Raw genomic sequence first — 271,233 nt, forward strand, 5'->3', positions numbered from 1 at the left:
AAAAAACACTCAACTGGAAAAGCAAAAAGAAAAAAGAATCCAAAAATATGAAGATACTGTAAGGAGCCTCTGGGACAACTTCAAACGTACCAACATCAGAATTATGGGGGTGCCAGAAGAAGAGAGAGAGCAAGATACTGAAAACATATTTGAAGAAATAATGACAGAAAACTTCCCCCACCCGGTGAAAGAAATAGACTTACAAGTCCAGGAAGTGCAGAGAACCCCAAACAAAAGGAATCCAAAGAGGACCACACCAAGACACATCATAATTAAAATGCCAAGAGCAAAAGACAAAGAGAGAATATTAAAAGCAGCAAGAGAAAAACAGTTAGTTACCTACAAGGGAGCACCCATATGACTGTCAGCTGATTTCTCAACAGAAACTATGCAGGCCAGACAGGAGTGGCAAGAAATATTCAAAGTGATGAATAGCAAGAACCTACAACCAAGACTACTCTACCCAGCAAAGCTATCATTCAGAATTGAAGGTCAGATAAAGAGCTTCACAGATAAGAAAAAGATAAAGGAGTTCATCACCACCAAACCATTATTATATGAAATGCTGAAAGGTATTCTTTAAGAAGAGGAAGAAGAAGAAAAAGGTAAAGATAAAAATTATGAACAGCAAATACATATCTATCAATAAGTGAATCTAAAAATCAAGTGAATAAACAATCTGATGAACAGAATAACCTGGTGAATATAATAGAATCAGGGGCATAGAAAGGGAGTGGACTGACAATTCTCAGGGGGAAAGGGGTGTGGGGGTTGCAGAAAGAGAATGGTCAAAATCGTACACCTGTGGATGAGGACAGTGCAGGGGTGGGGGGTAAGGGCAGAGGGTAGGGTGGGAACCGGGTGGAGGGGCGCTATGAGGGAAAAAAGAGGAACAATTGTAATAATCTGAACAATAAAGATTTATTAAATTAAAAAAAAAAAAAAAGAAACCCCAGCGGGGAAATTGATGAAGACTTCTAACGGGAAAAAGCATAGAGCCTAGGGAGGTTTTACTCAGCCAAGATGTCAGAATATCAAATAGACCTCCAAAATCTGAGAGAACTACCGGATTCAGGACTTGCGGGCTCCGGCTGGGAGAAACAACAACACAAAAACAAAAGGCTGAGATGGAAAACCCACGTACGAGAACTCGGGCAGGATGAAAGCCACTGAGACGTGGAATATGTAAGCCAGGGTGGTCCAAACAAGGGCACGTGAGGCAGGGTGTGGTGCACAATTTCACAGGCCACAGATGCCCATCCCTGTGGGCACACAGCAGCCAGTGTGAAGGGAAGCAGCGGGCAGAGGGCCGGGCTCTGGACACAGCTCTGCACTCACAGCAGGCTGGCTGTTACCGACACCCTCATTCCCCATAGATACTGTTTACCCTGGAAATAACTAATTTTTAAGAATGACTCCAACATCTTCACCTTCGTGCATTTTATTCTCTTTTCTTAAGCTTGAAGAAATCATTTATAATAGAATATCCCATCAATTTTATTTATCTTAATTCAGATTTAGATTTAGCGTTTTTTATTTAGACTATGATCTAATTAAAAACACTACTTCTACCAGTTTGTACACTCTTGCTCCCACCTGTGAAAAGGTATCTGACTAAAGTTATTTATATATAGTGGGATTAGTAGCAATTTTTTAAACTTTTTTACTTTTTTGTATTTTATTTAACTTCTTTAGATTGATTCTATGTTATTAAAATACAAATAATGATGTTAGAACAAAAAAATTTCCTTGCACTCCTTAGACTGTATTTTTGGGTGTTGGGGTTAGGTATATTCACTGTTGAAATATCAGAGTATTTTATACAATCAAACAGCATGCCCTCAGCAAAGCTGGTTGGTTTATAGTCATGGATGTTTTAGATCAGCTCTCTACCCCAGTAGAGCCTGCAGCAGGTTTTTTTTTTTTTTATCATATTTGGTTTGGGACTTTGCACTGGCTCTTCCTTCTGCCTGGATTTCCTTTTCTAATAGCCTAAATAACTTATTTATTTGCTATATTCACTATGCATTATCTCTTTCCCTCTGCTAAAATGTAAGTTCTGCCCTGACTGGTTTGGCTCAGTGGATAGAGCGTCAGCCTGCAGACTCAAGGGTCCCGGGTTCTATTCTGGTCAAGGGCATGTACCTTGGTTGCGGGCACATACCCAGTGGGGAGTGTGCAGGAGGCTGCTGATCGATGATGTTTCTCTCTCATCGATGTTTCTGGCTTCCTATCCCTCTCCCTTCCTCTCTGTAAAAAATCAATAAAATATATATTTTTTTAAAAAGTAAGTTCTATTAAAACAAAGATTTTAACCTTTTTTTCACTTAGAGATCTCCGGTGTCTAGGAAAGTGTCTACACACAGCAGGCACTCACTGAAGGTTATGAATTGCCCTGGCCGGGTAGCTCAGTAGGCTGGGGTGTCATCCCATCCCATACCCCAAAAGGTGAAGGGGTCAGTCCCTGGTCAGGGCACGTGCGGGAGGCAGCCCATTGATGTTTCTCTCGCTTCAATGTTGCTCTCTCCCTCTCCCTCCCTTCCTCTCTCTAAGGTCAATTTTTAAAAAAAGATTACGAATTAACGCACATTTAGAAGTAGAATCAAAAGCTATAGCTTAAAGTTTAAAAATTAGAATATGGCCAAAATTAGTCTGAGAGCAGGCATTTGAAAGAAGAGTCAAGCGGGTCATAGTTTACCTCGTAGACTTTACAGCTCCTGCATCTCGGGGAAACCCGTGGGCTACACAAAACGACCGCGCTCACAGCGATCACACGCACACTTCCGGAAAGTTCATGTATCACTATTTACACGTGCATGCTTTCAAAGCTCACTTCATAAAATCAGCTTGGGTTTGTCTAGTTACCACGTCCCTAGGACGGCTAGGTCACTGAAGCCCGTCATCTTCTACTGTTGGCATAATTTAAGAGCAAAGATAACACCAAAAACCGTTATTAAAGTCTCACCTAACCGTTCGCAAGCCTCGAGCATTCACTGAAGACGGAGCAGTCGTGTGCTCAGAAGGCATTTGCTTTCAGTGCTCACAGCAGATACGTAAGTATGGCTTAGTGTTGTGGTTAGGAAATCACTATTTTCCTAAAAATTACTAATTTCCTACGTCCCTAGTTCTCTCTCTTTTCCAACTTTTCTCAAACTCCTTGCATATGCTGCTCCTGTTTAAGACATGCTCTTCCCTTTGAAATTTTGTGCCGCATACTCTTCCCCTCTTCCCATTCCCTGTACTTCAACAGGGATTCTAAAATCCTGCTCTACCCAATGTCTGCTTTCAAACTGACTTTACAATAAATAAACACAAGAATAATATGAGTTCTTGGGGGTTTAACGTTTCTTTTCATTATCAGTACATGCTCTTTTAAGAGCAAACAGTGTTTTATGAGGAGGATTAGTATTTTTTAAAATACAGCAAATACTAAGTGTTCATGAAGATATGGAGAAAGTGGAACCTGAGTGAGCATGAACGGTGTAAAACATAAACCTGTGGAGAATGGTATGGAGAGTCCTCAAAAATTCAACAAAAAGTGATTGTACGATGCAGCAGTTTTATTTGTGGGCAGCAAGGATGCGAACTCGCCCAGGTTCCCGCAGCTCGGCCCGCTAGCTCAAAGGCGGAGGTGACCCCGTGCCACTGACACAACGAATGGATAAACAAATGGGGTGTAGAGACAATGGAGGGGTTTCCAGCTTTCAAAAGGAAGAAAATTCTACCAGCTGCTACACAGGGATGCGCCCGGACGCCATCACGCTAAAGGACACACATTGTGCGATTCCACTTACACGCGGGGCCTGGAGCGGTCAAGCTCATGGACACGGGGTGGGATGGGCGCGGGGTCGGGGCGCCGGGGAGGTCACCTTAAGGAGCAGAGGTCAGTTGGAGGAGATGGGAAGGTCTGCAGAGGGCGGTGTGACGGCTGCACAGCCAGGTCCACGTGCGGAGCGGTGCGCTGGGACAGGGCCAGGATGGAAAGCTCTGAGTTCCACACACTTCGCCACAACTTACAAAACAGCAGCAAGAGCAGCTGATGAGGAAGAGCCAGCGCTCTTCCCTCCGGGTAAGAACCGGGAAACACCCGTCCTCCCCGGCACGGACAGCAGGGAGCACTGTTCCCACGCGTGGGAAGATGGGTTATGAAAAAGCCCGAAACGTCAGTCAAATCTTTTCTGTGCAATTTCAACGACAGTATCTGAAATGAATTTCCTTATCATCAAAAAGTACATAATCATATTTAAGACTAAAAGGCTTTCTTCCTTCCTAACAGCTAAATCCGTATCTATATGGAACTATAATGGTATAAATGGTATAATTCAACCATCGTCTACAACAGACAACATTCCTCAACAATTTGGAGGCACTTCAGCGCTCAGTGAAGGAGAGAGAAGTCCATTTTTCTCTCAGTTATTTGCTATCAACTATAAAGGGAGGACTTGCTGGAGGGTGGGGAACAAGCCAGAGAAGGAAGCATAGTCCCGGAGGACCTGCATTAATTACATATTTTGGAATTATCTGGGATTCCTTAGTTTCCCTAATCATGAAAAAAATAAGCATTGTTTATTATTTACGATTTCTGAAAAAATATACTTTGCAGTGTAAAGGAAATAGTAATGTTACAGACATAGCACAGATTTTTTATAATACTGCAAATTTTATGAAAACTGAAACCCAGTTGTTGGTTTTAAAAACAGGGTCAATAGAGCCTGGCCGGGTGGCTCAGTGGGTTGGAGCATTGTCCCGTACACAGAAAGACAGGGTTCAGTTCCCACTCAGTTCCCAGCCAGGGCACATACCTAGACTGTGAGTTCGATCTCCAGTCGGGGCTCATGAGGGAGGCAACTATTCGATGTTTCTCTCTCACAATGATGTTTCTCTCTCTGTCAAAAAAAAAATTCTGGTCTCTATTTTACTAGCAAAGTGAACTCAGCGATGTAATCTAACTCTCTAGGCCTCCTTAACATGAAATGGGAGTGACACCTTACAGTGGCTCTGAGGGTTCCATAGAGGATAACCGATGTCCCCGGAGAAGAGCAGGTATTGATAAATCAGTATTACTATTAATAATAGTACGAGGACTTGGTAGCCAGAAGGACACCTGTTTGGATGATCTGTCCCCTTCTGATAACGTTGTTATACTCACACACAATTAAACTTGCAAGAAAAAATAAGGCTTAGCACGGGTGTCAGTAAGATTATGAAATAACCTTATCATCGATCCTTGGACATAGGGACAATAGAATGAATGTTTTTATGGATCTCCATTCAAACTGCCTGGAAAGTGATCCTTGTACCGGGAACATTTTAGTTCAAGCTGAAAATGCCACTCAGATCGCAGTGAACACAGCATTTTCCAACTGCTGTGCTAGGTCAAAGTCACTCCTTCTGAAGTCCTAGCAGTGGGGGGAAGTCGGGAGGTTACCCCACCCCCAGCCCCAGAGGAACAGGGCACGCTGGCTCTGGTTATGGCCAGGGAGATGCACTGTCATTGCCAAGTTCTCTTCATTCTGCTCTCTCTCAAATTACCGTCTGGCCATGTCTCTCTTTCATCACAAAGTCCACAAAAATAACTCCCTCCTCCCATCACCTCATCCACGCAATGTGGCTTCCTTCTCAGACCTCACCAGTAATCTCAAAACAGCCCACAAATGTCCTCCGCCCATGTGAACCTGTAATTTCTGCGTGGCACGTGAGTCGCTGGCCGGCCCTTCCTCTGTGGAACTAAATGGGTGCTCTCTAAATATGACCTCCTGGTGTCTTGAGCGGGTCCTCCTCTGTCACTTGTCCCCTCGCCCCGTCATCTTTCCTTTTATCTTCATCACACACTTCTTTCAGTGATTCCAGCCATTTTCATGGCATTATGGACACCATGGGGCAAGTGCCCATTCAGACCCTGGTCCTTTGTTCTCTCTGGAGCCCTACTTCTGTTGTTGCTGCGGCTAAAATGAGCTCTTTAAAGACCATTTTTCAAGATTCAGCTCAAATTGCTACCGTCTCCATGAAGCCTTCTCCAAATGGGAGTGGACATTCTTTTCTATGCAAGCCCATGGTAATCTTTTCCACATTTCCTTTGGTAGAGAACACAAGTGCCACTATTTTAGTACATTCCAACTACATACACAGTCTTATCAGCTATGCTCACCACATCATGCATCAGATCCTCAGACCTTCTTCCACTTACAACTAAACGTGTGTACCCTTTACCAACCCCTCACTTCTTCTCCCGCCTCCAGCCCCTGCAACCCCCATTCTACTCTTTGTTCCTATGAGGGTGGTGGTTTCTTTCTTTGTTTGTTTTGTTTAAGATTCCACATATGAGTGATACCACGTGGTATTTGTCTTTCTCTGACTGGCTTATTTCATACTAGAGGCCCAGTGCACAAAATTCGTGCACAGGGGTGGGGGGGTCCCTCAGCCCAGCCTGCCCCCTCTCACAGTCCAAGAGCCCTCAGGGGATGTCCCCTAGCAGAGTGGGATGTGTCCCGTCTTTAAACAAATTAAACCAAAAAAGACACAAAACAGCAATCAACAGAGACACTCTATGTACAATATTTACAGGCAGGCACAACTCACAGACAGGAGCTTCACACCATGCTCCTTGTCTGTGCAGCCAGACACTTCAGAATGCCCTGCCTTTAAAACTGACTGAAGCAGAGCAATGTCGCCCGTCCCGGAATGGATCAGACTAAGGGATCGGAGACCAGGCAAGGAGCACTGGAGGTCCCTTGCCACCTGGAGCTGATCAGGCTCAACCAGACGAGAGGCAGTAAAATGCCTGCCGTGCCATCACAGTACATGCTTCCTTACAAGGAAGCCCAGACAACAGCAGCAAGTGCTTCTTGTGCCACACAAAACGCTTGGTTCCTCCACCAAACACGCTTGGTTCCTCCCACAGACACGCTTGGTTCCTCCCCCAAACACGCTTGGTTCCTCCCACAGACACGCTTGGTTCCTCCCCCAAACACGCTTGGTTCCTCCCACAGACACGCTTGGTTCCTCCCACAGACACGCTTGGTTCCTCCCACAGACATGCTTGGTTCCTCCACCAAACACGCTTGGTTCCTCCCACAGACACGCTTGGTTCCTCCCACAGACACGCTTGGTTCCTCCCACAGACACGCTTGGTTCCTCCCCCAAACACGCTTGGTTCCTCCCCCAGACACGCTTGGTTCCTCCCACAGACACGCTTGGTTCCTCCCATGAACACGCTTGGTTCCTCCCACGAACACGCTTGGTTCCTCCCCCAAACACGCTTGGTTCCTCCCACAGACACGCTTGGTTCCTCCCCCAGACACGCTTGGTTCCTCCCACAGACACGCTTGGTTCCTCCCACAGACACGCTTGGTTCCTCCACCAAACACGCTTGGTTCCTCCCACAGACACGCTTGGTTCCTCCCACAGACACGCTTGGTTCCTCCCACAGACACGCTTGGTTCCTCCCCCAAACACGCTTGGTTCCTCCCCCAGACACGCTTGGTTCCTCCCACAGACACGCTTGGTTCCTCCCACAAACACGCTTGGTTCCTCCCACGAACACGCTTGGTTCCTCCCCCGAACACGCTTGGTTCCTCCCACAGACACGCTTGGTTCCTCCCACAGACACGCTTGGTTCCTCCCACGAACACGCTTGGTTCCTCCCACGAACACGCTTGGTTCCTCCCCCAAACACGCTTGGTTCCTCCCATAGACACGCTTGGTTCCTCCCACAGACACGCTTGGTTCCTCCCACGAACACGCTTGGTTCCTCCCACGAACACGCTTGGTTCCTCCTACAAACACGCTTGGTTCCTCCCACGAACACGCTTGGTTCCTCCCACGAACACGCTTGGTTCCTCCTACAAACACGCTAGTTCAACTTCGGTCTCAGGTGAGACGACGAGGCTGCAGCTGGGACTTAGAACAGGAAAGTTCCTGGCAGCGCTGCAAATAGGAGTCCAGGCCTCAGCCCTGGGAACCCCCAGTCCAGGCAGCAAGCGGGATCCCCGGTACTCACCCCAGCGGAGTCTCTTGCTTATGTCCCTTCGTGGTCACCAGAATATGTAACTGGACAACCAATGGGTCCCTGCTGCCTGTCACTACTTGCGCCAGTTAAGCAGAGACAGGGTCGAATCACATGTGTGTGTTTATTCCAATGCTGCCGGCATCAGGGAGAGCCACACGTCACCCACAGAAACCTGCTCCTCTACCATCAATGGACACAGGCTGCTTCCATATCTCGGCTGCTGTGAAGATGCTCCCTGCACGTGGGTGCAGATATCTCTCCCGATAACGCTTCATTTCCTTCAGATACGGGCTCGGCAGAGGGCTCGCTGGGTCACGTGCTGGTTCTAGTTTTGATTTTTTGAGGAAATTCAATACTGCCTTCCATAGTGGCTGCACCAATTTACATTCCCACCAGCAGTGCACGAAGTCTCTTTTCATTTACTTGTGTCTTCTTTAATTGCTTTCATCACTATTTTAGTTTTCAATGTGTAGGCTGTTTCCCCCGAAATTCATATGTTGAGGCCTAAGCCTCAATGTGATGGAGTTTTGGGGAGGTGATGCGGTCATGAAGGTGAACCCCTTGTAAATGGGGTCAGTTCCCTTATAAAGAGACCCCAGAGAGATCCATCATGTGAGGTTAAAGCAAAAACAACAATCATCTATGAACCAGGAGCTGGGCTCTCTCCAGACACAGAATCTGCAAGCACCTTGGTCTTGGACTTCCTCGTGTCTCTCACGGTGAAAAGTAAATGTCTGTGGTTTAAAAGTTACCCAGTGTGAGGTCTGTTGCTATGGCAGACTGAGCTAAGACCCCTCTTCAGGAATTTTTAAACATTGTAACCTATCGAATAGTAAAACCCAGACCTTCTCTTTCCTTCGTCTGAGGGTCCCTGAAATAGTGGTAAGTGCATGCTCTGGGCTGAATGGCTCCCTAAACATGTGCATGCTGAGTCCTGACCCCGGAGCTGCAGCATGTCCCGATGTGGAAGACAGGGTCTTTAAAGGGTAATTAAGCTAAAAGGAGGTGTTCAGGGGGCCTGGTCCAGTCTGAGTGACGTCCTTATGAGAAGGGAGATTTGGACACAAATCAATTGCACAGAGGGGAGCCCAGTGAGCACTTTGGGGGAGACCACCGCCTGCAACTCAAGGAGAGGGGCCTCAGGAGGAGCCAGCCTGCCAGCACCCTCCAGCTGAGAGAAAATAAATTTCTGTTGCTTAAGCACTTTGTTTTGGCAGCCCTGGCAAACCGGTACAGTACCATAGCATTCAAATACAAGGTACCGATGTTATTCAATTACGGGAAAAATTTCCACATGATCAAAGTTAGCTATCTTATTTTTTCTTTCTCCTTCCTTTTGATTTAGACTAAAAATTTACAAATGCAGCAGCCAGCATGTGCTCCAAAAAGAATTCCTCTTCTCCAGGAGAGAGTCAGAGAAAGCAGGGGAAGTGGGCGATGGGTAGGCCGCACTATTAAGTGCTCCTGAGAGTGTTGACTGGAATCTTCGGTTCAGGAGAGAAATCCCATCTGGTGCAAGGACAGAAGGTGTCAGGGAACCCCCCAAACCCATAGATATGGAAAACAGCCCCATGGAAACATACAATGCACCAAACCAAAGGGAGACTGAAAGTTAGACATAGAGACAGAAGAGGGAAGGGAAGGGAAGGGAAGGGAAGGGAAGGGAAGGGAAGGGAAGGGAAGGGAAGGGAAGGGAAGGGAAGGGAAGGGGAGGGGAGGGGAGGGGAGGGGAGGGGAGGGAGGGGAGGGGAGGGGAGGGGAGGGGAGGGGGAGGGGAGGGGAGGGGAGGGGGAGGGGAGGGGAGGGAAGGGGAGGGGAAGGAAAGGGGAGGGGAAGGGGGGAAGTGAAGGGAAGGGGAGTGGAGAGGAGGGAAGGGAAGGGGAGGGGAGGGGAGGGAAGGAGAGGGGAAGGAAAGGGAAGGGGAGGGGAAGGAGGGGAAGTGAAGGGAAGGGGAGGGGAGAGGAGGGAAGGGAAGGGGAGGGGAGGGGAGGGAAGGGGAAGGGAGGGAAGGGGAAGGAAGGGAGGGAGGGAGGGAAAGGGAAGGGGAGGAAAGGGGAGGGGAGGGAAGGGGAAGGGAAGGGGAGGGGAAGGAGGGGAAGGGAAGGGGAGGGGAGAGGAGGGAAGGGAAGGGGAGGGGAGGGGAGAGAAGGGAAGGGGAGGGGAGGGGAGGGGAGGGAAAGAGGGAGGAAGGGGAGGGGAAGGGAGGGAAAGAGGGAGGAAGGGGAAGGGAGGGGAGGGGAGGGGAGGGGAAGGGAAAGGGAGGGGAGAGGAGGGAAGGGAAGGGGAGGGGAGGGGAGGGAAGGGAAGGGAAGGGGAGGGGAGGGGAGGGGAGGGAAAGAGGGAGGAAGGGGAGGGGAAGGGAGGGGAAGGGAGGGGAGGGGAGGGGAGGGAAGGGGAGGGAAGGGAAGGGAAGGGAAGGGAAGGGAAGGGGAGGGAAGGGGAGGGGAGGGAGGGGAGGAAAGGGGAGGGAAGGGAAGGGGAGAGAGGGGAAGGGAAGGGGAGGGAAGGGAAGGGAAGGGAAGGGAAAGGAAGGGAAGGGAAGGGGAGGGGAGGGAAGGGAAGGGAAGGGAAGGGGAGGGAGGGGAGGGGAGGGGAGGGAAAGGGGGAGGAAGGGGAGGGGAGGGGAGGGAAGGGAAGGGAAAGAGGGAGGAAGGGGAGGAAGAGAAGGAAGAAGAGAGAGCAGGGAAGGAAACGAAGGAGGGAGGAGGAGGAGGAAGGCAGCAGGTTGGGGAGGGGGAGCCAGCAAGGCTGCTCAGTCAGGCTGCTTCCCCGTGTGAGGTCCTAATAAAGCCCACGGAGGCTTCCAGCGTGGAAGGCTTGGCAAGGCTTGGCAGCAACGTTTCGCAGAAAACGGCCAGTGTGTTTTTAAAGTGCTGTGAGTGTTGGTCAAGTGGCACTCAGTGTGATCAGGATTTTTGTGTGTTTCTTTAAATATATTTTTATTGACTTCAGAGAGGAAGGGAGAAACATCAATGATGAGAATCATTGATTGACTGCCTCCTGGTCACCCCCTACTGGGGATGGAGCCCACAACCCAGGCATGTGCCCTAACCCAGAATCCAAACTGACCTCCTGGCTTCTAGGTCCACGCTCAACCCCAGAGCCTCCCTGCGGGCATGTGATCCATTGTGCAGGGGTCTCAACAGCAAAGCCAAGCGGGGGGCAGGAGGGGACAGGAGGGTGTTCGCAGCATCATGGCCTTTTCCAAACCACAGTCCACAGGGAGAGGCGGCTCCCCTCCGCAGCTGGGCCAGCGCCTGGTGCCTTCAAGCACTCTGCATGCTGGTACCAGTAGCTGTTCCCTTCTGCTTCCCGCTGATGGAGCTCATGGACGCCCCCCGCCACCACCACCCAGAGCAGGCCCCTGCAGACACCAGCCTGGCCCAAACAGGTGCTCCTCCGGCCGTGGGGGGTGGCAGGTTCTGCCCCCAGCTCCCGGGAGCCAGGCCGCCTGCAGGCCCCACGGCCGCCTTGCTGAGCTCTCCCCTGTGCTCTGCTTCCTCCCGGCCTTACCTGAGCATGTCCTGCGTGATCACCCGGTTCCCGGGCTCTGCTGTAGGGTGCGGCCCCAAGGCCTCTGCGCCTGGGAGCCACTCGGACCTCTGGCTGGCTGAGCGGGACATGTCCTGGGACACGCGGGGCCCGTCGCTGTGGCTGTGGCTGAGGCTGAGGCTGTGGCTGTGGCTGTGGCTGAGGCTGAGGCTGAGGCTGAGGCTGTGGCTGTGGCTGTGGCTTTGGTTGAGGCTGTGGCTGTGGCTGAGGCTAAGGCTGAGGCTGTGGCTGTGGCTGAGGCTGAGGCTGTGGCTATGGCTGTGGCTGTGGCTGAGGCTGTGGCTGTGGCTGAGGCTGTGGTTGAGGCTGTGGCTGTGGCTGAGGCTGTGGCTATGGCTATGGCTGTGGCTGTGGCTGAGGCTGAGGCTATGGCTGTGGCTGAGGCTGATGCTGTGGCTGTGGCTGTGGCTGTGGCTGTGGCTGTGGCTGAGGCTGTGGCTATGGCTGTGGCTGTGGCTGAGGCTGTGGCTGTGGCTGAGGCTGAGGCTGTGGCTGTGGCTGTGGCTGAGGCTGTGGCTGAGGCTGAGGCTATGGCTATGGCTGTGGCTGTGGCTGTGGCTGAGGCTGAGGCTATGGCTGTGGCTGAGGCTGAGGCTGTGGCTGTGGCTGTGGCTGAGGCTGTGGCTGTGGCTGAGGCTGTGGTGGAGGCTGTGGCTGTGGCTGTGGCTGTGGCTGTGGCTGTGGCTGTGGCTGTGGCTGAGGCTGTGGCTGAGTCTGTGCGGATGCCCCGGGCCACTGTGAAGACCGTAAGGTCCCATGGAAGCTGCCCAGTGTTGGGCGTTTGAGAAATGCAGACAGAGCGGAAGGGGCTGCTGAGCGCGCCATTGGTTGCGGAGAAAACGCTGTTTCAGGGTTACCCCAAACAGCATAAAGCAAAGTGTGGCCGTGAGGACCCCCGCTGCCTGTAGACACTCCCGTGGGCTCTGGGAAGCACTGAGGATGACAGATTTGGTTGTAGAGAGGCAGACCTGCAGAGAAGGCTAAGTCCTGGCTGACAAGCCCTGAGGGAAGTCGGTTCTGATGGGGAAGGAGCAGGACTCGGATTGGGGTGGGCGGTAGGGTGGATGCTGGAACCCTAGGCCCCCTAACTCTCTGGGCTGGAATTCGCCCATCTCCTCCTACGGGAAGCCCATGGGGAGGTCCTGAGGACCCCTCTCCCCCTCAGGGCCTGCCCCCCTTTCTGGCTGCAGGCACAGAGTTAGGGTCAGATTAGCACATAACCAGACCAGAGAGGCGCTGGCCCTGCTCAGGGAGGACCCGAACCTGACTGTGTACCATCCAGATGCTTCTGCCTATAAAGAAAGTAAATCCAGAATTTCACCTCAGCCAGTGCGAGACTCTCGGTTCCCTGGCTGCCCGCGTCCCCAGTAATGGGTGAGGAAGATGCCATCGGAGAAGGGCTTCCCACAGCTTCCTGGGTGAGGAGCAAGGTCCCTCCCATCACCGCCCTGGCCCCAGAGGACTCCACTGGGTGCCCGCCACTAGCCCAGTCTTCACACTTTCAGATTGTTGCCTCTATGACACAGCCTAACACAACTATGACAAAGGCTTCTCAGTTACTCCTCTATTTTCTATCGACGTCTGAAACCAAATTTTCTTCTAATACTTCACCTGAAACAGTATTCTGCAAAGGACCAAACTCAGACGCACGTGTGAGAATTCATCTTTCTACTGTCAAGCCAACATGGATGTGCAACAACGTCTCTTGTACTCTTTGCACTGGTTTTTTGTTTTTGAAAAATATAGTTACTTTTCATAACAGTATGCCATCATGTTAACATATGATAAGTGTATATTGATATTTTAAAATAAATGAGTGTTTTTAACGTCTCACTTTTAGCACATAATGCATAAGGGTAAAGGGACATTAGTGGAAGCTCTTGGGAGGCCTCAGTAATCATTCAGAGTATCAAGAGTCCTTGAGATCAAAGACTTGAGAACCAGTGATGCAGAGGACAGTAACCAGGGCCCTACCTTCCCATGAACAAGCTGAACCAAACAAACTTGACCAGAGGGTCAGAGACCCCGAAAATGAATAGCCTGCATCCCGCTGTAGTGTGTCCCAGCTCCTTCAGTTCTCGCCCATTCTCCAACCCAGGCCTTTAGAACAATGTCCCACCCCTTCCCAGGAGGCTGACTGCTGTGTTAGCTGGGGTTAAGCCTGCTGAAGGCAAGCAGAGCATGCTAACTAACAAGTTCAGTGTCTAATTACACTCCTCTACTGGTCTGAGTCTTTGTCTGTGAGTTCCTGCCTGTGGGTGCCAGCATCAGCCACACCAGGGATCCCTCACCAACATTTTAAAAATATATATTTTTTTATTGATTTCAGATTGGAAAGGAGAGGGAGAGATAGAAACATCAATGATGAGAATCATTGATTGGCCACCTCCTGCACACCCCCTACTGGGGATCGAGCCCAGAACCTGGGCATGTGCCCTTGACTGGAATCGAACCTGGGACCCTTCAGTCCACAGGTCGATGCTCTATCCACTGAGCAAAACCAGCTAGGGCCACAAATTTAATTGAAAAACGTAGAAATGAAAATTCGTTGTCCTCACTGAATCAGAAATATGGGGGGCCGGTGGGGGGGGGGAGCCTAGCAATCTGTTTAAATAAGCCTTCCCATGGCCTGGTGCCTGCCGGGCTTTGAGAGCCATTGCTCTAGGCCTGGGTATCCGGGAACAGACTAACACGGCTGTAATAAACACTCAGATACGCGCACCCACACTGCAGGCGAGTCAGTAAAGACCTGACTGCTGGCTGACAAGTGGCGCCACCACCAAGGAGATAAAAACGTGGCTGCTCCGAAGACCTATCAGCTCTCGTGGCCTCACCACGGGCTTCTTACAGCAGTTCCATTTGGAGAGTCCAGATAAGATTGTATTAAAGAAAAAAAGTTGAGTTTTTTTAAGTTTGAATACAGCTGCTTTCTTGCCTTTGTTTTATTTCATAGACACCAATGGAAATGTGTGTAAATAAAAATGCTAATATTAGTCATATGGCACAGGTATCAATTTGATACAGATGACACAAAGACTGAAATTATTCAGTTTATGAAACAAGAGGTCTATTGTCCTTCCATGTACAGTCTTTGGATTTAAGCTATGTGTTCCAATATGATGTGGAAAAAAATGTTTAAGTACAATATATACTGGAAATAAATTACTAAAGACTACCTTAAATTAAAAAAAAAAGAAAGGAAGGAAGGAAGGAAAGAAGGAAGGAAGGAAGGAAGGAAGGAAGGAAGGAAGGAAGGAAGGAAGGAAGGAAGGAAGGAAGGAAGAAAAACGTGGAAAACGCAGATCTGCTCCTGGGGCTGTTTGGAACCGGTCCTGGGCGGTAAGCTCGGGAGGCACAACTATGCTGTTGATTACATGTTGACAAGCCTGTCATTAAAGTGCCGCTCAGGTCTTCACCCCAGAGTCAGGGTGTCGGCTACATTTTATCTTCTAAGTGGGGTACACACGTCAGCGCAATAATGTACACAACAAATATGGGCCTTGCTGGAAATGTTATTAGCCCCATTTTGGAAAGTACAGCAATTAAATCTCTTCCCGTAGGTCCTCAAGGGGACACACATTTTAAAACCCTGGCTCCAAACCTCACACCACTCACCATCACCATGGCTCCCAGGATGAACATGAGCGCTCGGGGTCTGCACACAAGGAAACAGAAGACTTCACAGTCACTGAACACATTTCCTATAAGGCCATATTTTAAAACACAATACACAGTTCATGTTTCAAAGATATTTTACTTCCCTCCAAGACAGATTTTCTATTTCTGCTTTCTGACACCATTTCTTTTTTTTAAATGTTTTTATTGATTTTGAGAGAGGTGAGGGGGAAGGGAGAGGGATAGAGAGATAGAAACATCAATGAGAGAGAAACATCACCAATTGGCTGCCTCCTGCATGCCCCCTACTGGGGATTAAGCTTGCAACCCTGGCATGTGCCATGACTGGGAATTGAACCAATGACCTCATGGTTCATGGGTCGATGCTCAACCACTGAGCCATACCAACTGGGCTCTGATTTTTTTTTTAACCTTTCTGGAAGAATATATTCCCTGGGAGTCCTTATTTACTATCTTTGTAATGATCATGCTCTAGTTTTTATAAAAGATTTATGAAATCCATGGACAAATGCATGAGTTGAGTCAAAACAATTAATATCTAGACTTGGAAAGATCCAGTTCTGCACACTCTGGCCTTGGTCAGACGGCATTCATTCGTGGGCATGACAGCCTTAGATAGTGTACAGAGTAAAGAAAATTGGCCACACTGGTAAATCAGAGTAAAACCATGCCTTTCGCAGAGAAATTTGCAATGATGAGCCTAGAGAATGTGGACTAAGGGGCGGGCAATGGTGGTCCTCAGTGTTCACCAGTAAATGACAGGGTTACTAGAGCTCACCGCTTTGTGAGAGCTACAGGCTTTCACACCTTTCTGAAGGTAGAGAGCTCCCTGTTCTGGGCGACACAAGCTGGACATGGTATAGACATGTGAGACCCTAATTCTGCAGCTCTTCCTATTTGTTATTTAAACAGCTTCCTTGGCCCTAGCCGGTGTTGCTCAGTGGATAGAGCATCGGCCTGTGGACTGAAGGGTCCTGGGTTTGATTCCAGTCAAGGGCACATGCTCAGGTTGTGGGCTCAATCCCCCACAGTGGGGGCATGCAGGAGGCAGCTGATCCATGGTTCTCTCTCCTCATTGATGTTTCTATCTTTCTCTCCCTTCCTCTCTGAAATCAATAAAAATATATTTTAAAACATTTTTTTAAATAGCTTCCTCAGCATTCCTGAACCGGAAGTGAATGCTGAGTTAATGAAAGTATGTATGCAACCTACACCACACAAGAGAATTTGGGGCTTCCAGTCAATAATCTGAAGGATAAAATAGCTCTAAGTATGTATCTTATTGGTAATGTATAAAAACATAGGTAGGTTTTCCTCTGGCATCAAGAATACCAGGAAATGTACACAAAACAAAATCAGCAAAGTTTCAGATGGTGGTACAAGAAATTTAAAGAGCCAACATAGCAAACAAAGTTCTCTTAACTTGAAATCAGGACCCACTATAGATTCCAGGAAAGAGAAGATTTATTTTCATGACCTTTGGTTGAGTGTGGTGTAGATTCAATGGAGAAGAATGGGTGAGTAGGAGGCGCAGATACTCATTTACCAGGATAGGAAAAGGGAGGGTCTCCCCGTAAAGGAAGCAGCATTGGCTGGGAGCACAGCACTCGTGGGATCAGCTGGCACAGCAGCCCCACCACCTGCACACCCTGAAGAAGCAGCCCTATGAATGAAGGCATTTGATTTTCATCTTAACAAAAGAAAGTGCTTTTAACTATAAATTCTGTGCAGTTTTTGAAATGTACCTGTTACCTATCATATGCTAGACACTGTATATGTAGATATATGATCTCACTCTTAAAAAAAAAGTGTATACAACTTTTACACCAATGGTTTACCAAGGTTTATTTTATGTAGAATTTGGAGAATCTATATATAGACACTTCAGAGAGGAAAGTGTACAATGGTAATTTTAAATATTTAGTGATTATTTCAAACTAAATGGAATAAAATTTAAAGCCATTCAAGTTCATTATTATAAAAATTCCTCTAGAGAAAGGAGAAAAATATTTACTAAATGTATTGGTGGAGGCTTGATCATTGGGATCAAAGTTTAGCAGAAATTACGTCTTTCTGGCGAATACAATAAAAACATATTTAAGCCAAAACCGGTTTGGCTCAGTGGATAGAGCGTCGGCCTGTAGACTGAAAGGTCCCAGGTTCGATTCCGGTCAAGGGCACGTAACTTGGTTGCGGGCACATCCCCAGTAGGGGGTGTGCAAGAGGCAACTGATCCATGTTTCTCTCTCATCGATGTTTCTAACTTTCTATCCCTCTTCCTTCCTCTCTGTAAAAAATCAATAAAATATATTTATAAAAAAATAAAAACATATTTAAATGCTATCCCTAAATATTCAGCTATGTGTTTATATATCTTCCTGTAAAAATATAGGAACCAACAGTTAATGGGGAACACTGAGCTAATATTAAGTTCTTAGCTAAGACTGATTTTCAGAGATCTTACAGGTTATATTTTTAGAGATATGGTCTAAAAATTGACATTTAACTAGATGGATTAAATAGCGTGCCTCTAGGGACGGTGGCGTAGGCTAAGCATTCTGCTGACCAGCATAGTAGAATGAATCGTGTATAGGGTTCCCTGTGCAGCCAACATAAGCATCGGCGTGTGTCTTATCAAATGAATCTCAGGACAGAAACACACCAATCATAAAACATACAAGTGAGATCTTTGTGTCTATTGTTAGTCACATTGGGAAAAGATCAACACCAAAAAAGAGAGAATTTGAAAACTTGGCCAAAATAATCCTCCTTAAAGTCTGCCAGGAGATGCATACATATCCGCTATTACACTCTCTTTTGATTTCGCGCTAAGAATCTGGTACTAAACTGTGCAGCTTGGAAACAAATGAAGTCAGTAGATGCTTCAGACTTGTAATTTGAGAGAGGCAAGCCCTCACCTCTGCCCCAAATATCTTCCCAGCTGGTCCCAGATTTTGCACCCCATAATCAGATGTGTATTTAATCTGGCTCTTGAAGGGCTTTTGTGCTTGGTTGTCTTATGCAACTGAAAATATTCCTGGAAACAGCAAATCTATCAATTAACACTTTAGAAAGAATTAGTCACTAAATAAGGGAGTGAGAGATCTGAAACAACAGAAAGGAGAAAAGGACTAAGCAGGTACACCGAGACGGCTTTCAAACCTTCCCAGGTGCCTTGGTGGAGGTATGCACATGGTACCGTTAGCAACCCGATAATGCCAGTTGGAAGCATTCGGGGCAGTGCGCCAGACTCGCAGAAGGCTCTGCGCCGGCTCCAAAGCCGCCTTCGTTTCTCTAGAGCTGAACACAAATAAGTTCATGATACTTATGTCCACTAATTGAGGGGACATATAAACTTACCCAAAGAGGTTTCAGGCACTTTAAGAGAAGCAAATTTAGAATTTAATCTCAGTTGGTGAGAGGAGGTGTGGGGGGATGTGGAGTAGAGGTGAGAGAAGGATGGGCCCCCAACACCTGCCCCACTGCTCAAGCACGGTTCTGGCTGGTCGTCAGGCATTCGGTCAGCGACTCCCTTAGAGACGTTAACTTCCCTTTGGAAACTTAAAGATAAGCAATATCTTTCCTTCTAGGCCGAGTCTTCTACCTCCACATGGATTCTGAGGGTGGAAGCCCAGGGCAAGTACCGAAATCACAGGAATGAAGAATGTCTCTGTGACCAGCCACCAGGACGCTTTCCCTGCACATGAGTCATCTTCCATGACTTGTCCAAGGCCAAGGGTGGGGGTAAAGGCCTGGGACGGTCCTCGGGGAGGACGGACTGCAGACCCTCAGCTCCCACTCCGTTTACACCGTCACTCAGGGGAGCACCACTATTCACTCCCCCGTTTTATTTCATCATGTTCCACAGTGGGTTAAGTCCAAAGGTCCAGGACACAGAAACCTAAGGAAAGAGGGGGAGAAAAAGCCCTCTACCGGTGTTCAGGAGAGACTCTCGGTAGATGGTGAAGTGGGGAGCCAGGGAGCTTTCCTGTCAGGGTTGGGGCTGCTCCAGGGCTACCTCCATTTGGGGAGATAACCCTATAGGGGCCGCTCGAATTTCTTCACTGTGAGCAGAGCACTGATGTCTGCACTGCTCTTCAAGGGTGTTTGTATGGAGACAGCTTTGGAAGGCAGAGGTGGGGCCTCTGAGAAGGCCGGTTTGCTCTCTGTCACGTATAATGAAGATAGTGACGTTCTCCAGGGCAGACGTGGAATTCTGCTCGCGGTGCGTTAGGAAAGACTCGGGCCCTGAGCTTGAAGTTCCCAGCAGCGGCACAAATTCATGGACGTGCAGCCTTCACCTGGGCCACTCCGCACCTTCTGTGGCCTTGGGGATGAGGGGAGTAGACACGAGCATGAGGCCTGTGCTGCCTTCTGTGCTGTGTGTAACAAAGTCCGTTGTCTCTGCTCCAGGGAGCTCCTGTCTCCTGCCAGCATCCTTGAAACTGGCAGGCTAATTTGTGAGGTTGCAAGTAGGGTAAAAATCTCAAACCCTTCACAGATCCTAACACCCATAAAGTGCTGTTCGTGCCTCCGTGGAGCACTTACTGTAATGTCGTTCTGTTTGGGCCCATTGATATCTACCACAGGTTGTAAACACTCGCGCCTCGGCCAGTTTTAGGCTGCTAAGGTGGTGTCACCTCATGCGGAATTGGGAGACGAGCACAATCATTTCACACCAGCCAGCGCTGGCTTTACTCAACAGGCTCATTTCTTGCTCACGATACACGCTCTCTGCAGTTCAGCTTTGACTCTGCACCAGGTCCTCTTCATTCCGGGATACACGCTCAAAATGCCCTTGTGTGGGACAGGGCAGCCGGCGGCAGAGGGAAAAGAGTAAGAGTGGACTCAGAGTGGCTCTTCGTGTTCAGAACTGACGTCAGTCACTGCTGCTCACATTTATTGAATTCTAGGTCCCATTGCGTTTAGTTCCATAAATACATCTCTTTAAATACATAGAATATCATGTGCCTAACTCTCTTAACACACTAATAGTGTTGTGTAAAAGTTGTTTTCATCTACTTTTTCTACTAGACTTTGAACCAGGCATTGAAACAAGGAACACTAAGAAGACCCTAATAAGGACGTGAGCAGTTCAGTTCTGCGCTTGTGTTTGGGATGAACATGAGGTACTCAAGTAAAGATGTTAAAAAGGAGCTAGGATGTATAAAGCTGGATATTAGAGGGAAATACAGAGAAATGAATCATGGTCAGTGTAAGCAGCTGAGGTCACCTAGGGGAGAGTGTGTAGGTAGCTAAGAGGTTACATTTCCAGATTGGATTGTAGAGAATTCCAGCCTTTAGAGATAAGACAGAGAAAAAGGAGCCAGCAAAGGTCCTGGTGCACTCATACAGACCTGTGATGTCATCCACAGCATTATAACCTATGGGCCTCCGTTGTCCATGCGGTCTGTCCTTGACTGAGATGTTGCTATGCGAGGCATGCCTGTATTAGTACCCTCCTGGGGCCAGCAGAGTGGACAGAGAAGATGATAAAGCATGAGAGAGAGGTCACACTGAAGGGCAACGTCTTTGAGTCAGAAAGGACACATGAGGCTCTGTTCACCGGTGGCCTTCGGGAGGAAAGCGACGTTTCTCCGTCGTGACCCAGGAAAGAAGGAAATGCAAAAGGGACTTAGAATCCATAGAGCAGAAATGAGGATGTGTTAGCACAGGACCCTCTGCTTTCTCAGTGACGCGTGAGGAAGGTCACTAGTTGAAGGCAGCGGAGTAGGTCTATGGTAGTCACCCCGAGAGGAGAGTGGGCAGCCCCCCACAGCAGTGCAGTGGGGTGCTGATGCCGGGTCACCCGAGCCACGTGCATCCTGAACTGCGGTGAGGTCAGACAGTTGTGGACTTTCCTCTACCATATCCTGCCATTCAGTTATAGGCAAAGAGAACATGAACAGCCGGGTTCGGCTTGGGCTGAAGTTTTGCCAGGCAGTTACCATAGGGAGAGAAGGGAATGGAGAAGTTTTGGCTCAGGAGATGTTTTAATGTTGGGTCATAAAATCTAAGCATGTCCCTGAGAGGATATGGGAGGGGACAGATGGATAAGAATGAAGGAGTGTAACTATGGTTTAGAGGTCTTGGATACCCGTAATAGCGGGGATTTATTAACGCAAGGAAAGTGGAGGTTGAAAAGTCACGTGTTTGAGATCAAATGTTGGAAAAGGTCAAGTGTATGGTGCTGCCAAGCATTGCAGGGACAAAAAGTTGCTATTACCACATAATTGTGCATAACAAACCAGCCCACACCTTAGTGGCTAAAACAACGACAGTGTTTATTTTTCAGAACCAAGGGTGAACCCACGGCTCTGCTGCCCTGGGCGGGCCTGGCTGATCAGGGCTGGGCTTGCTCACACTGTCTGTGGTCACCTACAGCCAGGCGTGGGGCTGGCAGGATCAGGATGACCCCAGCTGAAAAGACATCTTTGGTCCCCCAGCGAGACAGCCTACATTTGTTCTTAGGAGGCCACGAAGGTCCAAGAGAAAGAGTCTCACAGACACCTGTATGTCCTCTTAGGACCCAGACTCAGAATTTACATATGGTCACTTCTGTCATCCTATTGGCTAAAGCACACCACAAGGCCAGCCCCGACGCAAGAAGTAGAGATATCGACTCTCCTGCCTCAAACTGTAAAGGGTGTGGATACGGGGAAGAGTGGGGAAACTGAGTCCATTGTGCAATCAGTCTATAGCAAGCTCAGGATGTAATTGCCTTATTGCATAGCTTACCCAGTCCTCTTCCGACCTCGATGAACTCACTCATAAACACATTACACCCAAGAGCACTCCTGAGCTTGGAAACCCTTGCTAGCTAGACTTGACTACGACAGCATTGATTCCCACTCCACAAAGAGGAGGCATTTCAGTGTTTGACCCTGCAGAGGGCGAGGGCTGTGGTCAGAGTTGTATACAGAAAGCTTACTCTGCAGTCAGGATAGCTGGAGAAGTTAAAGTGAGAGAGCAGTTAGAAAGCTGCTGATACATACCAGAAGTCTGGCCTTCGGCAGTAGGCATAGAAAGAAACCAGCAGACTCCAGAGCTCCGCAGGAGAAGAGGAAACACGGGGTTGTGGCTCCACGGGTGCATGCAGACAGGAGAGAGCTGACAGCGAACTCTGGGCTTCACAGGGCATCGGGATGGGTCCCTGCGACGGGGATTGGAGACAAGGCACAGGTTCGGGGCGCAGGCAGAGGCTGGTGAGCTCCGGTTTTGACACATGGAGTTAGAAGTGCCTGCAGGACTAGGAGAACGTTAACTTGGCAGTTGGGAATACGAACCTGGGCTTCACATACAGTTTTAAGTTAAGACTAATCTGTAATGGTGGTAAATACAGGAAACCAACATGTCAGGAAAGGGGTTCTAGGAAGAAGAGAGTTGACGTTTTAAAAGGTTTATAGGGAAAAAAGAATGAAAGCCCTGAGGTCATCAACACCAAAGTGGCTAAAAGAGAGGGGCTCAAGGTAAAGGAGATGGAAGGAGAAAACAGTGAGTGCCGTGAAGAAGACAAGGGATGAGGAAGAGGCCAGGAGGGCTGGCCAAATGCACAGGACAGGCTCACGGAGTTTACACCCTAATTAGCATGGAAAGATTTCGTCACAGTGCGGGTCAGAGTTCATGGGCATTAGGGCGATGTCAGGGTGTTGTGAGAAGAGCCTGGAAGCCGGGAAGAGAACAGGCCGGAAAAGGCAGAGTACCGCTGCCACCCTGGTGGCCTGGACATTCATCTCTGAGGCCCTGAGCCACCGTGAAACAAGCGAGGCTGCTGTGATGTGAGGAAACCCAGGCCATAGGGCAAGCATGTCAAACTCACAGGCTAACCCGGGTCAAATAAACAAGGTGTAAGTTTACATGGGCCACAAAAAAACAAAAGCTTCCATTTTCATAGAAATATAGGTTTATTTCGATAGAGACATGCTGAATACAAAGGGCTAAAATAAATGAGTCATTGTTAACATAAAATTATAGAATATTTTAATAAAAATTAGTAGTTTTTCTTGAACATTAACTTACCAGACACTGAATAACTGCACAAATTAATAAGCATAACGCAAATAAACCTATTTTTCTTGTTCTCCAAAAGCGAAATATTTCCTGTTAGGCACACCGAACAAGTCAGTCCAAGACTAATGACGTGGCCATTGGCTGCTAAAATATTCACTGCTGGTATTAGTGGAGAGAAATGGTGCACCTGCATATAAGGCACATAAGGGAAATGAATGCAACACAATTCTAGTAATCATTAATTAATAATCCTATATAATAAAAGCCTACGTGGCGTTGTGCGACATCATCACAAGACGGCCGCCATGATGTTGTCACAAGATGGCTGCTACAAGATGGCCATGTGCACAGTGGAGGTGGGGCCTGGCTCCTGCTCCGCACAATGAAGCCTGGGGGTCCTATGGCTCCGCGCAGCACAGAGGAGGCTGGTCCCAGCATCTCCACTGCTCCTCATGGAGGAAGCAGGTCCCGGCAGGGGAGGGCAGTTGTGGGCGATTGGGCTGGCAGGGAAGGGCAGTTGGGGGCAATCAGGCCAGCAGGGGAGGGCAGTTGGGAGAGATCAGGCTGGCAGGGGAGCATTTAGAGGCAATCAGGCAGGCAAACAGGCAAGCAGTTAGAAGCCAGCAGTTGGACATCCCCTGAGGGGTCCCAGATTGGAGAGGGTGCAGGTTGGGTTGAGGGACACCCCTTTCCCGTGCACGAATTTCATGCACTGGGCCTCTAGTTATGTATAACAGGACATTGTAAAAATTAAGTTATGAAATTTTTATTAAAATGTTTCTTACATACCGTTATGTTGGCTGGGCTGCAAAAATATTTGTTGTGGGTCCCATGAGGGCTGCGAATTTGACATGCTTGCCATAGGGAGAAGCCTTGACAAGTGTCCTGACCAACAATTCCAGCTCAAGTTCCAGCCAAGCCAGCCTCAGCCATCAGCCAGCCGGCCGCACTGTGAGCGAACCTCTGCTGATTCTGCTCCCAGCCTCCAGGGCAGCCTGGGCCTGGGTGTCCCTGCATCTGAAGCTCCAGGTGTGGCCAACCCACCGTCTGAGTGCTGCTCCGGTGTCTGGCCCACAGCGTCAGAGGCTGAGTGAAGCGGTAGTTCCAAGCTACTGGATGCTGGCGCGACGTGGTAACCAGCACTGAAACGTCACGACAAGGAATTTCATCTCCAGAGAGAAAGATGAGAAGCGTTCATGATGTGACAATTTTTAAAGGATCTTCAATCACAAAATAACCTTCCCAACTCAGACTACAATCTTTTGCGTTTCAGTCATTGATAACACTCGCATCAGCCGCGTCTTTCCAAGTTTCCCAGAATCGCCTAAAAGCCCTGCTACAAATTCCTGTTACCTCACCTCCAAAGCCTATCCCTAAACCCTGTCTGCCCTCCCAACCCAAGCGAGCACTTCTGAAAAGTCATCCTTCCTTCCCATGAGACCTTTTTAGTAGTTTGCCTGCTTTTTAAAAAACGAACATACAGCTGATCTTATCAAACAGATCTTCCAAACCTAGCACTATGCTGCCTTGTAGCACATGGATTCCCTCTCAGATCATTTTATGTCACAGGTGCTCAAGAAGTGCCTGGAGATGGACTTAACCTTAACCAAAGGTCACTGCTGGATTGGAAAGCTGATGGTGTCACCTGCATCTGAGAAAAATTCACTCCGACTTCTTGCTTCCGAAGGACACTGTGCAAAGTCAGCACAAAAGTAGACGCATCCCCTTGGTGTCTCCCAGCTCACTGCTGTTCAAAGGATGCTGTTTCCACTTGGATGACACCGGCTAAGAAACACGTGTGGCAAGCATGATGGCGCTCATGCTAAGAAATGGCACCACACGGCATGCCCAGGAGTGTTGAGCCAAGTCTGCACTCATTCAAACTGGTTTCTAAGGATGGAAGAGGAAGGGGGCCAGGAGGTGGACTCGTGGCGGGGCTGTGTTAATTAGTAAACTTGCGCTCTCCACGTACTGAGCCACATGGCTGCTTTTCAAAACAGCAAAGCACGTGGGGAAATGTCAGCCATTTCCTGAACTGTGCTCACCTCCCTTCCCTGAGAGATGTTAGCACCTGTGAGCGCCGGGCAGCGGGCAGGCACTGGGCGGCACCGCAGAGGCAGGCTGGCAAAGAGGAAACAGTCATGGCTGAGGGCTTGTTCCACGAAGCAAGTCGATGCACCGTCCTCTGTCCGGGGGCACAGTCCCACTTTATCTCCTTAGAGCATTTGCAGAATTTGGGTGTGGATCGGGGAAGGCCAGTGACGGCTGATGACACCCAGATAACTTTTTAGGTATGTTTAAACAAACATTTTATTTTATTATTTTGTTTTATGTTCTTTTTAATAAATACATTTCTTTGTCACAGCAAAACTAAATGTGTTTGTGAGACTCCAGAAGGAACAGGCTCTTTCCAACACGATACAGTGCACAGAGCCTCGTATCACTCAAGAGAAGGAAGGCCCTGAAGGTCCCCCAGAAACACGCTCCACCCACAGAGCTGGTCCTGGCAGGCGTCCCAGCGCCGCTGCTGGCGGTCCAGGTGGGACTGCGGCCTCGCACTGCCACTCTCAGCGTGTGCGCTTGGAGACAGCTCACCCCTCCGCGGGGCAGCAGGTGCCTTCCGAGGTGCCAAGAACTCGGCAGTCCTCGGCCACTTTCCGGAACCCTTCAGTGAGGGTCTTAGGACACCTGACTCACTGTGGGCCACCACCACGCCTACTCCATGTTGGTAGTGGACTGCGCAATGCCTAGGGAGACCACTGTGGCCAAGACGGTGCCTCCTGGCTACATTTGAACTTGTCTTTTTCAGTAGTTGGCACATCTCCCTTCTGGATAGCTCCTGGGTGAGTTCTTAAGTGGAACAGACCCCACACGCAGGATGCGTTCCGTGGCAGAGCGTGGACTGATGCTGAGACCTCACAGTGGTGCCATGGCTGCCACTGTCTCCAGCAGAGCTTGGACCTGTGAATAAAGGACTGCTGGGGTCTCCAGGACTTGGACTTGTCCCCGCCTTGGCCCAGGACCATGTCCCCAAGTTCATGGACTCTGCTTATATATTCAACAAATATTTACTGAAAACATACTAAGAACCAAGCATTGTTCAAGGTGTTAATAAAACACAGCAATGGGGGGAAGTCAGATCAAAGTCTCTGCTCTGAGGGAATTTACATTTCACTGGGGAGACAGACAATACGCAAATAAATAAGATCTTCAGACGGTGAAACTAAACTTGGGCGATAGAGCATGAGAATGAAATTCCCTCCAAGTTCCCAGACTGGCTCCAGTGGGGTCGGACCCGTCAGAACCCCAGTGGATCATGGGCCATTCAAATCCCAGTCTGAGGAGATGGAGGCACCTGGCAGCAGCCCCGGAGGCACCCTGCTGGCCCAGACCGTGCTGGCTCCAGGAGGCTCTTCCGGACCTGGAGCAGGGCTGGCGCCCAGGCGCTCTGGCTTGCTCCAGCCTCACTCACCTCCTTTCCCTGCCATCCCACCTGCGTGATGCCGCTCACTTCTGCACCAAGGTGAACTGCCGGGTCCCACCTCGCCTGCCTCCGGCCCATTGTAATGAGGCTGCCACATGCTGTGGCCATGCCCCGCAGTGACCATGTCCTGGCAGAGTCCCTCTTCCCTCGCCTGGACCAGCACGTGCCTGCTCTTGCAGACGCTCCAGAAACTGTACTGTCTGGAACATTTTACCAACTGAGGTTAAGATGTCATGCTTTGAACTCTTGTTGGACCCTAAATTAGATATCTCAGCTCCTGGCCTGCTAGGGGGCAGGGAGGAACTCTGTCCCTAGGAACCCAGAATGTGGCCTTTTAATAGGCACCCCTGTGGGCACAAGACTGGAATTCAGGACAGAAGAGCTGACTTCGTGAGTAGGAGGGTCACTGAGCTAGAACTAATCTGAGCCTGCGGAGGCTCTTGTGAAAGAAGACTGGTTGCAGGGGGAAGGGATTGGAGGTGAGATGGAGAGGCACAGGGAAGGGAGATGCTGCGGGAGGAGGAGGAGGAAGAGGAGGAGGAGGAGGAGGAGGAGGAGGAGGACAAGGGATGGAGGTGAGATGGAGAGGCGCAGGGAAGGGAGATGCTGCGGGAGGAGGGGATGGAGGTGAGATGGAGAGGTGCAGGGAAGGGAGGTGCTGCTCTCGGAGAAAAAGAAGGGCAAGCTTCTTGTCTGCAGATGTGTCAGTGTTTCCAGGGCCCCTGGTTCTGTCTGCAGCGGGATCCTGTGAAACTCTCTTTACCCCGATACACATGTCTATTGGAAAGTCCTTCTCAGCTCCACAGGTAAGTGACTTTGGTGCAAAAGCTACATATTTTGGGGTTCCCCAAACTCCGATGGAGAGACCAGGCCCCTGGCCTATTAGGTCTCTGGCAGGTGATCCCATGGTGCCAGTACGTCCTCCACCTGAGCCCATAGGTATGCCTCTCAGACAACTGCCACTTTGGGCACTGATGGGTGGACTTCCTCTCTGCCAACTTGCAGGCGCTTTACCACCAAGGTTTCAGAGCATTTTAACCTCAGATTCTCAGAAAGAATCTGATGGGCCCACCTGGGCTTTGGGTTATTCTCTGGGTTATCTCTGCGGTCAGCGGTGGCGAGCACCTGGGGGTGAGGATCTCGGGATTCTGTGCTGTAGAAATAGTGGCCATGGGTGTGGTCAGGGGGGAGATTTCTTAGGTGTGGACAGCGGGGGTGGGGACATGATGATTGGCATCTGGCCCAGGGAAGCCACGAAGTCCAGTCACCACCCACGACCACCCATCTACCAATGACTCAGTCCGGACAAACCGCCAGGAAGGGTCTGAAGCCTGGGACCTGTGTGAGAGCTGGGCCTGACCACGGGGGTCAAGTTCTAAATCTGTCCTCTCTTCAAAGGCAAGTCAGATGGTGCACATGCTTCAAACAGACGCTTGGTAAATCTTGAGTTAACAGAATTAGTAAAAACGTGTGGAGTGATGATAAAACAAGAATGTGAATAAAAATGGTTTACAAGAGGCTAAAGATGGTGCACAGGCTTCCCATACTTGCATTTGCTGTTCCTTCTCCCCAGAACACTTTCTTGGCAGTCTTTTTTTATTATTTTACTAGAGGCCCAGCACACGAAATTCATGCGTGGGTATGGTCCCTAGGCCTGGCCTGCAATCAGGGCCATCTTCCCCGGCTTCCAGCAGCCAGCCCCACACCTCCTGCCACCACCCACCCCCGGTTCCCCATTTGTCACTGGGTGATCAGTGCCTGACTGCCAGGGGAAGGGACTGAGAGGTTGGCTGTTCCTGCCCACTTGCTAGCCCTGCCCCTGCCGTGGGTCGCCCTCTGTGTGTGGTGTGACTGGCGGGACGGGGGCCTTGGCCTGGCGCTACCCGCGTTCCCCACCACCCACCCCCGGTTCCTCGTTTGCCATCGGCGATGAGAGCCTGCCGGCCATGGAAAGAGACCAAGAGATGGTCAGTGCGCCTCATAGTGACTGGTCCAGCGGTCATTCTGGTCATTCCGTTGTTGGGGTCAATTTGCATATTACCCTTTTATTATAGGATAGGATAGAGGCCAGGTGCACGGGTGGGGACTGGCTGGCCTGCCCTGATGGGGGCCCCAGATCAGGGTGGGGGTCCCTATTGGGGGGGGCCGGCCTGTGCAAGGGGCCATGGTCATTCTGGTCTCTGGTCATTCTGGTTGTTTCACCATTTCAGTCACTGGGCTTTTATTATATAGGACTAGGGGCCTGGTGCACGAAATTCATGCACTGGGCGGGGCGTGGTCCCTCAGCCCAGTCTGCCCCGTCTCACAGACTGGGAGCCCTCAGGGGATGTCCTACTGACAGGAGGCGACCTGGCTGATCAGGGGAAGGCGCCAGCCCCATCACCCCGCTGGTGCTCCCACTGCCAGCCACCGCAGCCACCAAGATGTTTTCATCAACATGGACTCCAGTCCCTTCACCATGAAAAATTGACAACTTTCTTTAGGCATTTTCAAGATGTGTCTTTCATAGGATATGACCTTTCTTTCTTTCTTTCTTTCTTTCTTTCTTTCTTTCTTTCTTTCTTTCTTTCTTTCTTTCTTTCTTTCTTATACTCACCTGAGGATATGTTTCCATTATTTTTTAGAGAGTGTGGAAGAGAGAGGGAGAGACAGAGAGAAACATGAATGTGAGAGGGACACTTTGATTGGTTGCTTCCTGCATGAGTCCTGACCTGGGCCCTGGCCAGGGAGGAGCCTGCAACCTAGGTACATGCCCTTGATCAGAATTGAACCTGGACCCTGCCGTCAGCAGGCCAAGGCTCTATCCACTGAGCCAAACCGGCTAGGGCAGGATATGACATTACTTAGCCCTCCAGCAGCGGACCTTCATTTTTTCCTCCAGGAGTGTGGTGGAAAAACCCTAGATCACCTTCTTGGATTCTTATTACCCAAGTTACCAAGAACACAGCAAGTGGCAGCGTACAGGGAGCTTAGCCAATGAGCGGTCAGAAAAGGTGTTTACCCTTGAACTGGTTTGGCTCAGTGGGTAGACCGTGGGCCTGCAGACTGAAGGGTCCCAGGTTCGATTCCGGTCAAGGGCATGTACCTTGGTTGGGGGCACATCCCCAGTGGGGAGTGTGTAGGAGGCAGCTGATCGATGTTTCTCTCTCATTGATGTTTCCAACTGTCTATCCCTCTCCCCTCTTCTCTCTAAAAAATCAATAAAATATATTTAAGAAAAGAAAAGGTGTTTTCTCTGCAGCTCATGCACAGAGGACCCCCTGCATTGTGTCCACTGGGCTAGGGGCATGTCCCGCAGCCAGGGGGGGCACGCCCCCAAGGCCAGCAGCCCCACGTCATGTGTGCTGGGCTGGGGGGCGGACCCGGGCCACGTGGTGGCTGGCGGGCGGAACGCCCCCAAGGCCGGCAGCCCTGAATCATGTGCGCCGGGCTGGGGGCATGGACCCGGGCCACTGCTTGGTGCCGGCGCACACGCAAGCGGCCGTGGGGCGGGAACATCCATGGCAATGCAGCAGATGTTCCCACCCCACCCCCAGCTGCTCAGCACCAGCGCCCATAGGCCCAGAGTGGCTGGGGGTGTTCTGGAACCCTGGCCACTCAGGGCCTATGCATGGGCCTACAGGCTAGGAGCGGCCTGGGTCCCGAGGATGTTCCCAGGACCCAGGCTACTCAGTGCCTGTGTATGCAAATTAACCTACTATCTTTGTCAGGTTAATTTGCATATTCACTCCTGATTGGCTGGTGGGCGTCACAGAGGTATGGTCAATTTGCATATTTCTCTTTTATTAGTGTAGATTTCTTTACTAGTGGCCTGATGCATAAAACTCATGCAAGAGTAGGCCTTCCTTCCCCCAGCAGCCAGCAATGGCTTCCCTCTGGCACCCAGGACCCGGGCTTCCCTCACAGCCCTGGCTTTGTCCAGAAGGTCGTCCGGAAGGATGTCTGATCTAATTATCATATTATACTTTTATTATTATAGATTGTGGAAAGTATTACAGATGTCCTGTTGGTTGGTTGTTTGTTTCCCATTGACCCCCTTCTTGGCAAAGTCTTATTTGTTCTTCAAGACCTGTATGAACTTCTACAAAGTCCCTCTGATGAGCTGGAGCTCAAGAAGTGCTGACAGAATGAGGGAGAGGAAAGAAAGTATATTATTGCTTTGGCACTAGTGTAGTCTGAGGAATGTTCCAGGCAATTAAAGTTTACCCCTTCAGCAATCAAAACTTTTTAAGGGGCTTTATGAAGATTATGAAGACAGAAACCTTTACAAATCATCTTATAGATTTTTCTGCCTCATTGAACAAAATGAAACGACTGTAACGAGTACTTCCTAATGTATTCAAATTCTGCATTTTGTATCAAGAAAGCTTAATTTGGGGACCACCTCCACCAGGAAGCCTTCCCTACCTAACTCTATCCCATCAGACACCCTCTTATATTATTCACAGAACCTTCTTGTATAGAGCTTACAATATGTTATAGCAATTAACTGTTTATTCATCTGGTCACAATGCTGTTTACCCCAGTGGGGCCTCTGGACAGGAGGCCACGTCTTAATCAGCTTTTCACTGGCAGGGCCAAGCAGAGCACAGCAGGTGCCCAACAACTATTGAACTGAAATGAACACATAATGCTGTGAGAAGGTTTTGAAATATATGGAACTGTTGGTCCTACATGAAGTTATTTGCATTTTTTTCTGTTTTATAGTATTACATTGTTTATATTGCTTCTTTTTATTCTCCTCCAATTGTATCATGTTACTCTATCAAATCAACTATCTCTAGAAAGCCCTCTCCATCCGTTTTACACCCCAAATATTTCCATATCTTGATCAGTAGAAAATATTTGAACCCACACCTTCCCTGCATGAGGGAGAATAAATTTGTGTACACATTTATACACAGTTATTTATAAACTAGAGGCCCAGTGCATGAAATTCATGCACTGGGGCGGGGGGGGAGGTTGTCCCTCAGCCCAGCCTGCGCTCTCTCGTAGTCAAAGAGCTCCCCAGGAGTGGGCCTAAGCCAGCAGTCAGACATCCCTCTTGCAGTCCAGGAGCCCTCCCTCCTTACCACCCACTTGCTCACTGCTCCTTAGCGCTGCCGCGGAGGCAGGCAAGGCTCCTGCCACCACTACTGCACTCGCCAGCTGTGAGCCCGACTTCTGGCTGAACGGCACTCCGCCTGTGGGAGCGCACTGACCACTAGAGAGCAGCTCATGTGTTGAGCATCTGGCCCCTGGTGGTCAGTGCTCATCATAGCGACTGGTCTTTCTGGTCATTCCATCATAATGGTCACTTCGGCTTTTATTATACAGACTAGAGGTCCAGTGCATGAAAACTCATGCACTTGGGGGGGGGTTCCCTCAGTCTACCCTGCACCCTCTCACAATCCGGGACCCCGTGGGTAGGGTCCCTAGGCCTGGCCTGAGATAAGGGCCTATCGGGGCTTTCCTTCCCCGGGCTGCAGGCAGCTGGCCCCACCACTGCTGCTGCCACTGCTTGCCATCTGTGCAGTGCTGGCCTCCCTCCCCTGCCACCAGTGGCCTCCCTCTGCAGGCGACAGGCTAGGGTGCAACGGCTTGGCTGGCCTGGGCCTCCCTCTATCTTTGCTGGGGCGGGGCCAGCCCTGCGAGGGGCTGCCTGCCTACCTGATTGCCCCTAACCACTTGCCTACCTACCTGATCATCCCTAACCACTGGTCTGCCTATCTGATCACCCCTAACCACTCTGCCTGCCTGCCTGATTGCCCCTAACCACTTGCTTGGGGGCAGGCCAGCCCGGCAAGGGGCCATCTGCCTACCTTATCTCCCCTAACCACTTGCCTACCTGTCTGATCTCCTCTAACTGCTGGCCTGCCTACCTGATCGCCCCTAACCACTTACCTGCTTACTTGATCACCCCTAACCCCTCTGCCTGCCTGCCTGATTGCCCCTTACCACTTGCTTGGGGGCAGGGCCAGCACTGACTTCCCATTGGTCAGCCTCTGGTTGTTACTGGTCATTACAACCCAGGGTTTTTATATATTAGGGTTACATAAATGTATTACTGTACTGACATTTTATACACAAATAAGTAAATATTTTAAACTAAGGTGCTATTTTATTATGCTTATTAATAATATAAATTATTTTGCTCTTTGTGAAGTCATCTTATTTTAATCTTGATATAATAGTGACATAATATTTTGAGTGCTTGAGTTCTAACTTGAATTGATTCAGTACTTAATTTTAATGGCTACCATAGATGAAAAAGACATATCAAAAATATGTCTATACAAGTGGACAAGCTATATCTTTGTCTTTTGTTACCAAAATATAATCCTCATTTTCTTTCCCACATACCAATTATGCCAAACTTTTTGTTGGAAAAAAAAAAAAAAGATTAACAAAGGATTCAAAACTCTTTATTTGGAAGGTGTTTATATGGGATAGAAAATTCTATTTCAAAAGTTTTAAAGTTTGCAAGTATAAGCATTCTTATGTTGACACACTTGTATAATTTTTCAGCCACATTATCACATATTAATGGAAATATTTCCAAATATCTGTTTGCCAAATACGTTCTCCATAATACTAATTTCCTCCAAATCATTTACTTTCATATTCACTGTTTAAAATTCTCTTTAATTTAATAATAACTAAAGGATAAGTGTGCTTGTTTTAAAATATCTGCTAAGTACCACTCTTTTAAAAATATGCATTTTTCCTATTGATTTTAGAGAGGAAGGGAGAGGGAAAGAGGGAGAAATAGAAACATCAATGAAGAGAGGGAATCACTGATCAGCTGCCTCCTGCATTCCCCATACTGGGGATTGAGACCACGACCCGGGCATGTGCCTGATCAGGAATCAAACTGGTCGCCGCTCAACCACTGAGCCAGGCTGGTGGGGCTAAGTAACACTCTTGAGAGCCTTCTGTTATCGGTGATAAGGTCAGCAAATTTTAAGTGCTTAACTTTTTGTAAATGAAATGCTTACTTTGTCTTTAAACCCAACAACTCTTTTAAGTACTTTCCAATGAAGTAACCTGTGAACTCTGTGGTGGTTATCATCATTGTTATTTCCTGTCTCATTACAAAGTCAAGTAAATATTTGACAATATTTGAAAGGGTTGTTTTTAGGAAATAAAAAATATCAATGTTGATGCAAGTCTTGTCTTCAATTTCTCGGAAGTAAAACCTGCCCATCAATGATGCAGGTAAGAAAGTTCACATAAAAAAATATTACCTAGTATCTCTGATTTTTAATTCCAGGCAAATCGATAGCTCCATCACTATGTTTCCCATAAAACAGTTTTAAAAAAGAAATTCAGGTAGGATTTTCTTACTGCTAAGAATTTACGTTTTGAAACACAATCTAGCAAAAATAATCTGAGATGGTAGAAGTGTTGCAGGTAATTAGACAGACGTGAGCAGAGCAAGGATGATGGGCCAGGTAAGACAGTCACCAGGGTTATAAGCCCCTGGTTACTACCAATGGACAATCAATTTTAGGGGGGACCTCACCCCCAGGGTGACCTTTCCTCCCCTAGCATATGGCTGGTCATGTGGTTCAGTTCCCCTGACCTTCCCTCCCTAGAGATAACATCTAGGCCTCAGTTGTATGTCAGCTCCAGGCCCAGAGAAGCAGCAAAACCAGCCACAGATGACGTCAGGACCAGCCGCATTGGACAGTGACCCCCTGCCCAGGTGCCGGCCAATCAGTCAGTGGAGACCACAACCCTGAAAGGACACACGGGAAAAGCAGCTGACTGTTCTATTGAGGTCTTCCCTGGGACGTCCCTAATGTCTCCACCCTTAAAGCCTGTAGGAAGGAGGACCCAGTGTGCTCTCCCTCCAGGGAGCACGCCCAGGCCTTTACCTCCCCCTCCCCCTCCCCTGCCCCCAGGCACATTACCATCAGCTTCCTCTCTCCCAAGCTCCTAGGGCCCTCCCTTTACCTTCATAACTTGCTTCCTAAGCTCATTTATTCTGGAAATTACTTCTTCTAACCTCTGTGATTTACCTAATAAATGTTTTCTTACAGTTTGGGTCTTGCTCTGAATTCTTTCCAGGCCAGAACCCGGTACCAAGGTTGCTGAACCCAGTCTGGTTTGACCCCAAGGTCAGACACCTGGGGCCATTCCTGCTGCCTATGACAGAAGTGCTGGCTTACCCACCCACTTCTGACCCTACATAACTTTTAACATGACCTAATGCTCCAATCCTTGTTTCTCAGTCTTCAGCAATGTTTTCTATGCACCTCCCACACTGTTGACAAAGGGATACAAACGAGTTTTGGACTCATGGCTTTGTGGTGGGCCGTCAGACATGAGCAGAGCCAGGTCCAGGTATAGAAGGGCACTAGGGTGGAAGGCCCCAGGTGCCTAGCAAACGACAATTGTGGCTTACAGTTTGAGTCTTGGCTCTGAATTCTTTCCTAGCCAGAACCCAAGTACCGAGGCTGCTGAACCCAGTCCGGTCTGACCCCACAGGTCAGACACCTGCTGCTGTTCCCACCGCCCCCAACAGCTTCACGTATTAATTCCGTCTTCGTCATGCTGGGAGGAAAACAGCTTTCCTTTAAGGGGACCGTTATGAGTAAGTAAACTTCTAAACATGTTACTAACTTTAGCGAAATTTCATTAGATGCCAGATTGAGTAAATCTTGACTTCAAAAACGTCTGAAAAAACTGTAAAGGACTGTCCTTCTGTTTGGGTGGGTAGTTGTTATGTCTTCCTGGTCATGATTACTCAAGGCGTAGTAGGTGCAGCTGAGGTTCTCCATTACAATAACACAAAACTCACATTTCAAATAGTTTCATCATAACTTTTTTTATTCCTCACCAAGGACATGCTTATTGATTTTAGAGAGAGAGGAGGAGAAGCGAGAGAGAGACAAACATCAATTGGTTGCTTCCTGTACCTGGATCGAACCCGCAACCTTAAGGTGTACTAGGCAATGCTCCCACCAACTGAGCCACATGGCCAGCGCTCATCATAACTTTAAACCTGGGAGGATGGGACTTTTTATTAGCTCTGATTAGACCCTGTTTAACAATGTGGCTGCTGAAAAGCTTGCTCACAAAGACAAGTGTCACAGCTCAGACTATATTTTTTTACAATGCTTCTTTTATTTTTTTATCTATTTTTTATTGATTAAGGTATTACATGTGTACATATCTTCCCATTGCCCCCCCCACCCCACTCCCATACATGCCCTCACCCCCCAGTGTCTTGCGTCCATTGGTTATGCTTATATGCATGCATACAAGTCCTTTGGTTGATCTCTTATTTCCCTCACCCCTCCCCAACCTTCCCGCTGTAATTTGACAGTCTGTTTGATGCTTTTCTGCCTCTGTATCTATCTTTTTGTTCATCAGTTTATAATGTTCTCTATTATCCGTAAATGAGTGAGATCATGTGGTATTTTTCTTTCATTGACTGGCTTATTTCACTTAGCATAATGCTCTCCATTCCCATCCAGGCTGCTGCAAATGGTAAGAATTCCTTCTTTTTTATAGCAGCATAGTATTCCATTGTGTAGATGTACCATAGTTTTCTGATCCAGTCATCTGCTGACAGGCACCTAGGCTGTTTCCAAATCTTAGCTATTGTAAATTGTGCTGCTATGAACATAGGGGTGCATATATCCTTTCTGATTGGTGTTTCTAGTTTCTTAGGATATATTCCTAAAAGTGGAATTACTGGGTCAAATGGGAGTTCCATTTTTAGTTTTTTGAGGAAACTCCATACTGTTCTCCACAGTGGCTGCACCAGTCTGCATTCTCACCAGCAGTGCACGAGGGTTCCTTTTTCTCCGCATCCTCGCCAGCACTTGTTGCTTGTTGATTTGTTGATGATAGCCATTCTGACAGGTGTGAGATGGTACCGCATTGTCGTTTTGATTTGCATCTCTCGGATAATTAGTGACTTTGAGCATGTTTTCATATGTCTCTTGGCCTTCCTTCTGTCTTCTTTCAAAAAGTATCTATTTAGGTCCGTTGCCCATTTTTTAATTGGGTCATTTGTCTTCCTTTTATTGAGTTGTATGAGTTCCCTGTAAATATTGGAGATTAAACCTTTATCAGTGATAACATTTGCAAATATGCTCTCCCATACAGTGGGCTTTCTTGTTGTTTTGTTGATGGTTTCTTTTGCTGTGCAAAAACTTTTTATCTTGATGTAGTCCCATTTGTTTATTTTCTCTTTAGTTTCCATTGCCCTAGGAGCTGTATCAGTGAAGAAATTGCTTTGGCATATGTCTGAGATTTTTCTGCCTGTGGATTCTTCTAGTATTTTTATGGTTTCCCGTCTTATGTTTAAGTCCTTTATCCATTTTGAGTTTATTTTTGTGTATGGTGTAAGTTGGTGGTCTAGTTTCAATTTTGGCATGTATCTGTCCAATTTTCCCAACACCATTTATTGAAGAGACTGTCTTGACTCCATTGTATGTTCATGCCTCCTTTGTCGAATAGTAACTGAGCATAGTGGCTTGGGTTGATTTCTGGGTTCTCTATTCTATTCCATTGAGCTATATGTCTGTTCTTGTGCAAGTACCAGGCTGTTTGGAGAACAGTGGCTTTGAAATACAGCTTGAAATCTGGTATTGAGATCCCTCCTACTTTTTTCTTCTTTCTCAGGATTGCTGTGGCTATTTGGGGTCCTTTTTTATTCCAGATGAATTTTTGGAGAGTTCTTTCTAGGTCTGTGAAATATGCCGTTGGTATTTTAATGGGGAGTGCATTGAATCTATAGATTGCTTTGGGTAGTATGGACATTTTAATGATGTTGATTCTACCAATCCATGAACACAGTATGCTCTTCCATCTCTTTATGTCTTCCTCTATCTCTTTTTTCAATGTCCTGTAATTTTCTGAGTAGAGGTCTTTTACTTCCTTAGATGAGTTTATTCCTAGGTATCTTAATTTTTTTGGTGTGATGGTAAATGGGATTGTTTTCTTAGTCTCTCTTTTTGTAAGTTCACTATTGGTGTATAGAAATGCCATAGATTTCTTGGCATTAATTTTGTATCCTGCTACATTGCCGAATTCATTTATTAAGTCTAATAATTTTTTGATGGAGTCTTTAGGGTTTTCTATGGACAGTATCATGTCATCTGCGAATAAGGACAGTTTTACTTCTTCTTTTCCAATTTGGATGCCTTTTATTTCTTCTTGTCTAATCGCAATGGCTAGTACTTGCAGTACTATGTTGAACATGAGTGGTGAAAGCAGGCATCCCTGTCTTGTTCCTGTTCTTAGGGGAAATAGTTTTAGTTTTTGTCCATTATGATGTTGGCTGTGGGTTTGTCATATATGGCTTTTATTATGTTGAGGTATGATCCTTCTATTCCCACCTTGCTGAGAGGTTTTTTTTTTATCAAAAATGGGTGTTGGATTTTGTCAAATGCTTTTTCTGCATCAATTGATATGACTATGTGGTTTTTATCTCTCAATTTGTTTATGTGATGTATCACATTTATTGATTTGCGGATATTGTACCATCCTTGCATTCCTGGGATAAATCCTACTTAGTCATGGTGTATGATCTTTCTGATGTACTGCTGGATCTGATTTGCTAGAATTTTGTTGAGGAATTTGGCATCTATGTTCATGAGGGATATTGGCCTGTAATTCTCTTTCATTGTGTTGTCTTTATCTGGTTTTGGTATTAGGGTGATGCTGGCTTCATAGAATGAGCTTGGAAGTGTTCCTTCCTCTTGAATTTTTTGAAATAGTCTGAGGAGGATAGGTTTTAGTTCTTCCTTGAATGTTTGGTAAAACTACCCTGTGAAGCTGTCTGGCCCCGGGCTTTTGTTTGCTGGAAGCTTTTTAATGACTGCTTCAATTTCTTCCATAGTTATTGGCCTATTGAGATGTTTAGATTCTTCCTGATTGAGTTTTGGAAGGTTGTATTTTTCTAGGAATGTGTCCATTTCCTCCAGGTTGTCCAGTTTGTTGGAATAGAGTTGTTCATAATATTTTTTAACAATCCTTTGTATTTCTGTGGGGTCTGTTGTTATTTCTCCTCTTTCATTTCTGATTTTGTTTATCTGGGTCCTCTCTCTTTGCTTCTTGGTGAGCCTGTTGATAGGTTCATCAATCTTGTTCATCCTTTCAAAGAACCAACTCTTGGTTTTGTTGATCTTTTGTATTGTTTCTTTGGTCTCTATGTTGTTTATCTCCGCTCTGATCTCTATTATTTCCTTCCTTCTGCTTACACTGGGCTTTTCTTGTTGCTCTCATTCTAACTCTTTGAGTTGTAGGGTTAGATAATTTATTACCATTGTTTCTTGTTTTTTGCAGTAGGCTTGTAGAGCTATGAACTTCCCTCTCAAGACTGCTTTTGCTGTGTCCCATAGATTTTGGGTTGTTGTGTTTTCATTGTCATGATGTTTTTTATTTCTTCTTTGATCTCTCTGGTAACCCAGTCATTGTTTAATAGCATGCTATTTAGTCTCCAAGTGTTTGATTTTTTGGATTGTTTTTATTGTAGTTGATTTCCAGTTTTATGCCACTGTGATCTGAGAAGATGCTTGATATAATTTCTATCTTCTTGAATTTGAAGAGACTTTGCCTGTGTCCTAATATGTGGTCTATCCTTGAAAATGTTCCATGTGCACTGGAGAAGAATGTATATTCTGTAGCTTTGGGGTGAAATGTTCTAAAGTTGTCAATTAAGTCCATCTGATCTAGTGTGTCATTTAGGATTGCTGTTTCTTTGCTGATTTTTTGTTTAGTTTATTTGTCCAGTGGTGTCAGTGGGGTATTAAAGTCCCCTACTATGACTGTATTGCTATCAATCTCTCCTTTGATATCTTCCAGAAGTTGTTTTATGTATTTGGGTGCTCCTGTATTGGGTGCATATATGTTTACCAGAGTTATATCTTCTTGTTGAATTGCTCCCTTTAGTATTACGTAGTGGCCTTCCTTATCTCTTATTATGGCCTTTACTTTGAGGTCTATTTTATCAGATATAAGTATCGCAACTCCAGCTTTTTTCTCATTTCCATTTGCCTGAAAAATGTTTTTCCATCCCTTCACTCTCAGTCTGTGTGAATCCCTTGTTCTAAGATGGGTCTCTTGCAGACAGCAAATATATGGGTCATGTTTTCTTATCCATTCAGCTACCCTATGTCTTTTGATTGGTGCATTTAATCCATTTACGTTTAATGTTATTATTGACAAGTACATGTTTGTTGTCATATTTTTCCTTAATGTTTGTGTTTCTTCTTGCCTTTCTCTTTCTTCTTTTTACAGCAGTCCCTTTAGCATTTCTTGCATTGCTGGTTTGGTAGTGATAAACTCTCTTAGCCCTTTTTTGTCTGTGAAGCTCCTGATTCCACCTTCAATTTTGAACGATAGCCTTGCTGGGTACAGTATTCTTGGGTTCAGTCCCTTGCTTTGCATCACTTTGTAAATTTCATTCCATTCCCTTCTGGCCTGGAAAGTTTCTGTTGAGAAATCCGTTGATATTCTAATAGGAGAACCCTTGTAGGTCACTTTCTGTCTCTCTCTGGCAGCCTTTAAGATTCTTACTTTGTTGTTGGTGTTTGCCAATTTAATTATGATGTGTCTTGGTGTTGGTCTTTTACAGTTCATCTTTTTTGGGACTCTATGTGCTTCTTGAACTTGCATGGTTTTTTTCTTGCCAATATCAGGGAAGTTTTCTGTCATTATTTCTCCAAACAGGTTTTCTATACCTTGCTTCTCTTCCTCTCCTTCTGTTACCCGTATTATGTGAAAATTATTTCGTTTTGTGTTGTCCCAAAGCTCCCCTAGGCTCTCCTCTTGCTTTTTAAGTCTTCTTTCCAATTGCTGCTGTGTTTGTGTGTTTTTTCCTACCTTGTCTTTTAATTCACTAATGCGGTCCTCAGCCTCTTCTAGTCTACTGTTTAAGCCTTCCATTGTGTTCTTTATTGCAGCTATGTCGTTCTTCATCTCCTCTCGGTTCCTTTTCATGTTGGGGACATTCTCATTCAGCTCCTTATAATTCTCATTGAGTTGTGTGTATTTGTCATCCAGCCATTTAAACATCCTTATAAACATTACTCTGAATTCTTTCTCTGATAAGCTGCTAGTCTCAATTTCATTTAACTCCCTTTCTGGTGATTCCTCTTTTTCTTTCCTTTGGGGATTGCTTTTTTGTCTTCCCATGTTTCCTGTAATGTTTTAATTGTAGATCCAATTGCTTTGCTACCCAGGTTCTTTTGGGGATGGTGCTACTGATGTAATCTCTCAGTTCTCCTGGGCTTGGTAATCTAGTGTGGCTCCCTACTTGAGCTATTTAGGTTCTCTTGATATAGGTCTGTGAGCTTGAGAGGCACAACTGCGGTGTCTAGAAGTCAGCAGCCATGGAGGGGAGTGTCCCAATTTTTGCTGTCTTGCACCCTTAATTGAAATCACACATGCCCAGTGGGGACTCACAGTGGCACCCAGGAACCGTCTGTTGGTGTGATGGGGCTCAGGGGGCCTGCACTCTGGAAAAGCATGATTGTGGTGTCCAGAGTTCTGTAGTTGTGGGGTGGGCAGACTCAGCTTTTGCTGCTGCACGTGTGGTGGATAGGCGCTCACTCCCAGTGGCGGCTCACAGGGGCACCCACGGTACGTTTGCCTGTGAGGCACACTGAAGCACTCTGAAGGGCCCTGGCAGTGTAGCCGCATAACTGAGGTGCCTGTGGGTAGGTAGGTATCCAGGATGAGTGAATTCAGAATTTCTACTGCTGGGGGGAGTGCACCCTGTTTGTCCAAGATCACACCCAGGGAGAGCTCACAGTGGCTCCCACGAGCGCCCTGTGGGTAGATGGGTTCAGGGTGCCTGCCTGTTGGAAATTCGCATCTATGGAGGTGCGTTTGCTGGCGCAGAGCTCTGGCACACTGAGGGGCCCTGACACTGAGGTTGCACAGCTGGGGTGTACGTGAGCAGTTATTCAGGAAGAGTGAATTCAGGATTTCTACTGTGGGGCAGCGCACCCTTGTCTGTGCAGAATCACACCCAGCAGAGTTTCACAGCTGCTCCCTGGAGCACGCTGTGGATAGATGGGCTCAGTGGGCCTGCCTGTTGGAAATGCTTGAGTGTGGAGGTGCCTTTGCCTGTGCAGAGCTCTGGCGCACTCTGAGGGGCCCTGGCACTGAAGATGCACAGCTGGGGTGTCCCTGGGCAGTTATTCAGGAAGAGGGAGTTCAGAATTTCTACTGCAGGGCCGCATGCCCTTGTCTGTACAAAATCACACCTGCGGGGGCTCCCAGTGGCTCCCAGGCGCTGCCTACAGAGTGGTGTGCCCTGGATGTCTGCGCGTGCTGGAAACGCAGGAATGTTTTGTCAGGAGTTCTGCCACTGGGGAGGAGAAGGTTGCACTTACTGCTGCGAGCAGTGCACCTTTGGAGGTGGAGGTCCCAGGGTCCGCAGGTCTGCCTGTGGGGCAGCAGGATTTTGGCTGGAGTGGCTGCTAGGTTGCGGGGCAGTTCCAAGGCCTGTCTGGTTGGTGGTGCTGATGAGTTCTTAAAAAAGGCCATTCTCCCCTTCAAGATGGCATGGGCAGCAGTGGTAGTCTCTCCTTGTCTAAGAGAGCCTGGTCTTCACAGCTCAGACTTTATCTTTTTTGTCCAATCATACTTGTGTTATTAATTTCATCTGCTATTTCTTTGTGGGGATTTTTTAAGTCACTTGTCCATTTCATGAAGGTTAGCTTAGTTAAAACTTAAGGCAGCCCAGGTAACCTGCAAAGCCTCACAAGGAAGGAATGGGAGGGGGTGTCCTCTTGTAATCTCAACTCCCTGCTTCCTTCCTTGTGACACCATGTTAATTCCTAACACCACTGTCAACCCTTTCCATAAATGTTGGTCATGATACAATTAATTCTTATATTGGGACCCACAAAATGGAGACTGCCCTAAAAGGATTAAGTTATTTAATAAAAAAGTAAAATTGTCAAACAAGTAGAAAAAAATAAGGCAGATAAAGGATTTGATCTCAGATAGGAAAGGACTTGCAAAGTAAAAAATAATAGAAAAAAACAAAATGGAAAAGGCCAATAGTTATATCTAGGATCGATATCTACATTATATATATAAATTGCCTTATGTGAATATCCCAGTAAGAAAATGAACAATGAACCAACAATAAGATTCCATACTTGCCCATAAGAAATATACCACAATGACTTTGAGTTAAGAATGAAGACAGGGAGTATATACAATGGAGTCACTTTAACCACGCTGCTAAATTTAAGAGGAGGAAGGTTGAGGCATGAGGAGAGACCATTCTTGTTCTAACTCACTCAGAAACAAACTTTTTTGAACTTTCCAGTCCTATGTCAATGCCTGGACATACCTGGACCTCCAAGTAGCCCTCTAACTGCTCCCTGAAGGGCTCACCTTTCCAGGCCACCTGATCCCCGGAAGGACTCAGATAGACATCCACCCCACATCCATTATTCAGACCACAGGGACTAGCCAGAGCTCCTGGCACCCATCACCCGCCTCCTGCCATCTGACTGATCACCGTCCTGGACCAACCCTAGGGCTAAGCACGCAGGACTGATAGTTCTCAACAAAGTGCTTTTTGCTGTAAGAACTTTTCACTACTTTTTCATCTTTGGAACACTTCTGGGTTTTTGCCTCACTGTGTTTCCAGGTTGCAAACTCCAAGACCCTTGAATAAATCTCCATCATTTATTTCTAGTACAGCCTCCAGATTCCTTCTGAGTTTGTTCGACAACCTTGGCACAGTGAAGGACAATCATATACTCTTATAGAGTGCTATGGGAATTTGATAATAACAATAGAGTAACACTAATTTATTATGTGATTCTAAGTATTTACTTTTTACTGCCACATCATATGGTGTCATTATACTAGTTTTCTGGGTAGGCACAGTCAAGTTAAAGAATTTGGCCAAATCTCATAGCTTGTAGGAAGCAGCAAGGTTGACTTAATCCAATTGTCATAGTAGGCACAGTGCTTTGGGCTCACATACTGTTGTGTGTTATGTGCTGTTGAGTTGTCTCCGATTCCTGGCGACCCTATGAATGAGTAATGGCCACAATGTCCTGTTCTCAACAGCACTGGTCAGCTCCTGTGGACTCATGCCTAAGGTTTCTTTCATGGAAATCATCTCATATTTGGTCTTCCTCTCTCTTGCTGTCTTCTATTTTTTCCAGCATTGTTGTCTTTTCCAGACAACCCTATCTTCTCAAGATGTGCCCAAAGTAGGACAGCTTCAATTTTATCATTTTTGCCTCCAGTGATATTTCAGGCTTGATTTGTTCTAGGACCAGTTTGTTCATCTACCTGGTGGTCCAAGGTATTCATAAAGCTCTCTCCAACACCATATGAAAATGAATCCATTTTCCCTTTCAGTCTTCTTCACTTTTCAATTTTCATATCCAGACTTAGTAATTGAGAAGACGAGGATGTGGATGATCTTAGCTTGGTCTCTAATGACACATCTATGCTCTTGGTGATCTTCCCTGATTCTTCCATCACTGCACTCCTGAGTCTCAGCCTTCTCTGGATTTCTTGGCTGAGTCTCCATTGGAATTGATGAATGAGCCAAGGTCAGCAAAATCTTAACAATTTTGATGTCTTCACTGTTTATATAAAAGTTGTGTATTTTGTCTGTAGTCATTATGTTTTGTCTTTTTGATGTTCAAATGCAGTTCTTCTTTGGTACTTCCTTCTTTCACTTCCATCAGGAGTTATTTCATATCATTGCTACCGTACTTTTAGGAGCCCATAAAAACTGTTTTTATTTCTTTTAAAATGGGAAGTTAATGTTTAGGCTGAAGAAAACATTTTCATGTATAATACTAATATGTTCATCTTCATATCAATGCAGTTATAAATATAATTTTTAATATTGTTTTACGGAGGAAGAGGCCCACAAAGGTAAAAGCATCAAGGGCCCATGAAAACCTGAATGTGGCCCTGTGTGGCATAGTTGAGTTTTGCTCCCAGGCAATGGGATCCCTAAGCCTATGTTTTTTCTGGAAGGCACCTTGCCAGAAATTATTCACACCTTTGATTATTTTTTAAGGATTTAAACTATGGCAGTAACTACGGACAATGATTTATGAAAATACATTTATTTATAGTAATGTTCTTTTGAAATCAAATAAATATGTAATAACAAAAGCCTGGGTCAATTTTGATTGTCGACTTAGGGGCCTAGGAGAGTACTAGGAGCTTCTGAATGGAGCTGAATAGAGGGGGAAACTGTGGACTTGGGAGAGCTGAGTGAGGGCGCATAGAGCAGGGAGTGGAAGGAAACCTGTATGCACTCAGGAGACGGACTGCAGACCTCTATTGGGCATGTGCAAGCAATGTCTGGGAGGGCACCTGTAAGCATGTTCTTCAACTTATTTTTAAAGGGACTGGACAGGTGAGGGAAAGATTGAAGGAAATAGTACTGGAAAAGCAGAGATCAGTGAGCACAATCAAGGGGCTCCGAAGCATTTTTATAATGGAGTGACTGGACATTCAAGCATAGAGGCCTGACTATCATGTTAATCTTTGTCTTGAAAGCTCTGAAGAGCCAATGAAAGATTTTAAGCAGTGGAGTGACATGTTCAGATGCATATTTCAGAATAATTATCATGGGTATAGTGTGCCTCACATCCAGGAATGACAAGGCTGCAATGATTAGGAAGAAAATGTGTGTTCATTCAATCAAGAGATGTCTACTGAATCCTACAAAAACTCAGGAGTGTAAATGCCATTCTTGGTACATGATTCTTTCACAAGTTTAGTTATGATGGAAGAAGAGAGAGAACTAGAAAGAGATTTTAAAGTCAAGGGACTTTAAACAGCCATTGTGCCAAGGAATTGTAGCCAATAGAAAAGGTGGGGTTAAAGATATGCCAAGGAGGGGCCACAGGAGAGTGCAAACAGTGAAGAGTGTCACTTTGAGGAAGAGCAGGGCCACCCAGGCTGAAGAAAGAAGAAACTAGTGAGCTTGGGTGTGGATGTAGGTAATTTGTGGGGTTTGGGTGACACGGTTGGGCAAAAATTATAGAAATCCATGCTGATGGCCTTTATTAGGTCTCTAAAGTAGAAGACCAGGGTGTGGACCTTGAGAAGGACTCCTTGTAGATAATCCGGCTCAAATTCATAACCAGAGTCTTGCAACCATTGCTAACAGAGGCCTCTCACACATGCTCCATATCAGGGAACCCACCAAGCTGGGCCCACCAGCCTCCTGCACTGGACTCCTGCCATCTGAGCCCACCCTTACAAGAACTCCTAGTATTGTATTCCTGTACAATGGGAGCTGCACAGCTATATCCTCATTTGCATTTTTACCAACCAATCAGAGTGTATCCATAACAACCAATCAGAACACATGATTCTGACTAATCAGGCCAGTGCTATTTGAACCAATCAAATTGAGCAAATTTGGATTCTTCATTTGCATAAAGTTGACCAATCAGGGGCCGGGCAGGAACATAACATAAGGGGTGTCTCCCTAGTCTGGAGGAGCACGCCTTTGGTTTCCTTCAGTGGTTGTGTCTCCTCAGCTGGCAAACTGTTCATCTGAATAAAGTCTCTCCCTGTACTGCACCCCAGACTGGGGACTTTTGTTGGCACTTGCTGGGTGGCAGAGACCTTTTGTTGACAAGGTCATCTGGTGAGTAACATGGTCTCCACAGACTTCATTGCAGGGTGGCCTTATGTCTAAAAGCAACACGGAACCAACAGCACCTGTGTTTTGTACAAACGGGGATGCCAGGCCCTACCGCACATTACTGACCCGGGCACTTGCTCAGTGTTTTGTCTTCCTACTCATGGGGGGCGGGTGCAAGCCTTGGTGCATAGTGACAACTGGCTGGTAGTGCTCTGCTGATGCAGTTATTTACTCTTGCAATGTGTTCTCCAGCGCCCAGCCGGGTCAAGGGGTATTTACTTGGAGCCTACCTTTGCTGTGGAGCGTTCCAGAGGAACGCCATGCCAGGTCCTCCCTGGAGGTGACGCACTGTCCCGCCCCAGCCGGAAAGTCACGTCAGCGGCACGCACCTCCTGCCTGCTGAGCCTCTCCCAGTTTCCGCCCTCCGCGGCTCTGGCCCCGCCCACAACCAAGGCCACACCCACTACGCTTAGGCCCCGCCCCTCCACGGCCCGGGCCCCGCCCCCATGTCCCATTGGCTGGCGGTCCGCGTCCACCGAGCGCCCCCGAAGACCCGAGGAGCGGACTCCCCGGCGGCGTCGCGAGCGCCCTGGTGCGCATGCTCGGGGCAGCGGGTCCGCTACCAAGCGGCGGGTGGGCGGGCGGGGCGGCGCGCTCCCGGGAGGGGGTGCGGCCGGCAGGGCGGGACGGGGAGGAACCCGGCGGCCGCAGCGCTTCCGAGCGGCTGCGGGCGGCCTGGCTGCGGGACGGCGCCTGCGGCGAGATGGCGGTCCTGGGCGCCGAGGGCTGAGCGCCGCCGCGGGGACGCGCCGCAGCGAGGCCGGGAGCCGGTGAGGACGGCGGGGCGCGGGCAGGACTCCGAGGCCGCGCGCTCGGCCCAGGCGGACCTCTGCGGGCGGGGGCGCGGGGCTGCTGGGTGGCCTTGGCACGGGCCGAGCGGAGTGTCCCGGTGACTCCGCAGCGCGCCCATCCGGCTGCTCACCTTGCCCCCTGCCCCCGGGAGAAGCCGGGTGCACTTCCTGCCCGCGCCCGGCCCCCCCACAGCGCGTCCCGGGGAGGGGGGGGTGCCGGGCGCCCACGGTGTCACCCCGTCCCACTGACTGCAGCCCCAGCGCACCCCACCTCTGCCCGTGACCCGCCAGGTCCCAGTGACCTTGCAGTTTTCGCTGATCCTCCTCTCTGACTCGGACCTCCTGCCGTCCTTTCCTAGACGTTAATTTCGTTTTGCCACCGTTGAGGGATTGGTGTGTGCCCGGTCCTTTCGGTCCATTCTTTACCCCGTGGGCTGGGAGTGGACCTGCCTTCGTGCCCTGGTGACCAGACTAGACCGCTGTCTGTCCTGTTGACAGTTTTACTCTTCCAGGGGCTTGCCGGGCTTTCTTTTTCTGTTGGGTGAGTTTTGTGTCTTTTTGTGCAGCCTGATGTGCTAAGGATTGGAGTGTGTGCTTTCAAATGCTCTCGGTGGTAGTGGTGGGAGAAAATGATGTCTAAAGTTGTCTCTCCCCCTTCGGTGTTTTTACCTGAAACACCCAGGGAGCAGTTTGTATGCAGGTTTTCGCAAGAGTCCTCACTCATGTGTAAATCCACCTTATCGGTCGCACTGAGTCTCTGTGTGTGTTATAAAGCAAAATGCACTTTTTTAAAAAAGGCATTCTGTTATGTGTGTGACTGGTTTTTAGCCATCAAGTAGTAAATTAGCTATCACTGGAAATGACCACTTTTCATAAGTAGATAATATTTTTTCAAGTTGAAAACGTAGTATCCAAGTATTGGGAGCTGCTCAGAAGTGTGTAGTGCGGAATCATTCTTTCAGGTGTAGCTTACTGACATTTTCTTTTTTTTTTTTTTTTTAATATATTTTTATTGATTTCAGGGTGGAAGGGAGAGGGAGAGAGAGATGGAAACTTCAATGATGAGAATCATTGGCTGCCTCCTGCATGCCCCCCACTGGGGATTGAGCCTGCAACCCAGGCATGTGCCCTTGACCAGAATCGAACCTGGGACCTTTCAGTCCACAGGCCGATGCTCTACCCACTGAGCCAAACAGGCCAGGGCACTTACTGGCATTTTCAAGGAGTTCTTCCTGGTTTAGCAGAGAGGAAGGGCTCTGCTTTGGAAGCCTGGTGTGATAGAGGATAAAGTCTCTGCCTTCAAAGGGAGAGTCGTCTCTGCTGTTCACTCCCCAGAAGTCTGAGATGTCTTTTACTGCTTTGCACAGTTATTAAGCACCTACTGCATGACTGTGTGGGGTGTTTGGGTAAAGATAAGGATGAGGATGGTCACGGCCTTCATGGACTAGGTAGGTGGGTAAGACTATACACACATGCCTCATTGGTGCTAATAGACAGTTAAGGGACCTGCAGAATTCAAATTCACAGGCGGCAGAGCTCACATCTCACTTGGGAAGGTGGGGTTTCCTGGCTTCTGGAATCTTTGTTTTGAGGATGACTAAGAATCTTGAAGAAAGGTCATCCCAGCAGAGAAAGGGGATGAGGAGCACAGAGTTCATACATTGGGGGAGACACAGTAATTGGGTGGAACATCAAGTATTTGTACCAGTAGTGAGGGTGAGAAAGCCCTAAGGGAAAATGGACCAGTTTGTGATTGTTTTGAATGCAGGCCAATGCCGTTGGCTTGGGTAGATGGTGACTTTGAGTTGGGAATGTAATGATTAAAGCTGTTTTCAGGGGTTAAGCTGGGCAGCTGTGCAGTGTGGATTGAAGTAGAGAGAACTTGGAGGCAGAAAGACCTTCTGGTTGCTGTGGTAATAGGAAGTGAGGGGCAGAGCTGTGGCCATAATTATAGGAAAGGAAGGGAGGAGGGAAGTGGATTAGACAGAACTGATGGGAGAGAAAATGAAGAGGGTAAAAATGACCACGGCTCTGATCCAGGCCGTTGGGAGAATGGTGGTGCCGGGCGGGCACGTCCAGAAGCTTTCTCTTCGGCACGTGTGCCATTTTGCAGCAGCAGCTCTCGGTCTTCTAGGGCCGAGTAAACCTGCGTGAATTTAAAGGAATCTGCCTGGAAAATTGCCATATGCACCTGTGTTTTCTGGTTGTAATTTCAGACTCTGAGGGCTACCTGAAGCTTGTCCATGGGACCCATGGGCCGGGGGTTGGCCTGGAAGCAGCTCTCAGAATCACTGGGGGGTTTACAACAATGGAACCGTCACATTCTTCCCTTCACTTCTGAGAAGCCCTGCTGCAGAGGCATGCTGTACATCCACTTGGGACACTTGTATTGTGGTTTACAGTGGATTTTGACTAACTTATGTTAGTTGCTACTATATTATAGAACAAACTAGCCCAGTGGTCAGCAAACTGCGGCTCACGAGCCGCGGTTTGCCACTCTGTTGACTAATGAGTTTGCCGACCACTGAACTACCCCAAGAGGTTAAATGATTTGTCCTAAGTATTTCAATTAGCAAGTGGGTAAGATGGAATGGGAGTTGATTTCTTTCTCGTGTAAAGATGTTTGCAACTGATTCGCCATCATGGGTGTAGTTATTGCCTTTAAGTGACCTCCTCAGTGAGAACTAGACAGTCCTGGGAGGTTCCTTCCAGTTGCTAACAGTGTGTGACTCTTGGCTCTTAGGTTGTCCTTGGACTGTCTGAGGACCTGTCTCGTTTCCAGGTGCCACCGCGCTGGTGAGGCTGAGGGATGAGTTGGGCGTGTGGACAGCAGGTATCAGGCCAGTCATTTCCTCATTTCCATTGTGTCTCTGTCTGGACTCGGGAGTGGGGGTGGGGAGAGACATAAGTGAAATTAGAAACTTTAAGAACTTCTTTTCTCTATCCAGGTATGCCCTACATCACTCCTGTCCTCCATTCAGGAAGGCTTTACCAAGTAAAAATGTAAACTTTACAAAATAAATGAAGGGCTGGGACCTAGTGCATTTTCTCATTGGATTATGTCGTTAACTCTCCCCAGTATGGTTACAGCATAATTTGATTAGTAAACAGTTGACTTTTCTGCATCTGTAGGAATGTCTTCTTGGTAGAATCAGAAAAAGTTATTACTTAGTATCTTTTATAGCTCTAGAAACTTTAATTCCATAATTATTAGAAAGAGATGGGTCTTTTTTACTCTATTAAAATATGTAATTATGACAAGGATTAGAAAAAACAGTAAATTGGTGTTGATGTGGAATGTGTTCTGAAGTACCTGGTATAAAACGTGGAGGAGGAGCACCTGAGGAAGCACTGCCCATGACCCTCTGCTCTGCTGGCCTCAGGACGAGTGATGTAGCGCTGCACTTCCACAGTCCTGATGCGATGCACACGTGCCATTTGGTTCTCATGACCACGAGCAGGAGGTATATCAGGAGTGTCATTGCTTTTAAGAAGACACTGAGGCTCAAATAAGTTAAAAAGGTTAAATTCCAGAGTATTGACTAGTCAATGGCTAAAATAGAACGGGCATTATAACCCATTTTGTTCCTAGGTCAGTATTCTTTTCCCACTGACTCAGTGCAGCGGTAACTGAAGGCTGGGGCCAGGAGTCTGCAGTTACCTGTCTGGAATCTGTTACACTTTTGTGCTGTGTGGATCTGAACTTGTCTGTCTCCTCCTTCTTGTTAAAATGGTAATCTCATTGCAGTGGCTTTGGTAGGTAATTTTGAAATGTGTAAGAATTTATCACAAAATAGTTATCTTGCTGTCAAGGAAAAGCAAAAGTTGATTTCTCATCTGAAAATATATACTTGTGAAAAGTAGGTATTAGTTTCCTTTTGAGAACTTACGGATTTTAATGCAGTTGCTACAGGTGAAGTTTGTTCTTTTATAAAAGCCTGAACATTTGTATTGTTAGAGCAAATAAATCAGGATCTGATTTCCAGAAGTCTATATCATGGTATTTCATGATTTTTACCTTTACATAAAAAGCTTAGTCATTAAAAAAATGATTTACTATTAAAAAACTGTTGGTAGAGGTTAAAGGGGAGGGGGAATGGGAGACATCTGTAATATTATCAACAACAAAAATATATACTAAAAATAAAATAAAAAATGTTAGTATATACTTCGAATTCGTGTTTAAACAGCTTTTTGGGGAATAAATTATGTAAAACCGTAAGTTTAATAGTTCCTGGTGTATAAGGAAGACTAGCCTTTGTCTCAACATTCCTAAGACCTGTTGGTTCCCAGCACATGCTGGTGTGCCCACTGCAGGTCGGCACTGCCAGGCACGGGCCCGGTGCGGCGGTGGCCCGCGAGGCCTATCCTGGGACTCGGTCTGTGGAGCCACTGTCAGGAAGGGCAGAAGGCACAGACTTCATCTTCTGGGATTGTGTGACTGTGTGGAGTTACGGTGACAGGTACGGCTCAGAGCTTCTGTGGGTTTGGTTCCAGACACCACAGTAAAGGGAGTTGTAATCTTTTTGCCGGTGGAGGGTCTTGTCTTCAGTGGAAACCACCTGTGAAGCGCAATGAAGGGAAGTGTGTCTGCAACTACACTCCTTTTCTCTGGGTTTTGAGAAAATCATGCAAAAACGCAGGGAGCCCCGTGAGCATTGTGTTGGCTGTGTATCGCTATCTAACAAAAACGGATGACTTAGACGGCCGCTTGTTTTGTTTTGTTTTTGTATTTTGCTCACAGCTTCACTGTCCCAGGCTGCCAGGCTGGGCTCATTGAAGCAGTTCTGCTGTGGTCACTCTGATGGACACGTTCAGCTGGCCGCTCAGCACGTGCTAGTCTCTGTCTTTCTGTTTCTCTTCCTCTTGTCCCATGTAGTCTTTTTAAAAAACATTTCTTACTGATTTTTAGAGATTGGAAGGGAGAGAGAGAGAAACACTCTCTATATGGATGTGAGAGCAAAACATCCATCAGCTACCTCCTGCACGCCCCTGCGAGGGAATGAGCCTGCAGCCCCGTCATGTGCCCCGACCAGGACATAAACCAGTGACCCTCCAGTGCACGGGACGAGGCTTGTACCATACCGTCTTGTTGTCTCAGGCCCCCTGCCTTTGCAGAAGGATGGCTGGCCTTACTTGGTTGCTTAGGGCTCACAGAGTGCAGAAGCAGAAGTAGCCAGACCTCCTTAAGCCATAGGCTTGGAATCAGCACAGCATCCTTTCTGCCACATTCTGTTGGTTACAGCAAGTCACAGGTCAGCCCAGGTTCCAGTGGACAGGACCAGACAAGGGTGTGCGTCCCAGGATTGCACCAGGCAGCTGTAGCCTGCGTATTACATAACGGGGCTGCTGGGGAACTCTGGGGAGCGAGACCTGAGCTGCCTGGTGCTTTTAGTGCTTTGAACTTGGCCCTCCTTAGGGAACCCAAGGAATACGGTGATGCCCGTCCCGTTCTGTCAGCCAGGTTTTTCTCCCTCATCTCCATCACTTGTCTTTCTGTGACTATCACTCTATTTCAGTCTCAGTAGCAGCTTTTGTTAAGTTCGGGTTTTCTAAATGATGTTCGGGCTGACTGGCATGAAGGAACCGAGTGTCTTGTTGTTCTCATCACTCCTGAGTGCAGTAATGCAGCTACACATCTCATGCACAAAACACGGGTGCAGCTTCGGGGCCCTTTGGGAGCACGTCATGCCCACGCGTGCCGGTCTGCACATTTCTGAACCGAGCACATGGGCTGCTGTGGGAGGAGCTTGCTGCCTGACAGGACTGAGAAACATGACCTTGTAAATAGGAAGGGCTGGGCGCTGAGGAGGGCAGATAGAGTTACTGGACGCAGTTCTGGAGGGCTCTCCTTTGCTGTAAGTTACTCCGTAGTTTAAAAATGTCCTCGCGCTGACAGTCCTGGGCGTGAAGCTTTTACTTCTCTAAGGAAAACAAGTCTTCTGAGAGCTGTTTGGTAGCTCATGGTCATGAGTAAAGAGGCTGGCGGGAGCACATGGGTGAGTCCTGGCTGAAGACGTGTGCTGCCTGTGTAGCAGCCCCACGTGCCAGCAAGCCCTGCTCTCTCTCTGCGTTTGGTTAGTGTGGGGAGGAAGGGGTAGTTCAGTGAACTTACTTTATAAATTAGAACATACTTTACCTTAAAAGTAGGTGAACTAATGGACTCTACTCTTACAGTTGAAGAATGAGCCGGCTGTCCTTGGGTAAGAGTGGTGGCTTGATCGTAAGGTGGTGCTGATCCCTCAGCGCTGCCTCCGGGCCGTGGCCTCACTTTCATCTTAGGAAAATGTCAAGAACCTCTTTCTTGCTGGGTTTTCCTAAGGGTTAATTGAAATAATGTTGGAAAGCAGAAAGTATGGTTCCTGGGACATGAGCAGCCCATAGACCATTCCTATGCTTAGAACTCCTTATTATACATAAGGTGAAATTAAAGTAAGTCCACTTTCCCGGGATGCGCTCATTTCTCAAGGACAGTTGTTTTGGCATGAGCAGAGCTGCATATTAAATCTCACCTCGTAAGAAGGAAGTTGCCGAAGTGAATCTGAGAAAGAAACCCCACGTGGCAGAACGGACAGGGGTGGGAGGGGAGCTGTGCGGTCCGGAAGGAGGCACTGCGGCCCCCATCGTCACAGTCCTCTGGGTGTGTGCGAGCATGGGAGGGTTGGTTCCCTTCGAGGTCTGCGGGGTGGTCCTTGACAGCAGGGCTCAGGAATTTCACGTTTAACAAATAGCTCAGGCGCGCGTTCCTTTGAGAAGTGCTATTAGAAACGGAGTCTGTTAGCTGGGATTCTGGTGTTCTCGGAGACACTTTCTACTCTATAGCCCATGAAGCACACGTGTGACATGTAAACAGAGATCTTCACACCTAAACCTTCCAGATGTTTAAAGGGGCTTAAGGTGAGTGCCCAGGACCTATCCGAAGAGACTCCAGAGCCGATGCAGGGCGGTTTCCGTCAGGAACAGGCAGGGCGGCCCTGCTCCCGACAGCACCCTGCTGCAGGAGAAGAGACTCCTTGGAATGCTGACATCCACTTTTAAAAATGCCGGTGGAAGCAGCTAAGTTAGACATAGTGATTAGAGAGCAAATAATCTGCCTTTTTCTTTGCTAAGATAAGCTCCTCAAAAATGGAGACTCTGAGTGAAGTGTGTCTGGTCAGCATGTGGTCTTCAGGTGGTAGGAGGTGGATGCCATGCTCCGTCTGCTGGGGGAACACCACTGCGTAGGAGGGCCTCAGCCTGGGAAGAAAGTCAGGAGAAATGGTCTAAGTTCTAAATCCATTAATGAAGGAACCCCACAACATGAAACTTTTCTCTAAGGCTTGCTTAGGACAGCAGTAGTGACAGTCTGTGTTTGTGTCACTTAAACCCTCTTCAGTCCCGTGATCACAGCTGTCATTGCAATGGCAGATCCTTCAGCTGGGGCTGTTAGTGGAAAAACTTAACCTGTGTTTATAGCAACCATATTTTTCTGGCATTAGTACGTTTTGTGGTAATAAACAACAACCCAAAACCAGGCCAACCCCTGACTGTCTCCGTGGGAGGGGAAAGGGTTAGTTGGCATTGGTTTGAGGGGCCCATTGTTGGTGTGTTTACACTGACTCTGTGGCCAGTGCTTTGGGGAGAAAACAATAAAATAAACTCCTCTCTCTTTGTCCTGAGTGGTGAAACGCGGTTTGATGTTTAAATGTGAATACCCAGAATGGAAGTGTACATGGTGCTCAGGAATTTCATTTTCCTAGGGTAAAAGTTTTGGTCGTTACAACTTTTTAAAAACTTTCTTTGTGATCAATTTTCCTTTAAAGTGTTGGCTGTCAAAAGAGCTTAGGTTTTCCGAAAGGTTGCCGGTTCGATTCCTGATCAGGGCACATACCTAGGTTTCTCTCTTAACCCTCTCTCTCTCTAAAAAAATCAATAAAAACATATTAAAAAATAAAGTGCTTAGGCTTTAAAGTAGACAAACCCAGTTGTGAGTTCTGGCCCTTGGCTGAGTGAGCTCGGTCAAGTGCACTTTAGGAAGAGCCCTCGTTATAGCATTTGTAGGCAGTATTCACATGTAAAGTGGCAGTAAAATTATCTGTTGTGTGCCTTAAACCTGGCACTCAGTAGTCAGTAAATATTCACTAGATGGGTTCATATAGCTTGTCATTGATGGCAGGCATGTTTTCAGGATTATTATTTCTTACTCTCAGAAAGGGAACACACTTCATGTGCTGTGTTACTCAGCACCCCAGGAAAGTCTCGGCAGCATCCTGCGCTTCCCTTGGCAGATGTTTAGGTGTTGTAAATAAGGACACAGAGTAACCACATTTCTGGTCAGAGTTTGCCACCAAATAAGTTATGAAGGAACTTGAGTTTTTATAGCTTTTGGGATTTTATTGGATTTGTGGATAAAGGATTGTGTTCTTGTATTTCTACTTTATTTTTTTAAATATATATTTTTATTGATTTCAGAGAAGAAGGGAGAGAGAGAGAGAGATAGAAACATCAATGATGAGAGAGAATCTCTGATTGGCTGCCTCCTGCACGCCCCCCACTGGGGACTGAGCCCGCACACCTGGCATGTGCCCTGACCAGGAATTGAACTGTGACCTCCTTGTTCATAGGTCGATGCTCAGCCCCTGAGCCACGCTGCCTGGGCTCTGCTGTATTTTAAACTTGAGAAGAAATGCTTGAGGGAAAAAAGTATTCTAGGAGTAAAATTTTAGCCTTTTAATTGATTTTCTCATTTTGGGAAGATTGTGTTTTGAATTATAAATTTGCCTCTAAGATGTAAGTTTACACTTAGCAGCATGCTTTAAAGTTCTTAGGAAGAGTATTTGTAAATCGTAAATTAACACTCTATGTCTGCTACTTGAGTAGCTTTAAAATATCTTGAAATTATGTATTTATAACAAAAACTTCAGCAGTCGTGTATTCCTCTCAGGTGCCTAGTGTAACTTGGACCTGACTCTGCTGCAGACATGGGGTCTGCAGCGTGGCCGGCACTGCCGTCTCTGCGGTGTGGGCGTGGTGAGCGTGGCCAGGGCTGTGGAGGAGCTAGGGCCAGAGCGGGTGCCCGAGCCAGGGGAGTCGCTGGTCCCGATGCTGGAAGCAGTGCTGGTTTCCCCGCGTGTCAGCATCCTCGTGCGGCCCACAGCAGTGTGGCATGCACGCAGCTGCTAGAGGTGGAACCTGGACCCAGGGCCTAGGCCTCTGACAGCTGTCTCCCGGGCACCTCATGCGGCACGCTCTGCTCTTCCAGGGCGAGGAATTGAAGGGTTAGCAGGTCTCCATGGCTACTTAATGCTGGCAGATTAGAATTCTTAATGTATTTGCAAACGCCAGGAAGTGTTCGGGCGACCAGTGCCATGCAGAGGACAGCGACTGGCCCGCAGGCCTGACACGAGCGCTCCTGTCCCTGCGCAGGTGGCCCCCTCGCAGCCTCAGCCCGGCTGCTGTGGCTGCTGTCTGCCATCCTGAGGCAGCCAGCACGGGTGTCTGAAGAATATCAAAACACTAAAAACTTCGGATTTGAAGGGAAAAACGTCTGGTAAGCAAGTATTATGTCCTTAAAATACCAAACTTAGAAACAAATGACCTATTACTTACGGAAATGTTTGTGTCGTTTTGAAATACGAGATTGTATAATGTAATTATGTGAAGTTTGATCTTTGCAAAGTAAGAATGGTATGTTGCCCCCCATGTTTTTTCCAGAACACATGGAAATGATCTCTTAAACAATCCCTGCAGCTGACCTCCTCTCCCTGTTCATGTGCCACACTTTTACACATTATCTTTTTTAAGACTACTTGTTCTTTGTCTCTCAACCACAAGAAAAAGCGTTTCCAATAGCTAGGTCTAAAAGCCCCACAAAACCACCCTACTGTGAATCCTTAAGTGTAAAAAATAAGAGAATAATAACATGTGACTGACATGACCAACAGTTCAGCTTAAGGCCTGGGTTTAGCTCAGCATTTCTTGTTTTATAGTCTGTTTGCAGTGCAGATGCAGTGGAAAGAGCGTTGGCTTTGAGCCCAAGAATTCTGGGTTCAGAATCCTGAGTCACTAGTCTTGTAGCCCTGGGCTCTTTGAGTTCCTGAAACCCAGTTTCCCTCTGTCAGTAAGAACACTAAAGACTCCGAGGCTAACGGTTGACATTAGAGATTGTTTCTTTGTACAATAGGAACCCAGTAAAGTGCTCACTGTTGTTCTTACTGTTTTTGGAGTCCGAGACCTGACTCAGATTCCAGGTTCAGACTGGCTGTGTTTCTTTGTCACTTAGACACCCATGGGAGTGCAGTGGTCTCAGATAGGTGCGCTCCGTCGTCTGGGAGGAGCCACACAGCTCTCCTTGCTACTCCAGTGGGTTCCGTATGTTTGAAACCCACATTTTCAGATGCTCAGTGATACTTGAAGCTTCTTAATTGACATGCAGCACAAGAGTGGAAAACCTGTTGTCTACTGAGGCTTGGCGAAAATTGCCAAATGCAACAATATTTGCTTGGAAAGTTTTGGTATTTTGCCATTGTAAACATAATGCTGCATCTTATAAGAAATTGAGGAAATTATAGCAAATTAGAATGAAATGATCTGATTCTCATTGCTGATACCATTTTGGCATTCTTCTCCTTTGTTGATGTAAATAAATTTTAGTATCCTTTTGAAACAAATAGAAATCATCTCACTAAATTAACAATAATTATGAAAAATAAAGTCCAGTGCATGAGAAGTAAAAACATATTTCATTTTTTTATTATGACCTGAGGAGGAAGGTGATGGAGCAGGAAGTGAAGGAGAGATTAGTATGATAAAAGACAATAATAATGTCAAGTCCTGCGTTTTTGTTTTGTATTTAGGGACCATATCTGTTTACCTTTAAAATTAGAGTAGTTGCTGCTAAGTTTGATAAACGTATTTCCCTCCTTGCTAATGCTTTCTAGTAAAGTACAGACATTTTTGACAACCCTTACTTATAATGAAGGAAAACTTGTTTTTTGGAAAATTGGTATGATGTATTTAATTATATATTTTTTTAGAGATGCATTTTTTGAGCAACATCACCATCTTGTGGCTTTCTAGAATATTGTTGCCAGACCTGTGTTTTACAACTGTAAGCCTAAACTGCTCTGATGTTGGCCAAGGGATCAATCAAGTTCATAATGGGCAGTTCTTACTGTAAATGGAGGGTAAGGAATAGAAAATAAAATTATTTGTACACTAGGACTGCAACTTTGTAAGAAAAAATGTGTATTGAGGAATATCATAGTATAAAATGAAAGCAGTTGTGAGTTAGGTTGTGTGATTATGGATGATTGCCACTATTTCATGTTTTCATGAAACATGCAGTGGCTTTAGTCAGCTAATCCTAATCTAGGAAGTACCATGTGCTTTGTGCTCCATTCATTCTTTTAAAAAAAAACATATTTCTTTATTGATTTCAGAGAGGAAGGGAGAGGAAGAGACAGAAACATCAATGATGAGAGGGAATCATTGATCAGCTACCTCCTGCATGCCCCTTAATGGGGATCGGGTTTGCAACCCGGGCATGTGCCCTTGACCAGAATCAAACCTGGGACCCTCAGTCCGAAGGCCGATGCTCTATCCACTGAGCAAAACCGGCTAGGACTCCACTCATTCTTTAATAAGGTGACCCAGGCCTGAGAATTCAGATGCCTTACCAGCCAGTTAACAAGGCTGCTTTTGCCTAGAAGTGTTATCTAAACTGGTAGCTCTTGGAGGAGTATTTTCTATATGAGTTTCTGTACCTTTTTCCCATCTTGATAACAATTTTAAACAAAAAAAGTCAATTTGAGAAGTATGGTAATTCATTGAACAAACCACCTAAAACTAAATGAGGCTTTTTGGCTTAAAGCCTGCTTGTTGTTTTGAGATTCGGTTGGCACTAGGGGTCCTTCATTAGCAGACATGTATCAGACCCTTGTGGGCACCAGGCTGTGAGGCAGGCAAGTGGATGCCTTGGTTGAGGATTTGTGCTATACTTTTGGAATTTACAATTAGTATGCAGTGATGAACACAAAAGTGGGATTGGGGATTCTGGATAAAAATAGGTATAATTTATTGAGTGTTTACTATGTGTCAGGCACCATGCCAAGTGCTTTTTCTCTGTCAGAAATTTCTTTTGGAATTTTGCTCTGATTTTTGCGGGAGCAATGCATATGCACATAAATAAGTATTTGTGGCAGCCCTGAAACATCTCTGTGGAACAATAGGTTTCCTTGTACCATGCAAGTGGTTCAGCTGGGATGGGTCTGGTAGGCTTCTGTGGCTTGGTCTTGATAGCTCACTAGCGTTTACAATGTTTCTGTGGGATCATTTGTGCTGTGTTCTAAGCAGCCATAGTTCCCCAAGACTTTTAGAAAAATCCAATTGATGTAAAATTTGGGGATTAGTATATGACTTCTGAATTATTTTGAATAATTAAGCTAGAGAATGTCCCATGTCTAATGAACTTTTCTCTTGTTTATATACTTTTGGCCATTTGAGTATTTAATAAGTCAAACAAGCATTTTATATAACATTTATCTTTTACTTTTTTACTGGATATTTTTGTTTATTTGTTTTAAATTTTTAAATCTTATTTGTTTAGAGTATTACAGATGTCCCCTGTTTTTCCCACCACTGCACCCTCCACCTGGTTCCTGCCCCACCCCAAGCCTTCATCACCCTATTCTCTGTGTCCATAGGTAAGCTCTTTGATTAATCTCTTCCCACCCCTCCCCCACCCCCTTCCCTCTGAGATTTGTCAGTCTTTTCCATGCTTCCATGCTTCTGATTCTATTTTGTTCACCAGTTTATTTTGTTTGTTAGATTTCTTGTTCGTTTATTTTTATTTTTAGATTTGATTGTTGATAGATATGTATTTGTTGCCATTTTATTGTTCATATTTTTTATCTCTTCTTCTTCTTTCTCTTCCTCTTCCTCTTCCTCGTCTTCCTCTTCTTAAAGAATATCCTTCAACATTTCATGTAATACTGGTTTAGTGGTAATGAATTCCTTTAGCTTTTTCTTGTCTGTGAAGCTCTTTATCTGACCCTCAACTCTAAATGAGAGCTTTGTTGGGTGGAGTAATATTGGTTGTAGGTCAGCTATTCATCACTTTGACTATTTCTTGCCACTCCCGTCTGGCCTGCATAGTTTCTGTTGAGAAATCAGCTGACAGTCGTATGGGTGCTCCCTTGTAGATAACTAACTGTTTTTCTCTTGCTGCTTTTAAGATTCTCTCTTTGTCTTTAGCCCTTGGCATTTCAATTATGGTGTATTGTGGTGTGGGTCTCTTTAGGTTCCTCTTGTTTGGGGTTCTCTGTATCTCCTGGACTTGTAAGTCTATTTCTTTCACCAGGTAGAACAAGTTTTCTGTCATTATTTCTTCTAATAGGTTTTCAATATCTTGCTTTCTCCCTTCTCCTTCTGATACCTCCATAATATGAATGTTGGTATACTTGAAGTTGTCCCAGAGGCTCCTTGCATTATCTTGGTATTTTTGTATTCTTTTTTTCTTTTTGCTCTTCTGAATGGGTGTTTTTTGCTTCCTCATATTATAAATCGTTGATTTGATTCTTGGAATCATCTACTCTACTGTTGGATCCTTGTAAATTATTTCAGTTAGTGTATGCTTAATTTCTGATTGGTCTTTTTCATGTCTTTGTTATTCTCACTAAGATCCTTGAAAGTCTCATAAAGATTCTTGGATAACCTTATAACTATGGTTTTGAACTCTGTATCCAATAGTTTGCTTGCTTGCATTTCTTTCATTTGTGACATGTTTCTTTGTCTCCACAGGTTGGCTGCTTCCCTGTGTTTGTTTCTATCTATGTATTAGGCAGAACTGCTATAACTCTTGGAATTGATAGAGTGGCCTTGTATAGTAGGTGTCCTGTAGGTGTCTGGTACCTCCATAATGTGAATGTTGGTACACTTGAAGTTGTCCCAGAGGCTCCTTACACTATCTTTGTATTTTTGTAAGTCACCTGAGCTGGGCACTCTAGGTATGCCCCTGTGTGGGCTATATGCACAGTCTTGTAATTGAGCCTTGATTGCTGTTGGCATCACTGGGAGGAGTTGATTGACCTCCAGACCAATTGGCTGTGAGGACCAGCTGTGACTACAGCTGCTGTGCAGGAAACACCCCTGTAGAGCAGGACTTGCTTCAGTGGAGCTTTGGTGCTCACTGAGTGTGTTGCTTATAGATGTGTAGAGTTGTAATCTGCTGTGGTCTGAAGCTGTCCACTGGGTCCACTGGCTCTAGGGCCTCCAGGGAAGTGCAAAGTCAGTCACTGCCTGGGGCCACCCAGCAGGAGCTACAGAGGGATCTGCAGACAGCTGCTATTTGCTATTCGTTTTGGGCTTTGAAATGCCCAGGAGAGGCCCAGCTATGAAGCAAGGCAGGCTGGTGCTAGTGCTGGGTCATGGGCTATTTATTTATTTATTTATTTATTTTTAACTTTGGTTACATTTTGTTGAAGAATGTCATCGGATAGAATAACTAGTCATAATTAAAAAAAAAAAATCTTTTGTATGCTCTTAAACAGGGGAAGTCCTCTTAAAGTATGTATAATTTTTTGTGATAGCAACAAAGGTAAATCTCATCCTTTTCAGTATTCTAACGTCCACTGACTGTATCCCAAGACTGATTTTAGTGTTTGAGAATTTTTAATTGCATGAGCTTTCCTTTCCGAGTTAATTTCCACAACTCAAGCTCTCTGTGTTCTTCTTTTCCTCATGCTCTTCTCTCTCCTTATTTTTGTTTGGTCTTCTTCAGTTGTGGGTGCCTCTTGAGACTCTGTTTCTCTTCCCCTGAGGAGGAATCATATGATTATAGCTTCCTATATACATACCAACTTGCCACTAACTTGCTTCATTTCTAGTCTTTATCTTTCCTTCTTTTTAAAAAATAAATTTTTATTGTACAGATTATTACAGATGTTCCTCTTTTTTCCCCCCATAGCTCCCCTCCACCCGATTCCCCCCCCCGCCCCCGCCGCCCCATGCCCTTACCCCCACCTCTGTCCTCATCCATAGGTGTAAGATTTTTGTCCAATCTCTTCAAGCACCCCTCACACCCCCTTCTCCCTGAGAATTGTCAGTGCACTCCCTTTCTATGCCCCTGATTCTATTATATTCACCAATTTATTCTGTTCATCAGATTTTTATTTACTTGATTTTTAGATTCACTTGTTGGTAGGTATGTATTTGTTGTCACTTTGTTGTTCATAATTTTTATCTTTACCTTTTTTTTCTTCCTCTTCTTAAAAAATACCCTTCAGCATTTCATATAATCCTGGTTTGGTGGTGATGAACTCCTTTAGCTTTTTCTTGTCTGTGAAGCTCTTTATCTGACCCTCAACTCTGAATGAGAGCTTTGTTGGGTAGAGTAATCTTGGTTGTAGGTTCTTGCTGTTCATCACTTTGAATATTTCTTGCCACTCCCGTCTGGCCTGCATAGTTTCTGTTGAGAAATCAGCTGACAGTCGTGTGGGTGTTCCCTTGTAGGTAACTAACTGTTTTTCTCTTGCTGCTTTCAAGATTCTCTCTTTGTCTTTTGCCCTTGGCATTTTAATTATGATGTGTCTTGGTGTGGTCCTTTTTGGGTTCCTCTTGTTTGAGGTTCTCTGCGCTTCCTGGACTTGTAAGTCTATTTCTTTCACCAGGTAGGGAAAGTTTTCTGTCATTATTTCTTCTAATAGGTTTTCAATATTTTGCTCTCTTTCTTCTGGCACCCCCATAATTTGGATGTTGGTACACTTGAAGTTGTCCCAGAGGCTCCTTACACTATCTTCATATTTTTGGATTCTTTTTTCTTTTTTGTTTTTCTGGTTGGGTGTTTTTTGCTTCCTCATATTTCAAATCTTTGGTTTGTTTCTTAGGGTCCTCTAGTCTACTGTTGAATTTCTGTATATTATTCTTTATTTCTGACAGTGTATACTTAATTTCTGACTGGTCCTTTTCCATTTTTTGGCATTCTCATTAAGATCCTTGAAGGTCTCACTAAGTTTCTCAGAGGTTTCTAGAAGATTCTTGAGTAACCTTATAACTGTGGGTTTGAACTCTATATCCAGTAGTTTGCTTTCCTCCATTTCTTTCATTCGTGACATGTTTCTTTGTCTCCGCATTTTGGCTGCTTCCCTGTGTTGATGGAGTGGCTTTGTGTGGTAGGTGACCTATAGGGCCCAGTGGCGCCTTCCCAATCACCTGAGGTGGACACTCTTGGTGCACCCCTTTGTGGACTGGGTGCACAGTCTTCTTGTGGTTAAGCCTTGATTGCTGTTGGTACACTGGGAGGAATTGATCTCCAGGCCAATTGGCTGTGAGGACCCGCTCTGTCTATAATGGAAGAACTGCTGTGCTGGAGACACCCTTATGGGGCAGGACTTGCTTCAGTGGGGCTTTGGTGCTCACTGAGTCTGCCTCTTGAGTGTGTCACTTATGTATGTGAGGAGTTGAAATCTGGTGTTGTCTCACACTGACCACTAGGTACACTGGCTCCTGGATCTCCAATGGGGTGCAAGTCAGCTACTGTCTGAGGCCACCCAGCAGGAGCTACAGGGAGATCTGTAGGTTTCTCCTCTTTGTTTGGGGTTTGGAAGTTTTGGAGCTGCCTGACCCAGCTGCAGTTTGTTAGGTTAAGCTGCAAAAGGGCAGGCCATTCATATGCAAAAGCCGCTGCGCACAGTTTGGGTGGGTTTGTAAATTGGGTGGGGCAGGGTCTCAGGGAATCAACAGGGCGTGGCAAACAGCGATGGCTGCCAGTCAGCCATCTCTGCGTCTTCGCGTTTCCGCGTCCCCGTGTCCCGCGCCCCAGCACAGTAAACAATGATTCCTGCGAGCACCTCTGCAAGAAAGCCACCTTCACTTTCCAACCTGATGCCAGACAGTCCAGCTTCTCCCCGTAGGAGTCTGGGTCCCCAGAGTCTCACCGGAAACTGGAGTTCAGATCAGTCGGGAGCTTGTGTCTCCTTCCCGATTGAAAAAAACAGCGCACCCAGTCACCAGCCCGATTCGTGCACCTCGGTACCTCTGCTTTTCCGTGCCTTTGCACATCCTACCCGGTCTCAGTGCGCTTTTTTCTTTCCTTCTAGTTGTAGAACTTCTACTCAGCCAGCTTTCCCGTGGTTCTGGGTGATAGTCGTTTTGTCTTTTAGTTGTAGTGTTGGTGTGGTTGTGAGAGGCAGCACGTACAGGTGTATACCTTATGCCGCCATCTTGGTTTTTTCCATGGGCCTTTTATTGATAAGTTTGGGACATGCTGTCACTAGCTGGAGAGATTTTAGCAAAGTCTGAAGCTGGAGCCAGGACAGGCCATTCATATGGAAAAGCAGTTGGAAACAGCTTGGGTAGGGCTGCAAATTGGATGGGGTAGGGTCTCAGGGAATCCCCAGCGTGGAGCAAACAGTATATTCCAGGCTGATGAAGACTCATATATGGCTGTCAGTCAGCCCTGCAACAGGGGAGGTCCAAGTACAGGATCAATGACCCCTGGGAGCACCCCAGTTTGGGAGAAAGCTGCCTCTGAGTTCCTGCCCTGATGCACACACATTCTTCCCTGAATGTGTCTGGGTCCTCCTCTGACACTGGAGCTTGAAAGAAGCAGGACTGTGTAAATTTGTGTGTGGGCCCTTTAAGAGGAACACCTGGGATTCCAGCAGCTTCCACAATCCACGCTGGTTTTTACAGCCTGTAGTTGCGGGGACTTCTCTTCCCAGCTCTAGAACCCTGGGCTGGGTGTCTGGTGTGGGGCTGGACCCCTTGCTCCTCATGGGCAGCCTCTGCATAGACTATCTCCCACACATGGGTGCTGGACCAGCCCATTCCATGCTTCTGCCCCTCCTACAAGTCTCAGTGTGCTTTCTTCCTTACTTCTCTAGTTGTAGGACATCCATTCAGCCAGCTTTCAGGGGGTTCTGCATGATGGCTGTTTTGTATTTTAGTTGTAATTTTGATGTGGTTTTGGAGGTGGCGAGTACCAGTGTTTACCTATGCTACCATCTTGGTTCTCTTCCTAGCATCCATCAATCCATCTACTGGACATATTTTTATTGAGCGTTTATTTTGGGTTGTGGATGTGAAATCGCATTGGTTAGGTGGCAGTGTACTTGGAGGTCAGAATTAGCAGGGCAAAGATGGGAAAGGGTATAGCTGGTTTATAGTCTCACTTATGCAGAATTTTCTTTATAATATTTTAATTTTATTAAAGTTTTAGTTCTACGCTTTAAACATACATTTTTTAAAATCACCCTAACTAATTTTACTGGGTTAATTGTTTTATTAATTGTAAATCTTCTTTTAACACATTTATTGAATAGTTAGTAAAGACTGAAAACTAAGCTAGGGGCTGGAATTGTAAAGATGAATCCTACACCCAAAGGTGGATTCAGCAGGCACCAGAGCCCCAACACAGCGAATCCTGCTGCCTGGCATCAGCCTCTGCACAGCAGCTCCTCTGCTGTAGTCACAGCCATCCCTCGCAGCCAGTCAGCCTGAGGGGCCATCCCTTTTATTGAGGTGCCAGCAGTAATCAAGGCTCAGCTACAATAGGAGGGCACACACAACCCACACAGGGGGCACATCTGGAGCACTGACTCAGTTGACAGGCAGGTTACCACTGACCCCCCCCCCCCCCCAGGATGCTTACTACATAAGGCTCACTGCCAAGACTGGGAGATGTAGCACATCTTCCTAATACATAGAAACAAACCCAAAGAGTCCCCCAACATGAGGAGACAAACATGTCCCAAATGAAAGAACAAAGCAAAATTCCAGAAAAAGAACTAAACGAAATGGAGACAAGCAATCTACCAGATGCTGAGTTCAAAACACTTGCTATAAGGATGCTCAATGATCTCAGTGAGAACTTCAACAAAGAGATAGGAAACATACAAATGGAGATAGAAAAAATGAACCAGTCAGAAATGAAGACTATAATTATTGAAGTGAAGAATACATTAAGAGGGAATCAACAGTATATTAGATGAAGGAGAGGATCATATCTGCAATTTGGAAGACAAGGTAGAGAAAACACCCAGTCAGAACAGCAAAAAGAAAAAAAGAATTAAAAAAAAAAAAGAGGATAGTTTAAGGGGCCTCTAAGACAACATGAAGCCTACCAGCATTTGCATCATGGGGGTGTCAGAAGGGATTGAGAACCGACTTGAAGAAATAATGACTGAAAACTTCCAAAACTGACGAAGGGAAAAGATATACAAGACTAGGAAGTGTAGAGTCCCAAACAAGGTGAACCTAAAGAGCCCACACCAGCATACATAATGAAATGGCAAAGGTTAAAAACAAAGAACCTTAAAAACAACAAGAGAAAAGCAGTTAGTTACCTAAGACTGTCAGTTGATTTCTCAATAGAGACTTTGCAGGCAAAAGAGAGTAGCAAGAAATATTCAAAGTGATGAAAAACAGCAACTTACAACCAAGATTAATCTATCCAGCAAGGCTATCATTTAGAATTGAAGGTGAGCTAAAGAGTTTCCCAGACAAGAAAAGCTTAAGGAGTTTACCACCACCAAACCAGTATTATAAGAAATGTTAAAAGGTGTTCTTTTAAGAAGAAAAAAAAAGATAAAAAATATGAATAATAAAATGGCAATAACTACATATGAACAATTATTTTAAATGTAAATGTATTAAATGTTCCAATCAAAAGACATGGTGGCTGAATGAATAAGAAAACAAAACCCTTACATATGCTGCCTATAAGACCCACTTCATATCAAAAGACATATACAGACTGAAAGTAAAAAGATATTTTATGCAAATGTAAATGAAAAAAAAAAGAGGAGTAGCAATACTTATATCAGACAAAATAGACTTTAAAACAAAGGCTATAACATGAGACAAAGAAGGACCCAACAAGTCCACTTTTGGGTATTTGAAGAAACCCAAAACACTAATTCATAAAGGCCTGTGCACCCTGTGTTCATTGGAACATTTACAATCCCAAAACACTAACTCATAAAGGCCTGTGTACCCCACCCCCATGTTCATTGCAACATTTACAATAGCCAAGATATGGAAGCAATCCAGGTGTCCATCAATAAAGAAGATAGGGAATACGACTTAGCCATAAAAAGGAATGAAATCTTGCCATCTGCAATAACATGGATGGACCTAGAGGGATTATGCTGAGTGAGGTGGGTCAGAGAAAGAAAAGCCATGTGATTCTCCTGATATGTGGAATCTAAAGAACAAAACAAACCAAACAACAGACTTACAGAGAATGTTTGGGTGATTGCCAGATGGGAGAGGGTTGGAGGACTGAGTGAAAAAGGTGAAGGGATTAAGAAGTACAAACTGCTGCTTACAAAATAGTCATGGGTATGTAAAATGTAGCATAGGGAATGTAGTCAACAATATTGTAATAACTATGGTGTCAGATGAGTACTAAACTTACCGGGTGATCACTTTATAAGTTATATAAATGTATAATCACTATGGCGTACACCTAAAACTAATATAATATTTTATGTCAACTGTAATTTAAAAGTTAAAAATTGTTACAAGATGAGTCGTAATAAAGAAATGTACAGTGTAATAGGCAGATAGAGAAATAAGCAAGGCTTCAGTGCTGTGAAACGGAGCCGCTAGGGAATGTAAAACTGGAACTGGAGAGATGACACTTGAGCCGAGTGTCAAAGGGTGATGCGAAGTGGTGTTGAGGAGCAGTGAGGAAGTTAACTGCAGGAAGTTAGTGGGCAGCAGTGACGAAGGTGTTATTAACCGTGGGTTATTTAAGGCAGCATAAGGTTGGATTCAGCAAGGCTTTTAATTGCTGCAGTGAAGAGCACACGATAATAATGCAGATGTTCGTTGATCTCATAAGGGCAAGGAATTTATATTCATTTTATCACTGATGGAGTAATCTTGGACTACAGAGTAATCTTGAGAGCAAGGAATTCACATAGTTTGGAAATGGTTGAAAATTGGCAGTAAAAAATGGATCTAGAAATGGACTAAGATTTAGAACTGTTAAAAGATAAAACAGGAGTATTAAGAATTTTAAGGGCAGCAGCAGTGGGGCGCACTTGGCGCATGTGACAGAGGGATCCTGGGAGTTGCTGCCGGTGCCCTGCTGAAGATGCCAAAGACGCCGGAGCTGAGAGGAAAGCCGTTTCCAGACTTCGTGCCTGTGGGCGTCAACACAGACACCATCCCATTTAAAGAGAAAGTCGGCAAAGCAGAGGCTGAAACAGCTGGCAGCAGAGAACAGAGAACACAGAAAATGAAGGGAGGAGAAGATGCGTAAAAAATAAAGCTTGGTCGAAGCAGAAGGCCAAAAGGGAAAAGAAGAAAATTAATGAAAAAAGGAAAAGGGAGGAGGGTTCTGAATCTGAGGATGAAGACTGGAGGAACTGCTGAATAACACATGGCTAATGAAGACGTTTAACAAAGGCAAAGTCACTGAAGAAGAATTTGAGGAGGGGTTGCTGACGAGTGCCCAGGGGTCCATCAGGATGGCGAGTTTGGGGACCTCGGATGTGGAGGGGACAGCTGATTCTGGAGCCTCAGGTGAGCAGCGGGAGTGCGCCCACACGTGGCAGCTGCTTGCAGCGCCTTTCCCTGCGATCAGGACCTCGGCCCTCCGCCCACGGGCTGTCCTTTCAGGCTGGGGGAATAGGAGGGCTTTCACACATGAATGTTTTACTACAAACGTACCAGCCGTGAATGCCAACAGAAGATGTGAATTATTGGGTATAAATAATATATGTCAATATTTATTTTGATGGGTTGCCTATAATTAAAGAGCTCATTTTTCTGGGCCTATTTTACACACATATATATTAAATATGTTTTTATTGATTTCAGAGAGAAAGGGAGAGGGAGAGAGAAACATCAATGATGAGAATCATTGATCGGCTGCTTCCTATACGCCCCACACTGGGGATGAAGCCCACAACCCAGGCACGTGCCCTAACTGGTTCATTGGTCGATGCTCAACCACTGAGCCACACCAGCGGGGCTGTACTTATTTTTAATAGACAGATACTGGTATAGACTTGGTTTCAGGCTTTTTAAAGTTCCCTAGTGCTTCCAGGCTCGCGAGCTCCCTGCATGTCCTTGTCCCTGGACCACGTTCTCTCTGTGCAGGGCATGGGCACCGGCACAGGGGGCCAGTAGCCCAGGGTGTTCCTTCTTTCCTAAGCATGGGTCCTAGGACTCTTATTGGGGAGTATCTGAAAAACTGCCTTCTGTTGAATAAATTGTATTTCCTTCTTTAAAAAAAAGAATTTTAAGAATGGATTTGAGCCGGAAGCTATTAGAATGGAACTAGGACCCCCCTGATCCAGAACGGCGTGAGATGTGTCTGAAAAAGGGGTGCAGAGACGAGGCCTGGATCTGTGTCGCCAGGAAGAAGAGGTAGACGTGGGAGGAGGAGTGAAAACAGAGCCAGAGGTTTGGGGAAGTTAATGGACTTACCTCCTCTGGCTGTAAATCTGGAACTGGGTGGGACACAGAAGAGTTGGCTATTTGTGCTGACGTAGGGAATTTGGCATTTCGAAGATAAGAACACTTTTTGCATCAAAAATACTGCTGTGATTCTCCTTGAAGTGCCATAGATTGTGCGCTAGAAGGAACTTGGAGGTTGACTGAAAGTGTAGAAAGGCAGAGAGAGAAATATGAGGTCATTCGGTCTTATGATTTGATAGGCATTTTTAGGTTAAAATAAACCCCCAAACTGCAGTCGGAGGTGAACGGCACCCTGGGAGTGAGGTGAGAGCTCCTCACGGCGGCACCAGAAGGCACTGCTTGGGGGGCGGGGGGTGCTCTTCAACCCTGGGGCCCTCGTAACTTACCAGGAGGGGCAGTGCTGTGCTTTGCACTGAAGAGCATTAATCGGTGATAATGATGCAGAGGTCAGCCAGCTTCTATCCAAGACAGCGAAACACCACATTGAGACCTCAGCACCGCGCTGCGTCAAGGCGCAGTGGTCGAGAGATGCTGGAGGAAAAGGCCGCGGGAGAGTCGGGGACCTGAGGAATGTTGACATGGCACTGACATTGAGAAGAATGCTCCCAGGCCCCCCCTGCGGGAGTGTGAAACAGGTGCTCTGTAGACCAAGTGGTGGCGGTGTTGCCAGTAGGCGCTGCGGGGACCAAGGCGCCCTAAGGGCCGGAGTGCGGTGGACAGAGTGCAGCGGCGAGGTGACTGCCTGCTGGGTGATGAGCACGGGGCTTCTCAGGTCCAGGGCGGGGCGCCGGGCTGGTCAGGGCCAGCCAGCGACTGGGCAGGGGCAGGAAGGCTCGCAGGCCGAGAGCATGGGCTGGCGGAGAACAGGAGGACTGAGTGTTGTAGGAAAAGTAGGCGGTTCTGAGGGCTGTGTTGGCTCACTCCCTGCTGCCTCCTCTCCCTCCTCCCCACATGTCCAGTAGACTCTGTGACAAGCAGTCCCGGCCCCACATGCAGTCCAGTGTGACATCAAGGCCTGTGATGAGCTGTCCTGATAAAAGTTCCTGCTTCTGAATATTTAGGTCATGCAGATAAGGCGAATCTGTCAGAACTATGCTTTATTATAACAGAGTTCTACTAGAAAAATCTCTGAGGTGCGTCACAGAAGCTGTCTACACCAGCGGTTGCCAACTGGTGGTCCGCGAGGTCCGAAAGGCTGGCGATCGGTGGTCTACGCAGTTAGAGCCACTCCGCTGTTCACTAAGGCTACCAAGTACCCGCCCATTGAGCCCAGAACTGCGGGGTTTCCCAGGCAGCAGGGCCGGAGGAGGCGGGGGGTCTGGGCGAATCAGGGCACACTGTCCTCTTGTTTCTTGTCCCCGTTTTATAAGCTCATTGAATGACCGACAGGAGCTTCTTAGAAGTGTTCTCTAGATGTGGGTGGAACATTCCTGAATTGTTTAAAGTGAAATTCCCTACTTTGAGTTTATGTTTTTGTGAAATACTTTCTGCTTTCAGGTTGCAGAATCTTGGGTGCCCTAGGACAGGGCAGGCTGTGTGGTTCGTCTCTCTGCCACATTCATTGGGTTTTAAATTGCATTTTGTTGATGCCATAGCTTTGCCTAAATGTAGGCTCTCTAACCTTCCAGAGTCCACGTTCAGCAGGCTAAATGTCTCCAGCACCTGAGCTGTGCCCACCTGTGTCTTTCCTGAGAGGGATCCTGTGGATTAACATTGTCTTCCTGACTCAGCCTAAGGCTGGGACGCTGTTTCCCACCATTTTTGTGTTCTTGCCAAACCCACTGTACAGATAGACACATGACAGTATTTCTCTGGCTTCTCCAGGCGTTAACACTATGCATAGTGTGCAGAATGGATCAGATATGTAGTTTTTTAAAATGTTGCTTCTGACTTACTAGTAAGAATGACATCACAGGCAATTGAGATATGTCCTGTAAGTGAGGACTTGATTGTCTGTAATGGTGAGGACTGAAAGTCTAGTTTATTATCTACATTAGGGCTCTCTATTCTTTGCAGTTGCATATTAATATTTGCTCTGGCATTTTTAAAGGGTTGAGCTGGACGTAATCGGCTTACACATATATAGCCGTATGTTCTGGGTATAGGTGATGACCTAAATTTATTTGGATGAATAACCAATTTGCATAAAGTCTGTTAAAACTCAGGCTTTGTTTTTTCTTTTCCACACTTGGTCACAACTGTTAAGTGGCAGAATTAGAAATGAAATCCAAGTAGTCAGACTCCAGAGTCGGCTCTTAAAAGCTCTGGGCCATTGCTTCCCGCAGCGCACTCCTCCCAACCCTCACCTGGGATGTGGTGCCATCAGCCACCCAGGTAATGGGCGGGACATTCTAGTCTCTCAGAACCTTCTCTTAACCCTCAGCTACCCCACAGTCTCTGGTCAGAGATCTGTACAAACCCTTGGGGTTTTGTTCACACTACCAGTGCTCTGGTTCAGATGAATTCATTACAGTGTAACCGCTGCCAGGGTTCTTCTATACACACTTGTGGGCGTCGAAACCGTCGCTGCCTGTCAGTTACCTCCGGAGGAACTGTAACCCTCCGTGCTTGGCGCCTTCGGGTGCCACAGAAACTCTCGTGGCATCCAGTACATTTGGGTCACCCTGTTTGCCCTCTGTAGCTCAAGTCGTGAGCCTTCTTATTCCTGAAGGTTGGATTACCCACTTCCCCTGGGCACCCCGATGTGCTGCTTTACGTTCACCTCTGTTTCATTAACGGCCACACTGAAAGCTCTCTCTTCGTTTGCAGGTTCATCTCTGCACTAGACTATGAGCCCCTTGGCAGGAGGAGTCGGGTCACACTCATCTCCTGGTCCCCAGCGTCCAGTGCAGTTCCCGGTGCAGAGTGAGTGACTGGCAGCTCTTTAAACTAAGACCATGTCCAACCGTCAGACTCCATACGTCTTGATGACTGACTATACCTGTGTGGGCCTAGCAGTGACGTCGTCATGGAAAATAGGGCTGTAGACTTGCACTGCTTCTGTGCTTGGGGTCCCCTGGGTGAGACAGCAGCGCCCCTCACACAGCGCTGTCGCCCTGCTCAGATCCCAGAATGTCTCCCGTAGCCCCCTGTCTAAGGGCCACACCCCTTGGTGTTGTGAGTGAGGTGTGGGAACCATGTTGAAATAACCATTTTAGTTGCGGTATCTATCCCCTTTCAAGGAAGGTGGTGCCATTTCTGATCATGTCTGTCGTGTTTTGCAGTTTAAAATGACAGCTCCTGGTCACTGAGGAATGCACTTGGAGTGGGGCCTCGGGGGCCGAGTGAGGGGAGCAGCAGCCTGGGCGGGAGCTGGGGACCCAGGCAGTAGAGGGAACGGTCCTGCACCTCGCTGGCCCAGATTCCCAGTGTGCAGTGTTTTATTTTTGTTTTTGGTTAATCCTCACCCGAGAATGTTTTCCCACTGGTTTTCAGAGAGAGTGGAAGGGAGGGGAAAGACACACAGAGAGAAGCAGTGATGTGAGAGAAACAATGATTGGTTGCCGGGGATCAAGCCTGCAACCAAGGTACGTGCTCTTGACTGGAATCAAACCCGGGACCCTTCAGTCCATAGGCCGGTGCTCTATCCACTGAGCCAAACAGGCTAGGACCTGCACAGTGTTTTAGACATCACAGTTCTCAAAGAACTTGACCCTGTGTGTGTTTGTCTCTATTCTCTGCAATTACCCTTCTGTCTAATAATTCACTAATCATGCCCCTCGGTTTTTTTCTAATCTCCTTCCACGTGAATGAATGTCTTCGCCTGGCCTGGGTCCTCAGTCCTGCGCAGGAAGGCGTGTCTTTTCCCTGGCAGGCTGAGTGCACGTCGCCACGAAAGCTGTCCCTGCTGACCTCCCACCCCCTGAGGGTACTGACCGCCCTCGCCTGCACCATCCGCGCCTTCTGTCATTCTTCAGATTTTTAAGTTGGTAATCTGAGCATTCCGGTTTATACGTAATATCTGGAAGTGAGTAATAAAGACAAACATTTGGGAACTAGTCACTCCACTTAGAGAGCGAGGTCAGTCCCCGCACAGTTAGAGTTGCCGTGTGCGCTGCTGAGCGCCGCTGTGACCCCGCGAGCCTGTCTCTCCAGCCCCCGAAGTAACTGCTGTTCTGAACTGTTTTCTGAAATCTCCTCTTTTTATAATAGTGTCACCACAAATGTGTCTCTTTGTTTCGAGTTTTACAATTTTTTGTTTACAGGCTTTTTAAAACTTGATTATGGGGGGGGCAGTATAATTTACAAATGTTTATACAATTTAAAAAAACACATTCAAACATCATGAAAGAATACTTAGAAAAATCTCTTCCCCTTGTGTTGGTCTTCCCGGTCAGCTTGGCGGGCGGCACACTGATAGCCCTGACCTTGAAGGCTGCATTTTTCAGGTGTCGTTGGCTCAGGTGCAGGTTTGGAGTCCTGATCCTCTGCCATGTTTCCTTTCAGCCATAGTCCTTATCCCCCCTCTGGGACCTGCTGGAGTTCCCACTTTGGGGACACACCCCACCTACTTGATTTTCATCTTCCCAGGTTGGTCCTTCCTGAGATGGTTGAGCCAGAGCCACTTCCCCACCACTCCGTGGATCTCTGCTCTGGCCTCAGGCAGCATGAGCACGTGACACACCCCTCTCGCCCCCCCTTGCTGGAGGGCCAGCCTTACTGTGAGCAGCTAGTCAGGTCTTGGAGGCTCAGGGTGGAGAGGCCAGTCTTCTGCTTTCCTGAGGATTCACCTTCCAGGGACAACTCACTCTGTCCTTCGAGCCCCCCGGTCTGACCTCTGACGGATGGGGCTGAAGTCCCGGTCCGAGATGACTCACTCATGTCTGGGCCGTTTCTGAGCCCGAGTGTCTTCACTCTGCAGGCTGCGTTGCCGAGGCTGATGCTGGTTTCGGTTCATCCAGCCGAGGCTGTGATTCCTCCTGGGCCTCTGCCGCTGCTCTTACTAGTATACTTCCCGTCCTCCCCAGCGGGTCTGCAGACTGCCCTCCACGGAGAAGCGGCCAGACCGGAGGCAGCGGAGGAGCAGTCCTCTTCCAGGAGAGCTTGGAGGCTTTGCTTAAACTCAGGGTGTGGGGCTCTGTCATCAGCCTGCGAGCATCTGAGAGGAGCCGTCTTTGGAGCTACTCGACCAAACGGCCCACCTCTCTACCATCGGCTTTCTCTGTCGTCATCACCCCCCGGTTCCACTACACGGCCGTCTGCCACGTGTGTCCTGGCATCGCCTCTGCCACAGCCTCTGCAGCCTCGCTCGTCAGACTCGTACAAAATACACTGTTGTGTGGCTCAGTGGTTGAGCGAGGACCCTGGACCCAGGAGGTCGCCAGTTCAATTCCTGGTCAGGGCACATGCCCGGGTTGTGGGCTCCATCCCCAGGGGCGTGCAGGAGGCAGCCGATCGATGATGTAACTCTCTCATCATAGATATTTCTCTCTATCTCTCTCCCTTTCTCTCTTTCTAAAAACCAATAAAAAGATATTTTAAAAAAATAGTCTTGGCCTCCATAACCATCTCCCTGTTGGCGTCAGAGGCGTCATCCCCTCTCCCAGGTGCATGCTCATGAGAGCTGTCTGCGGCAGTGTGGTGCCTCCGCCTGTGTTTGGTGGGAATCCTGGTTTCTTTCTTGCTGTCTTTACTCAACCAGCCATGTGCACGTGGTTCTGTGACCTGGAGACTCCGCATGAGGCTCAGGGCGCTGAGCGGGGGTCCCGGTTCTCAAACGCAGGGCCATCAGAGCCTTTTGGTTCTCTGGAGCAGCAGTCGCCAACTGGTGGTCCGTGAGGTCCGAAAGGGTGGCGACGGCTGCTCTGGAGCACCCTTCACTGGTGAACGCGCCACACTGATAGCTCATCCTCCAAAGAGCCGCTTGGGCAGGCAAAGTCACGTTGCAGGTTGGGTTCCCAGAAGAGTCATGTAGGGGGCAGTTTGGGAAGAGGGCTCTGGTCAGCACTGGGTTCCCGGGCAGCCTGTGGAGCCGTGGGCAGTGGGCAGTGGAGCTGCCTTATGCTGCTTGACAGCATTCTGTGCCAGGCGGTTGAAACCCCTTCCTGTGACTGGTTGGGACATGACGCTTCCTTTCCTCACAAGCGACCATCAGCCCAGTCAGTGGGGAAGACAGGCATCTGGTCTGTTGGAGCAGGGAGGGGGGGGGCGGGGTGGAGCGCAAAAGTGGCTGTTTCTAAGCCTGCAAATGTGGAGTCTTGTCTGCTTCCTGAATTGAACCTTGTATCATTTCCTTTGTTCTCCATAATGATGCTATTTGCTGTTGTAACTAATCCCAGTTTTTTTCCTGTTTATATTTGCCTGGTTTGTCCCTTTCATATTTTTGCTTTCATTCTATCAGCATCTTTATTTTGTACGAGTCTCCTGTCTCCTGAATTAGTCCACATGCCTGGTTCTGGTGGTTCTATATTTGGACTCTTACTTTGTGCTTTCTGATAGTCCTGGCTGTTTGTTTATTCCTGTTTTTTTCTAGCCTATTTTTGATTGATCGGGTTGGTTTCTTGTTGTACTCTCTCCTTTGCTACTTATTTGAAGGCTTTTCCCTCTTTTTGCTGTCGTTTGTGCTTGCCCTTGGCATCTGTGGGGAACGCTGCCCAGTGTCAAGTTAGACAGACCCTGTGCATCCACTGAGCAGTGCCGGGTCCACACGCAGCTCCCGCCTCGCCCTGGCCTCCTCTGTGTGCTCTGTTCCTTTGTTCCACATTTTGAGGGTGTAAACACGTTGTTTAAACATTGTAGTAAGATGTTACAGTTACTTGATTCCCACAATGTTTGTTTAGACTTTCTTTTGTGCTACCAGTTTCTTCACTTGTCTGTCCCTCCTGTGTATCTCAGAGCATCTCCTGTAGAAGTTTTACTCTTGGATGGCCAGTCTTAGGTGGTCTTGAGTAAAGAAAGGTCTTCACTTTTGGCCCCCCTGGCAAAGGCCAAGGAGTTTGGTGGTGCAGCTTTGCCTCGGTCCCCTGTCAGTGCATGTCCTGCCGCCCGTGCTCCCTCTGCTCCCCCTGCTGTCCCTGCCGCCCGTGCCCCCCCCTGCTGACCCTGCTGCCCGTGCCCGCCCCGCTGACCCTGTCCCCCCTGCTCCCCCCGCTGTCCCTGCCGCCCGTGCTCCCTCTGCTCCCCCTGCTGTCCCTGCCGCCCGTGCTCCCCCCGCTGTCCCTGCCGCCCGTGCTCCCTCCGCTGACCCTGCTGCCCGTGCTCCCTCCGCTGACCCTGCCGCCCGTGCTCCCCCCACTGACCCTGCCCCCATGCTCCCCCCGCTGTCCCTGCCCCCCCTGCTCCCCCTGCTGACCCTGCCGCCCGTGCCCCCCTGCTGTCCCTGCCGCCCGTGCCCCCCTGCTGTCCCTGCCGCCCGTGCCCCCCTGCTGTCCCTGCCGCCCGTGCCCCCCTGCTGTCCCTGCCGCCCGTGCCCCCCCCGCTGACCCTGCCGCCCGTGCCCCCCTGCTGTCCCTGCCGCCCGTGCCCCCCCCGCTGACCCTGCCGCCCGTGCCCCCCTGCTGTCCCTGCCGCCCCTGCTCCCCCCGCTGTCCCTGCCGCCCCTGCTCCCCCCGCTGACCCTGCCGCCCGTGCCCCCCTGCTGTCCCTGCCGCCCCTGCTCCCCCCGCTGTCCCTGCCGCCCGTGCTCCCTCCGCTGACCCTGCTGCCCGTGCTCCCTCCGCTGACCCTGCCGCCCGTGCTCCCCCCACTGACCCTGCCCCCATGCTCCCCCCGCTGTCCCTGCCCCCCCTGCTCCCCCTGCTGACCCTGCCGCCCGTGCCCCCCTGCTGTCCCTGCCGCCCGTGCCCCCCTGCTGTCCCTGCCGCCCGTGCCCCCCTGCTGTCCCTGCCGCCCGTGCCCCCCTGCTGTCCCTGCCGCCCGTGCTCCCCCCGCTGTCCCTGCCGCCCGTGCTCCCCCCGCTGTCCCTGCCGCCCGTGCTCCCCCCGCTGACCCTGCTGCCCGTGCCCGCCCCCGCTGACCCTGTCCCCCCCTGCTCCCCCCGCTGTCCCTGCCGCCCGTGCTCCCCCCGCTGACCCTGCTGCCCGTGCCCCCCCCCGCTGACCCTGCTGCCCGTGCTCCCCCCACTGACCCTGCCGCCCGTGCTCCCCCCGCTGTCCCTGCCGCCCGTGCCCCCCTGCTGTCCCTGCCGCCCGTGCCCCCCTGCTGTCCCTGCCGCCCGTGCCCCCCTGCTGTCCCTGCCGCCCGTGCCCCCCTGCTGTCCCTGCCGCCCGTGCCCCCCCCTGCTGACCCTGCTGCCCGTGCCCACCCCCGCTGACCCTGTCCCCCCCTGCTCCCCCTGCTGACCCTGCCGCCCGTGCCCCCCTGCTGTCCCTGCCGCCCGTGCCCCCCTGCTGTCCCTGCCGCCCGTGCCCCCCTGCTGTCCCTGCCGCCCGTGCCCCCCCTGCTGTCCCTGCCGCCCGTGCCCCCCTGCTGTCCCTGCCGCCCGTGCCCCCCTGCTGTCCCTGCCACCCGTGCCCCCCCCTGCTGACCCTGCTGCCCGTGCCCACCCCCGCTGACCCTGTCCCCCCCTGCTCCCCCCGCTGTCCCTGCCGCCCGTGCTCCCCCCGCTGACCCTGCCGCCCATGCTCCCTCCGCTGACCCTGCCGCCCGTGCTCCCCCCACTGACCCTGCCCCCCATGCTCCCCCCGCTGTCCCTGCCCCCCCTGCTCCCCCCGCTGACCCTGCCGCCCGTGCCCCCCTGCTGTCCCTGCCGCCCGTGCCCCCCCCTGCTGTCCTTGAGACTGCTGTCACATCACTCCTCCTCGCTGCTATTGCATGGTCTCTGTTCTGCTGTCCTGCAGTTTCAGTGCTGTGTTCCAGGCATGGATTTCTTTGTTTCTCTAGCCCAGCCGTGGGCAAACTACGGCCCGCGGGCCGGATCCGGCTGTTCTATCCGGTTCTCTTGCTCTCCCCTCCGCTCCTTTACTTTGAATTTATATTAGTTCACACAAACACTCCATCCATGCTTTTGTTCCGGCCCTCCGGTCCAGTTTAAGAACCCATTGTGGCCCTCGAGTCAAAAAGTTTTCCCACCCCTGCTCTAGCCTCTTCTTTAAAAAAAAAAAAAAATGTTATTATTGATTTTTTTAGAGAGGGAGGAAGGGAGAGGACAAGAGATAGAAACATTGATCGGCCACCTCCTAAATGCCACCTACTGGGGGATCAAGCCCACAGCCTGAGCATCCGGGAATTGAACCAGCAACCTCTTGGTTCATGGGTTGACTCTCAGTCCACTGAGCCACAGTTGCTGGGCTCCAGCCTCTTTTATATGTTGTGCTTCTTAGAACTGGGCCTAAATGTCTGTCATTAGTTCTGGAAAGTTATATCATTTTCTCTCTTAGTGTGACCTCCTTTTTCTTCATTTTCTGGGACTATGAGTAGACAATATATGGCAGATCTCATTTTTTTCTTCCTATCTTTTAGCATCTTTGGTACTTTCCATTTGTTTATTTTAGCACTCCTTCTAACTGATTTTTTTCAGATTTATATTCAAGTTAATTGATTATCTTATGTTTTGTCTAATCTGAATAAACTATTGATTTTAGTTACTAATGATATGTTGATATTGACTCATCAATGAAAACAAATGTTGCATACTACTGAAATCTGTGATAATATGGGAAAGTAGGTATGGGCCCTATGAGGAGTCTACTATCTTCACAATTTTTCTGTAAATCTGAAACTATTATAAAATCGAATAGCTCTGGCTGGTGGGCTCAATGGTTAGCACGTCAGCCCTCACACCAAAGTTCAATTCCTGGCCAAGGTTCACATACCTGGTTGCAGGTTTGATTCCCAACCCCAGTTGGAGCACGTGCAGAAAGCAACCAATCAATGTGTCTCTCTCACATCCATGTTTCTCTCCCCCACCCTTCCACGCTCTCTAAAAATCAATGGGAAAAAATATTCTCTGGTGAGGATTAACAAAAATAATAATAAAAATAAATAAATAACAAGTAAATTCTATCTGGTTCTTTTTCAAATAATTCAATGCCATATTCATAGTCTCTTTTTGCTTGACCATGTTTTAGTTGCTCTTTTATTGCTAAAACTAAAAGTTTATGTTTGGTAATCATAATACTTAAAGTCCTTGCAGGGTTGGAAACTGTTATTTTTTTTGTTTCTGCTGACTCACTCATGGTGGCTTGTTTCCTTCAAGCTTGATTTTCTAAATTATCGTAATATATAAAAACCCAGGGTCTGTAACATCCAAAATGACTGAAGGCTCGACCGACGGGAAGTTAGTCCTGCAGTCAGTGCTGAGTTGCCGTGGCGACTGGAGAGAGAGGCCGGGTCTGATCCGCAGCCTCTGTGGCAGCTGTTTATCAGCCATTGCCTCTCTCTTTCTCTCCGGGCTTTGCCAGCAGCCATGCCTCTGTTTCTCTCCGGGCCTCCACGGGGGCTGCTGATCAGCACCGCCTCTCTGATCAGGCCTTGAGATAGGCCCAGAGACGCTGACTGGCATAGAAACCGACCAATCAGAACCAAATCTAGGTGAACTGTGAGGACCCAATGGCTGCCTAGGAGGTGGAGCTTTTGACGCTGACTGGCATAGAAACCGATCAATCAGAACCAAATTGGCTGGCAGGGCAGGGCACTTGGGGTTGAGATCAGGCCGGCAGGGGAGGGCAGTTAGGGGCAAGATCAGGCTGGCAGGGGAGGGCAGTTAGGGGCGATCAGGCAGGCAGGGGAGAGCAGTTGGGAGAGAGATCAGGCCAGCAGGGGAGGGCCGTTGGGGGCGAGATCAGGCTGGCAGGGGAGGGCAGTTGGGGGCGAGATCAGGCCAGCAGGGGAGGGCAGTTGGGGGCGATCAGGCAGGCAGGCAGAGGCGTTAGGGACAATCAGGCAGAGGCAGTTAGGGGCGGATCAGGCAGGCAGGCAGGTGAGCGGTTAGGAGCCAGCGGTCCCAGATTGTGAGACGGATATCCGATTGCTGGTTTAGGCCCACAGGGATTGGGCCTAAACCGGCAGTTGGACATCCCCCAAGGGGTTCCCAATTGGAGAGGGTGTAGGCTGGGCTGAGGGAACCGCCTCCCCCCCATGCACAAATTTTGTGCACAAATTTTGTGCACTGGGCCACTAGTCTATATATATAAAAACAACTGTTTGGTCACTATGACGTGCACTGATGACTAGAGGGCAGATGCTCAATGCAGGAGCTGCCCCTGGTGGTCTGTGCTCCCACAGTGGGAGCGCCACTCAGCTGACTGCCACTCAGCTGACTGACGGGCACCAGATGCCAGGCTCACAGCTGGTGAGTGCAGCTGCGGAGGTGCAAGCCTCTCCCGCCTCCGCGGGAGCGGCACGGCACTCAGCCCAGACTCAGGCTCCTCCCCAGCTGCCTGCCGCTTCGCTCACTACTACATCCCTCGGGAGATGTCGGACTGCCAGATTCAGCCCAATCCTCGCAGGCCTGCAGGGATTGGGCTGAAACTGGCAGTCTGACATCCCCTGAGGGGTCCCGGATTGTGAGAGGGTGCAGGCCAGGCTGAGGGACCCCACTGGTGCACGAATCCATGAACCAGGCTTCTAGTAGGCTCATAATTGGTTTTCTTCATAGTGGGCAATACCAGTGACTTACTGGGGTGCCTTCCTACAAGCATGTGCCTGAGCCACTGCTGTATGTGGAGTTCCAGCTGACCTGGCTGGCTTCCTGGGGTTCAGGCCTCACCCCGAAGCATGCCCAGGGCTCTGTCTCCCATCCCAGTGCTCCTGTCAGCATGCACATGCAGGCCAACGCTCTGATTTAAACTTTTTTTGCTCATTGCTCACCATTTCCTCCGTTACTTCAACTCACTTTTAAGAAGTTTGGGGTTTTGTTTTGTTTTATTGGCTACTGTTATATGGGTGAGAGCAGACTTGATAATTTCTTGAGAATATAATAGTGTTTGAAAAGTGCATTGGTTTTAATTTATCCAGGATTGATTGCATTAAAGCAGAAAGACCTTTCAAAATATCTATCTACCCGACTGCTGGAAATGGAAACCCTTCACTGTCCGTTCTTTCCTCATGTTCATGGCTTCCCCTGGTGTTATCCCGTGAACGTGCAGTTGGTGCACCTGCAGAAGGTGTCACCTTGGAGCCCATTGGCTCAGCTGCAGGAGGAGTGGACTGATGAGGTTCCAGAACTGGGACTCTGTTAATTAAATCAGTTTCTCAAATAGTGAGCGGCTGTTTCTCTTGTCCTTTTACACACACAAGCATGACGTGAGAGTATAATGATTTTAGAGTGTTGTCTCCCTAAATTTGGAGAAGGCTCTAAAGGAGCGTGGAAAAGGCTACAAACAGGGAAAAAAAAGATAGACATTAGTAGTCATTAATATTTCTCCATCTTGCCCAGAACCTCCCACTTTATTTTCAGTGGTTAAGAGTGTATGAAAGGTTAGCCTTAAAATATTTGTCATGCACTATGCATATAGGTTGATAAGCTCTTTGATTTATCTCTTCTCATCCTGCCAACCCCATATCAAGGTATGTCAGTCTGTTCCATGCCTCCATGCTTCGGGTCTTATTTTGCTAGTCACTTCTTTTTGTTCATTAGATTCCACAAATAAGTGAGATCCTGTGATATTTGTCTTTCTCAGATTGTCTTATTTCACTTGGCATAATATTTTCCAGGTCCATCCATGTTAGTGAAGACATGGGTGTAGGGGGGCACCAAGGGGCTGGGAGGAGGGGAGTAAAGGGATGGGGTAAATGGGAGACACCTGTAATACTGTCAACAATAAAAAAACATATTAATGACCAAAAAAAAATAATTGTGTTAAAAAAATAACTGTCACGCAGAAGAAAGATGAAGTAGCGCTGCTTTGTATTTATTTAAAAAATGAAAATTGGGGTGGAGAAGTGAAGTAGAACTTGCAAAAAGTATCTACAAAAAGAAACATGCAAGGCGTGGCCAGCGTGGCTCAGGGTTGAGCGTCGTCCTGTGCACCCAAGATCATCAGTTCGATTCTAGTCAGAGCACATGCTCAGGTTTCGGGTTCCATTCCCAGTCAGGGTGCATGTGGGAGGCAGATGACGTTTCTCTCTCTCCCTCTCCCTCTCCCTTCCTCTCTAAAATCAATAAAAACATATTTTTTTAAAAAAAGAAAGAAAGATGCAAATTGACTGGGGACATGACAATTAATGCAGCATATAGACCTGAACTCGACCCCATGTGTGAAAATGGCAACAAATGGCATTGCTGGGATGGTTGATGCAATAGAGTATATATTAGGTAATAGTAATATACTAGTTACATTCCTGAATTTATCATTGTCTATCATTATTTGAGATAATATTTTTATTATGAAACGCACACTCAATATTAAAGTGTATGGAGCAAACTACTGAGGTGATTCAGGAATACATACATGCATAAATAGTAGAATCCTAGCTAATAAAAGAGTAATATGCAGATTGACCATCACTCCAACACACAAGATGGCTGCCCCCATGTGGTCAAAGGTGGCTGCCCCCATGTGGACACAAGATGGCCACCACAAGATGGCCAGCAAGGGAGGGCAGTTGGGAGGGACCAGGTCTGCAAGGGAGGGCAGTTGTGGGCAATCAGGCCAGCAGGGGAGGGCAGTTGGGAGGGACCAGGCCTGCAAGGGAGGGCAGTTGGGGGTGATCAAGCCTGAAGGGGAGGGCAGTTAGGGGTGACCAAGCCGGCAGAGGAGGGAAGTTGGGGGCAACCAGGCCTGCAGGGAAGGGCAGTTGGGAGGGACCCAGGCCTGCAGGGGAGAGCAGTTGGGGGGGACCAGGCCTGCAGGGGAGGGCAGTTAGGGGTGACCAGGCCTGCAGGGGAGTGCAGTTAGGGGCAAACAGGCTGGCAGGGGAGCAGTTAGGCATCAATCAGGCTGGCAGGGGAGTGGTTAGGGGGTGATCAGGCTGGCAGGCAGAAGCGGTTAGGGCAGGGGTGGGCAAACTTTTTGACTCGAGGGCCACAATGGGTTCTTAAACTGGACCGGAGGGCCGGAACAAAAGCATGGATGGAGTGTTTGTGTGAACTAATATAAATTCAAAGTAAAGGAGTGGAGGGGAGAGCAAGAGAACCCTCCGCTCTTTCGGCTCCGTGGGCCGGATAGAACAGCTGAATGGTAGTTTGCCCATGGCTGGGTTAGGGGCAATCAGGAAGGCAGGCAGGCGAGCATTTGGGAGCCAGCAGTCCTGGATTGTGAGAGGGATGTCCCAGATTGGAGAGGGTGCAGGCTGGGCTGAGGGACACCCCCCACCCCCGTGCACGAATTTCGTGCACCGGGCCTCTAGTATGTCATAAATGGACAAATGAACATGTGACCCTGGATCCTCTCTCACAGTGACTCAGACATGGTTCATTGACTATACTCACCTCTAATGCTTACAGTACTAAGTCAGTTCTAAATAGTGGACAGCTGACTGTATCAGCATGTGATGGGTTGACAGTATTGTATCAGGTATGTTTTCTTAATTGATTTGACTAGTTTTAATCATATTGAAAATTACAATCTCTTGTTTAACACATGAATAAATCGATTTTTTTTAGGTTTAAGCTGAATTTTGGGACATGGCCACTGCTTCCCCAAGGTCTGACACTACTAATAACCACAGTGGAAGGTTACAGTTACAGGTAACTGGTAAGTTACTTCCATAATAGTGTAAAATAGTGGTTCCCAGGTAAATCTTTCTTTTCATCTGAATTCAGCATATTTATTTCTTAAGGATCTTTTCCTTTAGATTCATGCTATAGTGTATTTGTTGCAACAGGCCTCTGTGGTAGACACCCTCTAAAGGTGTTTTATTTGTTCAGTAAGTATTTATGGAACCTGTGCTGGATGTGGAGAAGGTATGTCCTCTTTGGTAGGAGAATTTGGGTACTGGAACTAGCATCATCGAGTTGGCCCTTAAATGATTATTTGGAAAGAGAAGGAAGCTGAAGGCCTTTTTCAGTCATTGGGCAAATATTGTTAAGTAGAGTTACACATGTGGAAACACAAGCCCTAGTTCTCCAGGAGTTTATGGTGGGACAGTTACTATGCCGAGTGATCGTTAACTGGATGCAGTGAGGACCTAGAAGAAGGTGTCTTAGGTCTGCTTGGGATTGCAGGGGCCTATGGACATATAGATTGTGTAAGAGAATGACTCACAAAGGGTGACACTTGAATTTCCGCAGGAATAATCAGAGTTTATCTCCAATTAGGTTGGCAGGAGAGAGCATTAGAGGGAACAGCATTTGCAAGAGCATGGAAGAGCCTTGGTTAGGGGGCTTCACATAATTCATTCTTGCTAGTTGAAATGCATGATCCAAGGAAGAATGGTCCTTAAGCCAGCAGTTTTACTTCTAGAAGTTTATTTTGCAGACATTGATATTGCTTACATAATTATAAACATTAGTTTATAACTTAGAAAGTATTATATAATTTTCATAATTATAATAATGTATAATTTATGTAATTAAGTATGTTTATATTTGATTATATAAAATATAAGTTTCTGCAAGGTAATTTCCTATGAGTATTGTATATATCGTTTGTAATATACATGTTATATATAAATATGTGTATGTATAGAGTTTTTAGCATATGTTATGTAAATATGTATATAAATTATTTATAAATACACTATTCCACTGAGTGGAATTCTAGGTAGAAAATAAAATGAAAGAAATGAGTATGTGTACCAGTAGGAGCCATGTTTTAAGAGAATATTGTTAATTGAAAGAGCAGGGCATGAAATAGTGTGTAACGAGCTACTACATGGATGTAAAACAGGAGGGGGTGTGTATGCAGCTCTGTGCCTCGACCATTAGAAGATTTGCCTCAGGAGGGTGAGAGTCAGGCGGGGTAAGAAGGAGATGCCCTGTGGTTCCCATGGCACTCATTACTGTGAGGTTAGTTGTTTCTAGTTTAAAATGAACAGGTAGGAAATGCTTCTTGTCTTAGAGAGCAAAGCACAAATCCTGAGTTTGTGCTGATATCACGGTAGCAGAAAACACCCAATCAGAATGGAAAAAAATAAGAATCCAAGAAAATGAGGATAGTTCAAGGAGTTTCTGGGACAACATCAGGCATAACTACATCTGCAACAGAAGGAGAAAAGAGAGAGCAAGGACTTGAGAACTTATTTGAAGAAATAATGACTGGAAAATTCTACGACCTGGTAAAGGAAAAAGGAAGTGCAGAAAGACTCCTAAACAGGATGAACCCAAAGAGACCTAGATACATCATGATAAAATGCCAAAGGTTAAAGACCAAGAAAGAATCTTAAAAGCAGCTAGAAAAAAAGCAGTTCGTTACCTACAAAGGAGCTCCCATAAGACTCAGCTGATTTCTCAGCAGAACCTTGCAGGCCAGAAGAGAGTGGCAAGACACATTCAAACTGATGAATAGCTAGCCAGGGCCTACAACCAAGACTACCCAGCAAGGCTGTCATTTAGAATTGAAGGACAGATACATAGCTTCCCAGACAAGAAAAGCTAAAGGAGTTCACCACCACCAAACAAGCGTTATAAGAAGTGTTAAAAGTCTTGAAAAGGAAGGAGGGGTGAAGGGAGGAAGGGGAAGAAGAAGAAGGGTAAAAAATGTGAATAATAAAATGGTGAAGCTACACACCTATCAACAATTACTTTAGATGTAAATAGAATGAGTGCCCCAGTCAAAAAAACATACAGTGGCTGAAGGGATAAGAAAATAAGACCCTGCCGAAACCGGTTTGGCTCAGTGGATAGAGCGTCGGCCTGCGGACTGAAAGGTCCCAAGTTCGATTCCGGTCAAGGGCATGTACCTTGGTTGCAGGCACATCCCCAGTGGGAGGTGTGCAGGAGGCAGCTGATCGATGTTTCTCTCTCATCGATGTTTCTAGCTCTCTATCCCTCTCCCTTCCTCTCTGTGAAATATCAATAAAATATATTTTTTAAAAAAAAGAACAAGAAAAGAAAATAAGACCCTTATCTATGCTGCCTACAAGAGACCCACTTCAGATCCAAAGACATACACAGACTGAAAGTAAAGAGATGGAAAAAGATATTTCATATAAATGGAACAAGAAAAAACAACAACTTAAGGCAGCAATACTTCTGTCAGACAAAATAGACTGGAAAACAAAGGCTACGAGACAAGGAAGGACCCAGCAATTCCATTTCTTGGTATTTACCCGAGGAAACCCAAAACACTAATTCAAAAGACCTGTGCACCCCTATATTCATTGTAGCATTTACAACAGCCAAGATCAATGCCAATCAATAGATGAATGCCCATCAATAGATGAATGGATAAGGAAGAGGTGCTACATTTATACAATGGAATGTGACTCAGCCATAAAGAAAGAATGAAATTTTGCATCTGTAACAGCATGAATGGATCTAGAGGATATTATGCTGAGTGAAATGGGTCAGACACAGAAAGGTAAAAGCCATGTAATTTCACTTATGTATGAAATCTAAAAAACAAAGGAACAAACAAACTCAGACACAGGTAATATTTTGATGGTTGCCATAATTCAGGCTCATTGGGGGCTGGATGAAAAGGGGGAAGGAATTAAGATGTGCAAATTGCCAGTTATAAAAAGTCATGGGGATGTAAATTATAGGAAATATGTCAATAATCCTATCTAATAAAAGAGTAATATGCAAATTGACCATACCTCCACTACACCCACAAGCCACGCCCACCAGCCAATCAGGAGCGAATATGCAAATAAACCCAACCAAGATGGCTGCGGCCACAGAGAGCAGGAGGGAGGCTTGGGTTTCCCTGGCAATGGAGGAAGCCAAGCTTTCTGCACACCCTGGCAGGCCCAGGCCTCCACTCAAGGCTACAAAGTTTCAATTATAGAAAATAATTAAAGCCCAACAGAAATGGCGGTAGCCACGGAGCTGGAGAGAGCAGGAGGCTAGGGTTGCCCCCGGCGATGGAGGAAGCCAAGCTTTCCGCACACCCTGGCCTGCCTTGGCCTCCACTTAAGGCTACAAAGTTTCGATTATAGAAGATAAATAAATCCCAACAGAAATGGCTGCCGCCATGGAGGGAGCAGAAGGCTTGGCTCCGCTCCAGGCTACAAAGTTTCAATTATAGAAGATAAATAAATCCCAGGTACCAGGGCCTTCGCTTGGGTCGCCGGGGGGCATGGCTGGCTTGCAAACTACCACAGGCCCCTCGCCCAGGCCACCCCATGCCCCAAGGGAACCCCCACCCTAATCTGGGACACCCTTCAGGGCAAACCAGTTGGCCCCCACCCGTGCACCAGACTTCTATCTAATAAAAGAGTAATATGCAGATTGACCATCACTCCAACACACAAGATGGCTGCCCCCATGTGGACACAAGATGGCCACCATAAGATGGCCAGCAGGGGAGGGCAGTTGGAAGGGACCAGGCCTGCAAGGGAGGGCAGTTGTGGGCAATCAGGCTAGCAAGGGAGGGCAGTTGGGAGGGACCAGGCCTGCAGGGGAGGGCAGTTAGGGGTGACCAGGCCGGCAGAGGAGGGAAGTTGGGGGTGACCGGGCCTACAGGGAAGGGCAGTTAGGGAGGACCCAGGCCTGCAGGGGAGAGCAGTTGGGGGGTACCAGGCCTGCAGGGGAGGGCAGTTAGGGGCAATCAGGCTGGCAGGCGAGTGGTTAGGGGGTGATCAGGCTGGCAGGCAGAAGTGTTTAGGGGCAATCAGGAAGGCAGGAAGGCGAGCAGTTGGGAGCCAGCAGTCCTGGGTTGTGAGAGGGATGTCCCAGATTGGAGAGGGTGCAGGCTGGGCTGAGGGACACCCTCCCCCCCGTGCATGAATTTTGTGCACCAGGCCTCTAGTATTGTAATAAGTATGTATGGTGTCAGATCGGGTGAGTTATATAAATGTGTAATCACTATGTTGTACACCTGAAACTAATATATTGTGTGTCAACTGTAACTGAAAATAAAGAAATTATTTTTAAAAAAGAAAGTAGGTTACTATAGTTGACCCTTGAACAATTTGAGGGTTAGGAGCACCAATCTCCTAAGTAGCTAAAAATCCAAGTATAACTGGGTGGTTTTTTTTAGAGAGAGAGTGACAGAGACATCAATTTGTTGTTTTACTTATTTATGTATAATTGGTTGATTCTTTTTTTAAAATATATTTTTATTGCTCTCAGAGAGGAAGGGAGAGGGAGAGAAAGATAGAAACATCAATGATGAGGGACAATTATTGATTGGCTGCCTCCTGCACACCACCTACTAGGGATCGAGCCTACAACCCAGACATGTTGTCCTTGACCAGAATTGAACCCGGGACCCTTCAGTCCGTAGGCCAATGCTCTATTCACTGAGCCAAACTGGCTAGGGACTTTGGTTGATTCTTGTATGTTCCTTGACTGGGGCTCAAACCCACAACCTTGCTATACTGGGACAATGCTCTAAGTCAGAGTTGAGGAACCTTTTTTCTACCAAGGGCTATTTGGATATTTATAGCATAATTATCGGGCCATACGAAAGTATCAACTTAAAAATTAGCCTGCTATATTTGGTCAAACATTTAATTAACTTACCCCTAATGCCTTGGCAGGGCCAGATCAAATGATTTTTTAAAAATATGTTTTTATTGATTTTAGAAAAAGGGGAAGAGCGACATAGAAACATGGATGAGGGAGAGACATTGATCAGCTGCCTCCTCCACGCCCCCTCACTGGGGATTGAGCCCGCAACCCAGGCTTGTGTCCTGACTGGGAATCGAACTAGTGACCTCTTGGTTCATGGGTCAATGCTCAATCACTGGGCCATACCAGCCGGGCCTACGTATAACTGTTGACTCCCCAAAAACTTAACTATTAATAGCCAACTGTAGACCTGAAGGTTAACACATACTTTGTATGTTATTTGTATATGTACTGTATTCTCACAATAAAGTAAGCTAGAGAAAAGACAATTAAGAAAAGCATAAGGAAGAGAAAATACATATACAATACTGTATATGTTTATTGAAAGCAAACTGTAGGTTTTGCACAACCACCTTGAATTATATAGTTGAAGTGAGTAAACTATATGGGCATGTGAAATATGTTTCAATAATGTCAAAATTCAAATGGTTCTCATGTATCATCATATTCTTGTAGTGGTTTTTTTTTTTTTTTCATTCTGTCAATGAAAAGAGTTTGAGTTGCACAAGCAGCACCGTTTCATCTTTATTGATTTGTTAGTATAAATACTGCTTTCTGGCTACAGATATTCACAGTGATTTCATGTTTCTGTTAGTTTCTAGTGCCAAACTAAAAAGAAAAAAGAACTGGTTTGGAACAGCAATATATACAGAAGTAGTTGTAGATGGAGAAATTAAGAAAACAGCAAAATCCAACAGTTCTTCTAATCCAAAGTGGGACGAGCAGCTGATCGTGTAAGTACTGAACAGAAGGGTCGTGGTCTTCAGAAGGAAGTGTGCTGCTTGGAATCTTAAAAATTATTATTTTGTAGGAAAGCTTCATAGTAATAACTGCTGTGTTCCAGTATGAATAGACAATTTAAAGTGAAAAATTGTGGGTTAGATCCTTTCCTTTACAGAAGAGGCATAATAATCCTTGCTTTAGCTTCATAAAGTATTTCCATGTAGCCATGTTTTCTCTTCCTGTCTTGTAAAAAAAATTGAGCAGAAATCAATTATACTTAATTTTGGCATTTTTGAAATACAATGTTATAAATTTGTGTATTAGAACCAATGCCATCAATTGTCTTAAATGTTGAGAAATTTGTTCAAATAGAAATATTGTGAAGCCTCAGACTCTTTTTTTTTAATATATTTTTATTGGTTTCAGAGAGGAAGGGAGTGGGAAAGAGAGACAGAAACATCAATGATGAGAGAGAATTATTGATTGACTGCCTTCTCCATGTCCCCTACTGGGGACTGAGCCCGCAACCCGGGCATGTGCCCTTGACTAGAATTGAACCTGGGACCCTTCAGTCCGCAGGCCGATGCTCTGTCCACTGAGCCAAACCAGCTGGGGCAAGCCTCAGACTCTTGATGTGTAGGTGGTGTTTTGGTTCGCTAAGTACAAAAATTCTTATTTAGCTATTAAAGTGGTGATGTTCTTGAAAGTACTGGTTTTGTAATTCAAGTAGTTTACTGTTTCATACCGTATTCTTCTGTCAAACTGAATCCTGGCTTTAAAAAGTAATTGAGGTAAGTGATGTAATAGCCATGGGCATTCGAATGACGGCATGGCCTTGCTTCGTTCATCCCGCAGGAGTGTGAGCGCACAGAGCATGCTGGAGTTCCGGGTGTGGAGCCATCACACCCTGAGGACGGATGCCCTGTTGGGAAGAGCAGCTGTGGACCTGAGGCAGGCTCTGGTAACACACAACCGAAAGTGTAAGCTTTGTTCTGACCTTTGCTTCCGGAAAGTCTGTGTTAGACACTTTGAACGTATCTTGAAGCCCAAAAGCTAAAAGGTAGCTTGTGTTTCTGAGGGACATCCGTCATGCCTGAGAGTGGTGTCTCTGACCCAGGAAACGCTGCCCACAGGTCTCAGATGTGTGGGTGCCGACCTGCTCAGGGGCACCAGGGCCTGCGGAGCTGTGACGGCAGCACGGCGTCTGAGTCCAAGGTGCTGATTTTGATTGGAAGTCATAGGACATTAATAGGGCCCTAGGCAGCCAGACAGATTTCACACACACACTTATAACTAAGTCCTTGGCTGCCTTTCATTCAGCCTCTTGGCTTAGCACGTGACAATTAAGTGAGTGAGCTCCAGTTCAATTTGGGGGGTATTGTGGCATTCATTTTTATTATTATTTTTAAACATTTTTATTGATTCCAGAGAGGGAGGGAGACGGAGAGAGAGAGAAATGGTGAGAGAAAATCATTGTTTGGCTGTCCCCTACACGCCCCATACTGGGTATCGAGCCCACAACCTGGGCATGTGCCCTCACAGGGAATTGAACTGTGACCTCCTGGGTCATAGGTCAATGCTCAACCACTGAGCCATGCTGGCTGGACAGATTTATTTTTAAAAATCAAACTAACAAAAACTGCTTATGAACCAAATAATCCAACAAAGACATTCCTCTGTCACCACAGTCAAATGAGAATTCACTCACTGGCCTAGGGCTGTGGTCGGCAAACTGTGGCTCACGAGCCACATGTGGCTCTTTGGCCCCTTGAGTGTGGCTCTTCCACAAAATACCACGGCCTGGGTGAGTCTATTTTGAAGAAGTGGCATTAGAAGAAGTTGAAGTTTAAAAAATTTGGCTCTCAAAAGAAATTTCAATCGTTGTACTGTTGATATTTGGCTCTGGTGACTAATGAGTTTGCCGACCACTGGCCTAGAGTAATTTTAGGGACAAAGGGACACGGTGTGTCCTCGTGGGGAATATTGTGAGAGCGATTGGAGATGACATCTATAAAACTGTAAATCACAAACATAATCGGGCTTGTAAGCAGCTTGAAAGGCCTCTCTGTTCATCTGGGTTTTCACTGCTTTCCATGTCCACAGCCAAAGGTCAGAGTACAGTAAAGTCTCACATGCAGCCTGGCTATACGTGAAGCATGGAGCAGCACTGGACACGTGAGCACACATAGGCTCACTCACATGCTGTTGTCCCCAGCAGCTCCCGACTTAACCGCTGGGAACCTGTTTCTTACACATCTGAGTTAATACCCCTGTGCTCCCGGTGTTTCATGGCACTGAATTTCTGATCATGGATGAGTGTGGCTGTTCCACTTACTCAGCAGCGCCGCCTAGTCTAGACACTGAAGAGGCCGTGGGGTGGACTCAGTATTTTTATCTAAATGCTATTGGAATGTAACTTTGTCTAAACTACCCTTACCTTTCAACATACATTTATTTAAACATGTCCTAAAGCCTTTTTGGAATAGGGTGTAATAAACAATTCCCAAATAAAAACATCAAGTGTAGTAACCCTCTGTAACTGAAGAGACTCCGACTGCATTCTGGAGTAGGGATGACATGTTTTCTGTAGATCATGGTCCACCTCTCTCTCATCCTGAACTATTTTTTATGTGTGTTGTATGGAGCTAAAATGACTCTCCTTATCTCATTCTTTCTTTAGTAATGATGCTCTCTGATAGCTATTTGCCTTTCATTGGACAGATATTTATATGAGAATCACCTAAATAAGGATGAACTACAAAGACTCTCTCAGAGAAGCAGAGGGAGCGGCAGAGGGACCGAGTGGTAACAGGTTGCACTTCCCGTTGCCCCCTGTCCTGAGCAGAGCCCACGCTTCTCGTCTCTGCTCCCAGGGCCGGGATATGGCCACGCTGGTCTGCTGGGGCGGGGGGGTCGTTCTCTCCTGGCTTCGGAGTGCAGAGTCCGCCTTGCTCGGTCACTCGGCTCTCCGGAAGCAGCTGTTGAGGCCCGTGGTCATCGCTGTGCCGTGTCTGTGCTGCGCAGGGGGCGGCACTAGGCACAGGCCACAGTGAGCACCGAGCGGGGCGGGTGCGGCTAAGGAGCCGGCTCTGCATTTCACTTCGTTTAGTTCATGTAAATGTCTGCAGCCACGGGCCCGCTCCTGCCTGCCTGCCCTGTGGACCTGCAGCCCACAACTGTTTTTATTATGTTGTGTTTCAAAACCAGAGTTCGTTCCTGTTTGTTTTTTTAAAAATAGCTTTCCTTTATTTTTGTTTGTTTATTTTACGTGTTTCTTTTGTAGAGTTTTAATTTTTTAGAGTCGCTATCAGATTGGCTTTCTTGTAAGGGTCGATTCTGGAAGCTTCTTAATTCATTTTCTTAAGTGCTCGTCTGAAATCTGTGTTTTGCTTTAGGAAAATTCCCAAATGTAGATGCTTCTAAGTTCCTCTCCCATTGGGATCCCTGCCATTTGCTGCGCCGCAGTCCTATGAGCTCATCCCAGGTCCTTGTTCATGTGCGTCATCTTGATTCTGCTCACGTGGCCTCCCTTCTGTTGGTCACTCCTGCTTTGCTACCTCCAATGTTGTTTTTAAGGTTTGATGTTTACCATTATGTTTCTGGCTTTCCTCATAGATATATTAATTAATGCATCTTATTGCCTTTACTTAAGATCTTAAAAATTTTCCATACAACTTAGAGATTTATTCTTTTGACCTCTGCAAACTTTTAAATGAGACCTGAGTTGCTCTTTATTTTTCCATTTGCTAACAGCTTATCCTCCTATTTCTAGTTATTTGTGATTTTTTAAAAATAAAACTGCCTGTGTTGTTTTGATATTCTTGATATGCTTGGTGCAAAGCTTTCCATCTTCCCAGAAGTGGCATATTCTACCTGTGGGCTCTGATAATTTGAGGAGAGTTAGAAGCCCATAAATCAATTATATTCTCACTTTCTTAGATCTAGGACTTTTCTTCGTTAAATAAGCATTTATTGAATTTAAGGAAGATACATAGAACACTGTTTCTGACCCCCACCCCCTTCCACTGTGATGTGAACCCAGCAGTCTCCACATCAGAACGTATTTGTCCTTGTCAAGGTCATTGACCCACTTCAGATTTATGAGGCTAGTTCCTTCCTGTACTCAAGGCCCTGATATTTTGTTCTCAAACATTTATCTTCCCACATACCCTTTCTCCTGGTGCAGTGGTCAGCAAATTCATTAGTCAACAGAGCAGCAAACTGCGGCTCGCGAGCCGAATTTTGCTGACCACTGTCCTGGTGTATTGCAGGGGGGGATGGGTTGATTTGAGTAGGTATTTCCTGCTTTCGCCTCTTCAGCCTTCATGGTGTATGTGAGCACAGCCGCCCAGAGCCTCCCTAAAGCCCACAGCCGAGCCAGCGGCAGGGTCTGTGTGTCCCGCGAGGCCCCTGCAGCTTCCCCTCAACCCCAGGGGCTCCAGGCCCAGGCCTCGCCGGCTTCAGGAGGAGCCTGGACAGCGTGCCCAAGGCCGTGGCCCAGACAGCCCTCTCATAGATGGGACGCTTGTGTTCTAAGCCTCATTTTTGCCCCAATTAACCTTCAGTTGTGTGTGCAGATCATGTGAACACCAGGCTGAATGATGGAAGTCCTTTCACTGGCTCTGCAGATACACGTGGTGTTTTAGCTTTCTTTTCTCTATGTCATCAGTATTAGACACCTGTGTCTGAGATGATTTCTCCCTCTCAGCCCCACCGGTTCTTAAATTGCAAAGGAAAATGCCTCAGTTGTCAGCGAAGACCGGAGCCGGCGGGAGTTCCCATCAGCACTGTACTGCGCGGGCGGGGCCAGCCTGCCTGCCTGCAGTGTGCACAGACCTGCTGCCTCGGGAACGAGGAAAGGAAGGAGGAGAGGGGCGAGTGGGACCAGGAGAGGGAACCGTCAGACACATTGGTGAAAGCATTCGGCACCTCTGTCCTCCATGGACACTGGGAGACGGGGCCTGGCTTCCTGATGATGCACGGCCCAGGGGCGGCTCTGGGCCTGGAGAAGGACCCCGAGGCATAGGAGGGACACCCCGTCTCGGGCAGAGCAGGGACTCAGCCTCGCAGCTAAGCCCTTTTTGGTAAAGCTTAAAGGAAGGCTTGCTCTGGCCTCTTGCGGGGTGGGCTGGAACGAGCTTCCTCAGGCAGGCGCCTTACGGGGGCCTCGGTCGTCAGGTGCTGACCGCCGAGCTGGTGGCACTGTGCTGGGATCTGTTCACATCTCTTACTCTGGGTGCAGAGGGGCTCAGATGGAAGTTTATGCTGGGAGTGTGCAGTTCTTGTGGGCCAAGGGGAGGGCTGTTGGAGCAGGTGGCGCAGGAGCCTGGCCTGAGCTAGGTCAGGAGAGTTTTTGTCAGTGTCCCTGGGTGGAGAGTGAGGAGGAGTGTGGACGAGTTCCTCGTAGGCGTAGATGCAGGACTGCATGGCGTATTTCAGTTTGGAGACTGACAGGGCACAGCTCTCCAGAGAGGAGTGTTCTGATGGTGGCGTAGAACCAAGAACTTTTAAGTTGTCAGGGAAACCATTTAGAAATCTATTAAGTTCACTTAAACGGGAGCATTCTCTCCTACATTGAATGGCAAAGAAACAGCAGAGAAGCACACCTTTATACTGGAGGACAGAGCGCAGTCGAAGTCAATTTTACTTAAAAATTTGCTTTTGGCCCAGCCAGTGTGGCTCAGTGGAGAGGGGGAGACGGTGCAGGAGGCAGCTGGTCAATGATTCTCTCTCATCATTGGTGTTCCTCTCCCTCTGTGTCTCTCTCTCTCTACCTTCCTCTCTGAAATCAATAAAAAAATATTTTTAAAAGATTTTGCTTTTAGCCTTATTTACCAGCTGATACTAGTTGTTTGTTTAGGTCACTAAGTCTTAAGTTCTTTTTTTAGAAATTGACTCAGTGTCAGCACAAACGAAGATCCTTTAAGCTGAGGTTCAGGACAGACAGTATTTTACATCTGGTGATGTGAGTGCATTTCCGTGTTAGAAGCTTCTTAGGACCGAAAAGATCAGGTCGAAGGGAACGGGCGGTTGTCAGGCTCAGGCTGTGCCTCGTCTTTCCTGTCAGGCCGCCCTCACCTGTGCACGCCGTGGGGAGGCCCCACGAGTGTTTGCGCCCGACCGATAAAGATGAGTGTTTTCTCCTCAAAGCATTGCTCAACATCAATGAATCAGGTGCTTGCTGGTCATTTGTCTTTCATCACTCATGATTGTCGTACTCTTGGCACATTTTCTGTTGGTTTGCTGTTTTTCTTCACTAACTTATAAGAGCTCTTACTTTTTTCCTCCCAATTAATCATTTGCCTCTTTTTTTTATCCTGTTTTAATTTATAGAAGTTTAATATGTTGATCATAAAAGTTAATTCATCTTCCATTATTTTTTTTTATTATTATTATTTTTTTAAAATATATTTTATTGATTTTTTACAGAGAGGAAGAGAGAGGGATAGAAAGTTAGAAACATCGATGAGAGAGAGACATCGATCAGCTGCCTCCTGCACGCCCCCTACTGGGGATGTGCCCGCAACCCAGGTACATGCCCTTGACCGGAATCGAACCTGGGACCCTGCAGTCCGCAGGCCGACGCTCTATCCACTGAGCCAAACCGGTTTCGGCCATCTTCCATTATTTTTATGCCAGAGACTCCTTTCTAGTCCTATATTTGATAGTTCTCTGTTTTCTTCTTGCACATTTATTACTTTGTTTTTTCTCTAAGTTGTTTTATAAATTCTGAGATTTATCTTGGGACCTGAGTCGGTGCACACTGACTAGGTCTGTGCTGGAAAGGCCTGGAGTCACAGCCTGCTTTGGTCCTGGGCCCTGCTGACCGCCTCGCTCGTTCTGTGTCTGCGTCTGGGCCCTCACATTTATGTGTGCCGGCCCGCCTCCTGCTTCGGTGTCCCTCCTGCACGTGGTCTAGGTGACAAGTGGACTGTGGCCACAGCGAGGCACAGAGCCCCTTGGGGCTAGCCTGGACGACAGTGCAGCTTCTGCCTGGGTCTCGGGCTCCTCACAGGTGCCTTGAAGCCGGAGCGGCTGTCCCTGCAGCACCCACCGCCCTCCCCAGCCCCTGAGCACAGAAACTGAGCAGTAAGAAGTGTCCGGGGTTATTTTAAGTGACTGTATTCTAGGATAATGTAATACTTAGCAATAAGCAATACAGTGTGCAAGCATTTTTAAAAATAGGTTCAGATGTGACTCTGAGCTACATTTGAAGGGTGAAATGCCGTAACGATTTTTGAAGATCTTTTATCTTCTGTGCGGACAGAGCGTGCATGTTTTCAACAATTCCATGATTCCAGGATAATGCCCTGGTCTGTGCCCGGCTCTCAGACCCCGACCGTTCCGTCCTGTGAACGCTGAGGAGGGGTTTCTGGGAGGTCGGAGAGTAGCTCCCAGTTCCCTGAGGACTTCCTGCCTTCTTCATGTATTGTCACTCTTCATTAAGCACCTGTCTGTGTCAGAGTCGGCGATGCGCCACTGACTGCGAGGACAGTGTCTCCATGTAGTTGAGAGGGTAGGACCTGCCACCCCCCCCACCAGGCAGAGCCCACGCCCGTGGCCCCTAGGGCTGGTGTTCAGTGCAGGGAGAGATGAATGGGAGGGAAAGGGGGAGCCCATATCTCCCCCACCCCCCGCAGGGCTGGTGTTCAGTGCAGGGAGGGAGGGATGAGTGGGAGCCCCTGCACACAGCAGGTGCTCACTGTCCATGGATGGAGAGGTCTGAGCTGGCTGATTGTACTGTAATAGAACCCCCCCCCCCCATACATACAGGTGTAGATGGAAATTAGCATGGGATTGCCCCCAATTTTATGATTCAAAAATGGTAGAGCTCAGTGGTACATGTTTAGAGTTGTGAGAGAGCAGATGATGTAAACACACACGCATACGCACTTACACACACACACATACACACACATATACACCACACCACCTCAACACAGCCGAGCAGTCAGGTCCTGGACCGACGAGTGTTTGTAGCAGTGGTGATATTTGCAGAGGCCTGGTGATCTCCAAGGCTCCCTTTCTTTAAAAAGGGGGGCAAAGACAATGGAATGCTAAGCAGCTGTAAAAAAGAAGGATCTCTTACCCTTTGAGACAGCATGGAGGGATCTGGAGAGTATTATGCTAAGTGAAATAAGCCAGTCAGAGAGGGACAAGTATCACATGATCTCACTTGTATGTGGAATCTAGTGAACAAAATGAATCAACCAACAAAATAAGACCCCAGGCATGGAACAGATGGACAGATCTCAGAGGGGGGATGAGAAGAGATTAACCAAAGGGACTTATCTACTTACTAGAGGCCTGGTGCATGAAAATTCGTGCACTTGGGGGGGGGGGTCCCTCAGCCCAGCCTGTACCCTCTCACAATCCGGGACCCCTGGGTAGGGTTCCTAGGCCTGGCCTGAGATCAGGGCCTATCGGGGCTTTCCTTCCCCCCGCTGCAGGCAACTGGCCCCACCCCTGCTGCTGCCACTGCTTGCCATCTGTGCAGCGCTGGCCCCCTTCACTGCCACCGGTGGCCTCCCTCTACAGGCGACAGGCTAGGGTGTGATGGCTTGGCTGGCCTGGGCCTCCCTCTGCGGGGTGATCGCTGGCTGGCCGCACACCTGCCACAGCGTCACCAGCCAGTGGCCTGGGCCTCCCTCTTTCTTTGCTGGGGGGCGGGGCCAGCCCTGCGAGGGGCCGTCTGCCTACCTGATAGCCCCTAACTGCTGGCCTGCCTACCTGATCACCCCTAACTGCTAGTCTGCCTACCTGATCACCCCTAACCACTCTGCCTGCCTGCCTGATTGCCCCTAACCGCTTGCTTAGGGCAGGCCAGCCCGCGAGGGGCCATTGTGGTCTGGTCTCTGGTTGTTTTGGATGTGACACCTCTGGCCTTTTATTATATAGGATATGCATAGACCAGTGGTCGGCAAACTGCGGCTCTGTTGACTAATGAGTTTGCTGACCACTGGGATAGGGGCTTAATCACAAGGAACAACAATAGCCTGTAATTATTGGAATCGAGAGTCTAGGTCAGTGGTCGGCAAACTCATTAGTCAACAGAGCGGCAGAGCCACAGTTTGCCGACCACTGGCCTAGGCAGAGCCAAGATGCCTGCTTTGTAGGGTTTTTTGTGTGTATTTTAGCTTTTGTATTTTCTCGAGTTTCTCTAATAGTATTTATTGTTGTTTGTGATGTGGGGCGTTGGTACAGATGTTTGGGGTGGATTTTCTGTAAGGTTTTCTTTTATCAGAGGTATACATACTCTGGGATAGAAGAAGGTGCAGTGAAATGAGCTTGAGTTTCAGGAAGAACAAGGTGTCCTCATGGCAGGAAGGACAGAGGTGGCCTTGTACAGAGGAAACGTGTTGTCACCGAGGGACCCTCACTGAGCGCCTCGTGTCAGGCGTGGGCCACGTGTGTTGTGTGCCTTGCATTTGCACCTGTGACAGGCCCTTCGGTGTGATGCTCTTACTAGCTCCATTTTGCCTTGAGGAGACGGAGGCTCGAAGCAGCCTATTTGCTCACTCACTGCCCAGCTGGGCACGCAGAGCCGAATCAGTGCCACACCGTCCGACTTGCGCAGGGATGTGTCGCAGGCACAGGTCTGAGGCCTGGGCCGGGAGCCTGTCCGGGCGAGGCTGGCCTGTGGTCCACCTGTCTCTGAGGTTCATGCCGAGCACAGGGCGCTGGCGTGCTGTGGCAGCCTGTGGCGGGCGAGGCAGGTGGGAGGGAGCGGCCTGGGTGGCGGGCTGGGCGCAAAGAACCCTCCCCGCGCAGCCAGGGGCCGTCAGTCATGCTGCAGGTGCAGTTCTGGTTTCTGAAACAGTTTTGTTTGCAGCAGGAGCTTTCAGATTAGGACTTTTTTTTTTCTAGTGGAAAGAGTGAAAGAACAATTGAAACTTTCCTTGGAGAACAAGAACGGCATAGTGCAAACTGGCGAGTTAACGGTGGTGCTGGATGGATTGGCGATTGAGCCAGAAAATCTGACGAGCTGCAGCTCAGCCGCAACCAGTAAGCTCCTGTGTGTCTGCAAAATTCAGGGAAACATCAGCAGGAGGTATAAAATCCAATTTCTCTCTTTCTCGTTGTTCAGTAGAAATACAGCAGAATGGTGATGCCTTACGTGAGAACGGAGAGCCTTCGGCCAGGACGAGCAGGTAGAGAGCGTCTTCGTGCTGCGGTAAAGTACTGGGCATTCCCCTGCCGGAAGGCGTCCTGTAGCCTCAGCTTAGCGTTCGCCTTGGAACTTAAAACGTCATTTTGATTGACTTCCTGAGAAAGCAGTTTGGAAGCCAGCTGTATTGAGATACAACGCACATCCCCCAGTAGCCCTCCTCAAGGGGACACCAGCGGTGCGGCCGCAGAGCGGGGGCCGTCCCGTCTGATTTCCCCCGCACGGAGCGCGTGTTTCCACAGCCCGGCAGCCTCTGATCTGCTTCGCATCCCCGCAGGTTGTCCTGTGTGGACATGTTATATCAATGCAGTCGTACAACACGGGACCTCTGTGTCTGATTCGCCCATGCTGTCGCGTGTCGGAGCTTCATTCTTTCTTACTGCACTGGGCTTTCACAGCCTGCGTGTAGGCCAAGTTATCAATAAGCAGGCTGGCCGTGCGGGGAATGGGGATCTTCCTGCTGTGGGAACCGCAGCTCCCTGTGGGCCCTGGAAGAGAACACGTGGTCTTTCCCCAGAAACCAGACGGCCGTTTATCCTCCTCGCTTGCATTTACGTTTGACGGTAGTGAAGAGAGGCTTTCTGTTTGCAGTAGTCAAATAGGAATGGAAGCATGCAGCAGGTGGACTCTAATGGGACGACCAGAACCTGAAGGTGGACTGATGCCTGGGAGAGGGCCTGCTGTGAGAGGCACGTCCCAGCGCAGGCTCGCCTCGCCCGCAGTCACAGCGCTCCCTGCTCCTGCGGCCCTGAGCAGAGCTGGTTGGCTTCAGTGAATGTATTTAGTGTCCTTGTTATAATTTACTTGGACAGAATTAAGGACTGAAAGGGCACCACAGTTAGGTTCATTAAAATGTATTAGTGGGGTTATGGTGAGAAGTCTAGATCTCACTCCTGGTACAGTGGCTTTTAAAGGAAGGGGCGGGATCTGACTTACATTTAAAAAGAAAACCAAGCTGAGGCTCTCAGTGACACCAGAGGTGATACCAGACAGGACAGCCCCAGAGCCAGCGGGAGGGCGCTGCCCCAACCTCCATCCTTGGTTTCTCAGGTAAATGAGTTTATACAGAGACCTTGACTGCACTGTGAAAAGCTGATTTGTTAAAGCAGTTAGAGCATGCGCCTTTATTGAAAAAGCAAAGCCAGCAAACCTATGCATCTGGCTTAGACGGGCTCTCAGCTCATCTGAAGAGCAGGTGTGGGGGTCGGAGGCGTTATAGAGCCTCCTGTCTATAAAATTCCTTGCTGACTCTTGGTGCAGATTAATTCTCAAGGTCCCTTTTATTTTGTGGTGGCCTTCCCAGAATCCATGAGAAGCACCTGGCAACCTTACCTTGCCAAGCCTGAGACTGCAGGCTTCTCTGCTTAGGGGTGAACAGCCCTTTTTTCCTTTGCCCTCCCCCTCCCTCTGTGCATTCTCTCCTTAGGGAGGGTCTTTAGCCATTTGCTGAGTCCTTGGCTGGGGAAGATAATGGCTTGTCAGTTACAAGCCGGCTGCACATTGCCACACTGTTGGGCCTTGTTTTAACTTTCCTGTCTCAGTGTCCCGTCCCCCCTGCCCTGAAGGCTGCTCTGTGGGAGCGGATGGAGGGGATGTGTGGTTGGACTGCTCTCCCTCCAGGCTCACAGTCACCCAGGCCCAGCCACTGGCCACTGCCAGGGAGGGTCACAATATCTGCTTTTGCGGTTGTGGTTTCTGTTTGTTTCCAGTTTCTGTTTATTTGCAGTTTTCAAATGTCGATTGTAAATTATTATTACTAAGCACTACAATTATGAGCTTTTTCTGATCAATAGAATTACAATAGTTTGAAATTGATTTTTGTTTCACAAGCATTTTGAAGATATTTCAGAACATCTATATATATAAAAGGCTAATATGCTAAGTGTCCATCTGGGTAATGATGTCACGTAGCAACGCCCAGCTTCCTCTCCCTAGCGACGACTAGCCTCCTTGCAGTTTCTTCAGCCCAGGAACACAACTTGCTTTATATAGGTGGAATCCTTTCACACTAACCAAACGTCTGTGAAGCGTTTTCCTGTGCCTCATCTCTTTTGATCCTCACAGAAGTCATGGAGTTGGTAGATAGGAGACTTGGTGGAATCCTATTTTCTTTTCATTAGCTGGAAAATGGAGATTTAGAAACCTTAGAAACTTGACCTGACTGAAAAGAAGTAAGAAATGGTGGACCTTGAAAATGACTTCAGGTTTTCTCACTGCGCAGAATATAGTCAAACACTGCTGCAGTTAAATATTTTACCCTTTGTTCTCCCTGCGTGATCTACAATAATAATCTGCTTCGTGTTGATATTAGAGAAGTTGGGGTGCTTCATTGGGCTGGAGAAAGTTCAGCTAAATCAGAAAGCAGGTCTAATTAAGCAAGTTTATCTCTATATATAAAGCTCTCGCTGTCATTGTCGATTGTGAATTTGGTTGACACTTCTATTATAGAGAAAGGACGAATAGTGATATTAAAGTATTTCTTCTAATTAATTTCCTTTCAATGTGCATGAATTCGTGCATTGGGCCAGTAGTTTAAAATAAAGATTAGTATTCTTAGACTTAAGTATTTAAAATGTACAATTTGAACATTATTTTGAGGGAAAGAATTTATTTTGATTTAGTATAGTTGTATTTTTCAGTATAGATTTATCTGGTAGTATGGGATATGCGTAGAACCAAAAGTAATTTAAATCTTTACGTAAGAAAGCATGCCCTGTATTTGTTCATTGCTCTCTCTGTCATTTTATTCGAATGTGAGGAACTCGGTAGCTGTTTCTTATGAACATTTTGAGGAGAAGTTGTTGAATTGTACTGAGTTCATTGAAGTCAGGCATCTTGCTTCTAAAGGTTGGCTGCTGAAGGTGCAGGTGGAGCAGACAGCCGAGCGCCCGCTCACACTGTGGTACAGAACTGCTCCTCCCACGTGGCGAATGGAGGCAGTGCACCTTCCTCTCCGGCTCCGGCTCCGGCTCTGGCTCCATCTCCAGGCGCTGCCAGACCCCGAAACACACCAGCTCCCAGACCACGCACAGCTGAGCCCGCCGGTGACACTGGTAAGTTTGTGATAGGGCGCATATGCGTGGAGACTCTGGGACACTGCCTGTGCCCGCTCTCCTGTTGCAGTCTTTCCTGTCCTCAGCTCCACGGCAGCAATTCAGATTACAAGGCCTGAGCTTTTTGGTAATAATTTGAATTTTCTAGATTACTTAGGGAAATACCCCAAAAATACATTAATTTAGAGATCACAGCACATTTCACTAAGCAGGTACTATGTGATAGCTAGATTTCTAGGCTTTATAAAAATACGATCCTATATAATAAGAGAAGAATATGCTAATTATTCGTTACACCGGGAGGCGTAACGACTGGATCACGGATCAGGAGGATGGGGCAGCGAGCTTCTGGCACACAGATTCGTGCACAGGGCTGCTAGTGTAATTCATAATAGGGAATAGATTTCTAAAAGAACCTAAGTGACTTCATGGACTTGTCAGTAATGAATGGTTCCTGTATCTGTAGTCTACAAATATTTTATTTCTTGGCACGTAAACTACTAGGAAAATAGAGTTTTGTATTTTCCAAGAGTTAAGTGTTATGTTATAGAAGGAAGATTTCGCTGATCCTATTTTTCAGTGGAATCTGCTGTAAATTCCATGGATTCTTTTTTGTTGTTATTGTCTTTATACATTAACTCTTTGAGACAAATCTCTTAAAACGTGAACATTTAGGACTTGCTTAGATGACTATTGTGTGTGCTGGGGTGGAGTCGGGTCTCTTGGTCCCAGAGCCTGTGTTCGGCCCTGTGTTTTCTGTTTATGGCAGCTTATTCAAAAGTAGAAGCATGTAGAGACGCGACTCAGTGTTTAAATGCAAACAGTTTGATTTATAGATGAGGCAATCTGCATTTACACTCAAGGTTGCCGGGTACTTACCATGTGTTATCCTGAAAGTTTTTGTAAACATTGGAACTGACATGAATTTTTAAAAATTTAATTGGCCTATTAATGCTTCTCCCTTAAAAATATGTAAACTTGCCCTGTCAGTGGCTCAGTCTGTTGGAGCGTTCTCCCGTGCACCAAACGGTTTCAGTTTCAATCCCGTCCGGGCCAGTACAGGAGGCACCCAATCGATGTTTCTCTCCCACACCGATGTTTCTCTCTCCCCCGCCTCTCTAAAATCAGTAAAAACATCCTCAGGTGAGCATTTAAAATATCTGTATGAATGAATGAACTTAAAGATCCTAGGTACCAAAATAGGTAGAACTTCTTAGTCATTAAATTCAGGTGGCTGGAAAATGAAGAGAAAATATATAGACCCAGGGTAAAGGCAGTGAGCACACGCATTCCTTTCTTATTCTGGTCAACTTTCTAGTAAGAACATTTGTCTCCGGTTTCTGCTAGCAGAGGAGGAAAGGAAACGTCGTCTTAGATTATCCAGAATTGTCTGTAAGTGAAGACCAGCTCAGTTAAGATTGTTAACTGAGATTCCAGGTGCGGACCTGAGAGAAGAACCAGGGCGAGCCGCATCCTCGCTGATTCCAAGAGTAAGTGCAGCAGTTAAATCTCCTAGACTCCGCCCCGTACCCTGACTCAAATAGTACAGATTCTGTTTGTTTTATTTTGTTAATTCTCACCCCAGGATAGTTTTCCCATTGTTTTTTAGAGAGTGGGAAGGAGGTAGGGAGAGAGAGGGAGAGGGAGAAGGAGAGGGAGGGGGGGCGGAGAGAGAGAGAGAGAGAGAGAGAGAGAGAGAGAGAGAGAGAGAGAGAGAGAAACGTGGGGATCGGATTTACAACTCAGCTATGAGCCCTTGACCTGGAATCAAACCTGCAACCTTGGTGTGCAGGCCAACACTCTATCCACTGAGCAACACCAGCCAGGGCAAATATTACTGTTTTAAAATTGCCTGAGGTCATAGCTATAGGAAGGATCAAAATTTTATTTTTGAAAAATATCAGCACATGGAAAAATGGTTTATCTGAGTACCAGAGTCCTTCACAATGAAGCATGAATCCAGGGCTTTGTGGCTGGAGGGGTTTTTGAATTAGGTATCCACACTAAAAACCATGATGAAAAACTCCTAGTTACCCACCCATTAAAAAACTATATTTTAAACAATGTAACTCCCTTGCAAACTCTCCAAAGAGGTTGTAAAAAATGAAAATAATGCCTTGGGTAGGTCCACCCATTGTTCCCAGGAGTAATTCCAAGGCAGGGCACGCCTGCTTCGTGAAGCGGAGGAGGGTGTGCGCGCTCGCTGGGAAGGCCTGCCTCGCCCTCACCTGGGTGCTGAGTGTGCAGTGCGTGCTTCCTGCTGCTGCACTTGCTGAGCCCAGCGCTGCAGGGACCACTGGCCGCAGGCACCGGCACGTGTTGTGTGGGTACGTTCAGGTGTGGGTGCCAAAGGGGCAATCTCTTCTTCACGCCCACAGCTCGTCCGGTGCTTTAGAGACTTCCCATTGGGAATAATTTCCCTGGATTGTCCTTGTGAGCAATCCCAAGGTGAAAATAAGACATGTGAGGAACTGGAATGAAGGCTCCAGCTTCAGGTCCCATTGCCAGGACATTCACAGGAAGGAGAGGAACCCAAGGCCATCCAAGTGCCTGTTCTGGATGTGCGCCCTGTTTCCCCACAGAACCAGCACCGTAGCTGTGGGGGATACCAGTGCTGGAAGAGCCGAGGCCGAGCGCATGGCTAGGGAGGGGTGCCGGGTAGCCCCCAGCTCGGCCTCCACCTGCCCTCTGCGGTGTGTGGATTCTGTCTCAGAGTTGAGCGTTTTGTCTTCTATGCCTTGGCCTCAAACAACGTGCCATCAAGGCATAGAAGACGGAGACAGGACGTGCCCGAGACCCCCCTTTTTCCCCTCCCCGCCGTGCTCTCAGGAGCCACCTCCTCGATCGCACCTCTGATTGTTGGTGACATCTGACGGAACAGTGCACTGCGTCATTCCATTGGCCAGTCTGCAAAGCTTCCAGAACCTGCTCTGTGGTAGCCGCCACTGACCCATGTCTTTCCTACTGTCTGTTATCCCTTAGTGGGAGGATGAATTCAGGTATATTTTCAGGGAATGGTTCTCTCTTTTAAGGTCTTAGTGCAAAAATTGTATTCCTCTTTTGAATGAAGGACTTTAAAAATTAGTTTCACTGTTGGCGTGGGGGCAGGAGTGTGCATGTTCCGTGTCTGTCACATGACAGGTTTTAATCTCTTACCTGCAACACCACAGTCCTCAAACCTTTAAAGCCGAAAGGTGTGTGTTTTCGTAAACTCATTTGCTGGCAGAACGGCTAGAACTGGTTTGAGAGTGTTCTGAGTTTGCCGTGCTTAGGACAAGAGTACCTTGTGTTTTGTGGCAGTGTGGCCCGAGGTGTGCTTGGTGTTAGTGTGGTGTGCTGGGTCATGTCACCGTCCGGATTCCACAGAGGTATGAGGCGTGGACGCCTAGGGACTGGCCTGTGCTAAGAAGGAGCTCGAGACAAAGGGTTTCCCCAGACAGAAGGTGCATGCCGGCTCCCGCCTGGGCTCTGAGTCTTGAGTGAGGGATTGTTAGATACGTTTAGCTGCTGTGAACATTGGTCGTTGTTTTAAGCTAAATGGTAGGAGTCATGATGTGAAGATTAGACCTGGCTTCTCACAGGACAAGGGTCAGATCCCAGCTCTGCCGCCCAACACAGCGACCAGTGTGTGTGACCGTGGACAAATTAACTTTCCAAAATTCAGTGCCTCTGTTTCTGAAAGAGGGTACACTCAAGTTATTGCTTACAGGATTCCTTCAAATGCAGTCTAAAACCTCTCCCATAGTCCTTGGACAGTGGCAGACTTTAAGAGAAATACTATTTTCTTTTCTACTTTTTCCCTCTGTCCCTAGCCTGTAGTGGCAGATAATTTTTTTCTAATACAGAATTACTAGAGGCCCAGTGGAGTCCCTTGGCCTGGCCTGTGGGGAACGGGCCGAAACCGGCAGTCGGACATCCCCTGAGGGGTCCTGGGGTGCGAGAAGGCACTCTGCAAAGTTGCTGTCACTCAGCAGCTCCTGCATTGAGCGTCTGCCCCCTGGTGGTCAGTGCACATCATAGCTACCGGCCGGTTAGCCAGTCGGCTGGTCACTTAGGCTTTTATATATATAGACTAGAGGCCCACTGCACGAAATTCATGCATGGGTAGGGTCCCTAGCGGCTGCTGGCTGCCAGCCAGGGCCTCCCTTCCCCAGCTGCTGGCTGGGGCCTTCTTTCGTTCTGCACGCCCTCCCCCCTCCCCCCCCCCCCCCCCCCCGCAGTGGTCAGCGCACGTCATAGTGAGCAATTGAACTCCCAAGGAGACACTTTGCATATTAGGCTTTTATATAGAGAGAAGATTGTTTTATTAATAAAACAGACTGTAGTTCAATATGGTAAGTTTTAGGCATGACTAACTGGTTTCACAAGTTTATTGGACTTCTGTTTTTAGCATTTTGTTTTGCAATAATTATCGATTCACAGAAAGTCCCAGTGATGCACAGGAAGGTCTCCCGCTCCCTCTGCCACCTCCCCATGGAGCTTCTCGCAGGACTGGTGCAGCGCTGGGCACGAGGGCATGACGGGAGGTCCGATGCCAGGCTTCCAGGAAACACGGCGGTGCCTTTTGGTGTTTTTGTTCTAGTCTTACTGAATCACAGTCAGAATGTGGCCTCCTGATTGTAGAATTGGGGACTTCATTTTGGCCTTTACAAATGTCAGATTTTCCAAAAATTCTTAGTGTGTTTGGATGGAATATAGTAGAAACTCAAAACTACCTCTCTACCTCTGTAATTTAGGTCAGGGTATTGATTGTGTTATTAAATCCTTATGTATTAATTATATTAGTATTTCAAAATTATTCTAATTATGTTTCAAATATTATATTTCTACTGCTTTGTTATCTGCATAGTTTTGAAAGAGGTATATTTAGTTCTTTTCTGATTTGTCTTTAATTTATTGGTTCAACAAATATTTTTTGTTTTCATATGGCAAGTATTTTGTATCTGTTGGGAATACAAAAGTGAAAAAATCTGACCAATTTTTTGCACTCTGCACTTTAATGGAAAAATAAACACAAAGAAATAGACTATTTCACAACTGAAAAACCCACATTATAACATGGAGCCGGTGGGGCGGGCAGGAACAGCATCGGATTGGATGCTCCAGACACTGTCCTGACGGCGCCACTGAGCAGGACTCTCCCTGAGGGGAAGCAGTAGCCGGTCCTCTGAGACTTGGGGACCGACAGCGCAGGCACAGGCCTGGATGGGAGGGCAGGAAGGCCACTGTGCGGTCAGGTGTGGCTGTGGGAAAGGTGTGGAAGGGACCCTGGCTGTAGGGAAATCCACTAGCGCATTTCCTAGGGGAGTGAAGATGGGTTAGTCTGCGTCTGGAGAGTGGGCCATGGTGGGATAAGGGCAGCGGCTGTTGCTGTAACCTAAGCAGGAGTGGTGGCCGGGGGAGGTGGCACGCTGAGCACACTCGCTGTGGCTCTTGCAGGGTCACTGTCTGTTCCACGGGCCCCAGGCCCGGGCGGTTCTCGTTCTGGGCACCATTGCTCAGGTTCCCATTTCATCTTGTTCTGCTAGGAAGATGCTGCCGCCTTTTCTTGTGTGGAAATGAGGGCTCACTGCTGAGGAGCACACATCGAGGAGGTGGCTCCTGAGAGCACGGCGGGGCGGGGAAGAAGAGGGGGTCTCTGGGCACGTCCTGCCTCCGTCCTCTCAGTGTCAAAACACTGACTTTGAGGGCTCTTCCTTGTCCTACGCGGCCTGTGTCTTCTCCAAAGCCGTTCTCTCCCACACCTGGTGCAGGACCCACTGACCTGCCAATGTGCACTTAGGTCTGACTGCTGGGGAGCCCGCTCACCCCACTTCTGTCTGCAGACCGGCCTGGCACCCAGCCTTCCTTGGCCCTCCTGTGTCAGGGTAGCCCCTGTGGTGTGTGATCTTCTCATCCGTTTTGTTCAGCAGTCTGTTCTCTTTCAGTTTTTGTTAGACTTCCTTTCCCAGGTCCTGTGGTTGAGATGGACCCAGTGCTGGGCTGGGTCTCTGCAACTGGTGGGTGTGGCCGAGCACTGGGCAGTCCCTGCAGCGCTGGCTGAGTCAGTGCCCTGCGCGCCCTCCCCGCACCGGCCAGCCAGTCTGCAGCCAAGGGTCATCCTAACGTCTATTTATACCCATGCAGACTTTCAGAATTGATCATTTGGAGGAGAAATATTTGTTATCCTAACGTTGGTTTCTCTTTCCTTAAGGTTTTTTGTATATAAGCACGTTTTTTTATCTCTAAAATGTGAGTAACAAAAGATGGAGTCTGTCCTATTTTATTTTCCTCAGTCCCTGAGGCCCCACTGTGTGCGCTGGGCTCTGCCTCATCACCTGAGTCACATGGCCTGTGCATTGCCTTTGCAGCTAATGGAGAGTCGTCCTCGCAGGCACCGGCACCATCAGAGGACGCTCCTGCCCCAGGGCAGGCGGGGGTCCCTGAGGACAGTGCCCGGGCCTCACCTTGCCCTGGACCCACTGGTGAGGAGGCCCCGGGTCCACAAGCGCCTGTGCCCTCCGAGCGCAATGGCGGCGTCCTCCCAGATGGCGATGGCGATGGCGATGGCGCGGCACTCGGGGCCGGGACCTGCAACCTGGACGCTGCAGCCTCTGCCGCTGGAAGCAGCTCGGGCTCAGAAGCAGCCAAGTTGCGGCAGCCAGGTGGGAGTGTGGAGCCCGGGAGGAGCGCCAGCCCAGAAAGCCTGCCCTCAGGGTACGTCCCCTTCCCTTCCCGTGTGTGGGTGCTGACCGAGTATCAGACTTCCCAGTGATTGCTCTGCGGGTGTGAGTCAGGCTGTTCATGTGTGCAGGGCGAGCGTCTGACGGGTCAGAGCACACAGTCCCCTCCCTGAAGCGCGGGCAGAGGGCGGAGGGGCAGCTGTGTCGCCTGGCAGGCCCTCCTGACCCTCTGCTTGGAGTCCCTTTTCCTGAGCGTGACCGTGGCAACCCCAGCGCAGTCTCGTCTCTGCAGCCTCTGTGGTCCGCCCCTGCACCCCAGCTCGAGAACAAGCAGCCTTTCCTTTGAATCCTGAGTTGGGGGGTCACCCAGCACTGCAGGTGGTCAGCTCCAGACCCGGTTCTCACGGCTGCTCCGTGGTTTTTGATCCTCTGCATCTCCCACGGCATGACTTTGTGGGGAAGAGTCTGCCTCCACCTGGTGTCTCCCTCCCGTGTCATTACAGCTGCTCATAGGGCTGCTTGGCTCAGAGGCTCTAACATGAACGGGTCCGTGCCCTTGCGTTTGTGAGAATTTGGCGCCAGAGGCTAGCAAGGGTCAAGCAGGTCTCAGCTGCTCCGAGCTGCATCGCCTGCTCAGGCCACGCACAAAGCTGGAGGCGGCGGCCGGAGCCTCCACTGCTGCAGGGCATGGCTGCACCTCCAGTCCTGTCCAGCGCACCGTGGAGGCGGCCCCTGAGTTCTGTCCAGCGCATCACAGAGGCGACCCCTGGGCTCACTGAGTTTCTGCCCATGTCCTTCCTTGGCAGCCGCAGGACCATGTTCTCCAAAACCAGGCAGAGGAGTCCCCACAGTTAGTGAGGACAAGGAGGAGGGGCAGGAGGCAGGCCTGCTCCTGGCTCAGCTGCCAGGAGGGTCTCCAGAGTCGCGTGAGGAAGGGCCCTGCCCACCTGTGTGTGCGGCAGCTGGGAGGAGGGCGAGTGTTAGAGTGTGTGCGCGTGTGTGCACGCGTGTGTGTGCCTGTGCACTCGTCAGGGAGCAGCATCAGTAAGTGTGGGCGTTGCATGGGGAAATCAGCGAGGCCTCCCTAATCAAAAAGAAATCAAACTTAACTGGATCCTTGTGTTTAAGACAAAAATACTTTCTATTCTTTCAAATTGAAAACAAGCATGTTAAACTCAGGAATGCCAGGTCTTTATTTTGTACTAGAAGCCCGATGCACGAAGATTCGTGCTAGAATGGGCTTTCCTTTCCCTGGCTGCCGCACCGCCTTTCCACTCCGGCCCAGCCCCGTTCCGCTCAGGCCCCGGAGCCGCCCCTTTCCGCTCTGGGAGCCGCCTCTCTCTGCTCCGGCCCCGCCTTCCCACACTGTCAGAGGCTTTGAGAGACCGGGGGTGGGGCAGAACGCCTGGCAAGCATCCCACCCATCACTCGGTGGCTGATGCAAATTAACTGCCATCTTTGTTGGGTTAATTTGCATATCACTCCTGATTGGCTGGTAGCGTAGCGGAGGTACAGTCAGTTTACATGTTTGTCTATTATTAGGTAAGATGTTTAAAATGTTTCTTCTATATCATTACGGAAAGACTGGAGAGGAAGAAGCAGGGAGCACAGAGGAGAGCATGAGATGGGGAGTAGAGTCTCAAGTGGAACAGGGAAGACACAGTGGGGTGTCTGCAGACTTTCTGGCTCCCCCCAGGCCAGAGCAGGACAGCTGTACACAGAGGCGACCCTGGTGCCCAGGGAGGGAGGCCCGCAGGGAGCAGGGGCCCTGGCTTCTACAGGCGGCACCTGCTGGCAGCTTTCAGATGCGTGGTTTTGAAATTGCAGGCAAAACTGGCTGTCACTTCCCTGACATTTGTGCCTCGGGCTTGCTATTAGACCGAAAGTTCCTCTGCCCGTGATTAAATGTCTCCTCTGATGATTTGGAACTCTGTCAATCAGTGTCTTTTTAAAAACATTACATATTCTGCCCTGGTCGGTTTGGCTCAGTGGACTGAAGGGTCGATTCTGGTCAAGGGCACATGCCTGGGTTGTGGGCTCTATCCCCAGTAGGGGGCATGCAGGAGGCAGCCAATCAATGATTCTCATCATTGATGTTTCTCTCTCTCTCTCCCTCTCCCTTCCTCTCGGAAATCAATAAAAATATATACCTAAAAAATAAAAAATAATAAAAATAAAAACATTACATATTCTATCTTCTGCTGACTGTACCTACAGTGTTAATGAGAGGAAAAACATAAGAACTTAAGAAAAGCACTAATAATTGAGAAAAGAAATAACAATAGGATATATATTTAGACTTTTAAAGTGAAACCTGTAATTCCGTGGTTATAACGGGGAGTCACGTTTCAGATTGTCTCATTTGTTGTCTCTTACTTATATTTTGGCGTTTTTAAAGGTGGGAGCAGAGGAAAGACCCTCACGGGAGAACCTATTACGTGGATCATAACACTCGAACGACCACGTGGGAGAGGCCACAGCCTTTACCCCCAGGGTAAGGTGGCAGCTTACCGTCCCCAGGTGTTTTTCACACACCTGCCTTCACGGTTACTTCCTGCGACAGAACTTGACTCTCATTCTGCAAATGGTTTCCTTTCGTTGGCTTGAAGGGCTTCCTACGAGATTGTCAAACACTGGCATGAGTTACTGAGGGTCCGATGTCAGTCCCTGCCTAACTGTTTAAGGAATGTTCTCGTAGAAAGTGATTGGAACTCCGTTACTCATGGAGTTTACTGGCAGGTAGAGGCGTGGCTCCCAGTGATGGCCCAGAGGTGGTCACAGTGGCCTGCATCATGTGGGGTGGGCATCCTAGACATTTCTGTCGCCCCGTCCCCAAAAGCCATTCACACTCATGCCCCAGTCCTTGGTTTTCTGTCTCATCTCGTGAGCACGCTGCCCGCTAGCCAGCTCGGGTGGTAGTCAGTGTCCACACTCGGCCTGCAGCCTGCATTTCCCCTCCGCGTCTTTGCTGCTGGGACCTCTGTCCACCAGTACAGAGCGCATCCCCGTCCCTAAAGCTCACGGCCAGGAGTGCTCTTTGTGTGACTGGTTGCTGCAAGGATTCGAGATCGTCCTGTAATTAGTGCTCACAGCAGGTTGCAGGTGACCTGGGGACGGGTGTGTCCAGGTGTGCAGATGGGGAAAGGCATTCTCATCTGAGGGACCAGGAGGGAGTTCACGTGGCTCCATGCGGGTCCCTGGAAGGAGCATCGGGGTGTTGGACACTGAGGCTGGAATTGGACGGGTTCATGCTGAGCTGCACCTGAGAGCTTGGCAGGTGGAAGGCGTGTCCGCAGTGCACGCAGGTCGGTGGGCAGAGAGCCCCCAAAAGCCTGGCGTTCACGTCCTGCTGTGGCAGTGGCCGTGGGCGGTTGCCAGGTGCAGTCAGCACTCAGTAGGTGAGCGCTTCCCAGAAAAGGGCCTTGATCCCGGGACAGTTCAGTCTGTGGCCCCTTTTTGAGGCCGTGCTTAGAAATCATGGGAGTTGTTTATCTAAAATAAATAGAACGTTACATGTTAATAGTTTTTCTGAGGAATATAATTTACATTGCTTTAAAGCTATTTTATCATGGCTTGGGCTTGATCATTAAATCATTTGCTTGAAGTATTAAATGACTGCTTCCCAGTGCTTCTGCTGAGAGGCTCTGTCTATTTTTATTGTTGCCATCCTGGCGGTAGCTGGGAGAGAAGAGTGGATGACCGGGGCCGAGTGTACTACGTGGACCACAACACCAGGACCACCACGTGGCAGCGGCCGACCCTGGAGTCGGTGCGGGACTTCGAGCAGTGGCAGTCTCAGCGCAGCCAGCTGCAGGGCGCCCTGCAGCAGTTCAACCAGCGCTACCTCTACTCGGTGAGCAGCCCAGGCCGCCGCCCGCCCACCCTCCTACCTCCTTCCCTTCTGCCGCCTTCCCTCCTGCCATGTTCTCTTCTGCCCGGTTAGAGGGCACTTAGGATTCGACCTTTGACAAAGTGTTTCTGATACACAAAACCACTTTGAGCCATTTTTAAAAATTCCAGCTTACTTACATAACTTACAGACTCAGTGTTTGTCTTTATTAAATGGTAGCTTCAAAAATGCAATATACGTATATAAAAGCCTAAGCGACCATCGCAATCGAAACAACTAAATGGACGACCGAACAGGCTACATGGGGTGACCAGGTCAGCAGAGAGGTTAGTGAGGGACGGCCAAACAACTGAACAGAGGGCTGCCTGGGCAATCAGGCCAGCAGGGCGGGCAGTGAGGGGTTACCAAATGACTGAACAGCAAGCTGTGTGGGGCGACCAGTTTGGTAGGGGGGCAGTTGGGGGCGACCAGGCCAGCAGAGGGGGGCAGTTAGGGGTGACCAGGCCGGCGGGTTGGGCAGTTAGGGGTGACCAGGCCAGCAGAGGGTGGCAGTTAGGGGTGACCAGGCCGGCGGGTTGGGCAGTTAGGGGTGACCAGGCCAGCAGAGGGTGGCAGTTAGGGGTGACGAGGCCAGCGGATTGGGCAGTTAGGGGTGACCAGGCTAGCAGTGGTGGGTGGGGGGGAGTTAGGGGCAACCAGGCCAGCGGGCAGGGTCAGTTCGGGGCAATCAGGCCGGCAGGCAGAGGCAGTTAGGGGTGATCAGGCTGGCAGGGGGTGCAGTTAGGGGCAATCAGGCAGGCAGGCAGGTGAGCAGTTAGGAGCCAGCGGTCCAGGATTCTGAGAGAGATGTCCGACTCCCAGGGATCGGGCTGAAACCGGCTTGGACATCCCCAAGGGGTCTCGGATTGGAGAAGGTGTAGGCTGGGCTGAGGGGACCCCCCCCTCCCATGCACGAATTTTGTGCACCGGGCCTCTAGTTTCTTCATAAAATACTATGTCTTTACAAATTCCCAGCCTTTTGCCTTTCCTTATGATCATTTTGCTGGCTTTAAATAAAAGAATGGAGCTCCTGGTTTCACTTAAGGCCAGCCTCGCTCTACTGAGCTCCTCTGGTCTGTTGCCAGGTTCTGAAACAGCCCTGGGCTCTCTTTGGCCCACCAGAGATATTCCTGGGGTTGGGGATACTTTTGTCCCCAAACTCTAATGTACCTGAAAATTTGGTGATTTATTTATTGCCATAAGCAAACTTTCATAAGAGTAAAAAAATAAACTAAAAAATCTTTGTGAAATGGGTTTGGTCATAGGAAGTAGAAAATGTAAATTTAAAGTACTGGGCATCTCTAGATAGTGTTTTGAGGCAACTTAAACACCAAATCTAGAGGCTGGTGATGGACAGGAAGTAGGAAAGACTGGACGAAAAACTTGGCCATCAGCTTCCAGCCTCGTTCAGAGCGACCCGGCTGTGCAGGGCTGCTCTCCTGGGCTCTGGAGCCGGGGCGTGGGCCACTCCTGCCGCTGCAGCGGGCCTGGGATGGGGCCGGGTGTGTGCTGACGTGTCGTCTGACTGTAGGAAACCAGAGGTGGTGTGTGTGTGTCTGCGTTTGGTGGGACTCGGTGTCACAGGAGCACCTGGAGGGCAGGCTGCCTCAGGTAACAGGTGTCATCAGAACTGTGCCCCTGCCCGTCACAGGCCCGGGAACAGACGGAGGCTGGTTGTCCAAGTACAACGCCCAGTCTGGAGGAGCCCAGGCGTCGTGCCATCCGGTCTGGCTCTGCCATGGCTCCTCCTCCCTCTTGGCTCCTCCCCCCCATGGGGTCCTGCTCTTACCCCTGGCTCCTCCCCATGGAGTCCTACTCCTCACCCCTGGCTCCTCCCCCATGGAGTCCTGCTCCTCACCCCTGGCTCCTCCCCCATGGAGTCCTGCTCCTCACCCCTGGCTCCTCCCCCATGGAGTCCTGCTCCTCACCCCTGGCTCCTCCCCCATGGAGTCCTGCTCCTCACCCCTGGATCCTCCCCCATGGAGTCCTGCTCCTCACCCCTGGCTCCTCCCCCATGGAGTCCTGCTCCTCACCCCTGGCTCCTCTCCCATGGAGTCCTGCTCCTCACCCCTGGCTCCTCCCCATGGGGTCCCTGCTCCTCACCCCTGGCTCCTCCCCATGGAGTCCTGCTCCTCACCCCTGGCTCCTCCCCATGGGGTCCCTGCTCCTCACCCCTGGCTCTTTCCCCTCCCTCCCCCATGGAGTCCTGCTCCTCACCCCTGGATCCTCCCCCCAACCCCATGGAGTCCTGCTCCTCACCCCTGGCTCCTTCCCCATGGAGTCCTGCTCCTCACCCATGGCTCCTCCCCCATGGAGTCCTGCTCCTCACCCCTGGCTCCTCCCCCATGGAGTCCTGCTCCTCACCCCTGGCTCCTCTCCCATGGAGTCCTGCTCCTCACCACTGGCTCCTCCCCATGGGGTCCCTGCTCCTCACCCCTGGCTCTTTCCCCTCCCTCCCCCATGGAGTTCTGCTCCTCACCCCTGGCTCCTTCCCCATGGAGTCCTGCTCCTCACCCCTGGCTCTTTCCCCTCCCTCCCCCCATGGAGTCCTGCTCCTCACCCCTGGCTCCTCCCCATGGGGTCCCTGCTCCTCACCCCTGGCTCTTTCCCCTCCCTCCCCCATGGAGTTCTGCTCCTCACCCCTGGCTCTTTCCCCTCCCTCCCCCCATGGAGTCCTGCTCCTCACCCCTGGCTCCTCCCCATGGAGTCCTGCTCCTCACCCATGGATCCTCCCCATGGGGTCCCTGCTCCTCACCCCTGGCTCTTTCCCCTCCCTCCCCCATGGAGTTCTCCTCCTCACCCCTGGCTCCTCCCCATGGGGTCCCTGCTCCTCACCCCTGGCTCTTTCCCCTCCCTCCCCCCATGGAGTCCTGCTCCTCACCCCTGGCTCCTCCCCATGGGGTCCCTGCTCCTCACCCCTGGCTCTTTCCCCTCCCTCCCGCCATGGAGTCCTGCTCCTCACCTTCATCCTGTGTCACTGCTGCCCTGGGCCTTACTTCCCCAGTCGAGGAAGGAGGACAGAAGGACTGAGAGGGCCATGACGTGGAAGAGAGATGGCTCTTTCTAGCAAGTGCTCGCTCTTTTACGTGGAAGGGAGGCTCTCAGCAGGCCTTTGCCCACCCCTCCTTAGCCAATGGCCATCCCACCCTCCCTGCTGCTCGGGGCCGGGATGGAGAGCTCGTAGCCACTTGGCGCTGCCCCATGGAGCCGCGGCTTGCTGAGAGGGGCACTGAGCACACGGAGTGCCCACGTGTTTACCAGGACGCACGCGTGCCGTCCCTGGGAAACGGCTTCTCCGGTCATGATTCCATGTTTGTCCTTCTTTTCAAACTGACGGTGGGATGTTCACGTTTGCTTTAGAACACGTTTCTGGGCTGCACTGAAGGGGAAGCGTAAGTGCGTTATGTATGTGTGAGTCTATGAAAGAAGGAATGTTCAGATAGTTTGCATAATGATGATACTGGGGTCTGCTGGGCCCTTGTTTTAAAGATAACTGGCACTCGTTCTGTTTTTTAACAAAGCCTGCCGCCCGCCTAACGTCACGGCTCTGGTGCACCGTCTCCTCTGGTGCCTCTGGCCACGGGAGGGCGGGGCAAGCAGTGCCGAGACCTTGAGGAAAGTCCGAGCCGGGACCCCTAAGCCACGGCCTTTCAGCGCTCCGAGTCCTGCCTGGCTGCGTTCACGCACCGCCCCGGCAGGCTTCAGGAAAGGGCTAGAGACGTGGTTCCGCCAGTGCCTGGTCATCTCTGCTTCTGTGTTAAGACCCTGCTGTCACTTCTCTCCCGTCAGGCTTCGGTGTTGGCTGCAGAAAGCGACCCGTACGGGCCTTTGCCGCCAGGCTGGGGTAAGCTAACGTGTTGTTGGTAAAAATATCTACAAGGTGTATATTGAAATGGTTATTAAATACTATGTTCGCTCTGTTTTTAGAAAAAAGAGTAGATTCAACAGACAGAGTTTACTTCGTGAATCATAACACAAAAACCACACAATGGGAAGACCCAAGAACTCAAGGGTACGTCCCTATCCCAGCCTGGCCTCAGTCCTCTGCACCCTCTGTGGCTAGAACCAGGTGACCCTTGACCCATGTCCTCAGTGCCTGGAGGGTTGCCTGATGCTCCTGTCTTTCAGCTTACAGAACGAAGAGCCCCTGCCCGAGGGCTGGGAGATCAGGTACACGCGGGAAGGCGTGCGGTACTTCGTGGACCATAACACCCGAACCACGACCTTCAAAGACCCACGCAACGGGAAGTCGTCTGTGTGAGTGGCAGCTCAGGCTCTTGGTGCTGTTTCCCGGGGCGCAGGGCAGCCGCTGGCTCAGCCTCACACTTCACCTTGGGACCAAGAACCTACCAAACAGCGCCCCCGTGTGGCTGTGCCCGCGGCCTTCCTGCCGCACAGCAGCCACAGCATCGCCCGCATGGGGCAGGCGGCAGCTCGGTTTGGGACCCGCAGGCCGGCCTCCCTCTTCCAGGGCAGACGGGGCCCAGGAGCCCTGGCTTAGGCAGTCAGGCAGGCCGGGCTGGCTTCAGAACCGGGTAGTCTATCCCCTGTCCCTGCCTCGTCCGCTGGAACCTTCACCTCGGGGGAGGTGCTCAGCAGGACTGAGTCCTGCAGATGAGGCGTCTGAGAGGCATGCGCCAGGTGCCTCCATCCTCCTCCTGGGAGCGAGGGCTTCACATCACCCAGAACAGGAGCCGCCAGGACAGGCCTTTAGCGGATTCCTGCCATCACAGGATTGTCTTCCCTCCCGACCTGCCAGGGACCTGTCCCTGCTCCTCTTCTGGGGGCGCGCCCTCCTCCCGCTCAGGTGCCCCGCAGCACCCTCCTCCTGTGCCACAGCACCGGCTTTCTGGCTTTCCACCTCCTCCAAGTTGTTCTCGTCAGCTCTGCCTTCTCCTGGATTAAAAACAAAACAAGACCCACAACTCTTCACCTTACACCCCACTCAGTAAACATTTGTTTTTATTGCTGCTCTTTCAAGGAAAAGGACCGGAAGTTGTCTCTGTATTGCTGCTTCTCATTTCGGTCTAGACCGACTCTGGGACGCCCCTGCCCCTGAACTTGCTGAGGGCACCCTGCTGCCCATGTGGTCAGGCTGTGTCCTGTCTCAGGGCTCCCAGAGCGCTTGACCCAGCACATGTCTTAGGCAGGAACAGGTGGGACTGAACGTCCTGGGTCCCTGCGCCACCCTGGCCTCCAGTCCTCCGCTGGCTCTGGCCTCCTCCCCTCCTAACGGCAAAGGCCGCACTCCTCCTCTCGCTGCCTCTCCCACTGCCCTGCTTTTCAAAAGCGCGTGTGCTGACGCCTCACACACCTTCATCTCACTCTGCGTTTTGCTGCCTCTGCTCAGCTGCTGCGACATTCCCGTAGCGCCTGCTCTTCCAGGGTGCTGACTGCACCGCATCGAGGTGTGTGGGCCGGCACCTCGGAGTCTGGAGTCCTCTGTCCTTCCCTGACCCTCAGTCCATCGCACCTGCAGCTCCTGGACTCGCTGCTCCCAGACCCACCTCAGGCCACCGCACGCAGCCGCCCTGTGACACCTGAGCCTCTGCGGGGCGCCCCTTCCTGTCCCCGCAGCTGTGCCTTGTGTCTGGGGTCAGAGGCTTCTCAGCAGGAGACGCTCCTCTCCTTCCTGCCCTTCCCACCCCAGCAGGAGCCCTGCCCCCCTAGAAGCACAAACACAGCTCCTTGTCCCCTCTGTCAGCTCCACGGGAGCAGCCACTGTGTGCTCAGCACCTGGCGCGCTCCCTGTCCAGGAGGGGCCGGCGTGCCTGCTTCTCATCCGTGTGCGGAGTGAACGCCCTTGAACCCGGCTGCGCGAGGACTCCCTCTGTCCCAAGTGTCCGCTTGGGCAGACGGCGACAGCTCTCTGTGCTGGTCTCAGGCTCATTCGGACAGGAGAGCCAGGCACGGCCCTGCCTGCTGCCCACTCGGCCCTCCCTCCCTGACCCCTGAGCCGCCCGGCCCGGGCTCCCATCTGACTGCTTAATGTCTGTTTTCCTCTCGGCTCTGGGTTCAGATGCAGAATTGCCTCCTCTGTCCAGGTCCTCTGTCCCTCAGGGTTAAGGTCACCAGTCTGCGTGGATGTGGGTGTTGCACTAACCGCGTCTCTACAGAGCCCGGTCCCAGCACAGCCTTGGTCCGTGTGCGGGGTCTGGGTCCTGCTGCCTGAGCCTCTGCTGGCCCAACAAGCTCGCCGCATGCTCTCCCGGCCAGTGACGTCCTGTGCCTCCTAGCCTCGCGCTGAGGGTCAGGTCCCACCCTTGCTGCAGCTAACCCCTGCTGCTCTCTTCTCTAGAACTAAAGGCGGCCCGCAGATCGCATACGAGCGCAGCTTTCGGTGGAAGCTTGCTCACTTCCGTTACCTGTGCCAGGTACGAGGGGCTAATGGGTCTCCCGTCCTACCTTCCAGTCCTCTCTTCACACAGCGCTCTTCCGAGCTCACGTGATGCCGCGGTGTTGTTTTTGTTTTTGTTTTTAGTCCAACGCACTCCCCAGTCATGTAAAGATCAACGTGTCCCGGCAGACGCTGTTCGAAGATTCCTTCCAGCAGGTAAGGCTCGATCAGAAGCCCCAGCAGGCCTGACCTTGTGGGGCAGCGGGCTTTAGACACTGTCACCATGCAGAAGGCAGCTGGCAGTGGCATTTTACTCGCCCCACTGGGGCACCCTCCACCTGAAGGGCCAGCGCGGGGCTGACAGCCATTCATTCTGCCGCGGGCGAGATGGCAGAGTGAAGCCGCAGCGGCCTCTGGGACAAGGGACATTTTGACACTTAGCTAAGACCTCACTAACTAACAAAAGTCTTGGTCATCCTACCAAGTTAAAATGGACGAGGTAAAGCTACGGTCATTTGCATACGCCTTTCCTAACCCCGCGGCCGGTCCGTGTAAATGCCATGCTCCCTGAGGCGCTGGCTTCTGCAGGGTGGGCTGGACTGCTTCTGGATGCTGGTGCCTGGAGCGGCCGGCGCATACCTAGCAGGTGCGCAGCCAGCACATGGTGGGCGGGGAAGCGGGGTAACGTGTCTGCTCGCCGAGTCCTCCACAGAACGTTTAAGGGTGAAGCAGTGTCTCAACAGCTCTCTTTCTGTGATGAGGTGGAGAGCTCCTCACGTAAGTCCGTCCTGTCCCCCACATCCTGCCAGGACCCGGGCCTGGGCATCAGGTGCCTCCCCCGCTCTCTGACCGCTCGCTATGCGGGGAAGGGCTATTCGCAGCTGCCACAGCTGGTAACCGCTTAGCAGGGGCAGAGGCCCCGTCCACGCTGTCTGAGCTTTGGTTCGGGGAGTGTGCCCCCGTGTTCAGGGGCTGCCTGTGCTCTGGGCTCTCCTGGGACGGGCACGGCCTGTTGGATGTGCAGCCGCGGCTCGGGTGCCCGCCAGTGCTGGGCCTGACCACGCGTGCAGCCGCGGCTCGGGTTCTGACGTGGGATGGAGTTCACCGCTCTCCAGAAGGAAAGCCTATTCCCTGGGGCCTGGATCGGAAGCCAGCAGGGGTCACGCTGGTGGCGGGCGGTGGTCATTAAGACTCACCGCGGTGCATGCACGTCTCACACACCCTCCTGCCCCAGCCGAGCCCTCCTCCTGGGAAGTGGAGTGGGCGCAGGACCGAGCAGGGGCTCGGCTTCTCCCTCAGGGGCTCCTCCCCTCCTACAGGCCTGGGGGGTGGGGTTTGGGGGGTGTGAGGGAGGAATAGTCTCCAGTCTTCAAGAGGCACTGACCCAGGGTAGAGCACCATCAGCGCGAGGGGCGGGGACACCAAGGGGAGAGCTGAGCCGCACTCCATCCGGCCGCTTGTGTAGGGCGTTGCTGTGTGGCATAAGGAAGGGTGTAGCTTTGAAAATACAGATGAAATTTACGTTGCATTGTTTTGTTTTTTTTGTTTGTTTTTGGGGTTTTTTAAATATATTTTATTGATTTTTTTACGGAGAGGAAGGGAGAGGGATAGAGAGTTAGAAACATCAAATGAGAGAGAAACATTGATCAGCTGCCTCCTGCACACTCCCTACTGGGGATGTGCCCGCAACCAAGGTACATGCCCTTGACTGGATCGAACCTGGGACCCTTGAGTCCACAGGCCCACGCTCTACCCACTGAGCCAAACCGGTTAGGGCATGTTGCATTGTTTTTAGAAGAAACTTGTTCTACATATTTGTGTTTCAATGTCCCTGTTTCTTTGTAGATTATGGCATTAAAACCCTATGACTTGAGGAGGCGACTCTATGTAATATTTAGAGGAGAAGAAGGACTTGACTATGGTGGTTTAGCGAGGTAAGCTACAGCGTCTGCTTTTAATAGTGTGTCTCCATTTATGCAATGGATGTGTTCTTGAAAAGCTGTGTTTTTAATAGCAATCCAGTATTATTTTAAAAATCAAAATTAAAATAGGTACACAATTCCAGAGGTAAACACTAGCATTGCTCTCATGACCTCCTCATTTCTCCGCCCACGTGTACATTTGTGTCTGTGTGTGGCGTGCATGTGTTTGCTGTGTTTTACGTTGTGGACGCTCCTCGTCCCTGTGGAGCCAGCGCTCTCCTGTAGCGCTGCCCTGGCCAGTGCTCCCGCTGTGCACGCGCTGTCACTCACCGGGCAGCGTGCAAGGCTGTCCCATAGCGTTCACTGGTGTCGCAGCCGGTTGTTTGTGTCGTTAATCCAGTCTGAGGCCTGTTGGGAATTCAGTTGTCCGCGTTCACTCACTATAGTATAGTGACTATACTGTGAACAGGACACACTGGGGAAGCTGTGGTTGGGAAATCCTTTCAGTGTTTTCCCCGCAGTTGCTTTGCACACACCTAGTTTGACAGTAATTTAGTTTTTAGCAAAATACTTTCATGAAGTCTTTCCGAAGAATTAAACTTGCTCTCAGAGAGACAACTCCCTTTCTAACCACGTGTTCACAGGGCCAGGACCAGCAGGCACAGCAGGAGGGAGGTGGGGAGGGGGGGCATCAGCTTCCATTGAATTAGCATATTTTCTCGTTTTAAGGTTTTTTGAAAAAGAAACACTGCCTATCAGAGTAAGTGTCCATATTACGTCCATTGTGTTTCCCCATGTCGGAAACGCTCAGACACTGAAGAGGAAGGCGCATCTCAGAAATGAAGTCGGGTGGTTTTTACCGCATCAGACTTCACGGCATTGTCGGAACCTCTTTACCTCAACTAGTTGGGTCTGGTTTTACGCTTAGACAGTGTTACTGCAGGCAGTCAGCCCCTCTGCACCGCACTTGCCTTATTCCCAGGTTCCTGGTTTTGATTGGTGTGCTGCTTTGGCTCACTCAGAGTTCACAAGGGGGGTGCTCCCTGCCGTGTTCAGAAGGGTGTTCTGTTGCCTTGGTGTCCAAAGGCAGCTTGGCCAGATGTAAACTGCTCGCACGAAGGTCGTGTGGACGCGCCTCCTGTCCTCTGGCGTGCATGTGAGGCTGCCACGCGGGCCCTCCGAGGACACGGGTTAGTCCTTGTCCTTGGCGTTCATTGATGTCATTGGTGCGGTTTTGTAGATAAAGGTGGTTTCAGGAGCGCGGTAAGCTCTCCCTTTACGTGGGGACGTTTTCCCTATTGTGCGCTTGAATCCTTTTCGGTTCCGTGTCCGTTTTCCTCGGGAACCCCAGTCCTGGGTGTGCGTGTCTCCTCCGGCCTCGGCTCTTTCTCTGGTGCTTTCCCCTGTGTCTTGGTGCTCCGACTGGCCCCACGCCGTTCGCAGTGCTGCCTGCTGCGGCTTCTGCGGGGATTTCCTTCTCGGCTCTGCTGGCGAGCCTGCGCTCACCGTTTTCAGCTTCGTGTGTCCTCCGTTGTTGGCGGGAGGAGGGGTGTGCTGTGTGCCTCTCTGGCAAGTCTCCCTCTCCCCCGCTGTGCAGCCAGGCCAGGTGCCAGGTGCCGCCCTCCCTCGGGTGGAGGCCCTGTTCTCCAGCTGTGTTTGCTGACAGTGACCTACCTGCAGGCGGACCTGGCTGCTCTGGGGCCCAGCCCTTCTTGGCTTGGCCCGGCCCCTCCCCCTCCGGGCGCAGGGGGAGGTCATGGGCGCGATGGGTGAGGGGACTGGATTTAGCTGTAGGAAGTGGCTCCTGTCACTTAGGTGATTTTTGTCTGGGACTCCTTCTCGATCCTAAAAACATTTGTCAACGGGCTGCCAGGCTGGGTCTAGCAGCTCCCATTTTTATTTTAAATTTTAAAAATTGCTTGACAACATTAAATTACTAGATTATGCTTAAGAATCAAGATTTCAGGCTTCTTTTTTAAAAGCACTAGACCCGTGGTCTGACGTCCTCACGTGGCATCGATTGGCTGAACCAGAGGCGCTGCGGGGATTATATTGGGTACTCACTCCCGTGCCCGCTCTGCCTGTGAGAGGACTGATTATATGCCCAGAAATCATTGTTCTTTAAACTGATAAAACTTCGATGAGGGATGCAGGGGGGAGAGGGGGTTGTGGCCCCCTGTGCCCACTCACCAGCCACTGCAGTTGGAGCTGCTTTAGAAGAAATTGAGCTTACTTTGTCATATAAATTATTAATCTTTTATGTAGCTGCATTTCACCTGTTAGACTCCTATAAATGAGGCAACATAGGAGGTAATAAGTTAGAGAATGTTTATCACATTTAAAGATTCTGCCTTTTAATTTTAGTTCCATTTTAATGCATTGGCAGTAAACTAAGTGTCCCGCGGCAGCCAGCCTGTGATCAGGGTCAGCAGTAGGCCCTGCCCTACATTGTGGAGTGAGGGTCACACAAGCTGTCTACGGAGGTGGCCTTCCTGTTGGGAACTGACAGTCTGGTAGGGGCCGGTCGTCTGCTGAAAAGAACTCCAAGCTGCTGAGGGTGGGTCTGAGCTGGACGGAGGGAACAAGGGCTCTGCCGAGGCAGAGTGGGGCGGGCACCCCACAGCCTGCAGACAAGGAGCGTGCAGGTGGCGGCACGGCCCTGTGTTCGCAGCCGGCTGGCCGCACTGTGCGTGCTTGGTGTGCTTCAAGCCCTCGTGCGTATGGACGCTGGCAGCGACTCGCCTTGTCTCCCCTAGGGAGTGGTTCTTCTTGCTCTCCCACGAAGTCCTGAACCCCATGTACTGCTTGTTCGAGTACGCGGGCAAGAACAACTACTGCCTGCAGATCAACCCCGCGTCCACCATCAACCCGGACCACCTCTCCTACTTCTGCTTCATCGGCCGCTTCATCGCCATGGTGAGCCTGCGCCGGACTCAGTCGCTGAAACGCTACTTCAGAGGCAGCAAATGGCATGTGCTGTCCTTGGTTGTGTCTGTTCATCCGAGCGTGGCTTGTAGCACCACCTTCAGGGCAGAGGGAGCCGCAGTTCTGACCCCTTGGCCTGGCTGGTGGCCTGGCTGGCGCCCGGCGGTGTGGGTGCGGTGGGAGCCCCGGCTGACAGTGAGCAGGGGAGCTACGGGATCCAGGTCACACAGTCTGGCCTCGGTTTTGTTGCACAGACTTAGCTGCTGGATAAAGAGCCTGTGGTTGGGGGGGTGGGGCACCAGGCAAAGCGGGCGGTGCGGGGCAGGGAGGCCGAGTGGCCTGTGGATAGGAGGGAGGGTGTCCAGTGAGGCCCGTGTGTCCCCTTGCAGTCGGCTTCCTAAGGTGGCAGGGTCCTGGCAAGAGCGAGCTGGGAGCTGGGGTATCAGATTCGGTTTGGTTTGCTGGGTTTCAGACACCGGTGGACCTCCAGGGGTGGACATAGCGGTAGACGGATGGCAGGGAGGGACAGCGAGGGGAGGCTGCGTGCACAACCAGGGAGCAGGTGTGGCCAGTGGAAGCCAAGGACCTGTGTCAGCTGAGAAGGAACCAGGAAGAGCCGAGGAGGAGGGGCCGAGTCCCATGGGACTGGTGACAGGAAACGGAGAGGGAGGATTGTCCCCCATCAGTGCAGAGGGCTGCGCGGCAGGTCGAGCAGGGCGCGTGGTGGCCAGTGAGAGCCCGCGAGAGAGCAGACGGGCCAGGAAATGTGCTGCGAGGGTCAGAGAGGCGGGCAGTGACAGAACTGATGGGTTGAGAATGAGGGGTGCCAACATCCCTCTGCTGCTGCTGATGGTGCAGAGAGAGAAGGAGAGACCAGCAGGGCTCGGAGCGCAGGGAAGCCTTGCAGAGCTGGGCGTGAGCTGTGGGGACCCTGGCGGAGGCTGTGTCCCAGGCAGCAGAGCCCCCGCCAGCCCAGTGCGAGGCAGCTGCAGGCGGGCGCCCTGTGTGGCCCACAGGCTGTGGGCAGGAACCAGGCGTGTGGCCAGGCACCATTCTGGCCTGTTCCGCCCCAGCCATGGGCTGGAGGCTGAGTGCTGGGTTTCCCAGGCGTGGGGTTTTGAAGGTGTGGCATCTAAGGTGAGAAAAGGCAGCAGCCCTGGGGCTTAGGGCCCTGGGCGGAGGTTGCTGCTGTGACTGCCACAGGTTCCAAGCCTGGTGCAGGCGGGGTGCACCAAGGCGACTAAGGAATCGCGGGGACCGCCCTCACAGCAGCCCTGGCAGGTGCTGAGAGGGTTCGCTGAGGTCAAGTCCCTGAAAGGGCCGAGAGCCGGCTCGGGAAGCTCCCCGCGTGGTGCTGGGACCCACAGCTGGGCCACAGCCACGTGCAGGGGCGCTGAGCAGGGAAGGCGGGACGTGCCGGGGAGCCCTGAGCACCCCCTGGCGCAGTGGGGAGAGCAGGGTCAGGGCGCCCTGGCTTAGAAAGTGCGTTAGTGGGGGCGGGGGCCCTCGTCCCCCTCAGACGCGCGCAGGATGGGGGCAGCTGAGCCGTGCGGCCTTGGGATCTCCGTTACGTGCGCTTTCAGGGAGAAAGCCGTTGGCAAACCTTCAAGTAAACGCTTTGTTTTCCTGGCAGGCGCTTTTCCACGGGAAGTTCATTGACACCGGCTTCTCCTTACCCTTCTACAAGCGCATGCTGAGCAAAAAGCTGACGACTAAGGACCTGGAGTCCATCGATCCTGAGTTTTATAACTCCCTCATCTGGATAAGGTTGGAGGGTTATCTTTCACTGTGGCATTTTCTGGAAACCAGTTTGTCTTGTGAGTCAGAGTGTATGTATGTTTCCCACCCAGAGACAACGACATTGAAGAATGTGGCTTAGAAATGTACTTTTCCGTGGACATGGAGATCCTGGGGAAAGTGACCTCGCATGACCTGAAGCTGGGCGGTGCCAGCATCCTGGTGACAGAGGACAACAAGGACGAGTACATTGGGTGAGGCTCCCGCAACACCCGACCGTGCTGGCACTAACCCTGTCTGCACCCCGCTTTCCCGGGTCCTCAGGGAGCACTCAGTCACCCCCTCGTTTTCCTTCCCTCTCTCCGTGGCACCAGTAGGCACTCAGCTGGACTCGAGTTCCGCCCTGCAGTCACTCCCACCTCCAGTGTCCCTCCCCACAGGAGAGCGAGGCTTTGTGGCGGGGGGGGGGGGGGGGGTGACGTGGCCGCCCTGACTGACGAGCAGGGCTCATCTCCCGGGGCATCTCACCTGTCCTCGCACTGTCCTGTCAGGTGCTCCCGCACCGTTTCAGGCTGTCCTCTTGAACTCTGACCCCACAACTCCCCCGCGCTACTTCCTCTCCTTGGTGCTGCCCTCCCTCCCCGGTGCCGCGTCCCACCACAGCTTCTGTCCCAGCTTCTTCCTCCAGCTGCTCTCGAGGCGTCGGCTCCCGGGGCCCCGTGTTCTGTGCGAGTCCTCGCCGAACCCTGGGAACTGGTTCCATTTGCAGCCAGGTGAACTTAGACTTTTCCAGGGAACAACCGGCCCCTGACTCTCCAGGCTGAGCCCACAGCCCGCTCACCACGGCGGCCCTGCCGGGAGCTCAGGCAGCCTGGACAGGAGACAGGAGACCCTGAGTGCGCACAGCAACTGGCTTTCATCGGGCTTCAAATCATGGACTACTATTCTTTTCAAAGTTTTCACCATTTTTTAAATTAAAAACGTGAAGACTGTGGTAGCTCACATGCTGTACAAAAGCAGCTCACAGGCTGATGGCCCGGCCCCTGCACCCTCCTGGCCCACGACCAGTGCTTTTCTCACTTCCCCTCTGCCGCCTCCTGGGCCTGCTTCTAGTCCTGGCCCCGGGCCCGCCTTCCAGACTTGGAGTCTCCGTGTCTTCCTTTTAGATTTCTCATGTTTGGTTTTTCTTTTTAAACATATATTTTTATTTGTATTGATTTCAGAGAGGAAGGGCGAGATAGACACATCAATGATGAGAGAGAATCATTGATCAGCTGCCTTCTGCACGCCCCCCACGGGGGATGTAGCTCACAACCGGGCATGTGCCCTGATCGGGAATCAAACCATGACCTCCTGGTTCATATGTTGATGCTTGGCCAGAGCCACGCCTGCCAGGCCATTTTTGCTTTTTATAATTGTTTCCAAAATGGGATCATAGGATACACATTATTCTGTAGCTTGCTTTTTCCACCTCAAGAGAGCTAGATGAACTCGCTTTTTTCTAATCCTCACCCAAGGATATGTTTTTATTGATTTGAGAGAGAAAGGGAGAGGGAGAGGGAGAGAGAAACATTGACCGACTGCCTCCTGTATGTGCCCCTATGGGATCAAAACCGTGACCTGGGCATGTGCCCTGACCAGGATCGAACCCGCAGAGTTGTGCATGGCATGACACTCAACTAACGGAGCCCCTGGCCAGGGCTGCCTCGTTTTCTGATCGCGAGGAAAGTCGTGGCTGCCCATGCTGCATTCCTCGGTGTCACTCCGATCAGGTCCAGCTCGGGCCCCTGCAGACCAGCGCGTAGGCGCAAGCCCAGCCCTGCTGCTCCGTCCCCCAGGGGAGCTTTTTCTGGGGAGTTCCTGGTCCAGGACTGGAATGGACATGTCGTGGGCTCTCTTTTGACCCTGTGGTCGTTAAGGTGCTGTGTCCCCTCCTCCTGCCCCAGGTCACTCACAGCCTCCCTTCCTCTGAGCGGGCATCCCCTGAGGTGACTGCCGTCCCTGTGCTTGGCCTCGGAGCCCCGTGGGCGCAGCTGGGCAGAGTTGAGGGCCTCATCACAGAGGAAGGGAAGTTTGGAGGCAGCTGAAAGGTTGCCTTGGAAACGAGTCAGCCCTTCCTCCTGCAGGCAGGGGAGATGAGAAGTGGGGCCAGGGCTGCTTCCTGCCCTGCGGGCGTGCTCCTCTCCTGCCTCCCTGCTGTCCCTGTGGAGGGCTGTCAGGAGGAGGGGCCCTCTGTGGCCACACCTTGAATCCCACCCCCTCATGCCACCTGAAAAGCACCCTTTACAGCTGCACATGTGCTGGGCCTGATGTCCTCAAGTGGACGCGTGTTACCTCAAGAACTGCACATGTACACACGTGTGGAGCGTGTAGACCAGCCATGGGCAAACTATGGCCCGCGGGCCAGATCCGGCCCGTTCGGCTGTTCTATCCGGCCCGCGGAGCCGAAAGAGCGGAGGGTTCTCTTGCTCTCCCCTCCGCTCCTTTATTTTGAATATATATTAGTTCACACAAACACTCCATTCATGCTTTTGTTCCGGCCCTCCGGTCCAGTTTAAGAACCCATTGTGGCCCTCGAGTCAAAAAGTTTGCCCACCCCTGGTGTAGACGGTGTATTTAGAAAAGGCAGCCTTCTCGAAGTGCTGGTGTTCTAAGCCTCTCCCCCACACAGAGGCCCATCTGACCCGTCTCTCCGCAGCCTAATGACCGAGTGGCGCTTCTCGCGTGGCGTGCAGGAGCAGACGCAGGCCTTCCTGGACGGCTTCAACGAGGTGGTGCCCCTGCAGTGGCTGCAGTACTTCGATGAGAAGGAGCTGGAGGTGAGGCTCCAGGATTTGTGTCCTAGGAAACGGGGAGGGAAGCACGTCCACAGGTTCTAGATGCTGCGGCACAACCGGACGCGCCTCCCCCCGAGGCGGCCCTGCCAGGGTCTCCGGCTCTCCCAGCTGACAGGGCCTGGGCAGTCAGCAGCCAGACGCAAGGGGCCTCCCAGGTGCAGCCGTGTGCCTCGTGGGGGCCTCCTGAAGGCCAGGTTTAGGAGCGAGTTGCCCCACGGTCAGATTTTACTTTTTATTTTTTTTATTGATTTCAGAGAGGGAGAGATACCGAGAAACATCAATGATGAGAGAGAATCATTGACCGGCTGCCTCAAGCCTGCAACCCAGGCATGTGCCCTTGACCGGAATCGAACCCGGGACCCTTCAGTCCGCAGGCCAATGCTCTGTCCACTGAGCCAAATGGTGAGGGCTGTAGGAGTTCTATCAGCTGCATACCAGACTTCTGTCAGAATAACTTCTCCAATCCAGTATATTCCCACGGTTCTCTTTGCTAGCCCGTAAATAGGCGGAGGCCTGTGTGTCTTAGGGCCTTCGCATTCTCTTTGTCGCTGGACTGCTGCTCTCAGATACGCAGACCTCCCACAGTCACTGTTCCAATGGCCCTTTTTGTGAGGTGTTCCTTACACATCCTGTTTGAAAGAGGCACCCCCTTCTGTGTTTTCTGCATAGCGCACACCCATAGGACAGCTGTATTTGGTGTTTACTGTCTTCTGTGTAAAGAATAGTACTGAACAAGATGACCCCAGCCATCGTATATAATAAAGAGGTGATATGCAAATTGACCATCACTCCAACACAAAAGATGGCTGCCCCCATGTGGACACAAGATGGCCAGCAGAGGAGGGCAGTTGGGAGGGACCAGGCCTGCAAGGGAGGGCAGTTGGGGGCGTTCAGGCCGGCAGGGGAGGACAGTTGGGGGCGACCAGGCCTGCAAGGGAGGGCAGTTAGGGGTGACCAGGCCTGCAGGGGAGGGCAGTTGGGGGTGACCAGGCCAGCAGGGGAGGACAGTTAGGGGCAATCAGGCTGGCAGGGGAGCAGTTAGGTGTCGATCAGGCTGGCAGGGAAGTGGTTAGAGGCAATCAATCAGGCAGGCAGGCAGGCAGGCAAGTGGTTGGGAGCCAGCAGTCCCAATTTGTGAGAGGGTGCAGGCTTGGCTGAGGGACACACACACCAGGCCCCCCCCCCAAGTGCACAAATTTTGTGCAGCGGGCCTCTAGTAAAGAATAAGTAAATACAGCCTGCTTAGGACTGCCGGGTACATTCAGGGATGACAAGCCAAATTTCTGAGCCTGGTACCTGAAGAGGTTGCCGCACCGAGAACAAGAAGGAACCTGAATCCCACTTGCCCCCGAAAGAACTGTTGAACCTCAGCCAGCGGAGTTGTGTGGAGTTCATGTTGGCCAATGCTTTGCACAGGAAGGAAGTGATATGTCTCGTCCAGGACCCAACAAGGGTTAGGGACACAGCTGAGACTTGCACCCAGCCCTCACCTTCCGACCGGGCGATCCTTACAGCCCCGCTGCCAGAAGTGATGGACAGACGGAGCCTCGGCTCTCCTTCACGTCAGCTGACGGGCCTCAAGCTGGGGAAGAAAGGTCTGCGGGAGGGCCCAAGGATCAGATTTTAAAGTCATGAGTTCCTAGCCGCCTCAGCTGCACTTAGACTTGTTAGAAGCCTGCCGGCACATAACTCAAACTACCATCTCAGCCACGGGTTCAGTGTTCACACGCTCACAGTAGTACACAGCAGATGGCCAGAACTTTCATCCTGAAAAACCGACTCCCATTAATCACCTCCATACTCTTGCTCCCCAGCTCTAGCACCCTCTGCTTCCTTGTCTGCCGGCTCTTGCCGGCATAAATGAATAACTGTGTGTTTTTAAGGAAATAAGAGCATACATTTTAAAAAAGAAAGCAGCAGAAATTTGTTAGAAACTCATCGATAACTTGGGCCCCTCATTTAGGGTGTTTACAGCAGAGGAGATGCCCGTGTAGCATAGCTGATTGTTTTCTGAAGTTGCTCTGGTTCAGTGAGCTTGGAGAAGCTAGTACAGATGCTGCAGGATAAAATGCCCGAGGCTGCGGGCATGGCACTGCGGCCTGACGGAGCCTCGCCCCCCCCCCCCCCCCAGGTGATGCTGTGCGGCATGCAGGAGGTGGACCTGTCCGACTGGCAGAGGAACACCGTGTACCGGCACTACACTCGGAACAGCAAGCAGATCATCTGGTTTTGGCAGGTAACTGCTTTTACTTTCCTGGAACAGTACTCGGGATGCTGCCTAGTGAAACAGCAGGTTAAGCTGCAGCTTGCTTCAGACGTGACTGACGTGACCGACGTGACCACGCGGCCAAGCTTGCTGGCTGTGTCATGGGTGAGAAGGAGTGCGTCTCCTTTAAGGAGTGTCATGGAGTGAGTCACAGGTCCAGCAAATTCAAAGTCTCCTCCAGGTGCTCTGAGTGCAGGGGGAGGTGTGTTTTTATGAGACAGTCGAAGGGGACACTTAGGTGACTGACACGAGGTGACCGTGTGCTCGGAGTTAGAGGGCCCACAGGGCAGGGGCCTCTCCCCTCTGTCCACAGTTCCGGGCATCCACGTCCCACGTACTGATCTTGAGAACAGGCTTTTGTTTTGTATTTCAAAATATAAAATGTCTGTGCCCAGGACAGACTTCACAGACCCCCTTCAGAGACTCACCGAGCCCTGGGCTGACCGGGCTGGTCTCCTGCTCCGTCTCCGGGTGCTTGTATTAGTAGAGAAAGGCTGTCCGAAGGACTTGTGTCACGTTAACTGCTGAATACTTTGCAGACGTGACGCTTCTAGAAATGGATCTTAGAGGTCTATTTTGACGTGCCAAGTGGCACCTCCCAGGGCATTTGTTGCAGCGTGATTGGCACACTAGGGCAGAGGCGACCCTGAGGGTGTGGGGAGGGGGCCGAGCAAATTAACTTGTCCATTCTCAGCACTCTGCCCTGGAGCCACTCCTCAGTGCAGAGGGGGGACGGAGCCTGGGGGGGAAGGTGGTGGTGTTTGGCTCAAAGGACCCTCCGTGCAGAGGAGCCTTGGGGGATGGGAGCAGGCCCCTGAGGCCGAGAGGGGGAGCAGCCCTTGCCACCTGTGACCCCTGCCCTGAGTGCCAGGGGACTCCTCCCGTCCCTCAGCATATCCCAGCCCGTTGGTTTGCACATGTCTAAGCCTGAGGAGCTGAGCCCAGGCCTCCCTGAGGCCCGTGACTGTTTCCTGGGTGGGGCTGGTGTTGGGGACAGTGGCGAGGTTTACGCCAGAGCTGCTCACTGCGGTTTCTTATCAGCCGCACAGCTGTGCACGGCCATGTACAGGCTGGATTGGCACACACTCAGCCCGCCTGTAAGACACGTGTCTGCTCCCGCCACCTCTGCTAAGACCACCCAGAGGGGTGGCCGCACCTCGCTGCTTTGTGGTTGGTGAACTAGATCCCCTGGGAAACACGCTCTGGGTTTCCAAGTTTGAAGGGCAAAGGGGGAGCGGTGTTGGGAGGAAGTTGTTCCGGGCCCGGCAGGGCCCTGGTTCAGAGGTTACTCCTGTCCCTTCCTGGCGCTGGAAGAGGACACCATTTTGCCTCTGGGCCTTGTCTCCTGGCAAGTGCAGTGGGGAGGCTGACGGAAGGACCCGCCTCCCAGTGTTGAGAGGGCTCACTCCCCAGCAGCACATGGCGCTGTGCGGCAGGACCCCCCTCCAGAGGGCACAGCTGTGACGCGTCCTGTTCCTTCAGTGGGAAGACCTGGGTCCGGTGAGGACGTTTCTAAGCTCCCACGCCTCTCTCTAGTGTTCCAGGCACAGCGCCAGCCCTAATCCGTAAATGCTGCAACCGCTTTAATCACATCTTCTGAACCAACTTGAGTTAAATTTTCTTATTCTTGGGAGTTCATTTTTAAAAAATACTTTGAAATATATTTTGATTGATTCAGAGAGGGAGAGGGAGATAGAAACATCCATGAGAGAATAACTGATTGGCTGCCTCCTGCACACCCCACACTGGGGATGGAGCCTGCAACCAAGGATGTGTCCTGACCAGGAACCGAACCCTGACCTCCTAGTTCAGTGGTTGGCAAACTGTGGCTCACGAGCCGCCGTTTCCCGCAATGTTGACTTTGCCGACCACTGGGATAGGGGCTTAATCACAAGGAACAACAGCCTGTAATTATTGGAATCGAGTGTCTAGGTCAGTGGTCGGCAAACTCATTAGTCAACAAGAGCAGCAAACCACGGCTCGCAAGCCGCAGTTTGCCGACCACTGTCCTAGTTCATAGGTCCACACTCAACACTGAGTGACTGGCTGGGCTTGAAGTTCATTCTTAATTTTCTGGAAGCAATTCAGGAATAATTTTAAGTATTTACTATTTTCATTACTTAAGATAATCTGGAATTGACATTAACTTTGACCTGTTACAGTTTGTGAAGGAGACAGACAATGAGGTGAGGATGCGTCTGCTGCAGTTTGTCACAGGGACCTGCCGTCTGCCCCTGGGAGGCTTCGCGGAGCTCATGGGTGAGTGCCACCCAGCGGTCGCTGTGGTCACAGGGCAGGGCGTGCGCCGGGTGGGAGGAGGCAGCGGGCCTCTAGATCCTGGTCTTTGTGCAGATGCCACGCTTGCTGCTGTGCCCACGGCACTCGCTCCATCACCCACGTGACATGTTCTCTTAGGTAACTAGCTGTCAACACCAAAAGGTTTGAAGGACCAGGTAAATTTTGTCTTATTTTTCTGGTTTAGGAAGTAATGGGCCTCAAAAGTTTTGCATTGAAAAAGTTGGGAAAGACACCTGGTTACCAAGAAGCCACACGTGGTAAGTTGAATCCTAAATGGAAGGTGGAAGCCAGTGTTGTGCTGTTTTACATGTAAGGCCCGTTATCACTGCGAATTCATTAGCGTAGGCAGAGGTCAGTTTTGAGAACAGACTGGGATGCAGCGAGCACCACCGCGGGTCCTGGCTGGTCCGGCTGAGCGCCTGCGAAGCATGGCCCTGCCTGAGCCAGTGGCGAGCAGCCCCTGCACAAACAAGGCTGCTGTGCTCCGCCTCGGGCAGGACCCTCCGAAGGGCCTTGCCAGTTCGATGGACAGTGGGCTGTGGAGACGCAGGAAGCACATGCTTTGTACAGGGCTGATTGCAAACCCCTAACGTAAGCCACTGCAAACAGTGAGGTGACGTGGGGGCGGAGGGGGAAGGGGACCGGAAGTGTGGTCTGGAAGGGAACAGACTGCTGTCAGACCGCGTCTGTGTTAACATAGGAAGGTCGGTGCCATAAGACCTCCACCCGTCCTTTTTCAAATGTGCTTCAAGGGTACTGTGCTAGACTCAGCTCACTTGACTGAATAATCTGATTCTCTGTCCAGTTTCAATCGCTTGGACCTGCCACCGTATAAGAGTTACGAGCAACTGAAGGAAAAGCTGCTTTTTGCCATAGAAGAGACCGAGGGGTTTGGACAAGAATAGAGGAGCTGTGGCCGGAGGCTCTGCGTCCGCACCTCCGCAAATATAAATGGTTCCGTTTTCGCAGAATATGCAAAAGAACTCTTCCTTTTCTACTTTATTTATTGTTCCCTTGAAATGACTGACCAGGAAAACGATCTCCCTTAACTTTGGAAGTGAGAGACTTTATTAGAAATGAGTATCTACGTCAGCGGGCCGCAGCGGCTCTAGTTTTATAGAGCTGCTCGGCGACACAGCCTGCTCCTCCTCAGCTCTGCCCGCCCTCCTCTCCCTGCCCCCCCCCGCCCCCCCGACACCTCCACACAGGTGTGTGGTTCAGGAAGGTACTGAGGCCAAGGCCAGATCGGACTGAGGATGTGAACTGCGCTGCTGGCTGTTCTGAAGACGGTGCTGGAGCCCGTCAGTCTGTTCTAATTAAATGCGAGAGCTGAGAGTGCTCGCCACGCCACGCCACGGTGTGACAGCACGCTTGGACGGAGTCCCCTGACCAGACCCAGCGCCCTGTCTGGCCCAGCGCCTGGGCCTGGAGGTGTGTGCGTGCCCCTCCGGGTGCTAGCATCTGTGGGACTAAAGCAGCAGGCATGCCTGCACTGTTTTTAAAAATGTGATGGTCTTTAAACTTAATTCATAATAAATTGATGCAATTTGATACTGAGGGACGTATAAAAGGTAATGTGAACTTTTCCACTTTTGTGTTCAAAGTTTTGGTTCCTAAAACCAGATTGACGGAAGAGTTGGTGAGCTTCTGACTTCAAACTAATGAGTCTAATGATTTCCTATTAGTGTCTTAATATCTCCATTCCTTGAAAATTCATGAAAAATTCTATGTATCTGAATTAAATAAGCATATAAAAAGTCTTTTGTCCTTCCCCCCTTTCTATATAGATCATTATTTTTGTCCTAAGTAAATACTTTTTAATTATTTTTCATTATCAAGGGCATTTGCTGAACTACAAATACGTATAACAAATTAAAATCTGATGTGAATGACATTAATGCTACTTTAGCAAACGGGGGCTTCCTTATTAATACAAAAATTTAAATTTGTATTATTTCAATATGCACTGTAAATTAACTTAAAATTTTTTATAACCACGGAAGTGACACCTTAGAATGTTAATATATTTCACTGCTGAGTACATATGAAAAATATTAGTATACAATTTAATTTCCCTAAAGTTTGTTTTGCCAAAATTTTATTTTTCTATGTATATTAGAGATTGTGTTCTGCATTTTCTCGAAACTCACAGTAAAGATGCAATAAAGGCAGTGATCCACGTGGCTGACTAGACTCCTTTCCCAGCCCTCACCACGACAGTGCGCGCGACAGGGGGCCCGTCCTCAAGCCCTGCTCCTTACGCCGCCCACTGTGCCCACTGCTCTTACTGCACCCAACTTCCAGCCAACCCCGAGGCCCCTGGGGATGCGGCCTGTCCAGACCCAGCAGAGGCCCCTCCTGAGGCTCCTCTGGACAAGCTGCCCCTCTTCCGTCAGACAGCTCCCGCTGAGCGAAGGACATCTGTCACGTGAACCCATGGCCCTCGCCAAAGTCCAGTGATGCCCCGGCACACGGCCAGCACGGGGCTAACGTGAGCACCACACCAAAGCAAAAACTGCCACCAAAAAAAAGGGTCCAAACGCGGGGTCTCCTACATTGCAACTCTCCTCACCCCGACACTAGCCCAGGAGCGCAGACAGACGACAATGGCACTGAAGTGCTTACCGAGACCAGCGCCTTCCTCCTAGCTCCACGAGCTGGGGTTTTCTGTTTCCTCTTGAAATGACACACTTGCTTTAGAGAAGGAGAGGAAGTCTGAGACAGATTCCTACAGCATTCGATCTACGATCACCAGGAGGGAAACCTTGCTAATAAGAAGTTGAGACTTTCAGGTTCTCACAGAACAGCAGACCCTTTGCAAGTTCAGATTTCCTGTCAGCCTCTAAAGGAAACATGTCTGCAGGGAGGTCACTAACCACCGCTGACAGAACACACTGTCCTGTGCACACGCGCGAGGGGAAGGAGCCCGAGGCAGGGCCACCAGGGAGGACATCTGGGTCCGGGAGCAGGTAGAGGTCTGACCTGAGGGAAGGGCGGGCATCAGGCTCCTCAGAGTCAAAAGGAAGAGAGCGAGCCCGGGAAAGTGCCTCGTCCTGGGGGAGGGAGCCCGAGTCCCGGGGGAGGAGACAGCTCAGGATCCGCAGGGCCCAGCAACCGCACCGCTGAGCTCTCCCCCAGAGCCATGTGGGGGCCTAAGGTTCACCGCACGTGGCCTGATGCCTTCCCGGGATTACGTTAGATGCACGGTTCACCGCACGTGGCCTGATGCCTTCCCGGTAGATGCACGGTTCACCGCACGTGGCCTGATGCCTTCCCGGGATTAGGTTAGATGCACGGGAACAACCGGACAGTGAAATGCAGTCAATAAAAGGAGACGGATCTCAAAGAAATTGAGCGAACAAAGCCAATCTCCTGAATGACAAAACGAGAGAGCACGGATCGGGGGGCGGGGTGGGTGGGACTCAAGGGACGCACCAGGGAGCAGGGAGCTCTGTGAGTGCAGGCAGGCGGTCTCCCTGGGAGACAATCACACCCGCTCGTGTGCACTCAGTGCCCCGCTGGCGGGCAGACTCACTGCTACAGCCACCACTGGGCACGCGAGGCAGGTGCACAAAGAAAAGCAATAGTTTAAAGCTCTACAGAGTATCAGCAGACAGACTTCCCCACAGCAAAAGGCTTTATTATTGAGCGATACCTCACTTTCCAGAGACCACTCAGCAGAGGGCAGTTTGCCCACACCTCACCTCCCACTGCTCACCTGCTAATCCCACACAAGGGCTCATCTCCAGAAAGCAGCCTCAGAGCCACTCCAATGAAAGTGTAAACGTAACGTTGGGCAGGGAAGATCCAACATACATAACCAACCGGGCCGTGAAGGGCACAGGACCACTGGTTCTCAAAGTGGGTTCCGTAAGGCCCATTGAACGAGGGACAATTTAAGACTGCTGGCCTGGCCCCTTCACACAGTCACTGCTAAGAAAAAAGATGGGAGTGTTTCAGATTTCACAAAATGAAGGTAGGAAATCAAATGCAAGGTGTGACATTTGCATCTTGGTTTTTAAAAGTGTAATACATTATTGTGACACTGGAGGAAACTTAAAGGGCTGGGTGTCAGGTGATGAGGGGGGACTGGGTGAAGGTTCTAGCTGTGGGAATGGACTGTGAAGGGGGTCTGTATTCTGAGATGATAAAGTATTCGGGATGAACTACATCGTCTGCACTTAATTCAAGGTTCAGGAATATATATGACCACACACACACAGGCAGAATCTACATGTGACCACACACGGAGAGAAGCAGTCCACTTTGTTTCCCTTCGTGTTTGACAGCATACATGAGAAACCGCGTGCCCATCACGGGGACACCACACCTAACCCTCTGGGGAGTCCACTCGCCCATGGACCCGCACTCAAGACGCTCCTTTTCCCAAACAGCAGACAGCGCCGGGGCACCAGACCGAAGACGCAGCACCGTCCGCCTGTTTAAAACGTCCCATTCCTCCCTCGAGTTCTGTGTTCCTTTTACCCCATCAGGCAGAGCTCGGGCTCTGTCCTGTCACAGACCACCCCCTTGTGAGACGAAGTCCCACCATGCAGAGACCGACCTGGGTTCCCTCCCCGCAGCCTGGCTCCCTCCCAATACACCACTGATGCCCAGCACCCCAACTCCCACCTCCTCACCCCACTGCCCCTTCCCTGCAGGGTCTCAGCTGGAGCCGTCCAACTGGAAACGTGCCCCACGCGCCCTCCTCACGGCTTTGCTTCCTGCTCCCCTCCATTCCAGTGATCGGTTCTCAGATGCCATGCCTGGTACCCAGACGCACAGTAACCGCCCCCCCGCCACGGGGACACCACCACCACCTCACAGCAGTCACTGCTTCTGCCTTGTTATTCGTGAAGAATTCCGTGTATTTAAGTTGTCACATGGTCACATCATCGGCACTGAGAGCCGAGAACAATCGCGGTCACACACTGCAGTTGGGAGGGCAGCTCCCTAGGTTTCGTGCACGGCGTCTCTGAAACGTTCAGTTCTTGCCATTGAACCCTGCGAGCAACTGCGCGGCTTCTCTCTGTATCTACAACGAAAAAACAGGTGGCACAGCAGAGATCAGCTTGTGGACTGCAAGTCACCCGTGGGCTGCGGTTTCTAAGTGTCCACACCCAGGACGGCAGGTCGTCGGGACAGTCTCAGCAGTGCCTGGGGAGGCGCTCAGACTCCACACGGAACACCCCCCGGCCCCCGTTTGAGTAACTCAGTACTGCAGTAAGGAATTCATAACATGCCGATAGTAACTAAACATTTGCTGTGCAGAACTTAGCCCCAATGTCAGTACTTCATGTTTGAAACGTGCACTACTGCTTCCAACAAGCTGCATCGGACAGCGTGGCTGGGCCTCCGCCTCCCGCCGCCCACCGCCCACCGCTGCGGGCGCACCTGTTTGTCCTCCTCGGTGTGGGCAGGATAGTCCTTGGCCTTCAGCAGCCAGAACGCAGCAAGCTTTTTGTTCTGCAGCTTCAAGTATGTCTTTCCTAAGAGAAGCAAGTTTTTGCTGTAGAAGTTTGGATCCACTGTTAATAAGAAAGAAAAATTTATCTCAGGTGAAATTGTATTGCTTTTTAAAGGCTTCCTTTTGGGGCCTGAATTCCAATCACCTGTCTGGTGAATAAATGACTATCCCACTGGGACCCTCTTGTTCATCTGTTCCTACCTCCAGACCACGTCACAGCTAACCGGGAGCACCTGCAGCTGCGGCTGCCGCTGCGTAGTCTCCCTCGCAGCCTTTTCTAGGCAGGCGCTGGTCCCGCTCCCAGCACGGCCTTCCCCCAGCGCCTGCTCCCTGCTCACCCTACAGGCTAGAACCTAACATGCACTCAGCACGCGTGAAGTCATGACGCCACACACACACACACACACACACACACACACACAGTACAAGCCGGACCAGCTCGTGCTGGGTGGGGCTACCCTTAAGCATAGATCAAACAAAAGCTCTGCTCTTTGGGGATTCATAATGAAAAGGCAAGAGAAACGTGAGCACGATGAACGTGCTGTGAGCAGGGAAGAAGGCTCCAACAGGTGTGCGTTTTAGGGTGCGAGGAGACCCCAGGAGGAGCCACTCCCTCGCGGAGGCTGGAGGCTGGAGGCTGCGGCACAGCAGGGCTGCGCAGGAAAGAAGACCGTCCTGCTGAGGGAACCCCGGCACCTCGTCTACCAACGAGCGCTGGGATTCCTTCCTTGCAGGTTCCCTCTCAGCTGGGCCCTCGATGCTCACACCCCACTCCTTCCTGGTGGCTGACCTCCGGCTGCTCCTTACCCCGCTGTCCTACAGACTTAGGGGCATCTGCTGGCGGCTTTGCTCATTTCCTCCCGTGACCCGCACTCCTTCCTTCCTCTTCCTTCCTCTCTCGTTCAGCAAAGTGGCCCAGAACAGGCCAGCCAGCACCCCCTTCCCTGCAGGCAGCCTCAGACCCCTGGAGGAGCACTCCTGCTGCGGGCACGGCCCTGGAAGGGGAAGCTCAAGGACCAAGAGAGAAGGGACTTCCAGCCTAGGCATGGCCAGGAGGAAAGGCCGCCTGCACGGGCTTCTGGGTGAAACACGGAGACAGCCACTCCCGGGAGTTATTTTAGCTCCAGGAGAGCCAGCCCATGGTTTCCTGTCCCCGCAAACCTCCCCTCTGACGCCCTTCAGCAAACTTCACTCCTAGACCCCCATTCAGAGACGGAAAAGCCCACGAGGAGGTCGACAGAAGGTGGTACCAAGCCAGAGCAGCTGTGTTACAGAGACGGGACATTCAGACCACTGTTCTGACACGGTGCCTTCCCAAGGCTTTGCTATCACGAAAGCCTTCGGACGAGTCCTGCCGAGCAGGCTCTCAAACGTCATTTTCTGATGAAGTTTTGTAGAAACACACTTGCATTTTTGGGGTGTATTTGGTAACATGCTTATGTCCCTGACTTCTGTGGTTTAAACTCAGAAGGCCGGGGGAGGGGAAGCGAGCAGGGTGGAGGGAGCCAACGGGGGGACAAAGAGGGGGACATCTGTAATTCTTTCATCAAAAAGATACTTTAACAAAAAAGGATAAACATAGGACGGGAGGGCAGTGTGAGTGTGAAGGCTGCATTTCCTCAGAGCAATAGAGGCACGAAACGCCAGGGTGGCCAGGACGAAACTCTGGCTAACCCAGTGGCCAAGTCAGGCATGCGGCTCGGAGCCTCTGAACCAGCAGCAGGGCCACTCCAGAGTGCCGGCGCAGCCCACTCCTTATTTCATTTTTAAATCCTCACCTGAGGATTTGTTTCTTACTGACTTTAGAGGAAGGAAGAGGGGGGAGGAGGAGGGAGAGGGAGACATCGATCGGTTACCTCCCTTACACGCCCTGACCAGGGAATTAAACCAGCAACCTGGGCACGAGCCCTGACCGGGAATCCAAGCGGCCACCTTTTGGTGCATGGAGCCTGTTCCAACCAGCTGAGCACACAGCCAGGGCAGCGCGACCCACTCCTTACTCAAGTGAATAAACCTTTAAAGACTGTTTGATAGTGCCCAGCACAAAGGTGTGTCAGGATACAGTATCTTTGTTTCAAAATTCCTATCTATAGAATAAAAGCCTAAGCGACTTACAGCGGAACAACCAGAACGACCGGTCGCTATGATGCTCACTGACCACCAGGGGGCAGACATTCAATGCAGGAGCTGCCCCCTGGTGGTCAGTGTGCTCCCACAGGGGGAGCGCTGCTCAGCCAGAAGCCGGGCTCACAGCTGGCGAGTACAGCAGCGGTGGCGGGAGCCTCTCCCACCTCTGCGGCAGCGCTAAGGAGCAGCAAGCCGAGTGCTCAGCAAGCAGGCAGGTGGTTAAGGAGCGAGGGACCCCGGACTGCAAGAGGGATGTCCGATTGCCGGCTTAGGCCCAACCCCTGTGGGGAGCAGGACTAAGCCAGAGGGCGGACATCCCCTGAGGGGTCCCGGACTGCAAGGGGACGCAGGCCGGGCTGAGAAACAACTCCCCCCCTACAGTGCACAAATTTCGTGCACCACGCCTCTAGTTATATATAAAGCAGTCACATAATTTTAACTGTATTAGTATCTGAAGTAAAAAATGTTTTACCTTGCTCTGCCTTTTGAAAGTAGCCTAAGGCCTGTAAAAACACAAAGAATGCAAACATATGAAAGGATTAAAATAGATTCAGTATTTAAAAATTTGCTCAAACTCTATTCCTATATTACATACAAGTGAGGAAGTCAATGAAAACCCCTTAAAATAATGGCCCATTCATCAACAGTGAGCGAACATAGCACTCAAGGCCCTGAGCACAGAGCACATGGGCCCTCGAGCCCCAAGGTCCCGGCCAGCCACGGGTCCTGGCGCAACCTCATGCAGAGGAAGGAGGCCACAGGCAGCTCGCTCTCCTCTCTCTTCTTCAGTCCCAGCAGGGACCACCCTGAAAACTAAACAAAACCGAAAGCTGCATTTCCTTGGTAACACAGGGAGTTTTTTAAATACTTTATTATTAAAACTAGTGGCCTGGTGCATGAAATTCGTGCACGGGTCGGGGGGGTGTCCCTCAGCCTGACCTATACCCTCTCCAATCTGGGACCCCTCGGGGGATGTCCGACTGCCAGTTTAGGGATCAGGCCTAAATCAGCAGTTGGACATCCCTCTCGCAATCCGGGACTGCTGGCTCCTAACCGCTCACCTGCCTGCCTGCCTGATCAACCCTAACCACACTGCCTACCAGCCTGCTCGCCCCCAACTGCCCCCCATTGCTGGCCTGCTCGCCCCCAACTGCCCTCCCCTCCTGGCCTGATCACCCCTAACTGCCTCTGCCTCGGCCCTGCCACCATGGCTTTGTCCGGAAGGTCTCCTGGTCTAATTAGCATATTACCCTTTTATTAGTGTGGATAGATAGATTTCAGAGAGGAAGGGAGAGGGGGAGAAACATCAGTGATAGAGAATCATGGATCGGCTGCCTCATGCACGCCCCCCTACTGGGGATTGAGCCCACAACCCGGGCATGTGCCCTTGACCAGAATTGAACTCGGGACCCTGCAGTCTGCAGGCCGACGCTCTATCCACTGAGCCAAACCAGCCAGGGCACCACCAGTCACTTTTAGAACTTTGTATTGCTTCTAGAAGAAACCCCGTGCCACCATCCCCATCTAGCTGCCTGCCCCCCCCCCCCCCACACACACACACCGCCAGCCATCTGCACACTGCTGTTTCAGACATTTCATGGGAATGGGACCTTACACAATGGGTGTTTGGTGACCGGCTGCCTCACTTGGGTGTATTCCTCGGAGTGGCGGGTGGCAGGGTCCTATGTGGCTGATATTAATCATGTGAGGAGCAGCCGCACCGTTTCCATTCCGACAGCAGTGTGTGAGGGCTCGGGTTTGTCCACATCCTCGCCAACACTGCTATCATGTAACTTTTGGTTCTAGCCTCCAAGGCGACCTCGGGGTCCCGCCGAAGCATCGCTCTCTAGAGCAACAATCTATGCTTTTCAGTTCAGTTTTAAAAGTGGAAGTTGGTTAAAATGTCTGCACAAACATCCCTATTGGTAAGTTCTCGCTGCTCAGGATCCACTGAGGCCAACCTCACCTCCTTGCTGCCTGGTACTGTCTGGTACTGGGGAGGGCCCTGGGGAGGGCGCTGGGGGCACCAGCCAACCCCCTGGGGGGCTGGCCACAGGCTGCATTGGGCTTGGGGAGCCGAGGGAGGAAGAGCGAGGCTCAGGAGCAGCTCTGGGGCCATGCCTGTCACGGAGACGGTGCTGCTCCCCGCAGGCCGAGGTGAATGGTGCCCGGGGGGGTGGGGGGGGAAAGACCTTCTCTGAATGAAGCCGTCGGAGTTGAGGAGCTCCTGGGTGCCCGTCTGTGGGCTCCACTGTGCCCACCGTCCTGGCTTCTATGCCTCAGAAGGCAAAGGTCCGATCAGCAAAAATGAAAACTTTAAAGAGGTGACGTGGGCTCCGCCTCCGAGTGGCTCAGACACGGTTCACGGTCCCATGTGGGACTACAGACACCAGTGTGTGTGGGCAGTGGCCACGTGGGCCCGCATGGCCCTCTGGCAGGGCCCGAGTGCAGGGAGGAGCCAGAGCTTCGTTGGGAGAGAAAGTTCACGGGGCTGAAGGCTCCCTCTTCAAACAATGATCGCTGGTCACGGTTTGGCCCCCAACTCCCATCCACAGGGCCCTCCTCACAGAGTAAAGGGTGCCAGGTGAGGCCTCTTCCTGGCCGTCTCCACGGACCCGTTGGCTCTCCTGAGTCTGTGGGGGCAGATTGTGGGGCTCCCCGCTGGGCAGCGCAGCCACAGCTGTAGCCCTGAGGTCAGGCTCTGTACTCAGAGCTGGGGTCCCCAATGCCGCAGCCCCCCTGATCTGCAGTCCCCCCCATCTGCAGCCCCGCTGATCTGCAGCTCCCCCAACCACTGCCCCCTGATCCGCAGCCCCCCTGATCCACAGTGCCCCCCATCTGCAGCCCCCTCAACCACCACCCCCCTGATCTGCAGCCCCCCTGGTCCGCAGCCCCCCTGGTCCATAGCCCTTCCTGATCTGCAGCCCCCCAATCTGCAGCCCACCTGACCTGCAGCCCCAATCTGCAGCTCCCCCTAATATGAAACCCCCCCCATCCACAGCCCCCCTGATCTACCGCTCCCTGTGCAGTGACTGGGTTCGTTGTGAATGCGTCATTATTCCAGGCCCGAGGGTGTGCTGGCGCACGGGGCTGGCGGCACTGGGAGCCTACGGCTGCTCAGGTCCCTGCTGTTCGGTTGTAGCGTTACAGCATCTGGGCTAATATGCATATTTCTCTATTATAGATATAGAATCCTACATAAAATGCTACTGTGAGTCTAAAAAGGCTAATTCTTTATGACTCACAGAGTTTTTATAATACACTTCCTGCCAATTGATTTCTTAAAACAACTGGTCTGTTAGAGCTGAGTATCTTTTCTCTCAGAATGCACTGTTTTTAATAACAATAGGCATTTCCCAGCTGTGCAATTACACACCTCTGTGCACCTTACATCGGAACCCACCACAGCTGTCCAGAAAGAAGCAGGCCCTCTCTAAGACTAGGATTCAGAAAGCCATTTCATGGCCTATTTCCTCACTCTGAACATTTTTTGATAAGCAAACCCAAAACGTTTGCCCAGCCCTAACTGGTTTGCCTCAGTGGATAGAGCATCAGCCTGCGGACTGAAGGGTTCCGGGTTTGATTCCAGTCAAGGGCATGTACCTTGGTTACCAGCACATCCCCAGTAGGGGGCGTGCAGGAGGCAGCTGTTTGATATTTCTCTCTCATCAATGTTTCTAACTCTCTATCCCTCACCCTCTCCCATCCTCTCTGTAAAAAATCAATAAAATATATTTTAAAAAAAAACAGAAAAAAAATAAAACATAAACCTGAGAATGCTATGCTATTAACCTTTAAAAAAAAAAAGTTTGCCCAGAAATCCCCCTCAACATCCTTTCGACAGCACTTAAAAAAAGTTACGGAGCCCAGCTAGTGTGGCTCAGTGGGTTAAGCATCGACCTATGAGCCAGGAGGTCATGGTTTGGTTCCCAGTCAGGGCACATGCCCAGGTTGTGGGCTCGATCCCCAGTGGGGGGCAGGCAGGAGGCAGCCGATCAATGATGCTCTCTCATCACTGAAGTTTCTCTCTCTCTCTCTCTCCCTATCCTTCCTCTCTAAAATCAATAAAAAATATGTATTTTTAAAAAGTTAGCGATGCCAAGTTGCGCTTTTTTTGGCCTGGCAGGGAAAGGACGTACGGAGACCACGTCCCCACAGCTTGCTGAGGAGCAGGCGCTGTGCTTCCTGCCCTGTTTGGGATTCACACGGCACAAGTTTCAAACAGAAAACGGGCGTCACGAGCCTCCACTAGAGAAATCGACCCGGAGTCACGGACACAGTGAAGGACACAGTCACAGACACAGTCATGGACACAGTGAAGGACACAGTCACGGACAAAGTCACGGACACAGTCACAGACACAGTCACAGACACAGTCACGGACACAGTGAAGGACACAGTCACAGACACAGTCACGGACACAGTGAAGGACACAGTCACAGACACAGTGAAGGACACAGTCACGGACACAGTCACAGACACAGTCACGGACACAGTCACAGACACAGTCACAGACACAGTGAAGGACACAGTCACGGACACAGTCACAGACACAGTCACAGACACAGTCACGGACACAGTCACGGACACAGTCACGGACACAGTCACGGACACAGTCACAGACACAGTCACGGACAGTCACGGACACAGTGAAGGACACAGTCACAGACACAGTCACGGACACTGTCACGGACACAGTGAAGGACACAGTGAAGGACACAGTCACGGACACAGTGAAGGACACAGTGAAGGACACAGTCACGGACACAGTGAAGGACACAGTCACGGACACAGTCACGGACACAGTGAAGGACACAGTCACGGACACAGTCACGGACACAGTGAAGGACACAGTCACGGACACAGTGAAGGACACAGTGAAGGACACAGTCATGGACACAGGGAAGGACACAGTCATGGACACAGTGAAGGACACAGTCATGGACACAGTCACGGACACAGTGAAGGATACAGTCACAGATACAGTCACGGACACAGTGAAGGACACAGTGAAGGACACAGTGAAGGCGGCCGTGTGGCCGCCCCGACGAGTCCCGAGGGAGCCCTGCGAGTGCCTCCCCGCCCCGCTCGCCCCCGGAGCTCAGCACTCACCTCCTCGTAGGTGGAGCTGGGAGGGGCTGCAAACAGCATGTTGGCAATTCTTCTCTGATACCAAGGCATTTCAGCAAACGTGTAGCACCTGGGGCAGCAGAAACGTTCATGCATCAAACTGCACTTAACTTTCTCTTCAAGACAATCAAGCATCTTAACAGACACACAAGGACTCCTGTGCTGTTTAAGCAGCGTGTACGGGACATAACCTTAGAGGCTCACATCCACACCGAGCTATGCAGAGACTGACTGACACTGCTCCATGGACTGGGGTGCACTTGTGATCACACGTAAACAGCGGTGACTCCTGGTAACAGCGCCGGGAAGCCGTGAGCCGCCCCGGGTGAGAGGGCGTGTGCGGGAGAGAAGGGCACACACTCAGGGCTGGGCACCACCTGCGGCGTCAGGCAGCCGCTGGGCCCTGGACGTGCGCCCCGTGGCGGAGCGGGGACCACGGCACCTGTGGCTAAATGACCTGAATAACAACATCTAACAAGATCACAGTCAAATTTACATTGTCTGACTGCATGCACAGCTGCTGGTTGGTTTAATGGATTAAGCACTCCTGACTGCCAAGGAGCATTTTAAAATAGCTAACATCTGGATTTTTTATACACTACAAAATAAGATCATACTACATACCACTGAAATATTTATTCAAAGAAATTTTCTTACCAAATACCCATTAGGTGAATCGAGGTAGCATCTTTAGGGTTCAATTCAATTGCTTTCTAACAAGAAATGAGAAAATCAATCACTTGTTTTCTAAACAGCAATAAGAATTTTACTTGTTTACTGAGGAAGCAAAAGGTAAGATATGTCAGGAAAGTGTCCCCCGTTTCTATTTACACGTGACAGCCCTGTGTGAATTAACATAAAGTATAAATGACAATGACTGTAACGAAATTACTCCTTTTATACGTTATTTTGTTGGAAACTGCTAAGGAAATTTCAGAGGTTGATATAGTACCATTAAAAATAAAAGACCCTTTCTAAAAGCGGGGACTCTAGCGTATGCTTTTCTGCACAGCCACACTGTCGCTTTCAGTTAGGAGTGTGTGAGACACACATTTCCAAATCTCTGCACTGTGACCAGTGTGGGCTCTGAAGCCAGACTACCCGGTTCCAACCACCGCTCATGCCTCCTAACCTCTTGGCCTTGGGATGTTTCTACATTTCCGCCTGGGTTTGCTCTTTCAGAGAACGGAGACCATCATACGCCTCCCAGTAGGGCTGTGGTGACAGTGACTGAGCAAGGCACAGGAGGCGCTTGGCACAGCAGTGTCTCCGTCGCCACTGTTTGTTTTTCTTGGGTCCAGGCACCATTTCTCACAGCGCCGTCAGTGGCAGCAGCAGAGGTCCCAGAACGAGGCTAACAAGTGCGAGCCGGCACGACTCCGGCTCAATAATATGGGGAAGCAGCAGCGCTGATTGAAAATTTGCTTTCCCATAAATATAGTGACATGTTACAGCAAAACACAACCGGAAGTATATACGACTTCTACCCCAAGCTCTTTCCCTGTCCGAGCCCCACTAGAAAACCAAGCCCTACAAAATCCGGGTCAGTCGCTGTCTCCTCATCCTGCCAAGAGCCGTGCAGGTCTAGGGAGAGGTCGGCCGCCCCGCTCCTGTGCCCTGGGCACTAGAGCTCAACCTCTCACAGGCGGCGGACGGGCTTCTCCCAGCAAACCCTCCAGTTTAAGTGTCTTCTAAACACCCCAACGATGGCACTCTTTCTGACTTAGGTAAATACGGAATCTGAAATAACAGTACAAATGGTAAACACTAAACACTGTCATTTTAAAACATACTTAACACATACATTTGAAAGCTTATAAAAAACACTGAATTTTAAAGTATTATAGCCTTCATGTTTGAAGTTTAGAGTAAAGGCTACATTAATGTATTTTCTGTGCTTGTTCACTATTCACATTGGCAGTTACCTGTCATGTGTTTCTACACACCAAGGCACAGGGTACCTGAGATGTGGCATTAGGCAGGATGCCACAGTCACTGAATCTAAGACACCATCAGATATACACCATCACATTATCTGACGTCCCACTAAGACTACAAAGCAAGTATAAGATACCACTGACTACACAATGCACTCTGATTTCAAAGACTTAAAATGTGAAAAAGACCTATTAAATTGAAATGCATACACACGTGTGTATACACATGTGCGCACACGTACTACTGATGCCTGAAGAAGCTAGGTCTCCTGACTTCCCATCCAATGTTCTTGTCAACTAGTCATTAGAAAATCTAGAAGTCTATCACCATAAAATTCAGAAACCTGTTGCCCAGCCTACCTAACATTATCCCTGTACGTTTTCCCTGCCCGCCTCCTTTGTATCTCTGAGGTGGTCTAGAACAGTGGTCGGCAAACTGTGGGTCGTGAGCCACGGTTTGACGACCACTGACCTAGACTCTCGATTCCAATAATTACAGACTGTTGTTGTTCCTTGTGATTAAGCCCCTATCCCAGTGGTCAGCAAACTCATTAGTCAACAGAGCCGCAGTTTGCCGACCGCTGGTCTAGAATACCACGCGAGAGAGATGAACATGCTGGCAACAGGGCCCGTGTCGGGGGAGGGCAGTGGGGTCGCGCACGTGCACCGTAGAACAGATGCGTGGAGAGCCCGTGGCAGCCGAGGAAGCACTTACGGTGATGCTTGCACTAACTTCAGGGAGATGTGAGCACACCCAGAGGTCATAGCGTACACGGTGCTGTCCCTATGCAGGGGCTGCGATGCTGGACTGTTAGGAGAGACCACACCTCCCACAGACTCTGGCCTTGGCCACGTGACTTGTGTGGTCCGACGGGGTATTATTACCAGGTGTGAGGCAGGTTTACACACGGACTTTCTCCCTGGGCCGCCCACCCTTGGAAGCCAGCAGTCATGCAGTAAAGTGACAAAAACCAATGGAGACAGAGGCCGCCTGCGCACCCGTCCTGCATGAGCAGGTGAGCACAGCCCACGGGAGCTCCGCTGCACCCCAAGCACAGAGCACGGTGCTGCCCACGGACCTGAGGCCACTGCCTCTCCGAGGCCCCCAAGTCTCATCAGCTGCCAGGACAGTGAACAGCCACCCAGAAAGCCCACGCCTGCCCAGTTCACTGGTACCTCAAAATGCTCCTTGATAACGTAGGCGTTTGCGATTTTAGCCTTGATGCCTTCGTAATCTCCGACGTCACTAATGCAGATGGCACACCACTAAAAACAGGAAACAGGTGTAAGGATAACAACGCTTAATACTGCTCCATGCAACACAGGGTAAAACTGAGTATTTATTCCTCATTCCACAAAAGTTACTGCGCATCAACACCGTACTAGGTACACTGGAAGGAACAGACGGAGAAGTGGACGGGCCTCGGGGGCTCAAGGAGAAGCTGGCCCTGTGTGTCCTGGACGAAGTCACAAGGCAGAGAGCAGCAAATCTCCGGGATGGTCGACAGCACAACACTGTAGTGACTCATGGCAATGGTCTGAGTGACGAATTTCGAAAAATCCGAGATCAACTATCATCTTACTTCCTCGTCCTTTGTTCTGGGCGCTGCCTCCTCCCACGTCTGCATGGTCCCTGTCCTAACAGCGCTCCTGCCAACCATGCGTCCCCACGTCAGGCTTGGACAACAGAACCAGACGCAACAACCAGAGCATCTCCCCAGGAGAGAAATCCACGATGCCCACACTCCACTCCCAGTGCTACAGGGTCTCCGCACACCCAGTGCTACGGGGTCACAGACTCGACCCGCAGTGAACCATGTCGAAGGCTGGTGGCAGAGGAGCCGCAGCCTCGGAGCCATCGAACCCGTGCTTCCTGCAGCCTAAATGCCCCTGCCTCAGGTCTGTGGAATACAACAGGTTCCTATAATAAACACCCCGTTCCTGTTTGAGCTTATTTCTGTGGGATTTTATTAATTTTAACTGGAAAGATTTTTTTTTTAAAAAATATTTTATTGATATTTTACAGAGAGGAAGGGAGAGGGATAGAGAGCTAGAAACATCGATGAGAGAGAGACATCGATCAGCTGCCTCCTGCACACCTCCCACTGGGGATGTGCCCGCAACGAAGGTACATGCCCTTGACCGGAATCGAACCCGGGACCCTTCAGTCCACAGGCCGACGCTCTATCCACTGAGCCAAACCGGTCTTGGCAAACTGGAAAGATTTTAATGCTCAAACTTCTGTTTAGAATTATTCTCCACCAAAATATTTTGTACCTTTCAATGCTTACCAAGAATGAAAAAGTAGTTTAAAACACACACACATACACACAATAGAGACAGACCCGAATCCAGGTGAATACAACCCCTTTCTCTCAGGTACCCACTGTCACCTACACGCACAGCAAACCTCCTCCCCGGTGAGGCTGCGTCTTGTGACTCACAGTGAATTATCTATTAGCAAGAGCTGATGGCAGGAGGTATGATCTTGGCGATTTTATTTCTATATTTATACTCCTTTTTCCTAAAAATTTTATTGGTTTCAGAGAGGAAGGGAGAGGAAGAGATAGAAACATCAATGATGAGGAGAGAGTCATTGATCGGCTGCCCCTGTGCACCCCTACTGGGGATCGAGCCCGCAACCTGGGCATGTGCCCTGACTGGGAATCGAACCATGGCCTCCTGGTTCATAGCTCGATGCTTAACCACTGAGCTACACCAGCCAGGCTGTATTCTTTTTTAAATTTCCAAAATGTCTATTGTCTATATTGAGTTTACATTATTAAAAAAAAAAACCACACTTTTAAATGGACATTCTAGCCAAGGAGTAATACTTACCGTCTTGCCTGAAACAGTAAAAAAACAAAAACAGATAAAATATAAGAAATAATGACTCTCAAGATACCATACAGTAGGCAACAGAGACACCTGAGAGACAAGGTGAGCCTCCTGGCTTCCCACAGTCAGGAACAAGGCAAGAACTGCCCCTGCACACTGTGCTGGGAGCTCTGGCCAGGGAAACCGGGCAAGACAGAAAAACGAAAGAAAGCACAACTTGGGGAGACAAAATGGTGGCGGAATAGACGGATGTGTCCTGAGCCTTGTCCTGGAGCAAATAGAGGGAGCAGCTGAAACGAGTGGAATCCAGCCCGAATTGGCGAAGGAGGTGCAGCTGGTGAGACAGTTTGCAACCTGCAAGGGCAGAGATCCCCCCAATAAAGCAAGACACCCGTGAAAAACACACATGGTGTCTAAATAAGACAAAGGAAAATCGTTTGGGCAAAAATGAAAAGGATCCCAAATCAATTATATAGAAAAGATTCCTTTATTAACTTTTGGTTGAGAATATGTTTGTATATTTTCAGAAAACAACTCCAAGACCATGTGGATTCCTGCAACAGAGAGGAATTGGCAGGTCTGCTCCAACCACGAAGACAAGAGGAGAAACAGTCCAGAGATGGAAGACGCTGACGCTGCCTTGCCACGCTAGCAATCAGCAGCTGTGCGACACGGCAGATTGCCTAGGACCAAACCAGAGAGGGTCGGACCTGCATTGCCACCATGTGCCCACCATCCAGATATCATTGCTGACATGTACACTTAAGGAACTGTTTGACATTGAAACGGGGACTCAGAACTGTTGGACATTGAAATTAGGTCTCAAACATTTTTTGTTATATGTTTACTTCTAGTCTGCATAGGCAAGATTTTTTAAAGGAAAGAAATGGGGGAAAAATAGATACAGAGGCAAAGAAGCATTGAACAGACTGTCAAACTACAGCGGGAAGGCAGGGGAGGTTGGGGGAGGGGGGGCTGTAAGAGATCAACCGAAGGACTTGTACGCATGCATATAAGCATAACCAATGGATACAAGACACTGGGGGGGGCACAGGTAAAGGCATGTACTAGGGGGTAGGGGAGGCCGGGGGGAGGTCAATGAGGGAAAAAAAAGGAGACATATGTACTACTATTTGTAATACTTCAAACAATAAAAAAAATAAATATATATTTAAAAAAAAGCACAACTCTCTCTCTATAGATGACAGGATCCTATACAAAAACCCTAAAGAATCTCCAATAAATAAGTTTAGCAAAGCTACAGGATATAAAATCAATATACAAACACCAACTGCATTCCTATACATTAGCAAAGAACAATATGAAAGCGAAATTCAGAAAAGAATTCCAATTACAGTAACATCAAAAAGATATGGAAGCCCGACCAGTGTGGCTCCGTGGTTGAGTGTCGACCTATGAACCAGGAGGTCATGGTTCAATTCCTGGTCAGGGCACATGACCAGGTTGTGGGCTCAGTCCCTGGTGTGAGTGTGCAGGAGACGGTCAATCAATGATTCTCTCTCTCCCTCTCTCTTCCTCTCTAGGAAATCAATAAAAAATACATTAAAAAAAAGAGATATGGAAGCAACATAAGTGTCCAACAACAGACAGAAATGGATAAAGAAGAGGTTGTATGGAATATGACTCAGCCATAAAAGAATGAAATCTTATTTGTAACATGGATGGACTGGTCCTGGGCCACAAAAGAAGTCTCAACAAATTTAAAGAATTTGTATCTGTTTTACCCTGAATATAAACCTGTGTGTGCGTGTGTGTGTGTGTGTGTGTGTGTGTGTGTGTGTGTGTGTTGGGGGGCGGGGATGAGGAGATAGGAGGGACCAGCCCCGAAAGGAGGCTGGGAAATGGGTCACAATGGCCTGCGGCTCCACTGGGACAGCCCGATGTGATCAGGTGACGTCCTCATCCAAACGCCCCAACGCCTAGTGTCCCCAGTGTCACTGGAAGCCTCTGCTGGGCCAGGCAGGAAATCCAGAGCTTGCGGAGTCCCGTGTGAAAAGTGGCCCAGACAGAAACGGAGCGTGAGGAAATGAGAAAAAGTCTGTCAGGTGTTTGCACGCCTGGGAGCTGAGATCCAGGGAACCCACGGAACTGCTCCCACGGTGCCCACAGGGCCCACCCCCGGGAGTGCCTCGCCACGCACTCTCGCGGAGGAGGTGCTCAAGAATGGAAGAAAAAGCTCGTCAGTCCCTCTCTCCTACTGTACATGGAGACGGTTCTTTCCTGTGTAAATGAGGGACAAGGGTACACAGACAGCGGGCCCTCAGGACGAGGCAGCCGCTGACCTCAGGCGCCTCACCTTGTGAGCTGCAAAGCTTGCTTCGTTCTTCTCCAGGGCCCGCTTCGCGTACTCCAGGGCCTCGTACACCAGGGCCTTCTTCTCCTCCGCTGAGGTTCCGCTAAGCTGAGCTAGGTCCCGGGATGCCCGCGCCAGCCGCCACAGCAGCTCTGCATCTTCACTAATTTGAAGTAAATACAAAACCACCATTTTATTGATTTTAGAGAGAAACATCGATTACCTCCTCTATGCACCCCAACTGGGGACCAAACCCACAACCTAGGCATGTGCCCTGACTTAAGAATAGAACCCGTGACCTTTTGGAGTTTGGGATGATGCTCCAACAAACCGAGCCACCGGCCTGGATAAAACCATCATTTCAGCTCTCATTCTGAAAATGGTCAAAGGTCACCTCACTAAGGAATACACTGGTCTTTCAGCTCAGTGAGGGTGCAGCCAGCAGCACAGTACAAATGCCATTATTCATAACGTCCCATTTGTTATTCCCGCACACGACTTTATTTGCTACAATTTCCTACAAAATACCCAGTATCACACATAGATATTTATTTACCTGTCACATCCAATTACACACCTTCCTCTGAACACCTGTCCACGAAATGCACCCTGTAACCGGGGCTGGACTGCGAGCCAGCGCTCACACAGCACAGGCACAGCGGCCTGACACACACCTCCTGAGCCCGCCCCACAGTCTCTCATACAACAGGCACCGAGACGTGCATGTCAACGAATGACTGAGGACAACGGAACTCCATATGAACCGTGTCTGAACGAGCCGTCCACGCCACGAGGCGTGGCGTTTCTCAAGTAAGGGCACTCAACTCCTTGAAGAACGGCCACTTAAATAGAATGATGTAAATTAAGAAATGGTTACTAAACAAAAGAATAACCGCAATTAAGAGGCAGAAATAGTTTTAAAACCTTAAATTCTTTTTTATTAAATGTCTACCTTTAAGTCTACCTTACAGTTGCTTATGTGGTAAATAATATAATAATTATAATACAAGAATAAACTGTGTTACCTGTAGGAACAACTCTAAACCTACTTTTGCCCCACCTGTGCTTTTTGTTTTTTTGGTTAATCCTTGCCCAGCGATATTTTTTCCATTGATTTAGACCGAGTAGAAGGGAGGGAGACAGACAGAGAGAGAGAGAGAGAAAACATCACTGTGAGAGAGACACATCGACTGGCTGCCTCCCACACATGCCCCAGCCAGGGTCGAGGATTGAGCCTACAACCGAGGTACATGCCCTTGAGGAGAATCAAACCTATGACCCTTCAGTATGCGAGCCAACCCTCTAAACACTGAGCCAAACCGGCTAGTGTTATTTCTTCTTTTTAAATTTATTTATTTATTTATTTATTTATTTATTTATTTATTTATTTATTTATTTTTAGAGAGAGAGGGAGAGAGAGAAACACTGATGTGAGAGCAGAACATGGAGCAGCTGCCTCCTACCAGGGATTCAGCCCAAAACCCAGGCATGTGCCCTGACTGGGAATCAAACCCACAACTTTTTGGTGCAAAGGACGATGGCCAACCAACTGAGCCACACCGGCCAGGGCCCACCCTGTATTTGTTAACAAAAATGGTACTAATAAAATTTTAAACTGCAGGAAGCAATAGCATATTTATAATTCAATGGCTATGGAGTAACACCTAACAGCTCACTTTTCAAGTAATTACTGAAGTGAGTGAACAATGCCAAACCAGCCACCTTAAGTCACTGAGGGGACAGTGGAAGGAGACGGGTCCTGTAGATACTTAGGAAGTAAAATGATCGGTCTTGGGAATCCAAGAAAGGCAGTAGAAAATGACTCTATATCTTTAGTTAAGGATATGAGGTTGATCAATGACGTGGAAATATCTTGACTTACTTTATGGTCTGAATCTACTCCACCTCTATCCGCCCCCCAAAAAGTATACACTGATACTCTGGACTAAACATGTACTCTACATTTTATTTTATATTTTTAAAAGTTGATTTGAGAGAGAAACATTGATGTGAGAGAGAAACATCTATCAGTTGCCTCTGTACACTCCTCAACCAGGAATTGAACCAGCAATCTGGTATGTGCCCTGATCAGGAAGTCCAACAGGCGACCTTTTGGTGCCTGGGACAACCAACTGAACCACACTGGCCAGGACAAGCACTCTATTTTTTAATAAGGAGGTATTTTTAGTTTCTCTAAAAAAACCATACTTCCAAAATGACACACAGATACCATCCAGTGGAGGCATGCAACTATCCCAATTCACTTAAATCTTATACCAATCAGATACTAATTTAAAGAAATGATAAATACACAATAGAGATGACAAACACATATTCAGCAACTTACCTTTATGATCCAAAACAAAATCATAAAATGGACAAAGTATTTCAAATTTGTACTAGAATAAGTTGAACAACCTTATCTAAATCAAAATGTAGAATTCTGAAATCATTTAATGTAAGAAAGAAATAGCTATAAATGAAACTCTAAGAAATGTTATTCTGAGTAAAAAGCTTTAAAGAACTATGAAAACTTCTGGCACCAAGACTCCCGTTGAGTGCCGAGTTTAACACGAGAATGTTGAGGCAGCCGCCACCCCAGGCCCACGGCACTGCTCACCTCTCCTTGTACTCGGTCAGCAACTGATAGAGCTTCTCCGTTTCTCCGCTTTCATAGAGGTAGTCTGCTTGCTGGAGGATTTCTTCAACTCGGAAGCCTAGAAAAAAAACACAGTAAGTAGGTCTTCCCAAGCCAGATGGCAACAGTGCTAAGCAGCACTTTCATATACAAGCAAAGAAAATTAGAAAGACTCTGATGTACCTAAATGTATAAGCATGAAGCTATCATAGTGATTTACTCAAATCATGAAAAAAATATTAGAACACTTATTCTGCTCCTAAATATGATGCATTTTTAAAAAGGAGAAAGGAACCTCCTGTGAGAAGTTAAGGTGCCTCCTCACCCTCCAGTCTTCACTATTCTGCTGCTCAGTACCAGCCACTGTGGACCATGACAGAACACCCAGTTCCATTAACCACCTGCGGGACCGACCCACACTGTTCTACTCAGTTCTCTTTACCACCTGGCTCATACAGACACATCAGAGGAAAAAAAGAGGCAAGTGTGTCCTCAACAAAAACTTAGATGAAATTAACAACACAGCGTACCTGAAACACACTTCACTGATACAGTGCTCCAACCAAATCATCGACTGGTCTAGACACCTCCCGCCAACACCTAACCCTTACCCACAGTGCAACGCTCTGAAAGTGACTAGTGGCTGAACTCAGGATCCCCCAGCGTTACTAGGAACAGACCCCACATTTTGTCTTCTTTCAGGGTGCTTACTACTCAGTTCTATGAACAACCCCACATTCCAATGTGTCCAGTTCACTTTATTATTCATTTTGGAATGCTATGATTAATCACAGTGCATCGCAGTTTAGAGTTTTTGAAATACTAAAACCTAGATCATCAAAAAAGGAAAAAAACTCATGAATTTATGGCACAACCATGAAGTATTTTTTAAGTTAACATCATAATGTAATCATACTACTGTAAGAAAAATTAAATAACAGCAAAAAAAACCCTAAAGTTATAGTGCTTTTTTAAAAATATATATATATTTTTTTTACAGAGAGGAAGGGATAGGAATAGTTAGAAACATTGATGAGAGAGAAACATCAATCAGCTGCCTCCTGCACACCCCTACTAGGAATGTGCCTGCAACCAAGGTACATGCTCTTGACCGGAATCGAACATGGGACCCTTGAGTCCACAGGCCAACTCTCTATCCACTGAGCCAAACCAGTTAGGTTAGGGCAGTGGTCAGCAAACTGCGGCTTGCGAGCCACATGCGACTCGCAAGTCGCGGTTTGCCGCTCTGTTGACTAATGAGTTTGCCGACCACTGAGATAGGGGCTTAATCACAAGGAATTATTGCAATCATGTAATTATTGGAATCGAGCATCTAGGTCAGTGGTCTGCAAACTCATTAGTCAACAGAGCGGCAAACCACGGCTTGCGAGCCGCAGTTTGCCAACCACTGGGTTAGGGCAATAATGTTATTTTTATTTATTTCTTCTTTAATCCTTAAATCTATGCTAGAGTTTAATAATATTCAGCTGGTTAATTTTCTTAAGTTTGCTTCCATTGTATTCTATATATTTATCAATGGCTGATTCTTCCAATTTGGGTTAGAACAACCCAAAATTCTTTAAAAAGGAGTAAGCAGCAGTCTCAGCACCCTTCGTCGGTACTGGTGGCAGAGCAGGCCCCCATCAGGTCCACATCCGGATCCCTGGAACCTGTGAAAGGGCGGAGCCCACAGGTAAGGGGGAGTTAAGTTGACAGATGGATTAAGGCTGCTGATCACCTTCGAAATAGGAAATGATCTTGAATCTGGGTGGGCCCAAGATCATCACAGGTCATTAGATGCCGGCGAGGGAGAGAGAAGAGTCAGGAGGTCTGACCATGGAGCCAGGCCTGGAGCCAGGGCTGGGCTGGAGCCAGGACGGCTCTCAGACAGGAGTGCGGAGGAAGCCTCTGAGCGGAGGAGCCAGGAACACTCTCCCTCGAGCCTCCAGAGAACGCAGCCCTGCCCATCCCTGCCTGATCCCAGCGGGGCCCACTTCGGACTCTGACCTATGGACTTCTGACCTATGAACTGGAAGGCAGTATATTTGTGTTGTTTTGAGTCACTGTGTGTGTGGAAACGTGATGCAGTGGTGACAGAAACTACACAACATCAAGTATACTGGTCTGGCAGGTCTGAGTGTGCACATGGCATGTGTGAGCAGTTATACTCAATACTACTCACACTCAGGGATGCCCTCCCACTCCCCGAGGACCCTGGTAGAGACCACTGCCCCTCACATGACCCACACTCCACGGTCACCACCCAGGCGATTAGAAGAAACATATAGAAATCTAGCGAATAATGTAAAATATTTAGCTTTTTTGTATTTATTCTTCCTCTATAACTTAAGTCACTTACCTTCAGTTCCTTTACTCTACAGCACGTGTGCTACATGTCCCGGCTTAAATATGCTTTCTGTGACTCTAACAGACAGCTCTGAAGCCGCCAGGGTGTGGTTTGTCAGGAAAGAGGCACTTCCTCTGATAGTGCAGACCCCCAGCACTGGGTGGGGGCATGCATCACGCACACCCTGCAAATTGGCTGTGGGTTACTCGTTTCGTGCTCTGTACTTCCCCGAAAACAGTTAAATAATAAGCTATGTTACTGACATAGAGAGACCATCCTCTATAAAAGGGACTCAACTTTTAAAGTTCCTTTTCAACTTCAGTGATCAATACATATTCCAAGATGAACTGAGGCATTCATTTACCTACAACTGTACAGTGAAATTTTACATTCAGCTGGCACCCCCACTGGGCTGCCGGCCCCTCTCCAGCTCAGTGACGGGAAGCATCGTGAAGAATTGTAGGAAAGTGCATGGGGCATCCACCAGGAGTAAGTGTGTCCTGGATGTGAATATGCGCAGGATCATAATTCTTGAATATTCGAACTTCTTTAAGCCGATGATGTGACTGCATGTGTGTGGTGGTCAACTCGTTTTCTGGTTCTCTCAGAAAAGTGCACCCTGGACTGTGTCAGAAGCCCCTGCACAGGGATGGAGCCCCCTCTAAGCTGGGAACACGCTATTTCTGGCTCCTCCGTAGAGAGCTTAGGAAGCTCTGAAGGGTCATCGGTAGAGAAGGTAAGTGAAGAGAGGCTGGAAGAGCTCAGCAGGCCCTTTCAAGCACGCCCACGTGGCCAGCACACACAGGAGCGCTGCACACGTGCAACACACCGGGAGGGGCTTTCGAGCTGTCCACCTGACGGCAATAAGAACACCCTCCCGGAATGCTTCGGTTACTGCTGGCCAGTAGGTATCTGGCACAGCTGTGTGGTCGATAGAGCCGTTGCCGTTAAACAGTGCGTCCCACAACCCTCTGCACTGGAACGCCAGAGCATACACGCCCTTAGATTAACTTCTAAAAATGTGGCACACACACAAAAAAAAAAGTCTCCTTGCAGAATGCAATTCAATTCCAGTAAATGGAGAAACATTTAACTGGTTTCAATGAGCACGAAGCAGATCTAAAGAGAATTAAACAAAAACTCTCATGCGTGGAATTATTTGAAGACTAATTTCAAAAAATATGAAAAATAAGAACCACAGCACAGTGAAAGGAGAGGACCAAGGAGAGCCTGTGAGGACCAATGAAGCCACGTTTTCACACGAACACGGGTGGTTTTCCACATTATAAAAACATGGCTTATTTTATCAACAACTGATGTCTTCTCAGGGGCTACGTCCTAGTCTCATAAACAAATTACATGAACATGCCAATCACTGATTATAAAGGGAGGTTTTGTTTAAGAAAACAAAGCTAAAGAAAACCAAGGGAGACTAAATGTACTAGTTAGTACATCCATGTTCTGTTTTCCTCACTGTCAAGTGCTCTAAATACGCTTGAAAATAGAGAAAGGTTCTAAAACACAGGCAGGTTTCATTACGATCTGCAATAAAAACAGTGAATTCAGTTTTCAGAATAAGTTACACCTCAGAATATTAACATGCTGCTTTTTCAAGGTGTGATCTGGAGCTCGGACTGGCATACATCTAGAGTTATTGTGCGAATGAGCACTTCTACTTTCACGCGGCAGAGGACGTGGGACTCCTGACCAGCACATCGTGCACATAGGGGGAAGCCAGGGAAGTGAAAGAATCAGCACGCACTGGGTAAACAGGGTCAGGATTCCTGTAATATAACACACATCCATCACACACACTGGGGGTCAAAGAACAGCTACACGCACAGCAGGCAAGCGCTGCACGTCGAAGTCCCAGCACATCTTGGCGCAGTCACTCAGGAGCCGTAGAAAGTAGGTCCGTCCTGGTGCTGAGCAGACACACTGGAGAGCTCAGGCGTGCCACCCATTTCCCTTTCCAACTCGTACAAATTCAAGTTCAGTCAAATGCTTGGCGTATAACCCTGTACAACTCTCTCCTCAGTAAGTTTAAATAACGTTCAATCTGAGCTCCTTCAGGATTTCCCCAAGTTTCTGCACTTCTTCAGAGGAGCCTCCTGGCCAGGGTCAGCATCACCTTTCTGAGGTGGGGCCGAAGTACCATTCTCTCCCAGGACACACTTACTCCCAGGAAGCCCCATGCACTCTCCTACAATTCTTCACGATGCTTCCCGGCACTGAGCTGGAGGGGCCGGAAGCCCGGTTAGGGTGCCTTGTTTCCACCCCCAGCCTCAGGGAGAACTTCTGGTGCCCATGCCCCACTACTCAGGATCTCTCTCCTTTCCTGTAACCAAGCTCAGATCCTTCAGAGGGACGCCAGCAACGTTTGCGCCACTGCACACTGTGCTCTGCGTCTCGTGCCCTCCCTGGATCTGTCCACAACAGATGTCAAGTGGATGCCAAACCGCTGCCAATAAGAAATGGACATGGAAAGTGTCCAGATTACACCACTTCAGTGACACAATGTTTGGGAACACACCCCAGGCTACATGCATGAAAATACCCCGGAATGGAAACAACGCTCGGTGTGCAGCAGGGATGACACTGGGAGTCATTCATTTAAAGATGGACACGTGCCTGACCACATCAGGCATGTGTCTCCTCCTCTGATCTCCAGGCTGGGGTCTGCAGGGACAAGGTCACCTCTGCTGGAAACAGGAAAGGCTGTCTGGCTGATCACCCGCCGGGCACCCTGCTTTCTGTGTAATCCAGCGGTCGCCAACCTTTCGGACCTCACGGACCACCAGTTGGCCACGGCTGTTCCAAAAGTTTCCTTAAACCAGCGGTCACCAACCTTTCAGACCACCCGGACCACCAGCGGTCCAGACCACTGGTTGGCGACTGCTGGCGTAATCAATATCGCAAAGCCAAGTGCACCACTCGAGCATTTCATAAGGTGCTGAGGACCCAGGCCAGGCCACACGACCTGGTCCTGCAATGGAGAGCTCACTGCGGTGAATGGTCTCCTCTACAGGGAATGCCTCATCTGCTCACATCTGCCAGGTGCCATTAGGTTGGGTGTTGCCTACAGGGACAGGGAGCCACCAAGGGTGGGCACCCCCAGCTGGTCCAAGGAGTCTGGGGAAGTGGGGGCAGCCCTAGCAAGTTTGGCTCAGTGGATAGAGCATCAGCCTGTGGACTGAAGGGTCCCGGGTTTGATTCCAGTCAAGGGCATATGCCTGGGTTGCAGGCTCAATCCCCAGTAGGGGGCATGTAGGAGGCAGCAGATCAATAATCCTCTCTCATCATGGATGTTTCTATCTCTCTCTCCCTGCCTCTCCCTTCCAGTTTCTCTAGAAATCAATGGAAATAGCCTCAAATGAGGATTAAAAAAATAAATAAAAGCTGATTTATTCTACCAGTATTTGCCAAAATATGTCACTGAGCCAGAGACAAAACCAAGTCCTCTATTTGTCCTTCATGGAAAAGGTACTTTACAAAAAAGATAAAAAGCACACAGCAGAGAAACCAAGATGGCAGCATAGAGAAAAACCTGAACTTGCTGCCTCGCACAACCACTTCAAAACTACAACTAAAAGACAAAATGGACATCATCCAGAACCACAAGAAGGCTGGCTGAGTGGAAATTCTACAGCTAGAAGGGAAGAGAAATGCACACTGACACTCAGAGGAGCTGTGGAAGTAAAGTGCAGAGGTACGGTGGTGCGCACGCGGAGAGGGCTGGCAACTGAGTAAGCCGCTGTCTTTTTGAAGCAGGAGGGAGACGTGAGCTCCCTACTGCTCTGAACTCCAGTTCCGGGCGAGACTCTGGGGACCCAGACTCATTTAGGGAGAAACTGGACTGTCTGGCAGCGGGTGGAACTCGAGGGTGGCTTTCTCTCAGAGTTGCTTGCAGCGATTACCAAGGGACACTGAGACCCGGGGCCTCTTAGGGCAGGGCTGATGGGAAGCCATTGCTGTTTGCTCCACACTGAGACTCCACCCCATCCAAGCTGTGCGCAGAGGCTTTTGCATATGAATGGCCTGGTCCTTTGAAATCTAAACTTACCTATCAAATTGCAGCTGAGTCAGAGAGACCCAGAACATCCAAAAGAAGGCCCAAGGCTCCACAGCAGCTTGCATTGCTTCACAGCTGGGCCTCATCTGGGCACCTCCAAAACTCAAACAAAGAAGAGGAATCTGCAGATCTCTCCGTAGCTCCTGCTGGGTGGCCTCAGGCAGAGGCTAAATTAGCACCTCCTTGGAGATCCAAGAGCCAGTGTACCCAGGGGTCAGAGTAGGACCATCCAGATTACAACTCCTCAGATCCATAAGGGACACACTCAGGGGGCAGACTCAGTGAGCACCAAAGCCCCACTGAGGCAAGTCTTGCCTCATAACGGTGTCTCCAGCACAGAAGTTCTCCCATCATAGACATAGCTGGTCCTCACAGCCAGTTGGCCTGGAGGTCAATTCCTCCCAGTGATACCAACAACAATCAAGGCTTAACTACAACAAGACTGTGCACACAGCCCACAAAGGGGTACACCAAGAGTGTCCACCTCAGGTAACTGGGAGGCTGAGCCACTGGGCCCTATAGGACACCTAGCACACAAAGCCACTCTATCAACTCAGGGAAGCAGCCAAAATGCGGAGACAAAGAAACAGATCACAAATGAAAGAAATGAAGGAAAGCAAACAACTGGATATAGAGTTCAAAACCACGGTTATAAGGTTTTTCAAGAATTTTCTAGAAAAGGCCAATAAATTTAGTGAGACCCTTGAGGATATGAAAAAGGACCAACTATAAATTAAGCATACACTGACTGAAATAAAAAATAATATACAGAGATCCAACAGCAGACTAGAGGATCGCAAGAATCAAGTCAAAGATTTGAAATACAAAGAAGCAAAAAACACCCAACCAGAAAAGCAAAAAGCAAAAAGAATCCAAAAATATGAAGATAGTGTAAGGAGCCTCTGGGACAACTTCAAGTGTACCAACATCCAAATTATGGGGGTGCCAGAAGAGAGAGAGCAAGATACTGAAAACCTATTTGAAGAAATAATGACAGAAAACTTCCCCCACCTGGTGAAAGAAATAGACTTACAAGTCCAGGAAGCGCAGAGAACCCCAAACAAGAGGAATCCAAAGAGGACCACACCAAGACACATCATAATTAAAATGCCAAGAGCAAAAGACAAAGAGAGAATCTTAAAAACAGCAAGAGAAAAACAGTTAGTTACCTAAGAGGAAGAAGAAGAAAAAGGTAAAGATAAAAATTATGAACAACAAATACATATCTATCAACAAGCGAATCTAAAAATCAAGTGAATAAACAATCTGATGAACAGAATAAACTGGTGAATATGACAGAATCAGGGGCATAGAAAGGGAGTGGACTGACAATTCTCAGGGGGAAAGGGGTGTGGGGCATGTGGGAAGAGACTGGACAAAAATCGTACACCTATGGATGAGGACAGTGGGGAGGTTAAGGGCATGGGATGGGGTGGGAACCGGGTGGAGGGGAGCTATGTGGGGAAAAAAGAGGAACAACTGTAATAATCTGAAAAATAAAGATAAAAAAAAAAACCACACACAGCAGTTATCAATTACCTGCTTTTTAAAGAATAGTCACAGGTAAATAAAACCAGTAATTAGTAATTTTTAGCTAATATTCTGAAGTTTTGTATCTACTGGAATTTTAATAAGAATGTCTATTCAAAAATCAAATCTCTGCTTCTTTCCCCGCCTCCTTCTTAATGATTAAAAAGTGGGGCTGTGAAAAAGGGCTTAACCCATCAATTAAGAGATTTTTTCTAATATGCTGAAATTTTGGCTCTGTCTACATACACAACTTAACTAAATTTAATTTTTAAAATATGGCAACTCTAAATATACGTTTACTTATCTACAGTATGCCAAATAAGAAATTTGATGTAATTTTTTAACTTTTCAACCAGTTATTTGATATTTAGTAACAATTGCATTCTGTTTATAAATTAAATACTTCCGTCTGAAAGTACCTGGGCCTTTGGTAACTGTACCAGGAAGAGGGTGCCACGTCGGCATAAGGGAACGGATGAATCACTGCGCTGTTATACAGCAGGGATTGACACCACCTTCTCTACCGACCCAGAGAGCAAGCGCTGTCAGCTTGTGGATTAGATACGGCCTCTGTGGGATATTCTCTTCCCTCCACAACCCCTCAGCCCTTTAAAAATATATCAAACACCTTTACCCCAAGGATCCTACAGAACTATAACATACTGGAGGCTCAGCTCACGATTAAATCAGCGTGTGTAGGTCCCCTAGGCCTAACCTACCATCAGGGCCATGCCCCCTGCCCCGCGAAGCCTTGCATGCTCCGCACATGCTGCCAGTGCCCCGCGACGCTCCGGAAGTCCCGCCCACCGCCGTGGCTTCCGTGGGACCCAGAAGTCCCACCCGCCCACCGCAGGACCCATCAATGCACCTCCTGGTGAGTTCGTTAGTTGGTTGTGACGCCAAGACCGCAGGCCTTTTATGATAGATTAATAGGGTATTTCTCATGGAAGGAGCTATAGTTATTAGAAGAATATATGTCAGACCGACATGTAGAGGAAAGCAGAAAATAATCTAGCTTATAATAATATTAGTTTCAATATTTACTAAAAAATAACTAAGTTACTAACTCAAAAACGACACACATAAATCACTGTTTCTGATGATTAGCTGACTTACCTTTGGCTGCAGCATGAACCACAGCAGCTGGAGAAAGGAGCTGATAAGTTTCAAATCCCAAGTAAGACAAGGCTGAGAACATAAGGCTTCTTTTGAAAGCTCCTGGGTTTCCCATCACCTGTGAAAACATCAAACAGAAAATGTGAAGCAACTGCTACAGTAAGCAAAGATTATATCCCTCTTCTCCCACCCCAAAGCAATCAATCCTAAGAGTACTGGAAGCTTAAAATGCATCTCATCAAATTCTTCAGTAAAACTATTTCGCATTACTGCTTTATAGGGAGAGCATATCCTGTTAAGAAAAGAAAAATTTATAACAACTGCTAAGGGTGGCAGCTTATCTAAAAGTCAGTCACGTTCACGGTAAGTGCTGGAGTGAGGAAGCCAGGATATTCTAATGGTATGGCTTAATACACGAGACACCAACATATAATTGTCAGTCCTTTTTAAAAAACTAATTCTTCTTTTTTATTGATTTCAGAGAGAGGAAATGAGAGAAAAACATCAGTTTGTTGTTCCACTTACTTATACACTCATGGGTTGATTCTTGCATGTGCCCTGACCGGGGATTGAACCCACAACCTTGGCGTATCAGAACAGTGCTCTAACCAACTGGAGCTACTCAGCCAGGGCAATCATATCAGTCTTAAGACCACACAAGATAAAAAATATTATATATGATAATTATGCACATAAAGGTGTAAATGGCTTTCAGTAAAGATTCTTCAAAAGTGACTCACAGCCCTGGCCAGTGTGACGCAGCGGGGTGAGCACTTTGCTGTGCACAAAGGCTCCGGTTCAGTTCCTGGTCAGGGTATAATCCCTGCTTGAGGGGTGCCCAGCTGATTGCCTTCTCTCTCTCTCTCTCCCCCTTTCCCCTCTCCCTCTCTCTCTCAAATCAATAAAAACATACTTAAAAAAATAAAACAGTGGCATGACATTAAAAAAAAGTGATCCACAAACCCACAGTTTTCAGTAAACAATGAATAAAATGAAGAGTATATCCAAGATATAGAAATGACTTTTCATAACTCTGGCCAGCACCCCCAGCACCCCCAAGAAAGGAGGCATGTGTGGGTCTCCTGTCCCCAGGGAAGTGACATCACCATATCCCTTCCTGCTGGCTCAGTCCATCCTATGGCACAAGCCCTGGCCCTTTGTAAGCTGGGCGCTCCCTCTCCTTAGGGCAAAGAGCAAACAGCTCCCTCCGGACTTCACCTCTCCCTTGTCTCCCTTTCCAACTTCTCTTTTCAAAACTCCAATAAGTCGTTTGCACTCTTACCCCTCCCCCTTCTCCCCCCACTCTCTTGAGCTCACACACCACACCTGTACCCACACTGCACTGCAGGTGCCTGGCTCGTAGGCAAGGGCACGCCACTGCCTGTGCCATTCTCAAGTCTCCTCTTACTTGCCCAGCAACAGCAGTGGACAGCGGCTCCCTCCCTCCCATTTTTTTCTTAAATCATGAATGGATGCTAGATTTTTAAAAATGAGATATCTGACCTACAATAAACAGCACATACATAACGTGTATCATTAAGACACTGTACAAACCTAAAACACCGTCACCATCTCAGTCACGACCATGAACTGCCCCTCTGGAACCATCCAGCCTGGTTCCTGAGAAATACTCCCATGGCTTTGGAAATACTCCTCTTGACTTCCCTCCCGTTGCAACAATGGCTCCTTCTCTTTTGTTGCGTCCTCACCTCCAATACCCGCCTGCCCGGTGTGTCCTGAGCGCAGCCCCAGGCCTTCTTTTCCCTGTTTGTCTCATTGTGGTAATCACACTTCATTCCATGACTTCTAACCACCACCACCATGCCAAAACCCTGCCTGTGACCCAAGCCAGGATGTCTCCTGTAAACCTCGGAATCCTAAATGCAGCTGCCTAATCCACACCTCTCTCCACACGAAGGATGACAGGAACCTCAAGTCCATCAGCCATGGCAGCTACGGTCCCTGAAACCACTCCTCCGTTTTCCCTTTCATGGTAAATGACAACCGATCCTCCTGCTTGTGCAGCTTAACCAAACACACACCCTGCAGTGGTTCCGCCTCGCTCTCTCCCTGACGCACCTGATCCACATAACTTCTCATGAGTGCCTACAGTGGGAATGAGGAACCAGCATGCTGCAGCTGCCGAGAGCTTTATTTACTTGCTTGAGCGTGAGTATTTGGGATATCACACAACTGGATGCAAAACACATCAACAGCACTCCAGCTGGTTTGGCGCAGTGGTTACAGTATCAGCCCAGACTGCAGGGTCAAGGGCACGTACCTCAGTTGCAGGTTCAATCTAGGCACATGCGGGAGGCAACCAATGGATGAGTCTCTCTCACTTGGATGTTTCTGTCGCTATCCCTCCCTTCCACTCTCTCTAAAAAGCCATGGAAAAAATATTCTCAGGTGAGGATTAACAAAACAAACAAGCAGCAAAGCAGGAAAACTAAATTTGATGTCATCCAATTTTTAACACTGAATTTTCTGAGTTTATTTGTATTTAACAAAGAGAAGCAAGATGGAGTGGGACAGAGGGTGTGTGTGTTGGCGGGGGGGAGGTGATGGTGGTACCTAGAAAACAAGAGGAAAAAGACTAAGATTGTATCAGTGTCTCCTAGCTCCCCAGCTCTGGCAGGTAGATCACACAACAGAAAAGGCTGCACAGACCTGAGGAAACTATACCTTAGGGCAGGGGTCCTCAAACTTTTTAAACGGGGCCAGTTCACTGTCCCTCAGACTGTTGGAGGGCCGGACTATAGTTTAAAAAAAAAACTATGAACAAATTCCTTTGTGCACTGCGGGCCCGGGACGAGTCGGCTGCTAAGCAGAACAGGCAGCGGCACCCGGCAGGCCAGATAAATGTCCTTGGCGGGCTGCATGTGGCCCGCGGGCCGTAGTTTGAGGACCCCTGCCTTAGGGTGTTGGGCTTCCTGCTGACATCATGCTCAATAGACCACACTCCGGCTTTCTCACAGAGAGAAATGCATGGTTGGCAGCTGATATTTACGCATCTTATTGTAATTAATGCAGTAAGACTCTTACCCGTGTGGTTAATGCAAAGCACCTTTCTGCTCATCTCTGGGAAAGTAGATACAATCTTGTTTCTGGAACTAAAATCAATTAAGAGAATCAGGACTCAGTGACATTCCAAGAGCTAAAAACATATGAGTCTAAGACAGCCAAGTGTACCTTTCCCCTCATGCCCCCAGCACAATGCCTTGCACAAATGAATTCTCAAAAGACATTTTCTGAATAATAGAAGAAGCCTCTTAGACAAGTGTTTCCTTCAACATTACTTATACTAACTTCTAGCTATAAAGACTTCAAAAATGCAAACTCATCACTAGATTAAAAAGAAGGAAGGTGGCACCACCATCTCCTAACCGCCTGCCAGCTCCTCCTCCTTGTCAATGTGGTTGGTGCCAGGCCTTCTTCAGGTCTCACTATTACCATGGCGTTCCTTACTGAAGTCTCCCGAATCTTATCTGCAGCCCAGGCCTCAGAAGGTAAACTCCAGACCTGTCCAACTACTGTCTATTCCATGTCCCCTTGGCCACTTCATCACACGCACCTCAAATAGCCCAGACATCACTCACCTCCTCCCTGAGCCAGATCGCCTTCCGCAGTCTGATCCCAGGAAACGAGGGGCACCACCCGCCCCGCTCGAGCCAAACCTAACTCTTCCTTGGCCCCTTCCCTCTGCCCCACACACCAACGCTGTCTTTGGCGTTGGTAACTTTACCTCCGTAACCGCCACTGATTTCCAGGTCCACCGCCACAGCTCAAAGGACCACACTGCTCACCTGTCCCACCACACTGCTCACCTGTCCCACAGCAACGATCTCCTACCTGGTCTCCAGCACCCAGACTCTCGATTCCAATAATTACAGTCTGTTGTTGTTCCTTGTGATTAAGCCCCTATCCCAGTGGTCGGCAAACTCATTAGTCAACAGAGCGGCAAACTGCGGCTCGCGAGCCGCATGTGGCTCACGAGCCACAGTTTGCCGGCCACTGCACTAGCCCATCTCATTAAAAAAAATGTTCAAAACTCACGGTTTCCTCTAGCCTTCAGAATAAAATCAGGTGCACAAGGTTTTCAGAACCTGGCTGTGGTTGGCAGCCTCCACAGTGGCCCCAACAGGTTCCCATTCAAGAGGGCAATGGAGGAGGAATGGGGGAGGCTGAGATACAGTCTTCCCGTAATCCCACCCTTGACACGCAACCTTCTCCCCGAGGAGCAAAGGGTTTGAACCCCACACCGGGCACCACAACTTTTAGACCCACACCTGAGAAACAAGCCCCCAAAACATCTTGTTTAGAAAGCCAATGAGGCTTGCAGCCACGAGACCCACAAGGCCATAGCAAACTGAGAAACCGTTCTTAGATTTTCCCAGCCTGACCGGGTAGCTCAGCTAGTTAGAGCGTCATCCCGATACACCAGGATTATGGGTTTGATCCCTGGTCGAGGCACTATACAAGAATCAATCAATGCATGCATAAATAAGTGGAACAACAAACCGATGTTTCTTTCTCTCTCTCTTTCAAGGAAAAAAAAAAAAAGACTTTCGAAGATTCATCCACCCCGGAGTTCAGTGCAGAGGCAGCAACTGAAAAGGGCCTGGAAGAGGTTTATTTGCTTAGCTTAAAGCTTCAGCCTAAAGCGCAGGCATCTAATGTAACACACGACGAAGGGCCAACACGGACCCTCTCCAGGCGCTGCGGAGGTGGGCACTGTCACTGGCTCTCCTCCCCCTGCTGGGCTCCGTGTCACTAGTTTCACGTCTGGTGCCAGTTTTTGCAGCTGCTGCCCAGGGGACACCCCTTGATCTGGTTCTGGTGGCGAACAAGACCTATGTTCATGGTTCCCAAGGACCAATGGAACAGTCCTAACCAACCAACCCGCCCCCCAACTCCCCCCCCCCCCCCCCCCCCCGCCAGAGGGCTCAGCACAGGGAAGCACAAGATGAGCCTTCAAATGAGACTCCGCAGCTGAACAGCTTGATTTAACCTCACGAGACCTTCAGCTCCCGGCCCAGCTACGCCTCGCCTGGACTCCTCCCCAAGAGACTACTTGTTGCAGTTTAAGCCGTTAAGTTCTGTGATTTCTGTACAAACTGCACGTGCTGACTTTTCAGCCTTGATTCATTTCAGTTCACTGTCCCACTCCAGACTTCAGTCCCTTTCAGGTCCTTAAAAAAGACCCTTTTCTCCTACCTCAAGGCCTTATCTCATGCTCTCTCTCCTGAAATACTATTGTCCTCACCTTCCCTTCGCTGGGTTAACCCCTGATCCTCTGTAGCTCCCATCTCTCATTGCTCACACCTTCCCCTTCCTCCCTTCACCATCAGGTTAGGTTAACTCTGCTGCCCTTCTCCCAATGCCCAACACCCATTACATTTACTCAAGGGCCACCATTCCTGCTAACCTGTAAGATAAATGAGAAGAGGTTTGTCTCATGTTCCCTATACCCTCAGCTTAGAACTGAGCCGTGCTTAAACACTCAGTACAAATTTGTTGAAAATTAAATGTGTCCAAAATGGGTGATTTGTACTATAGATAGAAACAGAAGCCCTCGCTGGTTTGGCTCAGTGGATAGAGCGACGGCCTGAGGACTGAAGGGTCCCGGGTTCAATTCCCATCAAGGGTACATGCACAAGTTGTGGGTTCGATCCTCAGTAGGGGGTGTGCAAGCAACAGCTAATCAATGATTCTCTCATTGATGTTTCTCTCCCTTCCTCTCTGAAATCAATAAAAAATATATTTAAAAAGAAATAGAAATTACTTACAGAGAAGACAAATGCAATGTCTTCTCAGCCCCTCAGAAGTAGCCTCCACTCTCTGCAAACTCCTGGGAAATAAATAGCTCCACCCAACTTACCGCATTATGCTCAGAGAAAAACACTATTAAAAGAAAAACTGAAATTATAAAGGCTTGAAAACACATGAATACCTGGAAAACTGGTCATCATACAAAGTTCCAACTCCCTAAAACTCCAACATCAGGAGGGAAGGAAGAATTGTCATTACTGCCTTTGGCTTAGAGTGCAGTTTTACTACTAGCAGCTTTCCAGCACAGTGGCTACAAGCAGCTCATGGGCTCTGGAGGTCTACCTGCCTCCAAACCCAACATCTTTCCAGCTGTGAGACATTACTCAACCGCACTTCGGTTTCCTCTTTAAAAAAACAGTTTTTATTTAGTTTTTTAGAGAGAGGGGAAGGGAGAGGAATGGACAGATAGAAACATTAATGAGAAACATCATCATGGACTGCCTCCTGCACGCCCCCTTCTGGGGATCGAGCGCAACCGGGCAGGTGCCCTGACTGTGACCTCCTGGTCCATAGGTCGAGGCTCAACCACTGAGCAACTCTGGCTGGACTCAGTTTCCTCTTTTAAAAAATGGTTAAGTAACAGTTCTTACTTGCTCCGTAGGATGGGAATGAAGATTAAATGAGGAAACCCTGGAACAATGCATGCTTAGAGCAAGCCTTCAATCAATGTCAGATATCACTGTCCCCTAGAATTTTAACTTCCACGCTCTGCCTCGCACACCTGAGGCTGGGCAGTTCCACACTTAGTGCAACTCCTCGCTGTCTGCCCAGATCACCCACCGGCCCACCTGGCTGCAAGCTTTTGGAAGAAAGAGATCGAGCCTTTCTGTCCGCACACCACCCACTCCAGTAATGAACACAGCAGCTGGGTAAACCTTGAGGGCACGGTGCTAAGTGACATTCAAAAGGGGGATCTTAGAGCTGAAAATAAAACTTCTAGTTCAAATGCCATGTGTCACGTACACCAGGGCTCCCCTCACCAATCCGCCTCCAGAAATAAACCAAGAAACGCCAGAACCGGCCACTCCAACACCCGCCCCACATCGTCCTCAACATTTTGCCGGTAAAACGCGCCGCTGCAGCCACTGGGACGCGGGGCGGGGCCCCCTTTCCAGGGCGGAAAGCGGGCTTGCAAAGCGGGACCCTGCAGGCAGGGCGGCGCCTACCTCAGAGCCGCGGACTCGCCCAGGCCCGCCCCCGCCGAGCCTGCCGGCTGCGCCCGCCGAGGGCCGAGGTCCCGGGGCGCGTCTCGCGAGGAGAAAGCGCCAGAGGCGCGCGGCCAGCGCCATAACCTCCTCAGGTGTGCGACCCTTCGCCGCCAGCGCCGGCGCAGAGCGACCCGGAAGGGGAGAAAAGCGCATTCGTCCGCCGGCTTTTCTTCCGGCGCACAAGTTCCGGCCACGGATTCCGGTTCCCGAGCTTGTGGACGGGACATGCCCGAGTGGGTGGGACTTAGCTCCTTCCGCGCCTGCGCGATGGCACTGGGGCCCGAGAGAACCTCTGGCATCTGACTCGGTTGTGCCCTTGGTCAGTGGGTCTGTCAAGGGTTGGACACGGAGCTGGGTCATCGGAACAGAATTGGAAGGTCGGAAGACGAGAGACAGAGCTTGTTATTCCCAGCTCTGCTGCCCCCAAAGGGAGGCACACGGTGCTGGGGTCCTGGGCAGACAGATGCCAAGAGAATGAGAAAGAGCCAGGCCTGCAAGCCGCCACCGGGAGCTGGGGTGCTGGGTGACTCCGTTCCCTGCAGACCCTTCACCGCAGGAACCTCTGGGCCGGAGCCTAGTTCAGAGACAACGCCTGCAAACGCAGGGCCTGTTAACCTGGGGCACAGGAAAACTTTATAGGCGAGGAGGCAAGACAAGGTTTTAGAAATTAAGTTGCATTTATGTAGTCCTTTTACTACTATTCTGATCATAATGAATTAACTTGTACTCTTATTTCACTTCATTCTCCCCCCACCTGGTGGTCTGAAGACTGGAATCCATGAGTCTAATGTTGCGTCCCTGTGATGGCTGCCTTCCCCATGTCCCTGGAAATCAGCCACATTGCTTTAGGATTCATCAGTGATTCACTACTTAATTTGTCTTTAAAATGTGTTTTAAAAATATAAAACACTCTCTTCCCAACATTTACTGAACCTAGCCTTTTTTCCCAGAGGGGACCAGTTTACATATTCCTACTGTTAGCTACCTCAGTGTTGCTAAATAATAGGCTTATGCCACTGGATGCCACCAAAATCCTGAAATCGAGTTTCTGATATTTCAGCCAGAAGGAAATTGTAATTAAACGTTTTATTTTGAAAAAGAAATAGATTCTTAGAAAAGCTGCAGGAACTCTAGATTCAGCCATCGTTAATGTTTTATCACACTTGTTTTATCTTTCTTTACATATATTACATAAGATATCACATAATATTCCTACTATTTTCTGTTGTTGAATCTTTTGAGAGTAGATTACACATATGACTGCCTAGAAACAAAGATGTTCTCGTTTAGTCCCCATACAATGATCAATTTCAGGAAATTGACAGAATACTATCCTATATAATAAAAGGCTAATGTGAAAATTGATGGAAGGGCAGAACGCCTGTCTCTATGACATGCACTGACCACCAGGGGGCAGACACTCAGCTGCCCCCTAGTGGTCAGTGTGCTCCCACAGGGGGAGCGCTGCTCAGCCAGAAGCCAGGCTCATGGCTACTGAGCGCAGCAGTGGTGGCGGGAGCCTCTCCCACCTCCGCAGCAGCGCTAATGATGTCCAACTGCTGAGTTAGGCCTGCTCCCCAAGCGGGCCTAAGCTGTCAGTAGGACATCCCCCAAGGGCTCCCGGACTGCGAAAGGGCGCAGGCCGGGCTGAGGGGTCCCTCCCACCCCCCGCAGTGTACCAATGTCATGCACTGGGCCTCTAGTTATTTAATATACATCTCAAAGCTGCCCTTTATAGCAACTATTTTTTCTCAACTCAGAATCACATCCTGATTACATATTGCATTTAATCGTTGTGTGTCTTTAGTCTCTTTAAGTCTGCAGTATTTTTGTCTTGGCTCCAGGCACACTATCTTTTCTTTCCTCCGAAGAATCTTGGATCTTCCTTGTCAGAATTCCTTCCCATCCTCCACCCTGCTCTATTATTCCTTACCTAGATAATTCCTGTTCATGTTTCAGCTCTCAGCCCAAATGTCACTCCCTCAGAGAAGCTTTTCTTAATTCCCCAAATATAGTTTCATTTCCTTTATGGTGCTGATCATGTTTTGTGATTTCATTTTTATACTGTGATTATCTATTAATCTGGTATATTTTGGAGCTGCAGTTGATAAGAGCTGGTAATGTGTGCCTTTGCTATACTGTAAATTCAATGACATGTGTGATTTTTGTCTTATAACAAGTCCTGGCACCATTTCTTCATTCATTCAACAAATGTTTATTGCACAATATACCTGCTACTCTTCTAGATGTGAATGAACAATTCCTAATGGAGTATATATTCTAGTTGGGGAAATATAGTAAGCAAGATAAATAATAAAAGATATAATAGATGACGATAAATGTTAAAGTGGAAGACAAAGCAGGAAGGAGTAGAATGCATTCCTGTTTTGGCATTGCAGTGTTAACCAGGGTGGTGGCCACAGAAGGCCTCACTGGAGAGACATTTGAATAAAGACCCAAAGAAGCAGGAGTGAGCCCTGAAGAAATCTGCGGGCAGAGCACTTCATGTACAGGGAAAGTGCAAAGGCCTGAACTGGGAAGACAAGTGGCATTTTCCATGAACAGAAAATCCACTCTAGATAGGGTTCATTGAGCAAAGGTCAATTGATCAAAGGTAGGAGAAAGAAGGTCAGAGAGGTGTTGAGGACCAAGTACTGGAGCACCTGGTAGGCAATTGTTAGGAAGTTGGATTTTCCTGTTATGATTGTGTGTGACATAACCTAATTAAAATATTAATTAGATCCTTCTGACTGCTTTGAAAAATTGACTGAAGGGGAACAAGTAGCAATGCAGTTACTAGGGTATTGGAATCATCTAGAAAGAAATAGTGGTGACTTGGACTAGGCTGGAAGATATGAGTGGTCAGAGTCTGGATATATTTGAAGGTAGAGTTGACAGAATTAGCTGACAGACCAGACCAGATGGGGATGGCCTATGAGAGGAGAGCGTCAGGGTCAAAGATGACTCCACGCGTTTTGACCCAAACAACTGGGAGAATGCTTTGCCATTGTGTGAAATGGAGAAGACTGGGGGGATAGCTCTGGAAAGATTAGGTTTTATTTGTACATTTAGATTCAAAGCCCTCATTAGACATCTGTGGTAGGCGGCCTCCCAGATGGCCAGCAGCGATCCTTTCCTCTTGCGTTTACCTCTTTGTGGAACCCCTCCACAGGGTGGTCTGTTTGATCAATAGAAGATGGCAAAGATGATGACCTTTGACTTCTGAGGCTAAGTCATAAAAGTCATAGACCTTCTGCCTTGATTTTTTGAAATTTTACCCTGGAGGAAGCCAGCAGCCATGCCCTTAGGACACTCAAGCCCTATTGAGAGGACCACGTGGAGAGAATCTGAGGTCTCCCACCAACACGCAGCACCCCTGTGACTGCAAGCAGGCCACCTTGCAGGTGGATCCTCCACCTGTGCCCTGCGGGATACCTAACTGCAACGCCATCAGAGTGATGTGCCTGAAACACCCGCTAAGCCACTCCTAAACCCCTGAACACAGATGTTATGAGAGATAATATGACTGTTAGTTTTAAGCCACAAAATTTGCTATAATTAATTGATTTCATGAACATGTCATTCATTTTAACATCCATGAAATCTCCATCAGGTGTTGAGTCCATACATATTTGTTCTTTGTTTCTTGCACCTTGTTATACCTGACATAATATGCATTCAATACATGTTGAATAAATGGATGAGTGAACAAGAATTCAAGTACAAGAGAATTGAAACTATAGCTTGAGCAGAAGTGATAAGTGTACTTAAATGAGATTGGTTCAGTAGACAACCATTTCCTTTTCCATACTTCCTCCTACTTTAGTGGAGACAGAGGTCATGAAGGTCAGGTATGAACATTATATATTTTGAAAATAACAGTTAAATTAGTGGTGCCTGGGGACCTCCATTTAAATGTAAAAGCATAACCAAGAATGAAACAAAAGGTTGTTTTTACCAAACTTTAGTAACAGCAAAATGAAGCACTTCTTCCTCTCCACTATGTTGCAATCACAAAGGCCTGTGTCTGCCCCTGCACCTGCCAGGCCTGCTGCTGCCTTGGCCCTGCCATCATGCCATGGCCCTCAGATCTTTGCATAACTGGCTCTATCTTATTTTTTAGGTCTCAAATATCGCCACCTTAGAACTTCCTTTATCCCTGGTCTAAGTAAGCTCCCATTATCCCCAAATCACCCTTTGTACTTTCCCATGGTCGTTATGGCTACCTGAAATCATCTCATTTGTTTGTAATAACCAGTTATTATTTGTCCTCCCTCTAGGACAGAAGCTTCTGCCTGTCACTAGTTTATCACAAATCTAGAACTCTGCGTGGCACGCCCAGGACCGGCTGAATCCTCGCTTGTACTGATTTGATTCATTTTCTGGATTAAAAGTAAAGTTTTTAGTTAGGAAAGCCTACACCTTTTCATTTGTTTCATTTTCCATTTCTTCTGTAATTTAAAAAATTATCCTTTGCCTAGTTTTCTATTTTTTAAAAATCCATTTAGACTTAAGATACCAACCCTTTCCTGGACTGTCAGAGTTTATGGCAAATATTTTTCCCAGTGTGTTTGCCTATTGATTCTGTCCCTGTTTTCCTTGGACAGAAGTTGTAATTCAAGTGGAGCAGTGTTTTCCACAGTGGTTTGTTTCGTTGAGCAGGGCCTTTGGGGTTAGTTTACTTAGAAACGTGACTTTGGGCAAGGAGGCCAATGACTTAGCGAGCAAAACTCAAGTTTCACAATCGTATTTTTTTCTTTTACGAAATGGGGATGATGAATACGTCACAAACGTGTGAGGATTAAATGAAACGAAGGATGTACAATGGCTCAGGCAAGGTGCACACTGGAAGTGCTGAGTAAGAATGGCCGTGCTGATTCTTCCTGGTTCCGGTGGGGGTAGAATTTTCTCACATATTTCGATCCTTTCATCCTCCAGGAATTATTTTGGTGCACCAAACAGCTGGTTTTAACGCCCAAACTGAACTTGCGGTTTTCAGTGAGCAAGCTATTTTCTGAGTGCTTGGAAGCATCAGCCCACTCATGCCTGGAGCAGGTCCGCCTGGGAGAGGGCTGGGCCGACCGTGCCCGCGGCGGGCGGGCCTGCGTCTAGGCCCCGCCCATTTCCGCACTCAGCCACGCCCCTGACGGTCTGCCCCGCCCCTCCCTTTGCCCAACTGGCTCCGCCCTGCCCCGCCCGGCCCAGCCCAGCCCGGCCCGGCCCGGCCCGACCTGCCTGGTTCCGGTGACGCCGCGGCCCGCCGACTGCGGACTTGCTTCCTGGTGTCAGGGCTGGACCGCAGGTGAGCGCGGCTGTGCGCTTGGCGGTGCAGCAGCCAGCGGAGGAGGGCGGTCGGGTCCGCGCGGGGAGAGCCCGGGCCGCGCGGCGGGGGCGACTCCGGGAAGGGTGAGGGGGGCGCGGGCCGTGCTGTGGGGCCTGCAGGGCGGGGGGGAAGCGCGGGGGCCCCGGCCACCGAGCCCGCACCGCGCCCGCGTGCTGGACCTCGATCCGCCGCGTGGGCCCTTCCCTGCGCGGCGGCCTCTGCACTGACCCGCCGACCGGGGGCGGACGGTGGGACCTGCGGTGGCGACTTCAGCGGCCCCAGCGCTGTGGACAGGGGTGAGCGCGTTCGCCCTCCGATGCCCACAGGCACCAGCGCACGTGCTGTGGTTACTCTGGTTCGCGCTGAAGGAAGCTCAGGCTCATTCCCCATCAGGTTGGAATGCGGGTCTCCAGGTTTCAGAGCACAGGCGTGGGCCTTGAGGAAAGGGCCTCAGTACTCTTTGGGTGAAGACAGGTACCGATGCTCAGGTCTGTGTTTTGAGGTGTGTTAGCTGTGTGACCTTGGCCGTAAAGGGGAGATCAGAGACCTCCTGGGTCACTGTTAGGAAGGTTAAATGAGATGATATTTGTACCACAGAAAGCGTCTGACTCCTGGTCAGAAGGCATGTGTCCTGCTGCGGCCACTAACGGGTCAGCACACTCCAGCCCTGAGCCACAGCCAGGGTCAAACAAAACTTGTGCAGGCCCAGAGCTCAGGTCAGGGACGCAGGTGAGGATAGAAAATAAGGAGCAGTTATCGCCACACCAGTGCAATCATCTGGGGTGCCCAGGCCCACTAGGCATTGGATAAATGCTTTTCACTCCGGGCCGAAACAATGCAGCGCCCGTCTCTGGGACGGACACGCTGAGGCTCCGGAGGAGAGGGGCCTGCTGGTTTAGGACTTCTTCTCAGATCCAGCCCCTAAGGAATGGGACAGGGACAACAGCTGTGGTCTTCGCCTTGTAAGGGCTGCTAATGACTGGACACGCCTCCTAATTTCACCATAACTGGGAGCACTTTGTAAACCTGGCATAGCGACTCTAGGGCCACATGCCCTGTTTGTTTGGCTTTGAGTTTGACACGCTTGTTATAGACAATGACCTTCACCCCCCACAACTTTAAGGGAGGTTAACCTAAGGATTACACGTATTAAGCGAGGTTAACCTAAGGATTACACGTAGGCTCTCTGGATGCTGGCACTGCTGTTTGGAACGTGTCCTCCATGTTGTCTGTCCCCATACCCAGTTCCTGCCGAGCCCAGCCTATCAGTTCTTGGCTCTGTAGCTTTAGAAAATAAAAGCTGTGCTTTTTTCTCTACTGTAAGAGTTTTCTGTTGCAAAACTTTCTTCAGTCATTGATTTCTTTTTTAAAAAAAATGTTTTTTTATTGATTTGAGAGAGAGGGGAACAGAGAGGGATAGAGTTAGAAACATCAATGAAAAACAAATATCAATTGACTGTCTCCTGCACTCCCCAAGCCTACAGCCCTGAGCATGTGCCCTGACCAGGAATTGAACCGTGACCTCTTGGTTCACCACTGAGCAACCCTGGCCGGGCAATCACTGATTTCTTATGCTAGAAAGTCAGCAAACTAAGAAGGTTAGCACTGGATGTAAAACAGGATTAACTAACATTTTGACCTTCAAGGAGTTGTAATGCTTGTGGAAAGCGTGAACTTTCAGGTGGTTCCCTGAGGGAGGATCAGTGCCACTCGCAAGTCTGAGGATTCCAAATGTGGGCATTCCTTTAATGTGCCCACTGTTGCCTCCACCTGCAGGCTCGCTTCCTGCCCACCACTGTTTTCCCTTCAACTCTTCGCTGTCTCGGAAGGATTGCTAATCAGGTTAAAGTCCAAACCTGTAAGATACTTGCTGGAAGATTCCTTGAAAGATTGGCTGAGAAGGAGGTTTAAATTAGCTACAAGTAAAGCATCATACATTCTATTTAACTACATTATTTAAGTTTCTGATATGAAAATCAAAAGCAGACTATGCATACATTTTGATAACATTCTGATAACGATTGTGCTGGCTTCGCTATTTGAAGAAGCTGGATGGGTGGAGTGGAGTGTTGGATTCTCTGGGAGAAGGAGAGAGGTTGTTTATTCTTTTAACACAGCAGCTTACCAGTTTGAACTTTTAAAAAGACATTAAAATTAGCTCTAGCTGGTTTGGCTCAGTGGGTAGAGCGTCAGCCTGCGGACTGAAGGGTCCCTGGTTCAATTCCAGTCAAGGGCACATCCCTGGTCGGAGGGATGTGCAGGAGGCAACCAATCAATGTGTTTCTTGCACACAGATGTTTCTCTCTGTCTTTCCCTCTCTCTGAAAATCAGTGGAAAAATATCCTCCGGTGAGGATTAAAAAAAAAAAAGACATTAAAATTAGCATAATTGTTAAGATTACCAATATAATTTAGCTGGATAGCATATGAGTAGTTTCCCCATGAAAATAAAAGGAAACACTGCATATTCATTTTCGCAAATCATTTTGAAATGCCCTCTTACCAAGTGGATGTACTGTGTCTGGTCCTGTGAGAATTACCAAAGCAGCAGTGGTAACAGGCGTTGTCATCAGGCTCCTTCAGTTTTCTGAGGTTAGTGGACCCTGCTCTGGACTCTGGCGATCGGCATGTTAAAATACATCCCTGCAACCGTAGAGAGGAGCTTGTCCATCCATTTTTCTTCTATTTAGGGGCCAGGAAGCGAAAATCAAAACAAGTATTTCCCGATGGTGTTGTCACAATAATTTATAAAGTGTCTAAAATTGCCCACCCAACCTTCAGGACGTCTTGCTTCCTTTCTCTGCTGTATTTTTCTCTTAAGTACTTCCTACCACCTTCATATACTACATACTCTCTGTCTCTCCAGTATAACCGCAGGGGGTGGGATGTCTGTCTGGGGCCCTGTCCCCCAGAACCTTAGCCAGTGCCTGGCACAGCAGGCCGTCTGGAAGGCTGTGCAGAAAGGTGCTGAGTGCATGGACAGGACCCCTCAAGAGCGCCTGACCAGGGAGTATGAGGGGTTTGCCGAGAGCTGCAAACAGCTGAAATGGAGAGCTAAGCAACCAGACAAGGCTTATTCTTATCTATATATGTAAAAGGCTAAGTGACCAACATACATCCGTCCGACCAACTGGCCGGTACCTAGGATGCGCACTGGCAATTTAAAAATAAACGTTGACTCGCGCATGTGCGATACATATAAATGTTTGCTGGCTCCAATTGCACACGTGTGTTTCAATTTGTCATTGTCGATTGTGAATTGTTTGCTTTTGTTGACATTCTGAAGCTGAAAGAAAACTGCGTCAGTGTCAGAATATGTCTAAAGAACAATTATTGGCACAATGTACCTCTGAAGCCAAAAGAAGCCAGCATCGTTGACAGAATGTATCTGAAGAACAACTATTGGCACAATGTACCATTTGAGTGATAATTCCATCGATTCAACAGATGATGCTGAAAAGGGAAATTTTCCCATGGCATTTCTTCGGGAATACCATTCATAAATTAAAATTGAAAGTAGGTACAATCATCATGCTATTGAGAAATCTTAGTAGTAAGTGGGGTTTTTGTAATGGTACTAGATTTATTATCAAAAGGTTGCGACCTAACATAATCGAAACTGAAGTATTAGCAGGATCTGCAGAAGGAGAGGTTGTTCTGATTCCAAGAATTGATTTGTCCCCGTCTGACACTGGCCTCCCATTTAAATTAATTCGAAGACAGTTTCCTGTGATGCCAGCATTTGTGATGACTATTAATAAATCACAAGGATAAACTCTTACCTGAGTATTCCTAGTCTATCGGACTTGGTCAGTTATATGTTGCTTTCTCTCAAGTTTGAATAGGGTGTGACGTTAAAGTTGTAAATACTTCATCACAAGGCAAATAAGTCAAGCACTCTGAAAGTGTTTTTACTCTTAATGTGGTATACAGGGAGATATTAGAATAAGTTCAATCAATTTATCAGTCATTGTTTGTATCAGTGTTTCTATATCATGTTTTTGTTGTTTTTATATCATATTTTTGTTGTTTTTATATCATGTCTTTGTTCTTATATAATGTTATCGTTTACTTACTAATCAATTTATATATTATTTTCATATACATTTTACTCATTTTCTTTAATCTCTGACACTTCTATCATGGAGGAAGGGCGAATAGTGATATTAAAATATTTCTTCTAATTAATTTCCTTTCAATGTGCATGAATCCGTGCACCGGCCACTGGTGCATTGATAAACATCTTGCTCAACACAGGCCTTTTCCAGCGCTGAGAACAAAGCCGTCGTAGTTGCTGCAGCTTTGAAGTGAGAAATTTCATATCCTTGCTCATCAGGACTAGAGAGAAGCACGTAGTGACAAATGCAGAATGCCTGTCCTGCCAGTTAAATACATGCACCTGCCGAGAAGAGGAGGGAGGCGGGCGTTAGAGTTGGGCAAAGCTGGATGAGAAACAGGCAGGTGAGAAGTTCTGCTTTCTGGTCCCACATCTGGGAGGGGAATGAGGAACCCAAGGGACTTCCGTCTCTGAGGTGGACAAGCCGCACCGACACCCGCCTGCCTGGCTGGAGCTACAGGAGGTCCTGTGATGTTAAAATTTGTCAGCTGAGAAATGCAGCTCTGTTTATTATCAAGGCAGCTCTGGCAAAAGGTGACTCACTGGGGAGATGGCCCTGTAGCTGGCTGCCAGGAGCATGGTGATAAAGTGCAGCAATACTGATGCCGTCATTAGTGCCTCATTCGGTACCCTACGGTGAACTCTGCATTCTACAGGCTGGAAAACAGAGACATGCCATTTCCGCAATGTATATGCCCCCAGAGCCCAGGGATCAGAAACGCTGTGTAACCTTGTCCATGGCAGGGATCAAAAAATGTGGGCGTCTTCCTTTTTTTTTGTTAATCCTCACTCGATATTTTTCCTTTGATTTTTAGAGAGAGTGGAAGGCAGGGGGAGAGACAGAGAGAGAAACCTCAATGTGAGAGAGACACATCAATTGGTTGCTTTCTGCAGGCACCCAACCAGGGCCAGGGATCGAGCCTGCAACCAAGGTATGTGCCCTTGACTGGAATCGAACCCGGGACCCTTCAATCCGCGGGCCAACACTAACACTGACCCAAACCGGCCAGGGCAGGCATCGCTTTCTTACTTGTACAGGACAAGCCCAGTGTAAATTCCTGCACCGTAAGCTTTCCACTCGACCGCCCAGCAGCGCCCCCAGGAAGGCGAGGTGCTGGGGCCCCTGCAGATGGGATGTGAGCCCGGCAGGAGGAAGTGCTCTCTGTGCCCTAAGGAACCACAGTCTGATGGGCTGTCTTGACCTGCTGAGAGGTAGACACCGACCCTCAGCTCCTGGTATTGGTGGTGGGCACTGACTTCCCTCCCGACTGTTTTGGGACAAATAATGAGGCACTGTCACTGACCCGGGGCCCTCCCCGGGCACCGGCTCTGCGGTAGCTCAGATAAGCATGCTCTTCTGAGGGGTTAGGAAAATTGGCACCAGGTTGTCCTCAAGGCTGTCTACCTGGGCAAATTAATTTTGTGTAAATCCCAGAGATTCTTTTATTAATCTTTCAAGCTCTTCTTAAACAAGGGTGAGAAGGGTGCTTGTGTCTTACTATTTAATAAGCCATCAACACCAAGGCAATCCATTCAATATTGGAGGAGTTAATGAAATAATAATTGCTACAGTTCATAGCATGTGTCTGATACACACTGAGCATGCTGCACACCTACATTGTCGGGTAATTTTTGTAACCCCCTTTTATGGAATCGAAGTTCAGGTACAGAACCTGGCAAAGCAGACGCACTCGGATACATCGTGGGAGAGAAATACACACGACACATAGGGGCTCCGGAGTGGCTCCTCTTTCTGCCACACAACCCGAGCCCTTGGTGAAGGGCTGAGCAGCCTGGCCTGTGCTCCACATTTGCCCCACGAGGTGGTGGGCTGCCCCTAGGGAGGAGCTGTCACTCAAAGTGGACCTGGAAGACCGGGGGTGGGCAGAGGGAGCTGCTGGCCAAGGTCGGCTGGGCAGGTGGGGCAGAGCAGGAAGGCCCTGGCAGCCAGGGATGTTGTTTGCATCAAATCAGAGCACAGGGCCCGCGGAGGCGGGGAGTAGTGGGGGGAGGAGGGGAGGCGGGAGGGTGATTATACCCGGCTTCTTCAGGGTTTCCTGGAGGGCCTGGGAGAGGCCCTGGGCCTAATTCACACGCCAGGCCCTTCAGATATCAGCTCTTGACGTTCAGTGCCTTTGCATGTCTCTGTCATGTAATGCTGGCTTGGGAACGTTGGGGTGATGGGGAGCGCTGACTGGTTTGGGATTTCTGTGTTACCTGCATTTCAGAGGCAGGTCTCCGCCTCTGTTTCCTGTCTTCGTCCTGCCCCCTTCTTCGTGCCTCTGACCTTCTTTGTCGCACTTTCCTTTCTCAAACCCAAGCGGGAGAGGATGGTGATTGTGGTCACACGGCACAGGTGCCCACTGCTATTGGAACAGCTCGCCTCCTGACCCGGGCGACGCAAAGACGGCTAACTTTGGTGCCAACCCTGCATCCTGTGTTGCTGGAACCAGAGGCCTTGCTGGCGCCTGTCAGTGACCTGGCTCCCAGGCGTCCTAGAGCAGATTTGACACGGAGACGTCTGAAATGAGCGTTTTTTTTCTCCTCCTGTTTGAGGCCTTGGAGTGGCACCCGTTGCCCACCCACTGAGCCCCTCAGCCTGGCTCTCAGGTCACTGGCCTCTCGCCCGTCCTGCCCAGTGTGGCTTCCCCACTGGATGCGCCCTCTGTGCTCACTGAGCAGCATGCTGTGCCGCTGGCATCGGCTCTCCAGTACCGTGCGGTCCCCTCTCACCTGCTCACGATCCTCCAGGCCAGCGCTGCCAGCCTCCCTCGGCTCTCCCTGCCATCCTGGGCCACAGCACGGTCCCTGACCATGGGGTCCAGGCACGCCTCCTCGGGGCCTTGATGCGCGCCTCACGGTGCATGTGAGTGGGAAAGCCTGACTCCAGTGAAGGCCTTGCAATTTCCGGTTCACTGCGGCTTCTGGCGGACACCTGGGAGGCATCGGGGGCCTGTGCGCGTTGTCCCACGTGAGGAGTGACTCCCGGGAGGCATCGGGGGCCTACATTGTCCCACGTGAGGAGTGACTCCCGGGAGGCATCGGGGGCCTGTGCGCGTTGTCCCACGTGAGGAGTGACTCCCGGGAGGCATCGGGGCCTGTGCGCGTTGTCCCACGTGAGGAGTGACTCCCGGGAGGCATCGGGGGCCTGTGTGCGTTGTCCCACGTGAGGAGTGACTCCCGGGAGGCATCGGGGGCCTACATTGTCCCGCGTGAGGAGTGACTCCCGGGAGGCATCGGGGGCCTGTGCGTGTTGTCCCACTTGAGGAGTGACTCCCGGAAGGCATTGGGGGCCTGTGAGCGTTGTCCCACGTGAGGAGTGACTCCCGGGGGGCATCGGGGGCCTGTGCGCGTTGTCCCACGTGAGGAGTGACTCCCGGGAGGCATCGGGGGCCTGTGCGCGTTGTCCCGTGTGAGGAGTGACTCCCGGGAGGCATCGGGGGCCTGTGCGCGTTGTCCCGTGTGAGGAGTGACTCCCGGGAGGCATCGGGGGCCTGTGCGCGTTGTCCCACGTGAGGAGTGACTCCCGGGAGGCATCGGGGGCCTGTGCGCGTTGTCCCACGTGAGGAGTGACTCCCGGGAGGCATCGGGGGCCTGTGCGCGTTGTCCCACGTGAGGAGTGACTCCCGGGAGGCATCGGGGGCCTACATTGTCCCACGTGAGGAGTGACTCCCGGGAGGCATCGGGGGCCTACATTGTCCCACGTGAGGAGTGACTCCCGGGAGGCATCGGGGGCCTACATTGTCCCACGTGAGGAGTGACTCCCGGGAGGCATCGGGGGCCTACATTGTCCCACGTGAGGAGTGACTCCCGGGAGGCATCGGGGGCCTACGTTGTCCCACGTGAGGAGTGACTCCCGGGAGGCATCGGGGGCCTGTGTGCGTTGTCCCGCGTGAGGAGTGACTCCCGGGAGGCATCGGGGGCCTGTGCGCGTTGTCCCACGTGAGGAGTGACTCCCGGGAGGCATCGGGGGCCTACGTTGTCCCACGTGAGGAGTGACTCCCAGGAGGCATCGGGGGCCTGTGCGTGTTGTCCCGCATGAGGAGTGACTCCCGGGAGGCATCGGGGGCCTGTGCGCGTTGTCCCACGTGAGGAGTGACTCCCGGGAGGCATCGGGGGCCTACGTTGTCCCGCGTGAGGAGTGACTCCCGGGAGGCATCGGGGGCCTGTGCGCGTTGTCCCACATGAGGAGTGACTCCCGGGAGGCATCGGGGGCCTGTGCGCGTTGTCCCGCGTGAGGAGTGACTCCCGGGAGGCATCGGGGGCCTACGTTGTCCCGCGTGAGGAGTGACTCTCCCGGGAGGCATCGGGGGCCTACGTTGTCCCGCGTGAGGAGTGACTCCCGGGAGGCATCGGGGGCCTACATTGTCCCACGTGAGGAGTGACTCCCGGGAGGCATCGGGGGCCTACATTGTCCCACGTGAGGAGTGACTCCCGGGAGGCATCGGGGGCCTACATTGTCCCACGTGAGGAGTGACTCCCGGGAGGCATCGGGGGCCTACATTGTCCCACGTGAGGAGTGACTCCCGGGAGGCATCGGGGGCCTACATTGTCCCACGTGAGGAGTGACTCCCGGGAGGCATCGGGGGCCTACATTGTCCCACGTGAGGAGTGACTCCCGGGAGGCATCGGGGGCCTACATTGTCCCACGTGAGGAGTGACTCCCGGGAGGCATCGGGGGCCTGTGCGCGTTGTCCCGCGTGAGGAGTGACTCCCGGGAGGCATCGGGGGCCTGTGCGCGTTGTCCCACATGAGGAGTGACTCCCGGGAGGCATCGGGGGCCTACATTGTCCCACGTGAGGAGTGACTCTCCCGGGAGGCATCGGGGCCTGTGCGCGTTGTCCCACGTGAGGAGTGACTCCCGGGAGGCATCGGGGCCTGTGCGCGTTGTCCCACGTGAGGAGTGACTCCCGGGAGGCATCGGGGCCTGTGCGCGTTGTCCCACGTGAGGAGTGACTCCCGGGAGGCATCGGGGGCCTGTGCGCGTTGTCCCACGTGAGGAGTGACTCCCGGGAGGCATCGGGGGCCTACATTGTCCCACGTGAGGAGTGACTCTCCCGGGAGGCATCGGGGCCTGTGCGCGTTGTCCCACGTGAGGAGTGACTCCCGGGAGGCATCGGGGGCCTGTGCGCGTTGTCCCACGTGAGGAGTGACTCCCGGGAGGCATCGGGGGCCTACATTGTCCCACGTGAGGAGTGACTCTCCCGGGAGGCATCGGGGCCTGTGCGCGTTGTCCCACGTGAGGAGTGACTCCCGGGAGGCATCGGGGGCCTGTGCGCGTTGTCCCACGTGAGGAGTGACTCCCGGGAGGCATCGGGGGCCTACGTTGTCCCGTGTGAGGAGTGACTCCCGGGAGGCATCGGGGGCCTATGTTGTCCCACGTGAGGAGTGACTCCCGGGAGGCATCGGGGGCCTATGTTGTCCCACGTGAGGAGTGACTCCCGGGAGGCATCGGGGGCCTGTGCACGTTGTCCCACGTGAGGAGTGACTCCCGGGAGGCATCGGGGGCCTACGTTGTCCCACGTGAGGAGTGACTCCCGGGAGGCATCGGGGGCCTGTGCGCGTTGTCCCACGTGAGGAGTGACTCCCGGGAGGCATCGGGGGCCTGTGCGCGTTGTCCCACGTGAGGAGTGACTCCCGGGAGGCATCGGGGGCCTACGTTGTCCCACGTGAGGAGTGACTCCCGGGAGGCATCGGGGGCCTACATTGTCCCGCGTGAGGAGTGACTCCCGGGAGGCATTGGGGGCCTGTGCGCGTTGTCCCACGTGAGGAGTGACTCCCGGGAGGCATCGGGGGCCCACGTTGTCCCACATGAGGAGTGACTCCCGGGAGGCATCGGGGGCCTGTGCGCGTTGTCCCATGTGAGGAGTGACTCCCGGGAGGCATCGGGGGCCTGTGCGCGTTGTCCCACGTGAGGAGTGACTCCCGGGAGGCATTGGGGGCCTGTGCGCGTTGTCCCACGTGAGGAGTGACTCCCGGGAGGCATCGGGGGCCTGTGCGCGTTGTCCCACGTGAGGAGTGACTCTCCCGGGAGGCATCGGGGGCCTGTGCGCGTTGTCCCACGTGAGGAGTGACTCCCGGGAGGCATCGGGGGCCTACGTTGTCCCACGTGAGGAGTGACTCTCCCGGGAGGCATCGGGGGCCTGTGCGCGTTGTCCCACGTGAGGAGTGACTCCCGGGAGGCATCGGGGGCCTGTGCGCGTTGTCCCACGTGAGGAGTGACTCTCCCGGGAGGCATCGGGGGCCTGTGCGCGTTGTCCCACGTGAGGAGTGACTCCCGGGAGGCATCGGGGGCCTACATTGTCCCACGTGAGGAGTGACTCCCGGGAGGCATCGGGGGCCTACATTGTCCCGCGTGAGGAGTGACTCCCGGGAGGCATCGGGGGCCTACATTGTCCCGCGTGAGGAGTGACTCCCGGGAGGCATCGGGGGCCTACATTGTCCCACGTGAGGAGTGACTCCCGGGAGGCATCGGGGGCCTGTGCACGTTGTCCCACGTGAGGAGTGACTCCCGGGAGGCATCGGGGGCCCACGTTGTCCCGTGTGAGGAGTGACTCCCGGGAGGCATCGGGGGCCTACGTTGTCCCGTGTGAGGAGTGACTCCCGGGAGGCATCGGGGGCCTGTGCGCGTTGTCCCGTGTGAGGAGTGACTCTCCCGGGAGATGGGTGCACCGTGCTGGAATTAGAACCACAAAGCCTGCCTCCTTGTTCCGTCTCTGGAAACTTAGGGGCCCTCCATACCAGCACTGAGTTCTGACATGCAAGCACCCCATGTCTCGCTGGAGATGGCTGAGTGGGAGGAAGGGATGCAATCTGTCACTCTTCCCCTGAGCATGGTCACCTCTCAAGGTCAGCCCTAAGGCCTCCGCTGTCCCAGCCCCCAGGCTTCCGCTGTCCCCAGGCCTCTTCCTCCCTTGCCTGGAGGTGGGGTCAGTGGTGACAGGCTTGGTGTTTCTGGCGGGTCTGCAGGAGGGGTGAGCGGGGCCGTGAGCGGGAAGCTCTGAAAAACACGGCTCTCCACCTCGTCGGCGTTAGACCCAGCCCAGCAGTGGAGGCCAGGCGGACCCTAACCCGTCGCCTCTGTGTGGGGGACCCCGCGTCAGGTGTGGGAATCCTGTGCTTCCAGGCAGCAGCCGATGGAGAGCCGCCCTGTAATATGGGCTGGGGGGGGGGAGGGGCATATGTGGGGCCTTTTATTCCCCAGGTTTGATTTTTAGCTGAAATTCTTTGAAAATAGAAAGTATCTCCTTTAGCATCTTGTTAAATGAACAATTTATAATTAAGGTTGTAGTTTTATGTGTTTTATTTCATAGCTAAATGCTTCTTGGAGATTTTCTGAGTGGTAAAATTTATAGTGAAGTGAAAAGACAATACATCTTTTTAAAAAATATATATTTTTATTGATTTCAGAGAGGAAGGGAGAGGGAGAGAGAGATAGAAACATTAATGATGAGAGAGAATCATTGATCGCTGCCTCCTGCAAGTCCCACACTAGGGACTGAGCCTGCAACCTGGGCATGTGCCCTGACTGGGAATCTAACCGTGACTTTCTGGTTCATAGGTCGACACTCAACCACTAAGCCACACGGGCCAGGTGATTAAGTCTCAGTTGCTGCCTTAGAAACTGCATTTCCGTCCCAGTAAGTGAGCTCTGTCCCAGCGAGAGTCTAAGCACACGGTCCCTCCTGGTCCCTCCCGGGCCCCCTGGTCCCTCCTGGGCCCCCTGATCCCCTAGGGCTCCCCTAATCCGCCCTGATCCCTCTTGGTCCCCCCTGATCCCCCCTGGTCCCTTCTGGTCCCTCCTGGTCACCCTTGTCCCTCTGGTCCCCCTGATCCCCCTGGTCCCCCTGATCCTCCCTAGTCCCCCCTGTCCCTCTCTGTCCCCCCTGGTCCCTCTCAGTCCCTCCTGGTCCCCCTGATCTGCCTTGTACCCCTGGTCCCCCCTATCCCTCTCAGTCCCTCCTGACCCCCCTGGCCTGCCTGGTCCCCCTGTTCCCCCCTGGACCCTCTGGTCTTTCTCAGTCCCTCCTGGTCCCCTTGATCCGCCTGGTCCCCCTGATCCCCCCTGTCCCTCTCAGTCCCTCCTGGTCCCCCTGGTCTCCCTGGGCCCCCTGGCCCCCCTGCCCTCCCTGGTCTGACAGGGGTCCTGGGGGCTCTGTGGCTTCCTGGGAACATGACTTCTCAAGGCCTCTTTCCCACTGTGGCTTCTCATAGCTCCAGAGATGGCCGCCCAGTGTGTGACGAAGGTGGAGCTGAATGTGTCCTGTGACAATCTTCTGGACACAGACATCGGGTCCAAGTCGGACCCTTTGTGCGTGTTGTTTCTGAACTCGAGCGGACAGCAGTGGTATGAGGTAATGTTAACGCTGTACGTGAGAAGCGAGCTGGATTGTTTATTGGCGACATGAAGAGCTTAAACATGTCACAGTCATGAAACCACCACATCTGGTAGTGCAGTTTGGGGCAGGTCTGTCCTTGACTGGAACCCTCCACGTGGACGGGAACCTCCTTAGCTGTCAGGCCCACCCCGGGTTCAGTGTGCCCGTAGAGATACTGAGATGCGAGTCGCCTTTGATCTGAAGCCCCTTTTGTTCTGGGGCGGGCACAGGCGGAGCGCACCGAGAGGATTAAGAACTGCCTGAACCCCACGTTCTCCAAGAAGTTCATTATTGACTACTACTTTGAAGTGGTTCAGAAATTGAAGTTCGGGATTTATGACATCGACAACAAGACCATCGAGCTGAGTGATGACGACTTCCTGGGAGAATGTGAATGCACCCTGGGACAGGTGGGTGTGTGGCCGGGCCGGGCTGGATGGCAGCCAGAGAGCTGGGCCTTCACAGAGCTTTTTGCGTTTTTCAATTAGAGTTTGCATATTACTTTGTCCTGGTTCGGGTGCAGAACAGAGTCAGACAGGCATGTGCTCCCTGAGACTCCGCGCCCCGCCCCGCCCCAGGCGTGGTATCACAGTGTTGCCGACTGTTCCCTGTGCTGTCCATTTGCACTGGTGCTCGTTAGTTTAACTTTGAAAGTTGAAAACCACGGACCACCTTGCGGACAGAGCTCACACACTGGCGTGGTCACGTGAGGGAGGCAGAATCCCTTGCTTTGCTAGGGCAGGACCTCGGAGTCAGGTTGCTCGTCCAACATTTCAGGGAGTGAACCCCGCTGCAGCCGCCTGGCGTGCGGGGCCCCAGCGCAGTCCATTGCAGCAACAGCAGCTCTGATGGTCCCGCTGGCAGGACTGGCCCCGACGCCCACACCATGCGAGCACGCTGCTCCTCAGCCGGGCTCATCCCTGTAAACCCAGAGTCTGGGGCCTCCTGTGCCCACCGGGTGGGGTGCTCTCTCCTGCCTCTCCCTGAGCCTCCCCTGTTAATCCTCGTTGTCTAGTTACGTCTTCCCGGTGAGTACAAGCTTGGTCAGGGGAGGGGTGTGTCTGGGCTCCGAGCCAACTTCCCAGGAGAGGTCCTGGCTGTGTGTCCAGATTGGGGTCGCCTCCAGGAAGGACTCACGTTCAGTGTTGGGGGATTGCGGCTTTGCTGTTGTCTTGGGCAACATGGAGCTGATCGGTTTTCTAAAACATTGATAAATAGCATCCAAGGAAAGTTAAAGTTTTTTTTAAAAAGCCAATGTAGCTAACATTAAAATGAATTTGGGAAATGATGGCTGATGGAGAGGCCCTGGGTCTACTGTGTTATGTTCATCAGTGTATTTGGTGGGGCTATATGTCAGGGTTACGTGTCAGTGGACACACTGAATCCCGTTTGCTGAGAATCCTGAGGCCGGGCCTGCCTTTCAGTGGGCTTCAGCTCCGTGATTTGAGAGATGAGGCCCGGCCTTCGTCTCCATCACGTGTAAGAAATTCAAGTTTGAAGGAGTTGAAAAGGGAACTAGTGGGCGGGAGCAGGGGAGGTCACATCTCTTGGAAATGGTTTCTGTGGGTTTCCAATGGGTCCATGCGTTTCAGAATCACTACATCCTTATAGGATGGGCTTAATGTTTCCATTTCTAGTGGTCCTTTTTATTCATTTTTTAAAAATATATTTTTATTAATTTCAGAGAGGAAGGGAGAGGGAAAGAGAGAGAAACATCAATGATGAGAGAGAATCACCGATTGGCTGCCTCCTGCACACCCCCCACTGGGGATTGAGCCCGCAACCCAGGCATGTGCCCTAACCGGGAATTGAACCCTGATCTGCTTCATAGGGCGATGCTCAACCACTGAGCCACACCAGCCGGGCCTAATGACCTTTTACATGAAATTTATACTCAACCTCTTTTTCAAAACCGTTCAGTTAAAAGTTGGCCAGATGAAGTTGAAAAGCTCTCTGCCACCTTCTGCTTGTAACAGATCGTGTCCAGTAAGAAGCTGACGCGCCCGCTGGTGCTGAGGAACGGCAGGCCCGCGGGGAAGGGCAGCATCACGGTAATGAGACCTTGTCTTTGCCTTGGAGGTGAGGGGGCCAGGGGGCTGCAGGCAGGTGCCCACAGCCTGGGCATGCCAGCCGGTGGCTCCCCTCCTTCCCTGGCGGGGGAGCCATCACAGACCCATGTGTGATGTGTGTCAAAAAAGAAAGAAAAACTCACACATGAGTCCCTTTGCGTTTTACGTTGCCCAAGGGGTCAGGGCCCCTCGTGGTGCTTCCTTGCCCCAGGAGCCCCCCTTCCCCACTTAGACCCGACATCATCTGACGGATCCCGGGCTCTGCAAGGCAGAGTCGTCCCCTCGGAACAGACCCTGTCCAGGACAGCTTCATTCCCGTTGGGTCTCACATGGCACGGCCTCACCTTTAGCGCCCGCACCCTGCTGCCCGCCCTCCCGCTGGCCCCAGGCCGGTGACTCTACGTGCCCCGCGTCCGAGCCCAGCACACGACACCCGCTCCTCAGGCTCTCCCTCTGGAGCTTGCGTCCCAGCAGCGGCTCCCGGAGCCGTGGTTCTGACGGAAGGCGGGCTCCTGAGCCTCGTTGGAGGGCTGCCGCCGTGATCCCCTGAGCAGCTGGTTTGCTCCAGGTTAAACTTCCTAAAGCACAGGAATGATCGTCTGCTGGGCAGCGGCTCGTGGCACAGAGAACACCGTCCGTAGTCACCTTTATTGCTCCCGGGCCGCGGCAGCCGGGTTGTGAGCAGAGTGACCAGTGAAATTGTATGGGAAACAGTGATTTCAGCTGCGAGTGTTGCCGAGGTGTGATGTGCTCCCGAGGCTCGGGGTTCGCAGAGCTGCAGCTGGTGTGTGCCCAGGGCTGTGGTTTTTCACGGGATTGGGAAGATGCCGCTGGGGCAACAGCATCTGAAAGGGAAGGTGCCGAATGCGGGTGTAGCCTAGAGAGGAAGGTGCCTCACGCAGGTTAGCAGGTTTGGGCACATGCTTATTGCACATGTATGGAAGCGAAAATGGAAAATCTCTCAATTGCACCATTTTAGTGATCATTTGTATTGATACGGAGTTTGTACACTGTTAGGTAACAGAATATCAGTACTTCTGAGTGTGTCAGAATCCCTAAACATGCTTCTTTCACTTACCTGATCTCGTAGATTTCAGCTGAAGAAATAAAGGATAACAGAGTGGTCTTGTTTGAAATGGAAGCAAGAAAACTGGACAATAAGGTGGGTAGGGGATACAGATTTCAACAGGTGCCTCCTGTTTGCCTCCCATTGATCCTGTTTGAGAAAGGAGGGATGCAGCTAACGTGAGCGCCTCCTCGCGCAGCCCGGAGCATTAGTTCCTTCCAGTCCCGCTGTCCTGGGTGTGTGTGTCTGTGAGAGCCTGTGTGTGTCTGTGTATATCTGTCTCTGTGAGTGTCTGTGAGGTCTGTGTGTGTGTGTGAATCTATGTGTCTGTCTGTGAATGTGTCTCTGTGTATGTGTGTGTACGTGAGTGTGAGGTCTGTGTGTGTGTCTGTGAGGGTCTGTATGTATCTATGTGTTTGTGTATGTGCCTCTGTATTTGTATGTATCTGTGTGTGTCTATGAGTGCCTCTGTGTGTGTATGTATGTGTGTGTCTGTGAGTGTGTGCGAGTGTGTGTATGTGTGTGTGTGTGTGTTGAGGGTGTGGGAAGGGCAGCTCTGAGCACACGGGGTGCTGCGCACTGCATAGATGCTGTGGGGAACTAAGAGGAAAGGAGGGACTCTAACCGTGAGGTAACCGTGGCTTCTCCACATACTTGCCCCTGCTCCCTGGCGTGTGGTATTGGACACTGAGGATAGATGTGGAGTCAAGACTCAGACCCGTCAGCAATCAGATGTGATCCTAGCACACCTGAGCCCTCTGCGTCCATCTTGTCGCTGTCCCTCAGAGTTAGCGTGCCTGGTGTTGGCATGCTGCTTCCACAGAACACGCCAGTGCTGTGTCAGTGAACAGTGTTAGGCATGAGACCAGCACAGAACATGTTTATTGACGATGGGCGTATTGATCACTGTTTTAAAGCATCGTGTGTTTTGAGAAGTAAGGGTGTGCTTTGCAGGGTTAGGGCTTTCATCAGAAACGCTCGGTTCTCCTGGGAGACGGTGCCCCCCAGCCTGGGAGAGGAGAGGGCTTGTGTCCCTGCGGTGCTGGCGCGCAGACCTGCACCTGTAAGGCAGATGCGGGTGTTAGCGTGCCACAGGCAGAGTGGCGTCGAGAAGGACAGCTTTCTCCCTTTGATGTAGGACCTGTTTGGCAAGTCAGACCCTTACTTGGAGTTCCACAAGCAGACATCGGACGGAACCTGGCTGCTGGTGCACCGAACAGAGGTGAGCGTCTGACGTTGAGAGGCAGGGTTGAGGTTTCCTGGGGGATTGTAGTAATCTGAATTTTTAAAACATTATGTTTCTATAAAAATAGCAATCTGATTTTGGACACATATAATCAGAGACACAAGGTCAGCATGCTCATTTTTTCTTTTATTAGTGAAGTTTGTATTTTGAGAAATGTAAAACCCTATGAAGAACACTATAATGTATGCCCTGTACATTTGGTCTGCACATGTGTGCTCCTCTCTCTCTCTCACACAGACACACATACACACAGACTTGCACATCTATACACATACATGGGACTCACACATCTGCACATACACATGGACTCGCACACCTGCACACACACAGGAACTCGCACATCTGCACACAGGGACTTGCACACCTGTGCACACACACAGGGACTCGCACACCTGTGCACACACACAGGGACTCGCACACCTGCACACACACACATGCACATACACACACAGGGACTCGCACACCTGCACACACACACATGCACATACACACACAGGGACTTGCACACCTGTGCACACACACAGGGACTCGCACACCTGTGCACACACACAGGGACTTGCACACCTGCACACACACAGGAACTCGCACATCTGCACACAGGGACTTGCACACCTGTGCACACACACAGGGACTCACACACCTGTGCACACACACAGGGACTTGCACACCTGCACACACACACAGGGACTCGCACATCTGCACACACACACAGGGACTCGCACACATGCACATACACACACAGGGACTCGCACACCTGCACACACACACAGGGACTCGCACACATGCACACACACACACAGGGACTCGCACACCTGCACACACACACAGGGACTCGCACACCTGCACACACACACAGGGACTCGCACACATGCACATACACACACAGGGACTCGCACATCTGCACACACACACAGGGACTCGCACACCTGCACACACACACAGGGACTCGCACACATGCACATACACACACAGGGACGCGCACACATGCACATACACACACAGGGACTCGCACATCTGCACACACACAGGGACTCGCACATCTGCACGCAGGTAGTTCCCTCTTGCAGAGCCTTCCTGGTGAGGCTGCAGATGTGACTCTTCAGCTTTGCAGAGCAGAGCACGGATTTCTCGGGAACAAGGGCGCTCTCCTGCCCAGCCGTACCTTAAGTGTTGGTGTGGTTTATAGCATCGTGTTCAGGTCTCCCCAGCGTCCCGCATGCTGTAAGCATGTTGTTTTGTGTTGTTTTTCAATCAAGGCTCACATGTGGCATTTGGCTGTTCTTACATCCTGTCCATGTAAGACTTTTCTCCCTGCCTCCCTAGCCTTTCTGCCATCGAATCTCTCGAATAATCAATCCCCGTATGCCCACACTCTGGAGTCTTGCCTCACAGCCAGGTCCAGCTCAGTTCCCTGTTGTGAGGAATAGGTGGTCTGTGGTGCGGCCCCTGGAGGCTGTTCTCCCACAGTTCACCCTGTTTTAGCTTCTACTGACCATTCGTGCCTGAGTCGTCACTTATTACCATTATATTGAGGTTATACATAGTATTATTTTCCACATCTTCCGTCTCTTCACACGCATTAGCAGATGCTCCCTCTCATTTCCTCCTTTTTATCTTCAGTGGCATGGTGGGCTCATGGATGGTTGGAGCACAGTGTGCTCATTTTTATCATTCATTACTGTTGAGAGTACAGTGGGACCTCGTTTCTCAAACGTCTCCCATCTCGAACAATTCGCTGCTCAGCCTACAGCCCTTTCCTGATGACACCTGTATGATGAGTCACGCGTCTCTCAGGCAGCAAATAAAGGAGAGAACGCGCAAATATGAGTCAGTTCCCCTCTGTTAACATCTCAGGATCTTGTGCTGTGAATATTTTTGTGTTTTTTTGCTTTTGTTGCTGCTTATAATTATTGTTAAATTTTCATTTTTTACTGTACATTTCCTTTTTGTTACATTTTCATTTACATTTCATGTCCTTTTTGTTTTTGAAGTGTTTATAGATTAAACAGTACAATAGACATGCACTGTGTATAAGAAAGGTTAAAACGGGATCGTTTGGGGGTCTGGAATGGATTAATCCCATTTACTTGTTTCTAATGGGAGAAGATGATGCGATTTTCAAACAGCCTTCCGGAACAAATTAAGTTTGCGAAGCGAGGTTCCACGGTATGTGGATTTGACGGGGCGTGCCTTCAAACGGCTCCTGGCTTCTGACATGAGCCCTAGGGCCTCGCATTGTATGTTGGGTCTCGGCTCACCCTGTGCTTGTCGGAGCCAGACTGGGGTGCCCCATTTCTTTGGGGCGACCCTAGTCTCTGAGAGGTGGAGGTATTCAGACGCCAAGATCTGAGGGCCCACGTGCTCTTGCTGCTGGGCCCCTTCAGTGGACACAGCCGGAAACTGTACATTTGCTTGTATCTGCCTAGGATGTCTATAGAAATTATGAACGTGAGACTATTTCTTTAATTCAGATCCAACCCAGCACGGTTCTTCCTCGGACGTCCTCATTCCAGGTCTGAGTCCTCTGCCACATTGGAAACCCTGGTTTCTGAGGGCGCCGTGAGTGGGTGGGAGCCCTTCCCAACGTGCTTCCTTCGCAGCACGTGTGCTGACCAGAGAGTCTGTCACATTTCACGGACCAGCTGGGCAATACAGTCCCAGCTGGTGTCAGTGGGACAGGTGACTGGCTGGAGAGGTTGTAGCACCACCCGAACCCGGGAAAGGCGAGAGCAGAACACAGTGAACTCGGTTCATCCTAACTCGTCTCTGCATCTCCCTTTTCTAGGTTATTAAAAACAACCTGAATCCTGTTTGGAGGCCTTTTAAAATCTCTCTTAACTCCCTGTGCTACGGAGATATGGATAAGACTATTAAGGTAATTTGAAATTACATATACAGACAAACTCGCCTCTTTTATAAACTTAATTGGTTAGGTAATCTTAAAGAAAGAAAGTGATGGGACGAGGCCTGTGGGACTCCCTTTTGCTGGATCTGGGAACTCTGAAACAGGGTGTCTAGGAGGTAAAGAGTTTGAAGAATCAACATGTTTGACTGATGGTTCACCCAATGCTGAATCCAACATTGTGATTTTTATTTTACACTTTATTTTTTAAAGTCAAATGTCCAATTTAAATGTTTCTTCCTTTTAAAAGGATCCCTTTGCTCTGTGAATAGGAGCCTTTAGCTCCCTCTGTGCCGTTGGCGTTTCCTTGCGGATAAAAGCAGACGTTCCTTTAACTAGAGCCAGCGCCGTCTCCCGCCTCAGCGCCGCGGAGAGGACGAGTGTGGCTTTTCCCTCTTGTTTCCAGAGCAAAATGCAGCCACTGAAGACTGGGTGGCTTATTGTCGAGGTCCGAGAGCAGAGCTGCCGCAGGGAGCCATAGCAGGTGTCTAAGAATCTTCAAACGTTCTTGTTTATCACGTCATCAAAAATCTAACTTTAAAGACATTTTTATACTAGAGCCACTTGTTGACATAGATTCCAGAGAGAAGCCTTTTCCTGTGCCCTGATGCCAGCAAACAGATGGGTTCTTGCTGGTTTTTGTAAGGGATGTGGTGAAGGCAGGAGGGTTGGTGGCCTGGAACAAGCGTCGGATTTAGAGTCAGACCGCAGTCCGAGTCTTGATTCCGCTCTTCAAGCAGCGAAGGGATCTGGAGCAGGTCATCTGTCATCTCCACTTGTATAGTAGAGAAAATAAGGTCTACACTACAGAAAGGGTTAAATTGGTGAAAAGGGAAGTCTTCCTGTTAAAGGCAGCACAGGTGCTGTTATGGTTGAAAGCCTCATTTCCTAGGTGTGGAGAGTTTCAGATTAACACCACTGTGAGTGTGTGCCACCCCAGCAGCAGTGCAGTGCAGGTTAGGGGGTGGGGGTTGGAGACAAGCTTTCCTCCCCCTCAGGGTCTTCCTCCTGGCCTAACACTCAAGTAGACACAAGACAAATCAGCAAGAGGAACTGGCCCGACTTAATTACATGCTTACGTAGGGGAGTGCCCCCTGCATCAGAATCAGAGCCACAAAGGGAAACTGAGGTCTAGAAGACACTCGGAGCAGGACAGCGAGCGTGAGACCCCTGGGGGCTTCAGGAGGCATTGCAAGGAGAGCGCGTGAGGAGAGGGTGTTAGTCGCCCTGCGAAATGAACAGGTACCCTCACTCTGGTGATGACTCCTATTGTGGGTCAGGCTCCTAATTTAAATTCCTCTAGAAAGGGGGAGCAGGTCTCTCTTGAGCCCCAGGTCTCAGTCGTCTTTAGCTCACGGTAACCGCATACTACTGAGGCAAGTACGAACAAAATAAAGAGTAGAAAAGAAGCTTTAAAAATAACTTTTGAGAGCATGTAAGACCTTGCTTCCTGGCATAGATCCTCCGGAAAGCACATACAAACTCCTATAACAATTCAAAAAATGTTACTTTTCAGTGTCATACTAAATGTAGAGCTTTTGCTTTTCACATTAAAAATAGTAAGTTGAAGCTTCAATCGATCTGAGAAGCAAGAGAGGCTGTAGAAAAACTTGCCTAAGTCAAAACTACTTAATTGTGTGTAATAATATGTTTACAATGAAACAATGTTTTTAAACTTCCTGCACACAGTGGCTTGCGCACAGGGCTCTTTTATTGTAGTAAGTAAACTGATTTCCCGAGCTCACCCTGATGAATGCCTTCCATTCTTACAAGTTTGTTTTAATGACACAGACGTGCTCTGCCACATCGTCACTGTCTGTGTTTCTCTGTGACATCAGAAAGCCGTACATCTGTGCTTCTCCTGGGGTTTGGCGTTGCTTAGAGGTGTGTGAGGAGTCAGCAGAGGGTGGAGCTGGCGGCAGCGGCTTCTCTGCCACAGTGTGGATGTGCAGTGTGGTCCTCCAGCATGGACTATCTTTTCCGTAACATCCAGCGAATGGAAAATGGCCGTGCATGCTGCCCTGCCTCACCCGGGAATGCCTAGTGGATGTGCTGTGGTGTGTGTTCTCACATGCACACATGCGCACATGTGTGTGTTCCCGTATACACACATGTGTGCATTCTCATACATGCGTACTCACATGCATACATGTGCATGGGTGTGTGGCATGTGCACTCACATGTATACATGTGCACAGGTGTATGTATGTATGTTTCAGTTCCACAAGCACCACTGATACTGTTGTTTAAAGTGGACCATAGTCCTAGTTTTTTAATTCTTGAGAAATTAAATGACATAGTCATTATATCATGTTCCCCCAACTTTATCTGAACCCATGCCAGCATTATAAATGTCATGTTTTTCTTTAGCACCAAACATTTGCCTGTGATGGGGCAATGTAGTGAGTTATCAGAAATTACAGTTGGAAACTATTTTTACATTCCCTGAAGTTTCAGGCAGACTAACATTCGCTCTTCATAAGCTCTGTTTAAATAAAATCTTGGAATTATCAAAGCTTGATTTTGCCTTAGGTATAAATTGTAGTTTCCTGAATGCAAATCTAATAATGTAGAGTTCTTTTGTCCATAATTAAAAAAACTATTTAAATGAAATTACTAAAATGTTAAGATTGTTTTTAACTTCATTTTAATTTTAGTCCAACTAGAAAGCAGTTTTTAAGATCATTCATTTTCTTCCCCCTGACACCTGGGAGTCCCACGGAGGGCTTGGGGTTTAGACTGCGCGGCACATACACGGGGCAGGAGTCGAGCTGTCTGGCTCGTCCGCGGGCAAAGAGCTCCAACAGTGGACACTCCTGACAGTCCTCGGGATTGCGGCTCTGGACCTAGTTTGTGTTTATTAACTGATGGACGTTTTGTCTGACTGGATAAAGTGGGAATAAAGTAAGGAACGCAACACTTCCTGTTCCCATCACACCTAACTCACTCCTGGAGCTGAGCAGGAACAGCCCCTCTGCCGGTGAGATGTTGCCCCTGAAGTGAAGGGAGCTGGTGACATGTGACGTTCATGCTGCAGCGCTGCGGGCACCTTGCTCGTGGTGATGGACTGCGGGGGTGGCAGCAGGTGGCACGGCGGGCCTGGGCCTCGGTCATGGCTCCTTTAACTGTTCAGAGCCACACAGGATGCCGTCGTCCAAAGCCCTTTAACCCTCTGCCTACTCACCAGCCTGGGTAGCCCTGGGTGCAGCACACGAGCGTTTGCAGAGGGAGATGCTGCTTTGAAGAGACAAAGCTGGAGAAGACGGTGCTTTGTCGGTGGCCCCTCTGCTTGCTGACAGCGCACACCTCAGTCTCGCTGCAGCGAATGGCCAGGCGTTCTTGTGACTGTTCTCCGCTCCGTCCTCCTGGCACCGAGCTGCAGGCAAACCAGCTCAGCTCTGCCCTCGGCTTGGAGACAGCAAGCACGGAGCGAGAGCCTACCTGAGCCGGACCTCGCCTGCCCCGCATGGCAGCAGGGACTTCACGGGGTCCAGCGCTTCCCCTCAGAGGGCTCCTTCTCGTAGGAGCTGCGGTCCTCAGAGTGCTGCGCTCTGGCTTTGTGTCTGGCGCTGGCGCAGGCCTCGCCCTGGTGGCAGGGGACTCGCCGTGTCCGTAACGAAATCATCTAAATCATTGCACAGACACCGGCCCCTCCTTCCTCCTGACAGCCTTCAGGAGGAAGCCGTGTGATTACAGCTGAAGTGGGCGAGGCGCCAGCCAGGGACAGGGTGGGGGGGGCGCCAGTGATTCCCACCAGGAAGCAGCTCCTACCTGTCGGGGAGCTGTGCACTGAACACGGCACTTACTCGAGTGCCAAGGGCACTTCCGGGTCAGCCCACGTTGCTGCAGCCCTGGGCCGCCCAGGCCCACCGGCCTGACCTCTGTCTGTGCTGCTTCCAGGTGGAGTGCTATGACTATGACAGCGATGGCTCCCACGACCTCATCGGGGCGTTCCAGACCACCATGACGCAGCTGAAGGGGGCCTCCCGGAGCTCGCCCGTGAGTCGCGTCTCTTGTCGGGTTCTGCCCTTGGCACAGCACACAGACCCGGACTTGCTCTGGGCTGCAGGGTGCTCGCGGACCGGGGGGTTGGTAATAGATGGCCCGGAATCCAGGCTTGGGTGTGAGTTTACAGGAACAGTCAGAGGCTTGGTTTTCTTGGCTACAGACAGTATCTGTGGTTTGATGGGAAACCCTTTGTTTTGAAGCGTGTGGCGTGTCCTGGGTCACGGTAGTCAGTGCCCACAGCAGGCAGACGCCTGGTTGATGTGTGCACTCTTACCACCCACCCCCGCCCTTCCTGTGGCCTTACCCAGGGGAGGGATGAAGCGTGGTGATGGGACTTCAAGTTAGGGAATCGTAGCTAAATGAATACATGAAACCGATGGGCCATTTGGTTTAGCCAATTGGGTTTTAAACAAACGAGGGGCTGGAGTTTCCAGGGGCCCTGCGGGCCCTGCGTGTCCCAGTCCTGTCACAGCCCATCCTTGCAGCCGACGGAGGCTCTGGTGGGATGGAGGAGGCTTTCCAGCCCTCTGTGGCTTAAATGCAAACGGTGACTTGGCGTTGAGCTGACAGACTTTGGATTAAAACAGCAGCAAAATCCAGTGGCAAAGGCAAATATTCTACGTCACGATGGTTTTCTAAGGCAGAGCTAAGGGAACACAGTAGGCACCTGACCACGGGAAATACAGCCGCCGGCTCAGCAGGAGGGCTGGTGGCGGTTTCGTGGTTTCAGCTCCTTGTGTCCAGAGCAGTGACTGGCCTGCTTTTAGACGAGAATGAGTGACGCGACCTGGACACCTGTGTGCATCCTGCAGGCTCCCTGAACCCTGACTAGGGGTGGCCAGGCTTCCCTGTGCCAGCAGGCTTGCTCAGTCCTGCTCGTCAAAGGCAGGGCTGTCTTGTCTGCTCTCGGTGCCCTGGCGGCCGGTGAGAGCGGGGGCGCGAGGGATGCGGCCTTTGCCGTGACAGTTGGAGCCTCCTCGTTGGAAACGCTTAGTGATTAGTGCTGCAGTGGTGATGGAGACTCGGGCAGGACCCTGAGCCCTCAGAAGGTTAGCAGGATTTTCTTTTACATCATTTGTCAGATGTACCTTTTCACGCTTGGTTCTTAGAAAACCAGTAACGACTGGTGGGCACAGAGTCGCTTTCTAAGAACCAGAAGAGCTGGCTTGTCAGATGCACCGAGTCCCTATGCTGTCGTGTTAGGAGCAGCAGTGAGAATCAGAGGTGTCACTCGGAGGTGTTACCCCCTCGCTGTGAAAAAAGGAATGAATGAAACAAGTGAGAACACTACGAAGTATGTAGGTCAGTTTTGTGTGGCTGCAGACGTTCAAGGTGGTGGGTGCAGATCGGAGCGGGCCAGACGGTGACTGACACCACGGCGAGGACGGGGTGGGGGGGAGTGGGGGGCAGGCGGGAGGAGGAGGCAGGTGCACTCAGGCACCGTTAGACCCGTTTCTGACCCTCCCAGTGGGAGGGATGCTGTGTTTCACACAGGATGCTGTGTTTCACCTCTGTGTTCCGATGGTAGGTTTTTTCTTCTTTTCTAAGCAGCATATTTTTGTTCTCTCTGAGGGTAAAGACTAGGAGTTACATTTACTTCCTTTGTTGTGAAGAAGAAAGGTTATGCTTAGAGAGTGTGCCAGGAAATTCATACTTATGAACTGTTTAAAAGGCACCTTCCAGGCATGCGTTGGGAACGTCAGTGATGACTGTTTGAGTTACCTGGTCATTACATCACTGCCTCAGAGGTGCTGGCAGTAGGCCTCCGTCAGAGGGGGTTGATTCCAGGAGGCAGTCATCACTTACATTCCACTGGCCTTTCTGACGCACTGGTGACACGCACTGTCCCCCCACAGGTGGAGTTTGAGTGCATCAACGAGAAGAAGAGACAGAAGAAGAAAAGTTACAAGAACTCCGGCATTGTCAGCGTGAAGCAGTGCGAGGTCCGTGACCCGACTGCCTCTTGGGCAATGCTCACACCCCTGCTCCCTGTCGGTGTGGGGGTCACACGTGTGCACGGGGCAGCTGGAATCCCCCTCCCGTCGGTGTGGGGGTCACACGTGTGCACGGGAGCAGCTGGAATCCCCCTCCCTGTCGGTGTGGGGGTCACACGCGTGCATGGGGCAGCTGGAATCCCCCTCCCTGTCGGTGTGGGGGTCACACGTGTGCACGGGGCAGCTGGAATCCCCCTCTCCCGTCGGTGTGGGGGTCACACGTGTGTACGGGAGCAGCTGGAATCCCCTCTCCCGTCGGTGTGGGGGTCACACGTGTGCACGGGGCAGCTGGAATCCCCTCTCCCGTCGGTGTGGGGGTCACACGTGTGCACGGGGGCAGCTGGAATCCCCTCTCCCGTCGGTGTGGGGGTCCCACGTGTGCACGGGGCAGCTGGAATCCCCCTCCCTGTCGGTGTGGGGGTCCCACGTGTGCACGGGGCAGCTGGAATCCCCTCTCCCGTCGGTGTGGGGGTCACACGCGTGCACGGGGCAGCTGGAATCCCCCTCCCTGTCGGTGTGGGGGTCACACGTGTGCACGGGGCAGCTGGAATCCCCCTCCCTGTCGGTGTGGGGGTCACACGTGTGCACGGGGGCAGCTGGAATCCCCTCTCCCGTCGGTGTGGGGGTCACACGTGTGCACGGGGGCAGCTGGAATCCCCTCTCCCGTCGGTGTGGGGGTCACACGTGTGCACGGGGCAGCTGGAATCCCCTCTCCCGTCGGTGTGGGGGTCACACGTGTGCACGGGGCAGCTGGAATCCCCTCTTCCGTCGGTGTGGGGGGTCACACGTGTGCACGGGGCAGCTGGAATCCCCTCTCCCGTCGGTGTGGGGGGTCACACGTGTGCACGGGGCAGCTGGAATCCCCTCTCCCGTCGGTGTGGGGGTCACACGTGTGCACGGGGGCAGCTGGAATCCCCTCTCCCGTCGGTGTGGGGGTCACACGTGTGCACGGGGCAGCTGGAATCCCCTCTCCCGTCGGTGTGGGGGTCACACGTGTGCACGGGGCAGCTGGAATCCCCTCTCCCGTCGGTGTGGGGGGTCACACGTGTGCACGGGGCAGCTGGAATCCCCTCTCCCGTCGGTGTGGGGGTCACACATGTGTACGGGAGCAGCTGGAATCCCCCTCCCTGTCGGTGTGGGGGTCACACGTGTGCACGGGGCAGCTGGAATCCCCTCTCCCTGTCACATGAGTGTCTGGGCTCTTTAGGGAAGAGGACAGAGTAGGGAAGAGCAAAGAAGTCTTTCAAGTGGCTTTGCTTCCAGGGTTCAGCAGCGTCTCCGCAGAGCTCCAGGTCGTGGGTTCTTGTGTCCTTAGGAGGGGGGGCCGAGGCATCGCACTGCGTTGGGGTGGGCTGTTGTGAGTGGGGGGAATCCAAGAGATTTCTTACAACAAACAAGTGGGTTTTTAAAAACCTTGATTGTTATGCCATTAAAGCTCTCAGCATATTCGATTCATTACTAGTTTCTTAAAACATAAAGTGAGGGTATGTCACGGTTGGCCATTATTATTCTAATCTGAACGTGGCTGGAATCACCTCGAGGTAGACTCTCCCAGACACAGGCGCAGGTGGTGCCGCGTGTCCCGTGTCTGTTCAGCCGCGAAGTGTTAGCGCGTCTGCAGGGAGCTCAGCGAGTCTGAGCCGTCTGCTGCCTCTGCTTTCAGGTCACGGTGGAGTGCACCTTCCTGGACTACATCATGGGTGGATGCCAGCTGAACTTCACCGTGAGTAACTGGGAGCTCCGCTTCCCCTTGGCAGTGCCTTACTCCTCTGCAGAGCTGACGCGGCGAAGGGCATGCCTGTGTGTGGTCTGAACCAGCGCTCTGGGTAGGCGAAGCTGTCCTGTCAGTAACCTGTCCCTTCTCCCAGAGAGCAGAAGGGTCCAAAGCAGGTTATCCCATAGCAACTTCAGCAGGAGAAAGCATCAGTCAAGCCAACATAGAAAGCAAGGCCTGTATCTACAGTCTCGGTGCAGTGCTGGTGCAGTCCTGGTGTAGTCCAGGTGCAGTCCCGGTGTAGTTCTGGTGCAGTGCCAGTGCAGTGTAGTCCAGGTGCAGTCCCGGTGTAGTTCTGGTGCAGTGCCAGTGCAGTGTAGTCCAGGTGCAGTCCCGGTATAGTTCTGGTGTAGTTCTGGTGCAGTGCCAGTACAGTGTAGTCCAGGTGCAGTCCCGGTGTAGTTCTGGTGCAGTGCCAGTGCAGTGTAGTCCAGGTGCAGTCCCGGTGTAGTTCTGGTGCAGTGCTGGTGCAGTGTAGTCCAGGTGCAGTCCCGGTATAGTTCTGGTGTAGTTCTGGTGCAGTGCCAGTGCAGTGTAGTCCAGGTGCAGTCCCGGTGTAGTTCTGGTGCAGTGCCAGTGCAGTGTAGTCCAGGTGCAGTCCCGGTGTAGTTCTGGTGCAGTGCCAGTGCAGTGTAGTCCAGGTGCAGTCCCGGTATAGTTCTGGTGTAGTTCTGGTGCAGTGCCAGTGCAGTGTAGTCCAGGTGCAGTCCCGGTGTAGTTCTGGTGCAGTGCCAGTGCAGTGTAGTCCAGGTGCAGTCCCGGTGTAGTTCTGGTGCAGTGCTGGTGCAGTGTAGTCCAGGTGCAGTCCCGGTATAGTTCTGGTGTAGTTCTGGTGCAGTGCCAGTGCAGTGTAGTCCAGGTGCAGTCCCGGTGTAGTTCTGGTGCAGTGCCAGTGCAGTGTAGTCCAGGTGCAGTCCTGGTGTAGTTCTGGTGCAGTGCTGGTGCAGTGTAGTCCAGGTGCAGTCCTGGTGCAGTGCTGGTGCAGTGTAGTCCAGGTGCAGTGCAGGTGGAGTCCCGGTGCAGTCCTAGTGCTGTCCCAGTGTAGTGCAAGCATGTCAAACTCGCAGCCGGCGGGCCACATGCCTCATTTGACATGTTTGGCAGTAATTCACATTTAAGCATCTGGTATACAGAGCGCAGGCTGTCTGGGCTGTGGCTCGTGTGACTGGCGGGACACTCCTGTGGTCCCAGGTGTTTGAGAGGACATGGGGGCGGGCTGCGGGCGAGGACCTGTCTCTTGCTGCTCTCCCTGCGCCAGGGCAGACGCCCTGCTTCTCGAGTAAGGGCTGCGATTGTCACCTGCAGGTGGGGGTGGACTTCACCGGCTCCAATGGGGACCCGCATTCCCCCGACTCCCTTCATTACATCAGCCCCAGCGGTGTGAACGAGTACCTGACCGCCATCTGGTCCGTGGGGGTGGTCGTTCAAGACTACGACGCGTGAGTATCGTTTGTGTCTTTACCCTGGGAGGTGTGTCTGTCTCCTGCGTGTTCTCTGATTGCGTGGGACAGGCTGCTGAAATGTCGTCTGATCTTGTCTTTCTCCTTGGGGCAGTCTCATTGTTGACTTTGACCTCTGACCCCGCTCTGCAGGTGCTTGTTGAAAGCCACCGGCTATGGCAGGCCCCAGTTTCAGGGGGTTACTCAGGGAAAGGTGTCGGAGGGGCTGAAGTCCAGGCGGCACAGCCTCAAACACGCAGACACTGGTACTAACACGGCTGTTTCCTAGGCAGCCGTAAAGTCTTCTTCTTCACATGACTTTGAACAAGTGTCCACGAATAACGTGACCCAATTGCTATAAAAGATTTTGAACAAATTCTCAATGGATGGATTTAAACAGGTCCTTTTGGAGGTTTGCTAAGCAACAGGGGAAAAACGTGCATTCATTGTTCTGTTAGGGCCAGTATAAAATGTCACCCGTTCCTTTTCAGGGGTCCTCAAACTACGGCCCGCGGGCCACATGCGGCCCGCTGAGGACATTTATCCGGCCCGCCGGGTGCCGCTGCCTGTCCTGCTTAGCAGCCGACTCGTCCCGGGCCCAAAGGGTGCATAGGAATTTGTTCATAGTTTTTTTTTTAAACTATAGTCTGGCCCTCCAACGGTCTGAGGGACAGTGAACTGGCCCCCTGTTTAAAAAGTTTGAGGACCCCTGCTTACATAAAGCTCTCACTTGCTGATGGAGCTGTCATTAACCTTGTTATGGCCTTTAAGGAGATGGCTTTTTCAGGCAAATGCAAGCAAACCCGAAGCAAAGATGGCTACGGCAGAACCCATAGCAGCAGAAGACTCCTTGTAGAACACTTACTACATAATCCCAAGTGGGACTATGAACGCGACATGTGAATAGCAGAGTGCCAAAGTGTTCCCATTGAAAACAGCTGGAAGTAAGCTGAAACGTCAGTCTCAAGTCCTCATGGGGCTCAGCACAGAGTGAGACCTCAGCATGCAGCCTCAGGCTCGGCCCGAGGGCTGTCAGAGGGGCGACAGGAGGCCTTCCCTGTGGGAACGAGGAGCCTTAGGCGGTTCTTGGGTCGGAGCAGAGTCTGCGGCCCCGTTGGGCTCGGAGGAAAGGGGACAGCTGTGCAGGGCACACGGCCGCAGGCAGGAGAATTTCTGGCTTACCTGCTTTTATTTCCCAACAAGAACTGCATATAAGTGAGCTGTATGCAATAGAGTAAAACTAAAGGACGGTAGGGAAACACAGACGTCGTAGTAATAGGGGGTCCAGCTGTGCCGTGTGGACGCTCTAAGGCACTTCCTACAGGACGCTCATCTGACGGGGCTGCGGGAGGGAGGCGCTGTCGCCTGCGTCGAGGCCTCGGTGAGCCCTGCTCTGCGCTGAGCGAAGGCGGCCGTGCTCCTTCCTGACGCAGGGCCCTCGGTGAGCCCTGCCAAAGCCGCCCAGTCGCTGAGTTAGAGGGCGGGTGACCCTCTGTGAGTTCAACAAAACCGAGGCGGAGCGTGGCCAGCACTGACCCCCACGGACGAGAAACATCGTCAGGACATTAGCAATGCGACCAAGATTGTAGGCACAGATTCAGAAAAAACGTTAAAAATTATATGTTGACTCTCTGAAACTGGTGTTACATTGGAGAGTCTGCACTGAAGGTGCCTTTTAGGAAGCTTACCTCACCAGCGTTGGCTCAGGGTGCGGGGCGGAACGGGCAGCACGCCTCACAGCGGCCACTCTCGGCACCTGTCCCCTCCGTCCCCTGTCCCCTCCGTCCCCTGTCCCCTCTGTCCCCTCTGTTCCCTCTGTCCTCTCTGGCCCCTCCTTCCCCTGCCCCTCTGTTCCCTCTGGCCCCTCTGTTCCCTCTGGCCCCTCTGTTCCCTCTGGCCCCTCTGTTCCCTCTGTCCCCTCTGTTCCCTCTGTCCTCTCTGGCCCCTCTGTTCCCTGTCCCCTCTGTTCCCTCTGTCCTCTCTGGCTCCTCCTTCCCCTGCCCCTCTGTTCCCTCTGGCCCCTCTGTTCCCTCTGTCCCCTCTGTCCCCTCTGTCCCCTCTGTCCCCTCTGTCCCCTCTGTCCTCTCTGGCCCCTCTGCCCCTGGCCCCTCTGTCCCCTCTGTCCCCTCTGTCCCCTCTGTTCCCTCTGTCCTCTCTGGCCCCTCTGGCCCCTGGCCCCTCTGGCCCCTCTGGCCCCTCTGGCCCCTCTGCCCCTGGCCCCTCTGTCCCCTCTGTCCCCTCTGTTCCCTCTGTCCTCTCTGGCCCCTCTGGCCCCTGGCCCCTCTGGCCCCTCTGGCCCCTGGCCCCTCCGGCAGACCTGGAGGACGCGTTCACACCTGAGAGTCCACGGGAGGGAGAGAGACTTCAGGAAGTGGTGAGATACAACAGAAAATAAAAATCAGCGATTTCTCACTAACCAGCAATAACTCACTCAAGAAGTTGTGGATACATGACCACAATTCAGAATGTAATAAGTGAGAATGACGTTAAGGTCTAGGATTGTGACTGAGGGAAAAACTACAAAATTGTACTGAGGGACAAAGAGGGAAATTTATTTAAATGGAGAAATATGCCACGATTCTAGATAGACAGATGTCATAATGATGTAAGATATAAAAATGTCTTTCTAAATTAATTGATTTTAATAAGAAATTCAACAGAATCCTGACAAAATAATTCTTAAAATTTTCCAGAAGGAAAGGTGAATCAGAATAGCCGGGAGTTTTCAGAGGAAGGAGCGGGAGTTGGTCCTTGCAGACAGTGGAGCACTCACAGGCCCGGCGCTCAGACTGCAGGAGAGCGTGACCCGGAGCAGAGCAGGAGTGGGAACAGCCCAGCGTGTGCACTCAGCCTGGGGCAGAGGTGCCCACAGGCGGGACTGAGTTCAGTGAGGCCCGTTCTGTGTTAATTACAGACAAAACTGAGAAACGGACCCCCACACAACGGGGTTTGGGCCAAGTAGAGGTCTGTTCCCTGTGGTGCTCGTGGGGGGCACGTGTCTCAGACAGACAGGCACCTCAACCTACAGCGCCCCCCTGGGCCGGGCAGCGTCCCCCTGGGTCAGGCAGCGCCCCCCTGGGTCAGGCAGCGCCCCCCTGGGTCAGGCATTGCCCCCCTGGGTCAGGCAGCGTCCCCCTGGGCCAGGCATTTCCCCCCTGGGTCAGGCAGCGTCCCCCTGGGCCAGGCATTTCCCCCCTGGGTCAGGCAGCGTCCCCCTGGGCCAGGCATTGCCCCCCTGGGCCAGGCAGCATCCCCCTGGGTCGGGCATTGCCCCCCTGGGTCGGGCATTGCCCCCCTGGGTCAGGCAGCATCCCCCTGGGCCGGGCAGCGCCCCCCCTAGGCCAGGCAGTGCCCCCCCTGGGCCGGGCAGCGTCCCCCTGGGTCAGGCATTGCCCCCCTGGGTCAGGCAGCGCCCCCCCTGGGCTGGGCAGCGTCCCCTGGGCCGGGCAGCATCCCCCTGGGCCAGGCAGCGCCCCCCTGGGTCAGGCAGCGCCCCCCTGGGTCAGGCATTGCCCCCCTGGGCCAGGCAGAGTCCCCCTGGGCCGGGCAGTGTTGGCAGCGGATGTGGAGGGCACCGGGGTGTGTGTGGCCCTCCCAGTGCAGGTGGCTTCTGTTCCCACTGCCTGGCCGAGGAGCAGGTGGAGCTGTAGGGCTCGGGCTGACGTCACCCCTGTGGGGACCAGCGACTTCTTCCATCGGCTCCAGAACATTTCCGGATGGACTAGACGTTTTCGTCACACACCCCTGAATGTTCCGCAGAAACATGCACGGATTGTTGACAGTCTGACAGCGAGGAAGCAGAAATCATGAAATAACTTTTATTCACATTAATTAATATTAAAAACTGTGAAAGATACGGTAGACAAAGTTAAAGACAGATTGTAAGCAGGGAGAAGGGTTTGGCATGTGTGACACAGGTTCTGTCCTCAGTGCCAGAGCCGATATGAGTGCCCATGGAGGAGGATGTCCTGATGGGAAATTAGCATGTTCATTCGGGGGTTCGCGGAGAATGTCCTGATGGGAAATTAGCATGTTCATTCGGGGGTTCGCGGAGAATGTCCTGATGGGAAATTAGCATGTTCATTCGGGGGTTCATGGAGAATGTCCTGATGGGAAATTAGCATGTTCATTCGGGGGTTCGCGGAGAATGTCCTGATGGGAAATTAGCATGTTCATTCGGGGGTTCGCGGAGAATGTCCTGATGGGAAATTAGCATGTTCATTCGGGGGTCCGCGGAGAATGTCCTGATGGGAAATTAGCATGTTCATTCGGGGGTTCGCGGAGAATGTCCTGATGGGAAATTAGCATGTTCATTCGGGGGTTCGCGGAGAATGTCCTGATGGGAAATTAGCATGTTCATTCGGGGGTTCGTGGAGAATGTCCTGATGGGAAATTAGCATGTTCATTCGGGGGTTCACGGAGAATGTCCTGATGGGAAATTAGCATGTTCATTCGGGGGTTCGCAGAGAATGTCCTGATGGGAAATTAGCATGTTCATTCGGGGGTTCGCAGAGAATGTTCTGATGGGAAATTAGCATGTTCATTTGGGGGTTCACGGAGAATGTCCTGATGGGAAATTAGCATGTTCATTCAGGGGTTCATGGAGAATGTCCTGATGGGAAATTAGAGTTTTTCTGTGGCATCTGTACCACGTTTCTGTGGCCAGTGTATGAATATTCATATTATGTGGCTGTAAGTAACCTCATGTCAGTTGAGCAAGTTTGACTGCCAAATGAGTTTGCCATAAACAATGAAAAGCGTTGTGGTTTTAGGGCTTTGTGGATCTAGCTATCGTATTTACTCAGTGGAATATACAATATGTAAGTAGGAAAGAACGTTAGAAATAGGAATATAAACTCCATTTTTATAAATATACATGGAGAGACATTTTTCTCCCTCAAAGCACATAAAAATATTTAGGAGAATTGCCATATTAACATTTTTTCCTCTGGTAATTGTGAGTAATCTTTTATCTGTATTTTTTTTTTTAAGATTTAAACATTTTAAAAACTAAGCTTATATCAGTTTTATTATGAGTAAAGATAAAACTCTCTGTTGGAAAAAAACGATCTCCTCTTTTCACATTTCCTTTTAGGGATAAGATGTTCCCAGCGTTTGGGTTTGGAGCTCAGATTCCGCCTCAGTGGCAGGTGAGAGGGACCCGTCCTACAGCTTTGCCTCCTGGGGGAGCGACCCCAGCTCATCAGCCCCTTTCCTCTGCAGGTGTCGCATGAGTTCCCCATGAACTTCAATCCGTCCAACCCCTACTGCAAAGGTGAGTGGGATGCACTGCCACCAAGGCCTCCCTGTGCCCACTTCTCTCCTGCGGTGGGGACTCCCCACGTCCCCTCGGCCTCTGACCAGCTCAGCCTGTCTCAGGAGGCAGGAGCGGCCCTGCTGGGGGGCGGTGGGGGCGGCCTCACTGCTAGGGAAGAGCGCCAGCCACGCTCTCCTGCCTTGAAGGGTGTAACAGGACAGAAGAATCCTCTGCCTGAGACTCGGCCAGTAAATAGGGCCGTATTCCTTTCCCGCACAAGTTGATTTTAGAATAAACCCTCTGTGAAGTAAATAGGTAGCTAGATCCACAAAGCCCAGTCGGCCCATGGGTCTCTGAAGTCCTCGGAGGAGCGGGCGCTGTGCAGGGAGGTGGCCCGCACCGGAGCGTGGATGCAGGTGGTCTCCGCGGTGCGGGCGGCTCTGGGCAGCTTCCCTCCACAGGAGGCCACCGTGGGGTTCGCGCTTCCCTGGGACGTCCCATATCCCGGTGCTTCCCGCCACCCCCTGAGAACTCACCTGACATGCCCAGTCCCCCACAAAACGGTGTAAGTTTGGAGGGGAAAGAAGGTGGGGCAGAGGTATAGACTGTGGACAGCGAGCTTTCTGCAGCGACAGGTGTGTGGGTTCCGACAGAAGAGCCCGTCCTCTGGTCCCCACGGGGGAGCCGTGGAGGCGCTGTTGGGAGAGCTGGCAGGGCGCCTCCTTCTCCCGAAACGTTTCACACCGACCTAGGGCCTGTTTGCACGTCGGGCCTGGCGTGGCCTTCTCGCCCGTCACCATGTGTCCCATGCTTGTGAGGAAGTGGGAACGGAAGGATTTCGGGAGCTGAGTGCGATGGCTCACGCGGCACTCGTTCCGTTCGCTCACTCCGAGCACCAGGAGCCCCTCGGGCTGCCGGCGGTGCGGCTGCTCTGCGTCAGGTCTCCGCCTGGAGCAGACAGTCCGTGGCTTTCAGACAAAGCAGACGCTGTGCGGGAGAGACAGCCTGTCCCCGTCGTTCCTGCCCAGTCACTGGGTGCACTTGCCCAGAAATCGCACGTCTCGCTGTCCCAGAGGCACAGGGAGGCTTCGGCGGCGTTCCGTGTTCGTGGAGGGACTGCGGGCAGTATTGGTGAGGAGTTGTAAGGGATTGCTGTGCACCTTAGACTGCGAGCAAGCGGAGAGGGAGAAATGGAAGGAGGTACTGCGGTGGTTACGGCCTCACATTTTGCACAGCCCCTGCTGCTGCCTGTGCCGCTGTGACCTTCGTTACTGGTGGACGACTGGCCGCTGGTTACAGCCTCACCTTTGCACGTTAAACACGCTTCGTGTGAGTGTTTGTTCTCGCGTGCTGACGAGGCCATTCCTTCCCGAGTGTCAGGGGCCTCGGGGAGTAAATGGGGACCTGCCGCTAGGGGCGGCCAGGCCTCTGAAGCCTTAAACCACGTCCCACTTCTCTTCCCGTGGCTCGCTGTTCTGCTGGGCATTTTAAAGCCAGAAACCTGTTTGGGTTTTACACTGACCACCTTCTGAGGCTGATTTTTTGATGACTGCAGCAAGTGTTGTGGGAGTTTCTAGAGAATTCCCGTCTCTTCCGAGCGTCTGACTCGATGCCGGGCAGGTGGAGCAGGTGTGTGCGGGACCCTGGCGTGCAGCAGCGGTGCTGTGGCCTGGGCCGCGCGGCTGTCCCAGGCTGCTGCCGCCATCAGGTCTCAGGTCTCAGCGACTTGCCCTGGTCCCCAGGCTCAGCCCTGCTGTTTCTCCTCCACCTGGGGCTCGGTGGGGGTGCAGCTGCCCAGGTGTGCTGCCCCGAGGCCGGGGAGGGGGGCAGGCCTGCCAGTCCCAGCACCCAGGATCGCCCACGCACAGCGCGACCCTGGCCCGGGAGTGGCTGTGGGCTCTGCAGCCGCCCTGCGTGTTTAGCCTCCACATCACCCATGTCCAACCTTCCTCATGGCACATGTAAACTAATTCCGAAAGTTCTGCAGCATACCAAAAATATACTTTTTTCAGATCTGACCAAAAAAAGGTATATTTTGAGTCATTTACACCAGACAGCTCCTGTCCTATTTTTATTTGACAACCTAAGGAAAAGGGGTCAGCGCCCCTGACTGAATAGGTTCTGCACGTGTTAGCAATTCTTGCAGCGCATAATTGAGACCCGCTGCTGAGTCAGCGAGGAGAGCCTAGACAGGAGCACCAGTGGCACCGAGCGCGGGCCCGTTTGTGCGCCTCTGGCCACATGTGCAGGTGCTTTCCGTCTGACCCACCTGAGAATTCCCAGCGCTGCCTCCTCACCTCGAAATGTCAAGTGACGGCTCAGCCTCTGTCACAGTCCTTTTCCCTGAGTCTCGTCCCTAGCAGCAAAGCTAAGCGCCATAACAGTCCTGTGGACTGGTAACTCGCTCAGCTGAAAACACGTGTTCTCCTGGGTCAGGAGGGTTATAGGACTTGGTGTGGAGGTGTGTGCTGCACGGAGTGGACGAAAGTGAGTTTATAGTGGTCCGTACGGAAAATGATACATGAATAAGTACTAATACAAGAATAGTCTCTATTTCACGTGCGTATGAGTGGAATGTGCCCACCCTTATAGCTCAGAGGAGTCTGGGTATGGACCTGGCTGTCTGAAGTACTGTGTCACGTGTGTGATCACATTGGTGGGGGAGTGCTGGGCGTGGCGTTGCGCCTTAGAACTCCCAATGCTACTCTTTCTGTCCAGGGATCCAGGGCATCGTGGAGGCCTATCGGGCCTGCCTGCCTCAGATAAAGCTCTACGGACCAACGAATTTCTCCCCGATCATCAACCACGTGGCCAGGTTTGCTGCTGCAGCCACACAGCAACAGACGGCTTCTGTAAGTGTCCATCCCCTGGAACTGAGGTGCGGGCCCACCCTGTTCCAGGCCACTGTCTGTGCCGTGACCTTCGAGGTGCCAAGGCAGAGCTTGAAGTGCGGGCACCGTCGCCCTCGGTGGGGGCGGCATCTAGTGATCCTTAGAAATAGGCAGGAACAAAGCTGCCCATCTGCAAGTCTTGTCTCTGAGACCTGCCACTGGGTGCTGTGGCAGACCCCTCGCTGATTCTCGGGGTGATGCGGGACGAGGACGCACACAGTGAGGGAAGAGTGAACGGGATTCACGTCACGTGCCCAGGACCTGGGCCGCGTGGACACTCAGCACCTGAGCTGCTGTTACAAATCCGACTCCCAGTCTAGACGCGAAGGACCCAGACGATGCTTTCTGTGACATTGCCACTCGCTGAGCGATTTATCAGATAACAGTATGGAGAGAACCCCCCACCATGTCCACTTCAACGTGTTCTTTAGTTTATAAACAGTCCTCCCTCTTCCGCCGGAGTTGGCACTTGCTCCCTTGGCCGATGCTCCGACGGGGACGGCGTTACCACTTCAGTTAAATGAAGTGGTTACGCCTGCGCCTGCTGGGCATTTACCCGTAGGCGTTTCCACGCCTTGCTCCCGCGGACTTCTGCCGGCCTGTTTCGTGCCCTGTCACCCTTCAATGGACGTGCAGCGTTTCCGTATGAGCTCCCGGTCATCCAGATGTCAGGCTCTTGTAGCAGGTGGTCCTCGAGCTGCAGGTGTCAGCGCTGCCTGTGTCACGGGAGCTCGAGCTGCTCACGGCCGTGCTTTCTCTTTGGCAGCAATATTTTGTGCTCCTGATCATCACCGACGGCGTGATCACAGACCTGGACGAGACCAGGCAGGCCATCGTCAATGCCGCCAAGCTGCCCATGTCCATCATCATCGTCGGAGTGGGCGGCGCCGACTTCAGCGCCATGGAGTTCCTGGACAGCGACAGCGGGGCCCTGCGCTCCCCGTCGGGTGAGGTGGCCAATAGAGACATCGTGCAGTTCGTGCCTTTCAGACAGTTCCAGAATGTGAGTACCGCTGCGCCTCGCCCATTCGACCCAGTAGCGGGGTAGGTGCTGGCCGGTGGGTGGGTTTGCTTCAGGCTGTGGCCTGCGTGCCTCCTGCAGGGTGTGGCCCGTTAAGCCAGGGAGTGGCTGTCATCAGGGATCGCTCATCTTTACCTGCCTGGCACGTAGTGTCTGCACACGTGTGTGAGGAATTGACCGCCTAGAGGCTGGTTTGCCGAGTCTCTCGGGAGACTGTTTAACAGTTCCTCCAATGGCAGCATCTCATAAAGTGGCACATTGCTACCAGCAAGGTCCCTCCCTCAGGCCCTCCCAGTGACACCCATCACAGCCACCCCCATCCCCTCCCACCTTCATTCCTCCTCATCCCTGGCAGCCATTAGCTTGGTCTCCACTTCCTGATTTTATCATTTTGAAACTTATATAAACAGAATCTCACAGCAGTAGCCTTTGGGGCTGGCCTTTTCTCCATGATTCCTCATAGGCTGCGAGCTGCTGCGGGTCTCCATGCCGCTCAGCGGGGCTCCTTGCCGCTGGGAGGGGCTCCGTGCCACTGAGCGGGGCTTCGTGCCGCTGGGAGGGGCTCCTTGCTGCTGAGAGGGGCTCCGTGCCGCTGGGAGGGGCTCCGTGCCACTGAGCGGGGCTCCGTGCTGTGGGCACGTGGTTTGAGGCACCTGCAGTTGCTTCCAGTTGTGCCTGGTGCACACCGGTTGCTGTTAACATCACGCACAGGCTCGTGTGAATGCGTCTCGGGGGAAGTAGCAGAAGTGCAGCTGCATGTTCAGTTAGCAAAAGCCTGTGAACTTCCCCGAGTGGCTGTGCCATCCCCTGCCCAGCGACGGGGGCAGGACCTGGCCGGTGTGTGGTTAAGGGGCAGCCCATGGGGGTCTTTGTGGTGATGAGACAGCTGTGTATCTTGATTGTGATCACACAGAGCTGTGTGCACGTGACACTGGAGACTCAGTAAGGGCTGTGCACTGGATGGTGTTGCTGTCCTGGGTTTGATATTGTCCCGTTGTTACAGAGCCATTACCTTTGGAGGGAACTGGGTGAAGTGTACATGGGACGTCTATTATTTTTGCAACTTCCTGTGAATCTATAATTACTTCTAAATAAGAAGCCAAAAAAATGAATAGTGAGTGAATAAAAGACCAGCATTTAAAGTTAAAGACAAGAGTCATTGCATGCCGGGCGGGTGTCAGCACCCTCAGCTCATCCCCTGCTCTCAGACTGACCCTGAGACTGGATGCAGGCGCAGGGGTGGGACTTTGTGGAATCCCGGTCTTTATCAAAGGACTAGAGACCTGGTGCACAAAATTCGTGCACAGCGGCAGGGGTTGTCCCTCAGCCCAGCCTGCACCCTCTCCAATCTGGGATCCCTTGAGGGATGTCCGACTGCCCCTTTAGGCCCGATCCCACTGGGCAGTTGGACATCCCTCTCACAATCCAGGACTGCTGGCTCCCAACTGCTTGTCTGCCTCTGCCTGATTGCCCCTACCCACTTCTGCCTGCCAGCCTGATCACCCCCTAACCACTCCCCTGCCAGCCTGATCGACGCCTAACTGCTCCCTGGCTGGCCCGATTGCCCCTAACTGTCCTCCCCTGCTGGCCTGGTCATCCCCAACTGCCCTCCCCTGCAGGCCTGTTCCTTCCCAGCTGCCCTCCCCTGCAGGCCTGGGTCCCCCCCCAACTGTCCTGCCTTGCTGGCCTGGTCTCCCCCAGCAGCTTTATCTGCAGGCCTGGTCACCCCCAACAGCCCTCCTCTGCTGGTCTGGTCTCCCCCAACTGCCCTCCCCTGCAGGCCATCTTGTGGTGGCCATCTTGTGTCCACAGGGGGGCAGCCATCTTTGACCACATGGGGGTGGTCATCTTGTGTCTTGGAGTGACAGTCAATTTGCATATTACTCTTTTATTAGATAGGATAGCGAAGCCCTGGCTGGAGTCGCTCAGTGGTTAGAGTGTTGCCCATGCACCAAAGAGTCTCGGGTTCAATTCCCTGTCAAGGGCACATACTTGGGTTGCAGGTTTGATCCCTGGCCCTGGTTGGGGTGCATGCAGGAGGCAACCAATGGATGTGTCTCTCTCATATCGATGTTTCTCTCTCTCTCCCCCTCTTTCTCTTCTTTCCACTCTCTAAAAATCAATGGGAAAGATATCCTTGGATGAGGATTAACTGAAAAAGGGGGTAGGGGGCAGTGAAAATGTGGTTGCTCATGAAGTCACTGGTTGTGTTCTCTAGGCTCCCAAGGAGGCGCTGGCCCAGTGTGTCCTGGCCGAGATTCCCCAGCAGGTGGTGGGCTACTTCAACACCTACAAGCTGCTTCCCCCCAAGAACCCTGCGACCAGCAAGTGAAGGTCTGCCTCCCGACCATGACCAGCCCGGCGCTTACTGTCACCCGGCATTCATGCTGTAAACCTAGTTCTCTACAGGTTCTCTCTACGTAAAGCGCTTTTTATGCTTTCTGGAGGACAAGTGCTAAGTTAATCTTTACCAATCAATTCAGTGGTTGCTTCTGACCCAGGGGCTGCAGTGAGGCTGTCCGGAGGGGACACTCCCGAGGAACGTGGTTTGTTGTCGTGACTGTACTTTCATAGGAGGAGCTGCCGTTTCCAATGGTTCCCAGTAGGAAGAATGGAGCCTGTTGGGTTGTGTGATTCCAGGTTTCTGTGCTACAAGCCCCACCTCAGTGACAAGGCTTCTCAGAGTAGGTGACACTGGAGCTGTTCCTGTAATGGTTCAGTGCTTCTCCAGGGCTAGTCATGGCGCATTACGGCCGGGCCTGCTGCAGGCACTGAGCGACAGGCCACACACCATCCCTCTGGCACAGCCGGTGGCCTGAGCCTGGCGCCAGCAGCTGTGCGTGTCACCGCCCAGACCGCTCTGCCTGCAGACGCTGTCCGCGAGCCCAGGGTCAGCATGTGTGCGCCACGGCTTGTCCTGGAATACCCGTTGTTGGAGCGTTTTTCCGGGAGGGGAAGCACTGAGCTGCTCTGTGGGGAGCCGTGGGACCAAACCAGCACTCCATTCCTCTTGCGCATGGGCCGCTGCGCCATCGGGAGGGACGGTTCAGACCTTGCTTGCTGAGGCCCCTTACGCTGATTTGTACGTATTCACTTAGGCATTTTTCCTTTTTTTTGAGTAACATTTTTAGTCTGATTTTTAAACTCATGATAATCAAAATCACACTTCTCATTAATAATGTGCTATGTACTAAGCCCAGGATGTACTGTATTAAGTGTAAAACCTGTTGTAACTTAAAAAAAAAATCTAGCTTCTGCCTTTGGATATAGTGGACTTTACATGCTTTTTTTTTTTTTCACATTGGTCCTCATCCCATCCCGTTTTATTTTTTTATTTTTTTAATCGTTAATTTCTTTATTGATTAAGGTATTGCATGTGTGCTTTTTTAAGAGTAGAATTTTCCCCTTTAGAACATACTGCTTAGCAAACACGGTCCCATCAGAATAGGTTTGGCAGCATTCCAAGGACCTGTGTGCCCAGGACTGCACATGCCCTTAGATCGCCATGTCTTTAACTTCAACGTTAAAACTATGTGTGGATCACAGTCCTCGGGAGGCAGGCTGTGTTGACAGGTCAGCACGTGTCCCCGGTTCTCAGACATGTTGGAGGACGCGACCCCCAGCAGGGAGCAGCCCTGTCCGTGTTCTGGCTGCAGCTCCGTGTGCTTGGAAGCGGCACAGAGATGTTGCTGGCTTTGTTTCCTTTTAAACCCATGTGGCTCCTCTTAACTCCCGGACCCTAAGTTTCTCCTGCAGCACCAGCACCACCTGCAGGGGGCGCTGGGGTCACCAGCACGAGGGCTCATTGGTTCCATGCTGATCACAATCCTCACACCATGGCCAGCTGCCTCGGGGCTCACAATTTCATATTCTGGTTTTAAACAGAATGTTTCCTTTTAAAATTAGATTTTTATTATTCATTCTTGACCAGGTTCATCACTAGATGCTGTTTCTGATAAGAACTGTGATTCCAGAAAATTAGGGTAATGGATACCTTTTTGCAGTTTTGAATAAAAGCTGTTACAATTTCTAAGTTACTTTATAAAGTCCTTACAATTCCTACATGTCACCTCATCGCATGTGACTTGTTTTATATTAAACTAGAAGCCCGATGCACAAAATTCATGTATGGGTAGAGTCCCTAGGCCTGGCCGGCAATCAGGCCTATCTGGGGCGACCAGCAGGGTGATCTGGGGCCCCCACTGGCACCCGCCTTGGCTGGCCAGGGGTCTGCGGGCTGGGGGCAGCTCCTGCATTGAGTGTCTGCCCCATGGTGGTCAGTGGGCATCATAGCGGCCGGTTGTTCTGCCATTCAGTCCATTTACACATTAGGCTTTTATTATATAGGATGCTCCCTTTGCCCATTGTGCCACCATTCATTCCAGTGCCACTAGTTCTCAAAGTGCATTTAGAGACACACGTAACTGAGTTGATGCTTACACCCCTTCACCCACTGTGTTTCCTGGAAACCCGTCTCCATCCGTCTCCCCTGCATGCAGCTGACAGTCACGAGGCCTAGCAAGAAGTCTGGCTGTGACTGCGAGAACTCTTGTGCCTTTTGGGTGTCATCCTTACGATGAATGTGTAAGCTCGGAATATATGAACTGATGTTGAGTGTATCTTCCCTTGAATTCCCTTTGGATAAAGTTACTTCTCGATGTGCTACAATAGTGCCTTGTTTTCATTCTTATTCTCTAAATGTTATCAAAACCAGTAGAAAAGTTTGAAATAAAGTGAATGTAGTATATTAGATGGCCTGTGCTCCATATTTTGTGGAATAAAGGAGTTTGGGGGATGTTGTTATTTTGTGGGGTTTGTTAATTTAAAAGAAATTGACTGCATTCAAATTGGTGCAGTAAGGGAAGGGTTATCAGTTTACTGCTCATGTCCTCTTTCTTTTCATTCTTTAAAATATATTTTTATTGATTTCAGAGAGGAAGGGAGAGAGAGAAATATCAATGAGAGAGAGTCATTGATTGGCTGCCTCCTACACACCCCTACTAGGGATCAAGCTGCACATGTGCCCTGACCCAAATCGAACCAGTGACCTTCTGGTTCATAAGTCAATGCTCAACCACTGAGCCACACCAGCCAGGCACTGCTCACATCTTACTAGGGTGGTGGGGTCACATCTTGGGCCCTCTGGGACTCAAAAGGGAGCCCAGACTTGGGCTAAGAGTCATGGATGCCACTGAATGCAGTTACTACCTCCACTGGGCATGGAGGAGGTAAGTGCCCCCTTCTCTTCCAGGTAGCATTTGCCTCTGAGAACCTCCAGCTTTGACTCTATCATCAGATCACGCACGCTCGATTCCTCCTGGTGATCATCTTATTCCTCACCTCTCCTCAGCCCACCCCGAGGTCATGCCCTGGACCTCCACGTTATCCCTAACATGCCCCTTGAATCTCAACTTCAAGTTCCCGATCTCCCACTAACAACTCATAATCCATATTCCAGCTTACTCCCTCTAGTCCTCGATAGCACCCGCCAGTCACCAATTATTCTCCACCAGCACCTTCAATCCATGAATGCTGCCATCTTTTCCATGTGCCCTTGCTCCTCCTGCAGACTTCTGCCGTCTCAGCCTGGCCCTGCAGCTCCAGCTACGTGGCTTCTTTGCTCTGAGGGGATGTGCCTGGCGTACTCCTGGTCCCTCCTGCAGATTGCTTGGGACACTTGGCAGCCCCAGCCCCTCACAGCCCCATATTTCAAATTGTACGTCAGGAGGTCCCAGCACAGAAACAATGACCCCTGTGAGCACCTTTGTCTGGAAGAAAGCCACCCCCAAGTTCCTGCCCCGATGGGACACCATCCAGTTCCTCATATGTGTCTGGGTACCCAAGAGCCTCACCCTGGTGCTGGAGCTCAGAGAAGGTGCTACCTTGTAAGTTCAGTTCATGTGCTGGCCCTTTATAAGGAACACCTGGGGAGATTAAAAAATGGTGGCAGAGTACGTGGATGCTGCATGGACACACAGGACCAAACTGGAATTACAACTAAAATACAGAAAAACTTCCTGAAAAATCAACTGAAGACTTGCTGGAGAGAACCCTGATAACCAAGGACTGGAAGAGGAGACCGCACAGAGACTGGTAGGGGTGGAGGCGTGAAAGGGCTGGCCAGGCTCCCACAGACAGCAACTGAAGTTCTGGAGAGATATCTCAGCTGTGGGGGTGCCACTGAGAACTCAGGTCTAAGCCCCAACCTGGGACCCCCAGTAGAGAGCACCAGAACTGGCTGTGAAAAGTGGCAAGGTTGCTGTCTGCCAGGGAGAGATGGCTAGAAATGCAGACACACTCTTAAAGAGCCAGTGCACAAAATTCCCTGTGCAGCAACCTACCTGTGCTCTGGGAGAGGGAGGCAAAGTGGACTGGAGCTGTGTGAGCAGAAGCCAAGATTGGGGGCGCTGGGGTTAGAACAAAGAAGTTTCCTGTGCTGAGTCATTCCCTTACACTGCAAAGGTCATTTTTCTCATGTAAGCATTTGCTAACTAAGTGGTGCCTGGGGGAAGACAGTTGACCCACCCTACTGGAAAAACTCACCACACTTGTGGACAATTGCCTGAGGGCTATTCAAGACTGAATCCAATCAGTCTGCAGACAGAGGTGGTCTCTGGAGGCTTTGAGTCTTGCCTGATCTAATTAGAAACAGTGTTTGACACTGTATTGCACTAGAGATTGAGAGGTATAGCAGATCTACCTAATACATAGTGGGTACTGCCAGCAGCTCTGGTGCTGGCAGCAGGTGTGAGCAGGGCCAGCACCAGCAGCAGGTACAAGTGCTGTGTGGGATTGCAGCATGTGGGAGCAAGAATTTTCAGTAACCACTAGAGGTTCGCCCTGATGATAGAGACCAGCGCCCTGCCTTGGTCTGGCACCCCCACTCACCTGCTCCACCATCCTGCCATAGCCAACACCCGCCGTGTTCCATGCTCTGCCACCTGCTGCCGACGCCCGCCATGTTCCACATGCACTCCCTGATGGTCAGCGCACGTCATAGCAACCATTTGTTTGGTTATTCGGTTGTTTTGCCATTCTGTCTATTTGCATATTAGGGTTTTATATATATACTAGAGGCCTGGTGCATGAAATTCGTGCACGGGGGTGTGTGTCCCTCAGCCCAGCCTGCACCCTCTCCAATCTGGGAACCCTCGAGGGATGTCCGGCAGTCGCACATCCCTCTCACAATCCAGGACTGCTGGCTCCCAACTGCTGGCCTGCCTGCCTTCCTGATTGCCCCTAACCGCTTCTGCCTGCCAGCCTGATCACCCCCTAATCACTCCCCTGCCAGCTTGATTGATGCCTAACTGCTCCCCTGCCAGCCTGTTTGCCTAACTGCCCTCCCCTGTAGTCCTGGTCACCCCCAATTGCTCTACCCTGCAAGCCTGGGTCCCCCCCAACTGCCCTTCCCTGCAGGCCCGGTCGCCCCCAACTTCCCTCCTCTGCTGGCCTGGTCACCCCCAACTGCCCTCCCTTGCAGGCCTGGTCCCTCCCAACTTGCCTCCCCTGCTGGCCATCTTGTGGTGGCCATCTTGTGTCCACATGGGGGCAGCCATCTTTGACCACATGGGGGCAGCCATTTTGTGTGTTGGAGTGATGGTCAATTTGCATATTACTCTTTTATTAGATAGGACTAGAGGCCTGGTACATTGGTGGGGGCCAGCTGGTTTGCCCTGAAGGGTGTCCCGGATCAGGGTGGGAGTTCCCTTGGGGCATGGGGCGGCCTGGGCGAGGGGCCTGTGTTGGTTTGCAGGCCAGCCACGTCCCCCGGCGACCCAAGAGGAGGCCCTGGTATCTGGGATTTATTTATTTTCTATAATTGAAACTTTGTAACCTTGAGTGGAGGCCTGGGCTCGCCAGGGTGTGTGGAAAGCTTGGCTTCCTCCATTGCCGGGGAAACCCAAGCCTACTGCTCATTCCATGGACACAGCCATTGTGGTTGGGTTAATTTGCATACTTGCTCCTGATTGGCTGGTGGGTGTGGCTTGTGGGTGTGGCAGAGTGATGGTTAATTTGCATATTGCTCTTTTATTAGATAGGACTAGAGGCCCAATGCATGAAATTCGTGCAAGAGTAGGCCTTCCTTACCCTGGCTGCCGGCGCTGTCTTCCCTCTGGCACCCAGGACCCGGGCTTCCCTCCACCACCAGGAGGCACCTGGGATCTGGGCTTCCCTCACAGCCCCAGCTTCGTCAGGAAGGTCATCTGGAAGGACATCCAGAAGAACATCCAGTCTAACTAGCATATTACGCTTTTATTATTATAGATATACAGATAGTATGGAACTCCTAGCCACAGCATTCAGACAAGAAGAACATATAAAGGCATCCAAATTGGAAAGGAGTAAGTAAAACTGTCATTATTCACAGATGACATGATATTGTACATAGAACAACCTAAAGACTCTACCAAAAAAGCTGCTAGATTTAATAAATGAATTTGGCAATGTAGCAGGATACAAAATCAACACCCAAAAATCGGTGGCTTTTTTATACACCAGTAATGAATTCTCAGAAAGAGAAACTAAAAAAACAATACCATTTACCATTATAAATAAACCATTATGATACTTAGGAATAAACTTAACCACGGATGTAAAATACTTGTACTCCGAAAACTACAGGACATTAAAAAAAAAAAGAGATATAGAAGAAGATATAAACAAGTGGAAGAGTATACTGTGATCATGGATTGGTAGAATTCACATCACTAAAATGTCCATACTACCCAAGGGAATCTACAGATTCAATGCAATCCCATTAAAATGACAACAGCAAACTGCCATTTGACCCAGTGTTCCCACTTCTAGGAATATATCTTAAGAAAACTGAAACACCAACCAGGAAGAATGTATGCACCCCTATGTTCATAGCAGCAAAATTTACGATAGCTAAGATCTGGAAACAGCTCAAGTGCCCATCGGTAGATGAGCGGATAAAAAACTGTGCTATATTTATACCATGGAATACTATGCAGCTGTAAAAAAGAAGAATCTCTTACCCCTTATGACAGCATGGAGGAACCTGGAGAGTATCATACTAAGTGAAATAAGTCAGTCAGAGAAAGACAAGTATCACATGACCTCACTCATATATGGAATCTGATTAACAAAATAAAGTGATGAATGGAGTGGATCCAGACATGGAAGCATGGAACAGAGTGCGGAATCTCAGAAGGAAAGCAGGGGAGGGTGGGTGGGTGGGAGGTAATCAACCAAAGACCTTGTATGCAGATATGCATGGCCCGAGGACACAGACAGTGGGTGGTGAGGGCCTGGGACGGGTGGTGGTGAGCTGGAGGAGGTCCATGGGGGAGAGAGGGAGACATGTATAACACTTCCAGCAATAAAGATTTAATAAAAATACCAACAGCATATTTCACAGATCTAGAACAAACACTCCAAAAATTTATATGCAACCAGAAAAGACCTTGAATAGCTGCAGCAATGTTGAGAAAGAACAATGTTGGAGGGATCACAATACCAGATTTCAAGTTATACTACAAAGGCACCATAATCAAAACAGCCTGGTACTGGCACAAGAACAGGCATGTAGATCAATGGAACAGAACAGAGAACCCAGAAATCGACCCAAGCCATTACGCTCAATTAATATTTGACAAAGGAGGCAAGAGCACACAATGGAGTCAAGACAGTCTCTTCAATAAATGGTGTTGGGAAAATTGGACAGATACTTGCAAAAAAAAAAAAAAAAAAAAAAAGGAGAAACTAGACCACCAACTTACACCATACACAAGAATAAACTCAAAATGGATAAAAGACTTAAATGTAAGTCAGGGAACCATAAAAAATCTAGAAGAAATCACAGGCAGCAAAATCTCAGACATCTCTCATAGCAATATGTTTATGGTTACATCTCCTAGGACAATGGAAACTAAGGAGAAAATAAACAAATGGGACCACATCAAAATAAAAAGCTTCTGCACAGCAAAAGAAACCATCAACAAAATGAAAAGGGAGCCCACTGCATGGGAGAACATATTTGCCAATGATACACCTGATAAAGGGTTAATATCCAAACTATATAAGGAACTCATACAACTTAACAAAAGGAAGACAAACAATCCAGTTAAAAAATGGGCAAAGGACCTAAATAGACACTTCTCCAAAGTGGACATACAGACGGCCAAGAGACATATGAAAAAATCCTCAAAGTCACTGATCATCAGAGAGATGCAAATTAAAACGACAATGAGGTACCATCTCACACCTGTCAGAATGGCTACCATCAACAAATCAACAAATGACAAGTGCTGGTGAGGATGTGAGAAAAGGGAACTCTAGTGCATTGCTGGTGGGAATGCAGACTGGTGCAGCCACTGTGGAGAACAGTATGGAGTTTCCTCAAAAAATTAAATATGGAACTCCCATTTGACCCAGTGATCCCACTTCTAGGAATATATCCTAAGAAACCTAAAACACCAATCAGAAAGAATGTATGCACCCCTATGTCCATAGCAGCACAATTTACCATAGCTAAGATCTGGAAACAGCCCAAGTGCCCATCAGTAGATGAATAGAAAAAAAGCTGTGGTACATTTCTACCATGGAATACTGTGCAGCTGTAAAAAAGGAGAATCTCTTACCTTTTGAGACAGCATGGAGGGGCCTAGATAGTACCATGCTAAGTGAAATAAGCCAGACAGATAAAGACAAGTATCGCATGATCGCACTCATATGTGGAATCTAATTAACAAAATAAACTGATGAGCTGCATGAATCCAGAGACATGGAAGCATGGAAAAGAGTGTGGAATATCAGAGAGAAGGCGGGGAGAGTGGGTGGGTGGGAAGAGATCAACTAAAGACCTTGTATGCCTATATGCATAACCCATGGACCCCAACAGTGGGGTGGTGCGGGCCTGGGGCAGGAGGCAGGGGCAGGCTAGACATATGTTATACTTTAAACAATAAAGATTAAAAAAAAAATTGGACCTCCTTCCCCAGTATCTTCTACCCTGCTTCCCTGTTTAGCATTTAATTCCATTTATATGTTAAGTGCCGAGCAACCAAGGATTGGGTTTATTTTGTTCATCCCCAGGGCCTAAAAGGAAGTGCAGCCTTTAGTCGACCCCTCCCCCCCTCCCCACCAGCAGACCAGGCCACTAGGGTTCTCTTCGGGAGGCAGAGGAGCCCCCACAAAGAAATGGATAGCCAGTGGCCTGAAGTCAGCAAGTGGGTGGCCTGCAATATCGCTGACACGTGCTGTAAAAACCCTTCAGTTTCACTATCTTCACGCACTTCACTGACGGCACAGCAGCTCTCCCACGGCATTACCCTCCGCATTCCTACTTCAGTGAACTCCGAGTTTCTGAAGGACAAGCTAAATCCGAACTTTCCTCTCGATTTGGACTATAAATACGGCCCTAACATGGCAGACTTGACTGGCATCTTGCCCTGTCCCTGGGCTCTGCTGTCCTCTGAGTGACCCTGGACACGGTTTTGTTTTGTGATTGTGTAATGGGGGCTCGAGTCTAAGATTCTGGTATAAGCAGTGTTAACGTTAAAAACATTCAAACCTGTAAAGAATTTTTGTGAGTTTATTTGAGCCAAACTGTTGACAATTGCCAGGAAGCAGAACCTCAATGGATTGGATAATGCCCCGGAGAATGGCGGGTTTTCCTCTATTTTTATACATTGCAATCAAAGGAACGGAGGTAGGTGGGTTACATGCAATCCATTGGTGATAGACTAAGGAGGTTGGAGAAAGCAAAGTGGGGAAACCCCTGGGATTGGATAAAAGGTAAAATGATGGACCCATACTTAGGTGGGTGCAGGAACAATTAACACGATAATGAAGGAATTTGTGGTCTCTGTCCTGGCGCCCAGCACATTAGGTTGTGCCCCAGGGGCTCCAGAAAAAGGGAGGTTACAAGTTACCCAGACATTTCAAGGGTGTGTTATCATAGATGCAAAAAGACAGATAGGCTCAGCTAAGGTAAAGGTTGACCTTGTCAGGGAACATACCCGCCTAGGATGTAACTACCCACCATCACTGCTTTTAGTTACAGTTTAATTTCAGACCTTCCCTGAGCTTGTCAGGTCAGCATGTGGCCCCCTTTCATCCATGGTGGTTGTTCAAGCTGGATGCAAGAATCTGCGTCAGAGCCTGGCTAACAAGCCTCTGGGGTGAATTCCGTGTCACCCGGGTGGCAGCCCAACAGGGTCCCTGCCCCTCCGCAGCCCTGCGTGCAGAGTGACGGGGAGTGCAGCAGCACCAGGGGCTGTGCTCTCTCGGCCCCCCGTCGCCCCCCGCCCCCCGTCCTCACCCGGGAAGCGTCGTCTGGAAACGTCAGGCTGTATTGCACGTTTAATGATGCACGCTTATTTGACCTTTGCGCCATCACTTCTAGTCACAACAGTGATAAATACAGCCAGTCATAAAACTCATAAGGAACACAAATTTCACTGCGGTGCGTGGGAAGGCACTTAAAAGATGAATGGCAGGTGCCTTTGGTCTAATTCAATGTAAAATATCCCAAAGCAGCAAAATGATTAATTTTCCAAAGATTTTTAAAATTCCTCATAGGAAGGCAAGGAAAATTATTATAAATAGAGAACAGGCCCAGCGTAGGAAGTGAGGAATGTCCTTACGTGAGTAAGGACCAAGAAGAGGTGCCTGGGGTTGAACCCTAAACTCTGGCTTCGATTCTTGCCCGGCACTCCACGTGGAGTGTCTCACCTGAGGACGGCACTGAGCAGAGCTGTCTGCTGTGGTCACTGCATGGCATCTAACACCGGCGTCCAGCCAAAGACTGTTCCCAGAATCTGGAGCAGGGCCAAGCTCCTCCTTTCCTGGGGGTGCTGAGTGCTATTTATCCTATCTAATAAAAGAGTAATATGCAAATTAACCATCACTCCGCTATACCCACAAGCCACGCCCACAAGCCAATCAGGAGCGAATATGCAAATAAACCCAATCAAGATGGCTACAGCCACAGAGAGCAGGAGGGAGGTTTGGGTTTCCCTGGCAATGGAGGAAGCCAAGCTTTCTGCCTGCCCTTGCTGGCCTAGGCCTCCACTCAAGGCTACAAAGTTTCAATGATAGAAGATACATAAATCCAAACAGAAATGGCGGCAGCCACGGAGCTGGAAAGAGCAGGAGGCTAGGGTTGCCTACGACGATGGAGGAAGCCAAGCTTTCTGCACACCCTGGCCAGCCCAGGCCTCCGCTTACGGCTACAAAGTTTCAATGATTGAAGATACATAAATCCCAACAGAAATGGCTGCCGCCACGGAGCAAGCAGAAGGCTTGGCTCTGCTCCAGGCTACAAAGTTTCAATTGTAGAAGATAAATAAACCCAAGATACCAGGGCCTCTGCTTGGGTCGCCAGGAGGTGTAGCCGGCCTGCAAACCACCACAGGCCCCTCTCCCAGGCCACCCCATGCCCCAAGGGAACCCCCACCCTGATCCAGGACACCCTTCAGGGCAAACCAGCTGGCCCCCACCCATGCACCAGACCTCTATCCTATCTAATAAAAGAGTAATATGCAGATTGACCATCACTCCAACACACAAGATGGCTGTCCCCATGTGGTCAAAGATCCTGCCCCCATGTGGACACAAGATTGCCACCACAAGATGGCCAGCAAGGGAGGGCAGTTGGGAGGGACCAGGTCTGCAAGGGAGGGCAGTTGGGGCGATCAAGCCTGCAGGGGAGGGCAGTTAGGGGTGACCAAGCGGCAGAGGAGGGAAGTTGGGGGCGACCAGGCCCGCAGGGAAAGGCAGTTGGGAGGGACCCAGGCCTGCAGGGGAGAGCAGTTGGGGGTGACCAGGCCTGCAGGGGAGGGCAGTTAGGGGTGACCAGGCCTGCAGGGGAGGGCAGTTAGGGGCAAACAGGCTGGCAGGGGAGCAGTTAGGCATCAATCAGGCTGGCAGGGGAGTGGTTAGCACAGGGGTGGGCAAACTTTTTGACTCGAGGGCCACAATGGGTTCTTAAACTGGACCGGAGAGCCGGAACAAAAGTATGGATGGAGTGTTTGTGTGAACTAATATAAATTCAAAGTAAAGGAGCGGAGGGGAGAGCAAGAGAACCCTCCGCTCTTTCGGCTCCGCGGGCTGGATAGAACAGCTGAATGGGCCGGATCCGGCCTGCGGGCTGTAGTTTGCCCACGGCTGGGTTAGCGGGTGATCAGGCTGGCAGGCAGAGCGATTAGGGGCAATCAGGAAGGCAGGCAGGTGAGCAGTTGGGAGCCAGCAGTCCTGGATTGTGATAGGGCTATCCGACTGCCCGTTTAGGCCTGATCCCACAGGGTCCCCCACAACTGCTCTCCCCTGCAGGCCTGGGTCCCTCCCAACTGCCTTTCCCACCGGGATCGGGCCTAAACGGGCAGTCGGACATCCCTCGAGGGGTCCCAGATTGGAAAGAGTGCAGGCTGGGCTGAAGGACACCCCCCCTCCCCCGTGCACAAATTTCATGCACTGGGCCTCTAGTTTGTTTATAATATATTTTTATTGATTTCAGAGAGAAAGGGAGAAGGAGATAGAAAGATCAATGATGAGAGAGAATTATTGATTGGCTGCCTCCTGCAAGCCCCCTACTGGGGATTGAGCCTGCAACCTGGGCATGTGCCCTTGACCAGAATCGAACCCGGGACCCTTCAGTCCATAGGCCGACACTCTATCCACTGAACCAAAAACAGCTAGTGCCCGAGCGCTTTTTAGCACATCTAATACCACACGTGGTGTAGCTGACACTTTAAAAGTAATTTCAAGTTCTAAGTGACCTCTTTAGGTTTTGCTTTTTTTTACATAGTCTGTGTGTGGGGTTGCCAGATTTAACAAACAAAAGCCCAGGACATCAAATTAAAATTGAATTTATATAAACTGAATAAAGTTTAGCATGAGCATGTGCTAAATATGGCCTGGGACATACCTATACTAAACAGTTGCCCACTACCTGGTGCCTGTACTTCTCCTGGCAATCCTGTCTGGGTGGCCACCCCACCGTGCTGTACTGGGACTTTGCAGCCCTCCTGTCAGGAGGTGGGTCTCATTTCTCCACCCCTGAACCTGGGCTGGTCTTGGCACTGACTTTGCTAACAGAACGAGGTACAGTAATGATGATTCACAGATTCTGAGCCTGGACCTCGAGGCCTCACTTACTCTGGCTTTGTCTCTGTGGGAGCCCTGTGCAGCTGCCATGCCCGGCTAGCCTTTTGGAGGAAAGGAGACCACATGGATTGGAGACAAGCTGTCCCTCTGAGACTTCCTCGATCCCCAGCCCCCAGCCAGCTGCTGAGTCTAGAACAGAATTAGCTAAGACCAGAAGAACCGCCAGCTGAACCCAGCCCCACTGGCAACCCGCAGACTCATGGTTGTGATTCTGAGTCCCTGAGTTCTAGTGTGCAAAGGCTGGTCGATGCAGTGTGAGGATGGAAGCAGAGCTGGCTGGCACTTGCTAAAACTAGAGAACAGCTTAAAAGTTGGGCTGAGATTTGAAGGCTGCAGATGAAAGTAACAGAAGAGGTCGTTTTGTAATCATTTCTGAGCACATAGCACTTGGGGGTGGCTTCAGAGTCAGAGGAAATTGCTGGGTGGATAAACACTTGGGTCCACAGAAGAATATTCACTTCTATAAAGAGACGTTGTTTTACTTCATTTGTTATGAAGCCTAGAGCCTCGGCTGAGAGACACTTTGCTTTCTTTTTCCCTCTGGCGATCTTCCCTTTCAGCCAGCCCGCGGGCAGCACAGCTCCGGACCGACTCCTGGCTCAGGTCCCAGCGGGTGGGAAGAGCTGCCAGAGATGCCTGCACCATTGAAACCCTGTTGACAAGGCACGTGACTGGTGACCATGGACTGTGGGGTCCAGAGAAGAGAGGGCGGGGTTAGTGGTGGGGAAGAAGGGGGAAGGACGCTCAGTCTCTGTCTCCAGGAACCCTGGATCTCTGGGTTTTGAGTCTTGGCCAAGATAAGGGTGCTGGGACTTATGATGTGGTGCTTCAAGTGCTAAACTCCGGCCCAGCCGTGGCTCAATGGTTGAGTGCCCACCTATGAACCAGGTCACCCTTCGTTTCCTGGTCCTGGGTTGTGGCCTCGATCCCCAGTAGGGGGCGTGTAGGAGGCAGCCGATCAATGATTCTCTCTCATCGCTGATGTTTCTATTGCTCCCTCTCCCTCTCTCTGAAATCAGTAAAAAACAAACCATAATTAAAGCGCTAAACTCCGGTGACCCCCAGAAGGTTTCCAGCGTCCTCACTGGGTGGCGGCTTCCTTGTGTGCCTCCAGGGGCACAGGACCCCCGGGGAACCTCTGTTCTCTGCAGAGGCTGCAGGTGGGCGCCTGGGGGAGCTGCCGCTCCTCAGCTGAGAGGAGTGAGGAGAGAGGGAGGATGAGACCTGGGCCCTGCTCTGGGAAGCAGATTCTCTCAGCAGAACCTCAGCAATGACGCGGGGCCTGGGGGACGCTGGAGGCGGACTCAGGAGCCGGTCCCGCTTCACCCACGTGGAGTTGGGGGTTCCCCGCGCTCAGCTATTTTACTGAGCACAGCCGGCTAGTGATGCTGTCCTGGAAAAAACACAAACCCACCTTTAAAACATGTTTTTAATCAGAAAATGCTTTTGAATTAGTAGGAACATGTCTCCCCACCCACGTTTTACCATGTCCCTACCCCTGCATGCTTCCCGTCTTTACTAACATCAAGCTTGGCCTCGGCCTGGTGCGTTGGGAGCCAGAGGGAAGACCTGGGCCTCGTGAGAAGAGCGCGTGTATTCAGATCTGGTGGCAGCAGCGTGGTCAGCGACTCTGGAGCTTACAATGTGGGACAGCTGCTGTCCTCGGGAAGGCCGGCGCAGCGCACCTGGAGGCGCCCTGGCCCTCGGGCTGGGCTCACAGCTGCTCCCCTGTCCCACTGCGGCCGCTTGGATCCCGCCACGTCCCCTCGTCCCTTCCTGTCCCTCTGTCCTTTCTCTCCCACCAGCGCGGTTCCCAGCATATTCACGAAGCTGAGCGCCTTCGCCTGCTAGCGCGGCCTATCGGGGTGCAGCCTGTGTCCCTCCCGGTGCAGAGGCAGAGGGCCAGACTCCCCCCTTGTCCTTTCTCTCCCGTGGTGGGGACTTCTCTGGGGCTGTGTCTGAGGCAGCACTGAATCCTAAGCTGTCGGGCCAGGATGGGCGCCCCAGCACATACCTGCAGCTATTATCTGCTTTCAGACATCCTCCCATGTGGTGGATAGAGCCAGTTCTATTCTTCTTGTGTCCTGAGATGTGTTTGTTGAACAAGGAAGTCAGCATCTCTTCCATGTGGATTACCTGTTTATTTGCATCCGTGAATTCCTATCAATATTCTCGCTCCCTTTAAAAACATCTGGGTTTCTGTTCCTATGCAAATAAGGTGTAAGAGCTCACCTTTGCCTTGCCGTACTTTACAATTAAGCAGAAATCAGAGGACCGTGGAGCTGTGTGGGGTGGCACCTCCTGAACGGCAAAGACAGCCCCTGAGATGGGACCCATCGTGCGTGGATGTTTGTGGAAAACAGGGAAGAGGCAAGTGATGGAGGAGAGACGATGCCCCAACTGCGCCAGGCCACGGGACGAGTGCCAGGGCAGAAAGGTAGATGGCAGCTCTGGAGGAAGTAAGAAGACCCGCTTCCATGGGGGTCTGGTTGGGGTGTGGTAACGAATTTGAATAAATAAGATTTAATCAGTAGGAGGGATGCTCAAGGCCCTGACAGAGAAGTCCCATGGTCCAGGGATGGCTGTGGTTAGAATGCTGGTGCCTCCTCCCCGATTCATGTACTGAAATCCTAGCCCCCAGAGAGGACAGTCTTGGGCAACGCTCGGCCCTGCTGGGGGGTCAGCGCCCTCAGGGAAGCCGCTTCCAGCGCATGAGGCTCAGCGAGAGCAGGAGCTGCCGGGAACCAGGGAGAGGGCTCTCCCTCCCCGTGGGGCCAGCACCCAGACGGCAGCCCCAGAGCTGAGAGAAGTCAGCCTCTGTGGTTCTAAGCCACCCGCTGGTGGTACTGATCCAGCTGCCCTAATGGATGGACAGCAGTGTGTTAGGAAGATCAGATTTTCCCATGGCAACGCGGTTGAGATGCTAAAACACTGATGAGCACAGACTGTAGGTGAAAGCAAATGTATACTTGAACAGAAAATACATAGTGAGGTGTTAGCATTAGAACTGAGAAGTAATGGATAAATAGAAAGAAAAAGGATTTGGGGACACTGTAAACAAAGGAAAAGGTGCTGATTACTCTTAGGTCTGAGTCTGAGAGATTGGGAATGGAGATGATAGTATCTGAAATAGGGTATTTAGAGGAGAAATAAGCAACAGAAAGAGTATAAAGTTGCAACAGTATTCTATTTTAATTTCTTCACAAGGTGAAGAACTATTTCCTTTGTTTTTTCCTATTATCAGGCTCTTTTCAGGCCCTTTTTCACATTTTCTTTTTTAAAAAAATCCTTATTGCTGAGAGTATTACAGAAGTCCCACTCCCCACCCATTGCCCCTCCACCTGGTTCCTGCCCTGCCCCAGGCCTTCACCTCCCTGTTGTCTGTGTCCACAGGTAATGCATATATGCATATAAATTCTTTGGTTAATCTCTTCCCACCCCCTCCCCCCTTCCCTCTGAGATTTGTCAGTCTGTTCCATGTTTCCATACTTCTGGTTCTATTTTATTCATCAGTTTATTTTGTTCATTAGATTTCTTATTGGTTTATTTTGAATTTTAGATTCAATTGTTGATATATATTTATTGCCATTTTATTGTTCATATTTTTTCTTCTTTCTCCTCTTCCTCCTCCTCTCCCATCCCCTCCTCCTCCTCCTTCTTCAAGAAAACCCTTCAACATTTTATGTAATACTGGTTTGGTGGTGATGAACTCCTTTAGCTTTTTCTTGTCTATAAAGCTCTTTATCTGACCTTCAATTCTACATGATAGTTTTGCTGGGTAGAGTAATCTTGGTTGTAGGTCCTTGCTATTCATCATTTTGAATATTTCTTACAATTTCCTTCTGGCCTGCATAGTTTCTGTTGAGAAATCAGCGGACAGTCATATGGGTGCTCCCTTGTAGGTAACTAACTGCTTTTTTCCTGTTGCATTTAAGATTCTCTCTTTAACACTTGGCATTTTAATTATGATGTGTCTTGGTGTGGGCCTCTTTGAGTTCCTATTGTTTGAGACTGTGTTTCCTGGACTTGTAAGTCTATTTCTCTGACCTGGTAGGGGAAGTTTTCTGTCAATAGGTTTTCAATATCTTGCTCTCTCTCTTCTCCTTCTGGCCCTCCCATAATGTGGATGTTAGAACGCTTGAAGTTGTCCCAGAGGCTCCTTACACTAGCTTCATATTTTTGGATTTTTTCTTTTTGCTCTTATGATTGGGTGTTTTTTTGCTTCCTCATATTCCAAATTCTTGATTTGATTCTCAGAATCCTCTACTCTACTGTTGGATCCCTCTAAATTATTCTTTATTTGAGTTAGTGTATGCTTAAATTTTTTTTTTTTTTTTTACAGAGAGGGAGGGAGAAAGGTAGAGAGTTAGAAACATCAATCAGCTGCCTCCTGCACACCCCCTACTGGAGATGTGCCCGCAACCAAGGTACATGCCCTTGACCGGAATCGAACCTGGGACCCTTCAGTCTGCAGGCTGACGTTCTATTGTATGCTTAATTTTTGACTGGTTCTTTTCATGTCTTTGAAATTCTCATTAAGATCCTTGAAAGTCTAAGTTCCCTGAAGCTCTCATTAAGATCCTTGAGCAACCTTGTAACCATTGTTTTGAACTCTGTATCCAGAAGTTTGCTTGCTTCCATTTCTTTCATTTGTGACATTTTGACTACTTCCCTGTGTTTGTTTCTACGTATTAGGTAGAGCTGTTATGTCTCCTGGAATTGGTAGAGTGGCCTTATGTAGTAGGTGTCCTGTAGGGCCCAGTGGTTCAACCCCTCCAGCCCCAATCACCTGAGCTGGGCTCTCTAGGAGCACCCCTGTGTGTGCTGTGTACGCTGTCTTTTGTAGTTGAGCCTTGATTGCTGTTGGCATCACTGGGAGGAATTGACCTCCAGACCAATTGGCTGTGAGGACTAGCCACAAACTACAGTGGGAGAGCTGCTGTGCAGGAGACATCTCTATGGAGCAGGACTTGCTTTAGTGGGGCTTTGATGCAGAATCTGTCCCTTGAGCGAGTTGCTTGTGGATGTGTAGAGTTGTAATCTGTTATGGTCTGAAGCTGTCCACTGGGTGCACGGGTTCTGGGGCCTCCCAGGGTTACCCAGCAGGAGCTACAGAGATAGTTACAGATGGCTGCTACTTGTATTGGTCTTGGAATTGGCCAGGCGAGGCCCGACGGTGAAGCAAGGCAGGCTGGTGCTTGTGCCAGGTCTTGGGCCTCTTATTGATAGGTTTGGGGCACGCTGATGCCAGCTGCTGCCTGAGAGAATTTAGGAGAGTCAGGACAGACCATTCATATGGAAAAGCTGCAAACAGCTCGGGTGGGGCTGCAAATTGGATAGGACGGGGTCTCAGGGAATCACTAGGGTGGAGCAAACAGTGTGGACCAGGTTGATGGAAACTCATATATGGCTGCCAGTCAGCTCTGTGACAGGGGGGAGGTCCCAGCACAGGAACAATAACCCCTTGGAGCACCCCTGTCTGGGAGAAAGCTGCCCCATGTTCCCCGTATGTCCCTGGATCCCCCAAAGCTGCCCGTGTAAGTTTGTGCACCGGCCCTTTAAGAGGAACTGCCTGGGTCTCTGGCTGACTCCGTGTCACTCAGCCACAATCTCTGCTGGTTTTTACAGCCCGAAGTTACAGACACTTCTCTTCCTAGCTCTGGAACCCTGGGCTTGGGGTCTGGTGTGGGGCTCGGACCCTTTGCTTCTCATGGGAGGCCTCAGCAGCCAAGATACCCCTCTCAATTAAAAAAAGCCACACATGGGTGCCGGACCAGCCCGTTCCACGCCTCTGCCCTCCTACCAGTCTCAATGTGCTTTCTTCTTTACTCCTCTAGCTGTAGGACTTCCATTCAGCCAGAGTTCAGGTGGTTCTGGATGACGGTGTTCTGTATTTCAGTTGTCATTTTTTTTGTGGTTGTGGGAGGATGCAAGTACCGATGTTTACCTACACCGCCATCTTGGTTCTCCTATTTTCATCTTTTCTACATGCAGATTCCCTTTTATCAGGTAAGTATTACTTCACAATTTCTCTGCATTCCCTTAAAACCTGAAAACACCAACCAACCTTTTGTAACAATTATCACGGTTTTAGGATACGCTAACATTGGATTAAAAAACAGTGACTACCAACTTCCACATGGTATCCCAGCGACTGATTTACCCGTGGCTGGCTGGGTGCATCTGGGTGGTGGGTGTTTTGGCTGATAGCATTGTCAAAGCCTCTCAGCACCGTGCTGCTGCAATGACCATCTTCTGGGCTTATTATGCAGAACCTAACCTTAGACACTCATGACATTCATTAGAATGGAAGTCTGTATGTGTTTCTAACTCCGACATCAGCCCGGCGCTCTAGCACGAGGCTGGTCGCGATGCTAATGTGAGCCGATTCATGGGACAGCTTCCTAAAGTGCACTGGATTCACTGGGAGACTTTGTAAACAGCTGTGCATGTAGGTTCCACAAACTGTAGGCTGTGTCCGTCTGACATGTGTGCTGCCTGCCTTCCTGCCCTCATCACTTCTCACTAACGCTGCAAAGACGAGCTCAGATCCGGCACCTCCTGAAGCAGATGCTTGAAGCACGTCCTGAGAGGTGTAATTCCGCCTCTGTGAAGTTGGGGTGATCTGATGGCTCCTCTTGTGAGTGTGTGGAGCCAGATCAGTCAATCAGAAGGTTTGAGGGAAAACACTGTCATCTGCTTATTCAGCAAAGGGCATGAGCACCTAGCACAGTGGTCAGCAAACTGCGGCTCCCGAGCCATATGTGGCTCGCGAGCTGCGGTTTGCCACTCTGTTGACTAATGAGTTTGCCGACCACTGACCTAGCATGTTGCTTTGGTGATGTTCTCAGGGCCATGAGTCCTGCTGACCCCCTGCTCTCAGGGCAGCTCACATCCATGCTCCCCCACTGCTTCCCCGAAGGCCCAGCTGCCACTGGAGCTGACATCTGGTGACCCTTCACCTCCTTTGAGTGAAAGCATCACAGCCCCCTACACACAGGACTCCCTGCCATGCGCCGTTGCACGACATGTAAGAAAGGTGGGCAGCGCCACACAGGCCTTAACACAAAACATGTTTTTAAGGGAAAAGTCGGTGAGTCAGGGCCAAGACCAAGCCAGTCAAATGAAGGGAAGAAACAGCAATAAAAGTGGAAGGAGAAGAACCTGCCACATTCAGTTAGCTGCACGCAGCTCCTGACAGCAGAGAACAGCACTCGTTTCTTACCAATCTTGTTGTCACTGCATACAGTCACACGCTGGGGGAGTCCTAGCAACAAAGCCTCCCAAATCCTATATAAAGAGCTAATATGCAAATGGTTGTCACACCCTCACACCCTCACGCTGGGGCCAGGGGACCTGAGGCCACGCCCCCCACCTGGTGGGGCTTGATGGGGGACCTGAGGCCGAATCCCCTGCCCTGGAGCCAGAGCCAGGGGACCTGAGGCCATGCCCCCTGCCCTGGCACTGGGGCCGGGGGACCTGAGGCTGTGCCCCCCACCCCGGGGCTGGGGGACCTAAGGCCAGGCTGGGGGACCTGAGGCTGTGCCCCCTGCCTTGTGGGGCTTGATGGGGGTGGGGCCGGCCGGGTCTGGGTCTTGCACAATTTTGAGGCACATGTGGGCGGGCGGGAACTTGACTCTGGGTCCCGCAGTGTGCCCCAGACTCTGACAGGAGGGAGATTTTCATATACATTTTACTAATTTTCTTTCATCTCTGACTCTTCTACTACAGATAAAGGGCAAATAGCAATATTAAAATATTTCCTCCAATTAATTCCCTTTTAATGTGTATGGATTTTGTGCACTGGGCCACTAGTTTAATAATAATAATAATAGTAATAAAAAATAATAGAGAAATGAAGCTCTGATTGGCCTGTGGCTTCTCAGGGCCTGGCAAGGTCTTCCCCCTTGCGAGTGGAAGCCACAATCCTGGGGACAGTGTCTTTGGAAACGAGCGACGGTGCATCTAAGGTTCTCCGATGCTCATTCAGAGCCCTTTCCCCGACGGCTACGGTCAGCACCTCCTCTTCACCCCACAGGAGCCACGGGGATGGTGCAGGAGAGGTGGGAAGCTCAGCTGGGTGATGTTGCCCTTCTGACTGATGGGAGCCTGTCCTCTGTGGGACAGTGTCTGCTCTGCATCCAGACCTGCCCGGTGGTCCCTCCGCAGCTCTTCCTCATCTTCACACCCTCATCCTCTGCCCTCTCCTCCTGCGGAGGACTCGCTGCTTTCCTAGAAGAAGCAGTTGTAAAGAGCTGGTATTGAAATCATAACCAAGGACACTGCAGTGGAAGCAAATGATGGCCACTGGGCAGGGCTGATGTGGATGCGGCTAATGGGGCGCCGCCCTGGCCCAGAGTGCGGTGGCTGAGCTGCAGGCACAGGGAGTGGGCAGTGCAGGCTGGGCCAGGTTTCTGTCTCCCAGCATCCTCTTCCCCACTCTTTAAATTAGGTGCCAAAGGCCTCCTTGCTTCACTTTTAAAATATTTACTTAGTTACTTTATGACAATAGCATTTTAAATATCCTATATAATAAAAGCCTAATATGCTAAGTGTCCGATAAGCTGGTCGTCCATTCAACCAATCAAAGCATAAGATACTAATGATATGCTAAGGCCACTCAACCATTCACTATGACGTGCACTGACCACCAGGGGGCAGACGCTCTGACTGGTAGGTTAGCTTGCTGCTGGGGTCTGGCTGGTCAGAACTGAGCAAGTCGGGCTGGACATGCCCTGGAGCCCTCTGGCAGTCCCTCCCTGGCTGGCCAACCTCCCACATTGCTCCCCAGCCCAGTGGGGTCCCTCGGCCTGGCCTGTGCCCTCTTGCAATCTGGGACCCCTTGGGGGATGTCAGAGAGCCAGTTTCAGCCCAATCCTGCTCAACACAGGAGCTGCCCCCTGGTGGTCAGTGTGCTCCCCCTGTGGGAGCTCAGCCAGAAGCCGGGCTCACAGCTGGCAAGTGCAGTGGTGGTGGTGGGAGCCTCTCCCACCTTTGCAGCAGCGCTAAGGATGGCATAGGCCCGATTCCCACTGGGAACAGGCCTAAGCCAGCAGTCAGACATCCCCCTAGGGCTCCTGGACTGCAAGAGGGTGCAGGCCGGGCTGAGGGACCGCCCCCCCCACCGAGTGTACCAATTTTGTGCACTGGGTCTCTAGTTTTTAAATAAAAAGTATTAACTGAACACCATAAAAATACTATAGAAAGTGTGGTTTTCCCTCGAAACCTCGTGGGGGAGCCTCAGGGAGAAACTGGAGTCTCTCTTCTCCAACCAACTCCTCTGATCCAGTAAGTGGGAGCTGGATAGGTGGGAGCTGGGTAGGTGGGGGTGCACTGGGCCCGGCCTCCCTGGGCCGCATCCCCTGCTCACCTGCGCGGTTTGCTCTCTGCAGTCTGAGCAGCCATGCAGGGCCAGCTCTGCTGCTCCAGGTAGAGTCCGCAAGACTCGGGCGTCTGGTCTTGGTGGGAAGAGGGAGGCAAGTCCTTGCGTCAGAGAGGTCGCTGCTGAGGCTGGAGCCGTGTCCCGGAGCAGCGCCCTGTGGGGAGGCATGTGAGGGCGGGTAGGGTTGGGGGGCACCCGCATGGCCTTGCTCAGCCGTGGTGCTATGCACAGCCCGCAGCACTGCTCCTTGTGCCTCACGGACAAGGCTGCCTGCCCTCCCCCTCAGGGATGGAAAGCGATGCCTCTAGGAGGGCAGGGGGCGCACCTGGCTTTCTCCAAGAGGAGCTTTTCCGAATCCGGGTAATGCGCCAGGGTTTCTCGGAGGGCCTTCCTGTCCAGGGCGAGAAGGTGGGCGAAGCCTTGGGCCATCACGCTGGCAGTCCGGCGGCTTCCTGTAGCTGCCAGGAGGCTGAGAGAGAGAGAGTGAGAGAGAGAGAGAGAGAGAGACAAAGAGACAGAGAGACAGAGAGACACAGAGACACAGAGAGATGGTGGGGGCAGTCTTCCTCTTTCCCCACCAAAATCTTAAAAATAAATCAAACCCTAACCATCCTCTGCTGCAGAGACGGCTCCCTGTTGACAAGAGCTCAGCCCACTGAGCCCAGAGCCTCTGAAGGTTGCCCCGCTGGGCCTCCCATCAGGGCCTGGGCCCCTCAGCATCTGTGGGACTCCGCCAGGTCCCAGGAGCGCAGTCTGGACTGTGTCCCCCCCTTGTTTTTCTGGACCCACTTTCCACCCTCTGCTCCCCCTTTGCACCGGGAGGCTGACCCCTGCGGGCGTGCCTCCGCTCTGTGGGCCCCCCAGGGAGGACCACCAGAATAAGTGGGGGGGCAGGTGGGTGGGGCTGCAGCATTCCTTCCCGCCTTCCCCTCAGGACCAGGTTAGAAGGCTGTTCCCCACCAGATCCGAGCTCCTGAGCCTCCTGGCCTAACAGGCCCTCAGGGATCTGGTGACTGCCCGCCCCTGTCCCACCCCAGCATGGAAATGCTCTTAGATTCTCCCTCCCTCCTGTCCCTCTTCCCTTTTCTAAAGGCTTCCCAGTTACCTGGCTGGAGTGCACCTTCTGTTTTCCTCCAGGCTCTGACTCTGCAGTCATAAAATCTCCGTGATGCCTGGTTACATCAGGTGAACCCCTTGTCTCCCCATCCTTACCTCCCAGATCACCTCACTTCTCAGTATCCCAACTGATCTCTAGCCAAGTCACTTGCATACAACGTCCCACTCGAATGTCATTGAATTCTGGGATTTATGTTCCTCAGAGACATAGCTGAGAATTTTGCATTCAGGAAGTAACCAACAGAGTGAATGAATGAATAAAACAGGTGAACAGCCAACCCCCACCCCCCAAAAACAAACAAACAAAAAAACAAAACCAAAACAACACAACAAAAACACAAAAAAACACACACCAGGTGAACAAAAATACTATCATTCACCAGTAACTTGGAAAATAAGGCTTGGTCTTTGAAACCAAGGCAAGAAAAACATATCTCAACTGTTTTAAAACAAACAAACACCACTGCTGGCTACGCAGTGAGACAATAACACAGACTGAATGTCTCCGAGTCAACCAGTCAGACTCGGAGTGAGAAGGCCACACAAATAAACACAGTCTGGGGTGGGGGTGGGGAGGGCAGGAGAGGGGAGCTGCATGACGCTTAGCCTGAGGGGTGACTGTAGATAGTGCCCTCCTCCAGCTGCTGCTGCAGAAAGGGAGCATCCCCACCGGCTGCTAATTGTGAACAAAGAGTCAAGCACTGTGGGACCTTCAGAATGTTCCTGTGGTCGGTATATAAGCAAACACCATTCTCTAATACTAAAGAAATACATGAAGTAATGATGGCAAAGAAGTTTCCAAAATTAATGACAGACACCAGACCACAGATCCAGAAAACTCAGGGATTACCGAGCATAAAAACTACCCAAGAAACTCTATCCCTAGACATATCATATTAAAACGGTAATAAACCAAAAACAAAGAAAACCTTGAAAAGAGCTGGAGGAACAAAGATAATAACTACAGCAGCAGACTTTTTATCCCAAACTGTGCAAGTGAGAAGAGAGTGGGATGATCACCCACCAGAATTCTTTGTGCAGTGAAATTGTCCTTTGAAAGTGAAGGAGACACAAAGATTTTGTCAGGAAAAACAAAAACAAGGAATGTCAACAATAGCAGAACCACTCTGCAAGAAATGTTGAAGGAAGTTCTTCACAAGGAAGGAAAATGATACAGGTTAGAAACACAGGTCTTCGTAAAGAATGGAAGAACATGGAGAAGGAGCAAATGGAGGTAAAATAACACTAAAATATTTTATTTCTCTTAATCTTAATTGATGTAAAAGGTAACTCCAGCACGTGGGTAAGGGCAAAGACTACCCCGTGTCCTGAGGCTGGAGGGAAGAACTGGGGAACCGTTACGAGGCTGCACACGTGTAAGCGGCCCAGTGTTATGTGAAGGGAGACTTAACTCCATTTAAAATGTGTACTGCAAACTCTAGGGCCACCACCAAACACTTTTGAAAGTAGTGTAATTGCAATGCTAAGGGAGGAGAGAAGATGGGATCATATAGAATGCTCCATCAAAGCCCGAGGAGGCAGAAAAGGGGAAAACCTAGTGCTAGGCCACCTTGAGGCCAGACAGGGCCTCTACCTGTACTGACACTGAATTTGGTGCAAGCCCAGCCAGGCCGCTCCAGAATGAAGTTACTCCTCCAACACAGAAAGTGTACACTTGGAGCCATACGTGCTGGCCATGTCAACACCTACTTCTTTTGCTGAGTTGTTCCACAATTTAAACATATCGCTCCATGGCAAAAACATGGACATTTCAGTCCTTTCCTGAGGTTCTCCCCAAGACAGTCTCTGCCTTCACCTTTTCTTTAAGGAAGCAAAATAAATTTTTATCTATCTATATCTATATTTATATCTATATTTATATCTATATATCTATATCTATATATCTATTATCTTTATCATATATCATCCATTAATCAATATATTATCTATTTATCTATTTTTCTATTTACTTACCTATTTATTATCCATTCTATTAGTTATTTATCTATCTTTCTATTTACTTACCTACATATCATCCATTAATCAATCTTTCTATTATCTATCATTATCTATTATCTACCTACCTATCTATCATCTATCACCACAATCATCTCTTCAGTCATGCATCTACCCAACTTCCTGTCTATCTCCCTGCCTTTCTCTCTATGGAATGGATGTTAATATTTGAAGACTCGATGCTTGGATGAGCCTATTTCATTCCCTCCTGTCACCTTGGACATGGGGTGCAGAGGTCAGGCAGAGCTAGGTGGCCATGGGGAGCTTAATTTGGACCTGAGAGTGTCTCTGTGCTGTCAGACTATGACAGCAGGATGGAAATTACATGTTTAAATGCCAGGTTATTTTTAGATTTCTCCAGCTTTTATTAACCTTGCCTACAGGTTACACATTTGCAGTGCTTAATGAGTTTTTGAACAAAGTAATTGCCAAATGCATTTTGCCCAAACTCTCTCAGCACTGTTTAAAATAGCACCTCCCTCCACAAACACGTCTCCAGCATTCCACGATGGACAGCTTCACTCATTAAGCAGCTTAGTAAGAGGGTCCCACAGTTTCGGAAGGACACGGCTGGGGACACCCGGGACTAGTGATTAGTGTCCAGGAAACAAGGACTGGCTCCCGTTCTAGTTCCTCCTCTGTGTGCCGGGACCTCAGACACAAACCTAAGGACCTTTTTGGTTTTCACGCCCATCATGCAGCCACTGAGCGCCCGCCTGGAGTCAGCGCAGTGAGGCTGGGCAGGAGGAGGGTTCCCAGAGCACGGTGCGGGTTCTGGGAAGGACACGGGCGTTGGGAGGAGATACCGCCGTTCACTAAGTGCGCCTCTGAGCAGTTCCTTCATCTCTCTTAGGAAGCAGGGCCACCTGAGCGCCTGCTGTGAGTGTCTGATCATCTTTAGACGGACATAGTGTTTATGGACTCCTGACATCAATTATGAAATGGTGCTACTAGGAAAATTTCTGGCTGAGAACTTTTGAACCTGAATTTGTGTTATGTAACTAACACGCAACAAATGTACTAACTTTGTACAGGGGGAAGGTACATGTGCGTATGTAATGTAAACCGGCTCCCAGAAGCCGGGAACGTGTACTCTGTCATAAGCAGGCTGGGGACCCAGGAAAGCTGATGCACAACAGCCTGAGCCAGAGGCCCGACCGAGGAGGGAGAATGGAGCTGGTGGGCTAAGTCAGGTCTGGGTTCAAGAGCCCAAGAACCAGGAGTGCTTATGGCTGATGTCCAAGAGCAGAGAAGGGGGACGTCTCAGCTCGGGCAGCGAGCATGCACTCCACCCTCCTCGCTCTGCCTTCCTGGTCTTTCAGGCCTCAGCAGACTCAGGGTCTCACCTCGCTGTGAGGACCACATACACTCAGTCTACTGATGCAAATGCTCATCTGTCCCCAAACCCTCACAGCCACCCCAGACGTCACGCTTCATCAGCCAGGGAGGCACCCTGCACCTGGCTGAGCTGACCTGAGGTGAACCATCCCAGCATGGTGTGCACAGGTGGGTGGCTGAAGGGGAGCAGCGTGCGATGGCAGGGAGAGGTACATTCAGTGTGAGAGGACCTGCGTGTGCAAAGCCCTGTACATATCGGGAATAGAAGCAACATGAAAATTGTGTACGTGTGTATGTACATGAAACTATGCAAGGCAAACGCATGTTTGCCTGGGACCCCTCCTCTGTCTGTTTGAGGAAAATCTCCATGCCTGGATTTCTGTCGAGTTAGAGAGCTTAGACTTCACAGGCACAAAACACGTAGCCTTTTCCCCACAGCAGGTCCTGATTTCAGACTTTAATTGGCCTAAGAGCAAGGGGATGAACAAAGAAGAATCTAGGTGAAAAGTATAAGGAAGGACAAAAAGAATAACATGTCATTGTATCATTTTCATCCCTGTTCATTTTCATCCCTCCAGGTGCCCCGGGGAACACTCTGTTACAATACTCTGGCTAGAAAACACTAAATCAAACAAACAAGTAACTAGCGTAACTGTTTGTCTGGAGTCAAAATAGCTAACAATGTCCTGCGTTAATGACCAAGACAACCTGGACAGGTAGGTTCTTACCTGTACCCTCCCTCCGCCATGGACACTGAGGTCCAGCATCAGTAAAGGGGCTTATTCAAGAGCAAATGCCCATGAGTCTTGTTGAAATTAAAACCCAAGACCATACCTGACTTTAAGTCAAAGCATCTTTCCTTTATACCCGAAATCTACGGCCACTGATGACATCATCGCTATGGCTTGAACAGTACAGCTTGCCCCTGGATGTTGGGAAAGTGGGGAGGAGAGGAGGCCAGCCCGGCTGGTGCGATGAGCGATGAGCGGTGCTGAGGCCCCATTGCCAGCACCTTCGCACCCTCTCTGCTCTTCGATGGTGGGAGAGAGCTCAGCTTTTCATAGAAGTAGAGACTCTGGATGAGGTTACTTTAGGGGGAGTCCCGAGAGCATCTGAACACAGATAATAGAGTTGCTCACAGAAATATGGTGAGACTTCGACGCAGTTTGCTCTAAGCAAAAAGGTACTACACAACCTCTCACTGTATACAGAGCCTGCAGTGAAGATACAGACATGTAAACACAGACAGTGTTCACAGGTTTGAAATAGGAGAAAATGGAAATGAGAAGTTTCCTGCCTCAATATTAACCAATCTCCTGTCTTCCTTCCTCTGGGACTATTGTTTCTTCTTCTAGGAAAGGCAGGGGTGGGGTGGGAAGGAATAGCAGCATTATTCTGATGAAAAGTGAGATTTTGGAATTAAAATAGTCCAAAAAAAACAGAAATCTCCCTTGGTACTCCCGTTTTAAAAACCTAGTGTGAGGAGAGACAGACAAACATTATTTGGAGGGAGAAAAGAGGTTTAAAATTACTTTTCAAAATATTTGGCCTTGCCCTAACCGGTTTGGCTCAGTGGATAGAGCATCGGCCTGCGAACTCAAGGGTCCCAGGTTCGATTCCGGTCAAAGGCATGTACCTTGGTTGCAGGCACATCCCCAGTAGGGAGTGTGCAGGAGGCAGCTGATCGATGTTTCTAACTCTCTATCCCTCTCCCTTCTTCTCTGTAGGGAATCAATAATATATATATATATATATATATATATATATATATATATATATATATACATATATATATATATATATATATATATTTGGCCTTTTCACAATGATACAAAGTAAATATAAAAAAGTCCACAGAATGGGCTATTTGACCAATATGACCAGTGAAAAGTCAGAAGTTAAACATCTTAAATGAAAACCAGACAATCTAAAAACACACATCGATGCCTAAATTGTACTCAACAGCTTGTTATATAGACGAAGAAGGGTGCCAACCAAGAAACGCAGAAGGTGCATGATCACATTTGTGCAGATAAACAGGCCCATAGAAAATTACTTCACTTAGCAAACGTTTAAGGAGGACCTGTTATTTCCTGGCACTACTTAGGGCCATGCAAATGAGACAGCCGACTGACTGCAAACCCAGTGGAATCAGGACGTCTCACCAGGCTGCCAGGGAACACCAGCCCCACAGGTAGCCTGCATTATACATCGGTCCCATTTTTCTGGAAAACAATCTGCCCACAGATTACGAGAGTTATTGAAATGTTCTACCTTTTGACCTAGTTATTTTGCTTTTGGAACTAAGCCTCAAAGAAATAAAAGCAAAGCAAAGTAACTGCTCTCGATGATGAAACGGAGGAAGGACAGGTGGCTCAGTGGCAACCAGGACAGAGTGAGTGTGATCAGGGCGTCTGCAGAGGTGGGACGACAACTGTGTTCACTCACTCACTGTGTACCAGGCACTCCCTAAGTGGGCCGCACTGCCCAGGGCAGGGAACCTCGTTCCGGACAAACTGAACGTGGGTGCCAGGGCCCCTGGGAGCTGGGTCTGCGCAGAACAGAAAAACGCAGCCTCTCTGGGCACATGCAGTCCTGTGGGTGCGAAGCTGGCAAGAAAAATGCTCCTTTTGCAAAGCCCATGGCAGCTGCGCACCGAGCGGGCACAGCGCAGGGCTTAGGGGCCAGCCCCGCCCTCAGTGTTAGGGTCAGGAACCCACGAGGCCAAGGGGTAAGGGATTATGAATCTATTAGGTCATCTGGCGACCAGATGAGCTGAGCTCCCAATGGCGCCAGCACCCAGGACCTAGTGGGCCAGGATGGGAGCTCTGACCTCGAGCCTCAGCACAGCGAGGGCGCTGCCGCCTCTGAGCCAGAGGGCAGTGGCATGATCAGGTGTGTTTCCCGCGAGCTGTGCAGGCGGCTGGACTGGGAGGCAGGGGGAGGTGGAGAAGGTGAGAGAAGCTGCCATGGCAGACAGTGAGGAGGGGACATGGACCGGCCTTGCAGGTGACTGGCCAAGTCGACGAGTAGAGGGAGGTGTCCAGTGTACCTATTTTATTTTTTTAATTTTGAAAGTTAACAATTTAAAGAGTTTGGTATTATATTAGTTTCCTAGGGCTGCTTAACAAATTACCTCAAAACCAGTGACTTCCAACAGAAGTTCATTCTCTCACACTCTGCAGGCCAGAAGTCTGAAAGCAAGCTGCCCTCCAGGGCCTGGGCCGCCCCGCCCACGGCCTCTAGCTCTGGGGACTCGGGCTCCCACTCCAGCTTCTGCCTCATGGGAGGCCACTGCCATTGGCTTTAGGGCCCCCCAGATGGCCCAGGAAGGCTCACCTGAGAGCCTGGGCGTGATGGCATCTGCAAAATCCCCCTCCCATTCACAGGTTCCAGGGGCCCAAGCATCAGGTGGACAGCCCGCTCCAGGCCCCAGAGCGGGGCTGGCACTGGCCCGTGTGCACACGTCCCTGTCTGCACACGCCATCTGAGGGCCTGGAAGGTCTGCGCCAGGTCTCAAATGCCCCAGGAGACTGCGAGTCCCAGGGACACGCTGGTCCACCGCCACGTGAGGCATGTGCTCCACGGTGGACACAATCCACACACTGTGTTGTTGTTGCTCAGCTCACTCACCTGGCCGTGTGGACACAGCACCTGGGAGCGATCCGTGCGTTTACCCGCCTGCCGCGGAACCCCGCCCCTGCCGCGGAACCCCGCCCCTGCCGCGGAACCCCGCCCCTGCCGGCCCGCTCTTCGAGGCACTTCGCAGACATGCTTTGGTTGCTTTTAGCTAATCACCATGGACTATTCCAGTGGTCGGCAAACTCATTAGTCAGCAGAGCCAAATATCAACAGTACAATGATTGAAATTTCTTTGGAGAGCCAAATTTTTTAAACTTAAACTTCTAACGCCACTTCTTCAAAATAGACTCACCCAGGCTGTGGTATTTTGTGGAAGAGCCACACGCAAGGGGCCAAAGAGCCACATGTGGCTCTCGAGCCGCAGTTTGCCGACCACAGGACTATTCCTTTAGAAATTGCTGAGTGCTGCAGCACGTCGTTGTTGGTGGAGGTAAAGTGAAGCCAGCACTGAGTGTAAGTGTCTGGAGCTGCTGGTGGCGTGGAGAGCGGCTCTGGTCAGCGGTCAGCGAGCCGGGGGAGCCACCGGAGCAAACGATTCCGAGTCGGCGGTAACCCCGTGCCCCCGTCCGAGCGAAAGGCCGCGGGAACAGACGGGCCGAGAAGCCGCTCTGGGCTGGTCAGCGGTGGCCTCCGGGCCGAGTCTTGCAGGGGGAGCACCGGCCGGAGAGGACCCTCCCGAGGGAGCCCACCAGGTCCAGGCGGGAGAAGGATCAACAGGAGAGCCACCTTGTCAACAAGGAAGGCAGCTTCAGCGTCCAGGACAGCCCTCTGGAAGATGGCGTCTCAGCGGCTGTGGGTGGGGGACCGAGGCCCCTTCTGCAGCCGCGTGGAAAGACGTGTGGACCCCGACCCACGCCGCGGGTGGGAACGGCGCTCCTTGGTCTGGTTGGCGATGCTCGGCCCGGTTGTTCCCTCCGGCAGCACCTGTCTCCAGCCGCCCCACACGCGCGGGCCCCGCGACTGACCTCGCGCCTTCTCCCCGCTGTGCTTGCTCCCGCACTGTCTCTTCCCACAGGGCTGCTGGGGCGTCTTCAAATCACAATCCCGATCGCGTTGTGCTCTTGCCTGCAACCCTCCTCTGGCACCCATTTGTTGAACAGAATACAGCTTCCTTCCCAGATGGCCCTGGGTCAGCTGACCTTGCTCACCGCTTTGGCCTCATCTCGCACAGCCTCTTGCTCAGTGGACTCGACCACACGGAGCTGTGGGTCTTGTCCCAGACAAGCCTGCTTCACCCCAGGCCCTGCCCTGCCCCTCCGTCACTGGGGGCTGCTCCCCAGTCCCGATGCCTCCCGCCTCTTCTTTCAGTTCACACTTTCCCGCAAGTTTTACCAGAACTGCAGGCCGATGTGGACTGACTTCCTCCAGTTGCGTACTGCCAGTCCCCCCACACGACGCAAGCCCTGTGAGGGCAGCACCTTATTTCCCGGGTTCACAGTCTGTTTCCAAGCGTGGGGCAATCCTTGTTATCTAGCATGTGCTAGGCATGCAGTGGATATATGTTGGATGAATAAAGGAGTAAGTTTAAGTACAATAATGTGTATGGAAGTGTCTAACCTACAAAATGCTTAGATTTTCTTATTCTTGGGGATGTGCTTGTAGGAAAACTTGTCCTGGTCAATAGTAAATAATAATAACAATAGTTAATATTTATTGAGCTCTTAATAGATGCTGGACAGCATACTAACAATTAACCCACCTGTCAGCTCTCTGAGACAAGTTCAACTCTTATTGTAGTTTTTAAGATGAGGAAACAGGACGAGAGAAGGAAGGAGCACGGGCAGAGCCGGGAAGTGCGGGGTGAAGCTGTGGACTCAGGCCATCCGGTCCCACAGCTGTGCTCTCGCCACACCGCGTCCGCCGGCACTGCAGCCTCCCAACACCGACATGGTGAGCTCTCACTCCCTCTCGCTGTTCATTCATTCCTCCTTTCAGCACCTGCTCAGCCTCCACCCTGCGAGCGTGACCCAGGCCTCAGCACTACAGGGCTGCCCGCCAGTCTCGGGGGGAGGCCAGGGGCACCTGGGAACGCGCCAAGTCCTCGCCTTCCCAATGCGCTCACAAGCCAGACCTTTAATACAGCGAAGCGGGAACCTTCCACGTTTTCTGACCTAGATTTCTCGTTTATGACAAACGGCAGGCTTTGAGGTCTGAGGTGCCTTCAGGTACCTGATTTCTCCGAACACTGTCCCCGCTTTCAGAGTGACCAGAACTTGAGCAGCATCGGCACCTCCGAGAACCCGGACTTGCCCCTGCTTCACGATGTACATTTCCTTGCCAATCTCTCCCTGTGGCCAAACAGAGAGAGGAACTTTACTCCTGGCAGTTACTCCCCGAAGGAAGAAACAGAAACTCTTCTGGAGGAAAACACATGGAAGGAGGAGGAGGAAACACCAATGGAGAAGCAGTCGCCGGGAGCCTTGAGGTGGCGCGGACACTGGGTGGACACAGCGCGTGGAAGGAAGCTATTAGGACCTGTGAGCAGGGGCGCCCTGTGGGCGTGTGGTGAGCAGGGGCGCCCTGTGGGCGTGTGGTGAGCAGGGACGCCCTGTGGGCGCGTCATGAGCAGGGACGCCCTGTGGGCGCGTGGGGACAGCTCAGCCAGCACTGCTCCGGGAGTGGACGTGGCGAGGGAGAACTGGCTGTCCGCATGGCCACGCTGCACCGGGAGCACTGCTTTGCTTTGGAAAAGGCGCCTAGTCAGCCCGAAGCCCCTGGGCTGCAACCATGACTCGTCAACCTGACGTTTCTGCCTACAGCACCAGGTCTGGCTTTAGCAACTGGGCGTCGGGGCTGTTGGCGCTGTCATCCTTCTCCATGCAGAGGGAAAGTGGGAGTGTGGCGGGTTCTTGCTTATCCTGGGGCTCTTGGAGGCAGGGCAAGGACCCGCGTGCAGCCTGCCTGCTCCCATCGCCCCGGGGGAACACCATTATTCTGGGTGCCCAAGGCACAGGGGCAGGACGCACCCGCTGTCAGCGCTGTTTATGGAAGGAAAGAGTTGTGAGGTGTACTTGGTATCTACTTTGGAGTCTAAACCATGGTTGGTCCTGTAGCTGTGTGACCAACCTCATTTAAGAACAATAAAATGGCAATAAATGCATAGCTATCAACAACTGAATGTGAAGCAGAAATGAACCAGCAGAACAAAAACCAGGTATGGGCCAAGTGGGTACGAGACTCAGAGGACGATGGCTTTGAAGTTACACACGTCTAACCACTCTGTTGTACACCCGAAACTAACACAATAGTGTATGTCACTGTAACCGGAAATAACAGCTGACTTAAAAACCCTGCAGTGGCCCCCAACAGGCAGCTGGGCTTCCCTCTGTGGAGGCAGTTGGCTCGGGGCCCACTGCCTGCAGCGGGAGAAGCCCACGGGCTCCCTCAGAAGGAGGGCCCAGGAAGCCTGCTCCTCATTTCCCAGCCTTTGCCTGTGCGTGTCTTTTCCTGCTGTCCCTGCGCGTGTGCGTTGCTGCAATAGCTCCTTAGCCATAATGATAACTTCACGTTGACTCATACGGGTCACCACGCCAGTGGGTGGTGTGGGACCCTCGGATGTTCCTCCGCCCTACAAGAGGCAGGAGGGATGACTGTGTCTTACAAGAGACCTAAGTAACATCTGGGCCACGAATGTCTGTTCAACTCTGAAGGAGCCAGTTTGCACAGTCCTAGCAACTATCTGGATGACAGTACCTCGATAATATTGTCAGAAGGTCAGAAGCACTAACCTTAACTCAGGATGAAACAGCCGGGATTCGCGTTTATGCTCTGCGATGGCGGCGATGATGTACGCCGTGTTCCAGGGCAGAGAGGGCTTGCGAGACAGCCACTCATTTATGAATGAGGGAGAGACAACTCAACCACTCTCTGGGAAGTTTTGAAGTCTTTCAACACCAGGGGCTGTTATCATGAACATGGATTACTGTTGTGTTGTAATTACTGGTACACTCTACCTCTTAGGTAACCTCTGTAAAGGTGAAATTCTCATTTCCTCTCCCCGTTAGCTTTACGAGGAAGGGAGAGTAAGTATTATTTCCATTTCACAGGAAGGAAAGGCACACAGGGGCTTAGCTGACTGACCGAAGCCCCGGGACAGGCACTGGAAGCAGACAAAGCCCAGGAAGCGCCTCCCTGACCGAGCGAGGCAGGAAGTGTGTTTAGGGTTCCCTGGGCAGGACGGTAAGCATGCATTTATTCTCATGTATATATCAAAGCAAATTTCCAACACAGATGGATCTTATGGGGGTTATTTCCATGATCTCAATGCCAATAACAACATCTTGCATTTGCATAGTTCTTTTAAAAATCATAATATCTGGTAGTTATATTGCTCCTTATTTTAATTCCTATATTAGTTCTATCAGAACATCCTACTTTATAATTACAAAGCACTTTCATAGATACTAACTCATTTCTTTCTTTTATCCCCCTTTTTATTGGATTTATTGGGGTGACACTGATTAACAAAATTATACATGTTTCAGGCACACAATTCCACAGCACATCACCCGCACACTGTGCCACCCCAACTCAAGTCCCAGCCCATCGCCATTTATTCTTCCCCCCCGCCTCCTGCAACTCATTAGTTCTTGCAGGAATCCCAGTGAGGCCAAATAGGAGAGAGGTCATTACTGTTATTTAAAAACTGGTGGCAGAGGCTTGAACACTGGTGTTTGAGCAGCCTCACAAGGCTGGCAGCTGACGGCGTTAGCAGGAGAGCGCCATGTCACTGAACTCTAACCCACACAGCTAGACCACACCCTACAACCTCCAATACCAAGGCCAGTCTCTTAGAAATCAACAAAACAGCTATGAACTATTTTTACAGGTACCTGAAAATTAGTTTTCCAAGAGACACTCGGGAAAGCAATGATTAGAACAGGGCCAGATTCCTTATTCTCCGCATGGAGTGAGGCTCGAGTTGCTGGAGTGATTTTTCAAAGGCAGTTATTACAGCTGCCAGGAGGCAGAAGTACATAATGGGTGCTTAAATATAGTTCAGCACTTTTAATTATTTTTTAACGATCACTTCAATAATTTCCCAAGGAGATTTGGCATAATCAACGAACCAAAACTTGCATGGTTGCTTGCATATTTCTGGGCTAATGTAAGCCTTTCCTGCAAGTGTAATTAGCTTTCGAGTGAAGTAGACAGTCTCAGAGCACAGGGTCGGAGAGCGTGTGCAAAGCAAGATCAAACCCAGCCCAGGCTGGCTGGTGTGCTAATGAGGAGGAAGTGCAGGAGGCCAGAGCTCCGTGGGGAGGGTGCCACCCTCACGTTTTCAGGTCCGGGGAAGCTGTTTGCAGGGCTGCTGGGAGCACTGCGACACCCAAAATAATTCTGCCACTTGTGCCTGGGAGAACTCCCAGACGCGCTGTGAAGCAGTTCCCGCGCCCACTCGGTGGGGAGGGCCCCCCAACCCCCGCGGAGGATTAGGCAGGTCAGCAAACTCAGAGCCCTGGCGTTTCTTCCGGTACTCAGGCAACCTCCACAGAGCAGAGTCTTTTTTCTTTCCGTGTGCTGCAGTGTTTGTGGAAACGATAAGCAAAAACTAAGCGGAATTCAGATTTCTAAAATCTGGTCAAGTGACAAGCATTCATCTCCGTCATTATCAACTATGACTCAAACCCCCTCTTCAAAACCGAACAAAGAAGTGCAGCGGTGGCCTCTGCCTTCTCATTTCTGCTCTCCCGCCTGGTCCTGTTCTCCCTGCATCTGCGCTCGCCCTTCTGCTGAGTGACGTGCGGGAGAAACCAGCCAAAGTGGCACGAGAGCCCGGCCTCCGCCGGCCGGCAGTCCCGCTGCCAGGGAACCGCGGGCAGGTCATCCCAGGCGCCTCTGCCCGAAAGGGTCCTTGAGCTGGGCTGTTTGTGCTTCCATTTTAACGCACGTGGTTCCATATCACCAAGCTGCCTGCTTTCGGGGACTGGTTTGTGGGGATTGTATGTCCGTGGTTCCCATCACAGCACCACCTCTGACAGCGCCTTCGCGCTCCTCTCCCGTTCTCCCCGGACCTCCGGGAACACTGGGGCTTCAGGCGTGGCCTTGGTCCTCTTCCCTGACCTTTCCGTGAGCTTCCATGAAGTCAGCTTCCGTGATGCGTGGCTCCCAAAGACTGACCTCCAGTTCCCTCCTCTCTCCTGTACGAGACTGGTTTCCACCGCCTCCCCCGGCCGCCCTGGCAGGCCTAGCACTCGGCTGGACGATGCCTTCACCATTTGCCCAGCGGGCCACTGGAACATGCCATGCTCTGTCCTGCCTCAGCTCCAAGTCTTCATGTGTCATTAGATTTTTTTGAAGGTCATGCCGACCGCCTGCCAACCCGCCCTTCTCCATTGCCCACCCTCCTGGCCTTCATTCCCCCTTTGGAGAGGTAGCACATTTTGGAGTTATGCGTTTATGTCATTTCATTTATTGTTTATTTCATTTGTTTATTGCTTGTCTCTTCCATCAGGCAGTGATTCTCAACTTTGGCTGTATTTTAGAATTGCCTGGGAGCTTTTAAAATATGCTTGTTTTTTAAATTGCTTTTTAGAGAGAGGGGAAGGGAGAGAGATAGATAGAAACATCAATGAGAAACTTCATCAGTAGGCTGCCTCCTGCATACCCGCTGCTGGGGATCGAGCCGGGAACTCTTGGTTCCTGAGTGGATGCTCCATCACTGAGCCACACCAACGGGGCAAGACGCATCTGGGAGCTCTTAGAAGCTTGATGTGTGGGCCCCACCAGACCAGCAGAATGCTGGGGCTGGAGCCCAGACCTCTAAACCAGGCAAGTCTGATGTCACTGGATGAACAGCCTGGCACTGGACTGAGTCCCTGCAGGACAAGAACAACCTTTTTACTTTATTTTTTCACTGCAGATTGTCCCCAGAACCCAGCACAGTGCCTGGCCCGTCGTATTCCAAACATTTCATGAGTTTCATTGACTGAACAATACTGAGGCTTTCAAGCTGTCTTTTCTGCGCGCTCTGCGGATCCGCTCCCTGCCCCCTGCCCCAGCACGCACGCTCTCCTCTCCCTGGAAGGCCGTTTCCTCCTGGTTTGCGCCAATTCCTCCTTCCTGACTCAGCTTGAACGCCCGTTCTCCAGGAAGCCCTGCGGGCGCGCTTGGGGCTGTGTCCTCACGCCTGCGCTTCCTCCCACCCAGCGCTCACAGTGCTCCTCACCGCACTCCGGGAGCTCCGGTCCGGTCGCTCTCCTGTCTTTGAACTGTGCATTTCCTCTACTTTCCATTTTGGTTATTGTCTTGACTATGGATTTAGTCTTTCAAGACATAAAACCCAAAGTCATCATTCCTTCCCTCCCCCTCACGGCAGTCTTCAGAGATGTGGGAAAATGTTCACTTTAGAGTGAAATACTGGCAAACATTTGGAAACTGACCATGATGTTCGTGGACTGAAATATGATGCAGCGCTAAAAACGAGGCTGTAGAAGATCACTCTACAATATGTAAAATGTGTGTGTAATGTGCTACATGACAGGACCAGTTTCAAAACGTAAGTACAGTGTGATGCCAAGTGTCTGAAACTACTCCTCAAGCAGGATAACAAGATAGGCCGACACACGTGAGAGTGGCTGTTTCCGGGTGGTGGAATTTTTGTCTTTGTGCTTTTATATGTTTTCTTTTTAAAAAATAATGAACATGGAGCATTTTTCATAAAAAGCACAGCAATATTTTTAAAAGGTTTATTTTTAAACTAGTGGCCCAAAGCATGAAATTTGTGCATGGGGGGGGCGGTGTCCCTCAGCCCAGCCTGCACCCTCTCCAATCAGACATCCCTTTTGCAATCTGGGACCGCTGGCTCCTAACCGCTCACCTACCTGCCAGCCTGATCTCCCTAACTGTTCTCCCCTGCTGGTCTGATCTCCCTAACTGCTCTCCCCTGCCAGCCTGATCATCCTAACTGCTCTCCCCTGCCGGCCTGATCGCCCCTAACCACCTCTGTCCCGCCACAATGGCTTTGTCTGAAAGGATGTCTGCAAAGTTGTCCGGAAGTTGTTCAGTCTAATTAGCGTATTACCGTTTTATTAGTATAGATTAATTATCACTAACTGGAGGAGCTAGACGGAAGTAAATGATAGTTTGTGGACGACAGGAAAAGGGCAGGCCCACCCTTTATCTCTAACTTTCCCTCCACTTTAAAGATTTGGAATCAATGGGTGTGATGCTTGATGGTTTGTTTGTAAAAGGCAACTTTTCAGATGACCCATTTATGTCCTGCAGGTACTGAAATCCGAGTCATCTTGTTCCACGGTGAACTCGGACAGCACTACTGTTTTCACAGAGCTGTCTGCCATAATTATTGCTGTGCCATGGCCTCACCCTGGGCAAATTCACACTGGCTCCTGACTTATGTCTGAACCCTCCATGTACCTCATTACCTGTCGTGTGCGTGACAAACAGCACACTCACCTTTCTGAAGACGAAGTCACCAGGTAAGTAGACGGTGGATCTCAACCTGAGCAGCAGGTCATGAAGCATCTGTGTGTCACAGCCCTGCAGGGAAAAGCAAGAGGAAAAGTAGTTCTTGTCGCCGCAGCTAAAAGGCCAATATTCCACAGGACGTTAAAATGCAGTGGAGGTGGAGAGCAACAGATGACTCTGTTAACACTAAAATGACTCTGTGTTGCCAGTGGATGTGGACTCTTCTGGACCCGGGATTTAGGAACAAACCCAAACCTGTAGTACAGCGAGAGTCTGGGTGCTGGTCGATGGACTTGGGTTTCGATCCTGTCTCCAGCCTCTGTTACTGCCTAACGGCTCATGCTCTCCGTTTCCTGACCTGTTAAATGAGGTGGAAATAATACCTCATAATGCAAAATTTTACTCCTGCAAAACCTAATGCTTAATTGGTGATAGCTACTCATGATTGTGATAATAATTATTAGTAGTGTATTAAGACTTCCATATATCAAAATCTTGGCTGAATTTTTTTTCTTGTAACATTTCATACTATTGTCAGACATTATTGTTTAACTCTGCAAGTCTGATGTCTTCCCTTCCTAACTCAGTTATCATCACCTCAAAGGTAGGAGAATGGACACAAAATCAATGACCTGTGGGGTGATGACTGTTCGTTTGGACTTGAACAGTGTAAGACACAGGCTGGATCTGTTAGAACATGTGCCTGTGTTTGGTATGTGCCCACACAATTGTAGTTTATCCATGTGGAAGGCTAAGTGAAAGCCCGCAGCTGCCTCCCTTCCGGTGGTGCTTTGAAGCGCTTGTTTTCCCCAGGCCTTTCCTTTCTCCCGCTGGAGCTGCCTGCGCACAGCGGCTTCCTGCCCACCGCGGGGTGTTCCTTTGCAGGGACTGAGAAGCAGGGTCTGTGCCCGGCCGTGACGGCTCTCATACCCTTCGCAGGCACAGTTCTCGGTAATGATGTCAGTGGCAACCAGCTGGCCTAGATCCACAGGAAGTTTAGGCCTCGGGGTTGCTTGACGGATAAGAAAAATTAATAATTTATGATCGAAGTAACTTCCAGTAGCCACTGGTGAGAAGCATTCAGATGATCTGACTGTTCTGTAACATTTATTCAAGGAAGTACAGCTCCGGTGATCCGGAGAGAAAAATGCCAGGGCCACCAGGCAGCCGCCTCAATCCGCCCAACCCGTGCGGTGAGGAGAGGAGCTGCCGAGAGGAGCGCTGCCCGTGCCCTCGGAGCAGGGGGAGATGGAAGAGGCACGCCTGGGGTGGGGGGTGTGCTTTCGGTGAGCAGAGCCGCTGTGACTTGCAGTGGGAGCGAGTCGTGTCACAAGGCTCCCCAGGTGAACACTGTAACACTTTCAAGAGCGGCCTTTGCTGCTGCCTGGGCCGCGGTGGGCGAGAGGGAGCACTGGGAGCGCCTCTGGGGACACATGGGCGCCATTCGAGGGCGAGAGGGACAGATACAGATATCGAAGATCTGCAGGTTCGAATACCCTAGCGTGGTTAAGAGTAATGAACCAGCCTCTCTCCTCTCTCTGTAGACATATATGACTGAACTCAACAGTGCGCTCTGCACGAGGGCAAGCTACAGCGGAGGCCATACGATTCCAGCTGGAAAACTGCACAAAACACTCCTGGCGGCCGCTGCCGTCGATATGGACACAAATAAGACGGAAAAAGCGGGTCTGGAAGGGCGCCCTAAAAATCACCGCGGTGGCCACCACGGGCCTAAGGGAGGAGGGCGGGTCTGAGAAAAGCACCTACGAGACTCCAATTTAATTTTGATCAACTTTAACAGCAATAAAGTCAAACACATCCCGGGATTGTCTGCAGGCACCAAACCCCCTTTTCGGAGGATTGCGTGGTCTTTTCTGCTCTCCTGCAGGGGCCGCTGGCAGGAAGCGCTGGCAAGGGAGCCGCCCGCCGGAGCCTTGGCCACACGGGCCACGCCTGCAGCCCAGCCCTCCGCACAGTGCGACCCGCTAGCTTCCGCCGGCCAGCTCCTCAGGGGAAACGGGAACCACTTTAAATAGGAATTTTGTTAGCTGCACATATTAGATCATGTGAGCAGAGCACAGCAGCTGTTAATAAAGACAGTTTACATTTCATCGGTCAAGCGACTCCGTGGCAGACGCCAGGCCTTCGGCCGTGGTGGGCCGGGGGAGCCCCTTCTCGCCGGCGCTCAGGCCGAGTGAAATGGAGTTTGTGTTGTGGTCATTATAGTTTATGAGTGGTTTGGAAACCATTATGTTTTCCTCTCCCAGGCAATGATTATTTTCTTGGGACACATGTTGCTCCATTACTGTGTGACTAAAACGTCCCGTCCTGGGTTCGCTTCCTCCGCGGATGCCCCTCCGTTTGCTGTACAGGTGTCAGCGGGGACATTCCCAGGACAGGAAGTCAGGGCACAGCCACCGTTGCCTCAATGTCCCCTTTTCTAAGAGGGAGAGGGCTATGGAAGAGTTAACGTCAAAGCTGTAGTAACACAGCACTTGCATTGCATTCAGTAGTTTCTTACCTTCGCCTGTTTGCTTCTTCCGAACGCCCTGTGATGCCTCACATTAGTTAACGTGGCTGTCACCTCTGCTTTTTATTTACCTTATGTTTTAGATTTATTTTTATTGTTGAGAGTATTACCGATGTCCCCATTCTCCCCCAGGGCCCCCGCCACCTACTCCTGCCCGCAGCCCAGGCCTTCACCGCACTATTGTCTGTGCCATGGGCTATGCATGAACCTCTGCTTTTTAGCCGAGGGAACCTCGGACAGGAAGCCTGTTTCCCGAAGATCACAGGTGCAATAGCTGCCGGAGGAAGAGCGTGGGGAGAGGGAGAGATGGGGTGGGGGGGCTCTTGAGGGCAGATTTGTGTGTTAGTCACTTCTGTATCCCCAGGTCTCGCCGGGGCTGGGGGCATGCTAGGCACCAGGTCTGATGTAAGGAATGAAAGTGTCAGCTGCCACCCCACTTTCATCCGGGGGATTCAGAGCTGTGTAGAAGCTGTTATGGTGCAGATGTGAACAAGAATTCTGGAGACTTGAATGGAGTTGGGAGAAATTCTATTTTTATTCAAAACATAACCTATAGGTCAGATGGTAGTTGCTATACTCGGGACGTTCTTTTCCTAATGGCAAGCTCAGGGCACAACTGTAAAGTTGGTAAAATTTACCTGTAGGATTTCTCCGTTTCTAGCTCATCCCTGCTTCTTTGAAAGGGGACCTACCAGTAATTTATAATTCGAGGGATTTAAGTCACTCTCAAGGACAAACAGGGGACTCTGCTCCACCTTGAGCTCCCCTCCCACGGAACACTGGTGGCGGTGTGTCCGGGCAGGCATTCCGCCCCAGCTGCGCCACTGCCTGCAGGCCATGCTGTGTGGGAGCAGCCGCCAACCAGGAGAAGTAAGTTGCAAAGTAGATAATGCTACGACTTCCCGAGTTCTAAGTGACACGGGACCCAGGTGTCCCTCGGTGCAAAGCGGGAAGTCACCTTTAGCCGACCTGGAGGACTGGGACCCACCCTCCCAGGCGCAGCCCGCCCCTACCTGGGCGGACACCACGGGATCGCCGCGTTTCTCAGGAAGAACAGGAATGACAACACGACTTACTATGTACAGTGCTGCCGTGAGCACATCACGTGATTTCAGTCACTTCACCACCCACCCACCGAGGTGCGGTCTTATTTCTCAGTCCTGCGCCCTGGGCGTGCAGGGGGTGCTGTGGGTAGCACGGGGCGCCCTCCAGTGCTGGGGTGGCAGGGGAACGGCGTGTCCCTGGTCACAGCGCACTGCTCAGAGGACTCCAAGGCTTCGCAGCAAAACTCGCGCTGCCACCGTCCTGCAAAAGCGAAGTTAGTAGGAACAGAGCGCAGCGGCCCCGCCTGGCTCAGGCCTCTGGCGTGTGCGGCGTGTCAGGGGTGGGCAAACTTTTTGACTCGAGGGCCACAATGGGTTCTTAAACTGGACCGGAGGGCCGGAACAAAAGCATGGATGGAGTGTTTGTGTGAACTAATATAAATTCAAAGTAAAGGAGCGGCGGGGAGAGCAAGAGAACCAGATAGAACAGCCGGATCAGGCCCGCGGGCCGTAGTTTGCCCACGGCTAGCTAGATCATCCCTCGCCACGACGTGGTCTTTCCGGGCTCCGTGCCACGGTCCCCAGCGCAGACCCCGCGGCATCCTCGGGGTGGGCTTTGCCCTCTCCCCTGGCAGCAGACAGAGGCACTGTGCCCTGGAGGCTGCTGGTGCCGCCTTCCTGTGGGCACCGCCGGCCTCGGCTCTGTTAGGCGGCGGGCTTTCCCGCTGCAGGGTGCGGTTTCCATTCCAGCCACGAGGTGGCGCAACAGACCCTTTATGCCGTTTTCTCCCCCTTCTGGCAATTTCCTTGTAGAGGCAAAATGGGATTCTCCGAGCATTTAATTTCATAAAACATTTAAAAATAGAAATTAAAATAATGAATTATCAGAGAGGAGGGGAAGTTACCCAGCCTCAGAGGACCGAATCGCCCCTTGTTAGCTCCATACTTGGGCTTGTTGGAACTACACGCAGTCTGCAAGGAAGAGTTATTTTTAAGAAAAAAAATGGAAAATATTTTGATTTTTTCTATTCATTTCTGCGCTTTAGAAACTCTGATCACCCCATGTACAAGCAGCAAGTCTTACTAACTAGCCACAGTTGATCGAAGCAAAATTTTAGTAAAAAATATGACTCTAATTCTACCTTCTTTGATTAAGAGGAAAAACCCCATGAGCTCAAGGGTCTTATCGTGGTGGGAAAGTCGCGAGCTGAGTGCGTTAGGGGTGCGGGTGTGAAGGTAACTGACCGCGAGTCTAAGCCCGAGGGCGGGCGGGCGGCCGGGCGGGAGCCGGGGCACCCAGGGTGAAGCAGGGACTGAGCCGCGCCCACTGCGCAGACCCCACGTGGCCAGCGCGACGCACTCTGAAAAAGGGACACAGCCCAGGTGGGGTCCTGCCCTGAGAGTTGCCCCAGAGGAGGTGACGGAGCGGTTAGCAGCGCTGCCCGTGGTCAGAGGGCGCACTTATCCGGCTTAACCCTTGGGGTCACAGCCCTGGGCTTGCAACCTCTGCCTGCGGCCGGTCCCCCGCAGCTCTGGCCGCGCTGGAGGCCCGGAGCGGGTTTGTGTCCACCTGGCTGGCCCGGCTATCTGCGACTCCATTTCCATGTCACTGTGACACAGCTTCAGGCGGGATTAACACTGAGATCATTGGACTTCGATGACTTGTAAAGTCCCTCCATGACGTGGGTGGGCCTCATCCAATCAGTTGAAGGCCTGGCGAGAAAGAAGACTGACCTCCGTGCGAAGAGGGATATGCTCCCGCCGCCTCCGGGTGCAGCCGCAGGGCCAGCTCCCCACGCCATCCAGCCCAGGGCGCACCAGCCTCCCTGACGGAGGTGCCTCTTCTCTCCCGTGCGGTGCGCTGGCTGTTTCCCCAGGAACCTACCCGGGCACCTAGGCCCTGGGGGCACCCGGCATGCGTGACAGGGAGGCTGGGCTGCGGACACCCTCCCGCGGGGTCCTGTCCAGATCCACGGCGCTGCGGCTGGGCTTGCGTGGCCTTTGCTGGAGCATCACCCACTCGCGGCTCCACCACCGCGGCGAGCGCATTTCACAGGCGGCAGGAGAGGCGTGCACGCGCATGTTAAAGGCTTTCGGCGCTTTTCACCTTGAATACAACACAAAATTAAAGCAGCAGCTGTGTTTGGAAGAAAGGGAGGCAGGTGAGTGCACACAGTCTCTGGTGCTGCGTGGCCAACCAGGTCCCTGCACCTGCCTCCCAGCCGCCGTTTACAAAGCGGGGAAACCTGCTGATACGGAGCCCAAGATCTAAACCCACACTGTTCCTCGGGTCACTCAGGCATTTGTGAGTCACGTGGTGGCCGGGCACCTTGACTTGCCCTACACCTGAAGAGGGCGACAGGGAGCAGGGAGCCAACCTCCGCCTGGTCTCTCCTCCAGCCCTTTCAAGATGGCAGATTCCTTCACAGGGAGAATGCAAGACGTGGAGGTTTTCACCCGTGACAGGCACCCCCTCTGCTGTCCCTGGATAATCGGCCCACTTCCGGTCTCTGTGAGCAGGAATTCGTGCTGCCCCGCCCCCTTCACCCCTGACCCAGCTACAGCATCGGCCTCACCGCAGCCTGCCCTACGACTGTCCCGATACATGGCTGGTGACCCCCACACTCTGGCTCAGAGAACTTCTCCGTCTGCGAACTGGTTACACCCCACCTGTGTGCCTCTGCCGGAGCCTCTCCTGCTCAGGCACACACCCTCCTGGCACACACCTGCACTGGGCATGGGCCTCGGGCAACATGTGACTCACTCAGAGGCAATACAATGGGGTATCTATCTATCTATCTATCTATCTATCTATCTATCTATCTATCTAATCTATCTATCTATCTATCATCTATCTAAAAGCCTAAGCGACCAACCACCAACCGAATGGTACTGAACAGGCTGCGTGGGGTGACTAGGCCAGCAGGGGGGTTAGTGAGGGGCGACCAAACGACTGAGCAGCAGGCTGTGTGGGGCAACCCAGTCGGCAGGTGGGGGGCAGTGAGGGGCGACCAAACGACTGAACAGCAGGCTGCATGGGGCGACCAGTTCCACATTGGGGGCAGTTGGGGGGACCAGGCAGGTGGGGGGGCAGTGAGGGGCAACCAGGCCAGTAGAGGGGGGCAGTGAGGGGTGACCAGGCCAGCTGGAGGGGGCAGTTCGGGGGGACCAGGCTGGCGGGGGGGCAGTTAGGGGCGACCAGGAAAGCAGGCAGGTTAGCAGTTAGGAGCCAGTGGTCCTGGATTTTGAGAGGGATGTCTGACTGCTGGTTTAGGCCCAATCTACAGAATTGGGCTTATATCGGCAGTAGGACATCTCCCAAGGGGTCCCGGATTGGAGAGGGTACAGGCTGGGCTGAGGGGGGAACCCCCCCCCATGCATGAATTTGGTGCACCAGGCCTCTAGTAAGTTATATAACTGATAAGCGGAAGGATCATGACTCAGCCTATTCCTTCCTAAATAAGTAACACAGTTGTATAAACTACTAAGACAGTCTGCACCAGAATAGAAAGATGCCGTACCTGCGTACTTCTACCTCATTTGGCTTTAGAAGAAACCACACCTTTCATTTAACAGAAGTGGAAATGGAATGGGCCCTTCCGGGGCGGAACTGCATCTCCAATGGAAATGTCAGGAAAGAACGGATTTAACTTCATGTGCAGCGTTCGCAAGATGTGACGATTTAACTTTTTCTCTGTCAGATGTTGCTGACTTTATGGAGTTCCAAAAAAATAAGATAAAACCAAGGGAAAACTCCGAGGCTGAAAATTGGTAACTTTCCAAATCAGAGATAATCCCATAAATCATTGGTATAACATTGAAAGGTATTTTGCTTTAAAAAAGAGCCAAGCCCAGCTGGCATGGCTCAGTGGTTGAGCGTCAACCTATGAACCAGGAGGTCATGGTTTGCTTCCCAGTCAGGACACATGCCCTGGTTGTGGGCTCCATCCCCAGTGTGGGGCGTGCAGGAGGCAGCCAATCAATGATTCTCTCTCATCATTGATGTTTCTATCTCTCTCTCCCTCTTCCTTCCTCTCTGAAAGCAATAAAAATGTATTAAAAAAAACAAAAAGGGCCAATTGTAGTCCCTTATTCTCAATTAAGATAGTTATTAAGGTATAAAGACATTTATATAATTTAAAAATACTGTTAAAGGATGGTGATCACCAGAGGGAAGAGGGTGGTGGGAGGTGGAGGAGGGAAAGGGAGATAAATGGTGATGGCAGGAGACTTGACTTGGGGTGGTGAACACAATACAATATACAGATGATGTGCTATAGAATTGCACACCTGAAACCTATATAATTTTATTAACCAACTAGAGGCCCGATGCATGAAATTTGTGCAAGAGTAGGCCTTCCTTCCCCGGCTGCCAGCACCAGACTCCCTCTGGCATCCGGGACCCGGGCTTTCCTCGCAGCCCCGGCTTCATCTGGAAGGTCTTCCAGAAGGACGTCCGGTCTAATTAGCATATTACACTTTTATTATTATAGATGTAACCCCATCAAGTTCAATAAAATAAAATAAAATAAAATAAAATAAAATAAAATAAAATAAAATAAAAATACTGTAAAAATAATTTAACCTTGATGCTTTCATACCTTTTTATTTTACCACTAGAGGCTTGGTGCACGAATTCGTGCATGGGTGGGGTCCCTAGGCCTGGCCAGCCATCGGGGCCGATAGGGGCCACAGATTGGCCAGGAGGAGGGGCCGAGGGAGGTTGGCTGGCTGTGGGGAGGGACCATGAAAGGTTGGCCAGCCGGCCCTATCAGGGCCGATTGGGGCCGGCCGGCCGGGGGGAGGAACCATGGGAGGTTGGCCAGTGTGGGAGGTTGGCTGTGGGAGCACACTGACCACCAGGGGGCAGCTCCTGCATTGAGCATCTGCCCCCTGGTGGTCAGTGCATGTCAGAGCGACTGGTCGACCTATCATTCGGTCACTTAGGCTTTTATATATATAGATAACCTATAGTAACACAGACATATTGTGCCATATTTATGTGTGTATTTAAAAATAAATCACAGAAGCAAAAACTTGTGTGAGACGTGCCCGTGCATTTTCTCTTGCTTGATATGTTGGTTGCGACCCCCTTACTGGAAGCCATGCCTCAGAGCCTGCAGGCTGCCCTTGACAGAGAGAGCTCTGTGCCATCACCAGAGCTCCGTGGAGATCCTCAGCATCTCCACATTTTCTTCAGGCCATTCTTTTTTAAAAACTGAATAATAATTTATATGCAGTGAAATATGCAAATTTTAAGGGACAGTTGGCTCAGTTTTGACAAGTGCAGGCACCGTATAACTTCCTAGGCAAGCCAAAAAACTCCATCACCCACAGAGGTCCTCTTGCCTCTTCCTAGTTAGTCTCCCTTCTACCCCCCACAAACAGAAATAATTTCTCTGATCTCAGTCATCACAGAACCATCCTCTGACTTTCTCTGACCTTGGTCCCAGTCCTGCTTCTGATCCCCTTGCTGGAAGATTCTCCAATTTGTCAAAGTCCTTCTTAAAAATTATTATTTGCAATGTGATATATTAATCCAGATGTAGTTGAAACAATCAAGAAAAATCAATATATGTTAAAATTTAGGGCAATATCAACCGAAACTCCCAGGTCTAAAAACATTATTGTAAAACTGACCATTGCTTTCCTTACAGTTGCACCGTTTTAATTTTAGCACAGTCCAGACTTTCATTTCTGTGCTTGCTGAAATTAGTCTTGGCTTTGCTTGATGTTCAAAATATTCAGTTAATGTTAAGTTTTGTAATCTAACATATTTTAAACCATTCCTCCTTGCTTTGTGTCACTTGCCAATTTTAAATCACATAGTTTATATCTTCATCAAAAGCTTGATGGGAACTGGAGTCCTGGGAGCCGACCCCACGCCTGTAACCTGCGGCGTCTCCGCTGCCCTGAGGTGGGGCTCTGCCGGCCTGCCTACCTCCCACTGCTTGTCCCCTGGTCCCACGTCTTTCTGTCCGCATCACCTCTTCTCTCTGTCCATGCCTCCACCCGAGGGGATGACACCCGTCCCAGAGCGGAAACACACATCAACATGTGGATGCGCCCACTTCCCTGTTCAGGTGGCCCTCTCCCTGCTCTCAGGTGGCCCTCTCCCTGCTCTCAGGTGGCCCTCTCCCCTGCTCTCAGGTGGCCCTCTCTGCTGCTCTCAGGTGGTCCTCTCCCTACTCTAAGGTGGCCCTCTCCGCTGCTCTCAGGTGGCCCTCTCCCCTGCTCAGGTGGCCCTCTCCCTGCTCTCAGGTGGCCCTCTCCCCTGCTCAGGTGGCCCTCTCCCCTGCTCTCAGGTGGCCCTCTCTGCTGCTCTCAGGTGGTCCTCTCCCTACTCTAAGGTGGCCCTCTCCGCTGCTCTCAGGTGGCCCTCTCCCCTGCTCAGGTGGCCCTCTCCCTGCTCTCAGGTGTCCCTCTCCCTGCTCTCAGGTGGCCCTCTCCCTGCTCTCAGGTGGTCCTCTCCCTGCTCTCAGGTGGCCCTCTCCCTGCTCTCAGGTGTCCCTCTCCCTGCTCTCAGGTGGCCCTCTCCCTGCTCTCAGGTGGCCCTCTCCCTGCTCTCAGGTGGCCCTCTCCCCTGCTCTCAGGTGGCCCTCTCCCTGCTCTCAGGTGGCCCTCTCCCTGCTCTCAGGTGGCCCTCTCCCTGCTCTCGGGTGGCCCTCTTCCCTGCTCTCAGGTGGCCCTTTCCCCCGCTCAGGTTTGTCATCACCCTGCCTCCATGCCATCTCGTCAGGAGTCTGTCACCTCACACGACCTCATCCCACTCGGAGTCTCTCTCCACCGCTTACCTGGCACCTTCCTGGTTTGCAAATGCCACCCCTGCTGTCCCTGCTCCTCAGGCTCAGGCGTGGTGGCATTCTGGACTCTCCCTGCCCTGCACACAGCCCACCAGCAAATGCCGGGCTCTCCCTCCAGATCCAGCCAATATTTGGCCTGCTCTTTCTTTTCTTTTCTTAAAATATGAAATGCTTTATGAATTTGCATGTCATCCTTGCACAGGGGCCATGCTAGTCTTCCCTGTATCGTTCCAATTTTAGTATATGTGCTGCCGATGTGAGAACTATTTGGCCATTTCTTAATAGTTCGGCTCCCAGGGCTCTGGGTCAGGTCTCTGTCGCCTTGTGCACAGATGGTCACGGTAACTCCTACTGGGCCTTCCCGGGGCCTTTTTCCCACGCAGCAGGAAGGATGGCGTTTTCCCAAAGCTCTCAAATAGGTCGCTTTCTGCTCCAGGTCTGTGGTGGTCTTCACCTCACAGTACCACCCAGTCTGTGCTGAGTCTCCAAGCCAGCCTCCCCTCTTCTCCATCGCTCTGCCTGGCTCCAGCCTCCCTGAACCAGGCTTCCAGGCCCTCCTCCTGCCACCTCTCCCCCCTCCTCCCCCACTCCTGTCTGCAGGGCTCACTCCCCCCTCCCCCCTCCAGTCTGCAGGGCTCACTCCCCCCTCCCCCCTCCAGTCTGCAGGGCTCACTCCCCCCTCCCCCCTCCAGTCTGCAGGGCTCACTCCCCACTCCAGTCTGCAGGGCTCACTCCCCGCTCCAGTCTGCAGGGCTCACTCCCTCCAGTCTGCAGGACTTATTCCCATCCCTTCCTCCCCATCTCCAGTCTGCAGGGCCCCCTGCCCACCCTCTCCAGTCAGCACTGCAGCAGGACCAGCTCCACCCTCCTTCTTCTGAACCTGCTTCCTTTGTTCATGGCACTAGGCCCTTCACAAGTTGCGTGTTTATTTTTCATTTTCCTCCTTTGGAATTTAAGCTCTGCATGTGCTGGTATTTGCTGTAAAATACTGTATTCTCAGTGACTGAAATGGTCCCAGAAGGTACAAAACACAGTAGGAACTTCATAAATAACTGTGAATGAATTAATTAAATAGATGGATCCCACACAGAACCAATTGTTAGGTGAAAAAACTTAAACCTGGGTACTTTTAAGAAGACAGTGCTAGGTTCCCGTCAAGACGGCAGCATAGGTAAACACAGTACTCGCATCTTCCCACACCACACCAAAATTACAACTAAAATACAGAACAATTGTCATTCAGAACTTGCAATCTAACTGAACAGAATTTTTGCAACTGGAGAATTAAAGAAGAAGCACACTGAGACTGGTAGGAGGGGTGGAGATGTGGGGGAAACTGCTGAACCATGGGTCTGACACCCACGTGTGGCAGTTTTAAAATGAGGAGGGAAATCTTGGCTGCGGAGGTTTCCCTGAGGAATGAGGGGTCCCTGCTCCAAACCAGCACCCCCAGCTTAGGATTCCAGTACCTCGGAGAGAAGTCCCCACAACTTCTGGCTGTAAAAACCAGCGGGGAGTGTGACTTAGTGACATGGAGGCTGCTGGAGTCCCAGGCAGTTCCCCTTAAAGGGCCTGCACACGGACTCACCTGGACTCACTCCCTCAGAGTTCCAGCACCAGGGCAACAGCTTGCAAGGAACCTGGGACTTTCGGGGTGGAACTAATTTGCCTGGAATCAGGAGAAGAGCTGGAGGGGCAGCTTTCTCCCAGGCAGAAGGTCTGGCAGAGGCAATGTTCTTTTGCTGAGCCCTCTCCATCAAGGCTCCATATCTGAATCTCCATCAGTCTGGCTCACACTTTTATCCCTGCCCTGGTGATTCCCTGAGGCCCTGTCCCTCCCTGCTTGCAGGCTCATCCAAGCCATACCCAGTGGCTTTTCCATACAACTGGCCTCTCTTGCCTCATGCCTCACTCTTCCCTAAAATCCCTCAAACAAGCAGCAGCTGGCCCTAGCATGCCCTGTACCTCTCAATAAGTGGCCCCAGGCCCAGCTCTGGTGGCAGCCTGCCCTGGTTCATGGCTTGGCCTCTCCTGGGCACCTCCAAGCCCAACAAAAGTAGCAGCCATCTGAAGAGTGCTTTCTAGCTCAGGCAGGGTGCAGGCAGTGGTTGACTCTGTACCTCCCAGGAGGCCCCAGAGCCAGTGCACCAGGTGGTCACTTCAACTACATCAGATTACAACTGTACCACCTCCACAAGTGACACGAACAAGGGGTGGACTCAGTGAGCACCAAAGTCCCCACTGTAACAAGGCCTGCTCCATAGGGGTGGCTCCTACACAGCAGCTCTTTTGCTGTAGTGCAGCTGATCCTTGCTACTGATTGGCCTGGGGGTCAATTCCTCCCAGTGACACCAACATAAAGCAAGGCTCAACTACAACAGGACAGTGCACACAGCTCACAGTGGGGTGCACCTGGAGTGCCCTGCTCAGGTGACTTGGGAGGCTGAACCACTGGGCCTTCCAGGACACCTACTACACTAGGCCACTCCACCTAGTTTGGGAGACTTAGCAGATCGACCTACTATATAGAAACAAACAGGAAAGCAGCCACAATGTGGAGACAAAGAAACAGGTCACAAATGACATGTTTTCTGGAGAATCTCCAGAAAAATAACTAAATGAAATGGAAGCAAGAAAACTACCAGATACAAAGTTCAAAACAATGGTTACAAAGTTGCTCAAGGAAGTCACTGAGAACTTAAGAAACTTAGTGAGAACTTTAAGGATCTTAGTGAGAAATTCAAGGAACTTAGTGAGAATAAATAAAAGAGGACCAGTCAGAAATAAAGAATATGCTAAGTGAAATAAAGAATAATTTATAGGGACTCAACAGTAGAGTAGAGGATTCCAAGAATCAAATAAAGAATTTAGAATATGAGGAAGCAAAAAACACCCATCAGAAGAGCAAAAAGAAAAAAGAATAAAAAAATATGAAGATAGTGTAAGGAGCCTCTGGGACAACTTCAAGCATACCAACATTTGCAACATGGGTGTGTCAGAAGGAGAAGAGTTGGAGCAAGAAACTGAAAACCTATTTGAAAAAAATAATGACAGAAAACTTCCCTTACCGAGGGAAAGAAATAGATATACAAGTCCAGGAAGCACAGAGAGTCCCAGACAAGATAAATCCAAAGAGGCCTACACCAAGACACATGATAATTAAAATGTCAAAGGTTAAAGACAAAGAATCTTAAAAGCAGCAAGGGAAAAGCAGTTAGTTACCTACAAGGGAGCACCCATATAACTGTCATCTGATTTCTCAACAGAAACTTTGCAGGCAAGAAGGGAGTAGCAAGGAAATATTCAAAGTGATGAAAAGCAAGAACCTACAACCAAGATTACTCTACCCAGCGAAGCTATCATTTAGAATTGAGGGTCAGATAAAGAGCTTCCCAGAAAAGGATAAGCTAAAGGAGTTCATCACCACCAAACCAGTATGCCATAAAATATTAAAGGATCTTCTTTAAGAATAAGAAGAGAAAAAAAAAAAAAAGATCAAAAATAGGAATAATAAAATGGCAGTAAATACATATCTATCAACAATTGAATCTAAAATTCAAAATAAGTGAACAAGCAGAACAGAAACAGACAACATTTTTGACAGTTGCCAAATGGGAGGGATGTGGGGGGATGGGTGAAAAAGGTTTTAGAAGTACAAATTAGTCACAGCCCATGGACACAGACAATAGACAGGTGAAGGCCTGGGATGGGGTGGAGCTGGGTGGAGGGGTCAAAGGGCGGAAAATGGGGAACATCTGTAATTCTCTCAACAATAAAATAAATTAAAAAATAAAATATATCAAGGTAAAAAAAAGAGGGCGCTAAAATGAAAAAC

The 271,233-nt window shown here is 50.5% G+C and overlaps 3 protein-coding genes across 16 annotated transcripts; 2 read left to right on the forward strand and 1 right to left on the reverse strand.

The window, feature by feature from the left end:
* The first annotated feature begins 46,805 nt into the window (after positions 1-46,805).
* WWP1 (WW domain containing E3 ubiquitin protein ligase 1) lies at positions 46,806-136,112 on the forward strand. 9 transcript variants are annotated; one of them, XM_080647164.1, is made up of 26 exons: positions 47,002-47,123; positions 49,888-49,977; positions 72,324-72,419; positions 84,040-84,130; positions 89,708-89,846; positions 90,691-90,815; positions 99,703-99,840; positions 99,923-99,986; positions 102,851-103,056; positions 109,407-109,752; positions 112,117-112,212; positions 113,397-113,571; positions 117,397-117,451; positions 117,535-117,619; positions 117,736-117,864; positions 119,906-119,981; positions 120,089-120,160; positions 121,790-121,878; positions 124,623-124,782; positions 126,425-126,558; positions 126,642-126,782; positions 129,227-129,347; positions 131,497-131,601; positions 133,794-133,890; positions 134,114-134,186; positions 134,735-136,112. In XM_080647164.1, the coding sequence occupies exons 4-26, from the start codon at positions 84,061-84,063 to the stop codon at positions 134,832-134,834; spliced, it is 2,796 nt and encodes a 931-aa protein (XP_080503290.1). In that variant the 5' UTR covers positions 47,002-47,123; positions 49,888-49,977; positions 72,324-72,419; positions 84,040-84,060; the 3' UTR covers positions 134,835-136,112. The 9 variants fall into 9 exon arrangements, with proteins under 9 accessions (XP_080503289.1, XP_080503295.1, XP_080503296.1 ...); XM_080647168.1 differs by having other exon boundaries at positions 47,006-47,123; positions 84,040-84,123; XM_080647163.1 differs by lacking the exons at positions 47,002-47,123; positions 49,888-49,977 and adding an exon at positions 46,806-46,885.
* Positions 136,113-137,550: 1,438 nt separating this feature from the next.
* On the reverse strand, positions 137,551-177,763 carry RMDN1 (regulator of microtubule dynamics 1). 4 transcript variants are annotated; one of them, XM_080647176.1, is made up of 11 exons: positions 177,717-177,763; positions 168,491-168,558; positions 165,446-165,563; positions 156,363-156,459; positions 153,746-153,905; positions 149,767-149,856; positions 147,311-147,366; positions 146,636-146,723; positions 141,996-142,026; positions 139,324-139,457; positions 138,191-138,964 (listed from the first exon to the last, which is right to left on the reverse strand). In XM_080647176.1, the coding sequence occupies exons 3-11, from the start codon at positions 165,558-165,560 to the stop codon at positions 138,914-138,916; spliced, it is 822 nt and encodes a 273-aa protein (XP_080503302.1). In that variant the 5' UTR covers positions 165,561-165,563; positions 168,491-168,558; positions 177,717-177,763; the 3' UTR covers positions 138,191-138,913. The 4 variants fall into 4 exon arrangements, 3 of the variants coding, with proteins under 3 accessions (XP_080503300.1, XP_080503302.1, XP_080503301.1); XM_080647175.1 differs by lacking the exon at positions 177,717-177,763 and adding an exon at positions 172,444-172,509; XM_080647174.1 differs by lacking the exons at positions 168,491-168,558; positions 177,717-177,763 and adding an exon at positions 172,444-172,699 and having other exon boundaries at positions 137,551-138,964.
* CPNE3 (copine 3) lies at positions 177,676-220,719 on the forward strand. Of its 3 annotated transcripts, none has more exons than XM_080647171.1 (17): positions 177,676-177,787; positions 189,486-189,564; positions 190,139-190,278; positions 190,533-190,712; positions 192,279-192,353; positions 193,462-193,533; positions 194,576-194,659; positions 197,469-197,558; positions 201,486-201,584; positions 203,450-203,536; positions 205,251-205,310; positions 206,667-206,800; positions 211,896-211,950; positions 212,024-212,075; positions 214,776-214,909; positions 215,715-215,951; positions 218,188-220,719. In XM_080647171.1, exons 3-17 carry the CDS (start codon positions 190,147-190,149, stop codon positions 218,299-218,301), a joined length of 1,605 nt encoding a protein of 534 aa, XP_080503297.1. In that variant the 5' UTR covers positions 177,676-177,787; positions 189,486-189,564; positions 190,139-190,146; the 3' UTR covers positions 218,302-220,719. The 3 variants fall into 3 exon arrangements, with proteins under 3 accessions (XP_080503297.1, XP_080503298.1, XP_080503299.1); XM_080647172.1 differs by having other exon boundaries at positions 177,786-177,891; XM_080647173.1 differs by lacking the exons at positions 177,676-177,787; positions 189,486-189,564; positions 190,139-190,278; ... (3 more) ...; positions 194,576-194,659; positions 197,469-197,558 and adding an exon at positions 199,285-199,303.
* The last annotated feature ends 50,514 nt before the right edge of the window (positions 220,720-271,233 follow it).

The sequence above is a fragment of the Plecotus auritus genome (assembly GCF_963455305.1).
Source record: "Plecotus auritus genome assembly, chromosome: 11".
Lineage (NCBI taxonomy): Eukaryota > Metazoa > Chordata > Mammalia > Chiroptera > Vespertilionidae > Plecotus > Plecotus auritus.

Bases quoted from the DNA above. Each gene is read 5' to 3' on its own strand.
- WWP1 (XM_080647163.1), top strand. From the start codon at position 84,061: ATGGCCACTGCTTCCCCAAGGTCTGACACTACTAATAACCACAGTGGA. The intron at 109,753-112,116 runs GTACGTCCCCTT...GCGTTTTTAAAG, and splicing joins CCAGAAAGCCTGCCCTCAGG to GTGGGAGCAGAGGAAAGACC. The intron at 117,865-119,905 runs GTGAGTGGCAGC...TCTCTTCTCTAG, and splicing joins CGCAACGGGAAGTCGTCTGT to AACTAAAGGCGGCCCGCAGA.
- RMDN1 (XM_080647174.1), bottom strand. From the start codon at position 172,638: ATGCGCTTTTCTCCCCTTCCGGGTCGCTCTGCGCCGGCGCTGGCGGCG. The intron at 149,857-153,745 runs GTGAGGCGCCTG...TCCTGTTTTTAG, and splicing joins CAAGCTTTGCAGCTCACAAG to TGGTGTGCCATCTGCATTAG. The intron at 147,367-149,766 runs GTACCAGTGAAC...ATTTCTTGTTAG, and splicing joins TTATCAAGGAGCATTTTGAG to AAAGCAATTGAATTGAACCC.
- CPNE3 (XM_080647171.1), top strand. From the start codon at position 190,147: ATGGCCGCCCAGTGTGTGACGAAGGTGGAGCTGAATGTGTCCTGTGAC. The intron at 190,279-190,532 runs GTAATGTTAACG...GGGCGGGCACAG, and splicing joins GCGGACAGCAGTGGTATGAG to GCGGAGCGCACCGAGAGGAT. The intron at 194,660-197,468 runs GTGAGCGTCTGA...TCCCTTTTCTAG, and splicing joins TGCTGGTGCACCGAACAGAG to GTTATTAAAAACAACCTGAA.